The 288,358-nt window shown below is 39.7% G+C and overlaps 5 protein-coding genes across 16 annotated transcripts; all 5 read left to right on the forward strand.

Annotated features, from left to right (window-relative positions):
• The first annotated feature begins 4,907 nt into the window (after positions 1–4,907).
• PIR (pirin) lies at positions 4,908–77,384 on the forward strand. The gene is made up of 10 exons (XM_084869910.1): positions 4,908–5,031; positions 6,315–6,454; positions 11,983–12,075; positions 24,330–24,413; positions 26,491–26,697; positions 51,939–52,023; positions 56,789–56,833; positions 65,956–66,038; positions 73,009–73,075; positions 77,063–77,384. Exons 2-10 carry the CDS (start codon positions 6,359–6,361, stop codon positions 77,173–77,175), a joined length of 873 nt encoding a protein of 290 aa, XP_084726036.1. The 5' UTR covers positions 4,908–5,031; positions 6,315–6,358; the 3' UTR covers positions 77,176–77,384.
• Positions 77,385–77,520: 136 nt separating this feature from the next.
• On the forward strand, positions 77,521–102,307 carry VEGFD (vascular endothelial growth factor D). 2 transcript variants are annotated; one of them, XM_084869894.1, is made up of 7 exons: positions 77,521–78,280; positions 86,339–86,540; positions 89,487–89,677; positions 93,075–93,223; positions 94,427–94,527; positions 100,866–101,038; positions 101,663–102,307. In XM_084869894.1, exons 1-7 carry the CDS (start codon positions 78,191–78,193, stop codon positions 101,666–101,668), a joined length of 912 nt encoding a protein of 303 aa, XP_084726020.1. In that variant the 5' UTR covers positions 77,521–78,190; the 3' UTR covers positions 101,669–102,307. The 2 variants fall into 2 exon arrangements, with proteins under 2 accessions (XP_084726020.1, XP_084726019.1); XM_084869893.1 differs by having other exon boundaries at positions 77,530–78,280; positions 100,866–101,061.
• Positions 102,308–107,064: 4,757 nt separating this feature from the next.
• PIGA (phosphatidylinositol glycan anchor biosynthesis class A) lies at positions 107,065–123,146 on the forward strand. 3 transcript variants are annotated; one of them, XM_084870175.1, is made up of 6 exons: positions 107,065–107,084; positions 109,663–110,437; positions 115,666–115,798; positions 116,722–116,854; positions 117,029–117,235; positions 120,861–123,146. In XM_084870175.1, the coding sequence occupies exons 2-6, from the start codon at positions 109,723–109,725 to the stop codon at positions 121,125–121,127; spliced, it is 1,455 nt and encodes a 484-aa protein (XP_084726301.1). In that variant the 5' UTR covers positions 107,065–107,084; positions 109,663–109,722; the 3' UTR covers positions 121,128–123,146. The 3 variants fall into 3 exon arrangements, with proteins under 3 accessions (XP_084726301.1, XP_084726299.1, XP_084726300.1); XM_084870173.1 differs by lacking the exon at positions 107,065–107,084 and adding an exon at positions 107,104–107,372; XM_084870174.1 differs by lacking the exon at positions 107,065–107,084 and adding an exon at positions 107,496–108,104.
• A 3,089-nt stretch (positions 123,147–126,235) lies between these two features.
• Positions 126,236–153,802, forward strand: ASB11 (ankyrin repeat and SOCS box containing 11). Of its 7 annotated transcripts, XM_084869892.1 has the most exons (9): positions 126,256–126,278; positions 126,416–126,469; positions 137,229–137,308; positions 141,488–141,595; positions 145,018–145,168; positions 147,964–148,050; positions 148,445–148,579; positions 150,102–150,293; positions 153,211–153,802. In XM_084869892.1, exons 4-9 carry the CDS (start codon positions 141,506–141,508, stop codon positions 153,333–153,335), a joined length of 780 nt encoding a protein of 259 aa, XP_084726018.1. In that variant the 5' UTR covers positions 126,256–126,278; positions 126,416–126,469; positions 137,229–137,308; positions 141,488–141,505; the 3' UTR covers positions 153,336–153,802. The 7 variants fall into 7 exon arrangements, with proteins under 7 accessions (XP_084726012.1, XP_084726015.1, XP_084726014.1 ...); XM_084869886.1 differs by having other exon boundaries at positions 126,236–126,469; XM_084869887.1 differs by lacking the exons at positions 126,256–126,278; positions 126,416–126,469 and adding an exon at positions 127,349–127,564.
• Positions 153,803–159,139: 5,337 nt separating this feature from the next.
• Positions 159,140–191,263, forward strand: ASB9 (ankyrin repeat and SOCS box containing 9). 3 transcript variants are annotated; one of them, XM_084869908.1, is made up of 8 exons: positions 159,140–159,213; positions 167,996–168,237; positions 174,890–174,969; positions 177,594–177,701; positions 180,767–180,917; positions 181,822–181,956; positions 183,457–183,648; positions 191,058–191,263. In XM_084869908.1, exons 2-8 carry the CDS (start codon positions 168,141–168,143, stop codon positions 191,180–191,182), a joined length of 888 nt encoding a protein of 295 aa, XP_084726034.1. In that variant the 5' UTR covers positions 159,140–159,213; positions 167,996–168,140; the 3' UTR covers positions 191,183–191,263. The 3 variants fall into 3 exon arrangements, with proteins under 3 accessions (XP_084726034.1, XP_084726035.1, XP_084726033.1); XM_084869909.1 differs by lacking the exon at positions 159,140–159,213 and adding an exon at positions 167,583–167,681; XM_084869907.1 differs by lacking the exon at positions 159,140–159,213 and adding an exon at positions 167,725–167,821.
• Positions 191,264–288,358: the final 97,095 nt, after the last annotated feature.

Genomic DNA, 288,358 nt, shown 5'->3' on the forward strand with positions numbered 1-288,358 from the left:
AATCGGTATTACTACTACTACTATTGTTAATTTTAGTGCAAAGTAAGTTGCTGGCATCAGTATATTTTATCCAAAAACACCACAGTGTACAGAACATTAACTAGGTTATTAATTCAAATTAGCCTTTATTTTAGCTCCAATACTATGATCTTGAAAGCAGTTTTCATTTGGCCAGAAGACACACCCGTATAAATGCTGAAAAGTGAGAAAGGTTATAATGGTCACTGAGATAAGTATCAAGGGAGTCATTCACCTCAATTTCTCTATTTCCCTGGTTCACAGATGAATCGGCCTTTCAGGGCTGAGAGTGTTGTGCTTGTGATGAATTCTAGGAAACTTCTGTTGCCCAGAAGAAAGGCTCCTAAGCCATCCTTTCCTGGCACACTGCCAAAAGCACATGGGAAAGACAGGAATGCAGTTATGAGTTTTGTACATAGATTATTACATGCAGCTTCTGAGCCAGAACCATGGTCGATGGAACAAACCAGGTCTATGCAGATGCCTCTCACAAGAGTAGAAGTGGGAGTCATGTATCCCCATCTTTTTTGGATATATTTGGATGTCCTCAACCACCAACACATTAATGGCCTTCATAAAGTAATGTTTACAAAATATTCAGTCCCAGACTTAGAGCTAATTAATTTCCTGGGTTCAGTGAGTTTGTATCCCTACTATGGAACTGTCCAGAGTTATTTTTCACTTAATGAACAGTGGCTACAGTGTCACCAAAGCCTAATCAATCTGCAAGAAAGTATTTTTTAGTTTACTGCTTGAAGGAGAAGTTGCAAATAATAAAATGTACAAGATGTCCATATGTTTCTATAAAATAGATCTTTAAAAAAATATATTTTATTGATTTTTTACAGAGAGGAAGGGAGAGAGATAGAGAGCTAGGATGAGAGAGAAACATCGACCAGCTGCCTCCTGCACACCCCCTACCGGGGATGTGCCCGCAACCAACGTACATGCCCTTGACTAGAATCGAACCTGGGACCTTTCAGTCTGCAGACTGATGCTCTACCACTGTGCCAAACCGGCTTCGGCTCTATAAAATAGATCTTTGAGAAGAAAGTTAATAAGTCATATAGAAGAGAAAAACATTTTTTGAGTAAGGAGAAAAAAAGGTCAAATAAAATCTGTTGATTATCTAGGTATCTTTAAAGATTATAATGCTGCTATTTGGAATTATTTAGGGAAAGCTATCTTCATTGTCATATCAGCATGTAGTTTTCTTTGTTTTCCAGGGTTCCCAAGACCATCGATGGTCTATTTACCCACTCATATATCCAGCTTCCTGCTTCACATCTCTGCCTGGGTAGCAAATGACAGTGAGAAAAGTGCTTAAAGCTCTATGTCACATTTCTCAGCTCAAAAGTGAGCCCTGCTATAGTGAAATGTGACATGCCCCATATTCTATTTATAAACATTTGTCCCCTTCTAACTTTGTTTTCCTCACTTTAAGTCTTTTAACTTTTCAGGCCTGACAATGAATCCCTTTGACTTGGCTTCTACCTGTCACTGGATTCTCAAAGAGAAGAAAGAGAAGCTCTTACTCCTGTTATAGTTTCGGCGGTGGAGGGGATTCTGAGGCTCAGAGGCAGCTTTAAAAGGTGATAAACTGAAAACCTCCCAAAGAGTATCACACATCCAGCATTGAAATGGGCAAAATGTACAGTGAAGTCATTCTTTGCTGTTTTCTTTTATTATGAAGTTGTCCCTGGGAATGCTTCTTGTAACAGAGGAGCCTTTCAAGACACATGCACTTCCAAGGCTAATGTTATGGCCTGTAAGATTCAACATTTAATCTCTCAAGTCTAGTATAATAATTTTTGATCTTGCCCAGCCGATGTTGCTCAGTGGTTGATCATCAATCTATGAACCAGGAGGTCATGCTTTGATTCCCAGTCAGGGCACATGTCTGGGTTGTGGGCTCCATTCCTAGTAAGGGGGGGTAGGCGTGCAAGAGGCAGCTGATCAATGATTCTCTCTTATCATTGATGTTTCTATCTCTCTTTCCCTCTCTCTTCCTTTCTGAAATCAATAAAAATATATTTAAAAAATAATTGTTGATCTTGCTGGATTGCTAGTTGCCTTGGTAATAACATTTAATTAGACATCTCTACTTTCTAATAGGGTAAATATTTATCAGTGTTTTACTTCAGCCCAGAGAGCTTTGAAAGTCCACTTCATCTCTCCTGTCACATAAAAGCATATTTTCCAATTATCATGAAACAAATGACTTGGGTGGCTTAAAATAACCATTTTTATTTGCTCACAATTCTGTGGGTCTGGAAATGGAGAAGGAACAGTTGGGTATTCCTGTTTCATCAGCTGGGTCAGCTAGGGCAAGTGGACCCACTTCCAAGTGGGTTTCTTTGTCTATATATCTGGGCGTTCATGTCCTTGGCCTCTCGCTTTCTTCACATGGCACTTCTTCCTCCAGGACTCTCCTTCATGCATCACGGGCTCCTCTGAGAATGGTAGTCTCAGAGCCATTGCTCTTCTTACCTGGTAGCTGGTTTCCAAGAGGCAGGAAGCAGAAGCTGCCAGGCCATTTCAGAACCACACCCAAAATTGGCACAGTGTCACTTCCACCATATTCCATTGGTAATACAGCTACAAGCCCTGTCTAGACTCAAGAGGAAGAGAGGTAAGCTCTACCCGTAATGGGGAGACTGTCAAGGTCTCATTGCAGAAAGTCAGGTCTGAAGGGAAATACTTGGAGCCATCTGAAGAAAATAGAACTTTCCAAAGGATGATAAACAGTGACTCTGGTTAACAATTGGTAAGTGTGATGATTACTGTGTCAAACATCTCACCCGGATTTGAAGGGACAGAAAGGGAAGTTTTCCCACAGGGAGTGATATCCCAACTGAGAGCTGAAGGATGAATGGGGATAAGCTAGATCAGTAGAGAGAAAGTTCCAGACAGAGTTACAGCAAGCCAATAAGAGAGGGAATGCACATTCCAAACCTAAAAGAAGTTCAGTATGGTGGAAAGAGGGGTCTCTCTCTCTCTCTCTCTCTCTCTCTCTCTCTCTCTCTCTCTCTCTCTCTCTGTGTGTGTGTGTGTGTGTCAGTCCTTGAACAAGTGTGGAAGGTGAGGCCAGGTTAATGACATCCTAGGGTTTTCTCTTGAGGACAATGAAGGTTTTTGGCAGTTATTCCATTTCCCTTCGACTTGGAGAATGGATTGGCCAGTGGTAGGCCTGAAGGCAGGAAGACTGTGGTGGCTAATAGAGAAGATGGATGGTGGCAGTCAAACTGTGAAGGACTGTATGCATTTAAGAGATTGAGAGCAGAATTTGTAGGATTTCAAGATGAACAAAATGAGAACACTTGTGTTTCAGGCTCAGGCAACTGGCTAAATGCTGAACTCTTTTTGTAAGGAAGGCAGAGCATTTACTAAAGATTGCAGAATGCCAGACAGAGAACCCATGCTTCTATATTATTTGGAGACAGTTTCAGAAGTAAGGAAATTATTATATAAGGCATAATATTTCATTTCATGGCATTTTGAATGCTGATGTGCATTATTTCATTTAGCTTGAATCATCTAAGTAAGGTGGGGAGGGGTTTTGAACCCCACTAAGGTAAGAAGTTCAGGAGATGGTCCTTGTTCCACTACTAACCTTTATTAGAGCAAGGATCTACAAACCAGGTCTTGCAGCCCCATCTGGCCCACTGTCTAATTTTCACTTAGCCTGTTAGCTAAGAATGGTCTCTACATTTTTAAAATTGTGGAAATAAAAAAATAAACAAAAGAGGAATAATATTTCGTGACAAGTGAAAATAATATGAAATTCAAATTTCAGTATCCATAATTAAGGTTTTATTGAAACCGCCACTCGTTTCTGGTATTGGAAGACAGAAACATACCTGGTACCCCTGGTTAAGAATCTTAGCAATGTGATCTCACTTATAAATATAATTTAATGAACAAAATAAATTGATGAACAAAATAGAAACAGAGTCATGAATACATAAAACAGACTGGCAGATGTCAGAGGGGTGGGGGGTGGGGGGGACTGGATGAAAGAAGATGAAGGGATTAGGCAAAGAGCATATTTGTATAGCTAAGAGACACAGACAACAGTGTGGTTGTCTGTGTCTCTGGCTAGAGGGAAAGGGGGTTCAGGGCTGGGTGGAGGCGGGCAAAGGTGGGGGTTTGGGCACATCTGTAATAGTGTCAATAATAAAATAAAGGGGGAAAAAGAATCCTAGCAATGGATTAAAAAAAAAATCCTAGCAATTAACTAGATCCCTTCCCTGGCTTCTGAAACTCCACCTTCCCCTGGGAAAACTCTCCAATGCCCGCCTACCTCTATTCTAAATGGCAAACAGCAGGCAACTTACTTATGTAAGGAACGATTGTGTAGTGCTAGGGGCCTGCCAAGCTCATTTTATTTTCATCACAACTGTGCGAGGTTCTACTGTATGATCACTACCATCCCCATTTTACAATGAAAGACACAGAGTCTGAGCCACCCGCAAAAGGTCACAAGGCTAACAAGTGGTGGAGCATGCTTCAAACCTGGAGAGCCAAGCTCTGTGGGTTGTGTGGCAAGCAGACTCCAGGTAAAGACAGGTTTCCTATTGAGTCCAGCTGGGACCTTCACCATCATCAGGGCACTTGTCTGTCCAACATTTTCCTCCGAAGGTCCAGTGCTCTCCCTGAGGCCTCCCCTCTCCCCCCCCCCCCCCCCCGCCCCCCCATTCCTGGCTCAGGGGAGCAGCTCTCCCAGGCGGGAGGGGCACAGAGGCCAAAGGGAAGCAGAGCTGGCAGGGGGGAGGGAAGGGCGGAGCAAGAGCGCCCCCCCCCCCCAAAACCACTTTTCAATGACGAGTATCGCCCAGGCCCTGTGAGACCCTTGAACTCCCGCTTCCCTCCTCCCGCCTCCTCCCAACAGCAGCTGGCAAAGTGCTGAGTCACGGTGAGATGCCCGGTTCCCCAGCGCCCAGCACGCCTCCTCCCTGCGCTCCAGTCCGCTGCCAGCGCCCACATAGCTGCACAGACTCTAGACATCGCCACGTGAGTACCTGGGCGCTCACTGGGTGGGTGGGGGGACGCGTGGGGGATGCAGGGCAACAGGGATCAGCACCCAGCCTTCCCCACTTCCCCATCCCGCTTCTGACGCCTAGGGAAGTCTCAGAGGGAGGTGACTAGAGAAGCTTTATAGTCCTTTGCAATCTGGTGAAAATGGTCGCCTGCTTTTCTTTCTGAATTGCAGGAGCCTGGAAGAACCCAGAAATAGTCCAGATGGGGTCAAAATACTTTCGAATGGCTTGTAGGTGATGACTGTTCTTTCTGTGCAGCTTTGAAGCTTGGAAACTTATTTCCGTGTCTGACAGTCCAGCACCCAATAAATATTGATTGATTACCTGCTCCTCTTGACCGACAGGGGAGGGCATTGCCAGGTAGAGTGCTTAGAGCACTGACTGCACTCCTTTGAGGTAGGCAGCCTTATCACTCCTGTTTTACAGATGGAAAAACGGTGGAAGGAGAGACTTAGGAGTTGGCCTCAGGCCACACAGATGGTACATGGGGAAGCTGGGATGCAAACCCAGACTGACTGGCTCTAGGGTTTATGCTCCTAAAGCATCAGTTGGTTTGCGTGGGAATCTTTGAAGGGATGGATTGTATTTCTCTTGAAGAAGAGCTTTAGGGATTGAGGTCACTATCTGCATTTGAAGAGGAAAGGGGATTTGTTGTGTGCTCTGTCCTGAAATCCTGGATGCACTGTGAAGGGTAGCTCCTCCAGGAATTTCCTGTGCTCTGGGAGACTTCTTGAGAAAGTCCAAAGATTCTTTACCAGAAATGTTGGTCCCGGACTTCAGGGATAGATGGGTCTTTGAATTTGATGATGATTCTCAAAGATTCCTTTCAATGCCACGATCTTCAGCATCTGGAGAGAGTCATAGACCTCTTGGTTTTTTTTCTGTGTTCCTGAGTCACCTTGCAAAGCTCTCTCAGCCTGTGGGGTGGGGGGAGGAGAAAAGGGGAGAGCAGTCTGAGAAATTTCAGTGAGGTAAAGCAGATAAAGTGCCCACATTGGTAAACCTTGTAGAAGATGGCTACATGAGATAACAGTAGTAAGTAATTAGTAGCTGGGAACCAAGTAACTATTCAAACACATTTGTTCACCATCATGACAGCTGTTTAAATCACCTAACCCACATGTCGTACATAGGAAGCAACCAATAAGTTAGTATTTTGGCACAATTGATTTTAATATCCTTTCTTTTGTAGTCCTTAGCTATGACTTACGACTTAGTGACTACTCTGTTTTGTTCCCCCCACCTTTTGCCCTTCAGCCTCTATAGTTCAGCATCAGAACAGATCCTTTTTGGCCTTCGACATGGTGTCCTCCAAGAAAGTCACCCTCTCAGTGCTCAGCCAGGAGCAGTCAGAAGGGGTTGGAGCAAGGGTCCGCAGAAGCATCGGCAGACCCGAGGTATGTTGGTTTGGTGGCTGTTCTGTGCTTTTTTGAGGAAGGGACTGGTAGGACACTGAGGGCAAACTTGGGAATAGCAGGCCCAAAACCAACATGAGCTGTGGGGCCATAGGAGCCAAGTCTAAATTTGGCATTTGTGGTCCCCCACGGACTAACTCCAACCAAAAGGGGATATATGTATTGTGGATATACCTAGTAGAGGTCCTGAGCAGAAGGTGCAGCTGAGCTTCATGAAATGTCTCTGCCTGTCTCTGCACACCCACATCCTGTCAGCCTCAGCATGCATATCAACAGACATGCACGTTGTATGCCCTCAACTTTACATGCCTACAAGTAAAGGTACAAAGGAGTAACTGAGTCTCAATTCAAATTCCTAATAGAGAACCTGATTGGGTTGGCTTGGGTCAGGCCTATATCCTTGGTCAGTCAGCCATTGCCAGGGATTTGGGTTCCTAGGGAGACCCCTGGGACCCAAAACTGTGGTCCTTTTGTGGTGGTGGAGGTAAGTAGGGGCTATCAGAGAAGGTAACTATAGGTTATGTAGATGTTTTTCAACATTAGAGAGCTCTTTCGTTTGAAAATTATGGGAGACGTGACTTGTGGGAAAGAAAGTCTTATATGCCCATTAAAGATGGTTATAACCCAGGGAGTACTGTGCCCAGCACCTCACTAGATTAAAAAAAAACACACACACACAAAAAGTTTTTGAGGTATTAGTTTCAGGTGCAACATAATGATACAATATTTGCATGTATAGTGAATTGATTACCACAATAATCAATTTTATTTTATTTTATTTAGATATCATCTGTCACCATTCATAGTTACAATTTTTTTCTTGTGATGGGGACTTTTAAGATATCTTTTAGCAAATTTTAAATATGCTACACAATATATTAACTATGGTCATCATACTGTATATTACATCCCATTTAGGGCAATGGATTAATTTTGAAATGTTTGTCCCTTTTAAAATCTGCTCTAATATTCTCATACTCTTTCTATCATTAGCTTTCTCCTTAACTGTGAATATCTTTTGAGGTCCATCTACATTGTTTTTCGAAAGATAGATGCAAACAGGATTATCCTAAGGGATTATTAAATGCACAGTGGATGTTGGGAGATGAAGGTGAATGTGGTGTCATATTCTACTAGGCCACTTTACCAATAGGAAAGTTGTAAAGAATTTGGACACCCATCAGTAGACCCATTATTATTTGTTGAGGGTAATTAATACTTTAATTACTCCATCTGTCAGGAACACATCTGCTGAGGGTTTCTACATTGATTTTGACTTGTGAACCCCTTTTGGTGGTTTGGTGAAACCTATCTATTCCTTCTCAGAATATTGTTTTTAAATGCATAAAATACATAGGATTACAAAGGAAAACTTTGTGGTTAGCAAAATATTATAAAAACAAATTTGTAATCTAATAGTTTTACATTAAGCAGGAAGACTTGGTGGCAGTTATAACTACCTAAGATCAAAGTTGTGAAGAGCATGAAAAATAGTTCAGTGTACCTGCAACAACTATAATATGCTATGAAGATAGCTTTGACTTGTATTGGTGACAAAGTCACAGGTACTAATATTTTACTGTGATTCTTTTACTACATTCATAATTGAAGGAAGTGTCAAATTTCAGTCTGGAGATGGATGCTGCTGACTGTTGCACACCAATGGCACTGTTTTTAATGCCACTGAACTAACACCTAAAAATGGTCAAAATGGTAAAATTTATGTTATGTATATTTTACTACAAAAAAAGAAAAAATTTTTGTTACAGGTTAGTGAAATTAAGGATGTGCTTTTTTTCCTCAGCCAAGTTCACAGCCACCCTGAATTCTATCCCAGTTAAGAGTCCCTGGCTCACAACCTTTGCTTTAAAGATCCCAACATTTTACATATAATCATATATCTTACATCATGGTGGTTATGTAGACTATACATTTTTATGTCAATAAAATAAAACAAAAAAAACCTTTCAGTAGATTGTAGTATTTGTGTGCACACGTACAATATATGTTACACATGTGGTATGCACCCATAGATAGTAAAAAGAAGAGTCAAAACTAGAGACAGAGTCAAAGAATGCATTTGATACTTTCATGTCTAATAATATGACAGAGTAGATAACTTAAAATAAACAAATAAATAAAATTAATTAGGTAGCGAAATAAACCAGACAAGGACTAATACCATACAATTTCACTTATATGTGGAATCTAAAGAGCAATATAAATGAACAAACAAAATAGAAACAGACTCATGGTTGCCAGCGGGAAGAGGGTTGGGGGGCTGGGTTAAAAAGGTGAAGGGATTGATAAGTACAGATTGGTAGTTACAGAATAGTCTTGGGGATGTAAAGTACATCATAGGGAATATACTACAAATATGTACAGACCCAGGAGGGTGCTAGAAATACCAGGAAGAGCACTTTGTTTTAAAAAAAGATATCTTTTATTTTTTTCAGAGAAGAAGGGAGATGGATAGAGAGTTAGAAACATCAATGGGAGAGAAACATCGATCAGCTGCCTCAAGCACACTCCCCTCTGGGGATGTGCCCGAAACCAATGGACTTGACTGGAATCGAACCTGGGATGCCTCACTCTACAGGCCAATGCTCCATCCACTGAGTCAAATGGGTTAGGGCCCAGGAAGAGCACTTTTTAACATATATAATTGTCTAACTGCCATGCTGTACTCCTGAAACTAATATAAAATAATGTTGAATGCAAATCATAATTGAAAATAAAGTTAAAAAAATAATTAACTGAACTGATAGGAAGTTAGAGAAATTCATAGTGTACAAAATCAATGAGAAAGAAAGGAGAAATTAAAAATATAAACAGTTTCATAGCCATTAGGATAATTGAAGCAGTATTTTTTTTTAAAGATTAAGACAAAGACAACAGGTTCAGATGAGTTTATAGACAAATTTTACCCAATATTTAAGGTACAGGTAATTCCGATGATGCACAAATTCTTCAGGAGATGAAGCTCCAAGGAATCCTCAAATCACTTTATGAAGTTACCTTGATATTAAGACCAAACAAGGACAGCATGTGAACGGATAATTACATCACATTTATAAATATTTTACAAGAATCATAAAGTATTAATCAACCCAATATAGCAATGTATAATAAACATAATATATCATCACCAAGTTTGGATTATAAGAAGAAAGCAAATGTAGTGTAATGTTAGAAAATCTCTGTAATTTACCAACATTAACAGATTAAAGTTGGAAAAAAACATTTCAATCAGTGCACTAAAAATATTCAATAAAATTCAATATCTATTTATGCTAAAAAAAATTAGTAAACAAGGAATAGAAGGAAAATTCCTCAAACTTACAAAGAGATCTACAGAAAACCTGCATCGAACCACCTGGTTACTGTGAAACTTTAGAAAACTATCTGTAACTATCAGGGACAAGATAAGGATGTCTATTACCATCATTTCTACTCAGTTTTATTGTAGAGATACCAGCTTGCAAAAAGAAGAAAAAGGAATAGAAAGTATAAAGATTTAAAAATGAGGGGGGGGGGGAGTTATTTGCTGATGGGTATTAATTGGAATAATTCCTCCCTCCTTATAATGCAGCAATTTTCAACCCTTTTCATCTCATGGCACACATAATCATTAAACTTCTGTAGCACATTTTAAAAATATTTTTTTGCTGACCTGACAAAATATATATTTTGCTGATCTGACAAAAAATAGGCGTAATTGTGATTCATTCACACCTGATAGCTATTGTAGTGTTGGAGGTTGTCATTTTTAAATTTGACAATCTGAGTAGTCAGGCATTGCATGTTTTAAATCTTTCCCCACACTGTTGAAAATCACTGCTGTAATGGATTATGTCCTCCCACCACTTCTAGCTTCATTAGCCCCGAGTCCCATATGGAGAGTTTAAGTTCTCCCCTCCCTGACTTTGGCCTTGGCCATGTCATATGCTTTGACTAATAGGATGTGTTAATGTGATTGTGCACCATTGGCTTGGCTCATTTTTGCTCTTGACCTTGGCTATCAGAAAAGCATCTTCTAGATAGTGACCACTGTTAATGCTTGGGACCCAGAATGAGGAGATATGTAGAGGCCAGCTAAGCTTAGCAACCTGGTACCGCTTTAATGTAAGTAAAAATTTTGTTTGTAAGCTTCTGGGCAAAAGCTTATTGATTAATACACTGACTCTGTGAATGTTTGCAAAGAAAACCCAAAGAAACTACAGATGAATTGTTAAAATTAACAAGAGCATAGAAATGTTCAAAATTGCCTTTCTATCCACATTTCTAATCCCCAGAAGCAAAGTGTTCAAAAATACAATTTAAAAAGACAATAATACCTTTAAAAATGATGTTATCTAGAAAAAATTTATGCAAAATCTTTGTGGAGAAAATAACAAATCCTATTAAAAGATATTTTCAAAGACCTAAATAACTGGAGATAATGCAATATGCAAAATGTAAATGTGCATTTTCCCAAATTGGTTCTTAGATGCAGAGCAATTCCAATCTGTTTTTATCTCTCACTTGAGCTTGATATTTATCTTCAGTTGCCCTCTAGCTTTTGCACAATATATTGGACATTAAATATTTAAAGTTCCATTTATTTGCAGATATCACAAATTCAATGTGAATTAAAATGAAGTCAGCATCACTGCTTTTACTATATTCCTTGTGCTTCTGGATGGCCCTGCCATCCTCCTAGGCACCATAGCTAGAAGTTTGGGAATTGTCTCATGCTCTTTCTTGTTCCCATTCTCCATCACCACGGCATTGTCTTAGGCCTGACATTTGTCCTTGCCTGGAGTGACTTTCTAAATACTCTTGGTGGTTCACTTCCTTTTCTAAACCACCTTCCATATGTGTGCTAGAGTGATTTTTCTAAATCTGATCATCTCAACCTCTGATTATAATCCATTCTCTTAAAGATAAAACCCAAACTTCTTTAAGGTTTGACCTCTCTCCTCAGCCGATCTCTCATCATAATTCTATGCCCATCTTTTGCCCCAATAGAGTCATTTCCTTGTAGTTCTCCAAGCCTTGTCTGCTCTTTTTGTTGGAATAGTCTTCCTTTTCCCCCTTTTACTGAACTGCTACATTTACTTCAAGACTCAGTTTAAGTGACATCTCCCCCGATCATTCTCCACTCTCATGTGTAATAAAGTGTCTTCCTCCAGAACATCTATCAACACAGTGCAATCAATGACTTTCTAGTCTGTCCCCCAATGAGATTATGAATCTGTTTAGGATACAGGCTGTATCAGTTTCTGCTTGACTATTTAGATCTTAGATGATTATGAAATGTTTGTCCACTCTTCACACTTCTCATAGAATGTCAAGTCTAACTTAATCAGTGTGTGTGTGTGTGTGTAAGGATTTCTTTTCATTTCAGTAAGTTGCTCACTGGCTGTGTGGTTTTCAATGTGTTCTTGCTAGATCGGTTCATGAATGTAGTCCCTAGTAGTATGGCTTAAAAGGCATGCCTAATCTGCTGAACTTTATTTTTATTTCAGTTAAAAAATCTGGATCCATTTTTACTGTTTGATGAATTTAAAGGTGGTAGACCAGGTGGATTTCCTGATCACCCACATCGAGGTTTTGAAACAGTAAGTAAAACAATTTAACTGCAAAAGTGTTTATTTTAAAACTTACCTCTGATTTTAAATTTACTAATAATTTTTAATGATAAATTAAACTTTCAAAGCAATGAGTATTGGCAAAAATTAATTTATGAGTTCCTGGCTATTGACTGGCTATTAGAGAATTGTAATATCTATTTTACATGAAGTATACTCAAATGGGTAAATTTACTGGTTTGTTTTTTTAATATTCTTAGCACTTGTGCCACTGGAGACATTCCTATTCAAGCAGTTAATAAAGAGCAAGAATTGACTTCTTTTTTTTTCTTTTTTAAAAAAATATATTTTATTGATTTTTTACAGAGAGGAAGAGAGAGGGACAGAGAGTCAGAAACATCGATGAGAGAGAATCATTGATCAGCTGCCTCTTGCACAGCCCCTACTGGGGATGTGCCCGCAACCAAGGTACATACCCTTGATCGGAATCGAACCCGGGACCATTCAGTCTGCAGGCCAACGCTCAATCCACTGAGCCAAACCAGTTCGGCAAGAATTGACTTCTTAAAATATTTATACAATTAAAATTTATTGGAGGTAAAAGAAAAACGTTAAGATATGATTAAAATAATTTTATATTTAAAACTTGTTTCTCTTCAAGGCTATTCAGAAATAACCTCATGTAATATAATATTTTAAACCCAAAAGACAGTCTAGGATCACTATGAGTATTTAATCTCAGTTCTAAGGAATTTTATATAATTAGGGTGGTTAAAATAGAACATAACCTAAAAATTAGAATTTTAAGGACATACATATACATTTACAAAGTTAACTGTAAAATTTATAGAGATTCTGCTGCAAATTTGTTTTGAGTTTTAGATATAGATATAGAAATGTGTAATATAATACTGTGCACTTTCAAAGGTTTCTGTTCCCCACATATACATATTCTAGAGGCCCATTGCATGACATTCGTATAAGAATAGGCCCCTGGCTTCCCTCCCAGCTGCCTGGGAGCCAGCAAGTCCCCGCTCCCTGGCCGCCTGGGAGCTGGCATGTCCTGGGTTCTGTCCTGTAGCACCACTCCAGTAGCTCCCTCCACCTCTTCCCTCCCCCTCATAGCAGGCTTCACAACGCTCAGGGCCTGTGTATGCAAATTAACCCACATCTTTTTTTTGTTAATTTGCATACTCACTCTGATTGGCTGTGGGCATAGCAGAGTGATGGTTAATTTGCATGTTTCTCTTTTATTAGGTAAGAATTCTGGAAAAATACCAGGATAGTTACAAACTTTAGCCATCTGATCCTTAAGAAAAAAAACAGTAATTCTGGGAACACACCGGGGCTTGTTAAAGATTTAGTGTGTTTGTCAAGCAAATTATTAAATGAGTAAATATTCATTGAAAGCTGGTGACAAGCAGGCATTGGTATTGAATGATCTTTTGCATGCTAGTGTGTGTGTTTGTATGTTGGAAGTGTGGGGAGAACACAGAGAAAGGGAGGCTAGCAAAGAATGAGGCCTGACCATCGATTGCCTCCAGTATGCAGTCTAGTTAAAGAGGCAAAAGATGGATAGGTAAGCAGTTCACCATTACAGGGATGAACCAAGAAGCTTCTGGAAATAGTATGAATGATGAAAGTAGTCAGTTCTCCTTTTGTCATTTAGCCATTTTCTTTCCAATTTCTTTCTCATTCCTTTCATCTAACCTATCCTGCTGAATTCTGATCCAGTTCCAAATCAGATGGTATGGAAACATTCTCACCACTCCATCCTATTGCTCCAGTTACCATTTTGCTAATCGTTCATGGTCTTTTAAAATATTATTTTCTCCGTCAGGTTTCCAGATAATCTCAAGTAGATGCACTTGCTCCTTCAATTGGTCCCGTTTAGCATTATATTTTTACCGGGCTCATGCACATTAGAATATTAGGTCTCTATGGTGACCCCAATCATATCCTGTCTATCTTGAATTGGAGGTGGCAATTGAAGAATTTCCTTAATTGCCACCTCTCTTGGCCATGCCAAGATGACTGTAAATTGCTTCAGCTGAGATAATTGTGCACTGGGCCGCTAGAGAATATATAAAAGGACAAAATATATTGCTTTCCTCTCCGCTATAAAAAGGGGGACCGCTATTAATTGTAAGGTGCTCAACCTTAAACTACCCAAGTTCAGCTGTAGGCTATTGGTATTTGACTCTCTTCTTTTGAGTAACCTTAAAAATATATTCATAATTGTAGTCAATCCTCATTATTTTGTGGATTCTGTATTCCTGAATCATCTACTTGCTAAATTTATTTGTAACCCCAAAATCAGTACTTTTGATTCATGGATGTGCACAGACAGGCCCAAGGTGCATGTTCCCAGCTGAGGATGAACAAGGTGATGCTCTGCTTCCTGTTTCAGCCCTCACACTGTAAAAGGGTGTCCTTGAGGCCTATTTAATGTTACATCTTTTACATGTTAGTGCTTTTTCTGATGGCGAATTCACTGCTTAAAATGGCTTCCAACCGAAGTACTATCTGGTGTTCCTAAGTGCAAAAGGCTGTGAGGTGCCTTATAGAGAAAATACGTGTGTTACATAACCTTTCAGGCATGAGTTATAGTGCTATTGGCTGTGAGTTCAATATTAACCAATCAACAACATATGTTAAATAAAATGTCTTGAAATGGAAACAAATATAAAACAAGGTTCTGTGTTGGTCAGTTCATGAAAATGTGGCCAGAAGCTTGCAGGATCACATTCCTGTGTTTCCCTAGAAGCAGTGGCTCAGTGTTCATGGCTAATTCAGTGATCATGGCGCCTTTAATAGAATATTGCTACTAAGAGTAACTAGAATCAACTATATCAGTTTCCTCCGGGAGTGTAGATAAGCCAAGGAGTCATCTTTGTCTTATATAAACTTTTAAAGTATGCAATTTAAAACCAGTTCCACTTGTAGGCTGGTATTACCTCCTTTGTCTTCAGCAAGGGAGCATCCTCAAAAGGAGTTGCACATGTTTTGTCTTTCCACAATGCCAGGTTTATTAGAGAAGACACACCAATAAGCCAATAGAGTCATATGCAGGTTACTCACGGAGAGGGGGAGCTTATGCGATAGAAGCGAGCAGAGCAAATGTCCAGAGCAAAGTCCCAATCATTGGCAGCATTTGCAGGTGGAAAGGAGGGCGTCATTCCCAAGCCAGGTGGCTGCAGTGACAGCACCCTTCCCATGGCGAGCAGGGCTCTGACCATGACCTTTGGTATGGCCAAGCTCAACCATTGGGTGGTGGGAGCTTGGAGTTCTTAGAGCCCACAAAGGGTAGAGGGCCCATTCATATTGGTGTCCTCATGGAGTCCTTATCCAAGTGTCCAAACTTGTGGTTTTGGGTGTTCCTGGACCTCCCTACGGGCATTCCCATTACACCCTATTACCTGTCTTTTTTGTTCTTGTTTGTTAATCCTCACCTGAGGATATTTTTCCATTGATTTTTGTAGAGAAGGAGAGGGAAAGACAGAGAGATACTTTGATGTGAGAGAGACACATCTATTGGTTGCCTCCTGCATGCACCCTGAACAGGGCCGGGGAACCTGCAATCAAGGTACACGTCCTTGACAAGAATTGAAGCTGGGACCCTTCAGTCCACAGGCTGATGCTCTATCCACTGAGCCAAACCAGCTAGGGCTCATTACCTCAGTCTTGACACAGCACTTTTCATAACTGTGTCTTTATCATGGCTCACTGACTACATATTGGATTGTCAGAGAGATCCAGCAAGTATGCTCTGCTCTTGCTCTATACATCCCTGGAGCATTTTTTACAAGCTTGATATAAATTTTGATAATACTAGTTAGTACAAAGAACAAAGTTAGAAGTACTTCTTAAGTTATCTTACCATCCAGAATTAGGTATTGTTATTGTTTTGATGTATTTTCTTCTAGTACTTTTTTCTGTATATGTTTTGTGTCTTTTTAAAACTTAACATTATAATCTTAGCATTTTCCCAATATTCTTAAAAAAGCTAACCTTTACTAACTTTATTAAACATCTGCTGTGAAGGTTGTATCAGTTGACATTACTGCAATGATGTATGAGCGTACCTTTTCCCCCTCCGTATCACGAATACAATAGATTCACCCACCTTCTCTTTATCTTTGCTATTTTGACAAGTGAAAAATAATGCCTCATGATAGTTTTAATTTGTATTTCTTTTATCTGAGTGATTAACTTTTCATTTTTAAGCATCTGTTCACCGTACATAATTATATCCTTGCCCTAGTTTTTCTGTTGGGTTGCTGGTATTATTATATTATAGAAGCTCTTTTTATATCAAGGAAATCAGGCCCTTTTCAATGACAGGAGTTTCAATAGTGTTAGGAGGGATTAGGCTTGTTTTGCATATCCCTAAAGGTAAACCTTTGGATACATAGCATAGAATCAAACCAAAAGAAGGATGAACTTTGTAACAATTCGTTATGCAGAGGTAGAAAAGCCTCCCTGAGTTGAAGGGATTTTCTGATTTCTGGGAAATACAAACATGCACTGGATGTTAACATAATGGGTGTATTACCAGGTTCAATGTTCCTTAAAATGGCTGTGTACTACATGAGTCAGTGCTGTGCTGGAATAAAAAAATATTAGAGCTGAGAAGAATTTTAAAAATAAAAATGAAATTATGCTGTACTAACACATGAATGTAAAATCTGAACACATACATATATGCTCATTTTTAAAAAAATTAACAGTGAGACACAAAGAAATGTGGAGGATATTTTTCTACAAAATTCTTATTACCTCAATAGGATGGGTATACCTGGTCTCACCTGGAACCTCAGGCTCCTCCTGAGATTTATGGAATCAAAACCTGCATTTTAACAACATTGTCAAGTGATTGATGTGCACATTAACATTTGAGAAGTGCTCCTCTAGATGACTTTGCAAATTAGACATATTGTAATTCTATGAGATAAGAGTGAGAACCTGATTTTACTGAGTTAATGCCAAATTTTTTTAAAAAAAATTTAGCTCTTTGGTTTGGCTAGCTGTATATTTTCTGTTAAAGAGTTTTCTGAAAATTGAGGAGGGAGGAATGCCCTAGAGGAGGCACAGCTGGTGGTCACAAGACAAAGGGGAAACTTTGTTCAGTGTTTCCTGCCAGGAGCTTAGATTCTGGGGAGCATTGTTTTCCAAAGGCCTGAGTGGTAAAGGGTGGAATAATTTTGCAGTGACCTATTTCTGGTCAGGCCTGATATCTCTCCCCAACCCCTGGATTTGTTTGGGACAACTGAAAATGATCAGAAACAAAGAAAGATCTGTAAATTTGGCAGCATTCTTCTCTTTTTAATCCATGTCCTAATAAAGTTTAGTTTAGCTTGAAAAACCAGTAACGTGCACACTCTGTTGATGAACCATTCACCTACTCTGAGGAGAAATGCATTTTATGCCTTTTGACATCTTCCTTCAAATTATAGCCTCATGACTTTACAGATTTAACACTGAACATCCCGTGTCCCTTGGATCCCCTCAGTCCTGGGGAAACCAAGATGGTTGGTCACTCCTGCCTAGTTAAATTTAAGAACTGTCAGGACTAAACTGTCATGCCTGCTTCTCAGGGACATTTTAGGATGTTTTTTGTCCATTATGCTCTTAGTTGTGCTTAGACATGTTTTAAAAGTTCTTCACTACAAGCCTTAGCAGGTTTGTTGATCAGGAGAACAAACCTTCCTTGTTTCCAAGGGCGTGCCCAGTAGAATGGCCACCCTAGCATTCACTGGTTGGCAGCCAGCAGTTTGCAGGCAATGCCTGAACAATATCCTGGAGAGGAAGGAAGGGTCATAGTGATTCACACGAAAGCTCACACTGGATTCAGATCTCCTGTCTGCCATACAGCCTGCTTTTTCTAGTTTGCTGTTCACTTTCAAAACTTATCATACTATTATTGAATCAAGGTTGGGGGGAGGAAGCTTTACTTAATTAAAATCCATTTTGGGGGTAGGGGAGGGAAATACTCTAGGACAGTGGTCGGCAAACTCATTAGTCAACAGAGCCAAATACCAACAGTATGATGATTGAAATTTCTTTGGAGAGCCACATTTTTTTAAACTTAAACTATATAGGGAGGTACATTGTTATTAACTTCATTAGGGTCCTCCTAAGCTGGCCTTTGCTAAAAACTCAAGGGGCCAAAGAGCCGCATGTGGCTCTCGAGCCGCAGTTTGCTGACCACTACTCTAGAAAACTAGGAAAGAAGGATACTTTCCTCAAATTATAAAGACCATTGTTCAATGAACATTCTATGTCATATCTAACACTGAGATATTAGATATAATCCTGTTAATTTGAGAGAAAAATACAAAAATATTGACCAGCACTATTACGATTTAATATGGTTCTGAGAGCTTTGAAGCTTTTAAGAGTTATAGCTATTGGAAAGGAAGAGGGAGATATTTATTTGTAGGTAATATGCTAAAAAAAAAAACACAAAAAACAAACACCCACAGTGGTTGCCTCCACTGTAGGGTGGTGATATGCCTGGAGGAGAACGAAGTGCACAGGACTTGTCCTGAAGTTATAGTTACAATACCAGCACGTGGATTTTTGCTTATATGTTTATTTGGCATGATTGAGAGGTGACGCCAACAGATTAAGGAAAGAAGCTAAAGCCACCCTCAACTAGATAAGCTCATACTGTATGGCATTGCATAATGGGGAGAATGACCTAGGGGCAGCTTCCTCTAAGAAATATTTGTGGACTATGAGAGGTCCCCATGAAACTTCATGAGTGCTCAGTTTATAATCACAACTTTCTCCTCTTCCACCTGTAGCCTGGCTGAACAGAAATTAAAATTGTGTGTGTATACATGCACACACGTGTGCTTACATGCATGTGTGAGTTAGTCCTGGGGGTAGAGGACTTCTACTTTGTAAGGAAGTTAAAAGAAGATTAAGAAGGAATAAGAGATATCCAATTGAAGAAGTTTCATGTTCTAAACTTCTTTCCCTTTAGAATCTAAAGGGAAAGCTGGCGCCAAAACCGGTTTGGCTCAGTGGATAGAGAGTTGGCCTGTGGACTGAAAGGTCCCAGGTTCGATTCCGGTCAAGGGCATGTACCTTGGTTGCGGGCACATCCCCAGTGGAAGGTGTGCAGGAGGCAGCTGATGGATGTTTCTCTCTCATCGATGTTTCTAGCTCTCTATACCTTTCCCTCCCTCTCTATAAAAAAATCAATAAAATTTATTTAAAAAAAATAAAGGGGAAGCTGGCACTTCTAACAGAAAGGCCGGGGAGGGATTCAGGAAAATGTTAGCCATTTAGTAAAATCTTAAGAAATAAGCTAGGTATGATTCTCTGGATAGTGGGGGTAAAGATGGAGGGCATAGTATGAGGATAGACTAAATGGTGAGTAGTTTATTTGGACTTAGAAAGTGGATGTGTGTGTGGTGGGTGGGACCTAACTATATTGGTTGAACCATTACCAGGGACAGCCTTGAAAGCACAACTCATTCTTTATTTATAAATGGATGGCCAAAATTGTATATGCTGAAACTCCCAAATTAATCCAATCATGTTAAATTAGAACTATCTTTAGCTTTCAGACTGTCTTATGTCAGTGGTTCTCAACTAAAAGTGATTTTGCTGGTAAGTGGTCATTTCTGGAGACGGTTCTGATCATACTAACTGGAGGATGCTGCTGCCATCTAGTGAGGAGAGGCAGGAATGCTGCTGAACACCTACAGTGAGCAGACAGTCCCCGCAGCAAAGAATTAAGCCCTGGTCTGTCAATGAGCATAGGTTACATGAGGAAATACCAGTTTCACTGAAATATTCTTTGAAAGTAGTTCAAATAAATTCTTAAGAAAGTTCTCAATTTCCCCCACCTGATTAATGATTATAAACAGAAACCTTTTATGTCTGAGAAACTGCATTCTTAGAGCTAAGTAGACAAATTGGAGGCAATGTAATAAAGACTATCAACCAGTTATTAAATATTCTTTGATGTCACCACATTTAAAATAATGTTTTTAAGTGCTGCTAAAAATAAGTCCACAATAAAGTAACATAGATCATTACACGATAAAAAGCTTCTTGCAGATATTCAACACTTTTAGCAAAACTGCTTTGGAGTTATCCATCAATGGATTTAGAATGAAATGCCTGACCTTACAGGATTAAACCTGAATGCCATTTGCCATGCAATAACATTAGCTCCCAGTTTCATGAGTACATGCTTTCAGTACATTACCTCTGCTTCACCAACAACCCTGAAAAGTAGGAATTGCTAGTCCCCTATTTTACAGATGAAGAAACAGAGGCTCAGAGAAGTGCTGACTTGTCAAGCTCACACAGCTCCTACAGGGCGGGCTTGGGCTGGCCCATCTGATCCCAGGCCCTTGCCTCACCACTCTCCCATGCTCCTGCTCCTTCTCGAACAATGCTGGTTTCTATACATCTGGTATTGTCTCAATACATCGACACATTAGTATTACAAATTAGATTCTACAGGTTATACAGATCTCCAACTAAACGCCTCATACTCTTTATATATATTATTGATTTTTACAGAGAGGAAGGGAGAGGGATAGAGAGTTAGAAACACCAATGAGAGAGAATCATTGATCAGCTGCCTCTTGTACACTCCCTATTGGGAATGTGCCTGCAAACTAAGATACATGCCCTTGACCGGAATCAAACCTGGGACCTTTCAGTCCGCAGGCTGACGCTCCATCCACTGAGCCAAACCGGTTAGAGCAACACCTAATACTCTTGCCATTACTCACTCACTATGGGACTCAATGCTTTCACAGTTCATGGTTGAGGGCTCCAAATTGTCCTGCCTGTCAGTGCAAAATAATGCTCTCACTTCTCCTCTGAACTCCCAGTATAATGAGGACATGGATATGGTTGGTTAGCTTCCTGGATATTTAAGGACAATCATTTAACTTCTTGTAGCCACTGCAGACAAAATTGTTAGCGGTAACAACATAATAAATAAAATTGTGCTTTCATCGCTTATGCCTTTTTATTACAACCTGAAAACTCTTTTCCTCCTTCTATTTACCCTTTTGCCCTACCCATTCCAGCTTTCCCCCAATATCCTAATCTTTTAAGGACCAGGTGGGGTCTTGCCTCTTCCATGAATTAATCCCCCATTCCTCCAGATTTTTATTCATCAAAATTAATCTTTGTTCTGGGTTTCCATTGGGAATAATGTACTCTTCTTTAGTATTCATGTCTTTTATCTGCACATTTTCTTAGTGTTTCCTAGGTGGGCAAGTGTTGATCATTTTGTTCATTTTTCTAATTTTCCACTTATGACGTTTTTATTGATTTCAGAGAGAAAGGGAGAGGGGGAGAGAGAGAGAGAAACATCAATGAAGAGAGAGAATCATTAATTGACTACCTCTGCACACCCCACACTGAGGATTGAGCCTGCAACCCAGGCATGGGCACTGACCAGGAATCGAACCGTGACCTCCTGGTTTATAGGTTGACACTTAACCACTGAGCAACACTGGCAGGGCTCAAACCCCCTTATTATAAAATGTTTTGTTGCTTCTTGAAGTCCAAATTTCTGAGAACTGTGGCCCAATAATACCAAGTACAATGAGCACATTGACTAAAAGTCTGAGAAATTAAATCCTTATAATTAATCAAATCAGAGAATAATAATGCACCAATCAAAAGATATCATCTACTTAATTAAATATTATTATAATGGAATTTTAACAAACTATTACAACAAAAAGGGACTTGACATAGTTCCCTAAAACCTCTCTCTCTTTGTAAGAACTCTGTGTGCCCCAAACCTGCCTGGGACCATGTGTGTAAGGGAGTGTATTCAGGCACTTCATTCTGGTGTCTGTTTTAACTAAAGACTGCTGAGCAGAAATACCTCCCTCTACACCACCACGTGGCTCACCGTTTGATGTCTAAATGGCAACCTGCCACAGAGACACATGATCTGATTGCAGAAAAATATTGCGCACACATTTAGGATCAGCAGGGGGCACCCTTAAACAAAAGTACTTTTAACCACCACTTTCCCCCTGGGTGCACACACAACTCTTTGTATGTGAGAAATTTGGCTAATCATAGAGGTTGGTAAACCATTTTCTTGAGATTCCTTCAATATAACCATGAAAATAAAACAATGAATGTGAACACCTTGACTTTGGATTTAGAAGTTATATATATATCAGTTAAGAAGCTGGCCTGATGATTACATAAGGAGCCACGGGGAGTTTGTCTGAGGAGATTCCCTGAGAGACTGAATCCTGAGTGGGGTTTGAAAAGGAAGGGCATTCCTGGCTCTGGGGTTTTAGAAGCAGCTGGAAGGTTCTCAGGGAGTCTGCAATGCAGCTCACCTACATAGTTAGATTCAGGAATATGATAATCAGAACCTCATATTTGGGCCTTTCTCATCAGCCATGAACTCAACTTGTGTTTCTCCCTCCCCCCCACCTCCTTTTCCTACTTAGCTACCAAGAGAACAACCACCATGTGAGGACAAATAGAAATTAAAAGAAAACATACTAGTTTTATCTACCACATAGACTTTTTGCTATAAGTATAAACCTTGCATCTATAATATCAAATCAGGTCATCACACTCTTCCTTCTGAATACCAGTCAGAAAGAAACAACAAAATATATGATATCTTGTTCCATAATTCTGCTGAATCTATAGCAGAATGCCTTTGAGGTATACCTTTCCTAAATTTCACTTCGCAAGGGACACTTTTCTCTCCTTATTGTTGTGGGGTTTATGTCCTTCTCCAAATGCAATCACACAAAATACAAGAAGAAATAAGAACAGACAAAGAAGCAAAAGTATTTAGTAGAGACCCATGAGAAGTTTAGGACTAGAAGGAGGAAAGGATGAGCAGGACGAGGAAGCATGACAAGTTCTTTAAGAAAACACCTGTTTCTGATTACACATTTCTTACTTAATTAGACACTTTGAGTTTAAACATAACACTCCCAAGTCCATCAACCACCCATGGCAATTCTCCAGGTGTTTGCAATTACGTACTGTCCTAAAAAATCATCTGGATTGTGTCAACTCAAAAAGTATTGCTTGAGATTTTAAAAAAAATATTTGCAGGCATTAATTTAGACTTACGGCATCAGTATAGCATTTATAGCACTTAGCAAAAATAAATAAATTGAAAGATAGATAATCAAAGAGTCAGTCATTTCTTTGGTTTCGGATTTCCCCCCAAAGGTTAAAAGTATGGTTTTTGCTCTAAGTAGTCAAAGGTAGGCATTGCAGACTCAGCAAATTTTCATAGACCAGACTTCTCTAATCCAGATTCATAGTATTTAGGATGGGAGAAGTGAGGTTTACTTTTGTATTACCAGAGAGAAGTAGAAATCCCCACCTCAAAACTAGAGGAAAAGAGGAATAATTGGCTTCTCAATCGTTTAGAAACAATGTTGGGATTGCTTTCTAAAATAAAGTTTGCAAAACCAAAACCAAAATACCAACAACACACACACACACACACACACACACACACACACACACACACACACATCTCTTGGTGTCCACGTACATTTCCATCTTTAAATGAAATAATTTCATAATTTACTTTATAAAGTTGCCTGACATATTTTGAGATGATTAACAACTTGAAAGCCCCTCAACTTGGATAATTGAAAACTCTTTCGGGATGGAACAAATATGATTTGAAAGAGACTCCTTTGAGAACCAAAAGGAGAGTTTCAGTCAAAACAATGAAAATTGCCCTTTTTTAATGAAGTTATTTTAATTAAAAATACATGCATAACAGGAAAAGAAAAGCAATTCAAGACAATGCTCCTGGTAGTTGGGCTGCTTCTTTGAAATTTGGAATTTATTGTGTACTTAGTGAGTTTATGTGCCTGGTTTCAGAAATACATTTCCTTTAGTGTTCTCAAGTTAGCTTTTAGGTCTGTCACCCTGCATACCTTGGTGGATGTGGCATTGGTCACTGGGCCCCTGTTGTTTCAACAGGAGCTGCTTCTCTTACACCCTGAGCTCCAGGATCCACCATGGCAGGGAGATGGCCTACGGGACTAAGGGGTTAAGTGGGGCTTCTCTCATTGGGCTGTGAGCTTTGACATGCCAGGTCTGTCTCTGCTAGAGGGAAGTGGTTCCTATATGAAATTATCTCAAAGACGTTGTGTGGGCTAGCACGGCCCTCAGCTGGCCCTCCTTAATTACTCCTGAAACTCTCTTCAACCTATTTTCTGTGGTAAAATTAGACAACTCTTCACAGCTATCCAACACCTACTTTTTCTTCTGCTTGTTTTTCAAAGGTATCGTACCTCCTAGAAGGGGGCAGCATGGCCCATGAAGACTTCTGTGGACACGTTGGTCAGTTGAACCCAGGAGACCTGCAGGTGTGGCTAAGGACAAGGAATTGCTGATAGTTTACTAGTCATTGGGTATGCATGCTTGATCTGCCAACTGCCCGTACATTCACACCTGGAAATTTGCACAGGTCTCTTGGATACCTCTTTCATACTTTTCTTGATTCCCTCAATCACTTTTTAATTCCCACCTAGTCTTTCTCTTGCTTACATTCCTCAAAAGCCTAATAAACAGTGTCTGTCTCAACTTCCCTTATCTTCCATTTCATTCTTCACTCACTGAAATCAGCATCGACCTCTCAGCAATCCCCACACATTTTGGGAAGCTGTTCAGGTTATGGTCACTCATAATGTCCCAATTGCCAAATTCGGCATTCAGTTTCAGTCCTCATCTTCATAGACCTTTCTGCTGTATTTGAAACAGTTTACTACTTTATCTCTAGCTCATTTGAAGGGGTAGGTGTTGTCACTTAAGACAATGACCCAAACCCTGACACCATTCTAGTCTTGTCTGAGATGTATTAGAATTTAAAATCTCTAGGAAATGCTTGGGCAATCTTTGCAGGTTTCGTAAGTCTGAACTCTGTATCGGCTACTTTCTGGGATCATTTACATTTTTGGCAGATTAATAACTGCAAATATTTGACTCATGGTGTTTTAATGAACATGGAATTTGAAGGGGGAAAAAAGCAAAAGGATAGAGTTGTGGCCAAAAGTTAACAGTAACCTTTCACTGGTGCAGAATATAAAGTGGACATGGCCTTGAAAAGGCTGTATGATGACTGCTTGTGCCCTGACCAGGAAAGTGATGATTCTTCTGCCCTCAGTTACAAAGAATGTCTGTGTGGGTCCTAGTGAGCTTAAGCTCCAGGTACCCACAGATGTAACCTGCTCTTTAACTCCCCCTTTTGGCTTTCTCCCTTGCCTAGCTCGCTCTTTCCTGCTTGTGCTTCCTGCATCACTTTCCAAATAAACTACCAGCACTGAAGTCTTTGTCTTAGGGTCTTCTGTGGGAGAACCCAAGCTAAGACAGGCAGGAAATCTATCATGTTCTATTCTTCTTCCCCAATATGCTCTTAATAAAGAAACAAATGAATATTTGAAGAATCTGCATAACAGTGGAGACAATGACTGTTTTCTCCAAGTAGTGAGGGCTCCATTATTGGAACTGAGCAAACAGACTCAAGTCACCCATCCATGGTATAATGTAGTGTTCGGCAAACTGTGGCTCATGAGCCAAATACGACTCTTTGGCCCCTTGAGTGTGGCTCTTCCAAAAAATACCACATGCGGGCGCACACTTACAGTGTGATTGAAACTTCGTGGCCCATGTGCAGAAGTCGGTTTTCGGCTCTCAAAAGAAATTTCAATTGTTGTACTGTTGATATTTGGCTCTGCTGACTAATGAGTTTGCCAACCATTGGTATAGTGGATACTGTGGGGCCTGCACATGTATCTTGAGGCCCTTGCACTTATCCATTCTCCAGCTACTGTGAATATTGGCTGCTGATGGCTCGCAACTGCATCCCACCCTGGGTACTGCCCTCTGCAGCAGGAACTGCATCTTCCAAGGTCGTGCTCCCTACTGGGGGGTTGGCACACAATCCCTGGTTTGCTGACATGGGGATAAAATAACCTGGATACCTCATCTTTATTTGGGACAATTCTGAAGGTTTATTCAACTTAAACCTCCTTGTTACATTGGCTAAGGCCTTTGTTGTAACTATATTACTGGTTGGCTTCTCCCCTACCCCAGTTATACTTTTTTTTTTCTTAAGGTGCTCCCAAGAGCACTTCCCAATATACTGTCTGCCTGCATCTCCCCATCTCCGTGCTAGGCTGAAGGCTCAGGATACTAAAGAGAGGCTCCTCCTATTTGTATGAATTTCAGATCTGATGCTTTGATTTCAAATAGGAAGCACTGATACATTGGGAAAACTAGAAAAGATGCCAGCAGTTGTCATTGTTTTCTTATTCCTCACAAGGCCCAGGACTGTGAAAGAAGCACTTGTATGGTACCTCACTTAGTTACTGTGTCATAATGGTCCAACCTGCAGACTTATTGGAGTCTGAGTGACATTTCCTTCTTGTTGGTTGGTATTTGCAGTGGATGACTGCAGGCCGAGGCATTCTTCACGCCGAGATGCCATGCTCAGAGGAGCCAGCCCATGGCCTACAACTATGGGTTAATTTGAGGAGCTCAGAGAAGATGGTAGAGCCTCAGTACCAGGAACTGAAAAGTAAAGAAATTCCTAAACCCAGTAAGGATGGTGTGACAGTTGCTGTCATCTCTGGAGAAGCCCTGGGAGTAAAGGTAAGACAGGCTGCTGCTGTGTTTGGGAAAACTGAGTTGCTCAGTGACACATCCGGATTGTCAGTTCTCATTGTGTTTATCGCAGTTCATGTGCCACAGTTCATGGGATGGACTTGCTTCAGAGGTGTCAGAAGAAGTGGAACCTAAGGGGACCCAGAATTTTTTGCCACATGAAAACCCAGAGAGTTAGAAAAAATTATAAGAAAATAAGTTCATATTAAAAATGTGGTCAAAAAGTAATTTTAAAGGTATATCTTAATATATGTGCAGATTTAATATCTTTCCTTTAGTTTATTGTGCAATTTATAGCCCCTGGGAACTACAAGATCACCAATAATAAGAAACAAACCAAAACCAAAACCAGATCCACTCCCTGAAGGTTTTTTAAAAAATTAATTTGAACTTTTATTTATCTCATACCTGTACATTCTCCTCAACCAAGACTATAATATTTCAGCTTAGGTTCCCATCATTTTCATCACGTAAGATCAATGGAGGCTAAAGATTATGGACAGATTTGTGGTAGGAAAAGGATATGCTAGGTACTATGTCAATTGCACATGAGCACTGCTGCTGTGGAGGCCAAGTTCGAAGTAGCAGCCAGCTGGGGAGTTAGCCGCATAGAGTGGTCTCTTAGGTAGGGTTTCCCAGAAGCAAACCCAAGATGAGAATTCATGTGTAACTGATTTTAAAGGAAGTTCCCTTCGGGGACAGTAAAAGGAACCAGGAACGGAAGGGCATGAGCCAAGCAAGGATATCATCTTAAGTAAAGTCCCAAAGAGGGTGGGAACTCAAGGATCAATCCACCTCTAAGTTGTCCTGATCCACTCCAGTGCTAGGCAGCTGGGCTCTCATGCTGTCTTACCCCAAGTCATTACTCATGGCCATTGAGTTTGGGGTGGGGGTACAGAAATGGGACCCTAGGGGACCTGGTAGGGGCCCTGACACCCAGTTTCACACATGCCAACAGGAGTTGAGAGCATCAAGAAATTAGGGCCGAAACCGGTTTGGCTCAGTGGATAGAGCATCAGCCTGCGGACTGAAAGGTCCCAGGTTCGATTCCAGTCAGGGGCATGTACCTTGGTTGCGGGCACATCCCCAGTGAGGGGTGTGCAGGAGGCAGCTGATAGATGTTTCTCTCTAATTGATGTTTCTAACTCTCTATCCCTCTCTCTTCCTCTCTGTAAAGAATCAATAACATAAAAAAGAAATTAGGGACCACTTTGCCATTCTCCCTGTGGGCAGCCAGGACTTTAAACTGCACACTAATTTATATAAACTTAAATTTTGTTTAGATACACTCACAGGGACATTGGCTTGGCACTGGCTTCTAGCCAACCACTCAGTGGGGTGCATTTCATGGGCAAGAGGATGTTCGTGATTTTTGGTTGGGACTTCCAGATTTTGTATTTCCTACACTATAGTCACAGTTCTCTACCTGTACCAGGCCTGGGCATGTGCATTATTTTGCTTTGTGTTTCCAGTGCAAACAGAAGTAACTGAAGGAAAAGAATCAAACTGTGTCCCCTGTTAAGCAAATATATCTGCCTACTCTGTACATGTACTTTGCAGTTGGGAAAATGACCCTTCATTGTGTTTCTGTGGCTCATTTCTGTTTCATCAAGCACTGAGCAGTGCCCTTTCCAGCGGTATGGCGAGAGTTTCCTTCCCTTCAGTGCCACAGAGGACAATTCAGATACTGTGGGGTCTTTCTGGTATATGGCAAAGGGCGTAGCTGTGTGTGGAGTCAGTCAGGGAGGCCTCAGGAGAGCTGAATTCATGCACATGAAAAGCTACATCCTCTGTTACCTACGGGGCTTCTCACTCCGTGTTTCCAGGACTCTAATGCTCTAGGGACATGTCGGGAAATACCTCCGTCTCCACTTCAACCAGAGCACAAGGCTTTGTGGAATTGTCCTTTACATTTCCTTGACAAACAATGTTGAACTATTTGCAGCTAAAAAGAGAAACGAGACCACTGATTGAATAGGCAAGCAAAGCCAGCAATATCACAAATCCTCCGAGTTCACAACTGCTTTTCATTTATAGGGAACACAATGCCATTTTAATGTCAGAGCTGATTCCAGTTACAGGCACAAGGACGTTTCAAGCACTTGCAAGCAGCAGACTGCATAGTCTTGCAGTCACAACCAAGAATTAGAGATGAACAGTGATGTTTTAACTTTGTAAAAGAATGTCTTAATAGCTGCTGGCCTCTAAGTTTTTTTTTTATTTTTGTTGAGTAAAATCGTTGAAGTGAATTACATTTTCCTAAGTCAATGATGGTTTTTATTACAAGAGCATTTTAATAAGGAACTCTTCCAACCCTGTTTAGTATGAATTTGAATTTTGGGTAACAATGTGTTGTTGTGGGTACTAGCATGGGTCCTGGAACAGATGGCCTGGATTAGAATTCCCACCGTGAAGCAGCTATGTGGCTTTGAACAAGCCACTTAACCTCTCTGTTTTGGTATTCTCGTCCATCAAATAGGGTTGCTTGAGAGGATTAAGTGAGGTTTTTTTTTTATACATTAATAACCATTATTGCTTGTCTCATTTTCGGTTCTTATATATTTCTTGTATCACATGACCTCACTCATCTAGGGGAAATAATGAACAACATAAACTAATGAACAAAAACAGACCCTGAGGCAGGAAAGCATCGATCAGACTCTCAAACCTCAGAGGGAAGAGAGGGGAGGGTGGGGGTAAGGGGAAGAGATCAACCAAAGGATTTGTATGCATGCATATGAGCCTAACCAGTGGTCACGGACAACAGGGGTCATACGTGGGGAGGGGTTTGGGATGGGAATGGGGGGATGAGGACAAATATGTGATACCTTAATCAATAAAGAAATTTTTAAAAAGCTTCTAAAACAGCATCAGGCACATTGTCAGCACCACATAAGTAGTAGCTGTTACTATTATTATTTTGATTACTTCATGTTACCTTGGGTAGGAGCTGGGCTGAGATTTAAGCATGTTCATTAAGCTAAAGGGACTTGCTGGGATTTGGCAAAGGTAATTAACTTGCTTTGAATAAAAAGACACCAGCATGAGTTAGTGTAAAGATAGGGGACTTTGGCCATTTCTTTCTGGGTCTCATGAAAACACAGTTTTCTGCATCTGAAACATTAACTTATGCTCACCAAGGACTGACTGGATCTTAAAAAAGTCTAGATGTACCATAAGGCAAAGTGAAGATAATATTAGGCTAAATTACCAGGTGGGGCTGAGAATATACCTTTTCAAGAGATTGGTGTGCTTCTAATGAATATAGTCAACAGTAACTCCCACCCCCACAAGTAAAATTCTAGAAAATGTAATTAGTGACCATTTCAGCACTTCCCTAACTTCAAAATTCACCTGGTGCCTTCGTTAAAATGAAAATTTTGATTCAGCAGGTCAGGGTGGGGCCTGAGTGTCTGCATTTCTAAGCACTCCCAGGGGACCACTACTGTAATGTGTGCAAGGACCATGACATCCAAGACAGGGGGCTCACTCAGCACTAGGACCAGTTTGATTGTGGGCCTATAGAAGATTTTAGGGTTCAGCTCTGTGGTTTTTGGCAAATTTTATTGAACCTTTCTGGACTTCAGACCCTACACCCACAAAAAAAAGGCTAGGGAGTTTTGTGCAAGATACAATTTAGCTTTTGCAAACAGCTCAGCTGTTCTTTTGCTGGTCCCCAAACAGATGTGTCCCTGCTTCTCAGTTTGTATGTGTCTCAGCCCTTGGGACATCCACAGCCAATTTTGAGCAAGATTCTGCCAGGAGAGCAGTCTAAAGGGAAGGCTGAAATGGGGGGGGGGGAGATAAAGATGGGATGCTTAGAATAGTTTCTGTCACTTCTGGAAGGTCAAAATCACATGTTTATTTCATGAGAGAATGAAATCCTCCAAACGCCATTCCACCCTTATCAGGCAGCCAATCAGCAATATTTGCTGCCAGTTTTCTCTGGAACACGATTCTGTTTCCAGCAAACGCCTCTACTTGCCTCCTGCTGTTTTAAATTCCATTATGTCAGAAGAAAACCTTAAGGAGGCCTCAGCCCCAGTGGGGTCAGAAAAAAGCAAGCCAGAGCCAGACTGCCTGGGCCAAGGCCAACACCACCACTGACTAACGTTAAAGAAGTCACTCACGCCTGCTGGGCTTGGGGTACTCATCTGAAAATGGAGGTGCTTACACTGAGCCAGAGGATCATTGGGAGGGTGAAATTGGTTAATATGTGTACAAATCATAGAACAATACTTCTTTGCAAAAACTGTATGGTGTTCGTGTGTCTTACAGATGTAACAAAAGAATCTTCCTTCTGAAGGACAGACTGTACATGCGTGTATTGGATGATAACCAAACGTTTAAACATTCATTTTCCAAAACAGCCTCATGTAATTCACTCAGATCTTGTTACCATGGTGTCTCCAGGGCCTGAATCAATGCCTGACATATACCAGACAATCAAGAAATATTTTTCGGGTCCATAAGTGAAATCATTAACATGTAAATGAATGCTAGAATGAGAGGAATGCGGGCAAAGTAGTAAGAAGAGAAGACAATATAGGGACTAAGGATTACTGTACTAAGCTTAATATGAGCTAAGAGTTGAGAGAACAAGAAAATAAGCTAAACTATATTTTAAAATAAAATAAACTATTTAAGGGATTAGGAAGTAGGGACATAAAACCCAGATTGATTTTTTTTTCTTAAAAAGTGAATACTAGGCTGTTTTTCAAAACCCAAACTGTTTCCTGTAGGTTTCATAAATTGAAACAGTGGCAACAATGAGGAGCAGAGATTTGGGGCTCGTGGTTCTCTTTGGGCGGGAGGGGGGGCGGTACACAGGAAGGCGTCTTGCCTGCTCTAGCATCTTTTTTTTTTTTAAAGTTAATTTCTTTATTGATTAAGGTATCACATATTTGTCCTCAACCCCCCATTCTAATCCCCCACCCCCCACCCATGCCCCACCCCCCTATTGTCCTTGACCACTGGTTAGTCTCATATGTATGCACACAAGTCCTTTGGTTGATCTCTCCCTTTTATCCCCACCCTCCCTTTGAGGTCCAACAGTCTGACCCATGGCTCCTTATCTCTGGGTCTGTTCTTGTTCATCAGTCTATGTTGTTCACCATTTCCCCTAGATGAGTGAGATCATGTCCTACCGGAAATATAAGAATAAAAAATGAGACAAGCAATAATCGTTATGCTGAAAGGCATATGAATCAGTCTGTAGTGAACTTCTTTCTGGGCCACCAGTTCTTTAGAGACCCAGTTTCAATGTCAAACAGTTCCTTATGTGTACATGTCAGCAATGATATTTCAGTTCTGGATGGGGGGCTAGCATCTTTACTGTGGGCTTTCAGGGCATGCTAGATCTCAAGTAGGAGAACACATACCAGCTTTCAGTGCATCCCTGCTGGATATATCTGTTCCTTACCCAGCAGGCATTGGAAGACCCTGTGTCCCTTGTGCAATTCTCTCCCAGCCTGTGTTGGTTGTGGGTTGGTATGAAATGTATAACCAAGTCTGTGATTGTCACCTCTGATTCAGATAGCTGATAGAGTCTTCAGGCTGTGGCAGGCCATTGGCGTCCACACATGCAGAAACACACACACACACACACACACACACAGACACACACACACACACTGTCCTAGACCGGAACTGGAAACACCTGAGAAAGTGGAGAGAAACTAGACAGCTGAGAAACCAGAGAGAAAACCACATTTTCCAGCTTTTGCTTTCATTTGAAACATCTTATTACCAATATACAATTTGTCAGTTATTCCTTCTACCTTACTTGGATTTAAAAGTTACAGTTTATGTAGCTTTCAGAGAAATATTTCATAGCATGCCCAACCAGCAGTGGGGTTTTGACAATCATAATACTAGAGAGTAAGCGTAGAACATGTTTGCATTGTACCTATTTCTCTATTTCAGGGAAATTTGGATTCTTGGAATGCAAGCTGCACATTTTAAATAGTGTTTGCTAACTTTGCAGTTGACCCCAAATTCTCAGCTCTTCCCGTCACCTGCCTTTCCTTTCCGAGTTGGCTTTTGTTCACTTTGTGGTATGGGGAGAGCTTGAAAGAATAACTCTCAAAATTAGCATTTTAAAAACTTTTAAATCAGGAAAACAGGTAGCACAGGCACACTTTGTTTTTGTTCTCTCTCTCTCTCTCTCTCTCTCTCTCTCTCTCTCTCTCTCTCTCTCTCTCTCTCTCTCTCTCTCTCTCCCTTTTTGCCTTTAAAGTACTCCAGCAAGTTCATAGATCTAGTTTAAAAAAAAAAAAAAAAAAGGACAGATATTCTCCTAATGGCAGAGATTGCTTGGAGGCAGTGGGTTTGTGACAGGGAGCTTGTGAAAACAGGATCCAGCTGTCCCCCAGAGCTTGCAGAGGGAAAACAACCCTTGTCAGAAAGGAGTTCTCTCTTCCAAAGGCCTCTCTGTTAATTTATTTTATTTATAAATCAGAGTGCTCTGTGATAGACTTAAAAACTGGAGATTCTAAAAACATTCCCTTTGGGCTGAGGGGTTGGGTAATGATGGACCTGAGACTTCTCTCAGCACGTCTTTTCTTTTTAATTGGAAAAATGTAAGCACATATTTGAAACATCAAGTTAAATCAGAACAGAAAAAATTGAAATGAAAAACAAGTGGAAACAAATGAAGAACCTAACATTTGTGTAAAGATATCAACAACATTACCACACAGAGAAAATATTTATTTTAAGGGCTTTTCAACATAGTTCTCTGTCCATTTTTAGTGGGAAGTATACTGAAGACAAAAAGAACAGCACAAACTTTTGAACTTCACAGTTTTTTAAAAATGGAATTTATTGGGGTGACATTGGTTAATAAAATGATATAGGTTTCAGGGGTAGAGTTCTATAATACATCATCTGTACGTTGTATTGTGTGTTCACCACCCCAAGTCAAGTCTTCTTCTATCACCATTTATTCCCCTTTACCCTCTTCTACCTCCCCACCCACTTTGCCTCTGGTCATCACCATGCTGTTGTCTGTGTCTATGAGGTATTGTTGTTGTTTTTCTTAATCCTTTCACCTTTTTCACACAACCCCACAACGCACCTCCCCTCTGACAGCTGTTTGTTAGTTTATTGTTATTGTTCATATTGGCATTACAATTTTATTTATTTATTTTGTTTCTTGATCCTCATTTGAGTGTGTGTGTGTGTGTGTGTGTGTGTGTGTGTGTGTGTGTAGCGTAATGTGCTAATTAGACAGGACATCTTTCCAGATGACCTTCTGGACAAAGGCAGGGTTGTGAGGGAAGCCCAGGTCCCGGGTGCCAGAGGGAAGCTGTTGACTGTAGCTGGGGGAAGGAATCCCTACTCTTGCACAAATTTCATGCATCAGACCTCTAAGTGTGTGTGTGTGTGTGTGTGTGTGTGTGTGTGTGTGTGTGTTTATAGAGGCCCAGCACACTAAATTCATGCACAGTATGGTCCCTAGGCCTGACCTGCGATCAGGGACATTTTCCCCACCTGCCACAGCTGGCCCTACCCCCTGCCACCACCCACCCCTGTATCCCCCATTTGCCATTGGGTGATCGGTGCCTGACAGCTGGGGGTAGGGACTGAGAGGTCGGCTGTTCCCACCCACTCACTGGCCCTGCCCTTGCCATGGGTGGCCATCAGACGATCAGAGCCTGCTGGCTGGGGAAAGGGACCAAGAGGTGGTCAGTACATCTCATAATGACTGGTCCAGTGGTCATTCTGGTCGTTCTGCATATTACCCTTTTATTATATAGGATATATATTCCTCACCTGAGGATATTTTTTCACTGATTTTTAGTGAAAAAGAGAGGGAAAGACAGAGTGAAACATTGATTTGTGAGAAACTCATTGATTGGTTGCCTCCTGCACGAACCCTGACCAGGGCCCAGGCCAGAGAGGAACCTGCAACATGTACCTGCCCTTGACTGGAATCAAATCCAGGACACTGAGCCAAACCAGGATAGGGCCACTTGAGGATATTTTTCCATGGATTTTTTTAGAGAGAGTGGAAAGGAGAGAGAGAGAGAGAGAGAGGAGAGAGAGAGAGAGAGAGACGTTGATGTAGCCTCCCACACTGGCCCCAACCAGGGGCAACCCAGGTACGTGTCCTTGACTGGGAATCAAACCTGAGACCCTTCAGTGTGAGGGCCAATGCTCTAACCACTCAACAAAACCAACCAGGGCAACATTACAATTTTAAAACAGTTTTAAAATAAAACAAATGAGTAAATTTGTTATATTTTTAGGAATCAAAATTTTCAGTGTAAGAAAAATAAGTACAAATATAAAAGAAAAGAGCTAAGAAAAATACTGTTACATTAAACATTGAATGGATGTTTTAAAAAAAATGGATGTCCATTATCTCTATAAGGTAGTTTCTAGAGAACTAGTATGTTTGATCATTTTAGGAATCCAAGATTTTTAACAATGCAATTTTGTGTTTCTAATAACAATTTTATTTTCTTCTGGTTTTTATTTACATTGGTTTTTCTTTTTTGGTCCATGTTTAATTATATGCTATGAGGAATTCTAAAAAAAAAAAAAAAAGTCCCACCTAAGAGAGTCAAAATCACCCAGTGAATTCTGGCTGAAATTCCTTTTTGAGACATTAAATAAATGTATTTTAATGGGCGAATGTAGGGAGAGAATTCCAGCATAAAGCAGAGAGCCTTTTGGGCTCCCTTTGACATAGAGCAAAGGGGAAGCAGAGTATTTGAGGGGAAGGGATATTACCAAGTGCAAAGTAGAAATGTGAAGTTGATTTTACCACCTCCTTCTCCTTGCCACTATTCACCAAAGTCCAACTACGTCCCCTCTTTTCAGTGAAGCCTTCTTAGCTGCTCTAGCTCCACACAGCCATCTGCCAACCACACATAGGTTTTTGGAGTGGCAGTTATTTAATTCATTTCTCTATGAGCTCTGTTCATTCAGTCATTAGGCACCTGCTGTGTGCACATCATGCAGTGCCCTAGAGATATATGAATGAGATACAACCATTGTCATCAAATAAGGTCACGGTGTAGCAGGGGAGAGAAACTGGTAAATATCAGCAGTATAATGTGATACAAGAAATGCTAAAATAGCAGTATGTAAAACTCACATGGTAATTTGAAGGAGGGAGAATTGATTTTGCTTGTGTGGATGGAGGGAGAGAAAGAAAGAGAAGAGGGGGCAGAGGTCATGTCTTACAATCCTATATAATAATCCTATATAATAAAAGGGTAATATGCAAATTGACCAAATGGTAGAACAACCAGTTGCTATGACGTGCACTGACCACCAGGGGAGCAGATGCTCAATATGCTCCCACAGGGGGAGTGCCATTCAGCCAGAAGCTGGGATGATGGCTGGTGAGCACAGAGGCAGTGGCAGGAGCCTCTCAGTCAGATATCCCCCAAAGGCTCCTGGGCTGCAAAAGGGCACAGGCCGGGCTAAGGGATCCCCCACTCTCCTCCCCCGAGTGGCTTGGATAGTAGGAGCGTAATAAGTGTGTGGGGATTGTGATGGGTCGGGGTGCTGCATAGGCAACCAGACTTGGTGGGGTTGTGACAAGGAAAATGGAAATGATGCAAAATATTGGGCTGGAGGGAAATCCAAGACCAAGTTTGTCTATTCCTGGATTTTGCCTAAGGCTGACGTTGGTTGCATGTATAATCCTGCATCTCTCTCTCCCAGGGTTTTCCATAGCACGGTTTGTGGTTAGGATAGGGAGGGGTGCTGTGTGCAGTCCTGTCTCATCTTGAATTTTACAAAACAATTCATTGTATAGGACCTGCCCAACACAGACCAAGTAGCCCAAGCAGATGATCGGTATCATTCCACAGACAAGTGCAAAACTTGGTTCTGATTCAGTGTTGAGAATAGGCACAATTAGGCCTGTTAGTCTTGCTGTACATCAGAGGACAACAAAGAAATGCACCCAGCACTTCAAAGGCTTGTCCTGTGGTAGGCAGCCATAGTTGGCACTTCATTTGCGGTTAGGAATGCTAAAATAAACAGTGGTCAGCATCTGATCAGATCAGCTGTACAAAATCTTGCTCTTGCCCAGGGCAGCCCATTCATCCCAGAAATACCATTGCTGGTGTGTACAAAGGGTGCCAGATGTTCTTATTCCTTCAAGATGTCCCTGCTGACCTAGTCACCTAGGAAGTACATTTCGATGGTGTTGACAAGCCCTACTTTGCCAGTAAATGAAGGGATAGGTGCACTTGTAAACCAGGAGTTACATCTGTGCCATTCGCACATCATTGGCTCTAGTAATTGGGGTTGAAAATTAGCAAGGAAATTTTGACTAAGAGGAGAATGAAAGCTATAAAAAAAAAACCAACAAGGTGTCACCTTCAATAAAGAGGAGTGACCACTTTGCATATCAGTGCAATCATTTCTTTGGCTGTCAAGTCTTTTTGGATATAATTCTTTCCCCAGGAACACATTACATATATGTTCTCTAGCCACAGTGAAATACACAGGACAGCTTCAGGGAGCTTCAGAGGCTCTTGCATGTTGCATTAAAAGCTGAGCCCTTGTGGATACACATGAGATAGATGTCAGTATTTTAAAGAACGGTATTGGCATATATACTGTATAAAGCTTATGCTGTTGGAAGCTGTAAACCCTACCTTATTTTGACTGCAGCACAAGTTCTTGGGATCTCGTAGTTTTTAAACAATTGGGTAAAACTCACACTAAAATATAGTGAGAAAATTTGGTGTCAGATAATTCTGATTACTTGAAGCTTAATTAAGAATTTGCTCCTCTGGACAGGTAAAGGAAGCCCTAACACAAGCTGAAAAATCTATTACATTATCAAAACTGTACCATCAGAGAGTCAATCCTTTGACAGTATGATAGATTGAATCTATCATACACAAGTACTGTGGAGTCTAGTAGACCAGACCTGGGTCCAAATTTTAGCTCTGTTGTTTAATACCTCTGAGACCTCAGGAAAATAATTTTTGAGCCTTTATCTGTTCAATAGGGATAATAACGAATAGTATTTGAATTATTTGTATGATGTGCCTATGGACATATAGGGTACTTAACAAATATTTCCTTTTTCCTATTTGTCTCCCTTTCTGTTCTCACATTCCCTTTTATTATTAGTCTTTATTGATAGCAAATCTCTAGAACTTCTTGGGAAGGGAAATGAAAATGGCTAATATCTCTTATGGGCTCCCAGGTTACTAAGTTCTAAGCCCAGAGCTGTCCAATGAAAATATCATGGGACCAATATGTACTTTAAAATTTTCAGTCGACACATTAAAAAAGTAAAAATAAATTAATCCTAATAATATTCTTTAACCCAACTATTCAAAATACCATTTCAGCATATATCAGCATACAAACATGAGACACTTTGTATTTTTGTACCAAAGTTTTAAAATCCAGTGTGCAGTTTACACTTAAAATACATCTCAGTTCACACTGGCCACTTTTCATGTGCTCAGTAGTCTCATATGGCTAGTGACAACTATATGGAGCAGTGATGTCCTGAGTGCTTGACTTGTGTTCATTCTTTTACTCCTTGTTTAATATGGGTTCTCTGAAAAACAGTCTTATGTCCAATCCCAGGGCAGTGAGAGTAAGGGAGGAGGGAAGTGAGGCAGATACTTGCTTTGCTGGTGCAGAACACCTGTTCAGAAAACTGGCCCCAAAGACTTCTTAATGGAGAAAGAGGAAGAATTTTTCTGTCGTCCCACATCTTCCATTCCTTTTTGGGCAAAGTGTGCCTCCTGGGAGCTAACTTTGTGCCCTTCTGAGCTGTGATACCTAGCCCCTTGTGAGGCAGCCTCTGAGGAGGCCACATCCCACATCCTGTGGCTTGGATCTTCATTCCAGTCTGGGTGTGGATCCAGAGCTTCAGTAGGTCTATCAGGTCAAGCCCAAGAACTCTGGAGCTGTTGTATGTCCCACCACAGTGGGCAATCAATGCCATTCCGAATTTGGCAGTCAGGAAGAGCCAAGGCTGCTAGGGATGACAACAGTGGTGGCACCCAGGGGTCTCCATGAGTGGCCAATAACTCAGGAGCTAGTGGAGCTGAGAGACTCTGAGGAAGCACATAAAATGGGTCCAATCGATTTCTCAACCTAATGTTGGAGGGAACTGAGACATTCTAATGAGATGGCTGCTGCCTAGTTTGTGTTCTTAAACACAATCTCATATAGGTCATTACCAGCTTGGCACAACTCAATATAAATCAGATTTCCTGCTAAGAGCAGGTTTTTATCCACATAAACCTAAAAGACAGAGAGGGCCTGAGAAGAGAGATAGATATTGAGGGGTTCAGAGGACATTCTTGACCCACCTGTAATGTTGCTCAGGAGCTGACCACTTCTGGCTTGCCCCGGAATTCCCAAACCATTCTCTGTCCCAGCTAGGAGGCTGGTACTGACCCTTCTATAGGTCTCCAGCCTGTCAGCAGATTTAGCTGGACAGAAACATTCCATTCATTTACCATATTTTCCGGCATATAAGACGACTTTTGAAACGAAAAAAAGCCTGCTCAGATTGGCCAGAGTCAGAGAGGCGGTCTATTAAAAAAAGAACTGGTGTTGCCTCGGAAGTGGGGGGTAGTCTTATACAGCAAATATAGGCCTAAACCTATGTTTTAACTGTAAAAATTAGGGGGTTGTCTTATATGCCGGAAAATACGGTACTTATTCCCCCCCCAATGTTTTAATTAAGGTATTATATGTGCACATATCTTACCATTGCCCCCCGACACACACACACCATTCCCATACATGCCCTCACCCCCCAATGTTTTGTGTCCAGTAGTTATGCTTATATGCATGCATATAAGTCCTTTGGTTGATCTATTTACTTCTCCCATTGCTGTAATGGGCAGGGTATTAATATCTGAACGAAGTCCTTAGAGCAGCATGAGTCTAGAATTGGTAGTATGAGATGCTGTTCAGAGCTGAACAAGAACTGCTCTTCCTTTTTCTTCTGGAACTTCTATTGGAATCAGACTGCCTGGTAGCAATAGACATGAGCGGTCAGCTCTCCAATTCCAACACTTTGCAGACGAGGACGCTGCAACCCAACTAAGCAACAAAGTCTTCCCCAAGGTCAGACAGCTCATTGTGGAAGGAACCTAGACACACACTTAGGTTTTTAAAAATTTCCCATTTTATTTGCACAGTATCTTGCCTTATCACACCATTTAGTTTGGGAATACCATAGTTCATTTTCATGGAAGGAAGTTTCCGAATGAACCTCTCTCTACATCAAAAGGGTACCTTCATGTCTGTACAAGCACACACCTCTGACCATGTCACAATGTCACGCAAATGATCACATAGGAGAAGCCCTACGCCATAACAAATTCCCCCTTGCCCTGACTGGTATAGCTCAATGGATGGAGCATCGGTCTGCAGGCTGAAGGGTCCCGGTTTCGATTCTGGTCAAGAGCATGTACCTTGGTTGTGGGCACATCCCCAGTGGGGGGTATGCAGGAGGCAGCTGATCAATGATTCTCTCTCATTGATGTTTCTAAGCTCTCTATCCTTCTCCCTTCCTCTCTGCAAAAAAAAAAAAAAAAAAAAAATCAATAAAAAACATATATATAAATAAATAAATTCCCCCTTAATCATATCTACATAAAGTTATCAGTCCCCAGAGCTCTATCAAATCTTAACTTTGCCAAATAATTTCTCATCTTGATGCACTTTCTTGGAAGAACTCGTAAAAATATTTTAGTAAATACCAAATGTAACTAATAGAAATTAAAAATGTTTTAGAGCCTGGTAAGTATTCTAGCATTGGTTAATAGATTTGCTGACTCACCTTGGAATACCTTACCCATGCTTGGGTGATAAGGGATAGGAAAGCTCCCTGTTGTCATATTCGGGGATCATTTGTGGTTTCATTGTACTGTAGCCTTTGTAGGATGATAGATGGATTGGCCATATAAGAGATGAGCATATGCTCTCTGTTTTCAATTTTCAGAAAATTTGAACATTTGTAAGCCAATTTTGTTCAAGAATGCTGACTCAAAGGGTGAAGAAATCAAAGTCCAGTTTCACAATTTACATGACTGTGGTTAAATTTCAGGACTGTGAAATCCTCTTCCCCTTGAGCTTTCCTACCCTCACTACTGCTCCCCTAAAAAACAAAAGGCGAGAGGAGAGGGATGAGAGTATTACTGTCGACTAAAGTGCTGCTTGAAAAGGATGCTGTAGAGAATAGACTGCAGGATACTTTGGCTATGTCCAAAATTCTTGTTTAGCTGCACAGTTTGATGCTCAAGATTTTTCACAATCATTATTGTTCACAAAAGTTAAAAATGTTTGGCCCTCTCTAACTCTCACCCTATACAGAGCCATTGGCATTTTGCCTAAGAGTTTCTTGTTTTCTCTTTATGTAGCACTTCATGTATATGTCAAAATATGATTACAGGGTTTTAATCCTTCCCACGATACCTTTGGCACTAGGGACGGAAACTAATCTCTCCCACTCCTTATCGGAATTCTTTAAAATAACCAAGAATTCAGAAATCAGAGTGCTTTGGATGGAGGACAGAAGACATCATTTTGTTGAAGACCATCAGCCTATTCTAAATAATGAGAGTTGCAAATTTGATTTGAATAATGTGGTAAATCAACTTTTCACTTCCTCAAAGTCTTAAGATCTCCAGGAAAAAGAGGAAGGTATGGCTCTTCACACAAGGGCCAAAGAGGTGTGGTAGTGAGTTTCCTGAGTGTGTAAAGGTATAAGTGGTAGAGAAAATGTTCTGTGTTTGTTTTTTCCCTAGTGCAAAGCCCAGCAGACTAAAAGTGGGAAAGTGATGGAAGAAGACAAGGAGATTGGGAAGCCCTGTGGGAGAAGTACTAGATCAGTGCCCAGCAAAGCACAACTTGTGAGCCACATGCGGCTCTTTGGCCCCTTGAGTGTGGCTCTTCCACAAAATACCACGTATGGGTGCACACTTACAGTGCGATTGGAACTTCGTGGCCCATGCACAGAAGTCGGTTTTTGGCCTGGGCGAGTCTAATTTGAAGAAGTGGCATTAGAACACTCACGGGGCTAAAGAGTCGCATGTGGCTCTTAAGCCGCAGTTTGCCGACCACTTGACTAGATGATGACAAGAATTCCTTATGGCATACATCTTCCTCTTTAGGGACTTTTCTCCATTGAGGCTTTTCCTTGTAGTTGACAGAAACAGAATTTACCTGAAATAGACCCAAATAAATATGCAAACTTAATAATGATAAAGAATATTATTATCAGTTAACTGGGACAACTGGTTAACCATTAACTGGGACAACTGGGACAACCAGTTAACCATTTATAAAAAGAAACCAGTTTAGCTCATGCTCTCACACCTAATGGTAATATAGATATGGCATAGATCAAATATTAAACTGCTTAAAATGTTGAACTAGAAAAATATAGGCAAATATTTAATTTCATCTTTGGATGGAGAAAGACTTTCTAAGTTTAAAAGCATTGGAAAGAAAAGATAGATCTGTCCCATGTTAGAACTGCCATCAATGCGGTTAAAGGCCAAAAGCAAACTGGAAGATTTTTATAACATATTATTAAAAACGAATAACCTTACTTTATTTAAAAAAAAAAAAAACACCACACATGTCATATCAATTGATAAGAGAAGCTCCCAACCTGTTGACCCCACAGCCCCCAGATTCTCTGCTCCCTCTCAGAGTCATGCTTCACAGATGATTTGTCTGCACACATTATCTCCGCTTCCCTCCTTCCCCAATGCTCTCAACCTGATCTCCTCCCTCATCAGTGCACTGAGTTACTACTGACTTCCATGTGGCCAAGCCCAGAGGTCTTTTTACCCCCCCTAAAGTTAAATCTTCCTTTCCATGAGTTGAATGCTTCCTCTTCCTCACTTTGGCCACTGAGATAATGCATTCTTGTGACTCTGGATCTCCTTACTCCTCAGTTTCTTTTCTCAGGTAGGTACCTTTCCCTCTACCAGACCCCCCTGTAATGCTCAAGTTCCCTGGATCTCAGTCCTGAGTCCACTTCTCTGTCATTGAACATCATCTCCCCACAGCTTTGTAATCCATTCATCTGCTGATGGGCACTTAGGCTGATTCCAAATCTTAGCTATTGTAAATTGTGCTGATGTGAACATAGGGGTGCATATATTCTTTCTGAGTGGTGTTTCAGGTTTCTTAGGCTATATTCCTAGAAGGGGGATCACTGGGTCAAATGGCAGCTCCATTATTTTTTTGAGGAAACTCTACTATTTTCCATAGTGGCTGCACCAGCAGTGTCATTTCATGAATTTATATGCCAGTTATAGTCTTATAACTCACACATTTATATTCATAGCACAAGAGTAACCTCTGTGTACTCTCTCTACTTGACATCTCCATTCGCATGGTCCCCAGGCATGTCAAATTTTATTTTATTTTATTTTATTTATTTTTTTTAAATATATTTTATTGATTTTACACAGAGAGGAATTGAGAGGGACAGAGAGTTAGAAACGTCGATGAGAGAGAAACATCGACCAGCTGCCTCTTGCACACCCCCCACTGGGGATGTGCCTGCAACCAAGGTACATGCCCTTGACTGGAATCGAACCTGGGACCTTTCAGTCCGCAGGCCGACGCTCTATCCACTGAGCCAAACCGGTCCCGGCAAGGCATGTCAAATTTTAAATAGCAAAAGTGGAAGTCTTATTTTTCCCTACCCCCACCTGTCTTGACAAACAAACAAATGAAAACTTGTTTTCTTTTTGGTGTTCTCCATTTTAATGAATGAATGGCACCATCACTTGCTGCTCAAATTTAAAACCTATTCTTACTACCTTCCAGTTCTCCACATAGTAGCTCAAGACATCTCTTTAAGATAAATTTGGGTCAAATGTTGTCATTGAACTTTAAAGAAATCCTAAATACCTTACTCTGATTTACACCTGAGTGAGTTTTCTCTAATTCTTTGAACTCATGCAACTTCTTTGTTTCTACATCTCCAGCAACTTCTTTGTTTCTACATCTTGTTCTCCACTCAGTTCCTGATTCCTCCAAGCAATTTATTGCCTCCAGGCCTTTGTACCTGCTGTGCTCCTTTCTCTGCCCAGAAACCTCTTACCCCACCTCTTATCCAGTGAGGCTTTCTATTCCCCATTTTATTTTCTCTCTCTGTACTCTATTTCTTTTACAGTCTGTATAATTTTGTATTTATTTTGTTAATTGTCTACCTCACTAGAAAGTAAATGCCACAAAGCCTGACCAGATCTTTTATTCACCAATATACATATTCAATGAGTAGCAAGCTCTCTATCAGTATTTCTCAAATGAGGGAGCTATTTAATAATTAATAAAAACTTAAGTAGGTTAATGAGAAGATAGTTTATAAAAAGGGAAACACAAGTAGCCTAATTAATATACATGTAGCACCTAGAACTGTACCTGTTAGGTACTAAGCCATACACACACACACACACACACACACACACACACACATATTTAGATATTGTTTTATATTAATAATGTTTAATAGTATTTGGTAAGTTAAAATTAGTATTGTCACCTAAACTGATAGTCAAATTAAAAGAGTAAGAAGATATCTACTTCTGCTTCTTAAATTAGGTAAAATTAAAAATATTAGATGGTCAACATTTTGATGAGATAGGTACTATTTACAGATAGTTCCCAAGTGATTTGATAAAAAACAATTTGGATGAAAGCAAGTCAGTTAGTATAACAATTTACTAAAATGAATTTTTGTTCAAAAAAAACACTGCTAGGCAATGGCTGTTCAAACATTGCTATTTGTACTATGGAGTTGGTGCCTTTAAACATTTTCAGGTTAAGCTTTTTCCTTATTTTTTTGTTTTTGTCCATTTTTTTTCCAGATTCTCCAATATTTTTTTTTCTTTTTCTTTACCTTCCCCCCCCCCAGCAATTAAGATGCTAAAATGTTTGTGGCAAACATATATTGGGAAAAATCTAAATGGGCAACAACAGGGGAATTGTTGGAATGAGTTAACTTGCTAGCAATAGGGAGTTATAAGAGAGAAAGTTTGTAGAGCACATACTAAGTTGAAAACTGCCTGAGGTGAGCAAAATTAACAAGTCTAGAAAAACCAATGACTACTAGTAGACATGTTGAGCAAAATTGCTGTTTATGTACATGATCATGTTGAACAGTTTGCTTTTGGCCACATTACATGTAGTCAGAAACCTACAGATATATCAAGAGCCCTTAAAATGTCTACAGTTTTAGGCCCAAAATTTCACTGTGAAGAAAAAAAAGAAATATGGTCAAAGATTTATCTGTAAAGATATTCATCAAAAGTTAGCAACCAGCTGAAACCAGTTTAGCTCAGTGGATAAAGCCTTGGCCTGCGGACTGAAGTGTCCCTGGTTCGATTTCGGTCAAGGGTATGTAGCTTGGTTGCAGGTACATCCCTCATAGGGTGTGTGCAGGAGGCGGCTGATTGATCTTTCTCTCTCATTGATGTTTCTAACTCTCTATTCCTCTTCCTTCTTTGCTGTAAAAAAAAAAATCAATAAAATATATATTTTTAAAAGTTAGCAACCATATAAAAGGAAAAAAAAAACACCTTAAAACAACATCCAACATTAAGGGCATGAGTCAACATGAGGGTGAGCAGCCAGGAACAGGTAGAAACACTATTCCTTTTTCTTACTGGATATTGAAAATTCACACTTGTTAGTATAGTTACTTAGAATAATTTGCTTAAGTTACATAGTATAGTAAGATTGAGAACATGAGTGCATTTTCTGACAAATCATTATATCATAAAGGGTCTTTGAAATTGTTCCCAAAAGGAAATGAAAAGCATTTATTACAGCTCTGATATGTAACAAATGGCTGCCACTTGCTTTTAGGGAAGGAAGACCAGCATGGTGGCAAAATTAGCAGCATTCAGGGATAAATGGGTGGCAGTTAATTGTGAAAGTAGCTGTGGCAATATGAAAGACATTTCCTTTGCCACTCTCACCAACTGTAGCATGCTCTGGGAAGATGTTTGCAAGCCAGATGCCTTCCATGTGGAAGGCATTTAATCTCCTAAATAAGATCACATTTACAGATAAAAACAGGAAGAAAGCCAGCTTGACAGGGGTATCATACCAAAAGCCAGGGTAAGCAGGAAGCCTTTGAAGGATAGAAGATGAAGGTAGTTGGGGTTCGGAAGGAAGTGGTTTTGTAGACCCTGTTTGGTCTTGGTTGTTTTTGGTCATTATTGGAGTGGTGTTTTTGGCTCATTAAAGGTTTCATTCTGACATATTTATAGAGAACAAGGGACAAGATTTGTATTGGTTTTGTAGCACTCCTGTTGTTGGTTAGCCAAAATTCACCCCTAACCTTTTATGAAGAGTTATTTACCTTCTAGAAACGTTGCCTACTTGATATTTGAACTTTAAGATTTTAATCCAATAGGCCTTTCACATACAGACTAACTCATTTAAAGATAACTTTTCTAAATACTTCTAACAAAGAATTATGAACTGAGAAGAAAGACAAAGGAGGAATAGCTTTAGATTTTAGTACCTGTGCCAGTACTATTAATCAGGATCAAAATAGAGAAAAGGAAGAGAAAATTTCAGTGATTGAAAGGTGTTAGTTTTGTTCACGCTGAAACATCCTTAGAGGAATGTTTTACTTTAGGTTAGACTGGACCAATTTATTTTAATCCTATGGAAATAGATACGGAGCTAAGTTTTTACCAAAAAAATGATTTATTTCATTAAATTCTCATTGTATTATGAAGGTTTATTAATAGTTTAATACTAAACATAAAAATAAACAAAACAGATCACAGAAAAGAATGTGCCTATTGGTGATAATTTCTTCATTTTTGCCAATCAGCAGTGTGTAATAGAAAAATCAAATCCAGGCTTGCTTAAACTGAATTTGAAGCTGATGTTATGTTGAGTTAAACAAATATAATTTATATTTGCTATTTCAACAGAGTACCATGGAAGATAAAAACTAAAAAAAACAACAACCAAAAACCCAAATCTACCTGCTTTTCAAAAACTATGTGTGTTTGAGAATTTTATCACATTATTGATTAATTGAAATACAATAATGTATTTTTAGGTTTGGGGTAGTTGATTATTCAAGATGTGTGTTATATTGAAATCTTCAATAACCTGATTTTCAATAAAAAAAGGGTATTAGTATCAGAATTCTATTTAGGTTAATAAGGTGATGAAAAATTCCTTCAAAATAAATGAAAAGTTTCCCTTTAGTCCTTTTCATGCTGAAAGACAATAGAGTATATTTGTGGCTTTATAATATTGTAATGTCTCTAATTGGTTTCTGTTTAAAATTTATGAATGAGTAAATAAGTACAGAATTCTGTGTGTTTTGCGCGCATACATGTGTATCTAAGTAGTTGCAATCTTAAAGAGATAAAGTACTATTTTTTGACAACACAAATAAGGTTGAGAAATTAGAGGCAGGAAAAAAAAGTAAAAGCAAGCCCAGACAGCAAGATTGATGACTGAGTCCTAACCTGTTTGGCTCAGTGGACAGAGCATCGGCCTGCAGACTGAGAGGTCCCAGGTTCAATTCCGATCAAGGGCATGTACCTTGGTTGCGGGCACATCCTCAGTGGGAGATATGCAGGAGGCAGCTGATTGATGACTCTCTCTCATAGATGTTTCTCTCTATCCCTCTCTCTTCCTATCTGTAAAAAACCAATAAAAATATATTTAAAAATAAGATTGATGACTGAGTTTGAGGGCAAGAATAGACCTGGTTGCCCTCCTCACCCCAGCCACATCTCGCTTTTCTATAGCTCTAGTCTGAGAAGTCAGAAGGAAATTTTAAAAATGAAAATGTGGAGGAAAACATTAATTTTCTTATTCAGAATTTTAGAATCAGAGATAGACTTTAACATCAGTGAGTCTCAAGACGAGATTTTCAGATGAGTGAACTAAGCCCAGAAGAAGAAAAGTTTTTCGCTAATCAGCAAGAAAGGCAATCCTAGCATCAAAGACTTGGTTTCCAGATCAAGATTATTTTTATGACTAAATTCTGGGAGAATATTAGTAAAAATTAAACTAAGAACCTCTTTGTGATTAATCTCTGTTGTAGGCAGGGCTGCTGCATCTGCCACTGAGGGAGAGGTTAGGAAAACCATTTATAAATGTGTTTTCTTAATTTTTAAAACTAACCCTGACCCATTTTGAATATTACAGATGTCACTCTTTTTCCCTCATTGACACTCCTCTTCCCCAGTCCTGACCCCTCACCAGGCCTTCATCCCACTATTGTCTATGTCCATGGGTTATGCATGTATGAATTTAAGTTCTTTGGTTGATCTCTTTCCTCCCTCACCTTCCCTCTGAGAATCCTGACTGTTGGATGCTTCCATTGGATCTATTTTGTCAATTTATTTTGTTCATTTGGTTCCACATGTAAGTAATATCATGTGATACTTGCCTTGGCTTATTTCACTTAGCACAATACTTTCTAAGTCCCTCCATGTCGTCTCAAAGGGTAAGAGAGCCTTCTTTTTTATAGTTTGCATAGTATTCCATTGTGTAAATGTACCACAGCTTTTTTGTCCACTCATCTACTGATGGGCTGTTTTCAGATCTTATCTATTGTAAATTGAGCTGCTATGAACATAGGGGTGTATATATTCTTTCTGATTGGTGTTTCTGGCTTCTTAGGATATATTCCCACAAGTGGGAATCACTGAGGCAAATGGCAGTCCTATTTTTAATTTTTTAAGGAAACTCCACTCTGTTTTCCATAGTGGCTGTGCCAAGCTGCATTCCCACCTGCAATGTGCTAGGGTTCCTTCTTGATTTACTGATGGTAGCCATTTTGACAGGTGTGAGGTAGTATATCATTGTTGTTTTAATTTGCACCCCTCTGATGATTAGTGACATTGAGCATTTTTTCATATTTGTCTTGGACATTTGTATGTCCTCTTTGGAGAAGTGTCTATTCAGGTCCTCTGCCCACTTTTGATTGGATTGTTTGTCTTCCTTTTGTTGAGTTGTATGAGTACTTTATATATTTTGGAAATTAACTCCTTACCAGCTATATTATTAGCAGATATGTTCTCCCATACATTGGGCTCCCTTTTCATTTTGATCCTGGTATCTTTTGCTGTGCAGAAGCTTTTTAGTTTAATGTAGTCCCATTCGTTTATTTTTTCATTTGTTTCTCCTGCCCTAGGCATTGTATCAGTGAAAATTTTGCTATGTGAGATGACCTTTAAACCAAACAGGGGTTCTTTTTCTGGAAGAGAACAAAATATTGCTCATATAGAGGAGTCATCTGATATTATGTGACACTTACCCTTTATCTTCTTAAAGGTAATTTGAGAAGGCTTCATTAGGCAAAACCAGATTCTTTCCATATGGTGCCTCACACACCTAATGATTCTAGGGAATCAGCTCCTACATCTTGCTGGTGCTGCCCTTGTGTTATATATGTTTCAAGCTCCTCAGATTAATTGTGAATCTTTGGCCTCAGGCTGCACTTGATGTCACAGATCTTTCTGGTTTCATTTATGTATGCACAAGGGAATTTGCTTTTCTGTTTTTGAAGCTGTATTGATGCATCTTGACCTTCTAAGCCATATAAAACCACCTACCAGACCATTTAAAGCCCAAAACTTCAGTACACTAAACAATCATAAGAAAGGGAATAATTTTCTGATAGCATTATTTATAATTCTCTATTATACAATTTAATAGGCATACAAATGTACACTTTAATCATACCAAATCACCCTTCCTGAAAAAGGCATTTCAGAGATCATAATAATCTGGCCACTTGGGTATAACAAATACACAAACAAATGTACAAATCAAGTGTACAGCTCAGAGCATTTTCATCAAGTGAACACAGTCATGAAATCAGAAACCAGGTCAAGAAATAGAACATAATTATTGAGTAAATTAACAAGACCAAAAATTACATGTATATGATTCCATTTATATAAAATTTAATAAAGTGCAGGCAATGGTTGCTGGGGGATAAGGAGTATGAGATGGAGGGATTACAAAGAGGCCTGAGAAAACTTCTAAGAGTGATGGGATATGTTTACTATCTTAATTGATGTTTTCAGAGGTTTATATATATCAAAATGTATCAAATACTGTGAAATAGCCCATTTATTGTCTATCAATCATATTTTTCAAAAGTTGGATTTTTTTAATTTGCAAATTAATTTTGGGGGTAATGACTCAGAAGGGGCACGAGGAAGCCTTCTGGTGTGATAGTCTTCTTTGGCCTGATATAGGTATACTAGAGGCCGGTTACATGATATTCATACAAGAATAGGCCTTTCTTCCCTTGGCTTCACACCCAGCTGCCCAGGAGCTGGCAAGTCCCCAATCCCTGGCCACCAGGGAGCCAGCATGTCCCACTTCCAGCCCGCCGGGGAGCCAGCAAGTCCTTGCTTCTGTCCTGAGCATGGCTCCCATAGTTCCCTCCGCTGTTCCCCTTCCTCTCATAGCAGGCTTCATGCCCCTCCTGGCAGCTCCAAGCCCACATATGCAAATTAACTCCTACCTTTGTTGGGTTAATTTGCATACTCACTCTGATTGGCTGTGGGCGTAGCAGAGTGATAGTTAATTTTCATGTTTCTCTTTTATTAGGTAAGATAGGCAAAAAAAATGTAGCAAAGAAAAATCTGTATACTATATTTCAGGTTTGTGCATTTCACTGTATTTAAGTTGCAACTTCTTAAAAATAAATCTTACAAAAATAATAACAAATAAAAATAAAAGAAACAACATTATTAGGCCCCAGAAGCTCCCTTTTAAACTGATCCAGTTACCAAACTTCCCAAGGTAACCACTTTTCTGGCTTTTAACAACATAGACTAATTTTGCTTTTTAAAAAAATCCTCACCTGAGGATAGTTTACTGATTTTTTTTAAAGAGAGGGAGGTAGAGACAGGGAGAGAGAGATGGAGAGAGATAGGGAGAGGGAGAGGAGAGAAGGAGAGAGAGAGAGAGAGAGAGAGAGAGACATCGATCAGCTGTCTCCAATAAGCACCCTGACAAGGGATCAAACCCACAACCTAGGTTAGGGGTGTCGAACTCAGTCAGAGAAGGGGCCAAAATCTAAAATCCAGCCTAAATCGCGGGCCGAATGGTTTACTGAACAGTCATAAACTGACAATGTCATAAACTGATAGCGGAGTGCAGTGATGACAGTGCGGTGCGGGCCACATTGCAAGGCCTGGTGGGCTGGATTTGGCCCGCGGGCCTTGTGTTTGACACATGTGACCTAGGTGTGTGCCCTGACGGAAATCGAACCCACACCTTTTGGTGCATGGGACGACACTCCAACCAACTGAGCCTCACTGGTCAGGGCTAGCTTTGATTTGTTTGAACTTTATGGAAATGGAATAATATGGTATATTATCTTGTGTGTTTTCCTTCATGTGCTTAGCATTATGCTTGTGAGATTTATCTGACTTGTTTTATACCAAGTTACAGTCCCACCAGTAGTGTATGAAAGTTAATTACTTTATATCCTTGCCAAATATAGCTTTATGTGCTTTTTCATTTTTTGTTTGTATTTTAAGTTTAAGAAAAACTAGTACTTGGGCTTTATGATAGACAATGAGGCATCATCAAGTTTATAGCAACAGTGATCATCCCTTGGGTTTTGATCTATGCCAGTGATTCAGAACGATATCATATTGAATTACAAACTCTGTTGAACTGTTGCCAGAATCAAAGCCACTGTGTACAATGGAAAATCCTGTAAAAGTTTGCGTTTCTTACATTTGAAGTCATGGCTTTTTCAAGCCAGCAATAGTAGACCACCTTTCCCCCCCCCCCCCCCCGAGGTCCAAATTAGAACAAATAAAAAATGCTTACTGGTCCCTTTTTATTTCAAAATACACATAGCTTTATTGAGACCTAGGCAAGAAATATGCAATTGGATGAGAGATATCAAGTGGAAATTTGGAGCAACTACTGGCCAGTAAATGATTAACATCTGACCATATTTGAGAAACGGCTGTTGGAGATAGCTGCCATCCTGAAATAGCTTGTCACCGCATTGAAAAGCCAGGAAGGCTAACTTTTAGACCAAGACTCTTAAGAGGGAGCTGTAATGGCAAACCATCCAGCCCCTACCCGCTACCCAACTTTAACTGCACCTTCCAAAGGAGGAATTGTACATAATGGATTCATACCCCAGGCCTTCTAGAAGGGCCCAGTTGAAGTAAAGAAGAACCCTATTCTTGGAAAGATGCTGACGGTTTCCCCTTTCTTTTCAGTCCAAGATTTACACTCGCACACCAACCTTATATTTGGACTTCAAATTGGACCAAGGAGCAAAGCATTCCCAGCCTGTTCCTAAAGGTATGATGGGTTCTGGGGTTTAGTGATCATTGCAGGAATGAAAGGAGGGATGGTACTTTCTCTGGAATGTTCTTGATTCTGAACCTCAGCACAAAGGTCTATGAATTCAGTTTATGTTAAATTATGTATCAACTAGCCAATATTGGTGGGTCCTTTCAAGTTATGAAAATCATAGAATGTTAGGGCAGGAACCTCTGGGACACTTCCCTCATTTTACAGGTATGAACACCAAGACCTAACAATTAGCCAATATCAAGGCCACATAAAGGCTTTCTGGACAAGGCAGTGTTTTTATGCACATCTCCTGACTTCCTGGCTACTATTGACTTCAGTGTTCCTGGAGGCAAAATCTGACCTTCTTACTTATGTGCAAGCACATCTCTAATTGAGATACACACATCTTTGATTGTGGTACACACAACTTTGATTGAGATATACACAATTCTTTTAAAAAATATATTTTTATTGATTTCAGAGAGGAAGGGAAAGGGAGAGAGATATAGAAACATCAATGATGAGAGAGACTCATTGATTGATTGCCTCCTGCACCCCCCCACCACTGGGGATCGAGCCTACAACCTGGGCATGTGCCCTTGATCGGAATCAAACCCGGGACCCTTCAGATCCCAGGCCAACACTCTATCCACTGAGTCAAACTGGCTAGGGCCATGGTTGCCAAACTGCAGCTCACGAACCACATGGGGCTCTTTGGCCCCTTGAGTGTGGCTCTTCCACAAAACACCACGGCCTGGGCGAGTCTATTTTGAAGTGGCATTAGAAGAAATTTAAGTTTAAAAAATTTGGCTCTCAAAAGAAATTTCAATCATTGTACTGTTGATATTTGACTCAGTTGACTAATGAGTTTGCCAATCACTGGGCTAGGGCAATATACACAATTCTTGATAAAAGTATTGCTATGGAATACTTACTTACCTTTACACTGACATTTAAATACAGAGAATAATATAAAACTCCCAGGAACTTAAGACCAATTTTATAAAAAATAAAAAATAAAAAAATAGAACCAGAGGCCTGGAAACATGGAATAGATTACAGGGTCTCAGAAGGAAGAGGGGAGGAGGAGGGAGTGGGTGGGAAGAGATTAACCAAAGGATTTATACACATATATGCAGTGCCCTTGAACACAGACAATAGGGTATTGAAAGCCTGAGATTGGAAGGGAAATGGGTAGAAAGGGCAAGGGGGGGAAAGGGAGGACATCTATAATACTTTCAACAATAAAGATTAAAAAAAAGAACACTTTGAAAAAATGGTTACACCTGAGGTCATTAGTCATCAACCTCAAACCCATTATTTTCTTTTTTTTTCATTCTGCTTATTTTTAAGTATAACCCCCCCACACACACACAAATTAAGTCATTCATTTAAACATATGCCTACCCTTATACATAATTTTTATGACAAAAAGCGTGGTAGCGTACATTAACTTTTTCCCTTTTTTAAATTTTCATCCCCATCCCCACATTCCCTTTTCCTCCCTTCTCAGCCCATAGTGGTACCTTCTCTATATATACCACATTTAGGGGAAATCACAGATGTATCTACTCTTACTTTTGTACACTGACATATATATGTATGTAAATATACACATTTTGGGGTTATTTTGTTATTATTTTACTAAAACACATATGTATAAGGAGTAGTTGTAAAATTCAATGAACTAATGAACTCTAAGACTGAGAGGCAGAAGGAAAATGAGCTGGATTAAGCCAAGGAATGTAGGTCAAGTAAAGCTCTCACCAGGGACCTTTGCAAGAATTGGGAACCTCCATGGAAATGAGAGCAAATGCCACAGAAAATGATTTACATATTTAAAAGCAAAGTTTTACATTTTTTATGTTTGACTAAGAGAGTTCTAACTTAAATGTGTTACTGATTAAACTGTCCTACAGGGCCAGAGGTAAAATGTAACCTCCATCCCAGCTCATTTTCTTTCTTATTGCCTGAGGAAAGGGAAGAGTTTCCCAGCTGCAAAGAGCCAGTAGCTTGGGGAGGACATTTGTAGAAGACAGGAAACTGTAGGGCCAGTGACCTCTGACAGCAGAATAAAAATGTGAGGATCTTATCATTCCTAGTGCAGGACAGAAAAGTGGGAGGAGAGGTGGGGGAAGAAAGTGAAGAAGGATTTGAAAAATCTCACAAGATAACTCTTTGCTGATACAAGGCAGAGAAGGAATTCTAATAAAATGTGGTGGTTCTTAAACAATTTGGCTCATGCTTTGCTGTAGCTTTAAGAAACAATGCTTGATGAAATTAATCTAAGTTTAACAGAAGCAAGAGCAGATGGACCACATTTTAAAAAGAAGTGGGGGGCTGAGGGAAGAGGAAATAGCCCTTGTTCCTATACCATTCCCTCTAACCCCGTGTTCTTCCAACTAGTAACATGAATTATGTCATTACTAATGAAGTTGGCTTCTATATTCTAATAGAAGATTTTTTCACAGGGCAAAATAGGTGAATGTACTTGCTAGATTGACTTGGCCATTCCTTTGTACAAATGTTTGGTCCTTTTGGATCATGTAAGAAATAAACAGGGAAAGCAAGCAGACCCAGGCGATTAGGTGTAGACTAGTTTTCTGCTTGGAGGGTGAGTAGGAATGAAGCAAAGGGGGTAGAGGAGACATGATATTAGATCAAATAATCCAAATAATCCCAAATAAAAACCTAGTTGAGCAGGTGAAAACTTTGAGGTTCTGTCAAATTCAGAAACCATTATTTTTAATACCTTAAATTATGATGTGTCCTTACAATGGACTGCTTTTCAGTCCTTCCCAAGGATGAGCTATTTATCTAAATTTTTACATGAAAAGGCATCCAACCAGGTCATTGAGTTAATTCTCATTTTTAAGCAAACAATATGTAGTGCAAAAAATATAAAAGAAACTTAAAGTACAAATACAGAATTACTAACAATATTCATGTCAGAGTAAGTATGAAGATTGCAGAAAGATGCTTTTTGTTTAGATAACATCACATAGTACTTTCACGGTATTAAAATACAGGCATTGGTAAAAGAGAGTTTACAGTTGTTCATACAGAAGAATACATACAGATTATTATGATATCTTTATTAACTCAAAAGAATTTCATTCACAATTATAAGCCTACTTTTGTCCACACCTGTATTGTCAAGTTACGTGTATTACTTTTTATGATGGAAAAATCAATAAAGATATTTATACTTTGAATAATTTAAACAACTTTTAATGGTGAAAATTTAAAAAAGCAGCTAAGGAAGGGAAGGAATGGGCTTTGTTGCAGAGTTTTAGTATAAATGAGGCTAACTAGCATCAGTACAAAGCAGAGAGAGAACTCCTCTAGTAGAGCCAGCCCATCCAGATAAGGCACATGCAATTGGGGCTGTAAATTGTTAGCATGTATTTTTACATCTACCATGAACCTCCCTGAATTATATGACTTGAAAATTTAGCTGTGCCTTATTCATTTTCCTATCTCTACCCACAGTGAGTGGTAAATGTTCACTAAATGATAGTAGACTGAACTTAGAAGACTGAGAGAGTGGGTCAATAAGGGAGAAAAAGTGTGAATGAGATATGAGCAAATAGTGTTACTTCCAAAGACCTTAAAACTTATTCTAATAAAATCTCAGAGAGGAAAAACTGTGTCCTCTACTAGACTAGAGGACTCAGTTAGAGCCTTGCTCTTCCACCTTGAAGGCTGCCCTGCATTCACTTCCTAAGTCTTTTCCTCCCCTTCCCTCCCCTTCCCTCCCCTCCCCTCCTTTCTCCTCCCCTCCCCTTCTTTCCCCTTCCTTCCCTTTCTTTCCCCCCTCCCCTTTTTTATTATTGACAGTATTACAGATATGTCTCCCATTTTGTCTCTTTTTGACCCCCTCCCGAATCTTTTCCTTTTCCACTGAAGGCATGGAGTGACATCATAATTCCATTTTGAGCTTGCCATTTATAGATTCATGTCTCTCAGTGGCACCACATCATCTCTTCTGGACCATGAGTACAATACATAAATGTCCATGAAAATCCAGTGCTGGTACTCAAAGATCCAAAGGCAGGTGGTTCATGGTTTGAGCTCTTGGCTCCATGGGTCACAGTAGGAATCTGATGAGTGCTGTGTGCCCTCTTCACAGAAAAGTTTCCACACTAGAAAAATTGCGCGGACAGTTCCAGGGAGTGCACAGGCTGTTCAAAACCCATATATGACCCCATGGATTATGCATCCATGGATCTCATATTTTATTTTAGGATCGATAAGAAGAAATGAGTTCACTGAAAACTAACGTGCAACTAAGTAAAGGAAAGCATATTTCTAGCATTTTGTTCCTGGAGAGAAAGAAGCATAATGAACTATAGATGAGCCAGACTGGAGTGTTGCAGCTATTAGCATGATATTAGAACTGGAAGGGACAGCTTATTAAAATAGCAGTTGGCATATAGATCTATATAGATATATAGCCCAGCAAATTGTACACTGTCTATTTGGGTGGCTGTACAACAGTTGGGGCCAAATCATTTAGGTTTAGGAGTGTGTGTGTGTCCATGTGTGAGTGTATGTGTTTTAAACAGCTCACTGAACTTAAATTTTTAAGTCAATATCTAAAAGGAAATAAAGTATTTAATCTCCAAATTTATCTTTTATATCTGTTATATAAATTTATAAATTTATATATTTATATTTCTTATAGACATATATTGTTAAATATTATTATATCTTTGTTCCTTTTGGTATTCTAGACACTAACTTTTTAATTTTGCTGGTCCTTTTTCAGGGTGGACAAGCTTCATTTATACCATTTCTGGAAATACATATATTGGTAAGTGATGTGTATGCTGTTTTGGGTTCCATTGCGATATAATTTAAATTACTGAAGGGGAGGAAAGATGAACCTTTTTATGTAATTGAATACTACACTTCCTTCTGTCCAGCATCAGCTCTCTTTACATCCTAGTACATCCCAGTACACCCAGGATGGGTCACCACTCAGCTTCCAGCATGTTCAGAGAGGGAGGAGAAGACAAACACCAGTCATGACATCAGCCATTTTTTTACTGTGGCCTGTGTGCAGATATGAGATCCAGGCACGATTATGTGGGTTGACACTTGGCTAAGATCTTAACAACCTCCAGACTGATAAAGGGATGGAGTTCTAGCAGGCTTCAAGGGGAGAAGAAATCTATTTCCCATGAGGTGAAAGGTGGTTTTCTCTTATTCTAAGGGTTGTATATACTAGTATGTCACTTGTTGAGTCTAGTCTAGAAAGGATGTTCAAGACTCAAGCAACTCTCATTTTATAGATGAAGAAAGTGAAGTTTAAAGCATGTAATTTAACTTGCCAGGGTTAGTTCCAGGACCAGAACCAAGAGTTCCTCAAACTCACTCCCTACACTCTACCCCATATTCTTTGTACAATGACAGTGCAGTGACCATACCATCTAGCTTGTCATCCTAGCTCCTCAGGGCCACTGACTAACTTCCAGCTGCCAGTAATGTCTATGTCCCTTGGCTTGAGGCTTCCTATGAAACCTGGGAAGGCTGTTCTAACCCCAGTCAGTGCTGGAGAATTAACATTCCTGGGAGCTACCTCACTCATCAGTTGGGATGACTCTGAGCCTGTGAGCAGTCCACTGTGGGTGTGTGTTTGATAACACACCCTTCATTGTCTGCCTTTTCTTTCCTAACTTTCTTGGACTGGTGTTGCCTAGGACTGCCTCCCAAATAAACTCCTTGTACTCAAATATGCATGAAAGGATTTGCTTCTGGGAAAACCTAAAGTAAAAGAACCAGCCTTCCCCCTCCCCTTTCCTACGCCATATGGACAGTGATGGGTGGTGGGGATGGGGGGTGGGGAACAGCACCTGACTGCTCCAAGGTGCAGGCCAAGAATCCTATTTCTGAGACCCTCTTGAAGTTGGGTACTTTCCACCCCCACTTTGGTAGGCTAGCCTCTTCAACATTGAACTTCCTGGGGCCCTAACTTAGCCACCTCCTTGGGCAATATACTGTTAGCCCCAGACAGATGGCTTACTGATAATATATGAAGGCCACACCCAGAGCCATTTAAACCATTCTTTATCTTCTCCAAAAGTCTTCAACTGCCTGAAATAATTTTTTTTTCCTGAAAAATAGTAACACCCATGTATTTTGATTTTATACAGCAGAAATGGGCTTAATCTCTGTTTTACTGAGTAGCATTTGAATTATGGGTCAGAAGCAAAATTCATTTATTTTAGCATTTGAGAAAATGTGAAAAAATTATGGTCATATCATAGGACCATGTGCACACAAACCATTTTTTGGAGGTAGCATCCCAGACTTATAATTTCAGGAGAAACAAAATAATCTTGCACAAATGAAAAGTGATCAAGAAAGCATATGATTCCTAAGGTGGTAAGGATATCAGAAATGAGTGGGCAGAATGAGTAAAATCAGGGGCAGCAAACTTTTTGTAAAGGGTTAGATAGGAAATGTTTTCATCATTGTGTTGCCTATGGATTCTTCTAAGACTTTTATGTTTTCACATCTTATGTTTAAGTCTTTATCCATTTTGAGTTTATTTCTGTGTATGGTGTAAGTTGGTGGTCTAGTTTCAAATTTTTTGCATCTATCTGTCCAATTTTCCCAACACTGTTTATTGAAGAGACTGTCTTGGCTTCATTGTATATTCTTGCCTCCTTTGTCAAATATTAATTGAACATAAAGGCTTGGGTCAATTTCTGGGTTCTCTGTTCTATTCCATTGGTTTATATGTCCTTGTGCCAATACCAGACAGTTTTGAGAACTGTGGCTTTGTAATATAGCTTGATATCTGGTATTGTGATCCCTCCAACTTTGTTCTTTTTTTCAAGATTGCTGTGGCTATTCGGTTTTTTTTTTGTTTGTTTGTTTTTTATTATTATTCCATATGAAATTTTGGAGAGTTTGTTCTAGGTCTTTGCAATATACCATTGGTATTTTAATGGGGATTGCATTGAATCTATAGATTGCTTTAGGTAGTATGGACATTTTAATGATGTTGATTCGACCAATCCACGAACACGGTATGTTCTTCCATTTGTTCATGTCTTCCTCTATCTCTTTTTTCAGGATCCTGTCATTTTCTGAGTACAGGTCCTTTACCTCATTAGCTAAGTTTATTCCTAGCTATCTTAATTTTTACATTCCTGTCTTTGTAGTATAAAAGCAGCCATAAGTAATATGGAAATAATTGTGGTGGCTGTTCCAATAAAAACCGTTTTTATGGCCACTGAAATGTGAATTTCATGTATTTTTTATTTGTTGTTATTACTGAACTAAAGGGGTTTGTTTGCCTGCATACATCAAAGCCCAATAGGAGTTTATAGCAAATAAAGGTTTATTTAAGGAAATGGCGCTAATTTTGGAGGCACAGGTGAGCCAGGGTGCTAACATCTGGCTCCCCATGTCTCCTAGTGGAGGGTTATATAGGGGGAAAACATTAATCATGGTGATAAGGGAGTTGTGGTCTGGGTCTTTATTGATTGGTCAGTGCTGGGATAGGAGGTAGCTGATCATTGTAGCTGGTCCTGATGTCAGCCATTGCATTGCTCTTTCTGGTTTCCTAAGGATGTGGTCAGTGGGGTCATTCTGCTTTTCTATGTCTGGAGTGAAACACAACTGAGGCCTAGATATTACCTCTAGTTTGACTAAAATTCTGTTTCTGAGATATACCAACCTGAGGCTTGGTTCCTAAGATTATTTGATGCTGACCAGAACTGTATTGTCCTGAAGGCTCAGGGATTAAGGGAGTGGGTGTGAAAGGGGGAAGGAGGCAGGTGAGTCAGGTGTTGGATGATGCCTGCTTGAATCAAAAGGAAAGAGAGGAGAAAAGGTCATATTGAAGAAATTAAATTACATCATGAAATGCTACTCTCGATATTTTTCAACCATTTAAAATGTAAAAACTTTTAGTGGGCACTACAAAAGTAACATTTGATTCTGGTTAAAATGTTGAAAGGAGAAAGGGGAGAAAATGAACAAATAATTCAAAACCCATTTTAATCAGTAGTCATAGCCTTGTTTTCTGACCTTTAATCTAAGAATTTATATGTAAAAAGCTCAATAGTTCAAGGGGGAAGAATGAATTACACAATGACTTGTTTTTCTGTAGGTGAGGCATATTTTCCCGAGTTCTCTCTACTCACTGGCTTGGTCCACCTCGTGAACATGAGCCACAAATGTAACACATCTGGCAGGAAATGGGGTCACAGTCTATAGCATGGGAGTGAACTTGCATCTGTCCAGAGTAAACTGGACCTTGGAGAGAATCCAGTTCATAAAATGGGCCTCTTGGGCCTCTGCTTTAGCCAATGAGTGACTGGCCAGATTACCTCATTTGAATATTATCTCCTTCCTTTCCTTCTGTGGACCTCCTAACAGAGATGTTAATGAGAAAAACAAAAGGGCAAATACAAAATCACTAGAGAAAAAGAAATGACAAGGTAGAAAGAGCTATTGAATTTATACTGATTTATAACATCTAGAGAGAGAATTCAGAAAATGCACTCTGACTTTGCCTCAATTTTATCTTCCTTATAAAACCAGAAGGGCACCTGCCAGCCACAGGTGGTAGGAGCTGATAATCAAGTGATTCTTCTTGTCAAAATGTCAAGCACCTCTTTTCTGTTTAAATAGTTATCATTTATGCACACTTTGTGCATTGGGCTGCATTAAATAGACAACACTTCTGCTTGTCCGTGATCTTAATTTTTGATACATTTTCTTTTCAAGCCTTCTAAGCTGGCAATTAAACAGTAGCTTTAAGAATGTATAGGAGAGAGATATCTTTGACACAAGACAGCAAGTCCTGTGATCAACCCTCAGCTAAAAGCTTTGCAGTATACAATTTTTAAAAAATCTGAAAACAATTTAAAAACTACATGGTCAGAAAACTAGTAGATCCCACAGCTACTAGCATTGAACCCCTCCTTGTAACTGTAGTGAAAATGCTATTACACATTAACACGGAGATCAAAAGGATAGAAAAGTTTAGATCCTGTATCCCTGAAGCTTGGGACAGTGTATCAGCCTGGATTCCAGTCCCCTAAAGGACCATTATCAAGCATACTAGTACTGTTGGGGCTTAGAAAATATATTTAGGAATAAAAAATATTTGTGATTATTGAATTGACAGCTAACTGACTTATGGGTAGTAAAATGTTTCAAACTTATTTAAATAAGTAATTAGGTATTCATGCTTAGTTTGTGCTCAATTCTTTGCTTCTGGTTCTGGGTAGTAGTAAGAAGTTTGACACGACTTCTGGATATCAAGAAAGGTGAGGAAACACACTAGAAGCCTTCCGAATTGACCTCCACTTACCCAAAACGAACTGGTCTAACTACTGTGCTTCATTCCATGGTGATTACCTTGAGTGAGGTCCCTGAGTACCATGATGATCAGCTCCCCCTAGCTACCTGCCCATGGCCACTCCATCCAGCCAAATCCAAGTGAACTCGGCAGTTGCTATGAGTACTCAAAATCTGTTTATGCCAGTTGCACCAATAATTGCAATCATGCAGTTTAATTAAACAAGATGTAAATTAATGAAAGAATGTGAAAAGTTAGTTTTTCTAGAACAACGAAGTCAAATGCTTTGCAAACATGGATTAAAGAAAAGTTTTGAATTAGTATGAGAGAGGTGACAGTAAAAAATTGGGGGAAACTAATAATCTAGAAGGATCTCAGTGGCTCATTATGTACCTGCTTTATAAGGAAAGATAGTGCTTCAATCCAATCAGCAGACTTGCCTTGGCTTTCTTTCTAAAAAATTGCCAAATGAAGGCATCATTTTAAACTTTAATTTAAAATAAAATGTTTAATACAGTTTGTCTTTTTTCAGTTAAAGAGCTTGATTAGATTAGATAAGAAGGCTACAACTGTATGTATAAAATTGATGATGTCAAAATCTATGATGGAAGCTCCATAACATGTGGAATAGAGTAACTGGGGTAGCAGTTCTTACAAAGAGAAGTAAGAAAAAAAGGAAAGCCAGCATGTGGAGGAAAGCTACACAGCAATTAATCACATACTCTAGATGTAGCACTAACTTTAAAATATGTTTTAAAATATTTTGCCCATTTATAACTGTTTAGGCAAACAATTTATAATTCAATTGTTTTCAGTTAAATGTTCCTTAACTGCACTGTTAGGTTTAACATTCTTGGCAAAGCTTCTCAATGGAAACTATTTATTATCTGATTTGGCTCCATTTATAATTCAAAATAGTCAGAAACAATAAAATACATTTTCATGGAAACTTATTTCATTCTCAGGAGATAACCAGATGGGTTAAATAGCATAGAAATGACCTGATGATAGACTCAGTCTTTGCTTTCCTTGATCCTGTTTTAAATATTTCACAAGAGAATACAGCAGGTGAGGTACACTTAGAATGATTAACCTGGAAACCTGACTCCAGTATCTGTAAGAAAGGTCTCCCTTCCAGGGGAGCATTTCAAAGGGGCTCTTCTGGATCAACATTGTGCTTCCTCTCCGGGATCAGCAAGACAGTAAGCAGAAATGGCATTTCTTATAAAGCTAGAATAAGCCCTAACTGGCGTGGCTCAGTGGATAGAGCGTCGGCCTGCGGACTGAAGGGTCCCAGGTTCGATTCTGGTCAAGGGCATGTACCTTGGTTGCGGGCACATCCCCAATAGGGGGTGTGCAAGAGGCAGCTGATAGATGTTTCTCTCTCATCGATGTTTCTAACTCTCTATCCCTAACCCTTCCCCTCTGTAAAAAATCAATAAAAAAATATATTTTAAAAAAATCTAGAGTAAGAACTCATAGGAAAACATGAGTTCTTTGTTTCTAAATAAAGATTTTCTCACAGACCAATGAAGACCATAGTCAAGCAAGCCCCTAATAGGAGGTGCAGAGAAATCCCAATCCAGCATTCTTTTTGAGTGCTGTCTCTTGCCAGCTTACTCCATTAAAATATAGTCACGGGGCTGTAAAATTGTTTGAGTCTATGTATCAGGAACCATCCTGCATGATAAATTAGGGGCCAGGAGTAGACCACGTGAGTAATGGATTTTATGTATGAATCAATTGAAGGTAAAGACATGATTCATTGCTCCCAGAAAATCTCAGTAAAGCACACTTAATAAAATGCTGCTCCATGTCACAGTTAAAAATATTACCTGATTTTAAATGAGATTATTCTTAGATTCCCAGTACTCTCATTTATTGTCAAATCCTTGCATGAGTGTAAAATCAACAGGGTTCTATCATTCACTTCCATGGCATTTGTTGGCGTAAATCTTGGATGGAGAAGAAACCTTTAGTGGTATGCTGGGGTTGGCTCCTGCCAGCTTGCAGGAGCTGGTTTGCACCTCTTCCCTGACCTCACATTGGTAGCTTGAAATTGACCACAGTGGGAGCATTTACACCATTGGCACACACTGCAAATCAGATTGGTTCTTCCCCGTCTTCAAAAACTAGTTTTATTTTTTTAATTTAAATTCTGTATTGTTTAAAATATTACATGTCTCCTTCCCCCCCCTCTCATTGATCTCTCCCCAGCTGCTTCCACCCCCCAGCACATACCCTCACTGTCCTACTGTCTGTGTCCATTGGTTATGCTTATATGCATGTGTACAAGTCCTTTGGTTGGTCTCTTACTTCCCTCCCCCCAAACCTTAGAGGCAAAAACTAATTTTAAACATTGACTAGCACACCCCTACCTCTGGGGCAGAAGTTCTTGAACTTTTTTTTGTGCCATGGACCCTTTTGACATTTGTCAAGGCCCCACCTCTGAACGATGTATTTTTTAACTCATTAAAGTCATTAAAATGTTAAAAGAACAAGTTTGTGATGTAGTTATATGTGTGCTTCTCTAATGGCATTTGAAATAACATGACACAGCAGTTGGTCTACTCTGAATTCTAATTAGTGATTAGCATCAACTGTATTTTGAGACAGCTGTAGCATTGTAATGTGATACGAAAACATCTGTGGTTTCTACTGGAGACAGAGTCATTGGTCCAGTTAATACTACTGTGCTTTGTTGGCTATATTCATAACTGAAAGAAAGGTCACATTTTAGTTAGGTGTTAGTGAAAATAAAGATGTAATTTATCTCCCATCCTAGTTAGTGACTGCTCTGAATTCTATCCACAGATCCCTTGGGAACCTTGGGAGCACATTGACTCTGGGTTGAGAACTCTTTCCCTATTATAGAATCCTATTTCATGTTCGCATGCATCAGAATGAACCCTGTTGCTTCATATAGATTATCAGCAAAGTGGAGGATTTCTCTAGAAAATATAGCTATATTTGGACTCCAAGCAATATTCACAAAATTCAAAAATTGTTTCTGTTTATATAATAACTCATTCAGCTATTATTTTTACTTCAATAAGCACTTCCTTATTGATTATTATTGTCCTGTAGGAGTATCTGCCTAGACATTTTTCTGAGCTTCTTACTCAACTTAGAACTTTCTGTTGCCCATTCCCATGGTTGTTCTATTTTGCCTTAGCATCTTCATTCTCTAGCTTGCTCTTGACAAACCACTGTTGTAATCTTCAGGTCACTATATTATTCTACTCCTAGTGAGAATCATATTAGATTCTTCTCTCTCCCACTGTTGCCAAATCCTTTAGATGCTTTTGCAACTCTAGCTCTCAAATCCACCCCTATTTTTGTGTGTCCACTCTCTCAGTTCAGGCTATAAATCATTTCCACTTAGATTGTTACAATAAACTCCCAATAGGTTAGCCTAAGTTCAATCTTACCCCCGCAACTTAGTCTATGCTCTGCTCCAAGAGTTATTTCTCCAAGATACATCTCTCTCTCTCTCTCTCTCTCTCTCTCTCTCTCTCTCTCTCTCTCTCTCTCTCACACACACACACACACACACACACACACACACACACACACACTTTCATCAAAGGCCCTCCATTCTCTATGGATGAGCATGGCCCTCAGGTCTCACTTTGATCTATTTTTCATCTACTTTTTTTCATCTACTTTTTTCTTCTTTTTCATCATATTTCCTGGAAGAATGTTCCAGCAATGGTAGAAGATTTGCTGTTCTCCCAGAGATGCCCTACACACTCCCAGTGCCTTACCTTTGCACAGTCTGTCCTCTTATCTAGAATGCCCTCCATCCTAACTTTGCCTTCTGTGTGGTTCATCTAGCATTGTACAGCTCTGTTCAAGTCATAACTCCTCCTCAGCAAATTCCTAAGGTCCCTAGACCTGAATTAACCCCTGCATTCTTTGTTCTCTCATTGAACTTTGCTTATCACTTTATTGTTACCTTTCAGACACAATTTCATTTGTATTATTTCATCTGTGTGTCTTAGTACCGAAGAGATAGAAATGTATCCATCTTGAAGATCCCCCCTTCCCCCCACAGCATTTAGCACTGGGCCTTTTTCATAGTTCACTAGCTATCTAACTTATATTTCAATTGAATTATTTATTATTTTGGGAATCTTATTTTGTTTCTGCCAATAACATTTTGAATTATTTGTATACAAGGAATTTGCTTTGCATTTATTTGTATTTTCTCAGTACTAGAAATTGTAGGTGCTCAATAAATACTTGATGATAGCATTTACTCATTTCCCTAAATATGATTAATTCTTATGAGGCTTATAAGTTACTCAAGGAAAAACTTTTCTTAGTATGTGATGTCAAGGACTTTGCTTATTAAATGATTATATAAAAAGGTATAAATGGAAGAAGCATAATGCAATATTCACCTCCCTGTTCTTTTCTGCAATGGAAACCAGCCAGTATCAGACTTTAATAATGTACATTTAATCAACCAAGAGATTTAAGAAAAATCCTAAGTCTGTTATTTCTGAAGTGAAATGAATTTTATGGTACTAGGTAGTTAACCAGATTTGTATCCATATGACAAATGCACTATGATGAGTGTTGTATTTAGTGGGTCACCTTTTTTATAGGGCCTGATGATGCACAACAAAAAATAGAACCTCATCACACAGCAGTGCTGGGGGAAGGTGACACTGTCCAGGTGGAGAACAAGGTAAATATTAAAAAATCTTTAATTGCCCAGTGAATAGAGCATCAGCCTATGGACTGAAGGGTCAAAGGTTCGATTCTGGTAAATATTAAAAAATCTTTAATTGCCCAGTGAATAGAGTTTCAGCCTAGGGACTGAAGGGTCAAAGGTTCGATTCCGGTCAAGGATATGTGCCTGCAGTTGCAGGCTCCTCCCAGGCAAGGGCTCTGGTCAGGGCTCTTACGGGAGTCAACAAATACATGTTTCTCTCACATCAATGTTTCTCTCTGTTTTTCTTTCTCTCTTTCACTCTCTGAAAATCAATGGAAAAATATCCTTAGGTGAGTATTTAAATCTTTAATTTTTCTTAACTTGTACTTTCTACTACTTTGCAGGAAGATGCCTGAATCTCCAGTGTTTATCAACCCTTTCATTAACTTCTGTTATTTCTATTGGTTTATTTTAAGGTTTTATCAATACTGATTTTTCATCTCCAAAAATCATCTATGTCTCTATTGGTTACCCCTAGAAATTTGAATCTGGAGACAGCACATCTTCCTTGTCTCTTTCTTTATAAAATTGATTTGTTTTTAGTGTAAGGGAAAATAAGATCAGCCCTATGTGCACATACTCACAGAGAACCCCCCCTTTTTTTTAGAAGTCACCCCCATTTTGAACTGAGAGAAACATATGCATTTTATAGTCCTTTTGTGTCAAAGCCCTTCTTTTTAAGTAAAATTTCTGATATTTTAGGAGTCTTAGGAGCTCCCCTCCCCAGGTTACCAAGTTTCTTTCCTATGTTTATTCATTCCCTTGGGTGATTCACTCCCCACTACCTTGTGTGATGATGAAGCCAATCTGACTGCTTTGCATCATTCTAATAAAGAAGATTGAAGAGACAATTTTGCAAAAGATCCTGAAAAGATGAATTTTGAAAAGTAGGGATAACAACTGTTTCACTATGCAAGCGACTGGTGGAGAGGCAATCTGACTCTGGCCCTGTGACCCTGGCATTGTAGAATGCAAAGGATTTGAGGAAATATTCTATACTAGAGGCCTGGTGCATGGAATTTGTGTTCTTGGGTGGGTGGGTGGGGAGTCCCTCAGTCATGCCTGTGCCCTCTCACAGTCCAGGAGTACTTGGGGGATGTTGGACATCCTTAGTGAGCTAGACAGCCATCAGCCTGGCTTCTGGCTGAGTGGGGTCCCTCCTGTGGGAGCATCTGCCCTCTGGTGGTCAGTGCGCATCATAGCAACCGGTCATTCTGCCATTCGGTTGATATGCATATTAGCCTTTTATTATATAGGATTAGCCCATTTTCCTGGCAGCCCGTCTACTGCTGCATTAATCATCTGTAACCATGAACTGTGAAGTAAATAGAAGGAAAACTCATGAGCACCAGGTGAAATTCATATCTCAGTGTCTACGCTCTCTGTTATTAGGTTGGCCTTTGTGAAACTGCCACTTTTGACATACAAAAATGGCAATTTTATTTCTTTCAATCCCATGCAGGAAAGAGGCAAGGAAGCTACACATAGACCAGAACCTACTGATAGCATATTAGTTTGTAGCACTCTCCTCTTTAACTTGATAACCTCAGTTCTTTGTATAATATAGCAGAGGGCACATTGTTGAAATGGAACAGCAGAAAGAAATGCTGAGGGGAGCCAGAAAGACGGGAGGCAGCCAGGATAGAAAATAATTGAAACCATCGGTGTATTGATAAGCAGTGCTCCTAGCCGAGGGGCATCATTCTTTTATGTGCACTTCTGTAATTATTGCTGTGTATACACATGTCTGAGCCGTAAAGACATTAGAAAGATTTCTATGAAAATTTTTATTTTAAAAATTAACATTTAAATCTGCGTATGTTGGTCATATTCATGAAGAGTAGAAAGTACCCTTTAAATTACAACAAAGAAGAGACTGTGAAGGTGTGAATTTTGGCTTTACCGCTTGTTAGCTGTGTGACCTTGGACATGTTTTTTAACCTCTCTGAGCTTCAGTTTCTTTGTCTGCAATGAAATAATGATGCCAACTGCATGGAGCGGGGATGAGGTTAGGAAGAATATATGTGATTACATATGTCAAGAGTTGACTCTGTATCTGGCATATGGGTCAGTAAATTATGTCCAATAAGCCAAATTCAAACCATTTTGTAAATTAAGTTTTATTTGACTAAAGCCACACCCATTCATGACTGTTTGTCTATGGATGCTTTCACACCACAATGGTAGAGTTGAGTGGTTGCAATAGAGACTGGATACCACAAAGCCTAAAATATTTACTCTCTGGCTCTTTATGAGGAAAAGATTGCTAATCCCTGGTCTAGTACATAGTGGATTCCCAAAAATGCTAGCTGGAAAATTCACTGATCTAACGAAAACTTGTGCTAGATACATGTTACCTAATGAGGATTCATACCTTAGGCCATAAGGTTTAGGGCACAGAACAGTTTTTATAGCAAGCAAAAAGCACTAAAGGACCTTGATTCCCTCGAGCTCCAGCCCAAGGTTATCTTCACCTGGAACTAGATTAGCCTGAGCATTCGTTAAAGAAGGAAAATGTGACTTCCCAGTGCTTCCCCCAATCCCATTTGTACTGATTTATGGTTAAGAATGAGAAGTTGATGCACTCCCTGGCTTCCGGCTAGCACTCAGAGAGTAGATTGTCTTTTGTTACCATTACTCTGAAGTCTTCCATGGCAGGCAGCAACTACAGGAGGCTTGGTTTATGCTAGATGTGAGTCTTTCAGCCAGACCCTTTGACTTATTAGAGGAAGTCCTAACTTCAACATTGGCTTCAACGTGGCCTTAACTTTTTCAGAGTACCAATGGGCCAAAGCAGCACAGGGAGCCTTATCTCTTTTCTTTTCTTTTTTTTTTTTAAATTAATTTCTTTATTGATTAAAGTATCACATATTTGTCCTCAACCCCCCATTTCAATCCCCCCCCCACTCATGCTCCCACTCCCCTATTGTCCTCGACAACTGGTTAGGCTCATATGTGTGCACATAAGTCCTTTAGCTGATCTCTCCCTTTTATCCCCACCCTCCCTTTGAGGTCCAACAACTCATCTAGGGGAAATGGTGAACAACATAGACTAATGAACAAGAACAGACCCAGAGATAAGGAGTCATGGGTCAGACTGTTGGAAGCCTTATCTCTTAAAACAGAGGCTAGGCTGTGCTTGTCACCCTGGAACAGTCTCTGTTTCAAGAGATAAGGCTCCTTCTGCTGCTTTGGTCCACCGTCAGTGGGTGCTCTGATTGCCAGGATGGCTCCATAATCAGGGGCACATGTTTTTTTTTGGAAAGTTTTGATCTCACCTGCATCCCCATGTTTATAATACTATCATATTGAGAAGGCCGTAAGCTTCAAGGATTAGCAAATTTACTTGTTATTAGTCAAGGTAGGCAATCCATTCCTCACGGGATGTCATCAAAGCCATACTTGAGAGTAATGGCACTCTTTAACTGGCACCATTCATGGGGAATTCATTAAATTAATACAGAGTAACATTTGATTAAAATAAAGATGGGAAGACAAAAATAAAACAAAATGTCCTATTAAAGTTAGAGGTAACTTTTTTGCTTATTTATGTGTAAAAATTCATACCAAGCTATTAATTTTTATTTTTTTAAAAACTATTTTATTTTTCCATCACCATTTATCCACTCTATGTTCTCTTTCACCTCCACCCATGCCCTTCATTCTTACCACTGTCACCACATTGTCCATGTCCATGTCCATGTCTTCTCTCTCTTTTTTGCTTTTTGCTCAATCCCTTCACCCCTCAACACCCCCTACACCGGAGCTTTCTATATGCTCTGTATCTATGATTCTTTCTCTATTTTGACAAGCCATTAATTTTTTAAAACTGTTAATAGTTCATTGTTTTGTCTTTTAATTGGCCTACGCAGTTTAAACAATGAACTCTAGTAAGAACAATTGTGTGCAATTAAGTCATGCTACAACTCAGTTTCTTTCTGGTAAATTTTCAGGTAATATATCAAATGTTGTTGAAGCAAAAGCATGCCCTTAGATTCATTCCCAGAGTCTAATCAATCAAACAAACCATGACTACATACTCGTAGTGTAGAAGTTATCACCACTTTAAATGAATCATAGAGCCTTCATCTGGGCTTTACTAATTTATTGTTGGCATCAGTGGAGCCCAAGACATATCTTGGCAATAAGATTTATGGCCTAACAAGAGCAATTTGTAAAAATAAATTATTAAGTAAACACAGAAGGGCCTAACTCTGAACCAGGAACTCTGAGAATGTGCACTGAAGTAAAATCAAATAAAAAAGAAAACATGTAAAGAAAAAGACATGGTCTGGGCCCCAAAAGATCATGAATGTTAGTTGGGGTAATTATACATGAAGCAATAAGTGGGCCTCTGTTACCGTTGTATGGGGTCTTTCATCAAACCCCAAAAAGGCATTGACTTAGATTGACAAGGGACTCATGTGTTAAATAGGACTTTCATTCTTTGCTTTTGCATGATTTCCATCATTGGACATGCTACTCATGCTCACTCAACATAAACAGGACTTTTCAAGATAACAGCAATTGGAACTTTTAACTATATCAGCACTCAACTGAATATCCAGAAAGATGATTAGCTTTCACTAGTTAAGGAAAGAGAAAAGAAACATAAAAAAAAGACACAAAACATCTGGTTTAGGTTAGAGCAGAAGGGGCCGCTCAGAGGTTAATTTCGTGGAAAAGTCATTAGAAGAAGATTGGACCGTCCTTCAGATTTCTGAAATGAAAACCAAACCCCTGAACGCCTCAATACCCAGCAGTTTAATAATTTTTCATTTCAGACCAAATGCAAGTGTCCATTTATCTTATTGTCCGAATTATAAATTGAAAGTCATCATTTGATTTGAGTAATATGTAAAGGAGCAAAACTTTATTATTTTTTAATTTCTTTCTTTATGGTATCACATATGTGTCCTTATCCCCCCATTACCTCCCCATCTCCCCACTCAAGCTTTAATTTTTAAAACATTATTATTCTAAAATGTATAAACTGTAGATACATCTTCTCAATTAAAAAACTTACAGTTTTAAAAGTCAGCACATCCGTGACACAGACAACCGGCTTCAAAGTCTTTAGAGAATAAACCTTTTTTGATAACTGTGCTTTTATTGGTTGAATTTTTAGTCTCTTAAACGTGGCATTAAAAAAAAAGAAATAATTTCAGATAGAAACTTGCTCCTTTCCTGTGGGCTTAGATTCTATTATGCACAATTTCACTTATTCATAACCTTGGGACATCAACATATCAGTGAGCTATAAAGTATGATGTAAGTGGACCTAGACTAATTTTCAAGTTTCTGTGCCTGTTTTATATAGGTTTATTTTATTTCCATAACTGATGTTAAACTATTTTATTGTATTGGTATTCAGAAGTACTTTTCTGTCTTCTAGCTTTGAATCTCTTATAGATAATTATAATCACAAAGCCTGATTGTTAGCATTGTGTATAAAGCAAGAAAAAGTAGGAATTGAACTAAAGCACTGATCTTTAGTGTATGTGGTTTATGACATCTATTTTTAAATTTTGAATTAATAGAAGCCTTTTTAGGCTTATTCTTTGATTTTCAAGTCAGTTCAAATCAGCAAATTTTGGCAGAAAATTGTTTTATGGTTAGGTAAGGTGAAAATGTATAAATATATTCAGGCTAGGAATACTTAAACATATTTTAAACATGAAGATATGATTAAATCATCAACTAGGTGGATGAAGTAAATGACACCAGCCCTGGGATTGTAGGGAGTACATTAAAACTTTTTCAGAAAGCATCTATCCTATATTCACTTTTAATTTTTTAAAGTTTGAGGCAGAAGGAAAAATAAATTTTAGTCCCATAAAATATAACTCTTTAACCATATGGAAAATTAAAGAATTAATTATTCATTTTTATTGACCTCAGTGATAACTACTCTGGTACCAGTAACATTATAATGATTTCTAATTAAAGAGCTTTATATTAGTAAAAACAGAAATAAAATACAATATATAACATATTATTTTATCACATATTTAGAATTATGCTATGTTATTAGAATATTGGTGAAGCTTTAAAAATTTTAAAGGCTTTTTAAAAAGTATCTAATAATTATGGCTATACTTATTGTTTTATTCTAAATCAGATAAACCTAAGAGACATCTCAAAAGAAATATATAATGTTCAGTTATTTGTTACTGAGTAGCAAACTACCATATTTTTCCATGTATAAAACACTATTATTTTTCTAAAATCCTTAGACTGAAAATCAAGGGGCGTCTTAGAAACAGAAATCAACCCAGGAGGAAGGACTTCAGTAGTTACCAGGAAGTACTACTTTAAAATGGGATTTTAGATGAACACTTAGTACCTAAATCTGAGGTCTGCCAGGTCTTCCTCTGTATAGATCTGGCTTAAAGTAGAGAGGCATGTTATGTTGAACAAAATTATATTGTTAGTGCGAAATTACAAATCTATAATCACAGAGTCAATTCATAGCCAGGTCAGTCACACAGTTTCTTAAAGATGTTCCTAGTTAAGGAAAATCTTAATTTAAATTCTTCCTTATCTGAGAAGGTTAATTTTTTCATAGTCTAGATTTATGTTCTAAATGCCACCAAAAATCTTAAGGAATAAGCCTTTCCATATTGAGTGCTGGACAGATAATATATCTTGAGTTTATATTCAGAATTAGAAACTTTGTCCATTTTTCTAGCATGTTAGTTTCAAATTATTCCTAATTTAAAATCCTATATAATAAAAGGCTAACATGCAAATTGTCCCCTCTACTGGGAGTTTGACCAGAGGGCAGGGTTGGCCAGCCAACCTCCTGTGTCCCCTCCCCCCAGCTGGCCTATCAGCCTGGATTGGGGCAGGCTGAACCCCACCCACGCATGAATTCGTGGACTGGGCCTCTAGTTAAAAAATAAGCATGTTTATTGACTGATGCTTTCCACCTTGACTTTAGGATCCTGAGAGAAGCCACTTCGTTCTAATTGCTGGGGAGCCATTAGGAGAACCAGTTGTCCAACATGGTAAGCCCAAAAGATATGTTCCTTGAAATCTCAGTTAATGAAAAGCATTTTGTTTGCTTTTTAAAAAAAAAAAAAAAACTTTTAAAAAATTCAGGCATTTAAGTTATTTTAGTACTTATTTGTGTTTAATGATAGCCACAACCATCTATCCACTACTTGGGAATGAATTAGCTAAGGCCTTTGTTTCTTTTATCATGGAATGTCCTTAATTATGAGTCTAAAAATTAAGTGCAGGGTGTCATAAATTGTTGGAATAGGGAATGTCTGTAGTGTTGATGTAGTCATGGCCCTTTTATGAATGAGGAAAATGAAATCTCAATATTTTACTTATTTACATAGCAATTCCTTGGGTAGCATCTACTATTTACTAGGATTGGTTGAAATGCTTTTAAATATAAATACATTTAATCTTCAGAACAAATTTATGAGGTAGGTTCTATCATCCCCATTTTACAGATGAGGAAACAGAGATGCAAAGCTTCATTGGCTTGCCTGAGGCCACATAGTTGGATTCACACTCAGGCTCTCTGGTTTCCAACCATCCCCTCTACTTTGCACAATGCCAGTTGCCCCTCACTCTGCTCTGTGACTTCTTTAATGGGATATGATTGTTAACAGTGAAGCTGAGATTTGAACACTAACTCCTGATGCCATGTTTTGTGCTCTCTCCACTATACCGAGAGTCTATGTCATGAGAGATTAAATGCACACCATTTTTATTACAAGGAAGTTCAAAGGTTCAATTATAGAAGAGATAAAAACTGTAGTTTGAAAGAGGATTTATGGCATTATTGTCAACTAGCAAACATTTTTCTTATTTATAACCCTTATGGCTGATCAATGAAAAAAATGTTTTCTGGAGAACGTAATCTATAGCTTGGCAATGATAGTTAATATTACTATATCGCACATTTGAAAGTTGCTGAGAGAGTAAATCTTAAAATTTCTCATCACAAGAAAAAGGCTGTAGCTGTGTAATGCATGTTAAGTAGACTTATTGTGGTGCTCATTTTACATATATCGAATCATTATGTTGGATACCTGAAACTAATATTATGCTTATTATACCTCGATTTAAAAAATAAATACATTTGGTAATGCAATAGAAAGAAAAGAAGAACATGAGAAAAAGGAAAAAGAAACACAAAACTTGCTTTCTGGATTCAGTTTTCTTTTTCTGCTTGAGGATTTGAGGAGATGAGCTTCCTCAATCTGACTTTGGAGGGCTCCGAGCTTCCAGTAATACTTTCCTTCATTCTCAAAGTGTGGTCTGTGGACTAGCAGCATCAGCATCACTTGAGAGATAGTTAGAAGTGCAGTGTTTCAGACCCTACTCCAGACCTCCTGAATCAAAATATAAAATTTTATGATTCCAGATGATTCATGTGTACACTATAAACTGAGAGTCTCGCCAACATACCCCCAGAAAAGTGTCAAAATGGAAGCCCAGAAGTGCACTGATTTAACAGGAAAATAATTAAGGGATGAGAGAATTGTTCCACAAGTCTAAACTATAGCAAAATTGTAATATGCAGGAAATCAGTCCTGCTCTCATTTTCCAAGTTCCAATACTTTCCTCCATGTGTGTTTTAAAAACATGGCTTCTCCAGGGTGCGCTTTTGGACTTAATTATTTCACTCATGATGGTTCTCTCATTTGTCCTACCTGAAAGCATCCAAATCTCCATCTCCAGACTCCAGATGAAATTTCTCTCATGAACCCCAGATCTATATTTCCGACAATGTACTAACCACCTCTGTCAGGAAGCCATTTTATTGTCTCTAGCACCTTCATGTCAAAATAGCCAGAACTGAAATCCTTGCTCTCCCCACAGCCTCCTATGGCCTGTATCTCAATTATCCTTAACAGTCCTACCATCAGCCAGTCTCCCAGACTAGACATATTCCCTATCTGGATTCCATGCTTTTCTTCAATAACTGCAAATCAGATCATGTTATTCTCTACTTAACTCGGTGATTCCTGGTCACCTACAGAATTATGTCCAAACATCTTTCAGTATATGGAATTCAAAGTGTCGAGGTGTCTGGCCTCTTCCTATATATCGTATCCCCCGATTCTTTCCTCCCTCTTATCCTTCCTTCAAACACTGTGCCTCCATTCTCAATTTTTTATAATATGCTAATCCTGAAATGCCATTCCTTCACATATCCTGTTTGAATATCACCTCCTTTGTGAACCCTTTACTGGACCTTTCTTTCCCTTTCTGTACTGATTCCATACATTTTACATACTTTTGTCACTTCATGTATCACAGTACTTGTAATAATTTGTTTTCATATCTGTCTGTGTGATAGATTTGAAGTCCTTGGAGGAAGAGAGTCTGTCATTAATCATTAGCTCCTAGCACAATGTTTGTCCTTTAATAGCCACTCAATAAATACTCAATAGGTAGGTAATTGAATTAATGAATGAATTAAGAGGCTTTCTGCCTGTTTCTTCTCCTTGAATGATAATCCTATTCCTTGCAACATCTCCAAAGGCCTCAACATCATCAAGGCATATTATAGTGAGAGTCAAAGCCCTGATATGCTAACAGTGGTGAATAAATTCTAAGTAATAGAGTTCTATTTTAACTAGGGTCTCGCTGAGAAGGCCCCTTAGATGAGGAACTTTTATAAAAGGAATGTCAGGACCCTCTGCAGACTGGTAGAAGAAATATACTGAATGGACAAATCTGTCAACTGCTTCCAAGACATGTAAATGCCACCAATGAGCTGGTCTTGTTTATCCCGGAGATCTTGGCAGTGCACAGTCAAGGAAAATGTCCCTTTGTCGCTAAAATGTGTTTAAAAAAGGGAAGAGACAGACATTACATACTTCTGCACTTTTAGAAAAACCTGAATTTAAACCTAGGAATTAGGCAAAGGGACCAGCAAACCACTGCATATCTTTGTAAAGAAAGTTTTATTGGAACACAGCTATGCCTGTTCATTTTCATATTGACTGTGGCTCCTTTTGTGCTTCAATGAAAGAGCTGAGTAGTTGAAATGGACTAATCACAAAATCTAAAATATATACTATTTGTCCCTTTACAAAAAAAGTTTGCCAGCTTTAGAAAATCCAAAATATCATGTTTTCTTCATTTGAAATTTTTATAATTTCCTGTTTATTGTCAACAAACTGTTACTAGTCTTCAAAAATTACATGCCCAGCCAATGTGGCTCAGTGCTTGAGCATCAACCCATGAACCAGGTTCCTGTTCTATTTCTGGCCAAGGCACATGCCCAGGTTGTAGGCTCCATCCCCAGTAAGGGGCAGGCAGGAGGCAGCCGAGCGATGATTCTCACCATTGATGTTTCTATCTATCCCTTCCTCTCTGAAATCAATAAAACATATTTTTCAAAATGACTTATACCTGCCATGTAAGTACATAGTCTCATATACTGTGCAGACACCAAATTAGGATGAGATTTGCCAATTCTTTGTACCAGTTTGGCTCAATTACTGACATTAGCTAGTGCTATAAAGCTAGCACTACAGTAAATCCCATCACAAGAAAAAAAGGGTATTAACTAGATTTATTGTGGTGATCGTTATACAATATATACTAACATAAAATCATTATATTTACACCCAAAACTAATATAATGTTGCTTGTCAATTTTACCTCCAAAAATAAGGAAGAAAAAAAAAAGCCTAACAACTACAAAATGATTGTTATAGAACCAAACCTAAGAATGTTTTGAATAAAGAAACTGCAATTATTGATGACAACTTTGCAATGGATGAATGCGATGTAATTGCCTTTGTTTATCTCAAGTTCGGTCTTTATAATCAAACACAGCCCTAGTTAAGAAACATGTGCTACCATCCTCGGAGATTGGATGCTGTGAAAATAACCTTTCACTGTTCGGATGTGCCTGGACTTGTTTCAAGTTAAGAACGACAGGCGCATATACCATTTCTAGTGGTAAAAGCACATGTAGTCGTCACCCAGAACTCTCTGAATGTCTCTTTCTGCCGTAGGTCCATTCGTGATGAACACCAATGAAGAGATTTCTCAGGCCATTCTTGATTTCAGAAATGCAAAAAATGGATTTGAGAGAGCCAAAACCTGGAAGTCAAAGATTGGAAACTAGTGAAGAGCAAGCACAAGAGCAGGTCTCAGTGCTCTCTGAAATGGTGCCATTTGTGGCACCCATTCAGTCAATGCCTTCAATCTCCAAAGCTGACTTCACCAGTGCTTCTGAAGAATTCCACACACACGTGACAGCATGGTTTTTATAGCAATGTACATGAGATATTTCCTGGTACATACAAATAAACCTAATGGTTGCTTCTTTAAAAATCAGTACCCTTCATTTTATGTATGTTTGCTTTTCATGTGTGTATGGACATTTTGTTATTTTTGTGAATGTCTGAGATTTTAAAGCATATTTGACTGCTTCTGTGTGTCACTGGCAGTTGATATGTCATGAGCATCTGAGGTCCCTTACTGAGCACTGCAATTTCAATACAGAGTCATGCCTATGTGCAGAGGTTTCACATTACAGGTTATCTGCGTTAGGATAACAGCAGTCCTACACATTGGAGTCAGTTTTTAAAACATCCTCGCTATTGGTAGGGATGTGACAGGATAACAGCCAAGACTTCTCAGCACATTCTGCCAAAATCTGTGTCAGATTTAAGACACATGCTCCCGCAAGCTTCCATGAGAGTTGTGAAAAGAGTTGGAATTGAGAATTGGGTTCCAGCTTTTCTGTAGCTGCGGACCTTGGTGGCCACACCACCTCTTTACAAAGCAGCTAGAACCTGGGGCATAGGGTAGAGAGATTTTTGTTTTAATTTGCTGGGCATGGAATGGATTTAAAGTGCTTTCTCGTTGCAAGGGAAAACATGTCCACCTCCTGATTATTCCTGGAGCATGAGAACATTTAAATTGTTTTCATCTCTCTGTCTGCCTAAGATTGTGCAAAAACGTACCTTGACTAATTGAAATCATTTCATTGGATTTTTATCACAACTGATTGTTTATTTTTCCATGTGAAATCTTGGGGTTTCAGGCTTTCCTTCTGGAGAATGCCTTTTGAAACAGTTTTCTCTAGCTATCTATTGTCAACTACTTGGTAATCAGTGGGTATTCAAGTGTTCAAAATGTACAGACAGTGGGCAGTGGTGAATGTTTTCATGATGTTTTCTCTGCAATTGGTGCAAGACTCCAGCGATGAACAGGGATCAACGAAGGTAGGTGAGCTCAGTTTTTAATATGTTGTAGACTTTTTATTGGCTTACATGGAAGACTTTTCTTTTTTGCAGCCTCCGTTTGTTAATGAGTGTTCTGTTTCTTAGGCATCCTATGATGCTTTCTGTGAGTATTTGAAAATGCTGAGGGGTGTTTTGGGATGTAAAAGAATAGGAACGAATATTCTGGAATCTTTTCAAATGGGCAAATTTCCCCTCAATTTTATATGTGGATGGCATAGTGATTCGATTTTCTAATGAAGCACTGACTTATTTTTGTGACACACAACTTTGTGACCATTTATTTTCAGGTCGTTTGTGAGCAGCAAATAGTAGTTAATTTAGTTAGTTCATTACTTCTGTCCATGGAAACCTATGTGTTTGCCACAGAAATTTTCTGTCTGGTTTTCCAAATTACTCATCGCTACCATCTAGAAAAATATTTTCTTGGAAGTTAATTTAGTTTTTTGCTCTTTGAAACTTGTAAAATTCAATAGTCATTGAATCGGTGATTCTATGAGCAAACATTAGATAGAGCCCAATAAAACTGAGAGTAATGCAAAAAATAAACTGGAATGTTACTGACTGAGCAGTATGTTTTATGTATTTCATAGAATATTTTTTTTGCTTTTTATTTTAAAAATGATTCTGATATAATTGTTTTAACTGAAGCAGTGCTAAATCATTATTGATTTAGGAATTTCTGGCTGAGAGCAATCAATCAAATGTGGCCTTGAGTTTTTGTAGCTGTTGTTAAGACGTGCATTTTCACCAGGGGTGACTGTGCCCCCAACAGGGGAAATGGGTCCTCAGGGCTGGAAAGTCTTATTCTTGTAATGTCTAAAGCACAGATAAACACGCAGTACATAAACAGATATGCAGTATATCTTTAAAGGGTGAACTCTGTGCTAGGGCTAGTGAGAGCGAGACACCTTGTCCAGTAGTTTACACTTTTCTAACTCTCCAGATTCCAAACACACACGGGAGAGGTCACCATTATTCAGCGCCCCCTCATTGCCACCGGCCTCCATGTTGGATTTCAATGCCAGGTGGAAAGGAATCCAATTTTGAGCCTATTTCACAGGAGAGAGAGAAATCTGACTTGTTTGAAGCAAGTAAGACTCACCCCAGGGTGATTATATTTTCCTGTGGGGATTAGAGAATATTTGGGTGGAGGTATCAAAAAAGCCTTCAGTGTCCTTCCAGCTGCAAGCTATTCTATAAGGTGTTCACTTCTAGGAGCCAGTTATAGAAGGAAGTCACCTTGGCCAATCATTCCAGCTTGGTGGTCACAGAATGAGAGATGGGCAAAGCAGAATCTAGTCACACAACAGATCTAATTAAAGCTTGAACAACTTAATGATCTCCCTCATCTTTGAGATCCTTGAGAAGTGTTGTCTATGTTTTCATTTTACACCAACTGGGTTTGTGAAGATGTGGTAAATTATGGCAAAGTACTCTCGTCAGAAATGTTATCAGTCAGGCTAGACCAGAACATGCTGAAATAACAACCCCAAATCTTTAGGGTTCACAAACAACAGAGACTTATTTATTGCTCATAACACATGACCATCCTGGTTCCTCCAGGGTCAACTCTACATCAGGATGATACTGGCTAGCATCCATTCTTGAATGTCATTAATTACCATAATGGAGGAAAGGACAGCCCTGGAGCGTCTTGCCCTGACAGTTAAATGCTCTGGCCTGGAGTGACAGACATCACTATTGTTCACAAGCCCTTGACTCACCACCTCATCAACCACAAGGGGCCCAGAAGTGCAATCCTTTCATGTGCTCATATTGTAGAAAGCTGTAAATATTTGGTGAATAGTATTAATGACGAACACACAAATTGAGTTGCTTCTAAATGTTTCTCAATGTGCCTTTGAGATGGGAAACAGCCAGGGTTGGACACTGGGATAGACTCACTGAAGTAAGACACTTAGAAGTATTTCTGCTGCTCAGGGGGCTCCTTCTCCCTGAAAAAAGAAAGCTCTACATTCAGTTCAGTAAACATTTGTGGAATGTCTTCCATGTGTCAGGCTTATGAGTGAAAGTGATGTTTTTAATAAACTAAAGAGATCTTAGTTATGTGCGTCTTACCAACAGCCAAAAAATTCAATTTGATCTGTGGAAAGGCTCATTTTAATACGAAATATTTTAAGGAACTCTTTATAATGAGTCTCATTTTGTTATTCATTGTAACCTAAATAACTATAACACTCACATGGAGAAAAATACTATTTTCCTGAAATCTATGTTTGGCTAAAACAGTTCCTGGAGAGAGAAAAATGATATGTATTGAATATTGCTATGGCAAATATTTTGTTGTTACCTACTGTTTTATTTTGGAGAGAGTTAGGAAGAGTGTAATTTTGGTTGAATGAATACCCCAAGTTCTTCCTAAATAAGAGACTCCCCAAAAGGAACAGAGTGGGATGATAAAGTAAAAGCAGCTTTTGTAATAGTGTGCTTGGTTTATAACTACACTGTCACAGCAAGACTCGGGATTATTGAGAATCTTAGAGAATGCAGAGGATATTGGTGAGGAGGAGGAGAGCAGTGGGTGTTTCACCTGGAGCCACTGCATCTTTAGAAAGAAAGATGAAAGGGGGCATACTGGGCTTCCAGCAGCTCAGCAAAGCTGCCTTGTAGAAAGGATGATGAAGTTCTGCATACAAATTCTCTGCCCACCAATGGATTATGTTAGAAGTTACTTTGAAATAGGACTGTAGCAGTTAATTATGGCCACAATAATGCTGTGTGACAAAGCAGTCCAAATTTCAGTGGCTTCAAACATCAAAAATCTATTCTCACTTATATTTCTGTGGGTTGGCTGGGAGTCAATACTCAAGCCATGGGTCTGCCCCACATGTCTTTCCTCCTCCTCGGATCAGTGGGCTAGAAGGAAAAGGTGCTTGTGGTAATGGTGGAAATCTAGGAGAACTGTGCAATCATAAGTACATTTGAGTCCTTTGCTTGTGTCAAGTATCCTATTGGTCAAAGCAGGTCACATGTCCCAACGTCATTGGGCTGAGAAATAGACTCCTTTCTTGGTGGGAGGAACAGGGGAGGCAGTGAAATTGTTTGTAACAACCTAGTTACTATAAAAGCAGCTCTGGGTTGTTTCCTTAGACATTGGGCCCTTGATCTTTGAGATCAATGATAAAGAGACTCTAATTCATGAATATATATATATATATATATATATATATATATATATATATATATATGTGTGTGTGTGTGTGTGTGTGTGTGTGTGATATATATGTGATATATATGTGATATATATATATATATGTATATACACACACACACACACACACACACACACACACACACACACACTCATGGGGTTATTCGGAGCATCATTTTAGAGTTTTGCCACTCAAACCCATCTCACACTCATGTGCCCCCACATTTCCTAAGCACAGATGCATCAAATGGGAGCAGAGACATTTTAGTAGAGCCCAGATTTAAAATGTATAGGGGGGCATAGACATCGCCCCAGATGCTAAACAATGTGACTGGGAGAAAACTATCAATAATAGTCATCAAATTGGAGGCTTTGAAAGTCCCAGACATCTTAAACCGTTAGAATCCCTTTAAAATACCCAGACAGCTAAGCAGACACTTTCACAGAGGTGTATGCATGCATGTGTATATATGAATGTGAGCATATGCACACACACTTTCCCTGCATATGTAGTTCCTTTCTTTGTCTAAGTTTAATTAAACAACCTGGATTTCTCATATATATGCATTTAAATATAGAACTGAATAATTAAAAGAGCTGCTGGTAGCATGAGCCTCCCAACTCCCCATTCCCCTCAAAATGGCCAGGTTTCTGGATTTCATAGAGGAAGGACCAGGCCTTCTGCTGGTTCTAGCTGAGCATCCAAAACAGGTGTAGCCAGAGCAGTGATTGTTAGAAAGTACCCACAGTTGTATGCCCCCTACTGTTTTGTACTATCTATTGTGGGTAAGGCCAGACCCTAATAAAATACAAAGGTTTAAGAAGTGGGTCATTTTTTTTTTATCCATCTATAAAGATATATGTAAAACCTGAGCAGATATTTTAAAATTGGCTTTTAATCTGAAAACTAGAGGCCTGGTGCACAAAATTTGTGCACGGGTAGGGTGCCTAGGCTGATTGGGGCCTTCTGGCTACTGGCCAGGGCCTCCCTTCCCTGGCTGCCAGCTGCTGGCCAGGGCCTTCTTTTGTTCTGTGCCACCCCCTGGTGGTCATACATGTCATAGCGAGGGATAGAACTCCCAGTCTCCTGGTCTAACTCCCGTGGGGACACTTTGCATTATATATATATATATATATATATATATATATATATATATATATATATATATATATATATATATATATATATATATATATATATCTCCAACCCCATGAATTTTTTTTTTTTAAGGAAAAGTGTGCCCTTGATTTACCCTGGAAAAATTTTCCTTTTTTTAATTTTTATTTACTCTAATTGGAGTTGCCCCATCTTGCTCTTTTCAAACCCACCTCTCTGGTTACTAAGGGAAATCAAGGGCCATCAAACAGACCCATAAACACCAGCAAAGGATCATATACCCTGCTCCTGAGTAAGGAAATGAACTTCATTGAGTGCCTACTCTATACCTGATCATTCTCACATATGACCTAGTATGATCTCCACATCAGTTCTATGAAGCATTGTTAACATTACTATCTCTAAATGGGGAAACCAAGGGTTAAGTGAGTTTAAAAATTGACCCTCAGTCAAACAGCTAAAAAGGAGTAGTGCCTGAATTCAAAGCCAGCTTAGTTTATTTTTTTAAATGACTGTATAGTAAAATCAACATTGTTGCATTTTGATGAGCAGTTTTATGAAATTTAACACATGTATAGATTTGTGTTCTCACCACAACAATCAAGATACAGGAAAAATTTTATTTATGCTACCCTTTTGTATTCACACCCTCCCCCAACCTCTGGCAACCTCTGATCTTTTCTTCATCATGATCATTTTGGTGTTTTTTTTTGTTTGTTTGTTTTTGTTTTGAGATTGTCATAAATGGAATCGTACAGTATGTAACCTTTTGAGATCGGCTTCTTTCACTCCCAATGCCTTTGAGAGCCATCCAAGCTACTATGTGTACCACAGTCCATGTTTTTTTTATTGCTGAGGGGTATTATGTGGGATGGATGTAGCACAGTTTGCTTAAACATTCACCCACTAAATGACATATGGGTTGTTTCCAGTTTTATTTTGGTTATTGCGAAGAAAGCCAAACTATAAACATTCATATAGAGGTTTTGCTATGAACATAAACCCTCATTTATCAAGGGTAAATTCCTAGGAGTGGGACTTATGGTTTATATGGTGAGTGTATGTTGAACTTTACAAGAAACTGCCAACACATTTTCCAGAGCGCTGTAACATTCAAAGCCAGTTTTGAACACTTTGGATCCATGTTCTCACCTCTTCAATCAACAGAGGGCTTTATTGTATCGGGGAAAACTTCTTTTTGGGAGATGTTATTTCCACTTGGGACTTGAAGGAGTTAAATTCACAAAACTTCAACGTGGACTCACAAGTTTAACATGGCCTGGACAGATTTTTTGACAGGTAGAAGAGTGAGGAATGGGAACAGAGGGGCAGTGGCGGGGATATCTCTGGAGAACAGTTGGGAACCTGGTGGTGCAACTTGGACCCCAAACCAGGGGACATTTTGCAGTTTTGGCTAAGCCTTAAACACCAAGTTAAAGGTGTAACGCAAAATGCTCTTCCAGTGAAACTGAACTTGCTAAGAATTGGGGGAACAGGAACTATTTGTACTGCAACCTGATCTGCCTCCCTAACCCATTACTGTGGCCCCAGGCCACACTTGTAAATCCCTAAGCAAATCTAGGGAAAGTTGTGTGAAATGTGTTCCCTCCATTGCTCACAAGGGTTTTCCAAACATACAAATTCTATTCACCTCACCCACTTATGAGCAAACTTCCTGAAAAAATATTGCCAACACAAACAAAATCACATCAACAGTTTGTAAAGGCTTAAGAGCATATACTTCTCAGAGTCATACTTCTCAAGAGGTCCAGTGGGGAACTTTGCTTAGCTGGCCACCTTTTTTTCAGTCTAGAATATGAGGTTTCTTCATATGTGAAATAAAAATATAAAACAATTTTTATACATCATCATATCTAAAAAGTATATACTCCCAAAACACTGTTGAATGCAGATTCATTCTTCCCAATATACACCTATATCACTGGTTTTGATGCTCACATAGTATTTCATTGTACACGTGTATATTTATTTATATAACCATGCCCCTAATTTAGAACAAATAGGCTGCATACTGAAAATATTTTGTTGGCCAAGTTTTTTTTTTTTTAATTTAAAAAATATTTTATTGATTTTAGAGAAAGGAAGGGAGAGTGATAGAAACATAGAAACATCAATGAAAGAGAACATCATTGATCAGCTGCCTCCTGCATGGCCCCTACTGAGGATCAAGCCCACAACCTAGGCATGTGCCCTGACCCGGAATTGAATTGTGACCTCCTGGTTCATGGGACAACGCTCAAGCACTGAGTCACACTTGCCAGGCTGGCCAAATAATTTTTGCTTACAAATCCGGGCATCATATCAGTCAATACAGTTCGTGCAACTATGTGGAAAGGCTATTTTCAGCATAAATCGAATAAGTGTATTTTATGAGAAAAAAACACACCCATGTCTTTGAAATAACAAATAGATTTAGAAAGATAAAATTCTCAGAGGAATAGAAGTCAGAAATTTCAGGTTATTAAAATCAACAATGTTTTTTCTTTGTGTGACTTTAGGCAGGTTCCTCATGACTTTATGGGTCAGTTTTTCAAACAAATAATAGAATGAAAACAATTGTCATTGGCTCCTGTTACAAAAATAGTGCAATTTAAAAATATATATTAACTAGAGGCCTGGTGCATGAAAATTCACGCACTGGAGAGGGTGTCCCTCAGCCTGGCCTGCCCCCTCTCACAGTCCAGGAGCCCTCAGGGGTGGGAGGCGACCTGGTGATCAGGGGAAGACGATGCCCCCATCACACATCTGCTGCTGCCACTGCCGGCAGTGCAAGCCTGGGCCAGCCCTGGTTACCTGAGCTTCAGGTGGCCCTGGGAGGCTGGGCAGTTGCAATCTGAGGCTTGCCTGAGCCTTGGGCCAGCTCTGGTCATCTTGGGGGCTGAGGGCACCTGCCACAACCCTCTTCCCCTCCACCCCCACAGGGCTGAAAGGACTGGGTCACTCCAGCGGGGCTAAGGGGACTGGGCGCTGCCATCTTGTGGCTATGGGCACAACCATCTTTGTGACAGTGTAACAATCAATTTGCATATTCCCTCTTTATTAGATAGGATTACCTGTGGCTCCTGTACCAAATGACCACAAACTTGGTGGTTTAAAACAACAGAAATGTATTCTCTCTCAGTTCTGGAATTCAGAATTCTGAAACCAAGGTGTAGGCAGGAGCTCTGCTCCCTCTAAAGGCTCTTAGAATCTTTCTTTGCCTCTTCCAGCTACTGCTGGCTATAGGCCAACCCTAGCTTGTGGCTGCATTATTTTAATATTTACCTCTGTCTCCAAAAGTCTTCTCCTTTGTGTTTATAGCTTCCCCTCTTCTGTTTCTTATTAGCATACTTGTCTTTGCATTTAGGGTTCATGTGGATAACCCAGGAGGATCTCATCTCAAGATCTTTAACTTCATGACATCTGCAAAATTCCTTTTCCCAAATAAAATCACATTTACAGGTTCTGGGGGTTAAGATGTAAACATTTTTTGAAGCCCACCATTGTCTTTAAATGTTCTGAGTACCCAGGGGGAAATAAGTAATCCCTTTGATTCAATCTTAAGTGAGCAGAATGTGAATTAAAAAATACTAGTTTGTTTTCCCTAGGTACTGTTGTACATTTGGATCATCTCTCTAATTTCTCTTCAGCTCTATTTACATTTTTAAGTGTTAGCATTGAAGGCTATCAGACAAATTAAAGCTTTAGTAACTTGGTTTCATACCACTATTTTGTTTGTTTTTCCAAGCGTTCAATGTTAGAACAATCTGAACAGCAGATTAGGGCAGCTTCTGGCTTGGAGGAACTGCTGCAAGTCACACACTTTGAGGACTGGAAGCTGTGGAGATGCCGACTGAAGCTGAAAAGTTTTGCCACCCTGGACTCCCGCTCAGCATCCCATAGGTCCACCAGGTTTGCGGCAACTTACTATGACATTGAAACATTAAAAGGTAGGTGTGTGTGTGTGTGTGTGTGTGTGTGTGTACATCAATTCTTGCTCTTTCTCAGATACACCTCTGCCAAATGCACCAACCTCTGCCGAAAGTTTGAGCAGGGCAGCATGTGTTAGGGAGAGGAACAGGGGTCTGATTTCATACCTTTGATGTTAATGGAGAATCCTACTTTCCTATATCTACTCTTGTTTTCCTATATTGACTCTGCAGAGAAATAAGTCAGTATGATTTTGAGGTTAAAAAAATCAACACAAAAGAACACTTCAAAATGCAGGAGTATATTTATCTCAAAGATGAGAGGGCAAAACACCCCAGAAGGATGGTTTTTAATTTTTTAAAAATCATTATGTTTACTTAAAAAAATTAAACAATATTGGCATTCATTAATAAAAAAACCATTCTACTGCTATACATATATGGATAAAAGCTATTAAGTTTAGATATAGCTTTTTTATTTGCTATTCTATGATTTTTTAAAGTAAAAACACGAAAAGTAAAATTTGGAAGCTAAGTTGTAATAATGTATGCTGGTATTACTGGCAGAATAATTGATTCTCTCTAGATGAAATAATCTAAACTCCAGAAGATAAAATAACATAATTGGAAATAAAGGGAATGATTGTTTCATAGTAAGAATGGTGGTCCTTTATAAGAAAACCATTGTCTATATGTACTGTGTCATAATGAATAAAATGCATGCCAAATAAAATTGTGTGGCTTCCAATGAGGCATTTAACTTTTTTTTTATGACATGTCAACATAATGTAAGAAGCCACTGTGGCAGTGTTGACCTAGCGTTTATTTTATTTATTTTTATTTTTATCTTTACTGTTGATAATATTACGGATTTTTATCTCTTTTCCAACCATTATCCACCTCTACTTGGTTCCTGCCCCACCCCAGGATCTAGCATTTTAAAATTGATTAAAATATGATTGCCTGCTAATGGATTATATTTATCAAATAATTCAATTTGATGACTAAGCCAAAATCATTCTTTTCTTTCTTTCTATAGTTATCTTTACTTTTCCCCACTTGTAAAAAGATGATGAGGTTGTACAGGCCATTGTTGTTGGCTGTGGGGAGGCTTTGTGTAGGCAGGGATACATCCCTGGGCTGCGTAGTGGGCCTGTGTGAGAAGAGGATTCCTTGTGTTTTTGTATGACTGTGTGTCTAAATGAGTTGAGATCATTGGAACCATGGCCTATAACCCACTTTGGCCAGAGGTTTGAAGCTATAGTCACTTCTTAGTGGTAAATTAGCCTGGACTTCATGAAATCAAAGAGGTCAGACCTCACCTGAGATCCAAGGCCTTACCCAGATTACCTGTGTAAAAACCTGAGCGGGGCTGGAGATACTCTGTGGAGACAGAGTTAGCCAAGCATTACCATAAAACCAAAATTGGTTGATTTTAAAAGTCAGTGACATTGACATTTCCTAAGGAGGAAACCATAAAAAGTATAAAAATATTTTAAAAAGCTATAAAATATCTCATTATGTAGGGGATCATCTGAAACTTTGACTAGGTTAGAAGCAGTAAATAATCAAATGGGAATAGTACATCACTTATAATTTGTTATCAACTCTCCCTCATGGATTTCAGGGTAATTTTGGAGACAGAACAGATATGCTGGCGATTAGAAGACTAGTAGAGTTATGCAGGCTTTACCCGGTGACATTGGTCATAGTTCCACACAATTTTGATTAAAATCGTACTGCTCCAACTCTCAAAAGTTAGTTTTATAAAAAAGCAAATGGAAAACAATATTTAAGTAGAATTTTAAACAGCAATATCTTCATAATTTAATCACTTGGTTTTTTTTTCTAGGATTCATGATTAATGGTAGTGAGATATCTATGTTAACAACTAATTGCATAATTTATCTCTCATATTTATAGACTTTAGGCTCTTTATATAAATATTCAAAATCAGAAATTTAAAAAGGTTTCTTAGGATAAAAGATTTTATTATTAAAAAGAGTTTAGGCAAATTGTCTAGTGTATGTAATGTTTCTCAGCAGGCCAAACATCTTATATTTTGTGACTTTCAGTGATTGAAGAAGCAACATATGAGCAACATTGACATTAAGAGGGGAAAAATATGGAAACATGTTTTAAGGGAATAATTTATAGGCTATAGTCAGATCTCCAACAATATTATGTTTGTGTTCTTTAAGCAGATGTTCCTCTGTCTCTTCTAGTGGAAACATGCTCACATATATGGGAATTTAGAATATTCTGGGGAGAGACCAATACAAATTTTTGAAGATGGGGTAAAAGTGGAGAATTTATCTATTGATGCATAACACTTAACCTAAAACTTAGTTGCTTAAAACAACATTTTTTTAGCCTCACAGTTTACGTGAGTCATAAATACCGACACGGCCTAGATGCGTGTCCCTCCTGGGCCTGTCCAAAGGATGCAGTCAAGGTGTCAGCGTGGGCCACAGGTAGCATCTCAAGTTCAACTGGGGCAGGATGTGTTTTCAAGTTCACTTAGTGGTTGTCGGCAGGACTTAGCTAGGCAACCAACAACAACAAAAATGTATGTCTTAATGGTGCTAAAACTTGTGCACTCTTGGCTTTAGTAGAAGAAATGCTATTCAGCTGCATCATATAAATCGCTTAATAAACAATGTTAATTCTTTATACTCTTCCATTTACTTCTTTATTGACCAGCTTCTCCAGATGTACCAATGTGGTTATATACAGGATATGGTGTTCTTCACCAAAGAAAAATAAAATTGTGTTCTAGAAAGGTATTGTATATGTGTGAAGGAACAGATTTTGCCTCTAATTTTTCTGTAAACAATCTTTGGTTAAAGGGCCGACAAAAAATAACTAGTAAAATAAGCGCTACGGCTGTGTTCAGCATAAACCTGGCTCACATGGGCATGTCAGGACTGTTTCTTCCACTGGCACCAATGAGCTTCCTCTCTGCAGTTATAGATGAGGAATGGCAGAGAACACAGTGCAGCCCCAGAGAGACGTGTGTGGAGGTCGCCAGTGAGCTGGGGAGGAGCACCAACAGGTTCTTCAAACCTCCCTGTGTGAACGTTTTCCGGTGTGGCGGCTGCTGCAATGAAGAGAGCGGCATCTGCATGAATACCAGCACCTCGTATGTTTCCAAACAGGTATGAGGACACCGGTTAGCATGCCCTCTGCCAAGTCCCAATGACGACAGTGTTGACAGCTGCGACTAAGCTTTTTGCCAAACACTGTGCTACATGCTGTGTGTGTGTTGTCTCATTTAATCCGTGAGACAAGCTAAAAGGGTATCTTTTTATCCTCCTTTATAGATGAGAAAACTTAGGCTCAGAGAAGTTAATTTATGGCAGAGCTGGACTTCAAATCTAGGTCTGTGAGCAGAGCCTGAATTTTTATCAGTCATTGCCTCTCGGATGCTATAATCATGTGGAAGTTACTAGAATAGACATTAAAAGGAATGAAGGCAGTGCACTGCCTTGTTGATTAGTTAGTTTCTATGTTGTTCAAATGGAGTGACTGAGAAGAGTTTAATGGAATAGAGCAGTGGTCGGCAAACTCATTAGTCAACAGAGCCAAATATCCACAGTACAACGATTGAAATTTCTTTGGAGAGCCAACTTTTTTTTTTTAAACTTAAACTTCTTCTAAAGCCACTTCTTCAAAATAGACTCGCCCAGGCCGTGGTATTTTGTGGAAGAGCCACACTCAGGGGGCCAAAGAGCCGCATGTGGCTTGTGAGCCACAGTTTGCTGACCACTGGGATAGGGGAAAAGAGGAAGGGCTGGTGCAGTACCCAGAGCTAGCAAAAGGGGGACCTGCTCCCACCCATGGACTGAAGAGTAATTAATGGGACCCAGAGAGAAAGTGAGGAAGAGTGCTGCAGGACTGGCTGGAGGAATGGCAGCCATGGTCAACCCTTACCCTGGCCAAGAGTAGGGGATAGGGATATGGGAGGCAAGAAGACCTATGGATGTCATTCATAGATGTCAGCCCTGGGACACCGAGCCCAGTGGGGAAGGAAAGAGAGAGGATGCCATCTCTGGAGAGGCAAATGGAAAATATCCAGCACAACAGACATTTGAAAACAATTCTGCAGTCTCCAGGAAAGAAATAATCCTTCCCTTTCTATCTCATAAAATCCTTTTTGCTCAGTAGATAAGTTTTTCTTTTTATTGCTACCATATTGTTGCAAACTATAATTGTTGCATAGGAGAGAAGTAATAACAAACTTAGGAAAACATATTAAAAAGCGGTAAGTCAAACTACATTCCTTTTGGCACTATTTTGCAAATTCCTTGTGCATGTTCATATATTCATTTATCACATTTGCCTATGGTCTTTATTCTGTATGTGTATTTACTACATGTGTGTATATACATATATACACACATATATACATACATATACTTATATATAAATACATATACATATATATACATACACACACATATATATAGTAGTACAATAAATTTAAATATGCACCAAATATATCCATGTTAGGTGATGATCTTAATTAGATATAAAAAAACGGATTGCTGATTTGTTTGGCAATAGGTTCTTATCCCTTAATTTTGTTCCTCCTACTCCCTAAAATGCCCCTTAAACTGTAGAGTTTCATTTTCGAAATCCTTTTAGAGAATCTCGCAACTTGTAAATTCCGACCTCTACTATTTGACAGGTCAAAAAATAACAACCATAGCTAAGCACCAACTGTCAGAAAAGAAAAAAAAAAAAAAAAGCTTGCATTAACGCAAAAGGCTTTAGCTCATGACCACGTTATTCCCTAGATTCCTAGAACATAGCTGAAAAATTTCGCAAGAAGATGAAGTTTACGCAAAGTAAACACTCTAAAAACACTCTGTTACTTAGACTCATGGAATTCCATTACATATTGAAAGGTCAGAATAAACAACGTTAATGGATTGTTCTCACTTAATAGATAGTTGAGTGCTTTATTTTGACTGCTGTACTCAACAAATGATTAGTTTTACATAATGTACTTAACTGTAAGTGTATAGCAGTTTTTATTTCCAAATATGCATATTTGAACATTTTGTGTTTTTTTAACTACCTCTAATCCCAAAGTTATGAACTATTTCATGAAATACCTCTTAGAAACAAAGTGAATAAATGAATTCTCTATGTAGCAAAGACTACATCAAATGATGATTGAATGGACAGAGCATTAAAGTCAAGTTCAAATCAATCCTTGTATCATAGAACCACTCTAGAAACAAAGTAATTGACATTTTTCTAAATTCTACTTCCCAAGATCCCACCTTGGTCCTTCTGGTCACAGCAATTTCATTCAAAAAAGTAATAAAGTATATTTTTTAACAGTATCAACTCTGCCTCTAGAATAGACTGTTTGGGTTCAAATGTCCACTCTTATAATCAATAGTTATGTGGCCTTAGGCAAGTTGTATAACTTCTCTATCCATTTTTTTATTCACATGTAGAGGTTGGGGAAGGTAATAAAAATCCACCCTATATCATTGTAATAAGGAATAAATGAATTAATATATAACTGCTTACAATAAGGCTGACATATAGAAACATAGAACGAATGACATTCATGTTACATATAATTCAGTGGTTGGGCATGATGATTGTGTATCAGTCCGTTATTATTGTGTGATGCTGCATAATAAACATCCTAAAACTCAGGGGCTTAAACAACAGACTTTTTCTCACTCATGTATCTGAGATCTAGTTAGTTTAGAGTAGGCCCATAGGGCTTAACTCCAAGCTACAGGTTGAGTTCAGGTCTGTTCCCTGTGTCTTTCATCTCTTGGACCAGCAAGCCTGTCAGATCATGCTCTTCTCATAGCTACAAGCCCTACAAAGTATGCACAGTTAAAGTTTGTAGTTGTGTCATATCTGCTACCATCCTGTTGACTAAAACAAGTCACATGGCCAAGTCCAAAGTCAAAGAACAGGAAACTATATTCCTTCAATGGAGACAGTTTGAGAAGTGATAAGTAAATTGTTTTTGAACAATAGTCTCTTCACCATGGTCTCAAAGAAATTTCATAGGAAAAGAAAAGAAAAGAAAAAAAAATTTATAGGTATAATTTCATTTATTCTTTACTATTTGCACTCAAATTTAAAGCAGGAGCATGGAGTAACAATACCATTTTATAAGGGCACCAATGGCACAGAAAAATAAGGAGATTTAATTAAGCTTAAATACATGGTAAAATTGGGTTAGTCCCCAGTCAGCTGATGCCCAGCCCAGCCCAGGAGTCTTTCCATGTTAGTCTTTTTCCTTACTACCGTGTTTCCCCAAAAATAAGACATCCTCTGAAAATAAAGACCTGGCACATGGAAAGATAAGACATCCCCCGAAAATAAGACCTAGCGCAACTTTGGGAGAAAAAATTAATATAAGACACTGTCTTATTTTCGAGGAAACAGGGTAGTTCTGTCCTTGATGAAAAAACTTTGCTAAAGTCACTACAATAACAGACAAAAGCAAAAATGCAAACTGTAGAAATTATTCTTTTAAATATATGAGTATTATGGTTATTTTCTCTACTCTAGCTCTTTGAAATATCAGTGCCTTTGACATCAGTACCCGAATTAGTGCCTGTTAAAGTTGCCAACCACACAGGTTGTAAGTGCTTGTCAACAGCTCCCAGCCATCCATACCCCATTATCAGAAGATCTGTTGAGGTCACAGAAGAAGATGGGTAAGCATTTCTTGTATTTGATTAGTACTTGTTTGTGCCTTTGCCTAAGCTGTGTGTGTAGAATACTTCATTAATTATAGAGTCATCACTTTCTCTTCAAGTTCTTCATTTTTCAGCCTCTAACTCAGATCTACTGTTAATAACTCTGGAAAATACGTTTGTGTGTGTTTTTAAATCAGGTATTAGATGTATATTGCAGTCGGACCAAACAACTCAGTGCTTGTGATCTTAGCATGCTTGCGTATGGACACCTTTGTTCTTAATATGCATAGCCTAATGCGTTGTGAACTTTCTTCCAGTCTCAGCTTGGGCACATGTTCCCTCATTCCAAAACAAGCATTAAATAAAACTCATTCTAGGTTGTTTATACATCTCAGCCCCAAAATTGGGGGTGGGAAAGAGGTTCCTGAAGTCATCGGAGAGTGCCAAAATTATTTGCATCTGAGTTTGAAGATTTTCTAACCCTTCCTCTTGAGATTACCAAATGAAAAATTCTTATTTTAAATGAAAATTACTTAAAATTCAATCGACTTTGAAATTTTTCTAAGGGTATTTTGTGATTCTTTATGACACAAATTATAACACCCTGAACAGTTCTGTAATCAAAGAGAAGAATCATTGATTTGGGAAAAAATTGAGAAACAAATGAAGGTTAAATTACAAACACTGAATTAAAATATAAACTACATTGAATACTTAGATCTTGCAAAGGTAAATCAAAAAACACATGTGTGAGTGGCAAGTGAAGGAGTGAACTGGTAGCTATATGTTACTTAACAGTGATCTAAGAAGACATCGCCACCTCCCTTAAGCAGAAAAGAAAGCTCATCTATAAGGCACATTTATCCTCAAGATGTTCCTGCTGTTCTAACCAATGTTCTTTATTTTAAAGAAGATAGTGCTATGTTAGAACAATATTTACTTTTGGTAAATAGGCTCTGTTGACAGCTAATTTGCATCATTTTAACACCAATCTTCTTAAAGATCATAACTTCCCAAAATTACAGTTTCGTTTCCAAAGGTTTCTAAGTAGACTATTTGTAATTACAGAATTACTAATAACATGAAGTTCATACATATGAATTAAGCTGTTTGAAATCTTAACTATTCTCACTCAGAAATGTATGCAATGTTTTTTAAAAATGTCTCAAAGGTATGATTGCCCTTGAAAGCTTTTAAATCTGGTTTATTTCTTTTTCCTAGTTGTTCCCATTCTGAGAAACTCTGTCCTGTTGACATGCTATGGGATAGCAGCAAATGTGAATGTGTTTTACAAGAGGAGAGTCCACTTGCTGCAATGGAAGGTAATGAGAGCAGCATGAAATAATAATAGTAATAATAAAAATAACAACAATAGCAACTAACATTTATTGAGTGCTTAATATGACCCGGCAATGTTATAAGCCTTTTATATGTATTAACTCATTATATCCTCACAGTAACCCTATAATGTACTATTATTATCCTCTTTTTTATAATTACAAAGTGTACATACTATGATGTCTAGTGATTTTCTCAAGGTCATACAGCTAAAAGTGATAGAAGCAGTCAGATTCCACAGCCCTCTGTGCTTTAATTATATAGCAAACCCACTAATGCATTATCTGCTTTAAATTATTAAAGAAAAGTCCAAAATAATTAGAGCATCTTAAAATATTTAATTTGAAAGGGGATGGTAACCTTTAATGAAAGCCAATTCAGAACTAAACAGTTAACCACATTTTACTAATTTATTTATATAAAAGTCTCACCAGAACATAAAGTAATTTTGGATTTCTTGGTTTCTTTTAATTGTGTCATGTGAAAACATAATAGTAATTTGAAAAAAAAGGGGGGGATAAGAGGAAACTTTTTCTGAAACTAAATCAAATTAAAAGCAAAACACAGCTATTAGACTAAGGGGAATTGAGAACCAAATGTGATAGGCAAACATCACTGCTCATAATTCATAATGCTATGATTTATGGTGGTGAGCATTTGGCTAAAAATTAATGCATTTTTGTTTATTTACCAGAGAACTTGATATGATTCCACTGGAAAAAAATTGTGCAATTTTGAACTTTGCTTCTTTTAAACTATGATTTGCAAGCAAGATCAGTAAGGATTCAACCCTAACGAATCGGCCCTTAGAAACCATAAGTAATACTTCCTATATTTCTGTCTGTCAGCATGAAAGTTTAACCCAGATTTTGAGGGAAACTTAACGTTCATGTAGTTTAAATGCCCATGAAGATCTTGAATGTTATCTGTGTCTTCCCACCAAAATCCATCCATCCCCTGCTGGATAAACATCAGTCATGGAGAAACTCACCATCTACCAAGGCGGCATAGTTACTCTGACCATACCCTTAACACTAGTAAACTATATTGAACCCAAATCTCTCTACTCTCAATGGAATTACAGTGAGAGTCACATATATAAATTGCATTTTATAGTACTCACATTAAAAGGTCAAAAGAAACAGGTGAAATGATTTTTCATATATTTTATTTAATCCACATATCAAAAATTGTGTCATTTTATCATGCAACCAATATAAAATTTATTAATGATTTGTCCTCATTTTTTGTGCTATGTCTTTGAAATCCACTGTGAATTTTATACATACAGCACATCTGTATTTGGAGTTGCCATTTTATGCTCAACATGGTCTGTAGCTACCATGTTGGTATACCAGCTCTAGAGTGTCAACTCGTTATTTCAGAGTCATGTAAACAAGTATAATTCTTCCTCCATGTGACTCGTTTATAACGGTGTTAGTGCGTTGTTGTGAGAGGCAATATACATAGAACTTACAGGCTACTAGTATTCTAGTCAAAGTTTTCCTGGTCCACAGCTTCTGAGAGAGATTTGTACTCAGTAGATTTGCATGCAAGTACCATGCATTAGAGTGTGAGAGGGAATCAGGACTGGGCAGAGGGAGAAGATGAACTGTGTTGTAGTAGCTAAGAGGTGTCAGCCAACCCTATGGGGAGCTGAAGCTGGGATGGTCCTTGGGCGGATGCCCCCCAAATTCCATCAGTTTATTGGTAAAAATGATAAATGGAACAAGGCTGGGCCCTATGAACTTGTCATTCATTGTATGTGGGCTACCTCGGGGAGGGGATGTAACCTTAGGTAACATGGCCTCTTTCTGGTAATTCCTGGGGAGGGACACAGCTGGTGCACATGGGTGCTGAGGGTTAGGCAGAGTAGTGGGAAAAAAGAGAAGGGTTCTGAGCAGGGGGGGAAATGAGTGCTCAGGACTGGAGGTGAGAGAGCATATCATGTTGGAGTGCTGGAATAAGTTGCATGGTGGTGATATAATGGAAGAAGAGGGGTAGAAGTGAGAGAGAAAGCTGGAGAGATTCAGAGGATACCCTATGAACATTGTCCCAGAGCTTAGATGTGATGCTAGGGGCAAAGAGAAATCACTCAACTGGTTCAAGCAGGAGACTGGCAGTAACAATTAGCATTTTAGCAAACTCAATCCAGTGACAGAGTAGAAGAGTATGAGTTGTCCTAGGATTGGAAAAGAGGCAGGGTACCTTCTGAGAAGTTGTAGCATTGATGGAAGTGAGAGGCATGGGGTAACCTGGATCACAATCACTTCTAATTTTCATGTCCCATAATTCAATTAATGTGGGACATGTTCCTGGTCACATCTCCAATGGTCTTATCCAAATGGATGACATATACTGAGCTTATTATTCACTAAACTCCTTTTGCACACTTGTGGCAGCCTTTTGTATAATAACCTCGTCCCTGAATGAGTACATTTGAATTAGTGAATTTAAGTCCAATTGAATTTTATCCAGTTAGATTCAGGTCATTGCTCTAAACTATTTTTTAAAAAATACCAAAAAAAAGGAAAGAAAAATTGAGTAGTCCTGATTTTGTATTTTATATTCCTCAAGATAGCCTCAACTTCAAGAATTTACTTGGAAAATATCCATCTGTTTATTGATAAAAATGATAAATGAAACAAGGTTGGGAACAGAATACATTCACATCACATCATCAACCTCCCTAGGATTTAAATCAATATATAATACTGCAAAGCCATTGTAATCAAAACAACCTGGTACTAGCACAAAAACAGGCATATATATCAGTGGAATGGAACAGAGACTCCAGAAATCAACCCACACCTTCACGGTCAATTAATATTTGACTAAGGAGGCAAGAGCATACAATGGAGTAAAAACAGTCCCTTTAATAAATGGTGTTGGGAAAAATTGGATAGATACATCCAAAAACTGAAACTAGATCACCAACTTACACCATATATAAGAATAAACTAAAAATGTATAGAACACTTAAATGTAAGTGGTGAAGCCATAAAAATCCTAGAAAAGAAACAGGCAGTAAAATCACAGACATTTCTCATAGCAATATTTTTGCCAAAATATCTCCTAGGGCAGAAGAAGCAAAGGAAAAAATAAATGAGACTACATTAAATTAAAAGTTTCTGTATAGCAAAAGATGGTTCTGATGTCAAACCATCAACAAAATGTAAAGGAAGCCCACTATGTGGGAGGACATATTTGCCAGTGAAAAGGGGTTAATTTCCAACATATATAAAGAACTTATACAACTCAACACCAGGAAGACAAACAATCCAATTAAAAATGGGCAAAGGACCTGAACAGACACATCCAAAGAGGACATACAGATGGCCAGTAGATACATTAAAAAAACACTCAAAGTCACTAATCATCAGAGAGATTCAAATTAAAATGACAATGAGATACCACCTCACATCTGTCAGAATGTCTGCTATCAATAAATCAACAAACAAAAATTGCTGGTGAGGATACAAAGAAAAAGGAAGCCTCGTGCACTGCTGGTGGGAATGCAGACTGGTGAAGCCATTGTGGAAAACAGTGTGGAGTTTCCTAAAAACACACACACACACACACACAAAAAAAAAACAACTAAAAGTAGAACTACCATTTGACCCAGTGATCTTACTTCTGACAATATATCCTAAGAATATTGAAACACCCATCAGAAAGAATATATGTACCCTATGTTCCTAGCAACGTTATTTACAATAGCCAAGATCTGGAAATAGTCCAAGTACCCATCAGTAGATGAGTGGATTAAAAAACATGGTACATCTACACAATGGAATACTACACTGCTGTAATAAGAATGGAACTCTTACCCTTTGAGATAGCATGGGTGGACCTGGGTATTATTATGCTAAGTGAAATAAGCCAGTCAGAGAAAGACAAATACCATATTTATTCATGAATGACTTCAGCTGTTTCATTCAGTTCTCCTACATCCATCCAGTCTCTGTTACTTTTAACTTGTCTAGAGAGACTGAGGCCTGCCTCTGCCAACTATCTTGCTGAAGTTCAGTGAACACCTAAGTGGGCTGTGTTTCCCTAAACCCGTGGTCAACAAACTGCAACTTGCAAGCCACATGCGGCTCTTTGGCCCCCTGAGTGTGGCTCTTCCACAAAATACCACAGCCTGGGCTAGTCTATTTTGAAGAAGTGGCATTAGAAGACGTGTAAGTTTAAAAAATGTGGCTCTCAAAAGAAATTTCAATCATTGTACTGTTGATATTTGGCTCTGTTGACTAATGAGTTTGCGGACCACTGCCTAAACCACGGGTCTAAGAATTGAGTTAGTCTTGCCAGAAGTTTTCTAAATGAGTCTCTACTGCCACCTTGTGATCCATGCAAATCTGTAAGCGCTTCTTAACTCTCCTTTAATAACAAGCTATTCTCATCTTGCCCAAAGTGACATTTGTTTCTCTGGCATATAGCTTACAAAGCTCATCTTTTTCCCCTCTTTGAAGATCATTAATTACTGAGCAGTTAAAACTATGAGATTGGATGACACAAGGTTTCCATTATTACTGGTCAGATAGTGGCAAGAACATATGGTGTAACCCAATGTTTTGGAATGTTGGATGAGATTGTTCAGTCTCCATACATCAGCTGGATTCAGGATCCTCTTATTATACCAAATAAACTCAACAAATACTTATCAAGTGACTATTTTATGCCAGAACAATGAGACTTGGTTCCTGTAACATTTAGGATTTTAAAAAAATGTATTTTATTGATTTTAGAGAGAAAGGGAGAGGGGGAGGGAAATAGAAACATTAGTAATGAGAGAGAATCATTGCTTGGCTGCCTCCTGCACGCCCCCTACTGGGGATCTAGCCCGCAACCCAGGCATGTGCCCCGGGCCAGAATCAAACCTGGGACCCTTTAGTCTGCAGGCTGACACTCCATCCACTGAGCCAAACCAGCTAAGGCATATTTTTTTTTAATTAATGGAGGAAACAGAGACATAAACAGACAAATATAAAAAGTCTAAAAAAAAGGACAGGATGGAAATATACACATAGCAAGGGCACTTGGCTAAACTTGCAGAATTTGATAAAAATATTGGGGGAAAGAATTGCTAGCAGAGGGAAGTATGAGCCCAAAGGCATGAGTGTAGAAAAAAAATACTATAACTTATAATTAGTATGGGTGGAAGAGAGAGAGAGAGAGAGGATGAGTATGGTTCATGTTTGTTCATGGAGTGTCTTGTATGTCCTGGTAGGAAAATTGACTTTTATTTTGAAAGAGAGGGTAACCTTTTAAGGTACTTAAATCACTAGTGACTAGATTTGCATTTGATAACCTTATGGAGAATGAATTGAAAGGGTAAAACTGTATTGGCAGCCATCTACACAAAAAATACAAGGTACTGGCTGAATTGAGGCAGTGGTAGTCGTAATGAAAAAGAATGAACAAATTTAGGGAGGCAGAAATCAGAAAGAATGAACAATTTCAGGGAGGCTAAACTCAGAAGTGGATGGACATGGTGATTAGGTTTAATATAGCAGACAAGTCAAGAGTAATGACACCATAACTTAAATCAGGCAAACTGGAGAGAAGCAGATTTGGGTAAGAAAGTAAACATATTCTTGCTCTGAAACCTTCAATAATGCTAAGGAGATATAGTCAAGTTCTTCCAAAATTTCTCTTTTGTTTTTTGCAATGAATTTCAACTCGATGATTAGACTTGGACAAGGAGCAATTGTACACTTTCTAGAAGTATCTGTCAGCTAAGTGTACAATATATAAAACTTCTCAGGCCCTCCTCTCTCAGCTGAATGTGTCTCCCAGAAGGTATCTGTGGAATCCAAGTTCATTATCCCTATTTAATTTTTATATTAGTGTTGTGATCTGTGGTGAGGAAATAAATCACTGTTTCTATCCACAATCTGAAAAGGCTGAAGTGTATTTCTACAGTGCCAATACTTCTGATCCTCTCTCCTAATTTTCACCTAAAAACTGGGGATGACTAGACTCATAATCCGTACACATCCTATATTTTATTATTCACACTTGATTGTAAAAGTTTGCCTTTTTAACAAGTCACCAACCTAAAAATCTCTAAAAACTATTACCAAGAATATTCAGTTTATAATATTTTTATCACAAGCTGACGAGAACAAACGGATTCTGTATTTTTATTATGAAATTAGAGGTGAATCTACTTCATTGTGGAAAGATTAGGGGGAAATCTACAGGAAAGGAGATTTCGTGAATTCAAGTGATTTGAGAATGATGTAAAGAATACACTTTGGGAATGATGTTATCCATGCTACAGCTATTCCACCAACACCTCTCTCTTTCTGTGTAGACCCCTCTCCCCTCCAGGAGCTGACTCTCTGTGGGCCACACATGAAGTTTGATGAAGATAGTTGCGAGTGCGTGTGTAAAACCACCTGTCCCGCAGATCTCATCCAGCACCCAGAAAACTGCAGTTGCATTGAGTGCAGAGAGAGTCTGGAGAGCTGCTGCCGGAAGCACAAGGTATTTCACCCAGATACCTGCAGGTGAATGGCTTTTTCACTTTCGCCTTACCTTGACTCATCAACATTTAATGTAAATGCCATTTTGATTCAGTGGGATTCCTTATTAAGCCATTTTTTTTCACTGCCCAAGCCCCTTTTTGATAATAAAGTAGAGGTTTGGCAACTAAGAGTAAGCAAGAGATTACAGAGTGATGTTTAATTGAGAAATCAAGAAAATCCTGCTTGCTATGATTGGCTCATGGATCTTAAGCAAAAACTGGGATGATGAAACGTAAACAATTATTTGTGGGAGGTAGTGGGGGGTTTCAGATCAGTAGACTCTTGGGTTCAGTAGCTCTCAATATATGAACATATATGTATATTTGGTTTGGTTTTTTTTTTCTTTGAGAAAGAGGATATCACTGGATTTATGTAGCAAGAAAATTACTGATGACTAGAACAGTGCACTTCAATAGATTTGGATTCCATGTGGGATAACTATTTAAAATTTTATATTGACACTTTAAATACATATCTGGAAAATCTACTTTAAAAACTTAAATCAGAACAGAGCTATTTCTTTGAATTATAGTCGTGGATTCTGAATTCTCACGTTAATTTAATTATTATTTTTTTACAACAGCTGTGAGGATGGGTGCCCCTTTCACACCAGAATGTGTACAAACGCTAGATCAGCCTGTGCAAGGCACTGCCGCTTTCCAAAGGAGAAACGGCCTACCCAGGAGCTCCACAGTCAAGAAAACCCTTGATTCAGCTTCATTCCCAAGTTCCTCCTCCCACATTTTAAACAGCATGCCACTTTGCCAAGTTGCTGTCACTATTTTTCCTTTTTTCCCAGGTGTTGGAAAAAATTCGTTTCACATAGCACTAGGTGAATCCAACCAATCTTCCATTAAACAGCAGCTGAGGATTCTCTGGTTGCTTGATAGATAGCTTCTCTGCACACCAGGGAGTGGAGAAGAGGGAGCCTGTGGAAACCTTTCTGTTCTTTGGTGAATGAAAAAGGTTTGAGCATCATGGCCTGCTAAGTGCTATGTGACAGATTACTCCCAGCAGATGAGGCAACTTGAATAGTCTCTGAGTCCTTTGCTAATTGCAACTCTCGTGAATTATTCTGATTCTTCCTTATGCAGATTCCATTCATATGATCAGCACTGATTTTCTGATTGCTGTCCAGCTTGTAGTTTTGAATTTACCAAACTCCTGTCTGTTGTTTCATATTTAAGTGTATTTAAAGAAAATAAACACCATTATTCAAGCCATTGAATTTTGTGTGCTATTTAATATGGTTCCACTCTAAATGTTATGCTAAAGAAAACAATGTTGTGAAGAGAGAAAAGAATTTAGAAGTGGGGCTTGTGGGAGAGACGTAAGCACAGCAAAACTTGACACCAGTTTTGGAAAAAGTAAGGAGTAGCTATCATAAGGTTTAAGATGCTAAACCATGTTAAATAAATATGACCCCCAAATCAGTTAGAAACCAATCTTTTCTTTGAGATTCAATTTAACTTGACTTGAACCTCATCCCAGGGCAAAGGGGAGCCCATGGACTCCCTAGACATCTTTGGATCTGCCCCCAAACCTGCTCAAACCATGTTTTGGTTAGTGGCTCTATCTTCCTAATTGCCATTTAGGTGGAGCTATTATCAGAAATTCTGGTCTAGGACAAAACTATTTGCAATTTGGCTTTGCACTAAAACCCCTCCCTGTTGCCTCCTCAACCCCCAATAAACACCAAGAGATTTGTACTTGGATTCTGAGGCTGGATCTGATCTTGGGTGGGACTGGTCCTCAGGGTGGAGGTGGGGTAACTGGCCTATTGCCTTATTAGAATTCACTGGTCATTGTACAGAAATACTTACATACTAATTGTTTTGGTATGTGGGCTGATAAATATCAATTACCAAGAGCTTAAAGCAAATACAATAAATGCCAGTGATGTATGATATCCCTAATTATTTAAGCTACAATGCCAGAGAGTTAGTAATATGACAGCTCCGATGATACATCTGTGACTAAGGCAGTGTGGTGGGTGGTTGTTTAGAGATGGAAACAGATTGGAGAGCATAATGATCAAGTTGGATGATATTAAAATGCTGTCTGAGATACTTGAGAAAGGAGATGATACAAATAATCCATTTTAAGGCTTTTAAGGGAAGCAGTAGATTGGTGAAAATTGTAAGCTTAATGAATTTGGTCAGTAAGAGCCAGACTTTGTCTAATTTACTCAAAATCCTCAGTGTGAGAACAATGTAGTGCATATAGTAGATGCCTAATAAATAATTATTTAATAAATAATGAAGTGTTGCATTGATTTTGTGATCAGGGAATGGCAACTCATCTGCCACTGGAATGCCCAAGGTGAACTCTCACTCTCCAAGGCCTCTCTACATTTGGCTTTCCATCATTCAGTGTCTTGCGAGAGCTTTTTCACAGCATGGCCATTGGCTTGCAGTTGGAAAGTTTCCAATAGGACATGCCCCAGTAGATAAGCACTTGGAAAGTTTCTGCTGTGTTTCATTTACAGATAACCCATTGGCTAAGCAAGTTGAATGGCCAAGCCCAGAGTCAGGGTGGGAGGGGCTTAGACAAGAGTGCGGATATTGGAAAGTGGTTCATTGACAGCCACCAACGTAAATCTCCCACAAAGGCCACACGTGGAACTCTGTTGGCCTATTATTCTACAAGAGCTGAACCTTGGTCCATGGGTTCTTGCTTTCATATAGAGTCCAGGACCTACATGGCTTTCGTCTGATTACCATTTTGCATTTTGGTTCTGTTTCTCATACATGGACGTATTTATGTTCTTTGAAAAATAACCGCTGTAAACATTTTAATATTCTCACTTATATCTCTTATTTTTCCATTTAAAGCAGAACGATGAGTGAGGAATCTCAAAATATTAATTGAAAACGTCGTCTTGGCCAGAAGACTGGCTCAACATCAAGTCCATTTTCCTTACTAAGATCCTCTATCAGTTTGTTCCAATCTTTACTGGAAATGCCACACTTTTCCTGTCTGAACCCTTCCCTCACCTGTCCCCTATATAATTACACAGCACTAGCCATTGAACAATCAGCACCTGTCTCTGGACCTTGATCATGTTGTTCTTGGAATGGTCTTGCTCCCAAAAGATGCATAAGCACCTTTACTTCTACTAGCTAAATGCTGGTAGCTAGAAATACTCTTTCTCTCTGAACACCCAGTGATTTTTTTTGTGTTTCTCCACTGGCATGTATCACTTTCATCATACATACATATGCCTTAACTTTGTCTTGGTTCCTTGGTGGTAAAGATCATGCCAGGTTTTTCTTGCCTTGTGACTTCACTGCAATTGTGTCACTTTCCCATTTCAACATATCCAATGAAACTAATTTACATACGTATTTATAAAGAGCTGAATTTCAGGGGAAGGTGATCTCCATATTTATTTTACACTTTCTCCATTTATAGGTCATTTTATATTATAACTGCTACTGATTACCTTTATATTTTATGAAGTATAATCAGAATACACGGCATGTAAGTATTTTAGTCTACTTTTAGTGGTTTCTAAGAAAATTCTCTAAAGTCATCTTTAGAGAATTTTCTCTTGATACCATACATTCAGGAGAACACTATACTGTAATTAGAATTATCCCCAGATTTATAACTTAATTTTGCTGCTACAACTGTCTTTTCACTTTAGAAAACAGAGACCTTTGCTTAAGGTATAACTGATTATAAATGGAGTCTTGTACCCATGTGAGATTGTGAACCATGTGCAGAATCATGATTTATTTGCCTTTTAATGCTCAGCATCTAGGTTAGAGATTGAAGCATGATGAATGTTCAATGTTTTCAGACTTTGTTGAAATCTATAGTCTTTGTTGGAACAACCTGAAGTTTTCTCAACCCCCTCCCCACAGAGACTCAGCAAGTGTATCTTTATGAATATCTATTTATAAAGGTCAGCTTATTCTACTATATTTAAACACAAAGAACCTTTCAAGAAAAATGAATTTCTTTATACTCCTGGTAAAAGTTATATAGAAAGATAAAAACGTTTTAAAACATACAGACTATGTTTAATAATCCTTGTATTCCCCACAAAATCTTTTACAGAATAAGCACTCAGTAAATGTTTGATGATAAAGATAAATATTTGTTCTGATTTGAAAAAATATCACAACTCTTTTGAAGAAGTATTGGCATTAAGATCTTAGTAGATTCATGGCACAATGTCTAAACTGTATTGTGATCAGAATTATGGCCGTAGCAAACCAGGGACTCAATAAATGAGGCTTAACCCTCGTGTATACTTTTCAGCATGTCTGTCCACACCCTTTATCTTCACCTATTGCAAAAAATGAAAAGGAGCTGGGACCGGTGTGGCTCAGAGCGTCGGCCTGCGGACAGAAAGGTCCTGGGTTCGATTCCGGTCAAGGGCATGTACCTTGGTTGAGGGCATATCCCCAGTAGGAGGTGTGCAAGAGGCAGCTGATAGATGATTCTCTCTCATGGATGTTTCTAACTCTCTATCCCTCTCTCTTCCTCTTTGTAAAAAATCAATAAAATCTATTTTAAAAAAAATGAAAAGGAGACCAAAGCAATGTTGTATACCATCTGGTAGTATTAGTGTTATCTGTGAAGCGAACTTCAAGTTATTAAGCTCGAATAATAAATATCCTTGAGTCTTCATCATCTTTATGCTCTGATGCTTCAATAACACGGAGTTGAGAATCCACTCCTACCTGTGCCTTACTCATTAAGTTTAACTTATTAATACACTTCAAACCCTACAGCTAAAATGCTCTTTGAATTATATCACTGCACTGTCATTTTTATACATTTTATTGGATATATAATATGTCAGGGACTGTGCTGGCATTGGATAAAGAAATTCACTAATACAACTAAAACTTAGTCCCTGTCTATTACCAGGAACGACCCTGCCTCAGCTTACTATCTGGCTGGGAAGGCAGACAGTTAACAAGCAAATACAAATCGTCAGTTTTTGGAAAGTCCATGTGAGTTTCCAAGAAGACACACGTTTCCAAGAATCAGGTTTAGAAGGAAGAGGGACTTCAGCCAGACAAACAATTTGAATATCACCTGATAAATGCTGTATCAGCAAGTGGCCAAAGTACATCAAAATACACAAGAGGGAGGACTTATTTCTCTCTGAAGGTTTGGGGAGAGCATCAGAAAGGATCTGACATTTTCAGGGATGAATAGGTTTTGTACTGGCTTAGAAGAGGTGTTAGTGATTGTCTCCAGGGAGGCATTCATTCTCAAAAGTATGTAGGGCGGGGCTGGGGAATTCAAGTATGGACAGGGACAGTGAAAGGTGGATCAGACCACGCCCACTGATTCATTAGCTTCTTGGCCAGCCACCACTATAGCCAGTTGAACCAGTTTGATTGGGAGTTGATATTTCAGCTCAGATTTTCTCTCTCTCTAGAGTATACAGTTGCAACATAAAACACAAAACGCCCAGTTAAATTTGAATTTCAGATAAACGACGTATCATTTTTTTAAATAAAGTCCCCAATAGCTGGGACATACTATACAAAAACATTTATCTGAAATTCGAATTTTTAAAAAATCTGATTTGACTTATTTGTATATTTTCATTTGCTACATCAGGAAACCCTACCAGAGTGGTAAGACCCAGAATGGTTCTGCTGTGGCAGAAAAGTCAGAAACAGAATGACACCATGACCCCGCCTTTCTCTAGCCTCCCCACCGGTATCTTTCCAATCCAAAGCCAGAGAGAACAGGCTTCCAGAAAAGAAACGCTGTAGCTAGGCAACCAAGGTTCGAACCCACCCAACCATTCCACCTTGGGCCAGATCCAGCTTTAGAATGGCGGTGCATTCTGGGAGTTAGTTTTCCAAGTTCGGGCTTGCCTTCAGAGGCCACCAGACTACAACTCCCAGCAGCGCTCAGGGGTCGCTGCGGGGCACGCTGGGACTTCTGGCTCCGTACCACGCGGAGGGGCCCCGGAGGACTGCTTGTGTAACAAGACGCCGTGGCCGGTTTTTATAGACTCGCGACACTAGGTATTCATAGGAGAGGTTAAACCCCCGCTTACTGCTTTCCCTATGGAGACGACGATTCTTCCGTAACTTTGTGGAGACATGCGCATGCGCGCTCAAGTTGCAGCCGGAGCGGAGGAGCGGGGTGTGAGCGCCGGTCCCGCACGTGATCCCGGCGCCACTTCGCCATTGGCTGCTTCGGGGGCGCGGTGCTCGCGCGCGGACGCCGGCGATTGGTGTTTGGGAGCGGAGGGGTGGGACTCCGGCGGCTGCCGCGGGAGGTCTGGACACTGGCGGCCATAGGACTCGCCGGTAAGTGCGCGTCCAGCGTCTCCCCGCCGGCGCTCTCCGCCGCTTCCGGTTGGGACGGGGCTGCCCCGCGGGCGCCAGGCTGGTTTTGGGGGGCGGGGCTCGGAGTCCGGGCGGAGGGTCCCGGTGTCCCGATGGGCAGACTTAGTGGAGCCGGGTCTTCCCTGCCCGGACATCGGCGCTCCCCGGTGTTCGCTCCAGGGATGGAGCCGGGCAGTCCCCGGGGTGGGCGGCAGCCCCGCCCTCTGGACCCCAAGCCCCCCTTTGGGTCCCCGAGGCTCCTGGGGCACCCCCGCTGCTAGGACTGGCCCCAGACTCCTCCGCCGGGGTAGAGATTGGATGGCTCTCTCTCTTCCACTGAAGCGGCTACAAGGGGACCCTGGACGGATCGCTAAACTTCTCTGGCTTTCCATTGAGAGGGGTCCGCCAGCTCTCCCAGCCTCTCCTTCGCTGTAAAAGCTAAGATTTCGTGAACGTGCCTGTCATTGAGCTTTTACACATAAAGCTGTTAGGTGGGACCGGATGGAAGTGGGCAGACTCCCCAGGGCACATCGGAGGTTGATGAAGAACTGCTCTCTTTTGGTTCGTTCCTCGCTGTGTTCGTGATCATCCTTTTGAATGGACTGGAGCTTGAAATCCATATGTAGGCGACAAACCACAGCCAAAATGTTGGTGGAGCCACTTAAAGTACAAACTTGGAGACTCTCAGTAGTTGATCATATGGAATCATAATTAGTAAAGCCCATCCACAAACACAGAGTATTTCTGAGACGATACAAAGTGTTCCAAAAATGTATTCATACTTTAAGAGCTGATAGCTCAGTTTTGAAAACGAAATGCATTTTAATAGCGCCTTTATAAGGATTCAAAGTGTGCGTATACGTTTCTGGGACACCTTATGTTTAAAATAGAGATTCATTTGTTGGCGAGAATAGGTAAGACTTGACACCTGCAGTTAATGTGCATTTTATGAGCGTTCAGGTGAAATTGGAAAGTTAGATGGGTAGGATGGCTTCCCGTTGTAAAGTTGAGTTTCTGGGGGCATGGAAATCTCATTTGTGAAGCTGAGGGAGAGTTTCAGTAGGTTTCCGATACTCTGGCTTTAAACGTCTAAAAATCTGTAATAGTACTGAGTATGTGAGTGGGTATTTTACACTGATAGGAATCTAGGATTCCCCTGAGAGAAACATTTCCTACTTTAGATGTAGAAAATGGTCCCAGATTCAGCCAATCTCTAGTCCTTTTTAAAATATATTTTTATCGATTTCAGAGAGGAGGGCGAGCAAGCGAGGGAGAGAGAGAGAAACATCTATGATGAGAATCATTAATTGGCTGCCTCTTGCATATCCTACACTGGGGATCAAGCCTGCAACCTGGACATGCCCTGACCTCCTGGTTCATAGGTTGTTGCTCAACCCCTGAGCCACACTGGTCGGATTCTAGTTCAGTCTTTATCTTCAGAGTCCAAACTGGAGGGAGGGACACTCATGGCAGAAAGGCCATGTAACTGAAAGAAAGTTTAATATGAAGGGAGTAGTTTGATCATCACCATCCCTGAGTACAGAAGGAAAATGGCTGTCTGAAGCATGTCCTACTCGTGGCACTTGAAAAAACCGCTCTCAAAATGACAGCTCCAGCTCCAGGTATATTGTAGTGCGCACCACACAGAGGTCAAACTAGCGCAACTTTGTGAGACTCATTGAGTCAGTGGCCAAGTTCTGTAAAGGGCCCTAATCTATAATTATTGGAATGAACTGGTTTGTTAGCATGGCAAACTATATAGGATGGTGTAAGAAACGATTTTTTTTTTTGAAATTATGGGTAGCAGTCTTTTTAAAGCAAACTTAAGATAGAAAGACATTGCAGGATGTAGTCTAGTTGGATGGCACACAGCAAATGCCAAGCTGGTCAGTCCCAAATGAGTAAATTCATGACATGCTTTGTTTTCTTTCTAGGGGGAAAGCTAGCAAATTTACAGGAATATTAAAGCCATATTTTTGCCGAAACTGGCTTGGCTCAGTGGATAGAGTGTCGGCCTGCGGACTGAAGGGTCCCAGGTTCGATTCAGGTCAAGGGCATGTACGTTGGTTGCGGGCACATCCCCAGTAGGGAGGTGCAAGAGGCAACTGATGGATGTTTCTCATGCATGTTTCTAACTCTCTATCCCTCTCTCTTCCTCTCTGTAAAAAAATCAATAAAATAGTTTTTTTTTAAAAAAAGGCCTATTTATATCTGGCTTTTGGAGTAGAATGTGGTTCTCTGAGCTGAGACCCCATTTTCCTCTCTTTTTCAGGTACCAATTCCATACCTTCACTGGGTTGCTGCAGAGGACTGATGCCTAAACTGTCTCAGCATGGCCTACCGAGGCGGAGGTGGACACGGCCATGGCCCCTCAGCTGCGCTCTACCCCGTCACCCCCGGAAGTTTTTGCCCATGTAGGACTCCTACCCACAACATATGCATGGTGTCGGACTTTTTCTACCCGAACATGGGAGGCGTGGAGAGCCACATCTACCAGCTCTCTCAGTGCCTGATTGAAAGAGGACACAAGGTCATCATTGTCACGCACGCTTACGGCAACCGGAAGGGCATCCGTTACCTCACCAAAGGCCTCAAAGTCTATTACTTGCCTCTGAAAGTCATGTACAACCAGTCCACAGCCACCACCCTCTTTCACAGTCTGCCTCTGCTCAGGTACATATTCGTGCGAGAGAGAGTCACCATAATCCACTCACACAGTTCCTTCTCCGCCATGGCCCATGACGCCCTCTTCCACGCCAAGACCATGGGTCTCCGCACAGTCTTCACGGACCATTCCCTTTTTGGATTTGCTGATGTCAGCTCGGTGCTCACAAACAAGCTGCTAACTGTATCTCTCTGTGACACGAACCACATAATCTGTGTGTCTTACACTAGTAAAGAAAACACTGTGCTCAGAGCAGCACTGAATCCTGAAATAGTGTCCGTCATTCCTAATGCGGTAGATCCTACTGACTTCACTCCAGACCCGTTTAGGAGGCATGATACCATAACTATTGTTATTGTCAGCAGACTTGTTTACAGAAAAGGTAATGAAATGGAACAATAGCTGCAGTCCCACTGCACAGACTTTTTCTTATAGAAAGCTGTTGAATACTTGTGGATGATTGTTTGGCTTTTTCGTGACTACTGCATTCAATATAGCAAAGAAAGGCTGAATATTGTTTTCCATATTCAAAAAGAAAATTTGGAAACAGTGGTGAATGCTGCCTTCCCTCGCCCCCCTCCACCTTTGGTATTTTATTTATTTATTTAAAATATATTTTATTGATTTTTTTACAGAGAGGAAGAGAGAGGGATAGACAGAAACATCAATGAGAGAGAATCATCTATCAAGCTGCCTCTTGCACACCCCCCACTGGGGATGTGCCTGAAACCAAGGTACATGCCCTTGACCGGAATCGAACCAGAGACCTTTCAGTCCACAGGCTGATGCTTTATCCACTGAGTCAAACTGGTTTCAGCTCCACCTTTGGTATTTTAATAGTTGCTTAAAAATAAAACCAACCTGATGCTCTTTAACAGATCAGGATCAGGTCTTTATTTTTTAAAAATATGTTTTTATTGATTTCAGCGAGAGGAAGGGAGAGGGATAGATAGGTGGAAACATCAATGATGAGGGAGAATCATTGAACAGCTGCCTCCTGCACGCACCCTACTAGGGATTGAATCCGCAGCTCCAACATGTGCCCTGACCAGGAATTGAGCCATGACTTCTTGGTTCATAGGTTGATGCTCAACCACTGAGCCACACTGGCTGTACCCAGATCAGGTTTTTTTAAAAAAGTTAAAACAGCCCTGGGCATGCAGTAAGAAATACAGGGCCGGGACCACCTCCAATTTCTAATTGCAAAAGTAATGTCTTTTCTTCGCAGATATTTTGAAAACTAAGAAAAGCACAAAATTGAAAACTAAAACCAACCGTTCGTGTACTATTCAGGAATGACTAGTGAATATTTTAATTTATGGCTTTCCTGTCTTTATTATGCATATATTCAAAATCTTTGAACTTGTTCTGCCATTACTGTTTTGTATTTAATTTAATCATGGATATGACATTAGTGACATATTGTCAGGTAAGTGATGAAGGAAAGGACTAGTGCTGTCCTACTGTGTGATTGAGGACTAGCTACAAAACATCTCTGACTCTCAGTGTTTTCATTTGTGTGATGTGGGTAACGGTGGGAATCGTGAGAATTCATCGATGGTTCCTATGAAGCACTTAGCGCAGTTTGTACTTGATGTGTGTTCGCTGTTATCAAGAAGGACTCTTAGTGCCTCTGCAGCACTTCATGTCCCTGCAATAGAATTTGTAGAGCCTCATTTACTGTCTGAAACAGTCTGGTTAATCCAAACATACGTGGTTTTCTGGATGCTCTTTGAAAACCTAACTAGTAATCAGAATTAAAGTAGGGATCATTAAAAAGCTAATATATAACTTCCTCTTAAATATTTGAGTTCAACTCCAAATATGATTAATGTGCCCTGAAATACTAATAGTTTGATGTAGGCCTTCAGGCTTAAGAGGACAGGCCCACTGATTTTAGCTGCATCATTTTTCCTGCACAGTTATGTTCAAAAAGCATCATTTACAATGGCCAGTTTGGTTTCTTTTAAATGGGGTGAGAACCTAAAGCCATATGAAGCAACGTGCTTCCAGATGTTCATTTGTTTTTGACTTTATATAGTGGTTTAGGATACCCCCTAATACCATGGTCGGCAAACTGCAGCTCGCGAGCCACATGCAGCTCTTTGGCCCCTTAAGTGTGGCTCTTCCACAAAATACCACTGCCTAGGCGAGTCTGTGTTGAAAAAGTGGCGTTAGAAGAAGTTTAAGTTTGAAAAATTGGGCTCTCAAAAGAAATTTCAATCGTCGTGCTGTTGATATTTGGCTCTGTGGAGTAATGAGTTTGCCGACCACTGCCCTAATATGACAAGAGCTTTTTCCCGAGACTTTATTCTTCAAACTGTTGAGCTTAGTTTCATAGAAACTCATTTTGTCAGTTTCAGTGTTTTTATTTAAATCACCAAACATAGTAACGTGCTACTGGCATCAAACCGATCTGGGGACAACACCGCTGATTCTTGGTAAGTGTTAAGGTTAGTGATGGCATCAGAAGTGTACAGATGTGCTAGGGCCGTTGTCATAGAGAACCCTGATCATAGAGGCTCTTAAGCAGAGGTTGGTGAGAAAACTTACTGCGTTTTCTAGGTTAAAAGCAGTGAGATGCTGTCATCCTCTAACCAAGAAGTTGTAGTGGACCAGCATTCTGGATTCTGATATTGCCGATGTTTGTTGTAACTTAGAAAATGTGTTTACAATGTTTCCTAATCAAATAGTATATCTTTGTGGGGTAGCTAGCTAAGGAAGTATGATGCATGCATGGTTGAGGATCAGAGCAAAATTAACTATACAATGATTAAACTTGTTGCATGGATTCACTAGTTATGGTATTTTAACCAGCTGAAATAACTACCAACAGGGTGAGGTTATAGCCTTTCCTGTTCTCAGTTCAATAACTTAACACTTACCGAACCCTTTCCATATTCTAGACAGAAGTGAGCAGTTCTATTAATGGCCCATTAATGATTAACAAATTAGTTTCCTTACATGTTCATTTGGACCAGATATGAAAGGTCCACTGGAAGGTACTGAGTAAGGAACAGGAGAAATCAAAGTTCTTATCACCCAGGTTTCCTGACTGGCCTCTACCCTCTTTTTGCACAGTGAGGGTTCACAGTGCTGCTGTGCATGTGCAGGCCCAGCCCACTTCCGCTGACAGCGGTAATGACAGCTTATGTGTATGGTCTGCAGTTGATAGAGCCTGTGCGTGGTACACTGCTTCACTTGGCCCTCCCAGCAGCTGTAGGGTATCTGTTATGTGTATGTAGCAGATAGTGTCAGAGAGGGTAAGTAATTCACATAGGTCACACAGTAAGCAGCAGATGACAAACATGAGTTCAGCTCTTCCTGGGTGAAGGTCCCTCTTCCACCCTGGCCCAGCCACCATTATCTGAAGTATAGGTCCAGAAGATTCTTTAAAATATTGTTAGATTGACCTTTAGGACAGTTTGAATCAGGAATTTTCCTTGTCCATTTTGGATAACTGAAGATTGAAAGTCCTTTTGTATGTTTCACTGTTAAACTCTTCTTAAAGGCACCAGGACATTTTTATTGAGGGGGAAAACCTTTTCTTCTTAGAATAATATTATAGATAATTGACAGTATTAATCAGTTCTGTTTCTTATAAGGCAGTTGTCAGGAATAAATGACAGAGGATATTTAAAGTATATTGCCTGACATAGCACTCAGTAAATGTTAGCTATTATCAGTAATTATGATTATTACTCTATATATGTTTGTTTTTCCTTAAAGAATGGGTTTTTAACATTTGTATTAGAAGGGAGAGTGGAGAAAGAAATAATATGAAAGAATTACAGGAGGCTACGTGTTAAAAGTCATTAAGCCACTTTCTTTTCATCTAGAAATCCAATTGTTAGATTTGGTAATAGACTTGAAACAAAGATAGCTTAGATTTTAATGAGCAGCCTTCATAATTCAGAAAAACCACATGTGAATTTATGTTTGCTAGTGCAATCATTTTGAAAGTACTAGTAGAGTGTACTTAAGTCCTATTTTGAATTACTTCATAAAAATGACCTATTTATAGGGTGTCTCAAAAAGTATACACAGACTTTGGATAATTATAAGGGCAGTGTTTATTAAAATACATTTCATTTTCAAAATTGAGCAATGTATCATCTGTTAAATTGTGTATATATTTTTTGGGGGGGAGGGGGGAAAATACCCTGTATATCTGTCACCATCTTTTTTTATAATTGATCTGCTTATATTTGGGGAGATTGATAGTGCAATTCTTGTGTGTATGTGTGTGTATGTATGCATTTCTTTAATAAGCTACCTGGGTTGTTTTGCATTTTTACTTTGTGTACAATTCGTAATTGTTAATGAGTTAACTTCTCAAATAGTGTCAACATTGCTATCACTTTGGATAGCCACTTTCAGACTAGTAGGGCATGATTTATTTTATTGCTTCACATACCTGAGGTTGTATTTACATTAAGGCATAATTTATTTTTATTGCTTCACATACCTGAGGCTGTATTTACATTAGGGCATGATTTATCTTATTGCTTCACATACCTGAGACTGTATAAGGAAAACTAGAAGCCCGATGCACGAAGATTTATGCAAGAATGGGCTTTCCTTCCCCTGGCTGCCATCACCACCTTTGCTCCAGCCTGGAGCTGCCTTTCTGCCTTTGCTCGGGCCCCAAGCTGCCTTTCTGCCTTCCCATGCTGCCCAGAGGCCTGAGCAGCTAGGGCGGTGTGGGAAGCCTGTGTATGCAAATTAACCCGCCATCTTTGTTGGGTTAATTTGCATACCCGCTCCTGATTGGCTGGTGGGTATCATGAAGATATGGTCAATTTGCATATTTCTCTTTTATTAGTGTAGGTGTTTCACTAGGAAAAAAAAGAACAAAGATGCACACTTCTGTTCTCTGGAATGTAATGGCCTGGCTGATGGGTCCTGCCACCTTCACACACCCTCCTTTGGGGAAGTGGGCTATAGTGTGCTGGGATGGACTATTCTTTTAAATTTTGCTAATACCATAGTATTCACTGCAGAATCCTCTGTATAAATTGCGTTCTGCACAAAGTGAAGACAGCAGTTATACTTTGTTGCTTATCACTTTCCTGTGTCAGGAAGTGGAATCATAGGCAGTAGAACTTCATAGAGGACAGAGACCTTGGACTTGACGTACACAGGCCTCTTAATATTCTGTATCAGGAGACTTTCCCATCATTAAAGACCTTGCTTGTTAAAAGGTTGGCACAAGGTCTAGATCTCCAGTCAGCTGTCCTGCTCTGCTGGACTTAACTTGAACTCAGGCATTAGCTACCTCAAATACCTTTTCTATGAATGAGCAATGCATAAACATAAGTGAAGATGATATTGAAATGAAAACAGAATAGTACACGTATTGATGTATGGAAGGTAACAATGGATACCAGTGTGTGTATCTTTAAGAATTGCAACTCTTGGGGGAACTTCTGGCAGTTTGTGAATGATTCTGCCCTCCCAGGAAAGGTTTAAGAGATTCATTTCTCTACACAAGGAGGGTATAGCTAATACTTTTCAGAGTGGGTGGATTCACAGTAGTTCTGATGATTTTTTTAAAAAAAAGTTTAAATATTATTATCTCTAACATTTAACTTTATTTTTTATTTCCAGGCACCGATTTGCTTAGTGGTATAATTCCTGAACTCTGTCAGAAATACCAAGACTTAAATTTCATCATTGGAGGAGAGGGACCAAAGAGAATAATTTTGGAAGAAGTACGGGAAAGATACCAGCTACATGACAGGTATTGATGGCTTCCATATTGTCTGGGGTGTGAAAATATCAGTGACCTACATTGGGTTTTGGCTACATGTCTGCCTTAAGGGGGCTGCTTTTCCTCCATGTATTTGATGTAAAATGTAGTACAAGGCCTATTTAAAAAAAAATACGTATATAAAATGGGAAACCCTAATTAAAGAATTCACATTTTATTGTTGTTGTTAGCGCAGTATTACTTGATTGGAAGCATTCTGGAAGGCACAAAGAGATGTTCAAGCCACATTTAAGAGATAAATATTTAAAAAAATAAATACATAGCATGGCCCCAATCATGTCAGTTCCTCTGTACACACAGATGTGAACATTTCTCTTCCTCAGTAACTTGGATACCAGCGAGGGGTGTGCCTGAGAAACATCAGTTTAAAGGAGATTCTCCTTTATGATACAGAATATTAAGAGGCCTGTGTACGTCAAGTCCAAGGTCTCTTTCCTCTATGAAGTTCTACTGCCTATGATTCCACTTCCTGACACAGGAAAGTGATAAGCAACAAAGTATAATAAATGTTAGTGTCATTTCTGAATAGAGAAACATTTATTTATTTATTTATTTATTATTTATTAACATTTATTAGTGTCATTTCTCTATTTAGAAATGACACATTTACTCATTAAAGTGTATTAATATTTCCATTAAATGCACACTCACTTTGAAAACGATGACATTCGATGTGTGATGAAAGTGAGCTGTTTGTGTTTTAACCAACCTACTTCATAAGACCGCTTCTTTTAGATCAGAGTCTGGCAATATTAATTTTTTGTGGTGGGAAGTATTAGGACCAGTAAAAGTCTGAGTATAATATGAATAGCACTCTTGGCTTATAAATTACATTCCTTTCGTCCATAGCATGATTTTCACTGTCCTCTTTCTTCTCTCATTTCAAAAATCAGAGTGCGTCTCTTGGGAGCCTTAGAACACAAGGATGTTAGAAATGTCTTAGTTCAAGGACATATTTTTCTTAACACTTCCCTTACTGAAGCGTTCTGCATGGCCATTGTGGAAGCAGCCAGTTGTGGTTTACAGGTAAAAAGCTCTGAGGGCTTACATTATTGGGATTTCTGTGCATGTATGTTGAAAACTAATCCGACACATTTTGTAGTAATTTTGTAAGTTGGTTTTGCTTATCATCCTGAGATATGAATTGTGCTGGACAATGTTTTTTTTTTTTTCTTTCTCTTTTCTCTTTTTCTCTTTAAGGTTGTAAGTACCAGGGTTGGTGGAATTCCCGAAGTACTTCCAGAAAATCTTATTATTTTATGCGAGCCTTCTGTAAAATCCCTGTGTGAGGGATTGGAAAAAGCTATTTCCCAACTGAAGTCCGGAGTACTGCCAGATCCAGAAAAAATCCATAACATAGTCAAGACTTTCTACACCTGGAGGAATGTCGCGGAGAGAACGGAAAAAGTATGTCACTCGCCCAGAAAAGGGTATTGGATGATTGTGTCTGAATTCCTGAGGTTTCATGTACACCATGGCTTTTTCTTGTACAGGTTTACCATTTTTGTTCTCTTCCTTACGTTCATGAAGTCTCTCCCTAATGAAAAGAAGTGAACTGTGTACTTTTGGTATATTTACGTTTCTCGTCAAATCATTGCATTTGGCATCTGAAAGTAGTAGTAATGCCATCTACACCTAATTTTCTGGAAGTCACAGAAGTAATAGAGGCAGAAGTAATATTAAAATCTACAAGATGTTTTCTTGAGGCTGTTTAGAATACTCAAGTATTCTAAGTATATGGTTTTACTTAGTCTGGTTGCATCAACTCTGTAACTTGCAAATATTGAATTCAGGCTATTTCCTAAAACACTTGTGTTGCTTTTACTAACTACTGTGATTTTCTACAGGCAAAGGGTTTTTTTCAGCTTTGGGCTAATTGAGAACATAATAAGTTAGAATTCAAAATGCACATGACAAATGTCAGGGATATGATCACACAGAAAAATCAGTAATAGAGGATTTCCAGAAGGATAGGTACACGACATAGGTTAATACCCTCAGGTGGGAGAGTGTGATTGTGGGAAATGCTTCCTGGTTTCCAGTTAGGGACTTCACTTATTCCACTTGGTTTTGTCCTTTGTTTACTCTCATTTCTGTCTGCTTCATGCCTCTTACTACCACGTCACACACTAAAGGAAACACTCTGCTTCTTAGTATATAGAAATTGTGAACCAGAAGCTCGGTCAGTTAGGAGCATGGAGGAGATAGTAGTTTAGACGGGTGCTTTATGCTCTCACTGTACTCAGTGGAGCAGCTAGTTTCTAATCAGAACAGTGAGCAAGATGGAGCAGCCGAGTGGGCAGAATAACTCTTTACTGTAAGCCTCTCTTATCTGGTTTGATTGATAAATCCCGGTACATAAGATGAACTCATATCCTATATAATAAAAGGCTAATATGCAAATCGACTGAACCTTAGAATGACTGGTCACTATAATGGGCACTGACTACCAGGGGGCAGACGCTCAACACAGGAGCTGCCTCCTGGTGGTCAGTACGCCAGAAGCTGGGCTCATGGTTGGCGAGAGCAGTGGCGGTGAGGGGAGCCTCTCCAACCTTCATGGTAGCACTAAGGATGCCCATGGGGAGCAGGCCTAAGCCATCAGTTGGACATCCCCCAAGGGCTCCTAGACTGGGAAAGGGTGCACACAGGCTGGGTTGAGGGACCACCTCCACCAAGTGCACAAATTTTGTGCACCGGGCCTCTAGTTTGAGTATAAGTGCAGGAAAACACTTTTATCTCTAAAAATTGTCATATACATTTTCCATTGAAATGTGAGATATTTGAGTTAACAGTTTATAAAAAACACATATTGATTTTGGAGAGGAGAGGGAGATAGAAACATCAACGATGAGAGAGAATCATCAATCGGCTGCCTCCTGCACACCCTCTACAGGGGATCGAGCTGGAAACCTGGGCATGTGCCCCAACCTGGAATCAAATCTTGACCTCATGGGTCAACACTCACCCACTGAGCCACGCCAGCTGAACTGAGTTAATAGTTTTGACTGAAATATCTTGGAGACACTCTCACCTTTTAGAAGCTTTGCAATATCTCTATCCATCTGAAATAACGGCCTTTTCCTTTGGAGGTCGGAGTGTAGCACTGATTACTTGCGGGGAATATATGTCAGGGTCAGCTAGGAGGCCTTTTCAGGAGCTGTTCACTCCAGCCTTCTGACACCTCCCTCCACCCCTGCCACTCCCTTGATGCTAAGATGACCCTTTAGGAGCAGAGGTGGAATTTGGGGATGGTTGGCAGGGATATTTGGTTAGATAGTTTTTTGTGTTTTTTTCAATGAGACTCTACTTTGCTTGGTAACCATGGCTCTGTAAGTTCTGACTTCCACTTTCTTGATCACATCATGTAGACCTCGGAAGTCTGAGCTACTGGAGATATTAAGTTTGGGGCAAAGATCTCTGGTGACAATATGTCAGCATATATTAAAGGAGCTAATTAGTGTTATTTTTTAACCACATATTTTTTTTTTTTTTTTTTTTTTAGTTTTGCTAAAAGTAATAGTGAAACATCTGTATTTTCTCTGTTTTATACTCTAGGATGATTTATCATGTACATTCAGAAAACAAAAGTTAGTCCTTTTCTGGAATGCATTAACCTATTATTCTCTTCATAGTAGTAAATTACTTTGTAGCTTAAGATCATAAATTAATTGACCTGGAAATAAAGGTGAACACAGGTCAGTTTTGAGTTGCTCTTTTAATTCTACCTGTCCCACACAGGACATTTTGACCCCTTTCAACCTCCTCCTTCTTAGTTTAACAGCTTTTTAGAAAATTGAACAATTGTGATTCACCATTCTCAGTATAATTCCCAACATAATTCTGATTCAAAAGTATTCTAAATATCCTTGGGGTAGAAGAGCTAGCTGAAACATCCCGTATCTTTCAAAGGCCATTGGCCTACGGAACTTGTACTGCACCTCGTAATTTTCTTGAGTTCAAAAGGAGATTCTTTACAGATCTCATTGATTCATGAGAAGGAGCACAACTAATGCTCAAATATGATTAAAATTAATGCTGCCCCATTTTCTGTGTTCACATAAGTATCTTTAAAGATCTTTGTGTATTTTTTTAAAAAATATTTCCAAGTTTAGCACTTAATGATTTAAAAAGCAAGCCACCTATGATCAGTTCTCAGCAATAAACTTTGTTTTCTTTGCCGGTGTTTGACTTATATCAAGGGGATGGGGTGGAAATCTGGCCCATGGGCCGTATAAAGCCTGATAAATCATTTGGTTTGGCTCTGCCAAGGCAACTGGAGGTGGGACTCAAAACTCAGCAAATCTAGGAGCTTTTTTCATAGCAGTGTAAATTTATATTCCGTGAGTTATTGAGTTATATTAAGCGAACGATGTTATAAATATCCAAATGGCTCTTGACAGAAAAAACAGTTCCCACCCCTGACCTATACCATCTGCTAAGCTTTCCCCCCATCTCTTTTCCCTTCTTTTATTTGGAGTCCATGAAACGTTTCTGTATATCCTCACCATCTGTGCTCAGCAGCAGGCCTCACGTAGCTGCTGAAAGAAGAGGCGCTCTGTACCCAGAAAGAAGCACACACACTAGATTGTCACTCTCTGGTTGTGGCTGGTGCCTACCAGAGAGGGGAGAGAGCTTCTCAGCCAAGCCAAGGATTAGAAGGCCAGCCCTCTGCAGGGAGTCACTGCTGAATTAAATATGGCCTCCACGGAGGGGACCCGAAGGCAGGTCCCACCTTTCGGGACTTCAGAATTCTCATAGTTGGGTTAACATGGACGGTGATCCCCGGGAGACAGGAGCTGTGGCATGTCTGTCTGTATCACACGGCATCTAGCCTGGGTTTTGTCCGGAATAAGCACTCCCTGAGTGCCGATTCAAAGGCAATCCCTTACTGTCATGAATATCATGAACCACATCATTTCCATGACAACAGCAGCGCAATGTAAGCGACTTCTGTTTCTTTCTATGACAACATTGCTGGTCACTGTTTATGTCAGATCGCAGTGCTCATTCTCGGCCTCTCTCCCACCAGGTGTACAATCGCGTGGCAGGAGAAACGGTGCTACCCATGGACAAGCGACTGGACAGACTCATGTCTCGCTGCGGCCCAGTAACGGGCTGCATTTTTGCCTTGTTGGCCGTATTCAACTTCCTCTTCCTCGCTTTCTTGAGATGGATGACTCCAGATTCTCTCATTGATGTGGCCATCGATGCCACGGGGCCAAAGGGTGCCTGGACTAAACAATATCCTTACAGCAGGAAACGGGGCAGGAATAATGAAATGTCCAAAACCAGGTAGAAGAGAGCCTGGGTTGGAAGGTTTTAAATATGTGTAACCGTGCTATTAAGCCTATTGAAGATAACCTTGCTTTTTCCCTTTTTGTAAAGTTAATTTAGTAAGTTGTGCTACCTCTATATCATCCGATGTTTTACTTTGAGGAGAGATAACTTATGCAATCCCTGAGTGTAGAAACTCCTTGCACTTATTTAAAATTCCAGAGAGACCTTATTTAAGTCACTCAGGTATGATATTTTTCAGATTTCTGAAATCCTTCTAGCAGAAATGTTTTCACCTATTTGGGGAGCTTTGGGTGCTGAAGGGCCAAATGCTTTCTGGGCATTTTTTTTTTCTTTTGGCCAATTTAAATGTCCTGCCATTAATTAGATATTCACCTGATGTTTACACGTTTCCTTTAGGGATGTTCAACAACACTAGGAACTATTTTAAATCGTGTCCATGCAACTTTATTAGATACATAAGTCATGTTCTTAACCTTTTATTGGGAACACTCAGTAAGTGTTACATGTTATCAGCAGATCTCGAATAAGAAGGTCTGTCAGCTACTAGCCTGCTGGAAGCGCCTACTGTGTCTAGAACATTGAACTGGACACTTTTTGCCCTGAACGACCAGGGTGCTGTCACTGTTTACCACTCACATGGCTCACTTCATTGTAGTCGCTTGACATGAAATGGTAAACCATCCAACATGCCAAAAACGCTCATTGTGCTTCTAACGCCACGAAACAGTTGCAGATAACGGTCTGAGTACTTTGGTCCTGCTGTGTGCATTCCTTTCCGGTTGCGTTTATGAAAATGCTGTTTTGCTTTGTAATCACTAGGGACCGATACCACTGTTGAGAGTGCAGAGACAAACCCTCCCCATCGTTCAGTGCATAATTGAGTTCTCTGTAAAATGCCTTCACGTTTTCCGAGCAGAATGTATGAGATGTGCCACCTCACACTCAGCTGCTACCCTGTACCTTTGGGAGAAGTCACTTCCCTTCACGTGTGGCCTAGCTGATACCTGATAAGTATTGTCAATGTGCAAACAAGTCTTTACCCCAGAATGTGTTTTTCCTGGTGCATTGAGTCTGAAAATGTAAGAGATACAAGTCTCTTTGGGGATGGATGCGTTGTTAACTGTAATTGTTGCCCACAGCCATGGGTTTTAAAACCCCAAATTATCCACATGGTGTGTCTTACTGAACCCCTTCGAATATGTTTTTGTGATAAAGGACTGAAATGGAAAGAAAGGCCCATGTGGGTACACTACATAGATTCTGGCAGTATTGTGATTGTGTACAGGATTTTTTTAAATGACAATATTTATACTTTTAAAAAGTATCTTACCATGCCTGTGAACTAGTTGCCACTGATATAAAGAAGCGTATTCATGTTTCATACTAAAACACAAATGCAAGAGTGTAATTTTTAAATCCAGAAGTTAGGAGTTCTTTAATTAAAGAAAAATGGACTGACCCAAACCATTAATTCTTATTGGGATTTTTATGCATAGAAACTGACATATAAATATGGAATAAACAGTGCCAATCTTCACCATAAAGTGAGAAACTATAGCAAATTATAACTATAATTGTAATTTGATTTTATTCAGCAATTTTCAAAGGCATAATTTTTTTCTTTTTGTTTCATATTGTTTTCAAAGTCATTTATTTCATATGGACATAGGCATTAAAGTTCTTGAATGTAAAATATATAATTTGCAAATTAAAATTATTTTTCTTTTTTTAACAGATGGAAGTAAATTTGATTATTCTATTAAATCATTTTCAGGCTTCCCAGATACTTTCATTGAAGCTGTCAGTGTTGCACTGGTCAATATGTGGAAACATATTGTTCTGTCCTCTACTTACATTTATTTGAAAGCGAATTTTCAGTAATGAGGATTTTATGAAAAAAATGTATTTCTTATGATGTTACAAAAAGTAGCACATGTAAAACTGATTTATGAAAACAGGCTACATGTCCTAGAAAAATAAAGACCAAAATAACATTTTCACAATTTTCTGAGTTTGTCTTTTTTATGACCAGAATTTTATTTAGTAGTTTATCAGCGTTCCCCTCCCCCTTCCCTTCTATGCTTTCTGTTAAGAAAATGCTCTTTTGAACGTATTGGTGTCACATTGGTTAAGAAAATCATATAGGCTTTAGGTGTACAATTCTATAATATGTCATCTTTTCAGTGCAATTTGATGTGTTGCTGTGTCTTAGTAAAAAAGGAAATATCCTTTCGATGACGAATTACACTGTCATCTCTTTTTCCTAGAATACATTCTCTCTTCTACTCATGGGTTAGCAAGCTCAATTGTGCCTTTGTTTCCTGGTTCAAACAAATCCTTGTTTTGCACTGTGCTAGTTACCACATGAGACAAATGAATGCATCTGTTAACTGTTGTGTATGTGAACTACGTAATTATACTTTGCCTTGTATGCTCTTTTAAGAGAAATTTGAATTGTGATTTTATTTACAGAAATGTAGCTTCTCCAACCCCTTTTGTTGGAGGCAGTGGAAAGCAGTCACCTACATTGGTACATTCTGATTTATCGTATTTCGAAACTTATTTTTGGCTAAATCAGGAGAGAGAGAGAGGGGGTGGGGGCGAATGATAAGAGAGAATCATTGATCAGCTGCCTCTCGAACACCCCACACTGGGGATTGAGCTCGCAAACCGGGCATGTGCCCTGACTAGGAATCTAACCATGACCTCCTGGTTCATAGGTTGATGCTCAGCCACTGAGCCATACTAGCCGAGCTGGTGAAATATTTTTAAAGCCCTCTTTATCCTATGCATTCCCAAAAGAATTGGCTAGATGTGGTTATATCATCCTTTGGCTGGATTTTTAAGATAGGATATTCTGAAAATTAAACTTCAATGCAGAATTTGATTTGTAGTCATCAGTACTTTAGGGTGTTCAGTTTTTTTGTTCATTTATGTTTGACTATGGCTCAGTGATTGACTGTGGCTCTTTGCAGCTGAAAAGGAGTGGTGATTTTGTCCCTCTGGGACATCCAGCAGTGAGTGTCTGGACACATTTCTGGTTGATACCACTGGATGGGGGTGGGGCACTGACAGCGAGTGTGGAGAGGTCAGGGATGCTGCTAGATACCTCCAATGCTTTTAGATGGCCCCCAACAACAAATGGTCTGGCCCAAAATGTCAACAGTGCTGAGGCTGAGACACTCTGCTGCTGTAACTGGTTTCATCTCCTGTAAAAGATACTGTGAATTGACTCCTTACCTCAGTAATCTTTTACACCCATCTCAAATGTAAAAAATGGTCTCTCAGAAATAGTATCGATATCATTTGAAGCTTTAAAAAGTTGAGCTGCTCATGACCAACTTTTCTGGTATGTAAAACAAACGACAGCCATGTTGTAAATGAAAATCAAGGCCAAAACAAGATTGAATGATGTTATAGAATACAGTATACATCACTGGACTGACAAGAGTAAATACTCACCTTCCATAGAGGATAGTTGAAGAAAGAGACATGAAAAGAGCTAAAATACTTGTGTTCATCCATGTATTTTTGTACCCTGTCACTCCGCCAGGTAGTTAATGTAAGCTTGATAAAGTCAACCCTATATGTTAATATCTGTTCTTGAGAATAGAAACAATGCAAGGTCTTTATGTATTTTTTAAAATCTTTATTGTTGAAAGTTATACAGATGTCCTCCTTTTTCCCCCATTGATTCTGTCTAGCCTCCCCCCCACCATTGCCCCAAGCCTTCACCATCCTATTGTCTGTGTCCATGGGTTATGCGTAGATGCATATAAGTTCTTCCGTTGATCTCTTCCTTACCCACCTACCCCCACCTTCCCTCTGAGATTCGACAGTCTGTTCCATGGTTATTGTTCTTTGTCTGGATCTATTTTGTTCTTTAGATTCCACATATGAGTTAGGTCACATGATACTTGTTTTGACTGGTTTCTTTTGCTTAGCATAATACTCTTCAGGTCCCTCCATGCTGAACCAGAGGGTACGAGATCCTTATTTTGACAATGAAGTGATGTAGTCTGTATTTTAACTCAAGACCGTATTCTCATGCACCAGCCTTTTAACAAAGTATAGGGGAAAAGTTCTTATATAGGTATCCATTCTAATTTGACCGAGTGCTAGGAGAAGCTTCCATATTTTTGCATAAAGCATTCCATGAGATTTATGTCATCTGCTCTTATAATTTTATTTTGGCTTATCTTTTCTAATTGGTTGCAGAAATCGAGAAAACCTAATACAGCCAAGAATGAAAAAAGAGACCTAGATTCTCCTCACCTAACTTTCCTAGGAGGGGAAAAATAAAAATAAATCAAGCTGATGCCTGTTGAACAATTAGGCTTACAACAGACCAACTAGGGAAGATTCATAGAATCTTTGGGTACTTTATCCAGAACCTAGGGATCTTCATTATCCATTTCATCATAATCCAACCATGATCAAGGATAGCTCGCATTTTCCAGAGAGAGGTACGACCTTTATGAACACTTGAAATGGGGAATTATCTTACTGGGGTTCCTTGTCATGGGTGAAATGATTACAGGAAGTGGTCTAATGCTTCCAGTATGACACTTCCAGTTGGAGAGCCATCCGAGGTGGGCCCGTTATAGATACTGCCTTAGAGTGAATGATCTTTTGTAAGTGGTCACACTTTAGAATTGGGCTTTATCTCCCATGAACCCCAGAATGAAGAAAAATGAAGTGTTCCAGGCTAGTACTTCCCACCAAGAGCATAGGGTATATTTGTGCTTCTTTGTATGAACTTAAAAAACTTGCCTTGCTCCCCATGGGATCTGGGAAGTTTGTTTTCTTTCCAATTCTGCTTCCCAACATAATATAGAAAAAATTGGGATTTAGGAATAAAAATGGTTTGGGTGTGAATCCTATTTGTTCAATAGCACTGAGGAACGCACGTCTAGAATTAAAAGCTGTTTCTGGTTGGAAGGAAGTGTTTTTTGTTTGTTTGTTTGTTTTTTAATTTAACCTTGATGTGAATGTCAGAACATGAAGTCACCAAATCACCGTTAGCGTAGAACCTACAAACAGAGTTCTCTGTGACAGGACACTGAGGGCCAGGAGGTTTAAAATAGCTGTCATATGATACCAATTACAACGCAGTGAAATTTCGCAGTCCTGAGAACCTGTGCAGAGTGTAAGCCAAAATGGAAGATGGTTCTCCTTTCTATGGCTTTAAAAACATTTTTGTTACCATGTTTGCTACTTTTCTTTTCTTCAAGCTCTTAATTAAAGTTTTTTTGGCTCTCCTAACCCATTTCTATGTCGTCAAAGGAAATAGAAAAGAAGCAGCTAGGATAGCTGAAGAGATCTATGGTGGAATATCAGGTAAAAAGACAGCGTTTGTTAAAAAGCTGATGCATGAGAATAGAGTCTTGAGTCGCAGTACACATTGTTTAAAAACCTCCCAGATAACTTCTATATATAATATTTCTAGAAGGCAGACTTAATTTATACTTTGGCTTTGAGTGGGTAATTTAAAAAATATAGATATATTAGTATATATTATTTAAAGTTGCAAATGGTGTTGACTACACCAGTGGTGAAGGATTTTCAGCTATAGTTTCTGCATGGTAGTTCTTCAATTAAGAGTTACTACTTAAGAAGTAATTAAAGTAGTGGCTTTCTAAAAGTATTTTGAGAAACCTTATTTCTACTAACCTAAAAAGTTACTCATCTAGGATTATTGTGTTTAGTATTTTTAATCAAATGTGAACAATGCCTTAGGACAAACCTGAGTTTTCTCAGGAAATAGAATGACCAAGAAGTTTGGTTTAAAGCAGCAAAGGTGGCAAGTTGTGTTTATTTTGGTGCTGCCATTGCAATCCGAATTGATTAGCCACTTGTCACTATAAGGAAAAAGATTTTACTAAACCCATTTTACTCAGTACCATGCAAAGCACCGCAAACAAAGGTTATTATACGAAATGCCAACATTCAGGTAAAACATTTTGAAATCTCCTGCTTTGTAGAACTTAGTGTCCTACAAAGAAATGATGCAACTTAATTGTAGTAAGATGCTACAAAAGTAAATGAGTCAGATATCCTCGCCACTGCCAGGATCCTCTCTCAATAGAGGAGCATTTATTCATAAACAGTTTGGGATTTCCCTATGTGTTTTTGGTGTTCCTAGGGTTCCAGGATTACATCAGTCTTTATCTGGTATCCATTTCTATTTGCATCTAGGGTTCTCTTTCAAAATAGACCAATGCTTTGTGGTTAGAATACACTAGAGGACATGGAAGACATTAGATAACAGCAGTCTTATTCCAAGGAAATAAGACCTCCAGAGACGAAGCATCAGAATGCTTCAATTATCTGGGGAAAGTGAGAAGAATGTGGAAGTTTCAGGAAGTGCCAGAAGGTCCGGAGTGTGGAAAGAGATTTCTTTTGGGGATTACATTTGCCACACATTTCAGGGAGGTATGTTGCTCAAACTCCCTTTAGCTTCAAGCTTAGTATGACCTGAAAAAGCTATTTTCTAGTTTAATATGTAAATTTGGGCAGGGCCTGTTTAAACGTTTCAGTAACACAGTTTTGATGTTCTCATAGATACATGGTTCTCATGGTGTAAATTAGTTCAAGTCCAACAAAGTCATTGTTGGCAAGAGCCTTAAAATGTTTTCTGTTGCTCGTGTGCATTATTTTTGTCTTTGTGACCCTTGATCAAGTACACTCTTGGAAGGGTTTTCTAACAGAATCTATGGAAGCATGGTTTAAGTTTGGGGCCACAATGTGAACCTCTTTAATTGAGCTCATTTATTTTTTAGCTGAAATGTATTTGTTCAAGGTCCTAGGATTGTATTCATTTAATTTGCAAGTAGCATAGTGTTTAAAGCTATATTTTTCAGTTATCATGAACCAGAGGCAACAGAGGAGAGTGCATGTTTATTTCTCAGTTTAATTTTCTTCCTGTGTGTGTGTGTGTGTGTGTGTGTGTGCGCGCACACGCGCGCGCGTGGGTGTGCACACACACTTATGCCCATAGTAGAGAGTACACCCAGATTTGGTAAAAGAAGGCTTTCTATAATAAGACAGGTAGTAACATGCTAGAAACAGTGGTTTTTGCAATGTTCTAACACTGTTTTCTGTTGACATTGTTAGCAGTCAGATGCTTGACATTTGAAAATGAAGAACAAAATTTTGTGCAAGGATTCAACTCGAACCTGAAATTGCCTTTGCTGTTCATTGGTCTAATGTTTGTTGGGAAAATATATAACATTGAATTAGTACGTTAGCTAATTAAATTAGCAAAGTCTGAGGAAGGTTACTTTTTAAAAATTCCAATAGCATATTATGTTCCTGTACATTATCATCATTGCTATCTAAAACAAGTGGAGGGCAGGAAAATGCTTAGCCAGGGCACAGTTGAACCTGTCGTAGGTGCTGGCATTTTTTTGGAAACAGCATCTGGCGTCATCTCTCTTATTAAATATCTTCTTTTCCTTTGTAAAATCTTTTGGGGAAATTTTTTTTTTAATTTCTCATTCTGGAATACATCATTCAATATGTCTTATATGGTTTAAGCTATTACATTTGTAGATAACTTGTCAGGATTGAGTTAAGCTATGGTTGCTTATTTTATTTTGCTTTTTTTCAGGCTGCTTTGTGTAGTTTGTCAAATTTATATTTTGAAACATTGTCATTGGCCCTTGACATTATATTTAGAGCACCAGACAGGTCACTGGATCCCACCTTCATCCCGTAGATTTTCCTCAGGTGTTGTCTTTCTCCAGAGAGATGTGGCGTATGATTTTTCAACTTTTGCTAATATGGCCAGAACTAAAGCCGTATTTATGTCCAGCAACTTGGTCATCAAAGTTAATAAAAATAAAGTATAGATACAGGTTGATAATGTGTTTTCATAACCCTTGGACCAGATAGGATTCAGGAGTTTCGGGGGATACTAGAACAATTACATAGGGTATATAGTGTATATTGCATAGCATTCCCAGCTGGGCCTAGAGCTGCCTCCCATAGTCAAACATTTTGATATTTCCATAGTGAACATATAAATACACATACCAAGTGAAAATACAAAATTAAAAATAAGTTGCTTAACTTTAGTGTTGGCCACGTTTTGCTGCCAAAGGAGTTTGAGTCAACCTTGGTGAAACATGGTTTTTAGAATTTGGGGGATTTTATAATGGTAGATAAGATATTATACAATTATTGCATTTTTAAAAGGGCTGTTTTCAGCTAAAAGATTGATTCTATTCTAAGTGTTAATCTTAAAACTAGTTGCCCTTGTTCTAAATTAAAAGGACTGACCCTGATTTGATGGCCACGCCTCAGCCAGACTCATCAATCTGACTCGTTTTTCTCATTTTTCCCATTTGCACAGGATTTTCCTGCGTTTGGTACATTCGTACCTTATCTTCTGTCTAGTTTTCTATTCTTGTTTCTTCTGCCTTGGCTCAACCATCATCTGAGTGATTACACATCACAGGTGCTTGCTGGCTTTTGCAATTTGGGACAACCAGTTCTCAGTAGGGACTCTACCTCCCCACCTGTTACCTAACCCAGCTCACCTTTTCCTAATAGGTTTAAAGGAAACACTGCAAAAAGGTGTCCATTGACTGTGGTTCACCTCCTGGCCAGAGCTGAGTATTCTAAACAGAGTGCATTTTAACTCAATTATATTATAACTAGTAGCCCTGCGCATGAATTCGTGCACCAGTAGCTCGCTGCTGCCCTCCAGAAGCTCTCCACCTGTTGCCCTGCCCTTCTATAGCTCCCCTACCCTCCTTACTTCCACCCCTCCCTCATAGCTTGCTGCCCTGCCCCCTCCTGTAACTCTCTGCTACCCGCTTGTAGCTCACTGCCCCACCCTCCTGCTGATTCGTGAAAAGGTCATTACACAGTCAGTCATTATACTTCACAGTGTGACGACCATTTGCATATTACATCTTTATTATATAGGATATCTTAGGTATCTCAGGAAATTTATTGTATGTTTTTTTTTATAATTACCTTTGTGTTGCTTAAAATATCATTAATTCCACTAGGCAAGTGGTCAGCAAACTGCGGCTTGCAGGCCACATGAGTCTCGAGAGCCGTGGTTTGCCACTCTGTTGACTAATGAGTTTGCCAACCACTGGTTAGGGGCTTAGTCACAAGAACAACAACAGCCTGTAATTATTGGAATCGAGAGTCTAAGTCAGTGGTCAGCAAACTGCACTAGTCCCTTGCCTATATTTTGGTTCAAAATTGAAATCCCTTTAGGATTTTGTTTTCTTTGATAAATGATACAGGAGAATATATTACTTCATATGATTTGGGGACTTGACTAATGGGAAGTGATTGTTTCATGTGAACTATTGATAGATATTATAATCAGATGGCTATATGTTTTAAAAAATAACAAGCCAGCTGAAACTGGTTTGGCTCAGTGAAGAGAGTGCCTGCCTGCAGACTGAAAGGTTCCCAGGTTCGATTCCGGTCAAGGACATGTACATTGGTTGCGGGCACATCCCCCGCAGGGGGTGTGCAGGAGGCAGCTGGTCGATGTTTCTCTCTCATCAATGTTTCTAGCTCTCTATCCCTCTCCCTTCCTCTCTGCAAAAAATCAATAAAATATATTTTAAAAAAATAACAAGCCAGCCCTAGCTGGTTTGCCTCAGTGGATAGAGCAGCCTGCAGACTGAAGGGTCCCAGGTTTGGTTGCAGGCTCTATCCTAGGCTCTATTCGGGGCACATGCAGGAAGAAACCAATCGAAGTGTCTCTCTCATATCAATGTTTGTCTATCTCTCCCTCTCCTTTCTACTCTCTAGAAACCAATGAAAAGATATCCTTGAGTGAGGATTAACCTAACACACACACACACACACACACACACACACACACAACTAACCAGTAATCTCAGGTACTTGTTGGAATTTTTGCAAAAACTTTCAAAAATAATAATTGATTTTTATCTTGAACACTTGAAATGCAGGCAACTGTTTTCCATCTGAACCAATTTTGTTATTGAAATCTACTGTTTTGAAAGTTGTCATGAAATTGTTATTCAGAGTCTTGTAAGTAGAGATATAAATCATATTCTGAGAAAAAGTCAAAGTGGGGGGGAGTGAAAAAGTACTTGAACATTTTCCATACGCCTCATCAGGAACAAGTAAACATATCTGTAGAGTAAACTATCCTCATAACATGCTTGCAGCCCTGTGATGCGGGCATTCCGCCAAATAAGTAAAAATAGACTATCTCAGAAGAGAGTGACTGATTCCTACTTAAGCATTCATTTATTTGGAGAGCTTGGTTGCATATTTCCTGCAAGGAATGGAAAAACTCCCTAGCTGCCAAATAACTTTTATCCTTAATTTCTCACCATTAGCTCCAATTTGCAAAACAGGAATGATAAGAGTGATAGACTGAGTGTTGGGAATAAGAGTAGAAAAGCAAGAGAGCCCACCTTGGCAGAATTTTCTGGAAAAGGGTTTTGTGAGAAAACTCTTCAAGATCTGAGCAAGTGCTAGAGAACAATGTGATTAGGAAGGTGACTTGGTTTTGTTTCTAATTTGGAAACAAAAATTATTTCTACACATAAGGTGATGTGATTGGCTTCATTCACATTATCTATAGAGAGAAGGTGGGTGTTAGCAAAGCACTCCAGACAAGTCCATCTCTCATGAGGACAGGCAGAATTTAAAAACCAGTGGTTCTGAAAACCAGAATAGGGTATGTTCTGAAATCTCAAACTGGATGTTAGTCCTATTTCTCCCACTGACTAGAAGTGAAATCTCTTCATGGGGGGCAAGGGAGTTATGCATTTGGGGGCGTTTCAGTTCATGACACAGGCTCTCCCCCCTCTATTGAAAGCCAAGGGATATGAGCTCCAGGAGGGAGCCTGGTGTTTTGTTTTGTTTTATTTTATTTATCTTATTTATTTTTTATTTTTTTATAATTCATTTCTTTATTGATTAAGGTATCACATATTTGTCCTCAACCCCTCATTCCAATCCCCCCCACTCATGCCCCCACCACCCTATAGTCCACTGGTTAGGCTCATATGTGTGCACACAAGTCCTTTAGTTGATCTCTCCTTTTTATCCCCACCCTCCCTTTGAAGTCCAACAGTCTGACCCATGGCTTCTTATCTCTGGGTCTGTTCTTGTTCATCAGTCTATGTTGTTCACCATTTTCCCTAGATGAGTGAGATCATTCTTATAAGTGTATTTCCAGTAGGAACCTGGTGTTTTACTCTCAAATTAGAAGTGTGCTTAGATAACTCACTGAACTACCCCCTGTCCTCTCCAAATAGGGGAATAGATTCGGAAAGCATTGGTGGGTGAGAGAGAAACCCAAGACAACCTGCTATTCTTTCTTTCTTGGTGGCATGGGTGATGGCCCCACGGGCTTGCCACAACCTCAGAAGCACGGGTGGGAGTAAGAGGCATCAGAGGACGCTGCATGGACGGTGGACTCTAGAAGAGGTGGTCAAATGCCAGTACACAGCAAAGGAGCCTGGGATTGTTGAGGCCCACTGAGTAGGGCCGATCTGTTCTTTGTTAGTTGGGAAGACATCTTCTCTGTCTCCCAGTTCCCCCTACTCCTAAGACACCAGATGAACTGGCACCTAGAAGAACCAAGAGCGGACCTACTTGAGAACATGTTGATTTTCTCCCTCCAGCTGCTGGGGCTGCAGAGAGGGCCGTACCCTGCCTGGGAGCTGGCAGAGGAGCAGAGCGCAGCTGGTCATTTAAAACGGGTCATTTTTAAATCTCTGCATTGAAGTCTGATGTAAATACAGACAAGCGCACACATCCTAAGCGAACAGTTGGACACTTTTCGCAAAGCAGACACAATCAGCTATACCACCTTCTGAGAGCAAGAGCTTGCATATTATCAGCATGGTCCGCACCAGGTCCTCCCCCAGTCAGCCCCTGCCCCCCTCAGGCACTTTGCAATCCTGACACCCAAGGTGAGTTTGGCCCTGTTATATACTTTATAGAAAGGAATCGCATTGCACACGCTCTTTTGTGCCTGGCTTCCTTCACTCACTGTTATTTTTTTGTGAGAACTCTCTGGCTTGTGCAGAGTGGGTCTTATGGGACTAATGAATAACAGAATCACTAGAAATAAGATGCAGATGTGGCCATGGTTCCTGCTTCCCGGGGAACGGGGACGGCACCACAGCCCGTGTGGAGGCAAGTTTTACCAATAATGAAGCCATTTCATGTTGACATCCTAAGTTAATAATGGTGCGTTACCACTGAAATCTTATTTTTATTTTTGAATCAGATACTTGGAGTACCTTTAGGTGACTTTGATTGACTGGCTATTGTTAGAACAAAGGAATAACAGAAGGCTGTGGGTTTGCTTCTTTCATTGGTCAGGGTGCTGTGTCACCTTCCAGGGGTGAAGAATGTTCTCGAAACCCCGGTGTCCAAGAGCAGTTAGGCTAGAGGGCGACATGTAACATATATGATATATGCTTCATATGGATGATATGGAGATGTATTACAAGAAACCCAAGACTGACCAAGTGAGGATGCATACATTATCTGATTCTCAGTTTATGCAAATTATAAGTAAATGTCCAAGAGATTTAAAAATACTCCACTCACTAACTTTTTTATGTTGTTGTTAATCCTCACCTGATTTTTCCCCATTAATTTTTAGAGATAGTGGAAGGGAAGAAGGGAGGGGGCGAGTGAAGAAGAGAGAGAAACATCAATGTGAGAGAGACACATCAATTGGTTGACTCCCTCATGTACCCCGACGAGGGTGGGGATCGAACCAACCCAGGTAGTTCCCTTGACCAAGAATCAAATCCTAGACCCTTCAGTTCAGGCTGATGCTCTAACCGCTGAGTACACAAGCAAGGGCCGCTCATTAACTTTTAATTCACTCAGGAACAAGTGGAGATGAAACAATTATATCTGGTTTTCTTCAAAGTAGATTTGAAATATGATTTTTTATTGATTGTTAGAGAGAGAGGGAGAAAAGAAGGGAGAGAGAGAGAAAAAAAAAAAAAACATTGACCAGCTGCCTCCTGCATACCCCCTACTGGGATCAAGCCCGCAAGTTGGGCATGTGCCCTGACCAGGAATCGAACCCTGATCTCCCGGGTCGATGCTCAACCACTGAGCCATACCTACTGGGCTATTTTTTGTTTTTGTTTTTTATAAAAGCATTACATATATCTGGAGTATGGAAACACTAGTGATTTTATTTATATATAACATTATATATATATACACACACACTCTTTTTTGTTTTTAAACTAATTTTAAAATGACAGAAAAGTTATGAGTGGTACAAAGAATTCCCACTTCACCCAGAGACCCCACTGATGTTTTCCCAACTGTCCTAACGTCCCTGGTAACAAAAAACTCTAATCCAGGTACACATGTTGCCTTTTGATGTTGCGTCTCATTAGCTTCCTTCAGTTTGGAACAGTCTGTCAGTCCCTCTTTGGACTGGTTACAGGCCAGTTATTTTGTAGACTGTCCTTCAGTTTGAGTTGGTTAACGGTGTTCCTATTAGATTTGGGTTATGCGTTTTGAGCAGGAGTATCACAGAGCTGTGCTGTGTTCTTTACATTGCATGCCTGCCATGGTACATGATGCTGCTCATTGTGTTCCATCAGATGGCACATGGCCAACTTGTGTCCATCATTTCTGATGTGAACTTCAATCCCCTAGGTCAGTGGTGGGCAAACTCATTAGTCAACAGAGCCAAATATCAACAGCACGACGATTGAAATTTCTTTGGAGAGCCACATTTTTAAAAAATATATATTTTATTGATTTTGTACAGAGAGGAAGGGAGAGAGATAGAGAGTTAGAAACATCGATGAGAGAGAGTCATCGATCAGCTGCTTCTTGCACACCCCCTACTGGGGATGTGCCCACAACCAAGGTACTTGCCCTTGACCGGAATTGAACCCGGGACCTTTCAGTCCCCAAGCCGACGCTCTATCCATTGAGCCAAACCGGTTTCAGCTGGAGAGCCACATTTTTTAAACTTAAACTTCTTCTAATGCCACTTCTTCAACATAGACTCGCCCAGGCCGTGGTATTCTGTGGAAGAGCCACACTCAAGGGGCCAAAGAGCCGCATGTAGCTCTCGAGTTGCAGTTTGCCGACCACTGCCTTAGGTAAAGTGCTTTCCACAATTTTGTTTGACTGTAAAATTACCTCTGTTGCTTTTATAACTGGTAATTATTTTATGGGGAGATAATTTGGGGCAGATTCTATTATTCTACATTTCTGATTTAGAATTTTACTCTAAGAAAGAACTTTCTTGCAATTTATATAATATATTCATATAATAAATTATATAATAATTGGTATAATAAATTAATAATGAGGACTTATAGATTCCTATTTTATTAATAGGAATTAAATTATTATTTAATCTCTTAGTATCACTAAGTATCATTTAGTATCACTGTTTATTTTGATGCTTATATTGTTCCATATTTGGCTAGTGGAAGCCCCTTCAAGCCAGCTTCTGTGTCTTTTTGAATTATCCCATTATTAAGCACTTCCATACTTTCTGGGAAGGTATTTGAGGTCCATCTTACATTTTTCCTGGACCAGCCCTGGAATCAGCCATTTCTCCAAGGAGCCCTATAACATACATCTATAAACACATACATAACACACACACACACACACACACACACACACACACACACGGTCACATTTTCATACCAATTACTACAATTTCAATCCAACCCTATAGAGTTCATTCAAGCTTTCCCCCTATTTATACCCTAAAGGGTTAAAGAAGATAAAACCTGAGTTTCAAGCTACGAAGAGAGCTTACTGAACTGTGTATAGCCCCGATTCTCATCAATTGAAAAAATTTACTTTGTCTCTGAGGCCTCAAATTCACATTCATTCCATCTTTAGTGGGATTGTTTCTGTCAAGGTAGCAGGTATGGAGAAACCAGAATTCTTTTTTTATTATTCTTTTTTTCTTTATTGATTAAGGTATTACATATGTGTTCTTATCTGCTCATTCCTCCCCCCCTCCCCACACACCCCATCAGGATCACCTAGGAAGGTTGATAAGATGGACCCTTTTTGTTAAATCCAAATCTTTATCATCTGCTATTCAGTGTTTGAAGAGCACAATTATAATTTGATGAATGCCCAAATTTTGCAAACCAGAGTAGGTTTCCTTCTGAAACAGATGATCGATTGCCCTTTGGCATGTTTAACAGAGGGTTACATCTTAAATGCCCATGTAAGCTGGTTAGTCTTGTTTGCTGACTAGCAATAACAAGAGAACTATGTTTCTAAGGAAGTTCTGAAGCTGTTCCCTAGAGCACTGTCTTACCATATGTACTTATTAGCAAATTGTTTTGAACACCTACCATTATGAGTATATATTATTGGCCTACTGAGAGACCAGAGCACTCACTAAATACTAGACTACTATACCCTCATTTTATAGACCAGGAAATGGAGGCTCAAATAATTTTAGTAACTTGCCTATTTTGGCGGAGAAAGTGGTCAAGGAAGAGCTTTAACCCAGGCAGTGGGATCCACTGGCCTCATGCTTAGCCATTACCGTCAAACCCCACCCCCCAACAACGCTGTTTAGGGAAAAACTTATGTCCTCTGAAAAAGGACTTTCTGCATTATGATGATACATATGCTTCATTACCAAAATGAAACAGGGACAATTCCCTAAGGAATTTAGACCAAGACCATTTCCGCTGACCCACTAGAATCTCCTTCACGGTACATGACAAGCTGTTGAATCTAGAGTAGAGGTAAGGGTGAGAGGCAGGGGAAAGATGAAACTGGGGAAGCTCTTTGTCCAGCTTGGCCCTTCAATTCACTTTATTTAAAACTACTGATTCAAGCACTAGACTACATCTATTGCTTGTTTAAACTGGCCCCCAACCACAAAAGCCAGAGAGTTTGTGCTCTCCCTCTGCACCCACCGACAAACTAATGGACTATACACGCAGTGGCTTGTCAGCCTGAAAGTGACTGACAAGAGAGCCTGCTGCTTGGTGCAAGCTGTCCTCTTCTTCCTCCTAACTTCCTTTCACAGTGGGTGGGCAGCATGGATGAGCTGCAGGAAGACTCCAGACCTTGACACTGAGTTTGCTTTGTGTTTCAGACTGCTGGGCTGATCGATCCCCACTTCATGAAGCTGCAGCCCAGGGGCGCTTACTGGCCCTTAAAACCTTAATTGCACAGGTAAGTAAACTGTAGACTGGATCCTTTGTGCTTCTGCTAGAAGCAAGCATCCTTCTTTATCAGCTTTGCCTGGATACCAGCATAGCCATGTCAGGGGTATGTATCCTCTTCCAGCTCACCATTTGTTCCTCCTGCCTCTCTATTCTTGGAAAACTGGCTCACTTTCTGCCCAGTTCCATCCTTCCCCTTCTGGGCCTCCTTCTTATCTCATAGGAAGTTTCCCTGCGAAGCTGATGGGAGATGTCCTCCAATTTATGTGGCACTAACTCATCTTAAATTCTCCCATGTCCTTCGTGGCAGCAGCCCTGAAGTGGCATTAGTCAGCTACTGCTGTGTAACAAATCACCTCAAAACGTAGGAGCTGGAAACAACAGACACCTAGAGTCTCACAGTTTCTGTTGGCCAAAGAGCAGCAGTTATCTCAGAGCTCAACCAAGGAAGGATCTGTTTCCAAACTCACTCACCTCACGTGGCTGCTTCAGTTCCTTGCCACGTGGGCCTCTCCATGGGATGCCTGCATGATGAGGTGGCAGCCGGCATCCCTCGAAGAGAGCACAAGAGTGTCTAAGGAGGAGGTCCAATGGGAAGTCTCATTACTTCTTCCATAGTCTCTTCATTGGATGTGAGTCAGTAAATCAAGCCCACACTCAGGGGATAATACGAGTGAGCCAGTGCTAGAATCAGGGCTCACTGGGAGCCATCTTAGAGACTGCCCACCCCAGCAATACACCGCTATTTCAAGAGCAAACATTAAAATAGATTAACAATCGTGTACATCTTCTCCTTTGGGAAGAATGATTAAAGTCTTAGTTCTTAAGGCTACTTTATTGATAACTGTATCCCTTGAACAATGAGCAGTGGCCTTGTAAATATTTGCGAAACGAGTGAAAGTGTGTGCGCTCCATTTGCTTTGTTAGTTTTAGCATCTGTGTGTGTACAGAGGAGGCCAGTCATGTAATCTTTCTTCCACATTCTAGCTAACGCCAAATCTGGCTTCCTTACCATTGTGAATTTAAACAGCTGAGCACCCTGCTCTGTGTGTGTGTGTGTGTGTGTGTGTGTACTCGCATTTGCCTTTTTTCCCTTTCCTTTATGAGTTTTCTCCATTTTTAAGAAAATAGAGGCAAAAAGCAAACTGCCAGTAATGATCAAATAGGCTTTATACTTTATTATATCCCTTGCTTGTTTATTTTTAAGCACTTTACATTTTATTTGATTATTTTTAACATGTAACATAGTACAAAAATTAAAATGATATAAGAAAGGTCTACAATAAAAAAAAGTTTTACATCTACCTTCTCTCAGACTCCCACTTTAATACTTTAATTAGTATTGTTAATAAATGTATTTTTGGATTTATTTATTTATTTATTTACTTTTGCTAATCCTCACCCGAGGATATTTTTTCCATTGATTTTTTTTTTTTTTTTTTTTTTTAGATTGAAAGAGAGAATGGAAGGGAGGGGTAGAAACACACAGAGAGAAACACTGATGTGAGAGAGGCACATCAATTGATCGTCTCCCACACATGCCCTGACTGGGGCAGGGAATCAAGCCTGCAACCAAGGTGTGTGCTCTTGACTGGAATCAAACCCAAGACCCTTCAATCCAAGGGCCCACACTCTAACTGCTGAGCCAAACAGGCTAGCGCTGGAATAATGTTTATGAAACATTGCAAAGATAGTGCAGCGAGTTCCCAAATACCCTTCCCTCAACTTTCCCTAGTGCTGACATCTTACATAGCCGTGATACTTTAGTAAAAAACAAACAAACAAACAAAAAAAAAAAGAAATCAACACCGATCCAATGCCATCAGCTAAACCACAGACTATTTGGGTTAATACCAGTTTTTTCCAGGATCCCATGTTGCATTGAGCATGTCTTTATTTTTAACTAGACTTCATAAGCATGTTGGTTTCTACAGTGTGCTTAAACATGTTAGGGAGCATTCTTCATAGAGCAGTTCAATTTTTCCTCAATACCCCTCACTTCCTTGCTTTTATTCACTAGCCAAAATGAATTACTCCATTTTATGTTACATTAAGATAGTGTGGTGTGCTGTAAAACACTCAACCAAGAATCAGGAGCTCCTCATAGTCACGCCACTGTCACTGCCAGCTGGGGAGCCTCAAGTCTCGCTAATAATGTCAACTTTCTGCTTCTCCGATTTCTCATGCACAGTGAAGGTGATGCACTCTCAATATTCTTTCAGGCTTGCTCAGCATTACATGTCTACGATTTCAGGGATTTTGAGTTTGCACTGATCAGTTTGTTAATTTTTTTCTGGCACATAGCTGCCACCTTGTGGACTAGCCTGTTTTTTCTTTTCTTGAAAACATATAATATGGGGAAAGGTAAAAGGACTTTTAAAATTGTATTCGATACTCAACTTGAAATCTATAGCACAGCTGTGGAGTAATGTCATATTCAGGACATGAAAATGGGCGGGACTAAGGAGGCATAGAAAACCCCTAAGGTGAAGGGATAGGCAATATTGGAAAGGGAGAGGCAGCATTATGGAGGTCTGTCAAGAGGTGGTGAGTAGCTGAAAACGGTTTGGCTCAGTGGATAGAGCGTCAGCCTGTGGACTGAAAGGTTCCAGGTTCGATTCTGGTCAAGGGCATGGTCCTTGGTTACGGGCACATCCCCAGTAGGGGGTGTGCAAGAGGCAGCTGATCGATGATTCTCTCTCACTGATGTTTCTAACTCTCTATCCATTTCTGTAAAAAATCAATAAAATATATATTTTTTAAAAAGAGGTGGTGAGTACTTCACTTGGGGTTTTGGGTTCAGGGTCATGCACCAGGGTTGGGTAGCTTTCAGCAGGTCAGTTACAAGGCAGAGTATCAAAAACAACTCAGCCAGGGACCTAATTCTTTTCACATATAGAAAGTGGTAATCCTGGGGGGAGATGGTAAGGGCCAAGTTACAATCAGGGCATGCAGTCAGAGTTGGGCAGCGGCTGGCTGATCCTGCCCTCTGTCACCTGGACTCCAAGACAAGGAAGGTGAGCATGGCAGTATGGAAGGGTTTGTGTGCTAGGGCTGGGCAGATTGCTGGGAGCTAGGTGAGGAGATGGGATAGGACAAACCCTTGGCCTCTAACCCTGGTACTACAGACTTTCCGACTCAGTGGAGTTGTGGCATGTGAGCCCTGGAAGCACCATCAACTTTACTTTCTAATCTTAAGCAGGGGGTCATCTTTCTGTTTCCAGTCCGATTACAGTACTGTAAGTGTGTTTTCTCTTCCTTATCATTTCCGTAATAACATTTTCTTTTCTCCAGCTTACTTTATCGTAAGAATACAGGATACAATAGATATAACACACAAAGTATGTGTTAATCAGCTATGTTATCAGTTAGGCTTCTGGCCCACAACAGGCTATTAGTAGTTAAATTTTGGGGAGTCAAGTTATAGACATATTTTTGACTGCATGGGGGTTAGGGTCCTTACTTGCTGCATTGTTTAAGGGTCAACATCTCTCTCTCTCTCTCTCTCTGTCTCTCTCTCTCTCTCTCTCTATCCCCCTCTCTCTCTTCTTCTCCCCCTCTCTTTTTGCCTCCCTAGCTTGACATTTTTTATGCTTCAAGTCTTAGTTAAATACTACCACATATGTGAAGGTTTCTTTTACTCTCCAAGCCAGATTCAAGGATATGCCCTGAGCTCCCAATTGAAATATGAACATGCATCCTGTACAGCAATATTTTGCTGCCCCCACCCCCATTTCTGTTTCCCCACTAGGCTCTTGGGGGAGAGAGATCTGTGTCTAAATACAATGCTGAATTAGCATTAGGTGAATTAATGAATTCAAGGCCCCCACTGCCATATTTAGATTCCTTGGTCATGGCCCTTTCTCCTTTCTATATGATCCCCATAGGCCTGTAGTCGGCAAACTGCAGCTCGCGAGCCACATGCGGCTCTTTGGCCCCTTGAGTGTGGCTCTTCCACAAAATACCACGGCCTGGGCGAGTCTATTTTGAAGAAGTGGTGTTAGAAGAAGTTTGAGTTTAAAAAATGTGGCTCTCCAAAGAAATTTCAATCATTGTACTGTTGATATTTGGTTCTATTGACTAAGGAATTTGCTGACCACTGCCATAGGCCAATAAAAACATGTCCAACAACACTGCCTTCATTGCTATTGCTCATGCAACCTTTAACCCACTTCTCTCCACATTTTAGGGTGTCAATGTGAACCTCATGACAATTAACCGGGTTTCTTCCCTCCACGAGGCATGCCTTGGAGGGCACGTTGCCTGTGCCAAAGCCTTATTGGAAAACGGTGCAAAGGTGCGTAACGTCCCCACCTCGCAGGTCTGTCTACACAGGTGCAGGCACTGCTGTCTGAGACATGACTTACCGTGCTGTGGGTGTGCGGGTCTGGCCCCATCTTTATCTGTATTTCTGCATGGTCATGAAGACACTGCTGCTTGATGCTCTCTCTCTCTTCAGCCTCTATGTCCATGTGTGAACATTCAGATGAGGTAATTCACAGGAATCTTGAAATTGTTATGTTGCCTTTTAAAAAATAAACTTCAACTAAAGTCATTTGAAAACTGATCTTGGAAATTTTATTGTAAAACACTAGAAAGAACATATTTTTAAAGGACAACAAAGAAACCCACCTTTAATTCAAAGCTCTAAACCAACAACTACTTTTTGAGCAAAATTATTCAACTGAATGAGCTTTTACTAAATAGTACAATGAAAAAAAAACCTACAAAATTAACATTATCTTATTTTTAATTATATAGTTAAACAATATTTTCCTAGTATAGTAGACATTTAATATTATTTTATATTAGTTTTGGGTGTATGCATAGTGGTTAGACATGTATATAATTTATGAAGTGACCCCTCCTTGTTATGCTCAGTGCTAAGGTCTCACAATACCTCATTGTATTGTTCTTGGATTCCCAGAGAAATACGCCAGAGGACTGGCTGTAAAAGTCATGGGTTTATTAGAACTTACTGGTTGAACCAATAAATTCCATCCGGCCTGCGGATGGGCTGCACAGAAGCAGGGGGTGGGGGAGGGAGTTGGGGGCAAAGGAGCTATTGTCTCATCACCACCCAGTACAGAAACCAGAGAAAAATAGGGCATTCAGGGGGAGGGGGATGTTTTTACACACAAGCTGTGTGAGATAAAAACTGCTAGTTGTTTTCTTGACTGAGGAGCTGGCTGGGTGCCCAAGGTCTCACAGTCTACTTACTGATGGCCTTCACTTTGTTTCCCACGGGATGGGAGGGGGAGTTGGAGCATGAGAAGGGGCCCATGTTCCCACTTACCATACACCCCTGACTTTATCTTATTTTTAAATTTTCTCTCTTTTTTTTTCAAGGAGTGACTCGGGTGCTGAATGTAATTAGATACCAGAGTGGAATTATAAAAGAAAACCTTTTGAAAATCTCAATGACATTTAGTTGCCATATACTGTTTTCCTAATCATTTTATTTTTAAATTAAGTCCTTGCATTCTTTGTTTTTGAATGAGCTGGAATGTGTTAAGCGCTTAACGAAGGTTTTCTTTAGATTTTATATGGAGGTTGGGTTTCTACACGTAGAACTGAATAGCAGAGTTTTCTGTGGGCAAAGTGATTTTCCCGATTCCATAGTGGTTGTGTATTTCCATTAGGTAGTGTTTCCTCAAGGTAGTCTTAGTCAACTCACGTGTAATGGCCAAGGCAAGGTTGGGGGCAGGCCATTTCCTTTAAGTTGAATGATTGGAGTCACAGACAGATTGTGGGTGGGAAATATCAGACAACATCGGGCCATAGAGAAGCATTTGCTGGTACAATTCCGGGAGGTTCTGTGAGGGGCAAAGAAAAGAGTAGGACATGGTCCCTTGCCTTTGGCAATATTATGAGGAAACAGCCAATAAATATTATTTAACATTTAAATCAGAATGACAGATGGGATAAGAGAAAGTTGGTCAATCAGTAAAAAATTCCTCAAAATTATGAGTCCCAAGGGTACCTCAAATTCAGTTCATCTGCAATTGTGCTTATCATATTCTTCCTTTTGGGACTGGATCCTCCTCTTGGATTCTCAGCCTCAGAGACCAGATGAAACATATTCCTTATTTCCCAAGCCCCAAACCGGGAATCATCCTATTTATTCTATCTCCTCGTTAATTATTCTAATTAATCACAACATCCTGCTAGTTTTACTTCCTAAATATTTCCCAAGTCTATGCTTTCCTTTGTCCTGTTCCTATAGTGGTCTAAAGCATCTATGTTGTATCAAAATGATCACTTTTTGTGTTTGTCTTCTCTTGTAGAATTCAACCTATTCAACAAGAAGCAATTTTCTTATCTTTGTTTCTAAAAACATTGGCACCTAATAGATGCTCAATAAGTATTTGCTGACCTGAACTGAAAGAGAAACTTATAGGAAATCTAGTTAGAAAACTTCCTGGATTCAGGAAGAGGATAATACTTAGTAAAAACAAATCAAACCAGTTCTATAAAATATTTTTAGGAAAAATGTAAATAGGTTAGAAATCCCTAGAATGTATAAATTAACACCCATGTCTTCCTGTCCTTGCCTGTCTCTGCCATCTTAGCATCTCATCTTTAACTTTCTAATTTAATGGGGTTATCCTGGCTCCTGTGGAAAAATACTTTTTGTTTCTGAAACAAGGAAATTTAGGATCCTGATTATCACAAGTATATATGCTTAGTTGTTGAGGCGATATGATTTGACATCAAGCCCTTATTGTCCTGTATTTCAATCCTATCAGAGCCTCCCCACCAGAGTGCCTCGTTCCCTTGATATTATTTCCAATCTATTTCTAATACTCAAAGATGGCTCCCAGCCATGCTCATCCCCAACTGCCTCCCACATCCCTAGTAGGCACTGGAGATGGTTGTAAACACTATGTTAATGGATATTTTCTTTGTGCCATTGGCTTGGTCATGATCTCTTTAGGAGTCACTGCTGGCATATGTAAATTTGTATGGATTATGGTAGTCCAGGAAGGTAATTTGTGGCAAGAAAGAAAGATGTGAGGAGTTGTTGAGGAAATATATATTTTTTTGCAAGCACAGATTTTGAGACCTTAAACTAGTTGATTTCTCTAGTACTTTTGGTTTCAGCCACATTTGTTCATGATTGAGAGGGAAGTCAGCTACATATTAATGAAAAGTGGATATAATTATTGTTTATTAAATGTTTACTGGGCACCAGGCAATGTTCCAAGTGTTTAACATAGAGTAGTTCAATCTGCCCAATAACCTCAAAAGATACATTCTTTTATGATCCCCATTTCATATGTAAGGAAACTTAGGCACAGAAAGTTAGTATCCCAACCAAGATCTCTTACCAAATGAGAAAGAGAGAGAGAGAGAGAGAGAGAGAGAGAGAGAGAGAGAGAGAGAGAGAGAACAGTGATTTGAACCAAGCTAATGGTTCCATGGGCCATATAGGACCGCTCCTCAATGATTAGGAGACTCCTAAGAATCTCTGGAATACCCACAAATGCATTTTAAAAGCTTTGTCCATTTCCCCCCATTTGGGATATTATTTATAGAGGTGAGAGTTGATAGGCTAATAGTACCTAAATAACATAATACTGTAATGATGTAGAGTTCCCTCACTCATTCACTAGCATGGGCAGTTTCTCCAGGTAGATATAGATATATAGGAACGCAACTTGGAGATGGTGATAGAGAAATAGCAAATCCTCTGGGTCTCTCTTTGCCCATCATTAGGTCAATGCAGTGACGGTTCATGGAGCCACACCCCTTTTCAGTGCTTGCTGTAGTGGCAGTGCTGCATGCGTCAACCTGCTGCTGGAGTTCGGAGCCAAGGCCCAGCTAGAAGTGCACCTGGCTTCCCCCATCCATGAGGCAGTAAAGAGAGGTAAATGAGACATCACATTACACACAGAACATGGGTGGACTCATTCCAGTCTGCATGAATCTGTGGTAAGGATCACCTAGATCTTTACAGTATACTATGTGTAGCTTAGAAATCCTGCAGCAGTAATTCCAATTGGCCTAAAACTTCATGAAATACCACCGGGCATGAAGCAGCTCTTCTTATAACCTGGGAATGGCTTTATGTCTCATGTCCCATTTACTGAGCACAGTCTCTTGACAAATCTTTCTTAAGGCTCTTTGCTGGTGTTTGGTGCAACTGGTACAGTCAAGACTGCAGAGGTGACTTCCATGAGTCAGACTGTGGTTATGTCTCTGTCCTTACTAGAAAAGAATAGCTCATCCCCCAAGCCCATAAAATATCAACCACTAACATAAAATAAATTATAAAAGTGTCTGAAATCCAAGGCTGATAGTCTCTCTAATGGAAGATTAAATGCAATTATCCACAAAAGGCAATACACTCTAGATGAGCTAATGACTTTCCTTAATTACTGGGGGAAAAAAGTTGCAACATTAAAAAGCATGACTTTGGAATCCTCAAAGTTGACTCTAGAATTCAGTTTCCTCATTACTTTTGAAATGAGGAGAAAGAATAAAATTAAGGAATTTAAAAGTTTTATGCATAAATTAAACATGAACAAGAAGATGCCATTGAAAGGCCAAGGTCATTTGTCAAAGGTCATACTTAAAGAGCAACATTTCCATTACCCAGTGGTTGAATTATTCTCTTATATTGAGATCAGAAATAAAATGGATACATAGAAGCACACAACAAATTGAGGAATCTTAGAGGGAAGGTGGGGGAGGAAAGAGATTAACCAAAGACTCTATATGCACAGCCTATGAACACAGACAATAATGCCTTAAAGACACGTGGAGTGGGTGGGAGGGGGGAGGAGGGGTCAATGGGGGGAGGAAAGGGGAGCATCTGTAATACTTTTAATAATAAAGATACATTTTTAAAATAAAAAGATATTATTATAAAATGAAAAAAAATACAATGGAGAAATTAGAACACTGTAGAATAGTGACCTTTGCTGGTATAATTTGGGGTGAAAGTCTTTCTTTCAAAAGGCAATAGTGAAATATTTGCCCCAATTAATTAAACATGTCACTTGGTAATTCTTTTGGAGTGGATTACTTTAAATGATACAAAAGACCCAATGTCCATTGCAGGGCTATTTATAATAGCCAAGATTTTGAAGTCTCCAAGTGTCCACCAGTAGATGAGTGGATTAAAAAACATCAATATATTTACACAATGGAGTACTATTGTGCTATAGAAAAGAAGGAAATATTACCCTTTGAGATAGCATGGATGGACATGGAGATCATTATGCTAAGTGGAATAGTCAGAGAAAGACAAGTACCATATGATTTCACTCTATGAAATTTAATGTACAAACTGAAGTACCAAGCAAAATGGATACAGGCTCATAGATAGAGAGAAGGCTGACAGCTGGGTTGGGGAGGTAGAGGGATTGAGTAAAAAAAAAAAAAAGGAGAAAAATCTCATAGACATGGACAACAATGTGGTGATTGCTGAGGGCAGAGGGATAGAGGGCGGTTGAGGAGGATATAAGGGGAGTAAATGGTGATGGACAGAGACTTGACTTGTTGCGGTTAGCACACAATACAGTGTACAGATGATGTGGACCTGAAACCTGTATAATTTTGTTAACCAGTGTCACCCCAATAAATGCAATAAAAGACCCAAATCTCAGTGTATCTATGATTTTGATGTCCTATATATATTTAATAAACAGTTATTTATTAATAACTGATGATGGCTTTTCACAAACTTTAAATAAGCTCTTTAAGTTGTAGGGAAATATTCTATTTTGGAAATGATATAAAAATCTTTAAAACTTTAAAAAATTGATTTGAAGTAAAAATTAATCTATTATTTGCATTTCATCTAAACATTTAAAAATAGATTACTATTGGGAATGATTTGAATTACTTAAATAATTCTGCAGTGCTTAAATGGTTACATATGTTGTGTTTGGTATCTATGTCTCTACATATTTTTTCCTGTATCATAAAAGCATGTTAGAGACCTTCACAGAATGGAAGGATGAATAAAAAGTCCACTATTTTAGAAATTATTACAGTAGTGCTAATCATTTTACTTTTATGTACTTTATTCATTTTTAAAAACTTCCTGAGAATACTTAAATTTAACTTGAACTAGGATCAGTTTCTCCTGCAAAAAAGGGATAGAATTATTCAACAATATTTATTAGATATCCTGTATTTACCAGCCAGGTTTAGGTACCGATTAGATATTATTTATAGATTCTTAACAGCTTTAAACCTCTATGAACAAGCTTGGTCAGTCTGGGACAATACTTTGACATATTGATGTTATCATCCAGGCATAATATTTACTTATATGAAAAAAATAGTTTGAAGCCACAGAATCCTTATCTGTACGCTTTTAATGCATATTTATACATAACTCAGAATTTGTGATAAATCAAGCAGGTTTGAGGTGAAACTAATTTTTATGTTATCTGTAAAGAAAAGCTTGGTTCAGTTAATCAGCAATGATAAAAAAAAATTTTAAAGGAAATGTTTAAATCTTCACAGAGAAAAACACATTTGCTCCTGAAAAAAAAAAAAAAAGTTTATCAGCTCATTGGGCAAACTCTCTTATATGCTACAAATTAACCATGTTTATCAGCTCATTGGGCAAACTCTCTTAGGAGAGTACTTGTACAAAGTTCTTGCTAGTCATTGAATTTGGAAGTACATTTAAATTAATTCTCACAGGTATCTTCCAGGTTAACCAAAAGAAGGAGCTTTTACTACATGGCGCAATCATACCCAACCTTGCATGCATGGGCGAAGAAGTGAGAGGTTTGTAATGGAGAGGGATCAGGGCTTGGTCTTGGATTGGAGCCCTGGCTTTTCAGGGTAATAATAGGATGAGTCATTTACCCCTCTGGGTCTTGTAGCCTCTATTTGTAAACTGCTGGCTTCACTCCAGAGGATTTCAGCTCTGCTCCTTGGTTGGACCTACCTCAAAGGCTGCAAAGAGGAACTGAATGGGGGAAACAGAGTCATGCTTCCCTTTCTAATAGTTTAGTTTTGGAGGTTTCTAAGATCTTCAAAATTCTTTCTGCTTAAAGAAATCTGTTATTTCTAAAGCCCATTCCAGATAAAGAATCCTTTAATTCTGTGGATAGTCAATATATGTATATATATATATATTTTTTTTTTCTTGAGTTAGGTTTATCTTCTATTCCACCAGGTCATAGAGAGTGCATGGAGATTCTGCTGGCGAATAACGTGAATATTGATCAGGAAGTGCCTCAACTTGGAACTCCCCTGTATGTGGCCTGCACCCACCAAAGGGTAGATTGTGTGAAGAAACTTCTAGAATTAGGTAACTTCCAGAAATCTTGTCATGAAAAGAACCTGTTAACTTGCTGGTTTCCCATGGACTTCCAAGACAAAGTTCTTGTCAGACTGGACAAAATCTGGCAGCATTTCATGTTTGTATGCTGAAAACAACTTCTCCAGAGAATGAGTATCTGTGTTCTTTAGTTCTGCTTCCTCTGATATTTGTTTAATTGGTATGGGTCTCCTTGATGGTCTCAAGAGAGTACAAGAGTCTTTTCCCCATTAAAGTCCCAGGGGGAAAAGCAATTGTATTTCATTGGCTCTTTATGAGTCACATACTCTTGTCTGAACCAATCATGACAACATTTATTGGCTTAGCCCTAGATTTCAGTCTACACTGCCATTGCTTGGCTTCATTTGTAACACATGAACTAGGAATCACGAGGATAGTTCCTCAGGGGAAATCTGAGTGTGGTTACCATGAAGATTCTGGATAGTAAAAACAACAGACATATGCCACAGACTACGTCTGATCACTCCTGCTTATTTAGCGATTTGTAAAAAATATATTTATTGATTTTTTTTTAGAGAGAGAAGAAGGGGGAGAAGGGAAGAGGGAAGGAGCAGGGGAGAGGGAGGGAGGGAGGGAGGGAGGGAGAGAGAGAGAGAGAGAGAGAGAGAGATATTGATAGATCAGTTGCCTTCCCTTTTCGCCCTGACTGGTGATCTATCAGTTGCCTTTCCTTTTCACCAACTGAGCCACCTGACTGAGGCAGTAATATTTTTAAATCTAAAAGGCATGTGCAGAAACTGAGAGTCTAGGGAAAAGTAAAATGTCTTGAAACTATTATTTGTTTAAAGATTCCCAAACATAGCCAATGACACAAAGGTGGAACTTGTAGTAAAAGGCTTTAAATAAGAATTTTTCTCCCCAATATTTTTCATGTTTTCTTTTTATCTGCTATCATATACTACTCCCTATGGTAGTTCAGAAATATTATTTGTGAATTCTGAATAATATAATTACTAGATAAACTTAGCTTTGTTCTCTGCCAAAAAGAAAAGAATCACATGTAAACGGAGCTTCAAATATTTAATTTTGTATGCCACAAAGTTCATATGGGAGAGCAAGTAAAGTATTTTAAGTGACTAAAATGTTTTATTCACTTTTATCATCAGAATATTTTAAAATACATTTTATTGATTTCAGAGAGGAAGAGAGAGATAGAAACATCAATGATGAGATAGAATCATTGATCAGCTGCCTCCTACACACCCCCTACTGGGAATCAAGCCACAACCTGGGCACTGGGAATTTAACCATGACCTCCTACTTCATAGGTTGACATTCAACCATTGAGCAACACTGGCTGGGCTCTTCAAAATATTCTGTAAGAGTCTTAATAGGCATTGCTGAGGTTCTAGGCTTATGTCACATTTTCAAATATTTGTGAAACAGTCATGGCATTTAAAATGGCTTTATCTATACAGCTACTATATTTTAGGCTCATTGTGTTTCTACATTTGACATTTATTGTTGAATCATGGCCATCTTCTTTGTTAAGGAGCCAATGTTGACCATGGCCAATGGCTGGACACCCCTCTGCATGCCGCAGCGAAGCAGTCCAGTGTGGAGGTCATCCGCCTGCTGATAGACTATGGGGCTAACCTGAAATGCAGAAATGCTCAGGGGAAAAGTGCACTTGATCTGGCGGCCCCGAAAAGCAGAGTGGAGCAGGTGCTCCTGCTCTGGGAAGGTAAGGAATGGCTGGGTGTCCATTTCTCTTCCTTAAGTGCATCTCTCTCTCTCCTTTCTATCTCGTCTCTAGGCTTTCTTACCTTTTTCCTCTTCTCTTTTTAATTGGATGTGACATGTAGGTACAAAGTCCTAGCATCATTGAGGTGGGATTTTATATGCTGTATGAATTCACTTATAACCAAAGGGATTTACATACAACTGATATATTGTTTTGTATTTTCCATAGCAAGAAACTGCTTATCTATCTATCTATCTATCTATCTATCTATCTATCTATCTATCTATCATCTATCTATCTATATTTATAGAGAGAGAGAGAGGAGAGAGAGAAACATTGATCTGTTGCCTTCCATGTATATGTGCCCTGACTGGGAATCAAGGCAGCTACCTTTAAGTGCTCCAGAGGATGCTCCAACCAACTGAGCCACTCTGGCCAGACTAAAGACATCTTTATTGATAGAGTCAGGTTACAAAGTACTGGGACGTTACAAACGCCCCTGTATTTAATAACTAGTATTCCAGTACAAAGCTCATTCATCATACTCAACCATATTTTGGACTCTCATTAGTTTAATTGCCCTTAGAACTCAGCTGCTTAATGTCATAGGCATGATGACTCCATGAGACAAAGGTTCAGGTTATAATGGGGTCTTAATGAGTTGGGTCCTTTCTCCTGATCTTCTATTGAGCTGGGATCCTTGTGAAAATGGGGGGCCCTCCAAGTGTGAATCAGGACACATGCAACACCACCTTCTGGGAAGCTAGAGCCAGACAATACAGGAGGACCCTTAGTTCAGGCCCCCCTGATACTGCATCTGTGACCATATAGGCTGGGCTTCCTGCTGACATCCTCTTGGCTGTTTTCCCTTGCTCTGCAGTTCTGTCTCAGGATCTTGCATGCCTAGTGCTTCTATTTGCATTTTCTCTTCAGCTCATATCCATTAGCACATGTGGTACATGAATATAGCAAATTCCCTTTAGACCATATGCCTCATTTCTAACTTGCCTCTGGTTAGCCTAATTTTTTATTATTATTGTTCGAAGTATTAAGTATGTCTCCTTTTTCCCTATCCACCCCTTCCTGGCCACTCCCACCCCCAGGACAAGCCCCCACTGGCCCAGTGTCCCTGTCCATTGGTTATGCTAATTATACATGCATACAAGTCCTTTGGTTGATCTCTTACCCCCTTTCCCCTGCCTTCCTCTGAGGTTGAGATGGTTTGTTCACTGATTCTTTGTCTCTGGATCTATTTTTGTTCATCAGTTTATGCTGATCACTCTGCTGGCTTATTTCGCTTAGCATAATGCTCTCCAGGTCCATCCATGCTGTTGAAAATGGTAAAAGTTCCTTCTTTTTTATAGCAGCATAGTATTCCATTGTGTAGATGTACCACAGTTTTTTTTTAATCCACTCATCTGCTTATGGGCACTTAGGCTGTTTCCAAATCTTAGCTATTGTAAATTGTGCTGCTATGAATATAGGAGTGCATATATCCTTTCTGACGGATGTTTCTGATTTCTTGGGATATATTCCTAGAAATAGAATTACTGGGTCAAATGGAAGTTCCACTTTTAACTTTTTGAGTAAAGTCCATACTGTTTTCCACAGTGGCTGTACCGGTCTGCATTCCCACCAGCAGTGCACAAGGGTTCCTTTTTCTACACCAGCACTTGTTGATTTTTTGCTGATAGCCATTCTGATAGGTATGAGGTAATACCTCATTGTTGTTTTAATTTGCATCTCTCTGATGATTAGTGACTTTGAGCATTTTTTTTCATATGTCTCTTGGCCATCTCTATGTCCTCTTTAGAAAAATTTCTATATATGTCTTTTGCCCATTTTTTTTTATTGGATTGTTAATCTTCCTTTTGTTAAGTTGTATGAGCTCCCTGTAGATTTTGGAGATTAAACCCTTATTGGAGATAACATTGGCAAATATGTTTTCCCATCCAGTGGGCTCTCTTGTTATTTTGTTGATGGTCTCTTTTGCTGTGCAGGGATCTTTTTTTATTCCAGATAAATTTTTGGAGAGTTTGTTCTAGGTCTTTAAAATATGCCATTGGTGTTTTAGTGGGGATTTCATTGAATCTATAGATTGCTTTGGGTAGTATGAACATTTTAATTATGTTGATTCTACTAATCCATGAACATGATATATTCTTTCATTTGTTTATGTCTTCCTCTAGCTCTTTTTTTCAGTGTCTGTAGTTTTCTGAGTACAAGTCTTTTACCTCCTTAGTTAAGTTTATTCATAGGTATCTTAATTTTTTTGTTGCAATGGTAAAGGGATTTTTTTTTTAGTTTCTCTTTCTGTGAGTTCATTATTGGTGTAGAAAAAAAAGGTGTAGGTTTCTGGGTGTTAAATTTGTACATTGCCAAATTCATCTATTAAGTCTAGTAGTTTTTTGACAGAGTCTTTAGGGTTTTTTATGTACAATATCATATCATCTGTGAATAAGGACAGTTTTACTTCTTCTTTTCCAATTTGGATGCCTTTCATTTCTTCTTCTTGTCTGATTGCTATGGCTAGCACTTCCAAGTACTATGTCCAATAGGAATGGTGAAAGTGGGCATCCCTGTCTTGATCCTGTTCTTAGAGGAAATGGTTTTAGTTTTTGCCCATTGAGTATGATGTTGGCTGTTGGTTTGTCATATTAGTTAGCCTCATTCTTAAATATCAGTAATATAATTATCATAGGAGGTTCAACTTAAAGAAACATGACCCTGTCTAAGGGGGGAAAAACGGAATCCTGGGTGTATTGAGTGTTTGCACATCACTTTCTAATTCCTATGCAGATACAGCTTCTCTTAATCTTTTTAGAAAGTTTCAGCCTCTTCTAGTCTTCTGGTCTCCCCTACACTCAACCCTGGCCATACTAGCACAAAGTTCAAACCATTTTAATTTCTTCTCTAGGCCCACCTGCTCTTTCCCAGCTCTGTCGCCTGTGTGTCCGAAAGTGCTTGGGTCGAGCGTGTCATCAAAGCATCCACAAGCTACATCTACCAGAGCCACTGCAAAGATTCCTCCTCTACCAGTAGTCCCAACTCTCCATGGAAGGTCTTGGAAATTATCAGGTAGTTGCCTGCTGTATGCAGGATACTTAGTGTAGATGCCCAACAGCTAACCTCTCAGTGTCTTCAAATGAGTTAGGCCAGTTAGAGTAAGTCCCTGATGAATCAGAAACACGTAGGGAGTGGAAACTCATGGTTAGTTTAATGTTCTCATTAATCAAGGGGCAATCAGAAACCTTTCATTTTTACCACTTGTTGTAGACACTTTTAAAAAAAACCCTATAAAGTAGAATAAAATAGTAAGCTAATTTTGAAGTCTCATGATCTACATTTATCTAAGGGTCAACATTCTGAGTATCATGTAGATACATGTAAATCAGGTTGAATAAGATTGTGATGAATGTGAATATTATAAAATGTGTTTCTCTTGATTTAGTCCCTCCCTCTTTCCCCCTTTCTTTCCTTGTATGAATAAATCTCTGCTATAATTTTGATTTTCTTGCCTCTTTAAATTTATTGGGGTGACATTGGTTAATAAAATTATATAGTTTTCAAGTGTATAATTCTAGGATACATTATCTGTGTATGCATTGTGTCCCCACCACTCAAAAATCAAATTTTCTTCCATCACCATATATTTGACCCCCTTAACCCTTTATGACCACTTGCCCTCTTCCCTCTGGTAATCACCATACTGTTATCTGTGACTATGAGTTTTTGTGTAGTGGTTAGCATAGCTGCCTTCCTTGCCTTTTTTTTTTTTTTTTTAAAAAACAAATAAAAAAGAGGAATACTTTAAAAACACAGAAGTTATCAAGGCTCCCAGTTTTGGAGCTCCTGGTTGGTAAGAGAGTTGTTGGAAGATATTAGCTCACCTGGAGGTTGGGGGTCTGTTTCCCATAACTTTTGATTCTGTTATGTGAGGTAGACAGTTCTAGGATCCAGCAACACCAAGTGTTCCCACTACCTGAACCCACAGGCACGAGTTGATGCATGTTTCAACCTAAGCTTCCATCAGCATATTTTCAAGACCAAGAGTACCAGGGTTTTTGAAATAATTACAGGTTGATGCCAGTCACCAAGATTTGTGGGTCAATATTATTTCTATAAGTAGTGGCCTAAAATAAACAAAAATACTCAGAAACAGCTTTCCTCTTCCCTTTTTTCTTCTTCTCCATCTCCTTTTTCTTCTTCCCAACCTCTTCCCCTCACCCCTTTTGTGAATTTAAAACATGAAAATTGGATAGACTAATTATTGTAAGTACTCCTATTATGGTTCAGTGACTATAGTAATATTAGCTTCTAAATAGAAAAAAATTCTCTTTGATGATCCTAAGATTTTTCCCAAACATGTCTTTTCCCCCAGTTTTTCTAGACCACTGATTCTCAACTGGGGACAATTTGCCCTACTTTTACCCAGTCTCAGGGACATTTGGCAAAGTCTGGGGACATTTTTGGTTGTAACATCTGGGGGAGGGATGCGACTGACATCTAGTGGATAGAGGTTGGAGATGCAGCTGATCATCCTACAAGGCACAGGACAGATCTCCACAGCAGAGAATTAATCAGGCCCAAAAAGTCAGCAGTGCTGAGGTTGAGAAGCACTGCTCTACACACATGCTACTCACTACAGAAACCATTAGCTACATGTGCCTACTAAGCAGTTGGAATGTAGCTAGGCTGAAGTGAGAAGTGCTGCGAGTGTAAAATACATACCATGTTTTGAAGATTCAGTAGAAATAAAAAGAATGAAATATTTTATTAAAGATTTTGATCTGATTACACATTGAAATGATATTTTGAATATATTAGCTTAAATAAAATTCATCGTTAAAATTATTTCCACTTATTTTTTCTTTTTAAATGTGACTACAATAAAAATTTAACTTAACATGTCATTAGTATTTCTGTTAGTACTGTTCTGGACCATTTTCCTCATTTTGATGACTTTGGAATATGAAGTAAGTTAATCTTGATTAATTAATTATTTGGGGAAATATTAAATTCTTACTTTACATCATATTTCAAAAACAAATCTCATTTTTTTAATGTTAAAAAATTAAAAATGATGCTATGAAATACTAGAATAAGATGTTCATGAATATGCATGAAAAGGATGGTCTTTTCTAAGCATAATATCAGACAGAGAAACTTTAAAGGAAAATACTGATAAATTAAAATACATATCAGCCCCAGTCACTGAGTTACCAGTCAAAGGCTCAGCACCTTGAGCCCCCTCGCTTTCTGATGCTCTGTCCCAGACACCTGCCTTCTCCCTCAGCAGCCTTCCAAAAGTGAAGGTCAGCAACTTCCACAAAGGAAAAGGAATCCTATTTTAGGATTTTATTATATTGCATTTTATTTATTTATTTATTTTCTGTTCTCAGTTTATTACATGAAGGAATTACGCTAGTCCCAGTTACAATAAAAGCAGAATCCAAATGCTTATACTTTACAAGCTGAGGTCTTAAACTTGTGACAATGGACAGAAAGGAAATTCTCCTCATTGCAAGGAAATCCTCACTTTGGCTTCAGTGAGCCAAAAGCACTTAAAACCCATGAACCTTCAGCTGGTTATCCTTAATTTTTTAATATAGGATAAGAATTCACTATCCACAACCTCCACTCTTTTACCCCTTTTCTGATGCAAGTAAGGGTAATTATCTGCTTCCTGCTGGAACTGAGGATCGATTATATCCATACTAGAGGCCCTGTGCATGGAATTTATGCACAGGTAGGGTCCCTAGGCCTGGCTGGCGATCGGGACCAATTTGTGGGGTGACTGGTGGGGTGATTAGGGGTCCCCCGCTGGCACTCACTTTGGCCAGCCTGGCACTACCTGCTTACTGACCCCACAACCTCTGCCAGTCACCTTCCTCTGCAGGAGGTGACTGGCAGGGCAATTGCTACCCAGCCCTGCCCTCCAGTCACTCTGCTGCTGCGATTGGGGAAGGCCTCCTGCTGGCACCTGCCTTGGCTGGCCTGGGGCCTGGGGGCTGGGGGCAGCTCCTGCTTTGAGCGTCTGCCCCCTGGTGGTCAGTGCACATCATACTGACTGGTCATTCTTCTGTTCAGATTTCCATATTAGGCTTTTATTATATAGGATAAGAATTCAACAGAGGAGCAGCAGGGAGACCCTTACTACTGCCCAAGGGATTTCTGCGGCTGATGATGATAAAAAGAATCTAGTGAAGGCTTTTAAGAAGAAATTTGCCTGCAATGGTGTATTTGAACATCCAGAATATATGGAGAAATAATTTAGTACAGGGTAACCACCACAAGAACAAATTCTGTTCCTCAAAGAGACTGGACTGGCTAAGGATAACCAGCTGAAGGTTCATGGGTTTTAAGAGCTTTTGGCTCACTGAAGCCAAAGTGAGGATTTCCTTGCAATGAGGAGAATTTCCTTTCTGTCCATTGTCACAAGTTTAAGACATTTGGATTCTGCTTTTAACTTGGACTAGCGTAATTCCTTCATGTAATAAACTGAGAACAGAAAATAAATAAATAAATAAATAAATAAATAAATAAATAAATAAATAATAAAATACATATCATAGAACATTCAGCAGTTAGAGGCTTTGTACCTTCAAAGTGTTATCCCGAGGGCATTTTTTTTTTTTTTTTTTTTTTTTTTAGTCAACCTGTTTGTGTTAAGTCCTAAGGTGTCGTAGGATATTCAGTCTATCTGTGACCCCAAGGAACTACAGAATTCTTCTGTTCCATCCACTTCCTGAATCTGCAGACCACGGATCTCACAAATCATGTGTATGGACCTCCCACCTCTGGTAGGTGTGTGTGTCTGTCTGTGTGTCTGTGTGTGTGGAGTGGGACACTCCAATCCTGAACTGGGTCTCAAGAGACCACTTACCAGAACTGATTCTCTGGTTCCAGAAATATGTGGAAGCAGAACAGGTCCCAGTGCCTATTTCTCATGTGCTGCAGTCAGTGTTTTGTGATTTATGAATTTAGAGATTGGTCTAAAGGCAGCCTTTATTTCACTTTAAAACCTACATCCATCAAGCTAGAATTAGAGCATCAGAGAAATCATCTGGTTTATGTGAGGTTATATGGCTTTCTTTGGGGGGATTCTAACACAATAGAGATTATTTCATTTTTCACGGGATGTGGAATGTTTTATTCCACAAATGGTGCACTTTTTTAAAAATTACAATTTCTATCATATTTGAAGTGCTATAGGCTAACTTCTTGAGTCATCCAACACGTTTTTACTCAGCATCTATTATATGCCAGACACTCTTTGAGGCTATGAAAAGGATAGCTTATGTGTTAGTAGAGGCAACAGGAAATAAGCAACATGTACCTAAATATCATTTCAGAACTGATAAGAAAAATAAAGCATATTGAGGTCAAGAGTAATAGGGAGAACTACTATTTTTATATATGGTAATTAGGCAAAAACGCTGGTGAGGTAACTTCATTTAAAAAGAACTATTCACATATATATCTAATATTAATTAATTTTTACTATTAAATTTTAGTGACTTTTTCCAGTACATCATGGTATTGTTTTATTTTTTGTTTCTTTGCCTGATTTAATATAGCAGTCCTATTATGAAAGTATTTTTTTATTTCTGCTTTTCCAACAAACCATATTGCAATGATTTTCTAAGTTTCAAATCCTTTGAACTATCCTTTTAAATGGTTGTATCGTTATTTATTTTTTTTTTTAGCTATTTCCATATTGCTGGATACTTACATTATTTTTAATTTCTTGCTATTATAAATGACAGTAGCACGAACTTTGTACTTTTTAAAGAAACATTTTTAAATGTTTTAAGTATTGTAACTGAAAATGTGAGTTCGGCTGGCCACAATGAGAGCCAACCTCATAAGACAGGTGCTGGTACACAAAATGGTGGACTCCCGTCTCAAAGGCCATTTCCCCTTCCTGCTCAAGGCTGCTACAGGGATAGGGAGGGGAGAGGTTTATTTTTCCTATCCAATCATCTTTCTAGCTTTTGGTGGGCTGCAGCCCTGTCCATTCATCTTTCTAGCTTTTGATTTGCTGAGTGTAAGAACCCGCCCCCTGCACCATCTTGCCCAGTTGAGGAGGCTTCCGAGGATCTCTGCGGGTCTACAGCAGCTTAGGGGGCCTTGTCCAATCATCTTTCTGGTTTTTGATTTGCTGAGTGTAAGAACCCGCCCCCTGCACCATCTTGCCCAGTTGAGGAGGCTTCCGAGGACCTCTGTGGGTCTACACCTCAAAGGGGGGCTGCTAGGGCCCTGTCCAATCACCCTTCTAGCTTTTGATGCGCTGGGCAGAAGAACTGCCCCTGTGCCATCTTGGTCAGTTGAGGAGACTCCCAAGGCTCCCTACCAGTCTACAGCAGGGGGTGGGAGCGGTGTGCGTGTGGGAGGGCAGAATGGGGGAGGGGGGCTTCTGGGTCCTGTCCAGTCACCTTTCTAGCTTTTGGCGGGATGAGTCTCTGTCCAATCAGTTTTGCGGGGGCGTGCTGGATGTAAGAACCACCCCCAGCCATCTTGGTCAGTTGAGGAGACTCCCAGAGGCTCCTTGCGGGTCCAGGGTGGGTCCTGTCCAATCATCTTTCTAGCTCTTGGCGGTCCAGGGTCCTGTCCAATCATCTTTCTAGCTCTTGGCGGTCCAGGGTCCTGTCCAATCATCTTTCTAGCTCTTGGAGGTCCAGCGCCCTGTCCAATCATCTTCTAACTTTTGGTGTACTGGGTGTAAGGACCACCCCCTGCCCCATAGGGGAGTCTCCCTATTGTTCTGGAGCGGCGGAGTGGGAGGCTGCAGGAGCCCCGCCAGGGAGCCTGAAGTTGCTGATTATCTCGGCCCATCTCCCAGCGCTGGACACGGTGCCCACAGGACGCCTCTGGAGCAGAGTCCTTTGCACAGCCCACACGCGGACGAAGCGGCCAGGTAGGTCTGCGCCCTGACGGCTGCCCAAGGCAATACTATTTCTTAGAAAGTATTTAAAGTGGTATTTACTGATTAAGAAGATTATTTTTTTTAAAAAAAAGCGTTTAAAAAGCATTTTATATATACACAAAATGAGTCATTTTAAGGGAAAATGTGTGTTTTTTTTTTCCTGTTTCCTTTCCCTTTATTAATTAATTTTTAAATTTCTTTATTACGGTGTTACATATGTATCCTTATTTCCCCATTACCCCCCTTATCCCCACCCCCACTCATACACTCACCCCCTGTTGTCTGTGTCCGTTGGTTAGGCTTATATGCATGCATGCAAGTCCTTTGGTTGATCTCTCCCCCATCCCCCTCCTCCCCTGCTTTCCCTCTGAGGTTTGACAGTCTGATCCATGTTTCTCTGTCTCTGGATCTGTTTTTGTTCATTTGGGGGGCGTGCTGGATGTAAGAACCGACCCCAGCGCCATCTTGGTCAGTTGAGGAGACTCCCCGATGCTCCTTGCCGGTCTAGGGTGGGTCCTGTCCAATTACCTTTCTAGCTCTTGGCGGTCCAGGGCCCTGTCCAGTCATCTTTTAACTTTTGGAGCACTGGGTGTAAAAACCACCCCCTGCGACATCTTAGGGGAGTCTCTCTATTGTTCTAGAGCTGCAGAGTGGGAGGCTGCAGGACCCCCGCCAGGGAGCCTGAAGTTGCTGCTGTCCTCGGCCCATCATGAGATCATGTGATATTTCTCTTTCTCTGACTGGCTTACTTCACTTAGCATAATGCTCTCTAGTTCCATCCATGCTGTTGCAAATGGTAAGGATTCCTTCTTTTTTACAGCAGCGTAGTATTCCATTGTGTAGATGTACCATAGTTTTCTAATCCACCCATCTGTTGATGGGCACTTAGGCTGTTTCCAAATCTTAGCTATGGTGAATGGTGCTGCTATGAAGAAAGGGTTTATATATCCTTTCTGATTGGTGTTTCTAGTTTCTTTGGATATATTCCTAGAAGTAGGATTATGGGGTCAAATGGGAGTTCCATTTTCAGTTTTTTGAGGAAACTCCATACTGTTCTCCACAGTGGCTGCTCCAGTCTGCATTCCCACCAGCAGTGCACGAGGGTTTCTTTTTCTCCGCATCCTAGCCTGCACTTGTTGTTTGTTGATGATAGCCATTCTAACGGGTGTGAGATGGTACCTCATTGTTATTTTGATTTGCATCTCTCAGATTATTAGTGATTTTGAACATGTTTTCATATGTTTCTTTGCCTCTGTCTTCTTTTGAAAAGTACCTATGTAGGTCGGTTGCCATTTTTATTATTGGATTGTTTATCTTCCTTTTATTGAGTTGTATGAGTTCCCTTTAAATGTTCAAGATTAAACATTCATCAGTGATAACATTTGCAAATATGTTCTCCCATACAGTGGGCTTTCTTGTTGTTTTGTTTATGGTTTCTTTTGCTGTGCAAAAGCTTTTTATGTTGATGTAGTCCCATTTTTAAATTTTCTCTTTAGTTTCCATTGCCCTAGGAGCAGTATCAGTGAAGAAATTGCTTCAGCATATGTCTGATGTCGCTGCCTGTGGATTCCTCTAGTATTTTTATGGTTTCGTCTTATGTTCAAGTCCTTTATCTATTTTGAGTTTATTTTTGTGTATGGTGTAAGTTGGTGGTCTAGTTTCATTTTTTTTCATGTATCTGTCCAATTTTACCAATACCATTTATTGAACAGACTGTCTTGACTCTGTTGTATGTTCATGCCTCCTTTGTCAAATATTAATTGGCCATAGTGGTTTGGGTCGATTTCTGGGTTCTCTATACTATACCATTGATCAATATGTCTGTTCTTGTGCCAGTACCAGGCTGTTTTGAGAACAGTGGCTTTGTAATACAGCTTGAAATCTGGTATTGAGATCCCACCTACTTGGTTCTTTCTCAGGATTGCTGTGGCTATTCGGGGTATTTTTTAATTACAGATAAATTTTTGGAAAATTCTTTCTAGGTCTGTGAAATACCGTTGGTATTTCAATGGGGAGTGCATTGAATCTATAGATTGCTTTGGGTAGTATGGACAGTTTAATGATGTTGATTCTACCAATCCATGAACACAGTGTGTTCTTCCATCTGTTTATGTCTTTCTCAATCTCTTTTTTCAGTGTCTTGTAGTTTTCTGTGTATAGGTCTTTTACCTCCTTAGTTAAGTTTATTCCTAGGTATCTTAATTATTTTGGTGTGATGGTAAATTGTATTGCTTTTTTAGTCTCTCTTTCTGTAAGTTCATTATTGGTATATAGAAATGCCATGGATTTCTTGGCATTAATTTTGTATCCTGTCACATTGCCAAACTCATTTTTTTGTTTTGTTTTGTTTTGCTTTCTGTGAGTTAATTATCGGTATATAAAAAAATGCCATGGATTTCTGGGTGTTAATTTTGTATCTTGCTACATTGTCAAATTTATTAAGTCTAATAATTTTTTGATGGAATCTTTAGGGTTTTCTGCATACACTATGTCATCTGTGAATAAGGACAGTTTTACTCTTTTCCAATTTGGATGCCTTTTATTTCTTCTTCTGGTTTGATCACAATGGCTAGTACTTCCAGTACTATGTTGAACAATTAATTATTTTAATCTTTATTGTTGAAAATATTACATAGGTCCTCCCCCCCCATTATCTCTTCCAGCTCACTCCCATTTCCCCTCCCCCAGGACTTCACTACCCCATTGTCTGTGTCTATGGGTTATGCATACATTGTATGCATACAAGTTCATTGGTTGATCTCTTTCCACCTCCCCTCCCCTGCCTTCTAAGTGAAATAAGCCAGTCAGAGAAAGGCAACTATTATATGATCTCACTCATATGTGGAATCTAATGCAGTGTTTTTCAACCTTTTTTGGGCAAAGGCACACTTGTTTCATGAAAAAAATCACGAGGCACACCACTATTAGAAAATGTTAAAAAATTTAACTCTGTGCCTACATTGACTATATATAAAGTAATTCTCTTGAATAGGAATCAAATAAACACAAAGAAAGTATTTTATAATTACTTTATTATGAAATATTAAGTAAACAAAATAGTGAAAAATTATAAAATTCTTGTCTTGTCTGCACCTACGGCACACCAGGCAACATCTTGCGGCACACTAGTGTGCCGCGGAACAGCGGTTGAAAAACGCTGATCTAATGAACCAAATAAACTGATGAAAAAAATAGACTTCAGAGACATAGAAGCATGAACAGACTGTTGAACCTCAGAGGGAAGGGAAAATGTTTTAATTATCAAATACCCAATATTACCTATTCATATACCATGTATCTCTGTAGCATCTAACCATTCATTATTTATTTGACTATATCCATCAACTTCTGTGACCCATTATTTAAAATAATATGTTTGCCTATGTCACTTGAAGATTTAAGCTTCAATTCTTTTAAAATCCTTTAAGTTACTTATAAGGTCAGGCATGTCATTCAACATCTATATGTTTTGTTGTTGTTCATTTTATTAAGGAACTGTTTTTCCCAAAGTGATTCTTCTTCATGATATTTCTAATATTGCCACGTCAAATCAACCTGAGGTTTACAGATGATTCATTTTTCAGTAACAGTACTCATTGCAAGAAGATTTTATGCACTTAACACAAAGAGAACAGCTGATGTTTCAGAGACATTGCCTGAAGCTGTCATGGTGAGGGATGAAACTTGTCTAGTCACAGCTTGTCAGGGGAGGGTGTTCTCTGCACTGGAGTACCTTATGCTTTCTCCCATCACAAATCATTGCCAGGGGCTGCTCCTGCGGGGTCATTTGCATACAGAATATATCATCTCCTGCGGGGTCATTTGCATACAGAATATATCATCTCCTAATATTTAGCAGAATATTAGGATGAATACATGGCCACACTCAGAATAGCAACTTTGCATAGGGGTGCATATTTCTCCATTTGTGTCATGCTCCCACATGGCTCCACACTAAACACTTTAATGTGCATCTCCCAAGACCACAAAGACTCTTCTACATAACTTGGTGCAGTGACCACATGCAGGAAATTTGACATTGATGTACTATGATTATCTGTTTACGTCCATTTTAAGTTTCCATGATTCTGGCACTGATGTCTTTTATACCTTGTCCCCTATTCCCCCAAATCAGGATCCAGTAAAAGCTTATGCATTACATTTAGTTATTAAGTTTCTTTATTCTCATTTCATATAGAAAGCCTCCCCGCTTTGGTCCTTCACATCATTGACATTTTTGAAGAGTCCAGCTCCATTGTTATGTAGACTCTCTCTCAATTTTTATTTGCCTGTTTCCTCAAAAACACTTCATCATGACAGATTTTTAAAAACACATTCTTGTTCGAGTCTTATTGTACAACTATTCAATACATGAGCTTCTATTGTAATGGTTTTCTAATTTCCAACTAAAAGAACTGTTGTTAAATGGTTAAAAAAAATTAGTTCCAATCCTCCAATATTCACAAGTGTTGATCAATATTATAAATATAACTAGAGGCCCAGTGTATGAAATTCGTGCACTCCAGAAGGGGGCTCCCTCAGGTCGGCCTGTGCTGTCTCACAGTCCGGGAGCTCAAGGGGGATGTCTGACTGCTAAGAGCGGGCCTAAGCTGGCAGTCGGACATCCTTAGTGCTGCTGAAGAGGTGAGAGAGGCTCCCACCACTGCTGCTGCACTCACCAGCCATGAGCCCAGCTTCTGGCTGAGCAGCGCTTCCCCTATGGGAGTGCACTGACCACAGGGGGCATTTCCTGTATTGAATGTCTGCTCTCTGGTGGTCAGTGTGCATCATAGCAACTGGTCATTCCACCATTGGGCTGAAACTGGCTCTCGGACATCCCCCAAGGGGTCCCAGATTGTGAGAGGGTGCAGGCCAGGCCAAAGGACCCCACCAGTACATGATCAGGGACAGGGAGGGATACAGGAGGTTGCCCAGCCAGGGAGAAACCATGGGAGGGACCCAGGGCATGTCCAGCCTGTCTAGCTCAGTCCTGATCGGCCGGACCCCAGCAGCAAGCTAACCTACTGGTCAGAGCGTCCACCCCCTTGTGGTCAGTGCATGTCATAGTGATCGGTTGAGAGGCTTTAGCATATCATTAGCATATTATTCTTTGATTGGTTAAATGGCCAACTGGACAACCAGACACTTCGCATATTAGGCTTTTATTATATAGGACTAGAGGCCCAGTGCACAAAATTTGTGCATGGCATGTGTGTGTGTGTGCGCGCGCGTGTGTGTGTGTGTGTGTGTGTCCCTTAGCCCAGCCTGCACCCTCTCCAATCTGGGACCCCTTGAGGAATGTCTGACTACCTAAACGGGCAGTTGGACATCCCCCTCACAATCCAGGACTGCTCGCCTGCCTGCTTGCCTGTCTGATTGCCCCTAACTGCTTCTGCCTGCCAGCCTGATCACCCCCTAACCACTCCCCTGCTAGCCTGATCGACACCTAACTGCTCCCCTGCCAGTCCGATTGTTCCTAACCACCCTCCTCTGCCAGCCTGGTCACCCCTAACTGTCCTCCCCTCCTGGCATGGTAACCTCTAACTGCCCTACCTTGCCAGGCTGGTTGCCCCTAACTGCCCTCTCTTGCTGGCCTGGCCCTCCACAAATGCCCTCCCCTGCTGGCCTGATAGCCCACAACTGCCCTCCCCTGCTGGCCATCTTGTGGCAGACATCTTGTGTCCACATGGGGGCAGCCATCTTTGACCACATGGGGGCGGCCATGTTGTGTGTTGGCATGACAGTCCAATTTGCATATTACTCTTTTATTAAATAGGATAAGATTAAAAGGCGATTAATGCCCACGCAGATACTAAGGCAACCCCTGGAAATCTTTTTTTGTCATTTTGGACAATAAACTTAAATTTGAGTATGGAATAACCTTATCTTCTTGGAATTTAATTAAATAAAGAAACTGTATTATGAAGGGTTTACTCAGAAAGAAGGGTGTTGGCATCCAGCTTCTCCATTATGCCCCTTTGTCATCCAGTCTAGTTGGGAGTAAATTTCTCCTTCTTTGCCAAATGCGTTTTATTGTTCTTCAAATCTTTCCTGTTGGAGTAGTGAACCACGTATATGCTAATGGCCTTCTCAGTTAATTGTGCAAATAGAGCTGAAGGGAAATTTGGCAGTGCTGATCTCAATTTTAAGTGGACACCTTTCTTTCAAATTGAAAATTTTACTGAGATCATTGTAAATTCACATGAAGTTGTAATAAATAATATGACGAGATCTCCTGTGGCTTTGCCCAGTTTTACTTTTGCAAAACTGCAGTATAATATTGAAACTGGACACAATAGGTCTGAGGTCACCTGCTACCTACTTGAGCCAAATTAAGCAGAGACAAGGTTGAATCATATATGAGTGTTTATTCCAATAATGCAGGCTGTATGGGAGAGCAGTTGGTCACCCTGGAAATTCTGCTCTGACCCCTCTTGCTGGTTGGTTGATTATGTACACACGAGGGAGAAGATAGCTACGTGGAGCTGTGAGCTGCAAGTGTCACGTGGAAAGGGGAGGGGAGGGTCTGCTGTCCGGCCTGCAGGAGCTCAAAGTCCGATAACAAGATGGCTAATCTTGTGTGAAGTTACAAACAGTTCAGCTATTTCCTGGGACCAGAGAATGGTCAGCCTTCCTGAGAAAACTCCCAGAGGGGGTCAGGGTCCGGGCACAGCAACCAATCAGAGCTGTCCTGACCTTGGTCTGTTCTCAAAATGTATTTCTTTTCTGAATCATGGACCCATCGAGGCATCTTATCTTTTTACAGCCTTGTTTTATCCTCTGGCTTCCTAGGGCCTGTAAGAAAACTTCTCATCTATAGCTACCCTGTTTCCCTGAAAATAAGACAGTGTCTTATATTAATTTTTTTTCTCCCAAAGTTGCGCTAGGTCTTATTTTCAGGGGATGTCTTATCTTTCCATGCGCTAGGTCTTATTTTCGGGGAAACACGGTAGTAAGGTGAATGATTATTAGCCATCTGTGGCTCTATTCTTGCCCTTCCCCACTATCAATATCACAACCAGGAAATGATCATGAACACAATCAACTAATCTCATTCAGAATTCTTCATTTTGATTTGTACTCTTGTGTGTGTCTTTAGTTCTAGAGAAATTATCATGTGTATGAACACACCTTTGACTCAGTATTTCCACTCTTAGGAATCTCTCCTCCAGAAATATTTGCATGTGTGCACAAAGCTGTATGTAAGGAAACAGGGACTCAGGATTTTTTTAAAATCAAAAATGAAATGGTAACATTCTGCCTCCATCTTAGGGAAATGATAAAATATTTTGGAACAATATGGGATACTTCCCATGATGACTGAAAACAGGGACACAGTTCTATATGATGAAATGTAAAGAGCTCCAAGACAAAGTGTAAAAAAATAGAACTATATGATAATATAATTACAATTATGTGAAAATAGTAAGGGGATAAATATGTATGTGTACAAGGAAATGTATTATGAAATATGAATGACTCTCCTCAAACTGCTAACAATGGCCACCGTGTTTTTCAACTGAGGATCCATAAGTCTGAAACAGTGATGCTACTTTGCAACCATTTCACAGCCAGACTCTGCTTGAGACTCACTCAGTCTTCCCTGATGGGGAAGCAAAACTCCCTCCTGGGCTCCAACCAGTTTGGCTCAGTGGATAGAGCGTTGGCCTGCGAACTGAAAGGTCCCAGGTTCGATTCCGGTCAGGGGCATGTACCTTGGTTGCGGGCACATCCCCAGTAGGCGGTGTGCAAGAGGCAGCTGATCGATGTTTCTCTCTCATCGATGTTTCTAACTATCCCTCTCCCATCCTCTCTGTAAAAAATCAATAAAATATATATTTTTAAAAACTCCCTCCTGGTAGAGGAGTAGCTGGAGTCTAGGGATGCCCATCAGCTGGAACCAGCACCCAGAGGTGCGGGGAAGCAGGACATATCTGCAAAGACACATGTGCAAAAAGCAAGTATTTTGTAAAGGCAACACACAAACTAAAACTGTATAATTAACAGTAAAATAGCAGGCTTCTTTCATGCCCCCGTGCTGGCCAGCAATCTATTTTCCAATAGTAACCATTAATTATTTACTGAGAAGTTAATGTATAATGCGTGGAGGAAGGGTCATACATGGCTTTTCATGAAATCCTTGCAGTTGGAAGGAAGAAAATAAAAGTTGTTTCTAAGCTTGCATGTTTGTAACATATAGACACATTTTCCCATACGAAACTCCCAGAAAAATTGAAACCACATGTGCAGATGGCCAGGCCGTCCTGGGCATGCTGCTGTGCAAGCAGCTCAGCAGGGATGCAGCAACACCAGCTCTGTCTGCTCCTGGGTTCTGGGACTTGTCTCAACAGGAAGCCCCCAAATAACGAACTGATCCCAGCAGGGGAATGAGGCTGCAGCCAGGAACAAGGCTTCCTTCACCCCCACCCTGTTCCTTCGCTCTCCAAAAGTTACAAAGTGTGAGTTTCCTTCCTGATAACCCCAAGCCTTCCTCACTGATTGGTCTCGGTTTTAGAAAGGACGTGACATCAGCGGCTTTATAGACTTGGGGCTAGGGGGCTGTGTCGTGGATTTTAGCCAGCCTCCAGCCAGCTAGGTGGTGCGTGTATCTGAGTGTGTGTGTGTGTGTGTGTGTGTGTGTGTGTGTGTGTGTGTGTGTGTGTGAGAGAGAGAGAGAGAGAGAGAGAGAGAGAGAGAGAGAGAGAGAGAGAGAGAGAGAGAACCACCACAGGTAGCACTCAGATTACTGTGCCTGTTCTCTTCTCTGTTGCAGACGGCTGTTCTACTGTCTGACCAGGACGGTGCAGTGTAGCCACACACAGCGCTGGAATTTCCCAGGAGCGGGGACAGCCTGGAGTTTGGACTTTTCCTGACCAACTGAAGAGGGACAGGGAGCTTGACTGACCCACGAGAGCACCATGGATCGCGAACCACCAAGCAGAACTGGCAGCAAGCCCTCGGGTGTAGGAGTCTTTCCTGCCACCACCAGGTTTCTCTCAAATCCACTGATGGGAGGTGAGTTTAGGGGTTGTGGGATCAGCGTGCTGGGGAGGTTGGTTAGTGGAGAGGGAGAGAAGAGGACTGGGCAATTTTAGTGGCTCATTGGGAGATATGTCCCTGGGGCAGTTTGCCAGGCAGATGCACACAGCTTGCTGGTATATATTCTTTACATGGTTATTCCAAAATGTGTCCACCACTGTCTGCAGAGTCCTGTAGACCATAGAGAGCTGTCAGTGTTTATTTTCTGATAAAAACTTTAACTCCGAAGGTCAAATATATCACATTACACTGGAGGTTTAAAAGTTACTTATAAATAGAAACATTTTTTTTTTTACTGCCAAAACATTTATTAAGATATTTTTGGTATTTGGAATTGAGGTGGGGCTGGGTTAATAAAGGATGTTCAAACATTGAGCACTGAAGTGATTGATTCGCTTTAAAAGGAACCTTGCCCAGATGGTGTGGCTCAGTGGTTGAGTGTCGACTGATGAGCCAGGAGGTCATGGTTCAATTCTGGTCAGGGCACATTCCCAGGTTGTGGGTTCAATCCCCAGTGGGGGGTGTGCAGGAGGCAGCCGATCAATAATTCTCTCTCATCATTGATGTTTCTATCTCTCCCTCTCCCTTCCTGGCTGAAATTAATAAAAATATATATTAAAAATAAGAGGAACCTTATTTTTTAAAACGTTGGAGACAAATCTTACAGGAATGATTATCACCTGTTAGGTGATACCTTGCTAAAGTACAGAGTCTACACGTCCAGGAAAGAGTCATTTCCTGGGAGAATTCAGCTGGTTCCTGCTAACTGATAGTATTCTGAAAAAACGGTGTAGGGATTTGAGAAAAGATGATTATATCCAGCATCCTGATAGACTGCGCATAACACTTGCGATCAATAAGCAGGGACCTGCGGTCAAGTAAGACTTATTAATTTCCTACTATATAAGTGCTGAAAGGGGGGAAAACCGGAGGAATAAGACCCAAAATGCTTTTCCTCTGAATTAATTGAACAGATAAGACTACTCCTTCATTCATTCATTTATCCCATTTTGCTTGTCAAATGAGCAGAACACTGAACAGTGAGTGGGATTTGGGTCTGCAGAGGCAGAGCTGGATTAATCAGATGGGCTGAGCGTAAACTTGGAGCAGTAGAAAGCAGAGTGGTACTGAAAATCACTTTTTAAAATGAAGTTGATAAATATATTTGTGAAATAGTAAACCAATCAATATGGGAGAGAACCAGTTATTTAGTGGTTGACTTCCACAGGATTATTTTACAGCTAAGTATTATGTTTATTTTCATATGAGAGAGGTGCCAACCACTTTTCCCTCTTGAGGGTTTCTAAAGATCTCAGTCCAAACCCTGGTTGGGGCCGGATGAGTGGGTTGGGGTGGACAGGTGTAAATATACTCCAAAATATAGTACTTAAAAAGTGAGCACAGCCCTAACCGGTTTGGCTCAGTGGATAGAGCATCAGCCCGTGAACTTAAGGGTCCCAGGTTCAGTTCTGGCAAGGGCATGTACCTTGGTTGTGGGCTCCATCCCCAGTAGAGGGCGTATAGGAGGCAGCAGATAGATGATTCTCCCTCATCATTAATGTATCTCTCTTTCTCTCTGTAAAAAGCAATAAAAATATTGAAAGTGAACACACTGTCACAACCAGAATGCAGAGTTTCTTAGAAAGTCTAGTGAGAACAAGTTTGGAGAGATGAAGCCTGACAATGAAACTTCAAAAGGTAGATGACAGAGTTAGCTTATGAGGCAGAGAATTGGGAGCCATAGGTGATTCTGGAGCAGGGATCCAGCAATAATGAAGACTGGACTAAATGAAACTTGGTCGTCACAATCAGGATGGATTGTGGTGGGATCACAGGAAATTCCTGCGCTAACCCACAGGTTCTCAAACTCTCCTGTGCACCAGCACCCCCTGGAGGGCGTGATAAGATGCAGAGGCTGAGCCCTATCCCAGGGCATCTTAGCAGTGGTAGGTCTGGGCTAAGACTGCGAATCTGCATTTATAAAAGGTGATGCTGATCGTGCTATTTGGGGACTACGCCTTGAGAACCATTGCACTTATCCAGGCATGAACCTCACATTTGATCAAACTTAGAAATGACAGAGAAAGGGAAAATGGGAGTGATCATTTGAAAAGAAACATAAATCAGACTCTTAGGGCCAAGGGAGAGAAAGCAGCCCAGATTGTAATGTTTTCAAGCCTAGTTTAATGTCAGATAAGAGGGCTAGACAAAAGAGAAGTTGGGAGGGGGAGCTGCTTGGTAGCAGAGTGAGGAAGGGAGATTAAGGAGTTCTATTTTGAACATAAAAATTCCGTTGGCCAATGCACAGCCTGATGGTGTGGGACTGAGGCTGGGGAATGACTGCAAGGCAGGCTCTGCATCAGATAGGGTAGGAATGACCCTACCCAATTCCGTTCCAAAGACTGAAGGCAAATGCTCCACTCTTTCGGAGTATCTCTTTGTGTCCTCTTGACCTTGCAAAACATTTCTTAGGATAGATACATTTATGCTTCTGTTGGCGTTCACTGGGGTCTCAGAGCTTCGTTAAAAACTCTTTCTAGAATGTACCAATTAGTGCCTTTTAAATCTCTTTTGAAATAACGGAAATTTAAGAAATAATTACAGAGATTACAATAAAAATGAAGTGGCAGCCTTTCTAATGTGCTGCAGGGTTTGATGGAGACTCAATTGAAAAGAAAGGTAAGTTTAATGGCACTAATTGGAGGACTTACGGAGTTTTTTTGTTAGGGCAGCTTCCTGCCCCATTTTGGATCTATGGTATTGCCATCGACCTCATTTAAAATCTATATTTTGGCGGTAAAACCAATAGACCCTGGCTGAACAAACACTGGGGAAGAATCTTTAACATATTTGTACATCAAGGGCTTGGATAATGTGTTCTACACTGATAATGGCTCTTGAGTTTCAAAGAGTTTGGGGTCAGGGGAAAGGGGATTGAGACCTTGAATCTCTATTTCTTCCATAGTCTCCTGTGAGCATTGCCCGTGCTCTGGTAGGAAAATGTCCCCTTTCCCATTGATTTTGCTTTTTCTAGTTATCAGCAGGAAGGCAGGCAAGGAAGCTTCTGGGTTTAATTTACGAGTTGCCTGCTTGGGTGTGGGCTCTAGAAAACCCTGGAGAAAAATCTCTCAGATATCTCTTCAGTGGTTTTCAAGAACTAAAGTGTGTGTGGACTAACCCGTGTTGCAAATTATACCATTTGCTAAACTGTATACATATACTTGTACTGGTACATGTGTATATATACATAAAAATGTACATATATAAATATAAACACACACATTATGTATGTATTATATAATGTGTATGTATTATATAATACATACATAATGCATGCTCTCAATGCTAGAAAAAATACCAACCTTTCATTGTCACAATTTTTAATTTTTATGTAATCATTCAGTTGTTCAGAGACCGATAAAGCTAAAGTCCTTGTATAAATTTGAGATGAATTTTGGCTTTACAAGGACCCACGTTTTTCTTTAGGCAGGAGTATAGCACACTGTGATAGCCTTACTAACCTCTAGGTGGAAATGACTAATTTAGAAAGAGAAGTCTCATACAGTGCTGATAGAATATAATGTGGTACAGCTGCAGTTCCATCAAGGGCTCAACATTGTATTACTATATTATACAGGCAGTTCTACTCCTAGGTGTATGTATACCCAAGAGAACTGAAAGCACATCCACTCAAACATTTGTAAATGAATGTTCATAGCAGAATTATTCATAATAGCTCAGAAGTGGAAGTAACATAAATATCCACCAACTAATAAATTAATAAACAAAATGTGGTTTATCTAGATAATGGATATTACTTGGCCATAAAAAGAGATGAAGTACTGATACATACTACAATGTGGATGAACCTTGAAACATTATGCTCAGTGAAGAAGCCAGTTACATAAGGCCACATATTATCTATACTAATAAAAGGGTAATATGCTAATTAGACTAGACATCTTCCAGATGTCCTTCCGGACAAAGACACAGTGGTGGGTCCAAGGCAGAGGTAGTTAGGGGTGATCAGGCCAGCAGGGGAGAGCAGTTAGGGATCAATAAGGCCAGCAGGCAGAGGTGGTTAGGGGGGATCAAGCAGGCAGGCAGGTGAGCGGTTAGCAGCCAGCAGTACCAAATTGCGAGAGGGATGTCTGACTCCTGGTTTAAACCAAAACCAGCAGTCAAACATTCCCTGAGGGGTCCTGGATTGGAGAAGGTGCAGGCCGGACTAAGGGAACCCCCCCTGTCCCTGATGTGTGAACTTCATGCACCAGGCCTCTAGTATGATTATGTTTATATGAAATGCCTAGAATTGGCAAATCCATAGAGACAGTAAAGAGACCAATGTTTTCCAGGGGTTGGTGAATTAGAAATGGGGAGTGACTGCTAATGGGCAAGGGGTTTCTTTTGGGGAAGATAAAATGGTCCTGAAGTTGACTGTGGAGATGGTTGCACTACTCTGAATGCACGAGAAACCATTGAATTATAGATTTAAATGAGTGAATTGTATAGTGTGTGAATTAGAAGTCAATAAAACTGTTAGAGAGATATTGTCAACCTCTACCACATGTATCAGGACAATACCCGGTGCCTCTCAAAGACACATATGTCCATGCTCTGTTAATGCTACATTCTAAAGTGGGGGTACAAGACCTAAGGTAGCTTTTTCTTTTCCTCTTCAAGAAGTACATAATTCTTAATTTACACTAAATATAAGGAGTAATGGTTCCATGATGAATGAATAGAAAGTAAAGCCCATTTTTGTCTACACTTGATAATGTAATTGCATCATTTTAATGAAATTAAACAGATTTACCATGTAGGACCCAAATTACCTGTCTGGACTGTTTAGTCTGTCACCTCTAATTATCTGAGGTTGCCTTAAGAAAGGTTGAGAAGTGTGGCAGCTAAGCACCGTGAAGGAAAAACAGATTACTCATCACACACGGTGATCTATTAGGGTCCATTTGCAAATCTGTTTACAACTGATTTTCCAAACCTTTTGAAATGTTTGGCTCTTCTCACATGATTTGCTGTGAATGGTATTTTGCATTAGCACCAACAGGGCAGAATTAGTTATCCTTTAATTCTAATTGAGAGAAATGTTTCTGTTTCTACAGTGTAGATTGTAGGCTCTCAGTGCTAGAGGCAGCAATATTTTTTTTTCTGAGAGAAGTAGGAACCTCAGAGAAGGCTTTGAGGATCCCGGGTTTCTACTGAGCCTAAGGTTTTTGAGGTAGGAAAAGCCACTTCTCTTAAGGTGCCTCCTGCACATCCGAGAGCTCAGAGGAAAGCATTGGATGGGCAGTGTGTAGGTTGACTCATTCAGCTTTCCCTCGCCTATTACATGCTTCATGAGTCCATCTGGGAAGATGGTAATTTATTCACTGGGACAGATTTTCCGGGACATTGCTAGCTCCATGGAGCAGGCAGACCTCAGCCAATACATGTCAAGTACAAAGCATTCTTCCCTCCTCCTTTATGGCCTTTCAACTTGCAAGGCATCAGTAACTACCCTGGTTCTCCAGGTCTTCTCAGCTTTTAGGAAACAGCAGTCCCTCTACTATATGTGACTGGCCTTGTCTGCGTGCAGTAGTGGGCAGAGCTGGAACTGAAGTGGGCAGGGCCGGAGCTAAAGCAAGCTCAGAAGAGCTTTTTCAACCTTCTGACTTCCTGCATTTGTTCTGGAAACCAGTCGCAGTTTAAGACAAGAAAAATTCAGGTCTATGCCTCATTCAGATTACATCCACACTCAGTCAGAAAGAGGAAAGCATTTAGTGTGTGGGGATAGGGTTTACAGGCTTCCTTCCTAAGAATGTGGGTTCCTTCCAAATGGTTGTGGAACAGATGTGCTATTTTAAATAGCAGTGGCTGTGGGTGTAACCAAGACTCTGTTTAGTGTGAGGGCATGATAGTAATTGTATCTAATAGGTACTGAGCCATGGCTAAGTGTATTGCTGTTCACACTTTACAGAGAAGGAAACTGAAGCTTAGAGCCTGTTCAGGGACCCACAACTCAGAAGAAACCAAGTGGGTCTTGATTCAGAGCTTTCTCTTAACCACATTAGCACACTGCCTGTGGGAGTAAATAACATCCCTGTTACAAGTCAGACTGAGCTCTGATTTGCACTTGATACTGGGACAGGAGGTATAGATTTAGATTTAGATTTGATTCCATACCTAATGGTGTATGTAATTACCTGATTAATACTATTAGTATATGGCACTGTTTGCTGAGATGCCAAAGTTTGTATTTCACGTAGGAAACTAGTCTGACAACTGCAGCTGAACACATTAATGCTGGTGATTAGTGAAGCTCTAACTTAACTAAATGGACCATTTGAAATCAGTGTGTAAATGGAAGTACAGTAATCCATCTGCCATCCCAGTCTACCTCTCTTGTCCTTAGTCTGGACACCGGATGTAGTTCTTTAGCCACATAGATATTTCTAATAAACTGTGTACAAAAACCATCAATAAAGGGGAGAAATGCTGAAGTCCTGATAGGGCTTTTGGTTGAATGACTCCAACCAATAATGCCCATTAGGCTCTTATTTGATGGACAAGGATGAGCGTCTGGTCTAAAGTACATAAGCTGGATGTAACCTGTTCCTCCCTTTCCATACAGGGGCTGAGTCTGATTGGTCTCCAGTGCATGAAGCTGCAGTCAATGGGCGTCTGCTCACTTTGAGGAATCTCATTGGCCAGGTAGGTAGCGTTTTGAGAAAAAAAAAAAAAAGATAAACATTAAGCACATCCTATTGCTCACCACACTGAGAAAAAAAAATCGTAGTCTGATATCCTATCTAATGAAGAGGGAATATGCTGATTGACACTCACACCTTTGCAAAGATGGTGGCACCCGCAGCCAATAAGGAGGGAATATGCTAATTGACTGCCCTGCCCTCAAAGATGGCAGTGCCCACAACCAATAGGAGGGAATATGCCAATTGACTGCCACTCCCTCAAAGATGCCAGCACCCATAGCCACAAGATAGCAGTGCCCAGTCTCCTCAGCCCTGTCAGGGCCACAGGCACCTGGCAAGGCTGGGCCCACCCCTGCCACGATTCTGTCTCCGAAGTCCCCCAGTTCTCTAAGACCCCCAGCCACCAAGGGCCAGCCTGAGGCACAGGCAAGCCTGGGTTCGTGGCTTCCCAAGGTAACCAGGGCTGGCTGAGGCTTGTGTTTCTGGCAGTGGCAGGAGCAGAGGTGTGATGGGGCATCGCCTTCCCTTGATCACTGGGTCACCTCCTGCCCCTGAGGGCTCCCAGACTGTGAGAGGGGGCAGGCCTGGCTGAGGGAAACCCTCCAGTGCATGAATTGTCATGCACTGGGCCTCTAGTTAAGATATAAATTCCTCTTCAGCATAGTAAGGCAAATCTCATACTATCCAACCATTTTTAAAATTTGGAGGCTGGGATAATCCTAGAATTTGGTACAATTCTATATACATAGTAGATACTGTAATAAGTATCTATTAAATGAATAAAGGGAAAATTAGTGTATTTAAGTTGTCTTTATTTTATTCATTAGACTATGTTCTTTAAAATTATCATGTAATTTTGGTTCTTAACTGGTGTGATTTTGCCCCATAAGGGACATTTGACAATGTCTGGAGATGTTTTTGGTGCTCACTACTGGAAATGGGTATGGTAGGGTGATACTGGCATCTATTATAGCAGATAGAGACCAGAGATGTCACCTAACATCCTACATTGCACAGAGCAGTTCTGCACATCAAAAAATTATCTACCCTACAATGTTAGTAGTTCTATTGAATCTCCAGTTGATAGTAGCTCTGCTCAGTTTGATACTGTCACCATTCAAAATTCTAAAGTTTTTGTTCAGTATGTTCTGTTCTCTGAAAAGATGATATATCTTTTAAATTAGGAGCTCTTGACCTTTCCTGACCATAATCCCCTTTGAAAAGTTTGGCAAAGTCTATAGTCCTCTTCTCAGATTAATGTTTTAAATACATAAGACACAATATAGAGAAAAGCTATCAAGATATTACATGACAGGTGTGTGACATAGTGATATATTCACTTCTTCATTAATGCACCAAAGAAGATTTAGTGGTGATTCTAATGACTACCATAATTTCTAAGTAGGATGAACAAATATTTTGGCTGTTTTAAGTATTTGTAAGAATTGATATGTAATAAAAATATCTGTGATTCCTCTCCATGATAGTCCTATAAACTGTTATTACTACTGTGGTTTAATGTCTACATCAATAATTGAATAAATAATCGAAGGACATGATACATATCAGGTAGTGGTTAGTGAAAATAAAAGTGCTTTCAAAACAAATTCCAATTTCATGGATTTTTCTAGAATAAACAACTCTCCTATCAGAAAGCAATTTCTTAAAAAATTTTTTAGACTACCCTAAGTCCCTATCTTAAGCTGTTTTTGATAGCAACAGCTTATTATAAGTAGAAATATAGATACTAACTCTAGCTAAAAGAAGTTGAGCTTCTCAGATTAAATGTAACATTTACCTTATTTTAATAGGATGAAAAATGATCATTGCAGCTTTTACATGTCACTTATTAAATTGGACTCATACTCATTTATATTCAGTATTTATGCGTTTACCAAACATCAGCCAGAACTATGCTTTTATCTAAGCTCTATCTCATTATCTGGGCACGTTATCTTTGTGGAAACTCAATTTCTATCTTTATAAAATGAGCATTCCAGTACCTATCTGCCTTAGTCAGATCTTCCTGTGTAACAAACCGCCTCAAACTCAGTGGCATATGCAATAAACATTTCTTGCTAACAAGTCTTTACATCAGCTGATCTAGGCTGGGTTTGGTGTCAAGCTGTCGGTTGGGTACATCTCTGCTTCACTTAACTCCCATCCTTCTTTGACCACTGGCTACACGAGAAACTTTCTTCTCATGGCAAAAGACTGGAACATAGCAGGGCCAGCCCAACAATGCAAGAGTCCATGCAGGAATAATTCCTTGCCATGGAGCCAACAACTGAGAGGACGAGAGAGAGAGAACAAAATGAAAGTCAGTCTTGAGTGTATGTACCTCAGAGTCAAATTGTTGGATCATAAGTATATATATCATCAACTCTAATAGATACCGTCAAGCTTTTCCTGAGTGATTGTGTCATATTACATTCCCATCAGCAGTATGAAAGATTCTCTTTTGTTCTTGTTTTTTTCTGCATCCTCATATACTGTCAGATTTTGAGCTAGGTGAGCTTTTAAAAGAATTGTCATAGTACTGGATTCCTGGCTGACAATTGATGCTTTGCATATGCAAATGAACATGAAAAAATCCCCTTATTCTGCCCACTTTCCTTCCTCCAGGGGTGGGGTGTGAACATCACCACAGCAGATTGTGTGTCCCCACTCCATGAAGCCTGTCTTGGAGGTCATGCCTCTTGTGTATCCATTTTATTAAAGCACGGAGCTCAGGTAAGTGCTGCTCAAATAACATCTTAGAAGCCATGAAGGAAAAATTACTATTTCTATCCCTTCAGAATAATCCCCGGCCTTTTTTATTAGCCTGATTTGAAATGTGAAGAGGGATGTTTTTCAAAAGTATTATGTCCATCAAGCTTGTCTGCTTTAGCAATTAGATGAAGTACTGAATTTTCAGCTAGAAATGGTTCCTGTCTATCTCATTCTCTTTGATACTCAGTACTATTAAATAGCTGTTAGATTTCTGTCTTCATTCTAATGGCTTGAAGGTAGTGAAATATTTGTAGAAATCACACAACATTTGGCTTCTGATCTGAGTAGTGGTGCTAGGCCATCTTTACCATTTCCTAACATTGAAAACTTGAACAAGTTGCTTATTGTTTGAGCTTTGGAGACTACATCTGAAAAATGTAAGAAATAACAGAGTTGTGTAACTTACTGTGCTATTTCAGAGATTGAAATATATATAGTATATGATTATTATTTGGAGAATGAGAATCAGGATAGCATAATCCTAGAGGAAGAAGGAGGAGGCAAAGCCATTTAATTTGATAGTAAGTCTTCCATTAACTAAGTCTTCTCATGCTCAAAAGTGATAGGAAAATCTGACCTGAAAATTGTATATGACTTTCTCACTTTCTCTCAACAAGCATTTATTATATTTATTCAGCATGTATTGAGCATTTATTATATACCTACTGTGGATAAGAGTTTTAGGAATTCTTAAACTAAATGAGGAGACAGCCCAATAAACAGGTGTTTTAAAAATGGCTGTAACACTAGCTGCTTCAATAGATGAATGTTTATATCTCGGTAGCCTAACAAATGAAAGTTTGTTTTTTGCTCAACTGAAATTCCAGTGTGGGTGTTGCCAGTTGGGTGGCTCTTTCTCAAGGGTTATTCAGGAATACAGGGTTATTCTTCCATCCTGCTCCACTGTTTTCAACAAGTGGCTTGCATGTGTGCTCTTGAGGTAATCTCCATTCCAGGTGGTTGAAAAGACATGGAGATTTGTTCATAGAAACTTTTAAAACAAGTCTAGAGTGTAACACAGATCACTTTTGCCCACATCCATTGGCCAGAACTCAGGCCACATGTAACTGCCAGGGAGGCAGGGAAACATAGTATGGTTGCATGCTCAAGAGAAGAAATAGCATCTCAGCCAGAGAAAGCATTTACAATACACTATTGTTATCCATTAGTATTTGCTATGTAGCAAATCACCCCAACCTAATGGCTTAAGACAGCAGCCATTGTTACCTCACAATTCCTTGTGTTGGCTGGACAGCCCTTTTGGTCTGGGCTGGTTCAGCTGACCTCAGCTGGGCTTACTTATGCATTTGAGATTAGCTGATAGATTAGCTGGAGCAGGCTAGTTCATGATGACCTTGACTGGGTTAGAGGAGATGTCTGGTGAACCAGAAACATCTCTATGTGGTCTCTCATCCTTTAACAGGCTGCCTGGGCTTGTTTACATGGTAGCAGGGATTCCAAGGGAAGCAAAAGAGGGCGAGGTCTCTGCTAGTAACACATTTGTTACTGTCCCATCAGCCAAAGCAAGTCACATGGGCAAGCCCAGATTCAAGGACTGAAAAAAAATAGTCTCCATCTTATGAAGACTTGCAAAGCCACACTGCATAACATGGAGAGAATCTGTGGCCATTTTTGCAAACTACAATGTACTAAGTGTTCATTGTAAGGGGGTTGTTGGGAGCACATAGACCCGCTCCCAATCCATTATTTCGGATGGGGAGAGATTCAAAACAGGCTTCCTGTAAGAAATGATGTCTAAGCTGAAATCTCAAGGACCTATTGGAGGTACTCAGCTAAATGGTTGGGGAAAATGGTGCTTCCTTTCCACAGGCCTCTATGCAGGTTTATATTTTGGTTCAGAAAGAGTACCCCAAACTTATAAACAGAGCCAAGACTAAGGACAGGCAAGAGAGGTGCCTACAGAGCAAACTTGAAAGAGCTGCTCACTTTTAGAGGCATACAGCTCTTTTGTGACCCTGAGAGTGGGTGTCTCCTTGAATTTTGTACCCCTGGGTGTCTTTTGTGCCTCCCTGGTGCTGGCCTTGTCTCACAATATTATTGTTTAACAGTTCACCAAAGAATTTCTTAACGGTATAGAAAAATGCATCTGCATTTGGCTTTGCTCTTTCCTATTCAATTATAGCCCAAACCCTTGTGAAGAGAGGTGCTAACTTGTAGGTTTCTGCTTCATTTCCAACATTAGAAAAATATCCCTAAAGGTTATACTTTTATGCCCCAATAGGGCATTAATTAGTTTTGTGTCCAGCAAATTTATTTCGGCATTCCCTTGACTGACTTACATAAATTCTTCTTTCAGCATGCCTTGCCATTTTACTGGTTCCCTCATTAATGAATGAATTGGAAAAAAAAATATTTGGCCTGTGCTCACTCTATTTATATGAAAGTCATGTTTTAAAAATTTTAAACATGCCGAAACCAGTTTGGCTCAGTGGATAGAGCATCGGCCTGCGGACTGAAGGGTGCCAGGTTCTATTCCCGTCAAGGGCATGTACCTTGGTTGTGGGCTCATCCTCGGGGCGGGGGGGGGGGGGGGTTGCAGGAGGCAGTTGATAGATGTTTCTAACTCTCTATTTCTCTCCCTTCCACTCTGTAAAAAATCAATAAAATATATTTTAAAAAAATAAATACATTTAAACAATTTTGGAAAGTTACTCTGGCTGCTGTGAAGACACTGGATTGATGTGGCATGGGTCTAGGATGGAATGTTTAAAATAAAGAGGTTTCTTTGTAAGGTATTGAAATTATCCTAACTGGTTTCAATATTGTGTTCCTGGGGAGGGCATGAGGGAGATAGAGCACTCAGTAACATTCTTGGTGCCTTATATCCCATGCCTTATTCAATTTTTCACAATAACCTCATGGAATTTCATATTTTTGCCTCCATTTTGTGGCTGTGAAATTTAAGGCTCAGAGAAGTTAAAATACCAGCTTGGAAGTGGTGGAGTATAGATTTGAATGAAGGTCATCCCATTGCCTTGTCTGCATTGTGGAGCTTTTAATTCCAGGTGGATGGCGTCACCACAGACTGGCACACTCCCTTGTTTAATGCTTGTGTCAGTGGCAGCCAGGACTGTGTGAAATTGCTTCTGGAGTATGGAGCCAGCCCCCATCCTGCGTGTGACCTAGCATCTCCCATCCATGAAGCTGCCAAAAGAGGTAAAGTTGTTGAGAATTTGTTTTCCCACCAACCCTTCAAGGAACCTCACTGTTGAAAGAAAAAAGAGAGAGGAAGTCAGTTTTAGAGCAGTAGTTCTCAAGGTGGGGTCCAGGGCCAGAAGCATCAGTGTGACTTAGCATACAAATGCAGATTCTTGGCCTCACTCCGGACCCATTGAACCAGTGACTCTGGTTCAGCCATCTTTGTTTTATTTCAAAAGCCCTCTCAGGTGATTCTGATGAACAGGAAACTTGAAAACTACCTTTTCAGAGCATTCCAAATGTTGGTCCCAGGGCCTGTCTTTGGTGAGGTTGTATGTGGGATTTCTTGTCCCATGGCTCACGCTGTGCACTCTCTTCTTCAAGTCCATATGCAGTCTCTGTTCCTCCATACCTCTGCCCAACTCTAACTTCCATTTCTGTACTTGGACTGATTGCAAAGCTCAAAACATTTGAAAAGGGTGGATGGTTGCTAGTTGCTTAACATATGGCTAGTAAACTCAAGTGCAGTTTCACCCAGAGTCGATGTTACATCTATGGTCAACCCATGAACTGATGGCAGTATTTGAAATCATTACCTATTCTAAACAAAGGAAATACTTTAGGTCCCCTGGATAAGTTGCTTTCAGATTTAAAAATATGCTTAGTAGAGGTAAGGGGTGGTAGTAAAGGAGGCCAAATATATGGTGACAGAAGGACACTAGATTTTGGGTGGTGGGTACACAATGCAATATAAAGATGATATATTATAGAAATGTATACTTGAAACCTATATAATCTTTCTAACCAGTGTCACCCCAATAAATTTAATTAAAATATTTTTAAAAACCATGAAAAATGGAGAACGTGTTTGCCTAGCTAAGAGATTCATTGTGTAACTGTTTTCTCCTATTTTGGGCTGCAGGTCATGTGGAGTGCATCGAGTCCATTGTAGCTCATGGGGGTGACATTGACTATCATATCAGCCGCCTGGGCACTCCACTCTATTTGGCTTGTCAAAACATGCAGATCGCCTGTGTCAGGAAGCTTCTGCAATCAGGTAAAACAAAAACGAAATGAGGAAAGCTGATGAAAAGTAAATTAAATGCATTGTAAAGTTCTCTCTGTTGTAGCAGAGGAAAGAGTGTGGGCAGTGGAGTTAGACAAAGTTGGGATTAATATTGACTGGGTTCCCATAGGAATCGTTTAAACTTGTTAGAACTTTAGCTCTTTCTTGTGATAATGATGATGGTGGTGGTGGTGGATTCCCAAGGTGGTCCTCGATGATAAATACTTCTCCTCTTTCTTCTACCTTCCTCCTCTGGCCAATCATATTATTAGGCCCTGCACAACTCCCAAAGCTGCTAGACTAGGGCTGAGTCTTCTTATTTGGGACATTCTTCACTACTTCTCTTCAATTTGGAAATTTAACTTTCTCTATTTTTAGTCCACTATAAATATCGTATTATCTTTGAAAAGGCCTATGTAGTATTCTTTTTCACCTCCCTGCTATTGTCCAGTCTGTTCTTCAACACTTCGAACACCATTCTCCCCCTCTTTAATTATTTGAGTCCTTTAAAAACCCCAGTAATTTTTCCTCCCCTGAAAGTTTTTATAGTTCTTATTGCCCTCTGCTCATCTGATAGTCATTTCCATGGATTCGGAGAGTCATGTTTATTCATTCATATTTACTCTCTCTCAGTCTCTCCCTCCATCCTGCTCTTATCATTATTTCCTCCCCCTCTTCCTCTCCTCTTTCTTTCTCCTTTTGCCCTTGGTAGATTTTAAGCTCCTGATAAGGACAAGGTCAAGTTTGGCATCCCCCACAAAACTGAGCACAACACAGTTAACATTTGTTGAGTGGACATAGATTCCCATTTTACTAGAGGGACTGCAGCTTAAGCAAAGGCACATGTCCCCACGTTTCACAGTGTGATCCAGCATCCAACATGGGGTAGGGATTTATTGAGAGTGTAGGGATATAATTAGGTGGGATGATCCTAGAAACCCACCCAAATCCTAGAATCCTGAAGAGGAAGACTGCCACCTTCCCTGTGATCTTAGAATTGGCCACCCTGATCTAAGAGATACCTCAAAAGTTGGATGCTCTTCACAGACCCAAGCACAGAATTCCAAATCCCAGTTTTTAGACCCCCATGGCAGTTGCTCAGCACGTGAATATGGCTGCTTGATATAGATGGGATTTTGCCATGTAGCCTCACTTCTGGTCTGTACCGGTTAACATTAGGGCTGCATTAATAATGTGCAGCTTAGGCCACCAGGATTTTTCTTGTATATATCCACACCTATGGAAAGTGCTCACAGGTGATATTTTAAACACTATATACTACAAAGCTCATGTTGTACAGTCAGCGACGTGGTCAAATGGCATGTTCCCCATGTTATTAAATGGAATCAGGTCATCTTCCATTTTCTCAGGAGAATTGCCATGCCCAATATGGATGCCCTTTGGTGAGGGAATTTGGAGGCATAGTCCTCTGAGTAGGGGGATGCTTGAACTCTCCTCCTTGGCTGACACTCTCTTATTGTGACTTTTTAGGAGCAAATGTGAACCGAGGCCGAGACCTGGAGGCCCCTCTTCATGCAGTGGCTAGGGCGAGCAGTGGGGAGCTGGCCAACCTCCTCATGGACTTCGGAGCAGACATCCAGGCCAAGAATGCTGAAGGCAAACGTCCCTTGGATTTATTGTCTCCAGATGACCCTCTGTTTCATCTCTTCTTACAGAGAAAAGGTGCTTATCCTTTGCCTGAATCTAAGCACTAATCCATAGAGTCTTATGTGCAGGAGGCAGGTACTGACTGAGTTCTGACTTATGACTCTCCAAAAGGGTAATACCTAGCCATTACCAAATGTGAGAACTGAGGTAATTTAGTATTCCACAAGGTACACACAGCACTAGTGATGTAGTAAATAGCCATCTGTTGTTTGGCATGTGGAAGACAGGCTTGTTTGGATGATCTAATATTCATTTGTGTAATAGGCCAGTTTCCAAAGAATGAAGATAATGTTTTACAATTTTTAATTTTTATTCCTTTATTGATGAGAGAGAAACATCTATTTGTTGTTCCACTTATTTATGCATTCATTGGTTGACTCTTGTATGTGCCCTGACCAAGGATTAAGCCCACAACCTTGGCATATTGGGGATGATGCTCTTAACCAACTGAACTACCCTGCCAGGACTCAAATTTTAAAATATTAACTTTATCCAAAACATGCTTTAGAATGAGCAGAAGCCTCTTTGGTATTTTACAGCGCCCCAGGATGTCTTACTGCACTAAAGATAACAAACTACTGGTCATTTGGTTTTTGGGGGGTAAGAATGCAATTACTTGAGCATTGTAAGGTATTACTTTAATGGCTCATAGCAATCTGGAAGCATTTATTAGTATAACTTAACACCAAGTCCACAGTCCTCCATAAATAAGAACTGACACACCCGATCCTAACAACTAAACCTGTAGTTGAGCAGTATGCAAGGGGGTAAGGACAATACCCTGGGCTGCAAGTCATGGGTGGGGAGCAATGACCCCTCTGATTTCATTCATTTTTGAAATACATTTTTATTGATTTAAGGGTGAGGGATAGAGAGATAGAAATGTCCATGAGAGAGAAACATCATCAATTGGCTGCCTCCTGCACGTCCCCTACTGGGGATCAAGCCCACAACCCAGGCACATGCCCTGGCTGGGAATCAAACCAGTGATCTTTCGGTTCATAGGTCAATGCTCAACCACTGAGTGACACCAGTCAGGCCCAGTTTTATTCTTAACTAGAGTACCAGTGCATGAATTCGTGCATGGGTGGGGTCCTTCTGGGTGGCCTGCAGGGATCAGGCCGAAACCTGCAGCCCAATGCCGCCTGCAGCTCCTTCCTGCCACTCCTGCTCAGCCTGGCCCCACTGTGCCTGCCGTGGACTTGCGCCCAATTGGTCCCTATTGGGCGAGGCTCGTGCTGCCACAGCAGCGCTCACCAGCCATGAGCTCTGCGTCTGGCACCCTCCCAAGGGGAGTGGCCTGTGAGATTGGGCTGAAACCGGCTCTCCGACATCCCTTGAGTGGTCCCGGATTGCAAGAGGGCACAGGCCAGGCTGAGGTACCTCACTGGTGCACAGTCAGGCTGGGGAGGGATCAAGGGAGGACTCCATGGCATGTCCAGCCCATCTCACTCAGTCCCAATTGGCTGAACCCCAGCAGCAAGCTAACCTACCGGTCAGAGCATCTGCCCCCTGGTGGTCAGTGCACGTCATAGCGAGCAGTTGAGCAGCCTTAGCATATCGTTAGCATATTATGCTTTGATTGGTTGTTCTGCTGTTCAGTCTATTTGCATATTACCCTTTTATTATATAGGACTAGAGGCCCGGTGCATGAAATTCATGCACAGAAGGGGGGTCCCTCAGCCCTGCCTGCACCCTCTGCAATTCAGGACCCTACACCTTTTTCTTATCCAACTAAATTCTTCACATTTAAAAAAAATTAACTGAAATATCACCTACTCTAGGAAATCCTCTTTGAACAAATGTCTTTACAATCTTTATTATTTTCATAGTATATCATTCTTTTTCTTTAACAGCTACTTAGAGTGGATGCAATATGGTTTTCATTCTTGTATCTGATTTTTTCTTCTTCTTCTTATAATGGCAAAGCTTATCCAATTTACATTTGCCCTTCAAGGGCTTATATTTGGTTCAATTTTTAGTTGGCTCCCTGCTTTTTTTTAAGCAATAAATTTGGGTTGTGATAGTCAGCCTCACTTGTAATCAAGCCTGTAGGTCTCCTTATCTGAATATTTCTATAATAGCTATCCACTTTAGTATACCAGAGATTGTGTTCATTTACAGAAAATAACAAATATCACCTGATCATTTGATCTTCTAGTAATATTTTATAGCAAGATGTATTCTAGTAATTTAACTATCAAAAAACCAAGGCATACAGAAATAAATCACATTGAATAATAAAGAATGACTCAAATATCAAAGCATAGTACACTTAGGGCCTCCCTTGTCCTGTGCCTCAGATATCATAGCGTAGTACACAGTTCACATGGAACTCAGCTTCCTTTAAAATAGGAAGGGATGCCATACTCTTGAAGCAGCTACTTCCACACCTATTTTTTATTTAATTCATAGCACATACTCTGTACTAATTATTGGAAAATCATCCTAGCAATTGCCTCTGTTCCTCTCTGTATTGTTGCCTTACATTTTGATGTGATCACTGCACTTTTATCATCCACTTGCTCTAATAAGATTGTGAATGTTTTAAGGGCAGAGATCATGACTTGAGCTTGTATTTCTCTGTCATGGTGCCTAGATAAATATTCAAATGCCATCCAGTCCAAATGACAGTGATGAGAGAGGCCCACCATTGCTGGAGACCTCTGATTTTTATTTAAGGGCCTCACTTGTTCTGCACCTTTACAGTAGGGTGAGTAGGGGCTGAGAGAATTTGAGGAAACCCAGACAGAATTCTCCTCCTAAAAGATTTTGCTATGCTGGCACCCTCAGATGCCAGACAATTGTCCAATTAAAATCTGTACACACAGCAATAACAAAAGCACTGGTCTCTTACTGCTAATGCATGAAGATCAAACCCCAACCTGCAGGAACTCACCCCCGCAGTCAGGATTAGGTTGCTGGGTAGACCTGGGCTGGTGTTCCTAACTCTGGGGAGAAGGAGACTTTCTGTGGCTTCAGGCTAGAGGCCCCGGACTCCATGCCACGCCCCAGAATATGTCCCTAGTGCAGGTTGATCAGCTGAGCAGATTCTTTGCCTGAGGTTGTGGGGCAGCTTGGCCAGGCTTGGCCTGGCCTGTTCGTCCTGTGATCGTGGGATGGCTAGGCCTGGCCGCCCCAGGATCACAGGGAGGCTCGGTCTGGGCTCTTTGCCTTGGGATCTCAGAGAAGCTCTGCCTGGTCTGTTAACCCCGTGATTGTGGGGCTGCTTGGCCTGGGCTCTTCATACTGTGTTCATGGGGTGGCTTGGTCTGGCCTGTTTTCCCCGTGATCGCAGGGTGACTTGGCCTGGGCTCATTGCTTCCCACCAGCTGCAGCTTACCAGTCTCCTATGGGCTGGAGGGAGCTGGCCAGTTAAGCCCACAGCATGTGGCAGTGGCTGTACAGGTCACTACAGCAACCCAACACTGACTTCCGGTTGGTCAGCCTTTGGTCTTGATTGGTCCTTACAAGTTACAACCCTGGGCTTTTATTATTAGGACTATAGGCCCATTGCATGATATTGGCTTTGCTCCTGGCCACCAGGAGCCTACAAGTCCTCCCTCCTGGCCAAAGCAGTGCTCTTGTAGCTCCCTCCACCACCCTGCCTCCCCATCATAGCAGACATCCCGCCCCTTACAGCTGCTCTACGCCTGCATATGCAAATTAACCTGCCATCTTTGTTGGGTTAATTTGCATACTCACTCCAGATTGGCTGTGGGTGTGGCAGAGGTATGGTAAATTTACATGTTTGTCTATTATTAGGTAAGATTGTCCCTAAGGGAGGAGAGCAGCTAGCTTAGGACCTATTTTATTTTACCAGAGTGTGGACATTAAATTTTAGGGGTTGTGGGACTTTCCCTTCCACTTTATTTCCCAAAGCCATTCCTAGACACCTATGTTGCCTTTAATTTTGTTAGTTCACATTTTGGTGAGAGTGTGAGGCTAATGATCCCAGTGGTTCATACAATGTTAGTTACCATTAGAGAGAATCACCCTTTTTTTGCTTCCATGATCTTTCTACCTCTCAGCAGCAGGCTGGAAGTCCATGAGAAATAGGGACAGGCAAATACAGAAAGCCAGACTTGTGAATTTTTTTTTAATCCTCACCTGAGGATATTTTTTTTCTATTGAATTTTCTTTATAGAGAATGGAAGGGAGGGAGGAGGGAGAGAGAGAGGGGAACATCGATGTGTGAGAGAGAAACATCTATACGAGAAAGAGACATAAGAAAAACTGGTCAGGGCCAGACCTGGGAATTTAACACGGCAGTTTCTATCTCTGGGTGGTGCCAGAAAGGAGTTGAAGAATATTACCATCCCACCCAACTGTAAAAGTATTTAAAGCAGTGTTTACTCACGGCAAACAATGAAAATTAAAAACACTCTCTCTCAGCCCAGCCTGACAGGAGCCCTTTGGAATTTGCTTTGGCCTTAAAGCACCATGAGGGTTGCTGGAGAAGAAAAAGAAACTGAGACCCAGAGAAATATTCCAATTCATCAATATAGAATGAAATGATCTTATTATTGAGTATGGCAAATGGCTGCAGAACAGAATGAAGGCTACAGCTGCTGTAGATCATCCAACTTGTGGGAAACAACAGATACCCTGTTTGCATCAGTAGTTATGCTGACCTTGCTTGGTCATCCTGCTTTTCCTAAGTCTCCGTCAGGCTTGCTTTCCATAATTCTTTATCAGTACCTCCTACACTTGTCCCTAACAGTGTATCTAGCACAGATGATTAGTCACGTCCCTCAATGTTCTTTAGTAAGGTAAGTTCTTTCCCCATGATACAGTGTACTAATATGCCTTGAGTACACTGAACATAATCTGGAAGGTACCCTAAATTTCAACAGGGGCTTCTGAATGTTCTGTGGGGGCTTGATTGAAAAGATTGCACTTATTTTTAAATTGTATATGTGTCCTTTCCACCTCTCTTTGTTCTTCATCACCTGAGAAATATGCAGCTCACTTTATCCTGCAGCTTGTGGTAACCAGAAGCCACTGTAGTTTTTGGTTCTATTCTCAACATTGACAGCACAATCAAATGACCTGGGGCCCCTGCCTTTAATAAGTTCAGATGCATGCATGATCCCCACCCAACAGTCATTGAAGCAACATCTTTGGGATGGGGCCAAACATGTAATTGAAAGCCGTTCTCCCCCAATAGGTGATTCTCAAGTGCAGTCTGGATTGGGGTTCTTGAAGGTACATAGCTTTGCTTTATAAAAATGTTTTTTAATGACCAAAAGAGAATCCCCATTACAATTTAGTGCAGGGGGTAGGGTGGGAAGTAATTTCCCACCTTTTTAACCTATAACACTTCCCACCCCCACCTTCTGTTGACTAATGAGTTTGCCAACCACTGACCTAACAACCCCTTGTTGAGTACCGCTATCATAAAATGTCAACTCTTGGCTGGTTCCCTATGCAAAGTTTGTGCTAGTTCACTTTTCACCTATGAATTCAAGCACTAGGCTGGCTCTGAATGCAGAATATACAAACAAGTATGACTTAAGAGAACATACACTTATGATTTATTCATTATGTTAGAATATCTTAAAATTGCTCAAATTACAAACATTTTTGCATCTAGAAATATTACCTTATTTTTAAAGGTTAAAGATAAGAAAGCCATTAACACAAATTTTATTCTCATTACTGGGAATTCTTTGTAGCTTTATAATTCCAAAATTAGCTTCTTTAAGCCAACATTAGTGAGACTAAGCTTTGAATTGTTTTAAGACAGTATTAAATTAAAACCTAACTAATTTCAATTATATCAGAAAAGGGAGAACATGGCCTAAAATGCCTCTTATAAGAAACAGAAAATGGTCTTAAACAGTACCATATTATTTCTTTATAAAAATGTTGTACAGGGTGGGGCAAAAGTAGGTTAACAGTTGTTAATATGGAAAATAATAAAACAATCTTATATAATAAAATATGCAAATTCACCCTCACACCATCACAAAATGGCTGTGCCCACAATAGAGACAGGGTTCCTGTAACACACATGTGTCAAACACAAGGCCCACGGGCCAAATCCAGCCCGCCAGGCCTTGCAATGTGGCCCGCACTGCGCTGTCATCACTGCACTCCGCTGTCAGTTTATGGCATTGTCAGTTTATGACTGTTCAGTAAACCATTCGGCCCGCAATTTAGGCTGGATTTTAGATTTTGGCCCCTTCTCTGATTGAGTTCGATACCCCTACTGTAACACAAGATGGCTGCGCCCACAGCAGAGGCAAGGTTCCCATAACGATTGATCAGCAGGGACCTGAGGCTGCACCCCCCCAACTGGTGGGACTTGACAGGGGACCTCAAGGCGTGCCCTCTGCCCCAGTGCCAGGCCAGGGAACCTCAAGCCACACTCTGCACCCCAGTCTGGGGGACCTCAGGCCGTGCCTGGCGCTGGGCCAGGGGACCTGAAGCTATGACACCTGCCTGGCATGCACCAGGGGACCTGAGCCTGAACCCTCCTCCTGGTGGGGCTTGACAGGGGTGCTAAGGCTGTTACCCCTACTTGGTGGAGCTTGACAGGGGATCTGAGGCTGTGCCCCGCCTGGTGCCAGGTCAGGGGACCTGAGGCTGCACACCCTGCCTGATAGGGGTTGACGGGGGTGGGCTGGCCAGGTCTGGATCTAGTCCAATTGGGGTGGGGTTGGCTGGGTCTAGGACTTACGCGATTTCGAAGCGTGAGTGGGTGAGCAGGGACTTAACTCTGGGTCATGTGGCATACTCAAGAATCTGACAGGAGAAAGATTTTCATATACTGTATTTTCCGGCGTATAAGACGACCCCCTAATTTTACAGTTAAAACATAGGTTTAGGCCTATATTCGCTGTATAAGACTACCCCCCACTTCCGAGGCAACACCAGTTCTTTTTTTAATAGACCGCCTCTCTGACTCAGCCAATCCAAGCAGGCTTTTTATGCATACGAATTATACATGTTCTGTACCCAAAGCTACACTGTGTTCTAGTAAAAAGCCTGCTCAGATTGGCCAGAGTCAGAGAGGTGGTCTATTAAAAAAAGAACTGGTGTTGCCTCGGAAGTGGGGGGTAGTCTTATACGGCGAATATAGGCCTAAACCTTCGCTTTAACTGTAAAATTAGGGGTCGTCTTATACACCGGAAAACAAGGTACATTTTACTAATTTTCTTTCATATTTGACACTTCTATTGTAAAGGGAAAATAGCAATATTAAATATTTTCTCTCATTCCCTTTTAATGTGCATGAATTTCGTGCGCCAGGCCAGTGGTAAATAAATAATAATACAAGGATGAACTGTTTTGCATACTCTCAATTGTAAATCTAACTTTTGCTCCACCCTGTGTTTTGTATGCTTTAAAAGAACGAAGGGAAAAGTCATCTTGGGTCACTGAAACCAATGCTGGCTTGTCTTATGATCTCTCTACAGAGCCCCCTTCTTTGATGCAGTTATGCCGCCTCCGAGTCCGGAAGTGTTTTGGGATCCAGCAGCATCATAAGATCAATGGACTCCTCCTTCCAGATGAACTGAAAAACTTTCTCCTGCACCTTTAAGTGTGTCAAGGCAAGCGTGATCCCTGTGCTGCAGCCACAGGAATTCCTAAATAAAGTTGGCTCCTTTGTTTTCAATGGAAACACACTGGGTACTTTTGTATTATTGGTTCCAAGACATGAGACTTTTTTCCCTCCTACCTGGAAGAGGGTGGCTAAAAGAACAACTATTTTTTTAAAAAATATCTGCTACGTGCCAAACAGTGAGCCAGGAACACATGATACATTGTATAATTTAGCCTTAGTGGCAACCCTATTAGGTGGGTTCTAGCCTTGCTTCTCCAGGTGATACACAGATCTGCAAGGTCAGTGTGTCCAGTTACCCATAGCAGGGACAGGAGAGCCAGGTTTGAGCACAGTTTTGCTGATGCTAACCTGGACTTTGGAGCGAGGCAGAATTTTCCAGTGTTACTATTCTGGATCCATCTCTGTTATATGGGAAGGCAGATAAAGAAGAAAGAACATTTCTTTGATACATCTCATTTTTTTTAACCTTCCCTGTTCTTATGACAAAATCACAATTGTCATAGTATAGTATAGGGACCATTTTGTTTTTCTCAACCCAAATAGTATATACATATGAGGCATATTCTACACTGTACTGTCCAATACAGTAGTTACTAGTCAGTGGTTCTCAACTGGGATGACTTTGCCCCCTCTGGGACACTTGACAATGTCTGGAGGCTTTTTGGTTGTCAAAACCGGGGGAGAATGGAAGGTATGTGCTATTGGTTGGCATCTAGTGGATAGAGGCCATGGATACTGCTAAACAGCCCACAGTACACAGGACAAAAGCCACAGCAAAGGTTGAGAAACCCTCCAGTAGCTATATGTGACTATTTTTAAAACTGTAGCCTGGCTGGTGTGGCTCAGGGGTTGATGGTCAACCTATGAAACAAGAAGTCACTGTCACAGGCCCAGGTTGTGTGCTCTATCCTCAGTAGGGGGCATGCAGGAGGCAGCCAATTGATGATTCTCATTTATGTTTCTACTAGAGGCCCAGTGCATGAAATTCATGCACTGGAGGGGGTTGTCCCTCAGCCCAGCCTTCCACCTCTCACAGTCCAGGAGCCTTCAGGGGAGGGAGGAGATCCTGTGGTCAGGGGAAGGCAACACCCACATCACACCTCTGCTCCTGCCACTGCCTGCACTGCAAGTCTTGTGTGGCCCTAGTTACCTGAGCCTCAGGTGGCCCTGGGTGGCTGGGAATCCAACATCGAAGGCTTGCCTGCACCTTGGGACAGCCCTGGGCAGCTGGGGTGCTGAGGGGACTGGAAGACCCCAGAGGCAGGCACGTGGCACAGCCAGACCCACCTGGGGGTGGGTGGGCCTGGCCGTGCTGCGACTGCTGCATTGGGGGAGGTGAGAGGACTGTGTCTTGTGTCTGTGGGTGCCACCATCTTTGAGGGCATAGCAGTCAATTAGCATATTCACTTCTTATTGGCTGTGGGTGCCACCATCTTTGTGAAGGCATGATGGTCAATTAGCCTATTCCCTATTTATTAGATAGGATCTCGCTTTCTCTCTCTAAAATCAATAAAAATGTTTTTAAAGTGTAAATTAAGATTAGATAAAATTAAAGTTCATTTCCTCAGTGTCATTAGCCATATTTCATATGTGTAATAACTATACATGTCTAGTGGCTATTATATTAGACAGCACTGATATATGTCATTGTAGAAACTTCTTTCGCTCCATTGTTGCAGAAGTTTTTTTTGAGAAATTTCTTTTGGACACTGCTCTTCAGATGCTCAAAAAACTTAGCTGCCTTTAAGTTTCTAATTTACATGAGACTTGTGATATAATTTAGTAATGAATGGCTGTAGTTTCAGACTTCTCTCTGAGAGATGGATTTGGAATTCCATTTCATCACTATGAATAAAGAAAATATCGTACCTACTTAAGGACAATATTTACCTGGAAGATTACATATGGCCTAGATGACCTCTAAAGATATTTTCGATATAATTTTCTGTAATTCTAAATTCAATTTGCTACAGGAAAAAAAAAAAAACCTTCAAAAGTTGTTTTACAATGTCCAACTAGTAATCCAACAGATGGCGCTGTTGCCACATAGACACAAGCAAAAGGCTTGCTCCTCATAAATAACCCATTGTGAGATGGTTTACAACATAGGCTCTGGAAATTTCCATCTGGGAATGAAAACTTTGTAATAATAAATGCCATTGATACTGGGTTTCCTTCTTTTCCAATGTACCCCAAAATTTAAATGTGGCCTTATAGAACCTCACCTACCTGCTGCTGCTTTTTTTTTCTTCTTGATCTGATCATGTTTTAATTTATAACTGCTCAGAATTTAGACAGCATCCTGCCATTTGCTAATTAATTTCATTTCATTAATCCATTTACTCCAGAAATATTGAGTGAGTGCCTGTGTCTGTGATAAACATTATTCTAGACACCAGGGTGTACATAGTGAACAACACAGGCAAAGATACTGACTTTTTGGATCTTATACTCTGGTCAGGGGAGTCATTTGCTAAGGAAAAGGGGGCCGTAAACATTTTGCTATAGTATTATTTTCTAAAACACGATTTTTAAAAATAGCCTATTTTCCTATCTAAAATGTATTTTACAGACTCTTGCTTATGTTAATCTTCCCTTGGCTAAATCCTCTGAGTTTAACCCAGGACTGCACAGAATTATAACAGCATTTTTCTTCTTAAATCTTCCAATTAATCAATTTGCAAATCCATATAATAGATGGTCATATCTGCAAATGGGGAAAGTATAACCAGCACTTCCCTTCTTAGAATTTAGGAAAATTTCAAATTACCTCACTTAGCAATGCTCAGAAAGAAGGTTCTATTAACATAGAAGGCCTGCGTTTAGGAGTCTAGCTGTAGTTATATTTGTAAATGGAATATACCTTTGAATGTGTTAGCACAGTCTGGCACAACTTCATAAATTCTATCATTGAAGCTGGTTCAGTGACTTTAATAGATCCTCGCCACCTTAATGAATGAGGAATGTAAATATTTAGCCATGTGAAACCGTCTTTTAAAAATAACTACTTTGTTTTTAGAGAAAAAACAACCCATATTTATTGTAGCTCAGTCAGTTTACTATTATTTCCTTGGCTTTATCCAGTAGAAGGGCTAAGCTTTGGGTACACGCTGATAGCACAATTTATTTTATAATGAAGGGAAAAAGCAAGAAGAGGCCAGGGAAGGACAATTGACTTATTATGGGTTTATATTGGGGCTGACTGACATGGTCTGATACTCCATATACTAGGCTGGAGTGGTTAGTCATTAGGCAGACACTCCAGGCTCAGAAACAAGGGACCAAAATATTCTCAGCTGTCTATTCTGGGGCATGGAGTTGGGCAATTATTATATGATGAAAGCCCAGCATTTGGGAATTGAGTATAAGACCCAGTCAGCATCAAAAGCAACTAAACAGCTCCCATTTTATTTTATTTTTTAAAATATATTTTATTGAGTTTTTACAGAGAGGAAGAGAGAGGGATAGAAAGCTAGAAACATCGATCAACTGCCTCTTGCACACCCCCTACTGGGGATGTGCCCACAACCAAGGTACATGTCCTTGACCGGAATCGAACCTGGGATCTTTTAGTCCGCAGGCCGGCACTCTATCCCCTGAGCCAAACCGGTTTCGGCCAGCTCCCATTTTAGAAGGCTTGTTAACAGAAAGCCCCATGTATCAGTGATTTACAAGCCTCACCTGAAACCTTCACAACACCGTCATCCCCATTTTACAGATGGAGATGAAGAAGGGCTAAGGAATTTGCAAAAGTCACACAGTAGGTGGTGGAAGCCAGAGTTTAATGCAGGAGCAGGAGCTCTTACTCATCACCTGCTCTGCCTTTCATTTTATTCAGTAAACCTCAGAGCTCTGGTCCCTGGGTCCTAAAACCCCCTGCCTAATTTTCCCAGAAGGTCTTGGAGGTGGAGGTGGAGCCGAGTCTGTAGGTCATATATCTCGGCATGATGTGAGAAGGCTGTGCCAGCTTCAGGATGGACACTACCTAGCCCTTGCTCTAACGATATGAACCAGCCTGGGAGGCCCCAAACTTGCTGCCTCTTGGACAGGTAGGTCAGCTTTGCCCTTTTCCAGTGAAGATGGTGAGTACAGAACACCTTCCCAGGGGGACTAGCCCAGTGTGGCAAATAAGATTTTTTTTTTTCTGTTGAGTATTTTGTAATAACATCATCAGTGACAAAATCTTTATTTATAATGTGGCAGGATGGAGGGGAAGCTGCCTGGGCTTTGAACAAAACCATCTGACTGAGGATTTGATAGCTGAGTACATTGTTGTTGTTTTCTTTTCTTTCTTGCTATATTAGTTTTCTACTGCTACACAACAGACTATCACAAGTTTAGTGGTGTAAAGCAACACAAAGTTATCTCATAGTTCCTGTAGGTCAGAAGTCCAGGCACAGTGTTCTCTGCTCACGGCTGAAATTAAGGTGTTGGCTAAGGCTACAGTCCTCATCTGTGGTATAGGGGTCTTCCTTTAAGATAACTGGTTGTTGGCAGAATTCAGTTGCTTGCTGTTGCAGGACTCTGGTCCTGTGTGCCTGCTAGCTGCCAGCTGAGGACTGCCCTCAACATCCAGAGACCACCCACATGTTCCTTGCCACGTGGCTCCCTCCATAGGATGTTCACAGCATGGCTTTCTTCCAGGCCAGGCAGATTGCATCTCTCTGAGTGCCTATGCTGAGGCCAGCTGGAGGAAACTGATAGGTCAGACCTACCTGGATAATCCCCTGATTTGAGACCTTAATTACATCTGTTAAAGCTCTTCAAGGGAACACCTACTAGTAGATTAGTGTTTAATTAAATAACTGGCAGGAGGAGTGTGCATAGAGAGGACCCAGAATCTTGAGGACACTCTTAGAGTTCTGCCTACCATATCTGCTAATGGCTAACAACCATCAGTTTTGTGTTGGTTTTAGTTACTCTTACCGCCACGGGAGGTCTGTCTTGTCAGATGGCCTAGCAGCCCCCGAATGCCAGAGGCACCCACCATCACAGGCAGGATAAGGGAGCTTTCTGTTAGATGTAACCTGGAGGCTTGTTCTATTGAGTCAAGAACAGGCACTTCTAGGATAAGGTGACCAGACATCCTGTCCTGCCAAAAGCAGGACGTCTGGTCACCTTATCCTAGGACTTCCTGTGTCTTGCTCCAGTCTGAACCTCCCCCCCCCCATTTCAGGGTGTTGGGGCTGCGACTGAGGCAGCCGCACTCAGGTTTGGCCTCCACTTTAGGCTCATTTTGATGAGGAATATGACAAAAAGCCTTAGCACAATCCCCTTAGCACAAAGAAGAGTTCAGCCTTCATGCTGTGTCCTCCATGATGTGATGTAGGAGAACATCCTACTGCCTAACACACCCTCCAAGACCTTTAGATTCCTTCAAGTGTATCAATTCTCACTGATTTGACAAGATTGATTTTCTACCGTTTACTCTGTAAAATCCATTGTAAGGCCAAGGCAAGTGAAATGGATTTCTGCTCACTTTCTTCCCCACTCAGGGCCTCTTTGCTCACTCCTGGTGATGGATTTCTCAACTTTCTCAGCCTTTTTGAAAAGCTTGGCTTTTTTGGAGTACACTGAAATCAGGAGGTTCCACAAGTCTGCGTGGAAATTTTAATGTGATGTTTTAGATGTTTAAGCTCCATTGGCTTAGAAGATACTCTGTGGAAACCTAAATATTTATATCCTAAGTGTTGGGCCATGACCATGAAACCTGGGGATGGTATCACCTGCTTTTTGTCCAATTCACATCCAATACATTTTACTTAAATATTTAAGAATGCACGTTAGAAAGCCACCAGTGAAAATTGTACAATATTAAATGTAACGGGTATGCGCTTTACTCTTCAACATAGAACATAAGGAATGTTCTGTTTATTTTAATTCTCTAAACTGAAATTAAGTGGTCCCAAATCACCATCAGCCTGGCTATAAATTCAATCTTTGTCACAACACAGACCTATTTGAAGGGTTAAAGAGAGAATTCAAGGGTCTTATATTGCCTGGACCACGCAGGGAGGGCCTGCATGTCTTATGTCTAGGTAGGCACTGATGATGTTTGTTTCTCAGGTCCATGTGGTCCCTTGGAGACAGGAGGCAATGAGCCAACCACATAACTTAATGCTCAGGGTGGGACTGGGAACCCTAGTGCCTGAGACCCGGCCTCCCTAGAGAGACCTTGTAGCCATTGTCTCTTATTGATGTACCACTTCCCCAAGCTGTTGTATGGGGAAAGAACACGAGCTTGTGGCATCCACCCAAAACCACAGTCCCCTTACAGTCTTGGGGAATTTATCCCTCCTCATGTTATCAAATTCTACTCTACATCTCCAAGTTTTCTTTCCCTTTCAGAACTGTGGGAAAACTTAGCATGATCCCCTTAGTGAGTTTCAGAAACACAAATGAAGAAAAGGGGCACTTCACAGAGGAAGAGTGTACTTTCAGGAAACGCCAGCTTTCAACCTTGTATCAATGTTTGTGAGCTCAGGGAAGCACAGGCTTGGGTATATTCTATTTTCCCAAAGAAACAAAGAATGAGTAGGAGGATGTCACCTTGGAGGTGAGAGGATAGAAAAGATGTAAAATGGTTGTCTCTGAGAGCAGACAAATTAACTCTATTAGAGAATCATGGTAGGATTATTAGGTATGCGGAATACCCATTTGAGAGCCATGGTCATGACTATACTTTTCTTCCAGTCATTCTCAGCGCTCAGGTGCAGCTGTGCCATGGATGCAGAACTGGGAGAGAATGACAAAGGAGTTAAGGGGAGTACACAACTGTATGATTTCTGTGTAAACAGAGCAATGAGCTATAGGAAGATATGGGAGGGCAGGCACAGTGAAAAAGTGGTAGGGCCAGTGGATTGGAAGTCCTCGTTACCTCAATGAATCAAAGAGCTGTTGGGATCTAGAATAAGTGGATTAGAGCAAGAGGGATTGATTGTTAGTGAGAGGCTTGAAATCAAGATATTGGAGGTAGGTTGGTTATTGGACTAGTAGAACATGGGAAGATTAAAGAAAAGATCATTGGAAGTGAAGGCTGCATGGCACAGAGAAGAGAGGACATAAGGTTGATTGTCTTCTCTAAGAGCACAATAGTTGCCAATAATAATGGCAAACAAAAGATTAAGAAGAAGACAGGTAGCCAGGTCTATTTGTTGATGACCATAATAAGCAGGGGTGGTGGGTTGTTTTTTCTGATAGTGTACATTTAAAGGGAGATAAGGGTCCTAACCTCTTTTGCACAGTGGTTAGAGTAGGGGTGTCGAACTCAATCAGAGAAGGGGCCGAAATCTAAAATCCAGCCTAAATCGCGGGCCGAATGGTTTACTGAACAGTCATAAACTGACAATGTCATAAACTGACAGCGGAGTGCAGTGATGACAGCGCGGTGCGGGCCACATTGCAAGGCCTGGCGGGCTGGATTTGGCCCGCGGGCCTTGTGTTTGACACATGTGGGTTAGAGCATCAGTCCACAGACTGAAGGGTCTTAGGTTTGATTCTTATCAAGGGTATATACTGATACCTGGCTTGCAGGCTCAATCCCCATTGCCAGTTGGGGCGCGTCCAGGAGGCAATCAATTGATGTGTCTCTCTCACATCAATGTTTCTCTCTGTCTCTTCCCCTGGCTTCCACTCTGTCTAAAAATCAATGGGAAAAATATCCTTGAGTGAGGATTGACTAAGTAACTACCTAACTAACTAACTAACTAACTAAATAAATAAATAAATAAATAAATCGAGATTTGAAGGAGGAGGAAGAGAAATGAGCTGGAACAGAGTTTGGAAAAAATGATTAGCAGACATAATCCATCTTTCCTCATGCTTTTGTAAATAAAGTTTTATTGGAACACAGCTATACTCATTCATTTACATATCTATACCTGCTTTGACACTACATCAGAGTTGAGTAGTTGTGACAGAAACAATAAGCCTGTAAATCCTAAATTATTTATTATCTGGTCAGTTACAGGAAAAGGTTTGCTGACTCTTGATCTAAATTACCAATGAAGAACATTAACCGCCCAGTTAGAAATAAGTACGATTAAGTTCACAATAACTTATCTTGCCACACCAATGTGAAATCCTTCTGTTTCTTTCAGTCTGGGTCTGATCTAGGCCACCACATCAACCACTTTGACTCAATTGATTTTTTTCTCATAGTTAATCAACCCATTGGGTGACTGAAATGTCAGAATGGCTGGCTGCTTTAGTATTGTGCATGGATATATTTTCCCATGTAAGCCAGAACCAGTATCCATGATTTGTAATGTACAAAATTTATAGAGGTGAATTTTGTCATATGCAAATCCAGATTACCATTTATTCCAGAACAAACTGTAGACTATGGCACTACTTTATGGCTTGTTAGGGTGAGTAAAGAGCTAATGGATTCATCTTCCAAAACCAATTTTCTATTCTAGCTTACCTTGTCCCTTGCTATTAGTCTTAAGTTTGGGAAACTCCTGCATAGCTTTTCCCAGTATAATGAGACAGCCATGGACAGCATTCCCAGAGTAATCAATCTGAGGCTTGCCAGTGGTCACTCATATTCCATTTCTGGAAAATTTGAATCAAGCAGTAAAAAGACTCAGAGAATAGTCTACAGTCAACAAAATGGTGGGATACCAGAATAAGTATTCATGTATGCTTATAGTTACACTTATTGAAATGATTTTTTTTTCATTCCTGAAGCCTGGACTCTATATAAATTCCTATTCCATTAGATCTTTATCATTTTACTTGAACTAGCTTGAGTAGATCCTATTCCTTAGAACTGTTGTTGGCAAACTGCGGCTCGAGAGCCACATGTGGCTCTTTGGCATCTTGAGTGTGGCTCTTCCACAAAATACCACGGCCTGGGTGAGTCTATTTTGAAGAAGTGGCATTAGAAGAAGTTTAAGCTCTCAAAAGAAATTTCAATCGTTGTTGATATTTGGCTCTGTTGACTAATGAGTTTACCGACCACTGCCTTAGAACAAAATGATCACTAAAATGGTCTGAGTGCCAGGTTCTTGGTCATAGTGGGTTTATTGTCTTGTCTCTTCTAGGATTTCAAGTAAGGTGTGTTCCCTAGGCAAATAGTCTATACTACCCTTTGTCATAAAGAGAAAAGAATATGGAGGGAGTAGCACAAATGCAAATCAAACTTTACTCTTGGGAAGGCCACTGACAGCGCACACCCAACTGAAGCAGTCAGTAGGCCAACATTCTGAACAGATACACTTTTCTCATCTTAATGGAGGATTGACACTCGAACAGCAAGAGCCACAGGGAGTACTTGCCAAACAAAGATAGCCTAAGGATTCTCTCAGACAAAGCTAAGCGTGAGCATTTGAGGTGAAAATGGTTGCTTTGGGAGATTTTTATTAACTAGAGCATTTAGTTGGCTGTTTTCCTCCATGCATTTTTCAGAACTGACATTCACTGTGGTGTTTGGAGAAATGTATTTAAAATGTGGTTGTATCATTCATGCCCTGGACCTGTCACACTGCAGTAATGGGGAATAAAAACTTAAAAAAATATTCCTGCACAGCCCCTAGCTACCAACAGCTACTGATGGAAATAGACCCTGATGTGCCTTTTGGCTCATTAATAAGTTCTTCTGACCCAGTCATTTCCTATGTTAGCTGGATTTAGTGAAAATGCACTTTGATTTTTTGGAATTTAGCAGCCAAGGTTCTACAGGAAAAACCAAACACGTGTACTAGAACCAGCTACAGCAAAAACACTACACCAGAGATTTTGAAGGATTTTGACCAGTGAGAATCCTGATGTCTCAGGTTCCATTGATCTAAGTGCACTGTCTTTCCCATGTGAAGTTAATGATGACTCCTTTCCCTCTGATTAATGAATAAGCCGTTGTCTGTCTTTAGTTCAATAAACTGGATTGAAAGCAGCTGTTCTGCTGTGGATCCCCACCAGTGGTGGGGATGCCAAATTGGTTGTTAAATGAGGCTGGCAGATAGTTTTCCTTGGGCTGTGAATTTTTATTTGTGTCTGGTGATTTCCACTCTAGGTCAGGACTGGAGATAGCTACTTGAGGAGGGAGAAAAACTTCAGTCTGACGTGAGACTTCCAATAGTCTGTGCCATAAGTAGTCATGAAAACAGATGTCTTATTCAGTGAACCTTCATCTTGTCATAAGGGGCAAAGGTCCCTCTTTATGTGAAGAGTCATGGGCCGATTAGCTTCTCTGAATGAGTTTGTTAGTCATGAAAAGAATGACTCAGAAATGAGTGAGAAGGCTTGTTTTCCCCTCCCCACATGTGGAATAACAGGAGAATGTTTTAATATTTGACTATTCTCAATGTAGATGACCCACTTCATCAATTTACCTGGTCAGTGGAGGCAACATAATGACATTTTAGTTTAGTCTGCCTTGGCATGGACAATAGCTTTTGAGTAGGGGTATGCTGCTTAATGTTTAATGTCCAGGTCTCTGAAAAAGTATAAACATCTGATTAATCGTGTGTACTAACTTCTGTGGTGTAAGTACACGCCCTGTGGCCAATTTTAGGCCACCAAGGTGATACTATTGAATGCAGAGTAGAAAACAAATGTGCACAATTAGCTTTTAGGAGCCAATACCAACTGCCTTCTGGGAATGCTTACAGGGGTCTTCAAACTACGGCCCGCGGGCCACATGCGGCCCGCAGAGGAGTCTGATCTGGCCCGCCAGGTTTTTTGGGCAGTGAGCGCAGCCGAGGTGTTACAGTAGGAATTAGTAGTTCATATAGTCCGGCCCTCCAGCTCTCTGAGGGACCGTGATCTGGCCCCCACTTTAAAAAGTTTGAGGACCCCTGGCTTAGACCATATAAAACAAGGTTGGCTTCTGTCAACTGCTTCAGAAGAATATCCACTGGAGAGGAAAGTAAAAGAATACATTTTGATAATATCACCTTTACCTGTGCCTCACCTTCATTATTTAAACACAAGCTGAGGAGAAGCTAATTTTTTAAAAAAAACTATGTGTATCTTGATTTTTAGAGAGAAAGGGGAAAGGAAGACAGATAGAAACATCAATGATGAGAGTCATTGATTGGCTGCCTCCTGCACGCACTCTACTGGGGATCAAGCCTGCAACTCAGACATGTGCTCTGACAGGGAATTGAACTGCGACCTCCTGGTTCATGGGTCGATGTTCCACCACTCAGCCACACAGGCCTGGCAGAAGCTGTCTAATTTGATGGGATTTATTTGGCCGCTCCAGATAATTTGTATGTGACCTCTGACTACTGCAGGGTTTTTTTTAGTGTGGCAGGACTGAATTGTGGAAAGAACATAGTTTTGGAGTGTGGGTGGAGCCCATTGGGGAATGAAAGACAGAAACAAGATGTCAGCACACTCACCAAGCCTGGAGCAAACTGCACAGTCTGCTCTGAAAGGATTACATCACTTTAACACTTAAAAATGTAATGTACAGCATGGTGTCGGTAGTTAACAATGCTATGCTATACGGGGTGGGCGAAATTGGGTTTATAGTTGTGACTACGTGAAACAATGTATTCTTGTATTATTTATTTATTAGTTTATTATTTATTATTACTAACTTACTTTTGCCCACTCCTGTATATTTGAAAGTTGCTAAGAGAGGAGATTTTAAAAGTTATCATAACAAGAAAAAATGATCACTCTGTGAGGTGATGTATATGTGGTGATAATTTTGCAATATACACATATATCAAGTCATTATGTTATACACCTGAAACCAATGCAATGTTATATGCCAATTATATCTCAATGCATCGAGGAAAAACAAGTTACTTCAGAGAAAAATGAACATGATAAAAGAAGTGATTTCTCTTATAATCAAAAAGAAATGAATATAATTTGCTCATTAAAACTACTAATCTCTTTTGAATTCGCTGACTCTTTATAATGCAATTTAAAAAAGATATTTATTTCCCAACTGTAAAATCACACACAGAAGTTCTGAAAATACTGATTTTCCAGATTCAACCTCAGACCTGATGATTTAGAATCCTGATTGAGATGGAAGTGGAGAGGAAGGACAGACCCTGTATTTTACAAAATTCCTCTGATGATTCGGATGCAGGTGACGATTCATAAATCACTGCTCCAGACCAAAAGGGACTTTGCTATTACTCAGCTAAGCAGTGCTCAATATTAGCCTGTGTTTTCTAGATTACCAGTCCATTTGGGAGTCCAGAGAGACTGAGGCATTTACAGATTAATGTTGCCAGTCATAAGCCAAACCTCTGTGTCAGTGGACCATAGTCAATTGCTTTAGAAGAATATTCACTGGAGAGGAGAGTCAAAGAATATGTTTTGATGATGTTAATTGCCAAAATTTTAGATCCCTGAACTTCACTGCTAATATCCCTGTCTGACAAGCCCCAGGGTATTTGCCAGCCACCGGCCATTTTGTTCTCCCATCCCTTGGACAAAGTCTCCGAAACACAAGCACATCGGAAGGTATTAAGAAAACTGAAAGATGCCCATCTGGGTGATTCTGGTTGCCTCCAGAGGCTCGAATATCTGTCACAAAGAGAAGCTCTTAGCCCCTTGCTGCCCTTCATGGGCATTAGTTTTTGTTTTCGAGTCGATGTAGATTAGGTGCATCAATTCCTATTGCAGCCAACTGTCAGTTGATATCTCTGTCCCATATAATAACTGACTTGAGTATAATCAGCAGGTGAACATACTCTTTATCATTGTCTATCTTTCGAAGGTGCTGTGTATTGATTTTTGACCTCAGAACTGTGGCAAAACAGCCTTGAACTCTAAGTGATTTTTCTACTCTGCCTCTTTCTTCAATTAATTCATTTATTCATCAAGTAATAAATACAGAATGTCTGCTATGGTCCAAAGATACTGCAGGGGAAATAAAGACCAGAAACCCTACCCTCCTGGACTCCCCACTTTGGGAGGATGATAAAAATTAATAAACAAGGTAATAAATATGTTAATGTGCGCAACAAAATAAATAATGTACATAGTTTGTCAGATGGTGCTAAGTGCCATAGAGACAAAAGGGGAGGGAGAATTGGGGTAGTGATTGTGCACTAATAGTGGCACTTAAGTGGGGTTTGATTACTAAAGAAAACTTATAGGACTATAAATGATAGTGCTTACACATCTGAAGGTTAATACAGGAAAAGGATATCATAAAGAAAGAACATTGAAATGAGGATATGCATCATAGACAAAGCTGTCTCATAGCAAGAGATCTAGAGAGGTTGGGATGTGGTTCTACTGGTTGTGTCAGTAATGACTATGCGAGAATGCACTCTTGCTTTCTGATCTAGAGCCAGATATGTATACATAGTACCCTGGGAAACAGGGAACTCAAAATGGGAGTCTTGGCTGGAGTTTATAATATTTTGCTGATATGTACGCATATCCCTGCAAGGTAATCAGCCTTAATACCAGAGACCTCTGAGAGTCTCTTCCTGACCAAGTCCAGATCATCTGTGGGATCCCTTAACATGACCCGTGTTACGCCCAGACTTCGTGATCCCCAAGGACCACCAGGGAGCCGAGTCCGATGCAATAAACAAAAGAGCTTTCACCATGCTAGCATGGCCCCCCCAACTCATGCTGGCAGCATGGTGGAAGAGAGCGAATTTCTCCCAGTCCAGGGGTTTTGAGGGCTAGGGATAACTCCGCCCTGCGGGGCGGAGTTGGGAGCTCATCCTTGCCCCGCCCTGCCCTCTCATTCCCCCCTTGTCTAATGTGCCTAGTCAAATCATTGACTCAGCCTACTTCCTTTCAGCATAAACAACAAATACAGTTATCAAGACCCTTAGTACCACAGTTCCCATCAGTATTGTCCTCACTGAAGTCCAGTTCCCCTCCTGCAGGCACCAGTTCTCCTCCTGGCCTGTAGTTGCCAGGATCCAGGCCATGCAGGAGCTGGGAGTCATGTAGTCAGGTCTGGGTGCCATCTACTTCAACAGCAGTGGGCGTGCTCAGGATAACAGTGCAGCATCCCTTTGAGTCCTTGGGCAGTGAATTTCTTTACCCACATTGAGTTCCGGGGCTACAGGGTCTGCGGTGGGCACTGGCAGTGCATCTGGAACAAGCAAACTGCAGAGCCTGTAAGGACTTGAGCAAGAAAATGGTTACCATACATGATCCCCTCCCAAAAAGGGGAAACTTGTCCCAGTAAGGGGTACACCTGGCCCTCAAGAGGGCAAAGGACAGGGGGTTGGTCCAATTTTCACCAATTCTAAGACACATTTAGTTAAACCCCCTTCCTCTCAAGTCGCACCTACCTGTCCTAAGGCTAGAGCCATACTCTGAGATACCTTAGCTACCAAGGTGGGGCTGTTATCTGACAGTGGTGTATACCTCAACCTAATCTGAAGTGTCTATAAAAACTAGACCTTAATGCTGGTGGTTTAATCTCTGAAATCCACCTACCAATGCTCTCCTGGGGAGGTTCCCTGGGACCTGAATTCCCAGGGGGGATCCCCTTACCTTGCTTAGCATTTACCTGTGCACAGACAGTACTTTTAGCAACTCTGCCTCACAGAAGTTCAGAAGTTGGTGACACTTAACCTGGTGTCACCGGGCAACTCTGACCTAGAGCCTCTGGGACCAACAGTCTTGTCATCTGGAGGGTCCATCAACCATCTGGTCCTTCAGTGGCTTGCTTCTGTTCAGCCAATTCCTTCTGGCTGCAGTTGGTAACCCTCTTTCCTCTGTGGATGGCACAGTGTCTCCATCAAAGGGCCTGGATTAAGGCCAAAAGTTCTGGAACTGTGCCCAAATGGTGTGGTCCAAGGTGACTACCACTGCCCCTGCATATCAGGTCCCATCCTGAACGTAACTGCTCCCATCCGTGAACAGTACCTTGTCGTCTGTTACCTCTGTGCAGTCATGAATGGGTTCCCCCATCATCATCTGGAAGCAGGCTGACAGGGTTGATGGTCAGAGTCTTATGAATCCAGACACAGGACTGGTCCAGGAGAAAAGCCTGACCCATCCAGGTTAGCTCCTGGTCCAGAGTCCGCTTATCTGCCTCCTTCCTTCACCAGCAATGCTGTGGTGGCCACTGCCTGGGAGCACGCTGGCCACCCTGCTGCCACAGGGTCCAATCTCTTAGACAGATAGGCAACAGGTCTCTTCCAGGGACCTAGAGTCTGAATGAGAACCCCTTTGGCAATGCCTCTTACCTCACTCACGAAGAGGTGGAAGGGCTCCGCGTCATCCAGCAAGGCTAGGGCAGCTGCTGAGATGAGAGCCTTCTGTAGCTCCTCAAAGACCCGTTGTTCCACTTTGGACCAGTTCAACAGCTGCATTCCCCCAGTACATGTTCCTTCCTAGGACCACAGTCCTTCTTGATGTCCAAGGAAAACAGGCAATTTATCCGGTAGCTTCCTGGGCTGATGTACAGGTCCTATTGGCTCTCTCAAGACTAAATAGGGTGCCCCAATGCCCATCAGGAAACTAACAGGCTTGCCTCGCCTAGCTAACCTGCCAGGACATAATTTTTATAATTTTTATAAAAATCTTATCTTCCGAAAATACATAACCATGCCTCAAATTTTAAAGAATAGGCAAGGGAGGAGGGAGCAGGTCCAGTACCTGTTCCCAGGCCCCCAGCCTCTTGAAACTCAAAATGCCACATTTTTCCTACAGATACAGATCTATCTGCATTTCTAAGCTCCCTCTACTTCCCCCCCCCCCCCCCCCCCCCCCCCGCAGAACATCGGTGAAAATTGTCCAAGCAGTCGCAGGGGGTTAAATCATACAAATAATTGTTTTAACACAATTCTAAATAAATTATAAACCTTTGTGATGAAGTCTACTTAAACCTATAAAGTAGATACACATGACTGAAAGTAAAAATGATTCCCAAAGTTTAAACAAAATACAAGATGCAGGTACAAGCCCAAATTCAACAACAATGGCATATGAGAAAAGCAAAACAAAACAAATCAAATATAAAAGTTTCATGTTACATTAAACATTACTTCAGAAAAACTGACTTAAAATAATTTTTTAAGTGTAAGCATTACATACTTTTTCATCTGACAAATGAGAATAAATCAACCCTTGAGATTTTTGATCATTACTGCTTATTCTTAACACATATAATACAGTTTAGCCTGCCATATTCTAGGCATCTAGTTACTGCAATTAACTTTTCCTAATTTAATTTACACTTTGAGCTTTTAAAGCTGGCAAGTCAAATATATTTGGCAGTTTTTTAGATTAATAACATTACATTTCTAATACATCCTGCTTATTTAGGGTAAAGTTTCAGCAACAGATCTAATCATACAGTTTTTTCAGATCTCAAATTTTTTTTTTTCTGAAGTTCAAACAAAGCACTGAATAATCTCTTTGTAGGAGAGCTAACAGTCTTGCGCTCTCCGGCCTCCCCTAGACCTCTCCACACCAGAGGCAGTTTACTAGGATTTAAGACAATGTCAGAAAATCAAAGGTCAATCACAATTCATACTTAAGTAGCTATATGACTCTGCTTAGTTGATACCAATGACAAGGAAGAGGAACCATTGTGGGCTTCTTCACCACCAATCACCTGCCACTCCCTGCTGCTGGAGCAGCATTCAAATGCAAATGAACACATTCTTTACCTGAAGCCTCTCAGCCATCATCTAGTTTCTGCCTCAAGGCTGGGAATTTCAAAAGCTGCTTACAATGACTTGGGAAACTAGTTTTAATTTATCTCCCGGTTATCTTCACCATTTTTAAAGCTCATTCTGTACACAGAAAAGTTTTAAGCACAGCCCAAAACTATGCGCACTCGTTTTGAACTGGCCTTTTCACTTTACTGAGCACAGAGATTCGCCCTTGAGCTCTTCTCCAGTACCCGATGTCGCCAGGGACCAGATGCCTCCATGCCGGCCCAGGCCACCAGAGCCCAGGCCCCCGGAGCCAGGCTGCTGCCACTGCAGCCCCAGCCACGCTACTCAGGCGGCCCCCAGAGAGAAAGCGCGGGTCGCCCCAGCGGCTTCCCGGCTCCACTTCCCCTTCTCCGGGCAGCCAGCAAATTAACCCAGGTGCCTGCTCCCCGAGCCAGGCCACCACTGCCCAGCCGCGCTCCACCGCGCAGACTGAGCCCCTCGGGAGCACCCCCTCCGACCCAACGCCGCCAGGGGGCCCCGCACCACCCCGCCGGCCACAATCCACCGGCTCCATCCTGGGGCTCCATGTCGCCCACAGATACCAAACTCAGACCTGGGAAAGGCTCACTTTCCGCAGGTGAGGCAACGGCTCACGCCGCTCACCTCGTCCTGGAGAGGATTCATTCCTCTCCCCATGAGGGTCCCTCTAGGGCCCTCCAGGGAGGTCAGAACGTCTTCTGATCCTCCTGCCCGTGGCCTTCATGGTGCGTCCACCAGGCGTTTTCGGGCACCAATTCCATGAGGGGTTTTACGTCCCTCCAGAGCGCTCACACACCTACCGCGGCCAGTCAGACTCTCCGGACCGGGGTTTCCCTAATGGTCCTGGGTGGGGATCCCGGACGAGCCCCCATATGTTACGCCCAGACTTCGTGATCCCCAAGGACCACCAGGGAGCCTAGTCCGATGCAATAAACAAAAGAGCCTTCACCATGCTAGCATGGGCCCCCCAACTCATGCCGGCAGCATGGTGGAAGAGAGCGAATTTCTCCCAGTCCAGGGGTTTTGAGGGCTAGGGATAACTCCGCCCTGCGGGGCGGAGTTGGGAGCTCATCCTTGCCCCGCCCTGCCCTCTCACCCGCGTGGTTCAGGATTCCTCTTCAGGGTCTGGTTTCTGGAGAAGGCTGCACACAAATGAATAGACTGGAAAAGAGTTAATTTAGGAAAATGGGGACCAGGCAGGAGTCCACCTCTAAGGGGAGGACTACACTATGCTCTGGCCTTTTGCCATTCCTTTTATTGAGATGCTAAGACAAAGACTTCCCTTGGGCAGAAAATTCCAACAACAGAAAATCAACAAGAATTTACATATGATTAACAAATTAAAGTTGCCTCAACTACCACTGTCTCAACTAAACAATGAGTTAATAGCTCTGACCATTCAGAGCCATCAAGATTGGCCAGCTCCCTTTACATTTTACTACCAGGGAACAATGTTCGGTTTCCAGCAATCAGCAATGTCACTTTTATCAATAAGCAATGCTGAAAAGCTAGTACAAACCTCCACAAACTCTTCAAACCCCTGGTTACACTGCAGCACTGTTAACTAATAGGTTTCATGACTTGGTCAGGGGTCATTGCCACCAATGTATTTCTTATTTCAACAGTTGAGGCTAATTCTAGGCATGCTGCGATTAGCACAGATTCTAAATATCAAGTCAGAGAGGGCTTACTGAAAAGGTAACATTTAAACCAAAAATCTCAAAACGAAGGTATCCTTTTCCCTCTCTAAGGCAGGGAGATCAGCAAGTGTAAAGGCCCTGAGGCAGGATAATATTTGGGTGAAAGAAAGAGGTCTCTGGGGTCAAGGCTAAATGCATTGTGGGGAAACAGAGTACATGATTTCAAAGAGGTGAGCAGATGCCCAATGGAAATCTGAATCACGTTCTCTTTGCAATGTTCCTGGACTCTGCCTTGCTTTTTCCTTTTGTGTTACAACGGAATATGTCAGGCCATTAGAACAAGGATTATTAACCTGGGAATCAATGGGTAGAATTCAAGAGACCTAGTAAATTTAAGTTTCAAATAAATGTTTCTTTTCAGTAACCTCTATCTGAAATTGAGCATTTCTTTCAATTATGACTGCAGGGAACCAGAGAAGTATTAGCAGTACTCACAATACCACCATCCATAGATCTCACAGATGTTTTTATATCAGATTGTAGTTGCAAACATTCTGAAATATCTTTTAAGCTCATCACTTCTTTGAAACCACTGTAGTTATTAAACTGCTGCTAGATTGCACATGACCATGATCTTCCTGTCTCCAGGTCAAATGATGAAGTTGAATATTTTCACAAACAGATTTGAAACCAGAAAGCTCTAGAAAATTCTGACATCTTCAAGAGAAGATGATCTTTGCCTTGTAAAACAAACTAAGGGATTTCAATTTCATTTGCAATAATGTATGTCTCTTGATTGGCTTTTCAGCATTGGTAACCATTAAAACAAACAAAAAATGATGTTGATTGAATTGTCAACATAATGTGCTTTTAGCCTTTCAAAGACCACGCCAGTTCAATGTTCTTTTTGAAACTAAGCAACAACAGCTTTCAAACAAAATGGCTTTGAAAAAATCCTGTAACTTGCATAGATGTGTTATATTATTTTCTTTGTTATTTGGAATGATTACAAAAAAGCACTTAAATGATTATGCCATTAATTTATTTAATTTACTTTTTAAGAGTCATTGAGGTATACTTTCTGTACAATTCAAAGAACTTTAGCAACTGCAAAGAAATGAGTTCAACAAGAACATTTCCCATCAGCTGTTCCAAACAGATATGCAAGGTCTCTGGAATAACAGCTGGTATCTTGAGAAATTGAATTTTCCAGTGCCAGGTGAGGTTGATGAGGTATTAGCTCCTGAATGGAATATATCATATAAGATTTGACAAGCTTGAATTAATACCTAATGTTCTCGAAAGGGGTGGGAAATGATTGCAGAGCAATCAGGGAGCGCTCCCAAAGAGACCACAGACAACGTGAAAGCAGATAAATATGAAAATGCACCCCATTAGCAGGTCACAAATGGACTGGCATCAGTTTATTGCTGAGGGCGAAATGAAAGCTTAAGGAAATGTGTGAGCACAGCAGGGAACTGGCACCTCTGCTGATTTTTCTCTCAGGTAACTAGAGATTTGTTTATACAGCTTGGCTATTCAGAAATACTTTTGTCTGAAGGCTATATTTAAATAATGAAAAAGTGCTTGCTCAGCCATGCCCTCTAAGCTGAGAAATACGTGCCTCTAGGTTCTTTTTCAGTTATTGATCTGGGCTCCAACCACATCAGACAATCGTCTAAATTCCATGATGACAACCAACATTTAATCCGGCAGCCCTCTCTCCATCCTGCACAATGCAGTAGAGTCTTCAGGGGTCCTCTTGGGCTCACTCATTTCCTGGGCCTGCAGGTATCCACAACTGGGTGATATATAACCCTTCTGCCAGGGCACATCTGGCATCATCTGGAGATATTCTGGGTTAATACAATTGGATGGTACTGGCATCTAGTTGGTAGAGACTACCGATGCTGTTAAGTATCCCACAATGTTCAGGCCAGCCCCCAGGACAAAGAACCCTGATTCAGAATGTGAGTAGTGTCAAAGGTGAAAGACTGGTGTAGGGGATGTCTGTTTTGTCTTTTAGGTGTTTACCTCTGCCGTCATCTTGGTTTCTCTCTAAAATCTTGATAAATCATAATATTGATCTATTACATATCAATCATAATACACTGCGTATGTCATCCTCCTTCCAATTAAGATTATTTTTAGCTCTTATCAAAATAAATAACTTGAATGCAGTCATAAATCAGATGGTAGAGCTACTAGGTAATCAAAGGATTTTCAAACAATATTCTAGTGCTGAGTTAAGTCAGAGTTAGAGGTGCTCTGACTTGCCCCATAGCAAGGAAAGGATATGATGGGACAATGATAATAGATAGGAGAGAAGTGAAAAAGTACATTCTCACAGAGTTTTGAGAGGCAGGAGTAGGACTCAGACCAGCACTATGGCAGATTAAGAAGTAGGGCAAACTTTGAGTGGCTGTTCTTAATTGCCTCTGGTTCCTCTTCCCACCATAGAATCAATGACTCATTTATATAACCATCTTGTGGGCTACTGGCTGCTAAGTATTCCTACTCTGATGTTTGCTATTAAAAACCTAAGATATCTTCAAAAAAAGTATTTTAAGATTATGGAAAACAAAAAAGTCCTCAAAATACAAAAGAATAGCTTCTAGTCATGCTTTTTTTAGGTTGGAAAAACAAATATTGGGGCTAAATGGTAAATTTAGAGACTCCCTTCCTAGGGTGTCTGTTATCTCTGTTCTCTTAAACAGAATGACTTATTCTTGTACACCACATTTCTTATGATCCATAAAGTCTTAGGTGGTCTTATTCAGCTCCATGACTGTAAATACCACCTGTGTACCAACAACTGCCAAACACAAGAACCGAGAAGCTATCATTTGATTTGCCAATAACTAATATAATAGTCAAACTGTAACTCAGCTTTATTGAGTTTGAAATTTGATCATGGTGAGTTGAAAAATGGCAGTCGGCTGAAATCAAATCATAGGTGAGGAAGTGGATTTGGAGATAGCTGCTTTTTCTTCTTCTCCATCCCACTCTCCCCACTCACTCATATATGCCTGGCAGTGACCACATGCTTTTGCTTATATCTTCTCATTACCTGTACTGAGTGACCTTTTGGCTCTGCAGTTTTGGAAATTTAAAGTTTTACTGAGCATATTCACATATGATGCCAAATGTCCTCTGTGGATACCGAGTAGTATCCCAGCCCTTCTGAGCTCTGCCCTGTGCTACAGGGGTTGAAAGACTAAAAACAACTTCCAGAGTCCTTGCCATCAGGGTTACAGTTTCATTCTGTTACTGAGGGCAAAATTTGGAAAACCATTATCTTCCTGGGGCTGCAGCTACGGGATCAAGGTAGCTGGGGAGGAAAGTGATAGAAGTGGTAGATGTACCCTTGGTAATTGGTCACTCTAGCACTGCAGGCATCTGAGGTCGCGGGTTGCAGTTCCTGTGACTTCTGTAATCTGATCAGTTTCCCTGACTTTCATTCCTCAACCCTTCCAGGAATTCTGTAGGCCTCTAATCCCCTATGGCAAATCCCTTCATGTTTTAAATACCTGGAGTGGTTTATGTTTTTGCGGCCAAACCCTGACTGAGACACATACATTATCTAATTATTGAGAGAAAATGTGAAAAAAAAAAGAAAATGTGTAAGAATTTGATTTGCCAACGTTGATGGTTAATGGGTGAGGGGAAGATAACAAGATCCTGCTCAGTTAACAAAGCAAAGGAATTTTGAGAGATGTTAGAACAATAAATCAAGTGCATTACAATTAGAAGTCAAGGTGAAAATAATTTGAATAATATTCAAAATTCTCTTGTCTCCCAAGAGATGCCAGCCTATATAAAACTGATGGATATAAAAGAGTATAGGTCTTAAAGTCGAGAAATTGAAACTCTCTATAAAAGTCTATGCAAGTGAAAGAAGAAGGAAAGATGAGTCAACTGTGGAAACCTCATTAACATGCACACCATGGCCATGTTTTCTGACTTCTCGCGGGTGTTGATGCAGTGATAGTGGGAATTGTGTATACTGTGTGGTGCTGTGAGGTGGAAAGTACAATTTACTACAAAAATTAAATATTCTCGGTGATATTGCAGTTCATAAATCTGTCATCTAAGTCTTCCTTGACAGATCAGGAAAGTGGAATTTAAAAAAATAGTTTTTTGGATTTTAAAATCTTGCTTTAGTTCCTTGGCATGCTGGAGAATAGGATGAAGGTTTCCTTTCCCCGGTCGTTAGAGTAAATAGTGCCCTAGTCATATGGTTCCAAATGCCCAAGTCATATAAAGAATGAACACAAGTTAGTTTCCAAGGTAGCAAATTCACACAATTATAGAAGCTGCCAACAAGCTCGAGACGAGACCCAGAAGAGCTGATAATGGAGTTCCAGTCTGAGTCTGAAAGCTTGCGAAGCAAGAGAACTGATGCTACAGTTCCAGTCCAAAGACTTGTAGGCGTGAGACCCAGAAGGAGCCAATGTTTCAGTTCAAGTCTAAAGGCAAGGAGGAAAAAACTGATGTTCCAGCTCAAAGGTTCCATCTTAGTTGCAAGACAATCAGCATTTTTGTTCTATTCAGATCTTCAACTGATAGGGTGAGGCCCATGTACATTAGGGAAGGCAACCTGCTTTACTCAATCTAGCCTTTCAAATTGTAATCTCATCAGGAAACAGCTTCACAGAAACATCCAAAATAATGTTCGATCAAATGCTTGGACATCCTACCTGAGGATACTTAAGTTGATATGTAAAATTAATCATCACAGAGTTGTGAAAGGGAACACATGATCTCTGGCTAAGAACACCCAGAACATTTATAATAATAAAAGCATAATATGCTAATTAGACTGGACGTCCTTTCTAACGTCCTTCCTGATGACCTTCCAGATGAAGCTGGGGCTGCAGCTACAGAATCAAGGTAGCTGGGGAGGTTGCAAGGGAGGGATTGAAGCAGCCGTCAAAGCTGTGAAGGCCTGCTCTTACATGAGTTTTGTGCATTGGGCCTCTAGTATGTATGTATATCTTCATCTGACAAGCATTTGCAAGGCCAAACTCAGGAAGAATTCCTGTTTCAATTGCTAGAGATACAAAGACAGTAACCCTTTTTGTAAGGCTCCTCTAGTGTAGTAAAAGAAGCAGACAAGTTTAGGAAAACTGCATTGCAATGTGATAGAGATACTAATATGTCTGGATGCAGAGAGAGCTGGATATAGGCTCTTAGAAGAGATGACACATTTAGCTATAAAAATATGATAAACAGTTATATGAAATGATAAGAGGTAAGAAAGAGAACAGCATATTCAGAAAATTCAAGTAGTTGCCATGAGAATCAAATAAAATAATACATCTAAGTACCAATGAAATAATGGCTCTAAGCACCAATATTTGGTAGTTAGTAAATGTTAGCCTTTGTCTGCCTTCCCCCTTTCTATTGTAGTTGCTGTATATTCTTTGGGGAAACTAGGAGGTTTTAAAATGTCAGACACCATTTGGGCAACAGAGAAGTACTGCCATGTAATTCACTACACTTAAAGAAATCACTGCTGTCTTGTAGAAACTGCACCTTAACAGATGTTTCTGAGTGAATTTATTCATCATATCAAGCATAGCTTTGCAATGTGGGATGCTTTTCAAAAGCCCCTTTTGGGTGAACAGATTGTGTTACTGCTGAGGGAGTTCACAGGAATGAGGCAATCACTGTAATTCAAACAATCTCCTCATTTAAGAGCACCAACTGTTTATATTAGCACTGACATGGTGCATTTATGAAGGATCTTAGCACAGTTGTGTGAAATTTTTGGCTGTCAAATGGTCATCAGAACTGAGTAGGCTCTAATTGCAAGCAAGATCCTCCTGATCTCTTTATTAAACCTTTGAACAGCCACCATGTTTGGGTTCAGTTGGCTGGCTTGTGTGTAATACTACAATATGAAGAAAGTATGGCCTAATTTAGTTTTTTATTCATTAATCAGCATAGTAGGAAAATGAGATGGCAGGAAAAAATTAGAGGTGGAGACATTAGATGATGGCATTAATCCCTGAGAAATGATGAGGTGCTAGACTGAGCCTGTAACACTAGGGTGGGAAGGAAGGGATAGATATGAAAAGTGAAATGTTTTTCCCCCAGCTTTATTGAGATACTAGAGGCCCAGTGCACGAATTTGTGCACAGGTGGAGTCCAGCCAGCCCAGCCCCAATCCATCGATTGGGGCTGGGCTTATTGGAAGGAGGAGATGGCAGGAGGTTGGCAGGTGGGCCCGCCCTGATCAGGGCCCAATCAGGGCCAGGATGGCTGGGGAAAAAAGCCACGGGAAATTAGCCAGTGGGCCCAGCCCCTGATTGGGGTGGGGGGGCAATTGGAGGCAGGCTGACCATGAGGAGGGGCTGTGGGTAGTGTGCCAGCTGCCCCTGTCCCTGAATGGAGCCAGGGGAAGGGCCATGGGGGGTTGACCATCCAGTCCCACCCCAGATTGGTGTGTGTGGGCCGATTGGGGATGGAGCTGGCTGGGGGGAGGGGCTGCAGGCTGATTGGGGTGGTGGGGGCTGATTGAGAGTAGAGTCAGCCATGGGGAAGGGCTGTGGGTGGTGGGCCAGCCAGCCCTGCCTCTGAATAGGATAGGGTTCTGATTGGGGGCAAGCAGCCTGAGGGGAGGGGCCATGGGTGGTTGGCTGGCTGCCCTACTCTCGATCAGGGTGGGAGAGGCTGATCAGGGGTGGGGCCAGCTAGGGGGAGGAGCTGTAGGAGGTTGTAATGCCAGCCCCACCCCCAGATCTGGCCAGTTTGTTGGCCACAGTGGGCATCATAGCGATCGGTCATTCCTGTCATTACGATATTCTGATTGCTGGCTTTTTATATCCTATATAATAAAGAGGTGATATGAAAATTGACCCTCGAACAAGATGGCCACCCCCATGTGGTTAAACATGGCTGCCACAAGATGGCCTGCAGGGGAGGGTAGCTGTGTGTGATCAGGCAGCAAGGGACGGCACATGGGAGTGACTGGGCCTTCAGGGGAAGGGAAGGCAGTTAGGAGGGACCAGGCCTGCAGGGGAGGGTAGTTAGGGGCAACCAGGCTGACGGGGGAGGGCAGTTTGACTACCAGGCCAGCAGAGGAAGGCAGTTTGGGGGGACAAGGCCTGCAGGGGAAGGCAGTTCAGGGCAACTAGGCCTGTAGGGGAGGGCAGTTGGGGGGGTACCAAGCCAGCAGGGAGGGCAGTTGGGGGTGATCAGGCTGGTAGGGGAGGGAAGTTGGGACAATAGGGCTGGCAGGGGAGGGCAGTTGGGGGGACCATGCCTGTAGGGGAGAGCAGTTAAGGGTGACCGGGCTGGCAGGGGAGGGCAGTTGGGGGCAATTGGGCCAGCAGGGGAGCAGTTAGGTGTCGATCAGGGTGGTAGACAATGATTAGGTGCTGATGAGGCTGGCAGGCAGGCGAATGGTTGGAAGCCAGCAGTCCTGGATTGTGAGAGGGATGTCTGACTACTGGTTTAGGCCCAATCTTGGCAGTTGGATATCCTCCAAGGGGTCCCAGATTGAAGAGGGTGCAGGCTGGGCTGAGGGACCCCCCCACCCCCACCCAGTGCATGAATTTCGTGCATCAGGCCTCTAGTATATAGATAATTGATATATAATATTGCATAAGTTTAAAGTGTACAATGTGATTATACATACATATTGCAAAAAATAACTACCACAACAGGGTTAATTAAAATCTCCGTCACCTCACATAAGTACCATTTTTATGGATCTAATGAGACCATTTAAAATCCTAGTCTCTTAGCAACTTCAATTATTTAATACAATATTGTTAACTATAGTCACTGTACTGTATGTTAGATCCACACAATTTAATCATCTCACAACTGGAAGGTTGTACCCTTTGACCAACATTTCCCCATGCTCCCCACCTCCAAGCCTCTGGCAACTACCAGCCCAACTCTCTGTTTCTATGAATTTGGTTTATTTGTTTTTAATATATATTTATTGATTTCAGAGAGGATGGGAGATGGAGAGATAAAACCATCAACAATACGAGAATCATCAATTAGCTGCCCCCTACATATCATTTACTGGGCATGTGCCCTAACTGGTAATTTAATCATGATCTCCTGGTTTATAGGTCAACACTCAACCACCAAGTAACATTGGCTGGGCTGAACTTGGCTTCTTTAGATTGCACATATAAGTGAGATCATATGGATTTATCTTTCTCTTTCTGACATTTTTAATTTAGAATTATGTCCTCCAGTTTTATTCAAGCTGTCCCAAATCGCAGTATTTACTTCTTTCTCATGGATGAATAATAGTCCATTATACAATATATACATACTCACACCTTTCTTATTCTTTCATTCATTGCCAGACACTTATGTTGTATCCATATCTTGGTTATTGTGAATAATGCTGCAATGGATATGGACATGCAGATATCTCTTTGAGATCCTGATTTTATTTTCTTTGGATACATACCCCAAAGTGGGAATGCTGGACCACATGGTAGTTCTATTTTTAATATTTTGAGGAATATCCATACTGTTTTACACAGTGGCTGAACCAATGTATATTCCCACCAATAGTGCATGAGAGTTTCCTTCTCTCCACATCTTTGCCAACACTTGTTTGATCATCAACTTTTTGACAATAGCCATTCTAACAGGTGCAAGGTGATATCTCATTGTGGTTTTGATTTGCATTCCCTGATGATTAGTGATGTTGAGCATGTTTGCATGTATCTGTTGACTGGTATATCTTCTTTAGAAAAATACTCATTCAGGTCTTTTGCCCATTTTTTTTTCAATTACAGTTTACATTCAATATTATCTTATATTGGTTTCAGGTGTACAGCATAGTGGTTAGACAATTATATACTTTACAAAGTGTTCCCCCCAATATTTCCAGTACCTGAATAGCACCATACATAGTTATTATAATATATTGACTATATATCCTATGCTGTACTTAACATCCCCATGAGTATATTGTAACTACCAATTGGTTATTTTTTTGTTGTTGTTGTTGTTACTCCTCACCAGATAATATTTTTTTTCCATTGAGTTTTAGAAAGAGTGGAAGGGAGGGGGAGATACCGAGAGAGAGAAACATCGATGTTAGAGAGACATATCTATTGGTTGCCTCCTAGATGCGCCCTGACTGGGGATGAGGATCGAACCTGTACCCAGCTATGTGCCCTTGACCAGAGTCGAACCCAAGACCCTTCAGTCCTCAGGACAATGCTCTAACCACTGAGAAAAACCTGCCAGGGCCAATTTGCACTTCTTAATCCCTTTAACTATTTCATCCAGTCCTCCATAAAATAATCTTTCTTTATAATAGAAATAAGCAGTTCTGAAACATTTTAGTTTTGGGAGACTGTACAGTCTTAAGAATCATTGATGACTCCAAAAGCTGTTTTAATGCAGTTCTTTTAGCATATGGTGCTAGTGACAGAACCAAAGCCAAATGGGCCAGAGCCGAGTTCCCAGGGGCATGGAGTTGTTCATGGGTCTCCAGCCAGGACCACAGTCAGTGAGTCAACCAACCGCCTGGATATGGGTCTGTCCTCTCAATATGATTCTCCTCTTTCTTAGACTTCACTGGGGCCTTACAGTCTCCTATCTGGATCCCATAGCTCCAATGAAGGGAGAGAAACATCGATGTGAGAGAGACACATGAATTGGTTGCCTCCTGCATATGCCCCAACTAGGGTGGGAAATTACCCTGCAACTCAGGTATGTGCCCTTAACTGGCATCAAACCCACACCCTTCAGTGCTCAGACTGATACTCTGACCACTGAGAAACCATGGCCAGGGCCCAAGTATCCCTATTTCTAGAAAGTCCCACCCAGGCTGCTTTATTTGTTATTTCAGGAAATCTACTTCAGGTATAACAAGATTTTTAATTCCCAGCTAATATTAACCAGTTCTAGCAGTTCTTGGAGTAAAAGGCATTGGTTTCCAGAAACGTCTCATATTCCCTAGATTATTTTTAGTGTTATTTCAAAGGAAATAAAATGAAGAGAGTTGACGATTTTTATTCATTTTTGGCACTCTTTAGGTCAGCTATGAGCTAAATCTAACAAATAGTCATTTGTTCAGTCACATTTTCAAGAAATATCAATTAAGTTTCTCCTCTGTGTAAGACACTGTACTGGCTATAAAAAGATCAACAGAACCTAATCCCTGCTTTGGGAAGCTCATATCCTGGTGGGTTTGTTTGGAATTTTGCACAAAGCATGAGTGAACCCTCACAATACTTACAGGCATGTGGATAAGAAAACACAAGTATGTAGGTTTTATTTTAGCTCTCTGCCTATTATCTTTCTAAATAAAAGCAGCTAATGTTTATTGAATGCTTACATATGAAATGCTGTTCTAAGCACTTTACATAAGTTAATTCATTTAATCCAAATCATAACATCAGAGAAGGGTGTTACTAGCCGATATATATATATATATATATATTTTTTTTTCTGATATATATATATATATATATATATTTTCTGATATATATATATATATATATATATATATATATATATATATATGAAAATACAACTGTGATTAAGTAACTTAACCAAGTAAGTAGAAGAAATGAAATAGGAACTCAGAGTGGCTCCAAATCCCAAATATTTAACTGTAATATTACATTACCTATTTTTCTAGGTTTCTATATCTCTGAATCTTCTACCCATTTATCCTATCCATCCATCCACCTACCTACCCAACCACTTAAAAATTCATCTATCAATTCAATCACCCATTATCTTATTCCTAAAGAAGAATTAGATAGAAAGAAATAAGCAGGTAACCATATCATATTAAAAGCTCCATGAGACATCATTAATTTGAATGGTTTGGGAAAGCTTTAATAGAATGTTTAATATAGATATGATTTTGAAAGTTTGGGGTGGAGAATAATAAGGGGCCATTTCCAGCAAAGATTAATAAAGACCAATGTATGTATGAAATGAAAATATTGTCGATTATGGTGATGTTGGTGATGACAAAGATAACATTTTACTTTTCACTTATTTTGGTTTGATTATTATAACCCCCATGTTAAGTGAAAATGCTGTGTAAATGGGAGAGTTCTTTGCAAATGTCAGGTATTATTATAGAGATGATTACAGGTCACCTCCTTTGTCTGCAGCCAAAGACTATTCCATCTTGATCCAAAGGCCGACCAAAAAATTAAGTGGCTGGCAATGCCGATTTATGTGTGTCTGAGTATTTAATTATATTTTGCTGTTTGCATTTCTGGCAAAAGTCTAGCTGTGGAACATGGTTTGTTAATCTTTATACATGCGCAGTGCAGCTGGGTTTAAATAAGGCCCCTTTATTCCCTGTCTGTTTTGCCAAAATGGAGCTGTAGCATCTTTGTGAGTCCAGGGAAAATATAAAGAGATGCATCCCAGAGGACCTGGTTGGTATTGTCATCAAATGACAGTACCTGGTGCCTTTCTCGTTGTTACCAACTGCCCCTCTCACGATTAAGACTCGCCTGGGGCAGGTTCTCTCTTTTTAAAATCAGAGTCCTAAGCTTTCACTTCTCTGCTAATCTTTTCATAGCCACAGAGTAAAGGGGGCTCAGATAATGAATTTTGACTCTTCTGGATTGCTATCTCTATTTATTTTATCACAGCTTCAAGGTTCTGGGCTTTGGGTTTGCTACGGGATTGCTATCAGTATAACACACCTTTGACTGAATACTCTGGTGACCAGGCCTCAGAGGAATGCTCCTGTCTGTCAAGAATATTCTGTCCTAGCCTTAGCCAGTTTTGCTCAGCGGATAGAGTATCAGCCCTAGGACTGAAGGGTCCCGGGTTCAATTCTGGTCAAGGGCACACACCTCAGTTGCAGGCTTGATCCTTGGCCCTGGTTGGGGTGCATTCAGGAGGCAATGTGTTTCACATTTATGTCTCTCTCTTTGCTTCTCTCCTTCCCTTCCACTCTCTCTAAATTATCAATAGGAAAATATCCTCAATATTTTTTGAGGGTTAACAACAACAACAAAAGAATATTCTATCTTAGCTTATGGATTAACTGTCAGATTTGCAGCTGGTAAAATTTTTAAAGCCATTTGGCATGTTCCTGAGATTTCTGGTCCTGAGTTTTACAAAAAGGAAGTAACTTACCTTTAGGGCCCAGCATGATCCCATAAGCCTGCAGGGAGTTGGTGTGGAGAAGGAATGGATGGAGTAGATTGATTCATTTCTCTTCTTTCACAAAGATCATGCTAGCACCAGCAGTTGCAGCCCATTTGAATGAAGTTATCAAGTCTCAAGACTTTGGTAGCTTCTCCCTGTTTGCAGGCTTATGGCTATTATCACCCAGTGTTGAAAAAACATTTTTCTTTGAATGAGCTGTATGAAGTGGAGACCATCAACTTTTCTTTGAAACCCTCTGCTCTTTGCACAAGACTAGACTACTTCTCAGCTTTCCTCGAGGTTAGATGTGAGTATGTGATTGAGTGTGACCAGTGGAATATAGACAGAAGTGTGCCACATTCAGTCTTGACTCACGAAAACCTCCAGTGTGGTCCTTCATATTCCTCTTCTGGCAGGTTTTGAAGGAGGGAACTCATGGAGTATACTTTGGGAGTATATCTTGAAGATAATGCAGCCACAGATGGAAGGGGTTTGGGCTCTCATCACTTGGAGAAATGTTGCATGACTGCTTACACTGCATTGAAATTTTATATGAGTGAGAAGTAAGCCACTACTGTATTAAGCCACAGAATTTTGGAGATATATCTGTTAAAGCAGCTGGTGTTAACTTGTCTCATGTATAAGGGACTGGATGTTGTGTAGATTTCATTGATTCTGAAAGGGAATTCTGCACTGGGAGGAAGATATGCAAAGCAGAAGGGAACTCCAGAACTAAAGAATCCCATCGGAATGCTTTATGCACTTGCTTAGGTGTGGCAATAATACCTAGGCGGCTTCTCACCAACTCAATCCCTGAGCTCCACACATTCAACAGCGCTGGGAAGAGGCCCAAGATATGCATTTTTATCACTCACTTACATAATTTTGGTGCAGGTAGACCAGGGAGGCGATTTTGAGAAATGGGGAGAACACGGTCTCTTGGAGTGCTAAAGACATGTTTGTCAAATGAATAATTAAAGGAACAAGGAGCAGGAGATGAGTGCAAATGAGCTTACAAATGAGGAGATGTAAACAAAGGAGCCAACAGCTGGGGTGATCCCAGCCCTGCGGCACATTAGGGGGTGGGGACATTCTGTCACAGGTGGCTGTGGCTGATGACGGTAGACAAGGCATATGGAGTGTGCTCCCGACCTCGCCAGCCCTAATTTCCCAGGGGAAGCCCTTTGTTTTGAGGAGCCTGCTTTTCATCAGGCCTCCATGTACATCATGCTGTCACTGTCCTCTGACAAGCTGCTCCTCTGCTAGAGGCGTTTCCATGGCTAATGGCACTGCCTATTTTGGAGATCCTGGAGGCAGCGGAAAGCAGGGATCACTGTATCGATAGATGTAAATCAGTTTCCACATGCCAGCATTTGCTCATTTGCAGCACAAATTTAATTTAAGCCGAAGAGATGAGATTTTTCTGGTTCTATAGCCGTATCTTGCTTTCCTGATGCCTAGGTAATAAGGGCCCTCTTTTGCTTTGCTGAAATAAATGCCATGTTGTCATTAAGGAGGCTGAAGAAAAATCTACCCAGGGCCCATATGGTGCTAATGGCCAGCAGAGTCAGGCAGAGAGCAAAGGGATTAACTGACATCAGGAGCTAAGTGGTCAGGATGAATGTGCGTAAAAGGCAATCTGAGGCTGGATGTGAAAGATACAAATGGCACGGTGTGTGACTAGAGAACATGGACAGGGCATACCAGGTGGACTAAGAACTCCAGCAGCCTGCTTAACTACTGCTATGGGCACGCAGGTCTTGCACTATACACACTTTTACAACAATCCTATCTTAAAGGTCTCATGCATCCCCTGCTAGTATCCTAATATGTTTTCTTCAAAATAAATGCATATTCCAAGGTCACCAGTTGGTTATTGATACTATACCTGCGAGAATTTGAAGTATGCTGGTGTGTTGGATCAGTGTTCCTCCAGGAAAATCTATTCGAATTAATCTTCATTTCTCAAAACTTTATGATGGTTATATTACAATATAATATCACATTAATCCACTATAACAAGAACAGTACTTAATGTGTGGCTCATATTGTGCAAAGTACTTACTTCATATGTTGCCTTATTTAATTCTACCAACAGTCTTGTGAGACCAAAACCTTGACTCTATCAGGTTAGAGTCAAGGAAAGTGAGTCTTAGAAAAGTAAGAAACATGTCCAAGACCTCAAACCTAGTAAGCAGTGCAGCCTGCATTTGAACCTAAGCTTGAAGGTAATTGCTTTAGTGTCAATACTTTTTAAAGCACATTATGGTAAGTAAAATTAGCCACAAACAGGAAGAAAAATAGTGCATGATTTCACTATATATGAAACCCAAGAAAAAAAAAAAGCCCAACCCACAGACACAGAGGATAGAATGGTAGTTACCAGGTGTTTGCGGTGGATGGGTGGGGGAATAGGAAGATGTTAGTTGAAGAGTATAAGACTATAAGATGAATAAGTCTGGAGATCTAATGTACAGCGTGGGGACCATAGTTAATAATACTGTATTGTGTATTTGCAAATTGCTAAGAGATTAAAAATTAGGTGTTTCACTACACACACACACACACACACACACACACACATGGACACAGTAGCTATGTGAGGTAATGTCTGTGTTAATTAACCGGATTGTGGTAATCATTTCACAATGTATACATAAGTCAAATCATTACCTTAAATTATATCAGTTTATTAGTTAATTATACCTCAATAAAGCTGAAGACTATAAACTATTTAAAATGTTTTTTAACTTATTGATTTTAGAAAGAAAGAGAGAGAGAAGAGAGAGAGAGAGAGAGAGAGAGAGAGAGAGAGAGAGAGAGAGAGAGAGAGAGAGAGAGAGACTTGTTGTTCCACTTGATTGATTTTTGTATGTGCCCTTGTGCCCTGACCAGGGATCATACCTACAACCTTGGCATCTCAGGACAACATTCTAACCAACCTAGCTACCTGGCCAGGGCCTCTTTAAAAATATTTTGCAGCTTTTATTGTGGGAGACATAATGAACCATTATACACATCACATCCTTTAGTCTTCCCAACAGCCATAAGGAGTAAGCTGTTGTGTTTAAGGAAATAAGGAGTAGAGAGATTAAATGACTTGCCCAAAGTCATACAGATCTTAAATGAGACATAGTTGTATATGTTGCTCCCATGGGTTTCTGGATTGGCTTTTACCAGCTCTTCTGTGCTGTCATGTAAGTCAAGCTGCAGTGTGGTGTTCCCAAAAGCTGATATCCAGTCTCTATTTGCCCAGCCTGTCAGCCTGTTATACGTGCCACTGAGAAAGGGTATCTTTTATTATTTAAAACTTCAGTCTCTGAGTTGTTGACATTGTTGAAGTTATGAGGCTCTGGGGTGCTTGTTTGAGGGGCCTGGGAGATTAATTTTGGTGGAAATGCTGGCAGAAGAAAACATGAAATGGTGGATGCTTCTGAGAGATTTAAAATAAATTGCAGTTTGTGTGTTTTTATTTTTTCTTCTCATAACACTCTTGGGGGCTGAATAAAGAAAAACTATCAGATGCTCCCTCCAGCCCCAGTGCTGTCCCAAGAATGATAAAAACCTTGTCTGAACTGGGGCCAGGTATTTGCCTGAAAAAGGAAGTCAGGCGTACATAGAAATATTCATGCAGCTGGCATCCAATGGGAGAAATGTTTAATCTGTCTCTTTTGAATGGATTAACAGTTGGCTTTAAGAAAGCACTTCTGACTTTGGGCCATGAGAAGACCAGAAGGATAGGCTGTGCTACATAATGAGGATGTGAACTGAGAGGGGATTAGTTGTGTATCTGCAATCAGAAAGAAAAAAAAAATAGCAATAAATTTTTTTCTAGCACGAGCCAAAGTGGAATGAAAAAAAACTCACCCACACAGGATCCTCTCAAAATCAGCAGCGCATAGAGCTTGGCTGCCCAGTATGTGGCTGTAAGGGTAAAAGGCACATCCGATTTCAAAGACTTAGGAAGAAAAAATCCAAACACCTCTTTGATAACTTTTTTCACATTGATTATATGCCAACATGATAGTATTTTGGATATATTGTTCCAAATGAAATGTGTTATTCAAATGAATTTCACCCGTTGAATTTTGCTTTTTAAAATTTTGCTACTAAAAATTTGAAATTACACATAAGCCTGTCATTACATGTCTATTGGAAGTCAGTGATCTAGACTCTTGAGTGTGGGCTTTGATGTCTAACAACATTAAACTAAAAGTATCTCTGCCAACCACTTTTTCTGTAACTCTGGCAAGAGATACCAATCTGAGATTCAGTTTCTACTTGTGTTAAGCAAGTAAACTAACACCTCTACTTTATTATGATGGTAGAAAATGATGGTTATTATGATGGTCAAAATAATGAGCTTGTTGAAAGTGGCTGGCAGAGTAGCCCACACTAGATAAATATTAGTTTTCTTCTTCCCTTCCCTGTTGCCACTATTTTTTTAAAATTGGAAGGAAATGATTTTAAATTTTATATCCTATAACGTGGCAAGCTACCATTCAAATATAAAGAAAAATAAAGATTTTTTTTTGGATATGCAGGGACTCATGAGGCATTTTGAAACGATTACTTAAAGATGGTTACCAATGAAATGTGAGCAAGAGAGAAAAATGTGACATAAGAATAATAGTGGTAAGCAAAATACCAGAAAAAGCTTTCAATAATTGTACATGGTTATAGAAGCAAAAGTAAAATGATACTACTACTACTAATATGATCTAGAATCTAAAATTCTATATGTTAAGAGGGAGATCAAAAGGAGAGAAGGAAGAGAGATTTCTGATTGGCTCAGGAAGAGGATTTAGATACTGTTGACAAAACAACTAAAATTCTATAATTATAAATATACTTTTGTTAAAAATTTAGAGTATCAGGTAGCAAAATAGATAAATGGTGACTACTTCTAGGTTACTATAGAAAATTAAATAGAATGAAAAACATTTAATAGCATAGCAATAGGCAAGGAAGTAAAAAGAAATAAGAAAAAGTCATTATAACAAGAAAAATTGAAATATGATGGCATGAATGAATAAATTCAAGAATATTGATAACTGCATTAAATGTACATAGATTATATACACCTTTTGGAAAAATTTAGATTAGTTTTAAAAAAGCCAGCTCTTTGCTATTTATAAAAAATAACCTTAAAATGAGGTCACTGGTTGGATTTCCCATCAGGACAGATTCCCAGGTTTTGGGCTGGATTCCAAGTAGGGGACGTGCAGGAGGCAGCCAATTGATGAGTCTTTCTCATCATTGATGTTTCTATCTCTCTCTCTGTCTTCCTTCCTCTCTGAAATCAATGTAAACATATTAAAAAAAGAAAAAGAAAAATGAAAGCGTAGAAATATTAACATTGTTAAAAATAAAATTTAAGGTACAAAGTAGTAAAAGAGTTCATATTGACAGACACATTGCTTTAAGAAGACATTATAGCTACGAACAATGGAATTTTGAAATATATAAAGTAAAATTGAATAGAAATACAGGAGAATAAACAAATTCTCAAGTATATTGGTCAAATTTAACCCAACTTCCCAGAAAACAATTATCAAAACCACAAAAGCATTGGTATCTAGAGATTTTTATTGCACATTTATGAAGCTTAACTTTATATTTTTTCATAACCAAGGGACTGAATATAGTATTCTTTCTGAACACGTATGACATAAATTCTCCAAAGAAGAAATCACAGGCCATATCTTCTGATCACAATGTAATAAAATTAGAAGTTAATTACAAAATAAAAGCCAAAATAACCCAGATTATTCTTGCAATGAAGAGGAAAGAAAGAAAATTATAAGGAAAATCAATGTTAATAGAAGCTCTACAAAAAAAACCCCACAAAATATCTGGGGTAGAGCCCAAAAAGTTCTTGAAGAAAAATATAGTTATAAATGCATTTCCTAAAGAAGCAGAGAAAATGAAAGTAGCAGTAAAATCTAAAACCCAGTAAAAGAACAACAGAAAAACTTTAAAAAGTAGAAACAAATATGAAGGTAAAGCAGATGTTAATAGAGTTTTTTAAAAATTGTATCGATCAATAGAATACAAACCTGATTCTTTTACAAAAACAGATCCAGAGACAGAGAAGCACTGATTAGACTGTCAAACCTCAGAGGGAAGGTAGGGGAAGGTGGGGGTAAGGAGGAGAGATCAACCAAAGGACTTGTATGCATGCATATAAACCTAACCAATGGACACAGACAACAGGCAGGTGAGGGCATGAGGGGGGATGGAGAGGGGCAATGGGGCGATAAAGACACATATATAATACCTTAATCAATAAAGAAAAAAAACAATTAGAAAAAGATCTCCCAAAATTGTCTATACTTTGGCAAGTCTAATGTCAAGGAAAATAAATAGATAATCATACACTCAGGTGCCATTTTTGAGTATATATATTTATAGTATAAAACCAAATAAAAAGTACTATAAGATAGAAGAAGAAGGACTGGAGTGACATCTAACAATTTGGAAGGAATGATGGCCTTTGGGGAGGGGGTTGGTGAAGGGCTACGGGCAGTGATTTGGGTACTTTGATGTTTCCCTTCTCAGTGCTGTCTGAAAGGCCTTTGTGTGATGAGGGAAATGGTCTAGATTTGTGCTGTCCCGTTCAGTAGCCACGTGAAATGTAGCTGTCGAGCATTTGAAATGCGGTTAATGTGACTGAGGAAATGAATCTTTAATTTTATTTAATTTTACTAAATAGCTATATATGACGTGGCTGCTTGTTGGACAGTGCAGCTCTACATACATTTGTATTGCTTGTGGGGGGAAAACAGCACAGCCCATAGCATTTTTTTAAACAATAAAATGCCTGCCTCTTTAAGGTTTAGGTTATGGTGTAATGACAAACTGCCCTAAAAACATCTGTGACTGAACACATGCTTAGTTCATATTGTACATGTTCATCATAAGTTGGCTGGTGGGCTCTGCTGCACGTCTTGTCCTAAGGACCCAGGTTGATGAAGCCACACCTGAAGCTTCACTGGTTGTCATGGCAAGAGGACAGATACGATATAGGCTCTTGCAGTGGCAGTGTAAAGTCTCTCTCCTAGAAGGAATGAACACACTTACCTTTTTTAATTTCTTTGGACAAAGTGAGTTTCATGGCCATCCTGAGTCCCTAAGGGTGGGAAAATACAAATAGACCTTGTGTCCAGAGAGAGGAGAAAAGCCCTAATATCTGCCACATTTGCATAGTTTTCTTTTTAATTATGAAAGAAGAAAAAGCTCACTGAGAAAACTGGAGCTCTGACCTCTATATTCATAAAAGTTTAATCAGCATTTGCAAGTTACTTACCTGCATATGTAACACCTTAATCAATAAAGAAATTAAAAAAAGAAAGTTACTTACCTACTCCCTTCCTCATTTGAGTAAAGAACAGTCACCTTTATTTATAGAACCAGAGAATTTAGAATATGTTGAAAAAGTAGGTTGTAGCTTCTATTGATTGAATACCTGGGAAAATGTTTCAATTACAGTTAACATTTCTTATCTGATAATCAGGGTGATACTACATGCATATCTACTTCCCCCACAATACTAATTTATTTCAAGAAAATATACCAGTTGCTGATAATACTACGATTAATGATATTTCTGCAATGGTGTACGCATATCTTTTAGTACCATGGCAGTGTATGATTTTGATGGAATTTAGAAAATGGGTAGAAGAGAGAATTTACTGCTCATCTCTACTCTTCAGTGACTGCAAATGACAGCAGTGTCATATAAGAAAGTATGAAATACTCATTGGAAACTGTGAAGGTAAATGAACCAGGAATTCAGGCCACACAAACTCTAAAGAATGAGTCTCTGGGTCCTCATAGGAACTGATTTTGCTTACTCAGTGAAGGTTTGTACCTGATAAGAAGTTAATGTGGGGGAATGAAAACCATTTTATCGTACGCAACCTTACTTTATCTTGTTGGAGTCTAGTCACTAATGGGAGAATAAATACACTAGCTGATGACATTATTGACTATTCTATTCAGAACTTATAGGAGAGGAACATCTTGCTTTACCAGTGACTGTTTCCTGCATTTATCTAGTACCTAGCGTATTGTCTAGCCTAGGTAAATACTAAATTCACATGGTGACACCATTTAATCCTCCTTCACGCTGTTCATCTGTGCCTGAAATCCAGTGTGTTTCAAACCAGGCCTGAGTGCACATAACCCTTTGTATAGGGATGAGTTACCAGAAAGTGTATCCAAGTCTACTGAACAAACACCCCTAAGAAGGCACCTGTACTAGGAGTTAGGTTTATTGAGCTTGTGGCCATAAGAAATACCATCTTTCAGAAGAATCAGGAGCATCTCAGTAAGAGGTTTTGGGAAAGGCCTACTTAGAGGGTTTTGACTTGTATTAAATCCTCTAGGGAGGATTTAAGGAATCAGGGCCCCTTCTAGCTTGCTTGTTATCAAGGATTGGGACAATTTGATGTTTGGGTATCTCAATAATGTTCACCTAAGACAGTAGTTGGCAAACTCATTAGTCAACAGAGCCAAATATCAATAGTACAACGATTGAAATTGCTTTTGAGAGCCAATTTTTTTAAAACTTAAACTATATAGGTAGGTACATTGTTATTAACTTAATTAGGATACTCCGAAGCTGGCCTTTGCTAAAAACTCAAGGGGCCAAAGAGCCACATGTGGCTCATGAGCCACGGTTTGCTGACCACCGATCTAGGAGGCAGGAGGATTAAAGCAAGGCTGAGTGGTCACTGGTAAAGAAGTAGTAGTCACTATGCAGATCATAAGGGGGGAGGAGTAAGAAAATCATTTTGTGGTTGTGGATTAGCCTTGTTCCAGTCATGGTCACGGGATGGCCTTGTCGGAGTAGAGTTCATTTTTTGTCAACTTTTTTTATAGTCAGCTGAGAATATCAGGGTTGGTTCCAATAGGGCTGTTATCACTTTCTCAGGCACACGCCTGCCTCCTTGTTCAGGACAACTTTAGGACTTGCTCCTAGCCTCTTGTATTTAATTACTCTATTAGATTAAATTTCAGAGGAACTTCAAAGAAAGAATAAGCTGTAACGGTTTTTGGAGGAAAGAGGAACCTTACCAGATCTAGGGTATTGGAGGGAGTGATAGAGCTTCAAGTGGAGGACAAGCCTAGCCAACTTTCAACTCTATAAATGTCCGGATGAGCACTGGCATCTTCCTAATCATCACCTGTTCACACATGGAAAAAGAAATTTAGTGATTGCTTTTTTGGCCCCAATTCCTCCCTCTTCCCTACATCCATACATTTTCCTGGGCATTAACATAGTATAAATCCTTACCTTTTGACATTGGACTTGGCCATATTACTTGCTTTGGCCAATGGAATTTTTATCAGACATAATGCAAGCAGAAAAGACTTCTCTTAGGAAATGAATTAAACCCAAGCTCTGAAAGGTGAGCAGGATTTACCCAGTTAATGGAAGGGGACAGGCTTTTGTAGGATGAGCTTTGCTTGAAGAGGGGAGAATACTAAAGAGATCCAGAAATGGGGAGCATAGAATTCAACGGAGCGGGGATGCATTGAGATTGACGAGAAAGGCAGGAACTACAGAATAGCTTCACAGGCTATAGAGCAGATTTAGGAATTTATCAGAACAGTAATGGAAAGCTATGGAAGAGGTCTAACCCAGGAATGACATGATCTAATTGACTTTTAAAAAAATAGCTTTCGTTGCAGAGTAGTTATAATTAGGGATAGAATTGGGGACAAATGAATCCTAGCATTTCTCCGTTTTGTCAGGGTGCCATGCAATACAAATTGGCTCTCTCCTTTGTTCCATTAAAATCAATGACTTTGTTTAGGCAAAGTGGCTCCTGGACATCATCCCAGAGAGAGGTTAGAAGGGTTCTTCATAAAATTCTAAATTTACTAAATAAAAATTAGAGAGTAGCCGAGAGGATTGATTCTGGGGACAGCCAACATTCCTTGGTGGCACCAGGCCAAGCAGAGAGAGGCCATTAGGCTGGGTGTAGAAGGTTATGCCTGTGAGTAACTGAGGGGATGCCATTTTCTTGCAATGGTGACTCACTGTGGAAATGAGGTTGATAAGAATAAATAGAACTCTTTGTATGAAAACTTAGAAGATAAAACCCTTTCCAGCATAACCTCTCTCTAATTATTCAGATTTAGATCTCATCTGGAGGTGCATTTGAAGCCATGTCATGTGTCATAACATTAGATTCTCTCATTTGGAAGCTCAGGAGGGTTAATATCACATAGTCGTTCATAGGAAAACAAAATGAAGGCAAAAGTGACATCAGATGACAGGCACTAAGTCTTAGAAACTTGAAATTCTGAGAACAAGAAATTAAATTACAGGAAGAAATTGGGCTTGCTTTTAAATGTTGGCTTGTTTTCAAAACTGAAGAATTTTAGAAACATCCAAAAAACTGACTGTAGATTGCTGACTTTTCTGGTTACTTAAGGTTTGTGGCCTGGATTGTCTTTACAATCTGATGCAGCTATGCTTTTATTTCCAGAATGATGGACTTATGAGGGAAACTTTGGTGGCACCAAGTTGTCTGCAGGCTAAAATGTTATGTAATTGTTCAGGAAGTATATTTTTAGGAAGTTGAATTGTGCAAACATAAATTGTGCTAAATGTTGACAAATGCTTTAAGAGTTTCTCAAGTTCACCCCTATTGACATTTTGTGGTAGATAATTCTTCGTTGCAGGGGCTGTTCTGTCTATTGTAGGATGTTTAGCAGCATCTCTGGCCTCTACCCACCAGATGCCAATAGCATCCCTGTTCCTGCCACAGTAGTGACAAATAAAATGTCTCCAGATATTGCAAAAGTTCACTGGGGTGCTAACTCACCCCAGGTTGACAACTACTGGTTAGATACTGTCTAAACACTGTTTATGAAATGACTGTTGGACAGATTTTAGCTATTTCTTACTATTTAAATTATGGTCAATTAGAAGACAGGCCATTTATAAATAGGTACAGTCCTGACATTAGCACAAGAAGCAAACTTCTGGATGCATTATGCTGTAGTTTCCATTCCGGCTTGTAGATGCGACTGAACATTGGGGTGAAATGTCAGAGGTGTTTGTTGAGTTTTATAAAATCTTTCATTGGTCTCTGATATGAGTGGAAGAATTTAAAAGGTGTGTGTGTATGTGTGATGGGTGGAAGAATTTAAAAGGTGTGTGTCTCTGTTTGTGTGTGTGTGGAGAGAGAGAGAGAGAAAGAGAGAGAGAGAGCCTCAAGATACCTTGGAAAGGTCTTAGAATTCAATGTATTTTATGCATGTTGACAGAGCATGAAAAATAAATATTCATTGAATAAATTATTCATTAAAGTCAAGTTTACTTTTTATATTTACCTTTAAGTATTAGAACAGGGATTGAGAAATTCTGTGGATTATCAGGATGAAGAGCTGCTGACTGAGGTCATGTGTGATTGTGTTTAAGAACACGTAGGAAGAACCAAATTAAACTTGTGACCACAAACAAGCAATAAAGGAAATTGAGAGGATGGTTTTAGAAATGACTTTCATTTAAAGAATTATTGGGATATGAAACAAGGAACTAGGCTCCCTAGAGAAATAGCTGAAGTCACCAGGCATCTGAAATAGGGAGGATGACTCATAATACATCTTAAGAGAGTTTGTCTAGCCCTGAAATACTCATGGGAAGATTAGAAGGTTAGTCCAGAGAAATTAATGAGATAAATGTACATGTTGGCAAATTATCAAGGACAGCTAAGGATGAAAATGGAGACTACAAATAGCCATTTAAAAAAAAAAAAGAGTGAAACACCTACATGCAAATAACCCTGCAAGGTGCTAACATAAAATCATACTCTTATAGCTGGAAGGGACCCATAGTGACTGGTTAAGGATGTCAGCTCTTGAACTATCTGGGGTCAAATATTGGCTCGAATACTTATTAAATGTACAGACTTGAGCACAGTACTCCCTTTCTCCGTGCCTCAGTAATCTCATTTATAAAATGAGAAGAATAGCTGAAACTGATTTGGCTCAGTGGCAGAGCATTGGTCTGTGGACTGAAGGGTTCCAGGTTCGATTCCGGTCAGGGGGATGTACATTGGTTGCGGGCACATCCCCGCTGGGGGATGTGCAGGAGGCAGCTGGTCGATGTTTCTCTCTCATCGATGTTTCTAGCTTTCTATCCCTCTCCCTTTCTCTCTGTAAAAAAAATCAATAAAATATATTTAAAAAAATAATAACAAATGTTTTTAAAAATAATAATAATAAAATGGGAAGAATAATAGTACCTACATCATATGTTTATTGTGTGGATTAAATAAGGTAAAACATGCAGAGTAGTTCAAACTGTTTTGTTCTATTTAGAAAATGTTAGTTTTAATTCTATATAGTAAATGTTTGCTATTATTATTAACCAAGTCTCAAGGGGATTATGAATTGCCCATAGTCTGTGTATATTGTATGTGAATTGGGAGTGGTAAGAGATAGACGTGGAAGCAATAATAGCAAAACAAGTGTTTCATATTTTACCTAACCTTTATAACACTATCATATTTGAGTCTTAAGCCAACTCTCTGGTATAAAATTTGTAAATTCACATTTTATAGACATACAGTAGATAAGTTAAGCAATTTGCCTAAAATGTCAGAGTAGCTAAGTAGTATAATTGGAATTCAAAACCAGGGATTCTGACTCCTGTTCTGTGCCTCTCTTTGTGCTGCACTCCCCACTGATGACTAAAGCTGAATGTAGGAGGAATGACAGTGGAAACATGAGTGGGGTTCTAGAAAGCAAATGGAAGGAGGCAAGGGCCATCAGGAAGGGCTTATTGGAAGAAAGGACATCAATCTAAGTCCTTTCTATTCTTCTTCCAAAGAGATTTGAAATCTATTCATTTAGTCCCACCACCACCTCCCAACTTTCCACATATTCTATTATCTCTTCCTTGGACTTTGTCTGTTAAATTAAGTCATACATTCTGGGACTATTTCAGTTTTTCAGAGATGGCTTCCTTGATGGCCTAAGGTTTACTACTGAACTAAAAGATTATGGCATGGTAGATATTGTGGTTAATTTTCCAAAACCCATTCTACCCCAGCCAATTAGTCTCTAAGCCAATTATGGATTTTTTTATACCTCTTGCCAGTGATTAGTTCAGGGCTGGGCAACCAGTTTGGACAAAAAGATGCTAGGAGAGACTTTCTGAGGGTATATGGGAAAGAAACGTTCTCAATCTTAGATCTAAGAAAGAAGCCTCCCCGCACTTGATAGATATGAGACAGGGTGGATAGGGTGTAGATTACTACCTGAAAACCATCCTGCAACTACAAAGGAAGCTTAATTTAGGATGAAACCAACCTACAGGATTGAGAAGAAATTGTTTCTTATTTTTTTTTGCCAATTTCAAATCCTCAGAGGGGAGAAACAGAAAGAACTCAAGTCCTCAATGGCTCAATTGAATTACACCCTACTTCTGGACTTCTTGTTGCATGTCTTATTATATTACTTCCCTGCCTAATTCAGTTTGATATGAAGTTCATTGCTGCCCACAACAATAAACATCCCTACTCATACAGATCATTGGTAAGAATCCTCTTTATGGCAAGCATGACACAAAGGTATAATTAGCTTGGATTTGCAATAGTCATTTCCAAAACGATGCTATTTAAAATCACAGGCACTTACCTCAGGTGAAAGAATACAATTGTTACCAACTATAATGAGATTCAACAATTACAGCAGATTAATTTTGAAAGCAGATTTCATGTTACTCCCATCTTGGGCAAAAGTTATTTTAATATTTTTATTGGCAATACTTCACAAAGTGCTCAGGGCTGCTGTAATTGTAATGAATAAGACTGATTGAATCATGAAGGACAACAACATGCTAATTGTATTTCAACTTTTAGACTGTATTTATTGAGTTGATTGTGTGTGAAAACTCCCATTGTTCTCAGTTGAAAAGTTTAAAACATGACTCAGTTTTACATTTAACCTGTATCATGTCTGGAATTTGCATCTCAGGGAAGAAAGTGAATTTAGAGGCTTCTTGGCAATTTGGGTAACTGATTAGACTAGTTAGGAATGGAAATGCAAGTCTGGGACTATTATTCCTAAAAAAAAAAAAAAAAAAAAAAAAAAAAAAAAAAAAAAAAGCGCCAGAGAATCACATTTTTAAAGTTAATACATTAAGTCATTTGTCAAATATTATTGCTCAAAATTCCCCATATGTTAAGTTCTATTCTCTGGGATGGACCTTATTTTCTCTGCTATTTTGAATCCCTGATTTTTAAGACTTAGTACCAGTCCAATTCCTTCTTTAACCCTTCTTTAACTGAGTCATGCCATGCCATAGATTTGAGGATAAATGGTGCCATAATGACAAAGCTGGGTCCTTAAGTTTTAGCAGATCATTTCAGCACTCAGCAAATTAGATAGATTGCACAGAAATCTTATAAAATCCTAATCTGAGTTCTAGATACTCCCTGACTTCTTAGCCATAATATTTTCATCTATAAAATAGAAAAATTAAAAGCATATAATGCAAAAGTTTTTTGTAAAGATGAAATGAGATCATCCAAATAAGGCCTTAATCCACATCCTAGCACATGAAAAATATTCAATAAAAGTTGTTATAGTCTACACATAAGATTTCAGTGGGATGATATATCCTATCTAATAAAAGAGTAATATGCAAATTGACCATACCTCCACTACACCCACAAGTCATGCCCAGCAACCAATCAGGAGCAAATAGGCAAATTAACCCAACAAAGATGTCTGTGTATACAGAGCGAGCAGGAGGCTTGGGTTTTCCTGGCGATGGAGGAATCCAAACTTTCCTACTGCACTGGCCTGCTCTGACCTCTGCTCAAGGCTACAAAGTTTCAATTATAGAAGATAAATAAATCCCAGATACCAGGGCCTCCACTTGGGTCACTGGGGTGTGTGACCAGCCTGCAAACCATCACATGCCCCTGGCCCGGGCCATCTCATGCCCCAAGGGAATCCCCAACCTGATTGGGGACACCCTTCAGGGCAAACCAGCTGGCCCCCACCCATGCATCAGGCCTCTATCCTATTTAATAAAGGAATAATATGCAAATTGACCATCACTCCAACACAAGATGGCTGCCCCCATGTGGACACAAGATGGCCACCACAAGATGGCCAGCCAGGGAGGGCAGTTGGGAGGAGCCAGGCCTGCAAGGGAGGGCAGTTAGGGGGGGGGCAGGCCTGTAGAGGAGAGCAGTTGGGGGGGGGGAACCAACTGCAGGGGAGGGCAGTTAGGAGCAATCAGGCTGGCAGGGAGCAGTTAGTCATCAATCAGGGTTGCGGGGGAGTGGTTAGGGGATGATCAGGCTGGTAGGCAGAAGTGGTTAGGGACAATCAGGAAGGCAGGCAGGTGAGCAGTTGGGAACCAGAAGTCCTGGATTGTGAGAGGGATGTCTGACTGCCCATTTAGGCCCAATCCTATTGGAGAGGGTGCAGGCTGGGCTGAGGAACACACACCCTCATACCAAATTTTGTGTACTGGGCCTCTAGTGTGTGTGTGTGTGTGTGTAATTATAAAATTTTTTAAATTTATAATAATTCTGTGCTAATTTTGCTTATTAAAAAGAAAGTCTGGGTTTTATTTCCTTGGCACAGCTCAAGCTTTGGGTTTTGTATTTAATGATGAAAACTTCTCCTTAATCAAATGATTTGATATGTTTACAGCAAAAAAGAGGCTACTTTACTTATGTGGGCATCTTATATATGAGTACATGTACATAAAAAAAAATCAAGATTCATAAGGGACAGCCAACTATTAAATTTCCTTTGAGATTCTGAGTAACAGTAACAGTCTATTCAACAAATACCAAGTCTTTGTTGCTTAAAAGGTATGGTGTGATTCCTCAACAACTATGGGAAGAAAAAATAATATATGCAAAAGAGGAGAGGGTTGCATGGAGTGGGGGGTAAGAGATCAACAGAAGGACTTGTATGCATGCATATAAGCTTAACCAATGGACACAGACATTGGGGAGGGGTGAGAGCATGTGCCAGGGGATAGGGGAGGTCAATGGGGGGAAAGGGAGACATATGTACTACTAGTTGTAATACTTTAAACAATTAAATAATAATAATAATAATAATAATAATAATAATAATAGCAAGTTTTTATAAATAAATGCTTCATGGGTTGTATAAACAAATTAATTTAATTAGAGGTTGTTTTTCAAGATAAATGAAGACCTGTGACATCCAAAATTTACTTTCAATCGATAGTGGCTGCATCTAAACTGTGAAATTTGGATATGAATACTGGCTTCACCACTTACTCTCTGGGTGACCTTGGACAGCTCACTTAATGTCTAGCTTCTCATTTTTTTCCCCTCAGCAACATAGAATTTTAGCAAAAGGGACTACGTTATCCTCTATTATCCAATATTGTATACTAAGGGGCTAACCAAACCTGAATTTAGCTTCTCCCATTAAAAATTAACTTTGATTTTGTTTCAATGTTTGTTTGTTTTTGGTAACCAATTACATTGAATGCCTAACTCCATTAACCAATATTGGAAATTCTACTGATACTCAGGAAAATTACCACTACTCACCATTTTTTTTCAATTACTCTCAGTTAAATTACAAAATATAATAAGTAGTTATCCAGTCTTTCTAAAAATTATTTGACTAATGTGTTCATTTCTTGTGGAACACATCTGGGATGAATTTAAGAAGAAACACATGCTTTCATATTTATGAATGTTTACCAGGCAAGTGCTCACAATGAAGATGAAAGATGTGAGTGGAGTGGCTTAGCCAACTCTTGTCACACTTTATTTGTTACAAATGAGAAAACATATTCAGGAGACTTTGGAAATTCTAATGTCCTATGTATAGAGAAAGCAAAGGAGAAATTTTGTTAGCATGGATTGGATAAAATAGAGCATGAGGAAATTTGGGGGAAGATGCTATGCTCCGAATACAGCACAAATAAATTAAAAGGAACACAATAAAACAAGAAAAAATATTTGCAACACACATCAGAAAGAACTATAATAATTTCCCTACTATATAAACTGCTCATGCAATTCAATAAGACCCACGATCCAATAGAACAAGAGATAGTTCATAGGAAAATACAAAACAAATGTCTTATAAACATACAAAAGAATAATAATTTTTGCTCCTAGTTAAGAAAATGAGAATAAATAATAGTTACCATTTTTCACCTATTGTATTGGCACCCAATGTATAGTACCCAGTGTCAATGTGGGTATGAGAAATTAGACATACCCTTGAGGTGACCTCTTTGGAAAATAATTTGTTAGTTTCTGTCAAAATTGCAGTCCCATGTCATTTATCTTAACAATCCCTTGCATAGTAATTTGTCTTACATACACACTAGCATATATGTACAAAACCATATATTTGAGACTATTTATTGCATCATGGTTGATAACAGTAATAGACTGAAGAAAGCTTCACTATCACTGGGGACTGATAAAATACATTATGGAACACCTGTACAATGGTGAAAATGCAGGAAAGTAAAAAATGGGTCTTTGGAATGAGGCATTCTTCATTAAAATAGCATATAGATTAGATAGGACTAAGTCATTTTAACCAAGCACAATGTGTGAATTGAATCCTTATAACAAATCAACTTTAAAAGTGCATTTATGAGCCATTTAAGAAAGTTTGAACACTGACTGGATATTTTGGTGAGTCTAAGTGATAATTGTTATTTTATTAGGTTTGATAATGATGTTGAAGTTATATCTAAAGAAGAGCCCTTATACTTTAAAAAGCATGATAAAACATTCTGGGTAAAATGATACAGTGTTTGTGATTTGCTCATAATAACCTATGGATTATAAAGATTAATAATCTATTAATATGTGGGAAGGAAGGACAGTGTAGATGAGACATGGCTGGCCCTGAGCTGAAGATTACTCTGGCTGGATGATGAAATAAAACATGGGGTTTTATTACACTGCTATTTCTTCAGTGTGTGAAACTTTTCCTAATAAAATGTCAAAACTAACAGTTAAAAACGAAAGCTAAAAACATTAAAATAAACCAAAAAAATAAAAATAAACAAGCAAAAATGGATGATAAGTGTAATAATCTAATAATGAATCTGCATAAAAATTCTGGGAAAATATGTTTTCCTTCTTTGAAGAGGTTATGGGAGCCTAAGATATAAGGAATACTTGCTTTTCAATATTTGGATAATGTTTTAAAACAAAGCTATAAAAATGAAGTACTGTACAAATATTAAATTTTCTATAAGAAAAAATGTATGCCACAGTTAAATCCAAAATGAGTTAAGGGTCTCAGTAGGGCTATCCAATGAGCACATTTATTAATTCAGATTTTGCTTCGACTTCTACTGACATGTTAATTATTTTAATTAAAGTCTTCAGCTTGCTTGCGATCATTTAGTACTTGATATAAATGATAATATAATAAAAACTCTATTATTTTATTTACATATAATTTATTTATGTATAATTAAATATACATATAATTAACTGTTTTATTATATTGGATATGTGTATATGCTTAATTAAACATATCATTAAATCTGCAGGCTTGGTTTCATTCATTAGACATTTATTGGAATATATCCATTTATCAAATAAACATAAAAGAGAAATATAACCGACATCTGTCATCTAGATTTCCCCCCATATTTGCTTCATCGATTTTATCTGAAGTGTTTAAAAGTAACTCACAGACCTTGTGACAACTCCTAAATCCCTCAGTATGCTTCTCTCTGCTGTGCCCACTCTATTTTTAAAAAATATATTTTATTAATTTTTTACAGAGAGGAAGGGAGAGAGATAGAGAGCTAGAAACGTCGAAGAGAGAGAAACATCGACCAGATGCCTCTTGCACACCCCCTGCAGGGGATGTGCCCGCAACCAAGGTACATGCCCTTGACCAGAATCGAACCCGGGACTTTTCAGTCCGCAGACCGAGGCTCTACCACTGAGCCAAACCGGTTTTGGCTGCTGTGCCCACTCTACTAATAAGCCCATCGTTATTTCTGTGTGGTGCTTTTGATCTCTAGCATTCTTTTTGGTTCTTCCTTAGGATTGCCACCTCTGCTTGCATTGCCCACCTGTTCTTGCATGTTGTCTACTATATCCATTAGATCCCTTAGCGTAACAATCATCATTGTTTTAAATTCCAGCTTCGATCATTTCAGCATCCCTGGCATGTCTGGTTTTGATGGTTGCTCTGTTTCTTCAAATTGAATTTTGCCTCTTGGCAGGCCTTGTACATTTCCTTGAGAAGCAGGTAAAGGAACTGCTGTAAATAGGCCTTCCGTGATGTGGTGGGGAGGTGTGGGGAGGGCAAGAGTTGACCTTCACAAGTGCTTCTCGGTTTCCCCTTCCTACCTCTTAGATGGAACAGGATGGCTGGAGCGGGCTGGAATTGGGTGTTTCCCTTTCCTCAAGTCAGTTAGGCTCTGGTTAATTAATTTCTCCTGAGGGTAGACCTAGTTAAGGACAGAGTGCTCTGGCATATTTCAAAGTGGTTCACTTTCTCCTCCCCTTGTCAGAAGCACCAGGGGATTCCTCTCCCCTCTCCCCCATATTTACTGAGAGTCAGGTTGAGCTCCTGAAGTTAAAATTGACAAAAGTGTGGGGGCCCCCGGGTCCCCTGGAGTTTTTAGCTCTCAGAGTTGTCCACTCTGAGCCTCCAGCAATTCATCAATTACACTTCAGGTTTTCCTGCCTCATCACTGGTTCTCACAGAGTTGCAACCTCCTAAGTTTCTGTTCTGGTAAGTTGTGATTTCCTGTGTTTGCCTCTCTCTCCAATTTTGGGGGCAGTAGTTTCCCCGGTGACCTTACTTCTCTTATGCATCTAAGAAGAGTCATTAATTTTTCAGTTTGTTTTTTACTTGTTGTTAGGATTGAGTGATGGTAACTTCCAAGCTTATACACAGACACAGGAATTCAAGTTCCGTCTTTCTCTCTCTCCCCTCCCTGCATTGACCTGTTGAAGAGACCAGGCCAGAAGTCCCCATAGGGCAGTGGTCAGCAAACCGTGGATCTTTGGCCCCTTGAGTGTGGTTCTTCCACAAAATACCACGGCCTGGGCGAGTCTATTTTGAAGAAGTGGCATTAGAAGAAGTTGAAGTTTAAAAAATTTGGCTCTCCAAAGAAATTTCAATCATTGTACTGTTGATATTTGGCTCTGGTGACTAATGAGTTTGCCGACCACTGCCATTAGGAGATTATTCCTCTAAGGAGACAAGTAGGTTTTGTCTACTGAATAGCACTCTCCAGGTGCTCTGCTATCTGGAATCGGTAGCCCAGCAAATGGTGCTGACATGGCCTCAACTTCCCACAAGACTGCTGGATGCTATGGGCAGAGGCATCTACTACACAATACTTTACTGCTTTCTGAGTTCAGGATTCCCAGACTCCCTCAGCTTTCAAGGCCGCTCGTGAAAGGGAGTCAGTCCCTCTTTTGTAGCATCACTCATGGTGCTTTCTGCTGAGCACACATCCTACTGTAGAACCCTCTGCCTGTGAGTTCCAGCATACACTGAGCCAAGATGGTTGGTGTTTGTCCAAAGCTTTTGATAATCAATGGGACCCTCTGCTTTAAACAACAGCTCCATACTACTTTCACTTCCTGGACTTGTTCAAGTTTTACCTTGTAGAGTCATTTATGCCCTGCTCTGCCCTGTTCTTTCCTGTAAAGTGGAAGTCAGCTCATCAGGCTTGATTGAACTCACATTAAACATTTATTGGAAGGAATACTTCATAAGTGATGTTGGATATTTCCTGCTTCAACACCTCAGGGAGTTCCTAAGGTCTAATTGTCCCATTATTATTGGAAAATGCTGATGGATCACTGGGTGAAAGTGGTGACAGCCTAATCCCTCCCATGTAAAGTTACATTTCCCCCCTGGCAAGCAGTTTGTAATCTCTGGCATAACTCTGATACCATGTGATTATCCAATTCTTCATCAACAATCCACCTAATGGTTTCAACATCTGTGGATAATCCTTGCCCTAATGAAAGCCTACATAAGAGGCTACGGATTGGTGGTTTTCTAATTCTATCATTTGTGCTACAATTTATCAGCTGCCATTCTACTTTGAGAAAGAGCTTTCTCATCAGCTGTGTCAATTTGGTTACTCTGAAGTATAATTCCTATTGCAAACCGGGATAAATTCCAAGGTAGAGTAGGTGTTCTAATCTCCTCCAGTGGTGGCAAATGAGTGTTTTGCTGTTGTTTTCTTCTTACTGACTTACGGGTTTTAATATAGTTAATGCCTTTCAATCAGTGAGAGTCATTATATTTTTGGAAGGCATGCGGTTTTCATTTATTGCTATAGAGGTTTATAAACGTGCCAACTAATTTCAATTAGAATATTATGAAAATTAGTTTTTATTTTTTAAATAGACATCCTTAATATATGGTTTGATTCTTAATAAGCTCAAATGTTGTCGGTGGAAACTCAATCCTATTAGTCTTTGAGTGCTTCCTTACTTTCTGGCTCACCAGTCCATCCCATGTTTACTACATCCCATACCTAGAAACAGCTGTTACTCTCAAGAACCCTGCCACTATTTAGCTGTTAGTGGCATTTAGGATTGTAGTTTAGAACATGTCATTGTTTCCAGGCAGTATCAGCAGACAGCCTTAGAATACACACACACACACACACACACACACACTGAGTCTAATTGATATTTTTAGCATTCTTATTTGTTTTGATATGTATGGCTCCTTTCTCTTACACTGAAAACTCTTGTATTCTACTATTTACTTTTCTTGAATATAAGTGGAAGGGTTTGAGAAGGGTAGGTATCAAATCTTCTTTAAATGTTTGGTAGAATTCACTAATGAAGCCATCTGGTCCTGCACTTTTATTTTTGGGGAGGTTTTTGATGGTTCTTTCAATTTCCTCACTGTTGATTTTTTTTTTTTTTAGAGAGATAGAGGAAAGGAGAGGAATAATCAGATAGAAACATTGATGAGAGAGAAACATCATCAATTGGATGCTTTCTGCAAGCCCCCTACTAGGGATCGAGCCCACAACCTGGCATGTGCTCGAGGGGAATCAAACCGGCAACCTTTCAGCGCACAGGATGCTGCCCAACCAACTGACCCACACAGGCCAGGGTAGAAATCTAGACTATTTAGATTGTCCAATTCTTCATAATTCAGTCTAGGAAGTTTATATATTTCTAGGAACTTGTCCATTTCTTCTATGTTATTGAATTTGGTGGCATATAGTTTTTCATAATATTTTAGTATGATCTTTTGCATTTCTGTGATGTCTGTGGTAACTTCTCCTCTCTCATTTATGATTTTGTTTATATGGGTCTTCCCTTTTTCCTTAGTGAGTCCAACCAGAGGATTTGTCAATTTTTTATTAATCTTTTTAAAGAACCAGCTCTTTGTTTTATTAATTTTTTTATATAGTAATTTTGTTCCTTATTTCATCCAATTCTGCTCTAATTTTTATTTCCTTCTGCTGACTTTGGGCTGCTTTTGTTCTTTTTCTAGTTTTTAAGATGCAATGTTAGGTTGTTCACTTGAGATTTTTCTTGTTTCTTGAGATGGGCCTATAATGACATAAACTTCCTTTTACTATTGCTTTCACTGTATCCAAGAAGTTTTGATATGTTGTATTGTCATTCTCATTTGCCTTTATATATCTTTTGATCTCACCTTTTATTTCTTCTTTGATCCAGTCACTTTTTAGTAGTATGTTGTTTAATCTCTACATAGTTGTGTGTTTTTTACTTCCTTTTTGAAGTTGATTTCTATTTTAAGGTGCTGCAATCAGAGGATGTGCTTGGTATGATTTCAGTGTTCTTAGATTTGTTGGGACTAGTTTTGTAACCCAACATATGGGCCATTGCAGTATTATTCATGGTGGCCAAGACATGGAAGCAAACAGACTGTTCCTCCATAGATAATTAGATAAAGAAGATGTGGTACAATACACAATGGAATACTACTCAGCCATAAGACGAGCTGAAATTACTGCCATTTACAACAACATGGGTGGACCTTGAGAATATTATCCTAAGTGAGATAAGTCAGTCAGAAAAAGCTAAGAACCATATGATTTCACTCACATGTGGGATATAAAACTGAAACTCAGAGACAACAGTATGGTGGTTACCAAAGGGAAGGAGCTGGTGGATAGTGAAGTGTAAAAGGGCCCAAATATATGGTGATAGAAGATGATTTTACTTTGGGTGGTGGACACACAGTGCAATATATAGATTATGAATCAAACAAATGTACACTTAAACCCATATAATCTTATTAACCATGTCACCCCAATAAATTTAATTAAAATACAATATATAATATAGTATTACTACTAACCAAAAAACTACTGAATGAAATTTAAGATTCTTTTTGCATTTCTTATTTTCCTTGTAATATATATCCTAAGTATGCAAAATCAAAATGTGTTTTAGAGACACTTAAAATAATTATTTTCTCTGGTTATATTGCCAAATTGATATCCAATTAGTTACTTTTGTTTCAGTTGTTTTCCAATTTTAGGATATTTTTCTTTTTTATCTGACTTTGTGATTTTTTTTTAATTACAATTTTATAAAACACCATTATGTTTAATGGACAAGAGTTCTTAGCCTTCTATTAAATATTTAACCTTTCCAATGGAACTATACACAGAACTTCTAATCCTTGAATTTTCAATTGGTTCACCAGTCTCTGGCCTCTGTGTAAATTTGTGGAGTAATTATGCACTTATATGTATTCAATTATAGACACTTATTGAATTTGAATACTCGCCTAAAATTATTTCCTCTATTTGCACCTCTTTTAATTTCTTCCCCACAATTTCCAGTTATTTTTTCAAATATGCTTAGGGAGGTTTAAATTGATGGTAGAATACCAACTACAAGAAGAATCACAGGATTTAAAGAAAGAAAAAGGAGCTAAAGGCCCCTAGATATGTTTTCTTTTATAAGGGAGGTTTCCTCATTGGCATGATATTTTTTTTTCAGCTACTGAAAACCCACTGTGGATGGAAACATTGTTTATAGCCAATGTCTATCTTAATTGGTCTGTTTCCATGCCTAACGTCGTCATGAAATATTTTTAATATCATTTCTGTTTGGAGGCGTGGGATTTCATTTCCCAAATTAGGTCCTGTCCACATTGGGATCCCTTCCAAATACAGATATGCAAGAACAAACTCATGTGATTAAAAACTTCACAAGGAGTCTGCTGAGCAAATCTGAACCGATTTGAGTTTAGTTCATATAATTTTATCCAAGAAGATTAAATATAGTTATTTTCTAGTGCAAGCTAATTACCTTCTCCCTTGTGTGCATTAATGGAACACACATTTTGCTTTCATAAAGACAACACAGTGTTCATGGTAATGTGCCTCTGGCTCTGAAAGAAAATGAGAAAATTTGCTGTTGAAAAATTGATTGCCTTCTTTCCTATCTTAAGATGATAGAATAAAACACTGAAGGTTTTCTTTCAACATGCAATTTGGATGTACTTCACCTTTGAAGAGTGAAGGTGGAAAAGACCAAAGAAAGAAATCAACAAAACATTAAAATTCCTCTAGAAAAATAATAGGCACTAGAAATCAAAATCAGAAAATAAGAAACATAAATGGCAACATGTACATCATTGGTGGTCAAGCACTATAAATGCAATTTATGCTTAATAGGGAATCCTTTTGCCTGTGATTTTTAAAAGAACATATAATACTTGGTAGTGGTAAGGGTGTGGTTAAATAGTCATTTACAAAACAAATGTTGTGAATCCAAGTTTGTCAACCTTTCTGGAGGGCAGATTTAAAATGTGCATCTATAAGTTAGATATTCATTTTTCAGGGATATATCCTGAGGACATAATTGGCATGTGAGCCAGGTATATGGAAAATAATATTCATTGTAGCACTATTTAATATGGCATAGAATTAGAAATAACAGAGATCTTTAAAGAGAGAAAATGATTATATAAATTATGGTACATCTATATAATAAATCCTATGTAGCTTTTAAATATTTATAAAGACTATATGATGACATAGGAAATGTTAACATTGAATTAAGTGAAAAAGGAAGATATAAATTATGATCACAATTTTTGTAAAAAAACAACAACAAAACCCCAAAAGCAAAAAGTACTTTACTTCTTCATTCACACTTGCATACACCTATGAAATACTGGAAAGAAATATGCTAACATGTACAAATAATTTTATTTTCTTCATTATGACTTTAATATTTTCCAAATTTTAACAATAAAGGTATACTACTTTGTAAAACTGAATATGATTTCTACCTACCAAAAGGCACACAAAGAACAAAATTTTAATTCAAAACCTTGCATGTATATAAGGAGAGACACTAATACTTTACAAAATCTCTGGAGCCAGACACAATAAAATTAGTCTGTTGCATGCTTCCATGTTTCTGGACTTATTTTGTTCATTAGAGTCCACATATGAGTGAAATCATGTGATACTTGTCTTCCTCTGAATGGCTTATTATGCTTATCATAATAATCTATAGGTCCTTCCATGTTGTCTCAAAGGGTAATAGATCCTTCTTTTTTTAAAGCTGCATAGTATTCCATTGTGTAAATGTAACAGAGACATGGAAACATGCAACAGACCGAGGAATCTCAGAGGAAAGGAGGAGGTGGAAAGAGATTAACCAAGGATTTACATGCATATATGCATAACCCATGGACACACACAGTAATGCGGTGAAGGCCTAGGGAAGGCATGATAGTAAGGAGGAGGGGCTCATACAGGGGAATAAAAAGGGAGCATCTGTAATACTTTAAAAAATAAAAATAAATTTAAAAAATAGTCAAAGTTGAGTGATGACTTTGGAGCTAAGAACGATTTTTCTGCATGTGAGGCAGGCCCAATATTACTGGAGTTGAGAGAAAAAGTTTCTGAGGACTAGGGAAGGGCTGAGCTGTGAATTGGCTTTAGCAAGAATGACTGATGAGCATTATTTGTTCAAGCCATTATTTAATCATTGATGCTTCTCTGTCTCTGTATCTATTTTTGTTCATCAGTTTATGTTGTTCATTATGTTCCACAAATGAGTGAGATCATGTGATATTTATCTTTCCCTGACTGGCTTATTTCACTTAGCATAATGCTCTCCAGGTCCACTTGTGCTGCTGCAAATGGTAAGAATTCCTTCTTTTTTACTGCAGCATAGTATTCCATTGCATAGATATACCACAGTAGAAATTTCTAATTGCAGCTAAATCTTAATTGATATCATGATATAAACAAATAATATAAGTATTTGGGTGAAATAGTAAAGAACCAGTCACAAAACTAGGAGGTGAGAGGAGTCAGAATTTTCTCTCAGTTCTCATAAAATTATTAGAAGACATTATTCCATTTCCACTTAGAATTTTAAAACTTAATATATTTTATATAAGTGATATGTGTGTATGTTAATAAAATATTTTAAAATAAGATGCATGACTATAAATTTACTAGAGAGGAGCTAAGAGATGATAAAGAGTTATGTAAAAAAGAAAGCAAAACAAAACAAGGAAATGTCAAAAAGGCATTAGCCCTGGCCGGTGTGGCTCAGTTGGTGGAGTGTTGTCCCATGTACTAAGGGGTCACTAGTTCAATTCCTGGTCAGGACACTTGCCCAGGTTGCTGGCTTGATCCCAGGTAGGAGTGCATGTGGGAGGTTGATATCTCTCTCTCTCTCTCTCTCTCTCTCTCTCTCTCTCTCTCTCTCTCTCTCTCTCCTCCCTCTCCATTTCTCTTTCTCTAAAAATTAATAAAAATAGTTTTTAAAAGATTATTTAAAATATAACATTTTTTATTATTAAATGGAAGAGGATACAATATTTATCTTTTAATTTGCATATTAAAAGATAAAAATCTAAGATGGATATTTTAAAAAACAAAAATGCATGCTCTGTACAAGGAAAAAATCTATAATACAAATATATCCTGAATATAAGAGAACTTATACAAAAGAATCAAATGATTAAAAATAAAAGTATATGGGAAATATATTAGGCTATTACAAAGCAACAAAGATTTAATTAGATATTAAAAAGCATTAAGTAGGCTTTAACTGGTTTGGCTCAGTGGATAAAGCGTCGGCTTTTGGACTCAAGGGTCCCAGATTTGGTTGCGGTCAAGGGCATGTACCTTGGTTGTGGGCACATCCCCAGTAGGGGGTGTGCAGGAGGCAGTTGATCAATGTTTCTCTCTCATCGATGTTTCTAACTCTCTCTCCCTCTCCCTTCCTCTCTGTAAAAAAAAATCAATAAGATATATGTTTAAAAAAGCATTAAGTAGGACAAAAAAGGTCACTTTAAAACCATGAAGGGTAAAATCTACAACAAAGATGTAACTGTCAGAAGGCATTGTATCCCAATTCATGAAGAAAAATGCTTTGCAAAACGTGGAATAATAGTGAAAGAGTCTAAGATATATTCCTCTGTCTCTGACAGAAAAAGAGCATAAAACAAAATAAAGGGTTACCTTCTCTTGTTGCCTGTTCTTCCTGTTACCCTTAGCAAGCTAGAAATGGGCTGTGGAGTTCTTTGTTCTTCCATGTAATTTTATTTAAGCCTGAATAATGGGAACTTTGGGAATCGAACTTACGTGGTAAATGGAAAAAAGAATGAAGTAGTTCTGTAACTGAATTTGTGGTTTGCCTATACAAGGGAGTTATGTGACTCAGGTGTGAGTTCAGCATATCTCTCGAAACAGAAATGAAAAGGATGAAAAGGGTGAGAAAGACATAAGAGAAAAAGAAAGTATACCAAATAAGGCAAGTCATGAGTACAAGTCATGATAAATTACCTTTAAGTTTTGTATCACGGATGCCAGGAAGCTGGTTTCAAACAAGTTTGGGAGGGATGGGTTGCTTAAAATTCTAGTGGGTCCAAGGTCAATTAGCCCATTGCCTAATAAACTTTTCCTTTAATAGGTGTCCCCTTACCACTCTTGAGGATGTAAAATTGGATCGCATCTTCATAGTTTGTACCTAGATAGCATGTTATTCTCCATCTTAATCATCCTACAAAGAAGTTAATTTGTTAGTTGAAATGAGAACTGGTCAGGTGGCTACTCTAGTGGAGTGAGGGATTTTTCTTTCTGGAACTTAGGGTCAGGATGATAGTGAAGTCCCATAATTCCTAGGGGTAATCTGCCATGTGGTGTCTGAGAGCAACTCCCCTCCTGAGGGACCCTAAAGATAGATCTTCCTTTGGTTGCTGCTGTCTAACTATCCTGTTTTTTACTTTCTTTTGATTGTCACCAGGAATGTCTTGTGAAAAGGCAGAGCCTGGTTTATGATATGCTGATGATAGATATGGAAGAGGTTATATCCCTCGCCTGTGATGAAGAGGGTGATGAGAGAATAGTGTTCTCTTGTGAACAGTTAAAGTAAAGAATCAGCAGCAGTCACTTGACAAAGACAGCAATACCCTGCAGAGCTGGGATCCAGCTCACAATAGATAAGCTGTACCAGGGGAGCCAGCAGTTTGGCCACGTAACAGGGATGCTGGAGTAGAATGTACTTCCTAGTGTGTGTGAGGTGCTCTCTGGAATCTCTGCTAAAACTGGTGGAGGCCCTTGGCAATAAATATATACAAGTGCATGATCCCAATAATTCCATACAAGGGTATGTGTGCACACATAAATCTGTGTGTGCATATATATGTGTGCATGTGCATATCTGTGTGTGTAGACCATGAAAGACAAAATGGAGGGGAATTGAGAGCAAGCAGTTTGGAAGGATGTTTAAATGTTTCAAATTAACTGTGGCATGACTTTGACTGATTTTTAATTTCTTCTTTGTATGTTTCTGCTTTTTTATTTTACTTTTTAAATATGAGAGTATGTCATTAAAATATTTGTACATGGGCTAAGAAAGGAAGCAAATTCCCAGGCTACTGATTTATAACAACACTTAGCAGGAATTACATTTGCAATTTCATGCTTAATTTTGGAATACTTTGCCTTCGGGAAGAAATCCTCACAATGTAGAAAGACCAGTGAGCTCTTTTATGAGACAAGGGATCAGATTTTTCTCCTTACTAGTCACTAGCCACATGGCTAAGACTAGTTTCTTTATTTCTTGAAACTACTTCCTTAAGGGTGAAACAAGAAGGTATTTTTTACCCAATGGAGGAGTATAGTATGGTATAATTGAATTATATGCACATGCTATGAATTATTATAAAAAAATTAAGGTTTTTATTAGTGTTATTATTGTTGTTGTTGTTACTTGTACTGGAATTATGATGATGTCAAGTTTCAGAGAAACAATTTGCTTTCCAAATTAGATATTTGGATGCTAAAAATGATGAAAAGGCTTACTACTGGCTGTCAAGGAAAGCAAATGAAACTAGGTCAAAAAAGAGGAATTGGGTTTGTGAACTGGAATTTAATATGTATGCATGAAATGCCTTACAGAGATGACTTAGAGCACTCAATAAAGACCTGTTGGTTGGTTGATTTGATTTAGTGCAGCAAAATCCACGAAAATAAACACTGACCCATCTACCCAGGAAGCGCTTTGCAAATCAAATAGCTTTTGGTCAACAGGCCTGATGACAATATGAGAAATTCAATTTACTCCACATCTATTCTTATATATTGGATTGGAAGCCTGTGGCTTTTTGTGGGAATCTGTGGCAGAAATTGAGTGTTTAAGCTGCAAGTTGAGAGTACGAGTCAGTCTAGTGAACAAAGAAATATAGGTTGTATCACTGTTTAGGAATATGATGTGGGATACTATATATATATATATATATATATATATATATATATATATATATGGTTGAGGCATTAATGAAATACTATAAGACAAAATACATTTGGTCAAAGGTTCTAAAAGCTATTTGAAAATCTCTTTTTAACATTTATCTTCCTTTTGTTAAAATATAGCATACTCTAGGACTCCTGAATCCCAGTAGAAAGACACAGTGATCCATTAAAAGAGGGCAAAAAACTTGAACTTCACTAAGGAAGATATATGACTGGTGAATAAGCACATGAAAAAGTTTTCAACATTATTAGTTAACAGGAAAATACAAAGTAAGCATGTGTGAGGTGTTCCCTGGAACCATATCAGAGGTACTACTACCCACTAGAATGGCTAAAATGGAAAACACTGACCATACCGAATGCTGGCGAGGAAGAGGAGGAACTGAATTCTCTCATATGTTATTGGTGGAAATTTGAAATGGTGCAAACACTTGGGCAAAGAGCTTAGTGATCTTATACAGTTAAACACACACCTACTTTTGTCCTAGCAATTCTACTTCTAGGTATGTGCCCATAAGGAATGAAAATGTACATTCAACAAAGTAGAGTTGAACAATCTCTGACTCAGAGCTATGTTCCAGCATTGACTCTGTGGGTTTCAATGGATCCTGTCATCTTCTGAGCTCTACCTTCTTATTTTACAAGAATTTGTGGGATTGGGTGATTTTTAAGGTTCCTTAAAGTTCTATGTGCTAAGATTCTATGGAATATGACTCCCTGGTGTGACTCATGTCAGACCCATGAAAGTTGTGCCAACCTGCTGCCAGCAGGAGTAAGGGCTCAGATTGCAAGTAGTCCAAAATGTCTGATAGCTCTTCAGGAATTGTCCCCTATTGAGAGGAAAACTCTTCCCCATTCTCTCCCAATCAGGGTTCAAAGGGACCTTGCTCTGATCATGTGACTGGATATATTAATAAATCTATTCATCAACAAGTATTTACTGAACACCTGTTACATACAAGGCATTATGTTAAGAATTGGCTTTGACGATCCTGAGAAAGAAGAACAAAGTAGGTGGGATCTTAATACCAGATATCAAGCTGTATTACAAAGCCACTGTTCTCAAAACAGCCTGGTACTGGCACAAGAACAGACATATAGATCAATGGCATAGAATAGAGAACCCAGAAATTGACCCAAATCATTATGCTCAATTAATATTTGACAAAGGAGACAAGAGCATACAATGAAGTCAAGACAATCTCTTTAATACATGGTGTTGGGAAAATTGGATAGATATATGCAAAAATGACACTAGACCACCAAATTATACCATACACAAAAATAAACTCAAAATGGATAAAGAACTTAAACATAAGATGGGAAACCATAAAAAAAATACTAGAGGAAACTACAGGCAGCAAAATCTCAGACATAAATGCTGGAGCAATTTCTTCACCGATGCCATTCCTATGGCAATGGAAACTAAAGAGAAAATAAACAAATGGGACTACATCAAAATAAAAAGTTTCTGCACAGCAAAAGAAACCATCAACAAAACAATAAGAAAGCCCATTGCATGGGAGAACATATTTGACTATATTATCACTGATCAGGGTTTAATCTCTAACATTTACAGGGAACTCATACAATTTAACAAAAGGAAGATAAACAACCCAATCAAAAAGTGGGCAACAGACATAAATAGATACTTTTTGAAAGAAGACATATGGAAGGCCAAGAGACATATGAAAATATGCTCAAAGTCACTAATTATCCAAGAGATGAAAATCAAAATGACAATGTGGTACCATCTCACACCTGTCAGAATGGCTATCATCAACAAATCAACAAATAAGTGCTGGCGAGGATGCGGAGAAAAAGGAACCCTCATGCACTACTGGTATGAATGCAGACCGGTGCAGCCACTGTGGAGAACAGTATGGAGTTTCCTCAAAAAACTGAAAATGGAACTCCTATATGACCCAGTGATCCCACTTCTAGGAATATATCACAAGAAACTAGAAACACCAATCAGAAAGGATATATGCATCCCTATGTTAATAGCTGCACAATTCACCATAGCTTAGATTTGGAAACAGCCTAAGTGCCCATCAGCAGATGACTGGATTAGAAAACTATGGTGCATCTACACAATCGAATACTATGCTGCAGTAAAAAAGAAGGAATTCTTACCATTTGTAGCAGCATGGATGGAACTGGAGAACATTATGCCAAGCAAAATAAGCCAGTCAGAGAAAGATAAATATCACATGATCTCACTCCTATGTTCATTATTTAAAATAGCCAAGATTTGGAAGCAGCATAAGTGCCCATCAGTAGATGAATGAATAAAAAAGCTGTGGCACATTTACATAATGAAATATTACTTGGCCATAAAAAAGAAAATCTTATATTTTGTGACAGCATGGATGGAGAGTATTATGCTAAGTGAAATAGGCCAGTCAGAGTATGATATGATTTCACTCATATGTGTAATTTAATAAACAAAACTAAAGAACAAAATAAAAACAGCCTCATGGATACAGAGAACAAATTCACAGCTATTAGAGGGGATGGAGGTTGGGGGCTAGATGCAAAAGGTAAAGGGATTAAGCAAAAAAAGTCACCCTGCAGACTGAAGGGTCCTGGGTTCAATTCTAGTCAAGGGTACATGCCAAGGTAGTGGGCTCAATCCCCAGTGGGGAGTGTAAAGAAGGCAGCTGAAAGAGTACAGGCCAGGCTGAGGGATTACCCCCAAGTGCATGAATTTCATGCACTGGGCCTCTAGTATGCATATAAATTCTTTGGTTAATCTCATCCCACCATCCCTCCCCTTCCTTCTGACTGTTCCCTATTTCCATGCATCAGACTGTTCCATATTTCCATGCCTCTGGTTCTATTTTATTCATCAGTTTATTCACTAGTGGTCCAGTGCATGAAATTTGTGCATGGGGTGGGGGGGGGTGTCCCTAATCCCAACCTGCACCCTCTCCAATCTGGGACTCCTCAGGGGATGTATGATTGCCAGTTTAGGCCCGATCCCTCTCACAATCCAGGACTGCTGGCTTCTAACTGCTCACCTGCCTGCCTGCCTGATTGCCCCAGACTGCCCCCCAGCTAGCCTGCTCACCCCAACTGCCCCCCCTGCTGGCCTGATCACCCCCAACTGCCCCCTGCCAGTCTGCTTGTCCCCAACTCCACCCCACCCCCCACCAGCCTGCTCACTCCCAACTGCCCCCCTACTGGCCTTATCATCCCTAACTGCCCTTCCTTCCTGGCCTGATCACCGCTAACCGCCTCTGCCTCAGCCCCACCACATGGCTTTGTTTGGGGGGGGTCTCCCAGTCTAATTAGTATATTACCCTTTCATTAGTATAGATTAGATTCCTAGTTCATTTATTTTGATTTTTAGATTCGATTGTTGATAGATATCTATTTATTGCCATTTTATTACTATTTTTTAATTTTTTTCCTTATTATTCTTAAAGACCCTTCGATATTTCATGTAATACTGGTTTTCTGGTGATGGACTCCTTTAGCTTTCGCATATATTTAGAAACTAAATGAAACAAATAAGCTTATAAGTTACCTAGGCTCTTCAAAAACTCTTTAGGGCTCCAATTCAGGAACAGAGAAAAATAATATAGAACTAAAAATAAATCTCTAAGTATGAATCAAATCCATAATAAATGTCTAATATTAGTTGTCTCCAATCTCTGTAGAGTTTTTTCAGAAGAGAGAAACTTTGGCTAAATATTAAATCATTCACCAATTACATTAAATCAGTGAAATTTGAAATTGAGACTGTTATGCATTTAAATATCCTCTAAATAAAATTCAAGCAGTTTTGTCTAAAACTGATCATTGGCCTATCATGGTGTGGCCATTTTCTCCCACAGGCTGAATTATGTTAACAGGAATCATCTTTTTTATGTCTAAATCGATATTTTTCATTCATTTTTAAGTAACCATTCTTTAAGCTGATCTTGTCGACACGGTCGATGAATCTCTGGCATTATTTAGATTTGTGGGCCGTTAAGGGCCCTCCAACAAATAATGTCAGCTGTTCCATCTTCCACTGACATTGCGGTTGTCCCTCATTACTCACTGTATTTTAATAGCTATCTGTACTCTTTAGGTATGTAAGTAGCTAGCTATTTTTTCTATGTAAGTGAGGGTTGAAAATCTTCTCAGTGGCTGGTAGGGAATAGAGAGGGACAGAGTATTTGGAATAATGTGGCTTTTTGTTTGACTGAGTAACTTTGCATGGGTTGAAATGAACAGTGATACTGGAATTTAGCCTGGAAGTTACAGAATCTATACTAATAAAAGGGTAATATGCTAATTAGACTGGGAGACCTTCCAGGAAACCTGGACATTCTTCTGGACAAAGCCATGGTGGCGGGGCCAAAATAGAGGAGGTTAGAGGCCAAGAGAGGAGGGCTGTTGTGGGTGATCATGCCAGTAGGAGGAGGCAGTTGAGGGTGAGCAGGCCATCAGTGGGGGTCAGTTGGGGGAGATCAGGCTGGTGGGTAGGGCATGAGGGGGCGAGCAGGCCAGCAGGGAAGGCAATTGGGGTGAGCAGGCCAGCATAGGGGGGGAGACATTGGGGGCGAGCAGGCTGGCAGGGGTGGCAATTGGAAGTAAGCAGGCTGGCATACAGAGTGGTTAGGGGCAATCAGGCAGGCAGGCAGGTGAGTGGTTCGGAGTCAGCAGTCCCGGACTGCGAGAGGGATGTCCGACTGCCGGTTTAGGCCTTATCCCTGTGGGACATCTCCCGAGGGATCCCAGATTAGAGAGGGTGCAGGCCGGGCTGAGGGACACCTTCCCTCCCATGCATGAATTTCATGCACCGGGCCACTAGTCTTAAATAATTGAGAAAGAACAGGCTATCCTGCAAAAACCATCTGGGTTCATATAACCCCAGACACAGGATTAGGAGTTCAGAAGTTGAAGAGTTATACTCTCTACCCTTACAGAAAATCACTTGGAATGTTACTGTCCAACTTTCTGAGTATATGAAAAGATTCAAAGCTATAGCTGTGGTCTTGCAGGAAAAGTTTAAGGCACAAAGTCAACGTAGACTGTGGAATTTGTACCCCATGACGGAGCATCACCAGACTAAGAATGGCTCTTTCCCTAATTGTCTGGATTACACTGAACAGCTCCATTCTCTGAATCTCCTTACTTATCTGGAAAAGGAGGATGAACTTGGAATTTAGAATCCTGCTTCTCAAACTGTATGGGTGAAGGATTGTGTGTTTTATTTCCAATTCATCATTGACTGATACTTTTGTTAAATACAATAAAAATCATTATTAAACAAATCATGTGCTCGGGTGACACCAATGTGTTAGCAAAATGCAAGTTTCTAAGTGCTTACTGTCAATTTCTGTACCTATTCATTGTGGACGCAAACATTTGTTTTAGATGGGTGCTAGTCCATAGACCACATTTTAAGTAGCACTGGTTTAAAGCAGGCATTGGCCAACTGCAGCCTACTGGTAAAATCTAGCCCACCGCCTATTTTGGAAAAATTTTCTTAGCACACAGCCATGCCCCTTCACTTACAAATTGTCTATGGCTGCTTTCAGTGCCACAATGGCAGGTTTGAGTTGTGACAAAGGCCATGTGGCACCCAGAATATTTACTATCTGGCCCTTTATGAAAAAAAATTATCTACCTTGGTTTAGAGGGCACAAAAAAATAAAGGAGCTGCATTAATTTTCTAAGGCCCTTTCAAACACGTAGAGACAATAATTCTAACAAGATGCTTGGCAACAGGGACAATTGGTTGTCTGGCCCTGAAAAAGAAATAGCCAGAAAACACTGTTCCTTCTGGTAAACTAGATCAGTATGTTCTATGAAGACATTCTATTCCAAAAGAAAATATCTCATTTTTTCTATCTATTTGTATGTCCAATATTCCAGTGTATGCCACCTATGCACTCTAATTACATACATAATTGTATGTCTGGTCAGCTGGAGTCATTCAAGGTCAAAGCTCTGGCCCTGCTGGAGAAGCTCAGTGATTAAGAGTCAACCTATGAACTAGGAAGTCATGATTCAATTCCTGTTCAGAGCACATGCCTGGGTTATGGGCTCGATCCCCAGTGTGGGGCGTGCAGGAGGTAGCCAATCAATGTTTCTCTCTCATCATTGATGTTTCTCTCTCTCTCTTCCTCTCTCATCCTTTCTGAAATCAATATATATATATATATATATATATATATATATATATATATATATATATATATATATATATATATAAATATATATTTTATTGATTTTTTTACAGAGAAGAAGGGAGAGAAACAGAGAGCTAGAAACATTGATGAGAGAGAAATATCGACCAGCTGCCTCCTACACACTCCCCACAGGGGATGCGCCTGCAACCAATGCACATGCCCTTGACCGGAATCAAACCTGGGACCCTTCAGTCCGCAGACTGACGATCTACCACTGAGCCAAATCGGCTTCAGCTATAAAAATATATATTTAAATGGTCAAAGCTCTGTTTAGATTTCTGGCTTATTCCTTTCTTAAATTTCTAGAAATGTGTGCTTTCTTATTTCATTTTCAAAACTAGCAGATTCCTAAGTAATCACTAAGTTTCTCTGTTTACCACAAAGGTCTTTTTGGAATGAGCTGGAATTTGTGAGCTTTGATGGTTCTATCTAGTTAAATGGCTTTCATTTGTGGGAGTTCACAAACCCCAATAGCAAACCTCTACTATCTACTTTGGTGCAAAAAAGAAAGCTCCACTAATTTCCTACTTATTAGCTTGGGTGGAAAAGGCTGTTACTATAAAAAACAAACAAACAAAAAAAAACAACGCAGAATTCTGTAATGACATCATGATGCTAAGAGACCTTTCTGAACAATGTGAAAACCAGAAAATGAACAGATTTCTTATTCTCAACCAACTATCACCTATTACCGATTTCTTATTTTCCGTCAAGAAAATTGTTCTGGCACCAAATTTACTACCTCAGTGATCAACACAATTATTTGTCCAGCCTTCCATGCTCGAAGTATCAAGTTCATTGGATTTTTTTATTTAGTTAGTCAGGAGCCTTGTCTTTTCTACTTCGGTTGTCTCTTGAAACTTTATTCCCTCCCTACCCCACCACAACCACCTTAATACAAGCCATAAATGAAAAGCATTTATAACATACTGTCTCTAACAAATACCTTTTGTCCCATGTTATGGCCTTCTGATTTCAGTACCTCTGAGGTGGGCAGTTCCATTTAACCTAAAGTTATCCAACCTCAAGAACCTAGAGCATTGCTTTTCTTTTCTGCCCTAGGGTGTCACAGGCCCTCTTAAATTCTGGACAGTAACAGCTGGAGGTGCTAGGAAGTTAATATCTGGTGGCAAGTTTCAACAAGTGGAAAGTCTCTATATGAATGCTTTAGCCAATGCCTTCCTTCACTTCCTTCACAGAAGCAATTCTAAGAATCATCCTATACATATATGCTCAGAGACTCTGGTGGGTTTGAGTTCAAGTTATTCATTGTGGTAACAAGCTCATTTATGAAGATTTTAATTGTATTTCTCTCTTTTCTTATCTCATTGATCTTGCTTCCTCACTCCTGCTTTTTGGGACTACCTCCCAAGAAAACCACATGCTCTTTAAGTCCTTGTTGCCGGCCCTGCTTTGGAGGAAACAGAAACGAATATATTAACTCATTATCTATGATGCTAGAAGGTTTTATTATTTTAAAGATGTGAAACCCGAGGCATGGATAGGTGCAGTATCTTGTTCAACGTTTTATTTCTAGGATGTGTGATATCTAGGAATATATTCTGGCCCACTGTTTTTACAACGCCGGGGTCTCCTTTCCAGCTAAGATTCAAAGCACTTTCCATGTAATACCTCGTTTATCTATATAAAAATTCATTACTATAGATAGACATTGGGTATTTCACAAGCCAATTGTTGAAAATGACCCCTCTGCAGTTAGACAAAATAGTAAATACTCATTAGAGGAGAGCTTTATTCAAGTGCTGGGATCCCATTTACAGTGATTCAGAGAATGGAGACTTTATTAGCTTTCTTTGTTTTGCAAGCCATTCATATTACAATGCATTGTTTGTCATGTTGCATTTCTTGAAATACAGCCAAATTAAGTATTTTATAAACAAAATAGGCCACTCAAATGATTTATTATCATCCACAAATAAATGAAAATGCACAATTAAGCTTTCAAATGTAAGTACTCAAGGTTAACTTCCTCATTAAAAAAAATAAAATTACCTTTAAAGTCTTAGCTCTAATTTTGACTAAGCAGAAAAGAAAATCCCTGTCCAATTGTGAACTGTTTTTATTATGTCTTTTAAATTTCAATTTATTTATTTTTAGAGAGGCAGGGAAATGGGGGAAGAGAGAGACAGAGACACCAACTTGTTGTTTCACTTAGTTATGCATTCATTAATTGTAACTTACATGTACCCTGACCAGGGATCACATCTACAACCTTGGTGTATTGGGACAACACTCTAACAAACTGAGCTACCTGTCCAGGGCTCTAAGTCTTTAAAAACATCAGAAGTATGAAGATAGATAAAATACTGGTGGAAGAAATGTTTCTAGCATCCTTGATGGTCATAAATAACAGGCAGGAGCAGAAGATATCTTAGGAGTGCCCTCTCGGGTTCTGTAGTCTTGCAATCACACAAATGAAATAGGAAACTGGGCCAAGGAAAATGAGTATATAGGTTAGAGTCCCAGAAGAAAACAGCACATGCATCTAGGAGGATGGAAGAAATCTTTCTAGTGAAGGAACTATTTAGAAGTATAGAGTGAAGGGAACCATTAAGAGATGTTGGGATGCCAGAGTATAGCAACAACAGAAAGCTGTTAGCATCCTTGGGCCTGAAGAGGCAAAAGAGGAAACAGAGCTACCAGGCACAGTGATAGTTGTAATCATGGAATTGGGTTTCCCATAGGAATTTATCCCACAAAAGAGTAGTATGGAGCTGGGACAGAGCCAGGGGAATAATTGCTTTGATCTTTTTTAAGTCTCCTGTACTCTGTTCACTCTCCAGGTAACTCTTATTAACTAAACCCAACTCTTATTAACTAAACCCAGAGGTACAGAGGTCTGGCTGATATAGTGCATGGAAGTAGGCCTGCTTAGGCACATAGAAGGACAAAGAAAGATGGAGAAGGGATCTAGGAACTGTTGAAGAAGAGGGAGGTCCTCATTTTGCTTACTCATGAATCAAATCTGAAATATACCCAAGGAGATGCAGTTTCAGGAGTGCTTTAGCTCCTCACAGGATAGAACTTAGACTCTGCAATTACAATAACCAATTTAGGAACACTTGAACTAGTCTTTAGCCTAAAATTTAAATTATCCACTAACATTTATGTGAAAGTTTATACACATTTGGCTACATATTTAAGCAAAGAACTGTGGTAATAACTATCATATCAATGGATAGAAGTAAGTGTTCATGAAACAAAATGACTTTCTATCTTTAATATTTAAAACATTGGTGTTACACAAATCTTTTCTCAGTTGATTAAACATTGCATCCATATCTCCAAAATGTATTTAATGGCATTGGACAGAATTTTTTTTTACATATTCTTATTGATAATATGAAATGATCACCAGATGAGCACCTAAGGAATGTTTTTGCCTTACTAGTCTTTGGCTTTTATTTGAGTGTGATACCATGCTTGCAGGTTTGCTACAGTTCATTCATTCATTCATTTAATGAACACTTGTTGAGCATCAAGAAGTGTGCTTAGCATGAGTTAGATTATAAAATGTTCCTTGCCTTATTCAATAGTACATGCTAGTTTAGGTGGTTGATAAGAAACAAGGAAATTCTTTAATAAAATATGTTCAGATTATGATCAGCACTGCACAGGAAACGAAAACTGTGAGGAGGCTGAAATATAACTAGGAAGAAAAAATCACAGTATCACTGTAGATATGGTGGTCATGGAAGAGCCTTTTGAGAAGAGAATGTAAAAACTAAGGTCTGAAGGATGGGGAGGAGCTGGACCTGCAAAGAGCAAGGGGAGGTATAACACAGGCAGAGGGAACAGGAAATATAAAGGCCTAGTGGCAGGAAGGGCCTGAATCTTGTGACAGTGTAGCTTCATCTTCCTTTAAGATAAGGTGAGCTTGGGGAGGGGTACTTCATAAAGTAAATTTCTGGTCCCCATCCAAGATTCACTGAATCAGGATCTATGGAGGAGAGTGTTCAGAAACAGATGAATGCTATTATTAGGAATACTTCGGAAACCATAGCCATAGGAAATATCAGTGATTTTTGGACCATAGATTTGTCAAGGAGATGGGTGTTAAGTGTAAAGAATAATGTGCAATTTTTTTGGTCCTTCATAGTGCCTCTCATTAGACTCAGCAATTACAATAGCACTGATAACATTAGCAAGTTAAAATGTATCAGACACAGCCCACTTTCTCGGTCCTGAAGCTGCCAACTGCTTTAGATAAATAAATCATGAAATGTGGTAAGCAGAATTGCAAAGATGTCTCCCCAAGATTCCCATCCCCTAGTTAATCATTGAAACATTATTCTAGTATGTAAAGGAATTTTGCCAATGTAATTCTGGTTACCGGACCTTGAAATCAAGAGATTAACCAGATTACTTTAGATGGGTCCAATCACAAGTAGAAAAAAAAGTGTGGCCAGAATGAGAAGAGAGAGGTGTTCAGAGAGATGCAGCAAAAACAAACTTGTAGAGATTTGAGCATGGGAAGACTTGAGCATGGGATGCTGCTGGAAGGGCCGGTGGGGAGGTGCTGGGGCAAGGAGGGCAGATGGAAAGCATAAGAAAGAATGTGGGAAATTGACCCAAGCTATTATGCTCAATTAAATTAGACAAAGGGGGCAAGAACATACAATGGAGTCAAGACAGTCTCTTCAATAAATGGTGCTGAGAAATTTGGTCAGATACATGCAAAAAAAATTGAAACTATATCATCAACTTACACCATACACAAAAAAAGCCTCAAAATGGCTAAAGGATTTAAATGTAAGCAAGGAAACCATAAAAATTTTGGAAGACTTCACAGGCAGCAAAATATCAGACATATGTTGTAGCAATATCTTTACTGATACAGCTCCTAGGGCAATGGAGACTCAGGAGAAAATAAACAAATGGAACTACATCAAAATAAAAAACTTCTGCACAACAAAAGAAACCATCAACACAACAACTAGAAAGCCCACTGCATGGGAGAACATATTTGCCAATGTTATCACCAATAAGGGTTTAATATCCAATATTTATAGGAACTCATACAACTTAACAAAAGGAAGATAAACAACCCAATCAAAAAATGGGCAATGGACCTAAATAGATACTTTTTGAAAGAGGACATTCAGAAAGCCCAGAGACATATGAAAATATGTTCTAAGTAATCATCTGAGAGATGCAAATCAAAACAATAATGAGATACCCTTTCACACCTGTCAGAATGGCTATTATCAACAAATCAGCAAATGACAAGTGCTGGCAAGGATTTGGAGAAAAGGAACTCTTATGCACTGCTGGTGGGAATGCAGACTGGTGCAGCCACTGTGGAGAACAATATAGAGTTTCCTCAAAAACTACAAATGGAACTTCCATTTGACCTAGTAATCCCACTTCGAGGACTATATCCCAAGAAACTAAAAACACCAATCAGAAAGGATATATGCACCCCTATGTTCATAGCTGCACAATTTACAATATTTGAAAAAAGTCTAAGTGCCCATCAGCAGGTGAGTGGGTTAAAAAACTGCTACATCTACACAATGGAATACTACACTGCTGTAAAAAAAGAAGGAACTTTTACCATTTGCAACAGCATGGATGGAACTGGAGAGCATTATGATAAGCGAAATAAGCCCATTGGAGAAAGATAAATATCACATGGTCTCACTAATGTGAGATATAATGATCAACATAAACTGATGAACAAAAATAGATCCAGAGCCAAATGGCAGGGGGGAAATGTTAGAGATCAACCAAAGGACTTGTATCCATGCATATTAGCATAACCAATGGACACAGACACGGGAATGGTGGGGGGTTGCCCTCTGAGGTGGGAGTGGCCAGGGGAGGGTTAATGGGGAGGGAGAAAGGAGACATATGTAAAACTTTAAACCAGAAGAAGAAGAAGAAGAAGAAGAAGAAGAAGAAGAAGAAGAAGAAGAAGAAGAAGAAGAAGAACAACAACAACAACAACAACAACAACAACAACAACAACGTGGGTAGCCCCTAGGAGCAAAGACCAGCCCTTGGTTGTTAGTCAATAAGGAAATTAGGTCCTCAGTCCTACAACCACAAGGAAGTAAATTTGGTTAATATTTTGAAAGCTTGGAAACTGAGTTTTTTCAGTCTACCAGTAAGAAGTCCATTATAGTGTTCATCACAATATTTCTTATCTTTGTGGACCTCCAATAAGAGATTTTTCCATCACAAAAAGGAAATAATAGCTTTTCTAGTTACCCATTTGACTTCTTTCTTGTATGTCAGAATTTCACTCACATGCAAGATAGAATTCTGCTATCAATATTCTACTTCTAACTCTCAACGGTCTGTTGAATCAACCCATTCTGTAGGTCCCCCTAATAAATACAGATTCCTTGGCCAGATTGGAGCCTACTTAAATACTCTAGCACCATAGTTCGCAAACTGCAGCTCACGAGCCACATGCAGCTCTTTGGCCCCTTGAGTGTGGCTCTTCCACAAAATACCATGGCCTGGGCAAGTCTATTTTGAAGAAGTGGCGTTAGAAGTTTAAGTTTAAAAAAAATTTGGCTCTCAAAAGAAATTTAAATCATTGTACTGTTGATATTTGGCTCTGTTGACTACTGAGTTTGCCGACCACTGCTCTAGCAATATATGTCTGCCAACACCGTGTCAAGGAAATAACAGTGGGAAAGAACTAAGGAGGAGAATCCCTTAGGAACCATCATAAAATGCCTGTGGGCTAAACGTTTAAATGAACTAACAACCACTGGGGTCCCCAAGGCACCAATTTCCTGTACTAAAAGGAAACATTTTGTGCAGTGGCACCCACAGGATTTCAGGAGAGTTTTAGGAGAGACATTTTAATATTTCATCTTCTCAAGCCTCTTCTCTCTTTCAAGTGGAATAATCAACTGAAAATGTCTTATGACCTTGAAGTATTTTTATACCATACTCCAAGCCTTGCAAGTTACCCTGGAATGTGGAGCTGAAATGTTTTAGTAATGTGTGATTAAGAAGGGAGAAATTAGAGAAGGAAAAGAAAATGATAGGAGAGACATATGTTTTAGACATCTTGTTGGATTCTATTCCCCTGGCTGCCATTTTTTGTGCCTTTGGAATTAGCATTAATTTTCCCCTGCCTATCATGAATGTTATTGTTTGGTTATTACAGGGAGTGGAAAATATTAACCTGCACTAAGACCTTTGGTATAATTGAAAAAACATATTTTGACTCTTGGGATTTTTGGTAAATATACTTCCCCCAAATATTTTCCCAAGTGAATGTTTTTCCCCATCAACACTACAAATGAGACATACTCCTAAATCTTAGAGAATTATAGATAAAGGGAGAGGAAAATTTTCTGAGTACAGAAAATGTTATTTTGATCTCTACCTAGACAGACAAAGCATTTGTCCAAAACTGATTTCCTCACTACATCTGCCCCTTCTTCTGTATTCCATGTTTTGATAAGTAGACCAAATATCCTCTCAGTCACCTAAATCAGATACTTAGAAATTAAACAAAGTGAAGATAGAGAAAATGGAGAGAGAAAAGGTCTCAAAGAAATTAGGAAAGATAATTTTCTATAGCTGAATAAGAAAATGCATTCAAATTGAAAGGGATAACCAACTGGTTGTCACAATAAAGTTAAAAAAAACCACCTATGCAACCTATGACATTTTTTTTTTTTTTTTTTTTTTTAGAAAACTGAGGCTAAAGAGAAAAGTCTTAACATTTTCAAGAAGAATATTTTTGTTCCATTTCTAGGATGGAACGAGAATTAAACCACAATCTTCCTTTCCATCAGCAACACCAGGTGCTACATACTACTGGTATCATGTAATATATTATCCAATCCAGGAAGTCTCACCTGGAACATACAGATCAGTTTTGGGGATAAAAGGTACAAGCCATGATTATCCTAGGCACACTGGGGCAAATGGTCCTTTTACCAAAAACTGTTAAAGCAAGGATTTCAAAATTCAGAGGGAAAATTATTTTAACCTAAAATTCTATAGAGAAAATATTGAACCAGTAGGAGGGCAGAATAAAGACTTTCAGACATGCAAGAAAGTGTGGCACCTCTGCATCTTTTTCTTGGTAAGATACTTGAGGATATATTTTTATTTTAAAAAAATGGTGAAATAGAACCAATAATATAAATTAAAAAAAGAAACAAAACAAATTACTCTTAGAACCAGAAACATTATTTATTAGTCAACCAGTTAATAAATAAAGTCATTGCTTATGACTGTTAGTCAAAATTATTTGTATATATGACATGCCAGATTGGGTGGGGGTGGAGAGTGTGTATGAGATGAAAAAGTGATAAAATAAACCAAGAGGTAAAAAAAGAAGGGACAGAGAAAATAAGGAACTAAAAAGGAAGATATGGAAAAAGGAATTCTGTGGTGATGGAGCAGGGAAATCTGAGCTCACAAAGCTGTGAGCCTAAGAGAACATTCAGCTCAATCGTAGGAGGAAGGACACAAGAGGATGGAAGAATCTAAGAGTGAAGTGTCCAGATATAAAGGGAATCAGCAGAAGAGACAACATTAACAATTTGGAGGTGATATAGAATGAGGCAAAGGTCATTTAGTCAAATATATAAAAGAATATAATCAATTTGAACCTGACACTAGGGTCATTCTCCTCTGAAAGCCATGGGAAGGAACTACAAAAGGAAAAAATCCTACCTAATAATCCTACCTAATAATAAAATAATATGCAAATTAACCATTACTCCACCACACCCACCAGCCACACCCACCAACCACACCCACCAACCAATCAGATTGAATATGCAAATTAACCCAACATACGTGGGTTAATTTGCATACATGGAGGGAGGAGTGAAGACTGAAGACAGCATAGAAGGAAGAGGGAGGGAAAGTGGAAAGCAAGGCAGCTGTGGCTGCTAGAGGGAAAGCATAGGCTGCGTGTGCAGGGTGGGGCGGGGCGAGGTGGGCTTGGCCTAGAAGACAGTGGCAGCATTGGCTGAGGGCCCCACCTGTCCTGCCCGCCCCACCCGCAGCAGCGGGAGAGGGGGGGGGGGCAGGAGAGGTGGCTGGCAGTGGTGGGAGGGAAGCCTGCCAGAAGTCTTGCAGGAATATTCCTGCAACAGGTTACTAGTTTAAAAATAATTAGAAGTAAATTTTAAAAATATAATAATGATAAAAAAAAAATGAAAAAAAACCAAGAGCCTAAGTTTGATAATTCCAGACATGGAGATTTAAAATGCAATTTAATGTTGTAGAGGTAACCATTCTTTTTATTCTCTTGGGTGGAATGTAGAGGGAAAGGGAGGAGTAGATAAGTGGGTGAAGTCTACATCTAAAAATCAGGAAATTGATGTAAAATGCTTAAGATTGATACATAAATTAAAAAATATCAGTATATGCAAATTATTGAAAAATAAAGTGGTACCCATCAGAGAAACAAAATTAAATATCGTGGTTTCTTCCAAGGTAGGCAACTGAAGTTTTTTCATCTTATGCTCATTTGTACTATTTCATTTTTAGGTATATTACTTTGCACATATTAGTATGATAAGCCAGAGAAACAGAAGATGCAACATCAGCAACATTAGCAATTTGGTTTCAGGAGAACAACTTCATCCATTACACTAAATGAAATGTGGCTAATTTGAAATCCATTGGTATTGTAACTTTGATCATATTTATTTTGTAAATTTGTTTTGACTTCATAATGGAATGAAGGCATATAGATTTTATACCTAGTGTTGTGTATCTACATTAAAAATTTCATTAGAATAAAAAATACTGTAGGACAAACAATCCAATTAAAAAATGGGCAAAGGACCTAAATAGACACTTCTCCAAAGTGGATATACAGATGGCCAAGAGACATATGAAAAAAATGTTCAAAATCACTAATCTTCAGAGAGATGCAAATTAAAATAACAATGAGGTATCACCTCATACCTGTCAGAATGGCTATTATCAATAAATCAACAAATGACAAGTGCTGGTGAGGGATAAAAGGGAGCCCTAGTACACTGCTGGTGGGAATGCAGGCTGTTATAGCTTTTAGGGAAACAGTATGGAGTTTCCTCAAAAAATTAAATATGGAACTGCCATCTGACCCAGTGATCCCACTTCTGGAAATCCTACATAATAAAGAGCTAATATGCAAATGGTCATCTTGTCATTATGCCATCACACCGTGATACACTCATGCCATTATAATCCATCACCAGGGGGCTGCATGCACAGTGGGCACGCGTGGGTGGCCAGGGACTTGATGCTGTATGCATGCATGGAGGCAGGTCCCAACAGCTCCATGCAGCGATGTCAGGGGTCCCCGTGACTCCCCTGACTCCGGCCTGCCTCTTTGGAACAATCCATCGAGGAGCCCTGGATCGGTTGGCAGGGCCTACCTTTTCGGGTCAATCAATCATAGGGCTCCCACACTGAGAGAGGGCACAGGCCAGGCTGGGGGACCCCCTCCCACAAGTGCACAAATTTCATGCACCGGGCCTCTAGTGTATAATAAGAAACTCAAAACAGCAATCAGAAAGAATATATGAACCCCTATGTTCACAGAAGCACAATTTACAATAGTTAAAATCTGGAAGCAGCCCAAGTGCCCATCAGTAGATGAGTGGATAAAAAAGATATGACACATTTATACCATGGAATACTATGCAGCAGAAAAAAAGAAGGGTATCTTACCCTTTGAGACAGCATGAGGGACCTGGAGAGTATTATGCTAAGTGAAGTAAGCCAGTCAGAGAAAGACAAATATCACATGATCTCACTCATACATGGAATCTAATGAACAAAATAGATGCAGAGACATAGAAACATGGGACAGACAGTCAAATCTCAGAGGAAAGGCAGGAGTGAATGGTTGGGTAGGAAGAGATCAACCAAAGAACTTTTATGCATCTATGCATAACCCATGGACATAAACAGTAGGGTGGTGGAGGCCTGGGGAGGGGGTGGCAGCATGCTATAAGGAATCAATGAGAGAAAAAAGAGGACATATGTAATATTTTCAACAATAAATATTTTTTAAAAATACTGTAGGCCAACTCTGAGAGGCCAAACCATTTTTTCCCTATTATTTTATCACTTAAGTTTGACAAATACCACTTCATTGTAAGGGGTCAAGTTACCTTGGTACCAAGTCATTACTCAGGGCCTAGTTCAATTTTTTCTCTTCTTAAATATATTTTTATTGATTTCATAGAGGAAAGGAAAAGGAGAGATAGAAACATCAATGATGAGAGAGAATCATTGATTGGCTGCCTCCTATACATCCCCTTCTGGGGATTGAGTTTGAAACCTAGGCATGTGCCCTAACCAGGAATCAAACTGGTGACCTTCTGGTTTATATGTCGATGCTCAACCACTGAGCAACAACAGCCAGGCCAATTTCTTCTTATGTGTAAAGCATTTCTATAATCTTTTAGGCAAAAATGATGATGGTCTCCTTTGGGTCTCACTGTGTACTATACAGCTTGTGTCTCTCTTTATAGAGTTACTAGAGGCCTAGTGCACAACATTCGTGCACTGGAGGGGTGGTCCCTCTGCCTTGCCTGCACCGTCTCACAGTCCAGGACCTCTCCATGACCTCACAGGGAGCGGGCCTAAACCAAGGGATGTCTGAGGGGTCCTTTGTGCTGCTGCAGAGGCAGGAGAGTCTTCTGCCACCGCCTCTGAGCTTGCCAGCTGTGAGCCTGGCTTCTGGCTGAGCGGTGCTCCCTCTGTTGGAGCACACTGACCACCAGAGGGCAGCTCCTATGTTGAGCATCTTCCCATTGGTAGTCAGTGTGCATCATAGCGACCAGTTGTTCCATCGTTCGGTCAATTCGCATATTATCCTTTCATTATTTACGTAGGATTTGTTTACAGAGATGTCTGTTTATGATTCCTAGACTAAAAGTGCTTATTAGTGAAGCCTATAGCTTATTCATTTGTATCCTTAGCAACCAGCTCACAACCAATCACATACAAAGAGCCCAGCAAATGTTTGCTGAAACAATGGGTGGTAGTAGCAATGATATTCTCTTGGCTTTAGAATCTCTTTCAAGGGTTGATCATGAAATTGAAAAAGCACTTTAGCCTAAATTTTTTTTAGAAATAGGAAAACATCAAGATGAAATTTAAGTCTTATAGTTAGATTTATGAAACATTAAAGGCATCATAAAAGGAGTTGTGCTAAACTCCTCTCCTGAGTATCTGTACTCCTGTGGAGATAAGGTAATGGAGTAATTATATTCATGTATAGCAAATATTAGCACAATGGTAGACTAATATCTTAGCATATAATGACATACCATAGTTACCTACACATGAGCAGCTTTGTTAAGATAACTTAGCAACACAGATTCTCACTGCTACTACATGTAGGGAGTTTAACACATTTCCCAGCCCCATTCTTACATCCTGTACAGTTTTTCTTTAACCCAGATAAAATTAATTTGGCTTATTAGTATATCTGCTTAAGAGAGGGGAGAATAAAACTTCCATGCAAAAAAGTTAGCAGGTGAAATTGTGGGATTTTCTGAAAAGGTCAGATTCAAAGGAGGAAGTCGAACTTTATTGAGTGGCATGTTACTATGGATTATCATTAGTGATATTTTCATTCATTTCCTCCTCTGCTCCCCCACTCCAACTCCCCATATAATCAACCATCTGTGAGTTCATTTTGTAAGAATTATCAAACACCAGTTAGGAGCAAGAAGTTGCTTTAGGCACCATGGTTTATTCAGAAGACATGGTTCTAATAAGCCTGAGTTAGACTCATGCAATTTGTCTCCTGACCAACCTAGTTTTACAACCTGGTTTTGACAAAGGAGACCATGTCTCTGTCTATTGATTACAACTTTTTAAATGTCTCACAGGCAGGTATTTAAACAAAGACATGAAGGCTCCTTGGGAACTATTAAAGCTGGCTGACTTGTTTTATTCTTTTTAAAAATATTGTTTTATTGTGCTTTCTCAAAGAATGGCACCTAAGAGGGACTACTCTGTATTATGGCAAAACCATTATGTAATACTTAACCCCTATACACTTTTTAAATATCTCATTTCATCCCCAATCATGAAGAAAATTGATTTTTTTGTAAAATGAAATAAGACCTCTTTTCTTGAATCTTCTGCTTCTTTGATCTGGGAATTTCTAGATGGTGATCTAGTTAAAAACATCAACATTTGGAAAAATAAGATTTATTCAGTTCCTTCTGAGTGTTTTTTTTATTATATTTTTTCACTGAAGTTGCTTCAAACATTCTTAAAGATCTATATTAGGTATTTATGGAAACTTCTTATTCTTTAACTTATAGTGTTTATAATTTAAAAGTATCACTTATTCTCAGCTAGGAGTCAAACAAGAATATCTGAAGAATATTAAGAATTCTTTTGAATTAATTTCCTTTTATCTGTCATCTCCAGTAGCCCCAGTTTTCTTTAAACTACCAATAATTTTTGTATTAAAGCATATTTGGTGTACAATATTATATTAGTTTAAGGTGTACAATATAATGAGGCTATATTTATATACCTTAAAATGTGATCAACACAATAAGTCTGCTAACCATCTGTCACCATACAGTTATAATATTATTTACTATAGTCCCATGGAATATTATTCAACAATAAAAAGGAATGAAATCTTGCCATTTGTAACGTGGGTGGACCCTTGAGGGTATTACACTAAGTGAAGTAAGTCAGAGAAATACAAATACCATATGATTTCACTTATACCTGGAATCTAATAAAGACAAATCAAGTAAATAAACTACTAATGATTTTTATAGTTATAAGAAGTCTCATTTGAAATGTAGGCATCAAATATGAGCTGATAATAAATATCTCCCATTCCCCTAGAATAAGGCCAGAATTCCAATCTTAAGATATCCCCACCTAGTGCCCGTGGGAATATGTCACGCATACATAGAACTCTGCGCTGATGTACACAGCGACAGCTCTTTGCAGATGGGAGAAAAGAAATGGTGATATATTTAGACTTGGTCTAACAGAATACATTTCTGTGAACCCTGGGCAGCACATTATTGATCCAACACACACTTTCCAAGTTTCACCAGACCTGGTCATAGAAATAGGGCCTCAATAATAATTGTAAAGCAGTATTTCTTAATCCCACATCCAGAACTGACAAAACCAATTCCTCTTGCTACTCCAAGAGAAACTCAGAATTCCTAAAGTTTCCCTTATGTGCTAGCGAACATAGCCCTTTTAGGAATCTTCTCTTGGGCCATTTTAACTAAAGTCTGCTTGGGCTCTAGGTTGCTGTCCAGAAGTTCCCTGTTTTCCTGACATGGAGGGTCCAGTCTCAGGGGGCCAGGGACACTGGTGGTCACCTCAGTGAGAGAAGAGTGGAGAGAGGGAGCAAGGACAATGGCTCTCCTTCAGGTTGGAGCATAGGAACTAACATTTGGAAATAGCCAAAGTTATGCAACTCTTAGGGACTTTACATGCTTGAGAATGAGTGTAGTGGGAGGAGAGAGGATGGGAAGGTTGTAGAAGATAGACAATCAAGGGATTGACCTTCAGAGCAGGAGAGAGTATGACTCCACATATAAATAAGGTAAAGTGTTGTTGTGCCACTGATCCAATGGGCCAGAAAACTTGGAAGACTTTGAAAATACTCCCTGGGATATCTTAAACCCCCAGTGGACATTTTCAAAAACTCAGACTAGGTAAATATAGCATTTTTAGGCTGAGAACTGACCTCTCTGTATAAGTTAAAGGAAGCATTAAGTTGGAGAATGTTGCTCACCTTTCTGACAGCTGATCTTTCTGATAACAGGTAAATTTTCAGAGTCACCATATTGGGTAACTTGGAGTTTTGGCTAAGGATAAATAATTTTTACGCCCACATTTATAGTTTTTTTAAAATTTCTTTATTGATTAAGTTATTACATATGTGTCCTTATTCCCCCATTACCCCCCTCCATTACTCCCCACTCATGCCCTCACCTCCTGGTGTCTGTGTCCATTGGTTAGGCTTATATGCATGCATACAAGTCCTTTGGTTGATTTCTCCCCCTTACCCCCCCTCCCCTACCTTCCATCTGAGGTTTGACGTGCTGATTGATATTTCTATGTCTCTGGATCTGTTTGTGGTGTTTTTATTTTATTTTATTTATTTATTTTTTTTACAGTTTTTGTAAAGTGCCATAGTTCTTATCTGGTTGGGCCTCAACTTTCCCGTGCAGGCATTGTTTAACTGCTGTTCCAAAAGGAAGTGCCCACCTAGCAGCTTCTTTTGATAGAGAAGAACATGTAGAGGTGGCAACTGAGGGTTTATTTGATTGCATTACTGAAAAAGAGGTCTTAATAGGAGCCAATGGGCAGTTTCTGAATGTGTCTTGACTTCTAGGTCCACTGATCTTTTCTAATGTCTGAATGCTGCTGTTAGGTGACCTTCAGTGGACATCAAGTCCCAGCATTTTGCAATGGAGACACAAGAATTGTTAACCAACAGATCAAGCACTTATTAGTTTTGTAACCATAAACAAGTTATTTAAACTTCCTTAACAAACTCTTTTTATTTCAAGTAGACTTGATCATGCCTACTTTGCCAGGACATTGTAAGGTTTAAACAGGGCAGTTGATCCTCATTATTCATGACTAGAGGCCAGTTGCACAAAGAGAGTCTCTGCAATAAGCCTTCCTTCCCCTGGCTGCAGGCCCTGGTTTTCCTCCGACACCTGGAACCCAGGCTGCCTCCTGTACCTCTCCTGATGGAGCACTGCTCCTGTAGCTCCCTCTGCCCCAGCTCTTTCCCTAATAGCAGGTGTCCCGCCCCACCCAGCCACTCAGCTCCTGCATGCTAGTTGTCCAAAGGCCAGGAGTGGCTGGGGGGTGGGTTCATCACCATCTTTGTTGGGTTAATTTGCATACTCACTCCTGATAGGCTGGTGGGTGTAGCAAAGGTATGGTCAATTTGCATGTTTCTCTTTTATTAGTGTAGATTTTGTATTTTTGAATTTGCTAAAACTTATTTGTAGCCCCAAATCAATACTTACATCTCTTTTCACCTAAAGCACACATTCCTAGCTGAGGTAAGAAAAGATGCTCTGTTTTCTTATTCCATCTCTCATACTGTAAACAAGTGTCCTTTTTTTGGATCTACTTAGTGCCATATTGTTTGCATTTTTGTACTTTCTGTTGGTGATTTCACTATTAAAAATGGCCCCAAAACATAGTGCTAACATGCTGTATACTGTTTCTAAGTGCAAGAAAGGTGTGATATGCCCTGTGGAGAAAATACATGTGTTAGAGAAGCTTTGTTTAAACATGTGTCATAGGGCTGTTGAATGTGAGTTCAATGTTAATAAATCAGCAATATGTACTTTAAGAGTGTCTTTAAACAAAAACATACAAAACAAGGCTCTGTATTGATTAGTTGACAAAAACATTATGACCAGATGATCACAGGAACCTAACCCTGTATTTCTCCTATGAGCAATGGTTCAGTGTTTGCTAATTCAATGTTTGTGTTGACTTGATAGACTGAAACTACCATGAATAATGAGTATTGACTGTACTCTAAATTCCTGGTATTTTGTTGGAGCTAAACAAATACTTATTCTTTGTCTCCTCTCTATATACATAAGGGTAAAATTATGAATTTTCTTTCATGGGGGATGGGTGACTGCTTCCCTCACCCTCTTATCCTAGAGTGTTTCCTTGAAAACAAAATAGGGTCAATAAGAGGCCTAACCTTTGTACTTTACAATGCAAGGTCAGGAGCCTTCTGATCCTTGGCATTGTATATACATACCTCCAAAATTAACTTTCTCATGTGGTATACAGGAGACTACACAGGTAAATTTATTTATTTCTCAAGGAGATTGAAATATTCATCCTGCTACTTCACTTGGAAACTTGTATAAAATTCTGTCTGGACTTTGTAGATACTTTTGAGCTTGCTTACATGCATGTAAATCTGGTTGTGCTTATTCTTTAACAAATTGTGTTCCCTCTCTCAATATAATTGATACAGAGGGGTTTTTGTTGGTAGAATTATTTTATTTCTCCAACATGAGTTTGGGTTTTATTCTGGGAAACCTGTTATTTTTAAATTTCCTGGGCTTGTTTGTATCTGTCAATGACTGAATGGCTTTTTGGCTTTGCCTTTATGCAATTCAAATTATACTAATGTATCTGTTAACTTAAAGCGGTTATGCTTGTGGGCTCTTACTGAATTAATTTTCCTGCTGAATACTGAAAGAACTTAGGTTTTCCATATTTTTGTATGTACTTAGAAACCAGAAATTGGCTGTCCAGGCATTTTGCAAGGTACCTGATGATCCTAATTGTTGACTGAGGATGCTGCAGGCATGGGAAAAAGGTTGCTTAGATTAAATTTCATGGCATGATTCTCAGTTATTGGCTCCAGTAGATGTCTGATTTTTTCCAGGAGATGTGTAAAACCAATAATTTAATATAGAAACAAATTTAGAGCTCCATTGATCCATCTTGTTGGCTGTTTTGAGGAACTCATTCACCAAAGGACAATGCAGTGGTGTTTGCTTTTATGCTCATCAATCTGTTCCCTCTCTTCTTTTCCTGCTGATGTTCAGGTGGTACCTGAGTCATGACTCAGCACACAACTCCCTTTAAGACAGGATTTGCCAACTCTAAGTTGTTGTGGGGACAATCCTGTGCATGGTAGGAGACATAATAACATCCCTGGCTTCTACCTGATAGATGCCAATAGCTCACTACTTGCTCCAATTGTGACAACATAAATCCCCAGACATTGTCAAATGTCCCCTATGGTGAGACTTGGGGAGATTACCCCAACAAGAAGCACTGCTTTAGAGAGAGAAGGTGTACTAATACTCTGTGCCAAGTGGGGGTTTCCAGTGTTTCCTGTCTCTGAGCCTCCAGGCAAACAACAGAAGCTCATCAGTACCTGCCACTGAGGATGTCCTAAGAGAAAATGTGGCTACCACATGACCAGGTTCTTCTCAGTAGTATGTTGAACTATTCTGAAGTTGCTGGCATCTCAGGCACAGCACCTATTTGTGTTTTTGTTGTGTGTATAACGAAGAAAACACTACCCTTTACAGAACCTTCATTTTTAAAATGTTATTGATTATGGTATCACATAATTGTCTTCATCCCCCCATTCCCATCCCAAACCCCTCCCCACATATGCCCCCACCCCCCTGTTGTCCATGGCCACTGGCTAGGTCCATATGCATGCACACAAGTCCTTTGGTTGATCTCTGCCCCTTACCCCCACCCTCCCCTACTTTCCCTCTGAGGTTTGAGAGTCTGATCGCTGCTTCTCTTTCTCTGGGTCTGTTTTTGTTCATCAGTTTATGTTGTTCATTATTTCCTCTAGATGTGTGAGATCATGTGATCCAAGAAATACCCTTGTAAGAACTGAAACTGAGACAAGCCATAATGGTTATGCTGAGAGGCAAATGAGTTAGTCTGTAGTGAATTCCTTTCTGGGCCAACAGTTTTTTTGAGTCCCAATTTCAATGTCAAACTGTTCCTTATGTGTACATGTCAGTCATGATTTTGCTTTTAGTTTTCTGTCACCTTCATAGAAGACAACAAGCATAGCAGCTTCTGGAATGTAAAGAACTATCTATCATCTGAATTCCATTCTTTCTTGGTTCTCTGGAGCTCCTGGCCATAAAAATCAGGAGCTTCTCTTTATCCATAGTTTCATCTTCAGGACTTTTGTCCAACCAAACTAACTGGCTCACTGCAGAGAGGCAGGAGGGCAGAGTGGCTAAAATCATAGGCCCAGTTTAAAGCCTGGCCATGCCATTTATTTTATGTGACTTTGTAGAACTCAGTTTAACATCTGAGTGTTTTAAATTTCCTCTTTGCAGAGTGCTGATAATAATACTGCTGCTCTTAAGATTATTGTGAATCTTAAATGAGTTAATACCTTTGTAGCGCTTGGAATGATGATATAAGGAAAAATTTGTGTTTCAGTGTAAACCTGTATACTTTTCCTCTCTATTAGCTTCTTCTTCTAAGGGAGCTATTTTACAGCTCTAACTTGTGCATAATTGATAGCAATGCAAAATAATTCTTGTTTACAGACATGAACATATGCAATAATTGATGTTGCAGTCACCTAGCCCCTTTTAGTTCACCATTTCCCTGTGTCAGGGCCATGGGTAGCCGACATCTTTGGCTATTCTTCCTTTCAGTGTTTATGTAATAAATTGTCTGAATCTTAAAAAGGTTCATGTTTCTTTACTGGCCGAATCTGTCAGGCCTTGGCCTTGCCTTATACTTGACAATCAGAATTTGAAATGAGATTTACTTGACTTTCCAAAAGTCTATCTATTTGTCACTGTATCTCTTTTTTAATAGCCTGCCATCTTGTAGCTATCTTTTAAAAGTTCTTTTTGTAGTAGAATTTATGATTGACTGTTAGCACCAACCTGAAATAAAAAACACAAATGTCTGTTGTCTCCCAGCCTACATTAGTTACCTATTGCTGTGTAACACTTTACCTCAAAAAGTTAGCAGCTTACAAAAACACATATTTATTATCTCAAAGTTTATGTGGGTCATGAATTCAGGCATAACTTAGATATATGGGTCCTCTGGCTCTGAGACCCTTACAATACTGTGGTTAAAGTGTTGACTAAGGCTATAGTCTCATCCGATGCTCAACTGGGGAAGTATCTACTTCCAAGTTCACTCAAATGATTGTTGTCAGGATTAATTTCCTCAAGCACTGTTGAACTGATGGGTCAATTTCCTGCAGGCTCGCTGAAACCGGTTTGGCTCAGTGGTAGAGCGTCGGTCTGCGGACTGAAAGGTCCCAGGTTCGATTCCGATCAAGAGCATGTACATTGGTTGTGGGCACATCCCAGTAGGGGGTGTGCAAGAGGCAGCTGGTCGATGTTTCTCTCTCATCGACGTTTCTAGCTCTCTAGCTCTCTCCCTTCCTCCTCTCTGTAAAATATCAATAAAATATATTTTTAAAAAAATTCCTGCAGACTGAGGCTTCCCTCATTTCCTTGTAATATGGGTCTCTCCAACATGGCAGCTTGTTTTATCAGAGTGTTCAAGCTAAGAAGACAATAGTCTATTAACAAGATGGAGTCACAACCAGAATTGCCTTTGCTAGATGATTATATAAAGAAGATATAGTACATATATACCATGGAATACTACTCAACTATAAGAAAAGATTAAATACTGCCATTTGTAACAACATGGATGGACCTTGAGATTATGCTAAGCAAAATAAGTCAGTCAGGAAGGGCTAAGAACCATATGATGTTCCTTATATGTGTGATATAAAACTGATACTCAAGACACAGACCACAGTATGGTGGTTACCAGAGGGAGTGGGTTGGGGGCAGTAAAGGATAAAGGGGTTCAATTATATGGTGACAGAAGATTTGACTCTGGGTGGTGGGCACACAGTGAAATATACAGATCATGTATCATAGAATTTTAAATTTGAAACCTATGTTATTTTATTAACGAATGTCACCCAATAAATTTAATAAGTATAAAAAATAAAATATAAAAGTATAACCTGCTTGTCTTAAGAATAGAAAAATACCCAGATATGTATTTTATAAATATAATTGTCCACTTTATCTCTCTATTCTTATTCTTTTGTTGAAAGCAATGTGTTTATCATTTCATAAATTTTATATGCTTATACAAACATAAGTACACATATAGAGCTTTCTTTGATACATGCTCATTTTTATAAAATGGGTTCATAAGATATGCATTACTTTATAACTTGCTTTTCTCATTTAGTAATTCATCATGTGGGCATTATTTCCTTTTTTTGTCAGCTCTCAATAAAAAGTTACTTAAATATTTGTGAAATAAGACTATAAAATTCCTTTGTTGTAACAACTTTATTGAAATATAGTTCATTTACACACAATTCACTCATTTAACCTATAGAGAATTCAATCGTTTTTAGTACATTCACAGAGTTGTACAACCACCCCACAATCAATTTGAGATTTGATTTTACATCTCATCACTCCCCAAAAAAATCCTACACCTTGTAGCAACTGCCCTTCATTTCTCCCCATCCCCCGCCCACCCTAGGCAACCTCTAATCTACTTACTGTCTCTCTAGGTTTGCCTCTTCTTTACATTTCCTATAAATGGAATTATAAAATATGTGGTCTTTTATCACTGGCTTCCTTCACTTAGCATCTTTTCAAGATACATTCATGTTATACAACGTATCAGGACTTTATTCCCTTTTATCGTTGAACTAGAGGCCCAGTGTGTGGAATTTGTGCACTGGGGGAAGGAGTCCCTCATCCCAGCCTGTGCCCTCTTGCAGTCCAGGACCCCTTACTCCTTACTGCCCACCTGCTTGCTGCTCCTTAGTGCTATCGAGGAAGTGGGAGAGACTCCCGCCACTGCCGCTATGCTTGCCAGCCATGAGCCCAGCTTCTGGCTGAGAGGTACTCCCCCTGTGGGAGTGCCCTGACCACCAGGGGGCAGCTCCTGCATTGAGCATCTGCCTCCTGGTGGGCAGTGTGCATCATAGTGACCAGTCGTTCTCATCATTCCACCGTAACAGCTGCTTAGGCTTTTATTATATAGATAATATTGTGTTGTATGGATGACCTTGCTCTCTTTATCCATTCCTCAGTTGATGGATAGTTGGACTATTTCCACTTCTTGGCCATTATGAATAATGCTGGTCTGACCATGCATGTATGCCATCTACTTTTCAAGGTCACTGGTTGACCTCTTTCTCAGGTGACCAATCTTCAGTTACATACTGTGTCTGCATGTTTTATGGCAGATGATGATACCAGACATTAATTTTTAAATGAGCAAATTTTTTTACAACAAAAATTAATTCGTACCTTTCCTGACAACTTGGTTCCATGATATAGTCAGAAGATAGCCTGAAGTAAAATGATAATCTCAACTCTGTTATCTTCAGTACAGATTGCTTTCCAGAGTACAAAATATCTAGCTGCCTGGGACATCTGGATTTCCTATAGACTTACCTAAAAATCCTGTCTAAGATGCTGGTCATCATAGTCCCTGATGTCCTAGCCCCCATAACCCCATTCTTACTCCTGTATTCCCTAAATGTGTGGAAGGCACTATCATATAGTGTCACCCAAGTCAGAAATATTGTAAATGCCCTAGACCTCTCCGTCTAACCATTCTGCAGATGATCAGTTACTCAGGCAAGTCAAGCTCTCTGAAATAGTTTTATTCATCCTTCTCTTTATCCCTACTGCCATTTCTTTTTTTTTTTTTCAAGTTATCACAAGACTCCCCTTGTGCACCATGACCTCCTGAAACACAGTGTTCCATGTTTGAGTATTTTCTTTGCCTATTATAATATATCCTTTCCCCCTCCCATTCCTGGTTGGTGTTGTCAACTTTTTTTTTTAATCCTCACCCGAGGATATGTTTCTTTGATTTGAGAGACAGAGAAAGGGAGGGAGGGAAGGAAGGAGGGAGGGAGAGAGAGAGAGAGAGAGAGAGAGAGAGAGAGAGAGAGAGAGAGAACATCAATTGATTGCTGCCCATACTAAGGATTGAACCCACAACCTAGGTGTGTGCCCCAGCTGAGAATTAGACCCACAAACCTTTGGTGCACAGGACTACTCTCCAAGCTACTGAGCCACCCAGTCTCAGCTCAAATGTTACCTTCTCTCTAATGCCTTTTCATTCATGTCAGGTGAGTTTCCCTTCTTTTCTCTGTGGCACACTGTCCTTATCTTTATTTTAGCCCACACAACATTTTAATGTGGTTACTGGTTCAATTGCATATTTCTACTTTCATTTATTTCTGAAATTCTTCCATTTTATCACTGTAGCTCACACATTATTAGTGCTAAACAAGTGTTTGTTTAATAAATGAATGAATAACCAACCTCTTATATATAAAAAAATTTGAGATGATCACTTTTTCAAATATATTTGAGAAACTCCCCTCCTTATTAGATTTCAGCCGTTCATTTGCAACATTTGAGTGTGCTTCGCTAAATATGTAATTGTTTCCATTTTTGTATTCTTTATCTGGTTTGATAAATTTTCATGATTACATTCTGAATAATTGGAGAGACTCCTCCAAATGTGTGTAATAGGCCCATTAATAATAGTATCTAATTAAGGAATGTTTTAAATTAGCAAAGTAATAGAATAAATTCATTAAGTTCCCATTAAATCCCTCCACGAAAGTGAACACTTTGCATTTGTTAAGGGTTTCTTAATGGAATATCATTAACCCAAGTACTTCAGAAATTAATATGAAACCCTTGGCACAGAATAATGTCGTACAGAGGCATATGGCATGTTACATTGGCCCTATGGTCAGGGCTCATCAATCCCATAAGTTTATCACACTGGGGAGATTAAATGTCATGCTTTACTAAAGATTAATAGAAAATATCATGGGAGTTGTGCCTATTATTTATTAATCTAAAGAAATGGCTGTCTCTTCATAGCAAAAAGAAATTCAAAATTAATGTATTAGAGTGGATTTCAAAATTTTTATACAGGAGAAAACGAAAAGGGTAAGAAATAAATGGGTAAGAAGGAGATACTAGCCGGGACTGGTTTGGCTCAGTGGATAGAGCGTCGGCCTGTGGACTGAAAGGTCCTGGGTTCGATTCCGGTTGAGGGCATGCACCTTGGTTGTGGGCACATCCCCAGTAGGGGGTGTGCAAGAGGCAGCTGATCTCTCTCATCGATGTTTCTAACTCTATCCCTCTCTCTTCCTCTCTGTGAAAAATCAATAAAAATATATTTTAAAAAAGGAGATACTAAATATTTCAATGTATATGAGACATACCTACCACAGTTGTGTAGGTTTATGGGGAGTAGGAAAGAACAATGACTTTATCTAGTTTGTGAAAGCACTAAGCAAAATACTAATTTGTTACTTCTGTGTCAGGATGGCAGACTTCACCTTCTGCACTTGACAATGTCAATGACGTGTCTCAAGAACTTGAATAATTATGATATATTCATAGCAGTTCTGGAAAGAGACTTAGGTGCCACCATCAGGTTATACATGTTGAAGACTACCTGGAAGTTTAAAAAATAAAGTTAGGTTGATGGAAAAACCCATTCCTGCAGATGAGGAGACTGCAGGAAAGTGAGCAGACAGGATTTCACAGGGAAGTCCAGTGCTGCAGAGGGTCTAGGGAGTGGGAGATGAACAGGTGGCTGGTGGAGTGATTAGGATAGAGGTAAATATTTATAATCTATCAGTTTATAGGTGACCTTTTAGCCATTGTGCCAGATGAAACCCTGTAGTGCTGGGTATTTTTCAAAATAGCTACTCTTAGTAAAAATGAACTATGAGCTGGTTATTTTGTAATTCACTGCTTAATGATTCAGAGTTGCTTCTCATATGAAATGATAAAACTCACTGAAGGAAGGCAGTCTAGAATTAATTCCCAATTTCTTATACAAAGAGCATATACTCCAGCAAATGTAATATAGCTCTCCAGTCTGAACACAATTGGAGTTTTTATTTAATCTCCTTCCATTCAATAACCTAATATTTCATCATTCCCAGAAATGCCTCTTCTACATTCAATATTTCTATCAATGTGTGATGTCTCCAAAAATATGTCTCGAAAAATAATGCAATCCTATTATCTATTTTGTGTTAAAATCCCAAGTCCAATTCACTCCTTACCTGCAAGAGGAAGATTTTTCTCTCCTCACTGACACTTGCCATCACTGCATTAAGAAAAGAATGAAATCTGTTTGATTTCAGAGATGAGCTGTTTTGTGAATAATGAAAACAAATTAAGTACAAGAGTTTATTTTGTTCATTCTAACACAGGTGGGGTCTCCTGTTAAAAAAATCTTGCAATCAAATAAATGATTTCACTTGACACTGAAGACCCAGAGATTTCACTAATAGGCCATTCTCTCTATTTAGAGATAGATCAGCAGGTATGACTCATATTTGCTGTCCAACTTCCATCGTTCTCTGAGCTTTAGACATTTTAAATTCTAAGACCTCTGATCATTATTGCCTATTTTTAAACAACAAAAAGCTGGAAAATTATTTTTCTTTATAGTCCATTATATATATATATATATATATATATATATATATATATATATATATATATATATCAGTGCAGGACAAAAAATTACTAGAAACCTTCATGTTCTAAATGGCTTGTCTCTTCAAAGTTTCAAGGTCACAATTGTTTTGGGGTTTTTTAAAGGTCAGTGAAAAAATAAATGAATTGCAACAAAGAGAAATACCAACTAAATAAATATAGCAGCAGGGAAGCCCTGGGGATTAGGGGAAAAGACAGGGATGAGGAGTGAACTGAATATTGGTGGATGAGTTCTGAAATAGGTATTTCGCACTCACAAAAATTCTCCTAGAAATCATTGTACATCTATTTTGCAAAAGCTTAAAAACAGGGGTCTCAAAGCAAAAGTTAGTATCCCTAACAGAATATTTTCACAAAATGATTCTCTCTTATTTTTGTATGTCTTCCTCGGGAATCCTTTATCATTAAAAAATATTTTTATTGATTTCAGAGAAGAAGGAAGAGGGAGAGATAGAAACATCAATGATTAGAGAGCATCATTGGTTGGCTGTCTCCTGTGCACCCCTACTGGGAATCGAGTCCTTCAGTTCGAAGTTTCATGCTCTATCCACTGAGCCAAACCAGTTAGAGCAATCCAATCCTTTATCATTTGAATGACATTGAGAGAGCCTGAGAACCAGAGAGGTCATGTGACTTATTTATATTAAACACAGACATTCTTCCATGTCTAGAATTAGCAATTCAGGATAGTCATTGTTGATCAACTATTTACCAGGATTCTCCCTGATTTTTCATAGGGACATTTAGCATTATGTACAGATAATTATTCAAGATTCTTTTTATTTATTCAAATCAGATTATATAGTACATAATATTAGCCATCGCTTATCTAATTTAATAATATACCATGCTTGTCTTTCCATGTTAATATGTGTGGCTCTGATACACTTTTTTTAAAGATCACATTTTATTTACTTAAATGAGTGGTTCCTAAGGTGGTGAAGGGGACATTTTGCTCCCACGGTGACAGCTGACAATGTCTGGAGTCATTTTTATTTGTCACAATTAGAAGGTGCTATTGGTATCCATGGGTGAAGGCCAAGGATGCTGCTCAGTATTCTACAATGCACAGGACAAGACTGATCCAGCCCAAATATCAATAGTACCAAGGTTGAAAAACCCTGAAAATAGATGTACCACAATTTAATTAATGAATTCCCTAATTGTGGACATTTTTAGTATTCCAAATTTTATCCATTATAGTAGCCCTTAATATCCAAGAAACTCTGTTTTGCACCAGTTCAAATATTACTTTAGGATAAATGCCAGAAGGTTAATTCCTTGGTCAAAGATTATGTACCAAGGGGTTATATATGTTGCCAACTTGAACTATTAAAGACTATATGAGTTTACATTTCTTCCAAGGACATGTGAAGTCATGTGGTTCCCAAAACACTCTTCAACCTCCAGTGGGTATTATCCACTTTTTAATATATGGCTTTCTACTACTTTGTTATTTCAAATGATTTAGTTGTTGGTGAGCTTAACTATCTTTTCACATGTCACTGTCTCTAGGGTTTTTGTTTTCTTTTGCGAATTGTGTTTTCACGTCCTTAGTGATTTTTCGCTTGAGTTGACTATCTTTCTCTTCTTTATTTGAAATAAGTTTGTCTCTTATATGTGCTGAAGAGACTTTTTCCTGGCTTGTCACTTGTCTTTTAACAACATTTTTCGGCTATGTGGAAGTGTTACATTTTATAAGGGCAAATTTATCCTTTTTCAAATATTTCCTCCTGGAGTTTATGTCATGAGTAAGAATGCTTTCCCTACCTGAAGAATATAAAAATATACACCCAAGTTTTCTTCAAATCTTTTCCTAGTTCCTTTGGGGTCTGTTTGTCAGTTTGTTTTACATTTAATCCTTTATCTCTTGCTGGAACTTACTTCAGTGTAATGTTAACCCACTGACTTCTCCTAACAATCATCACAGCTTCACAGGAAACAAGCCAAGTGCAGATTACCCTTGCAGAAAATAAATTCATAACCTAGCCATGTGTAATCCATTCTGTAATACCAGTCAAGGTTCTTCATCATATCACCCACATGCAAGAATGATACTCAACACTGTTAAGTGTTAAGCTTGGTAAACTAAAGAAATTTACAAGATGTCATGTTAGTATTTTTTCACATTATTTTATTTATCCATACTCTTTCATTTCAGTTACATACTGTTTCATTTTATCTTCATATCACACCTAAAAGCAGGATGTATTATTCCTACTCTACAGTTGAGGCACAGTTAACACTGTCCGCTTGGCTGTACATTTCTTGAGAATACAACTGTGGGTTTATTTTTTATTCTCCAGTGCCTGAAACATATGTATTGAATAAATTCATGGTTGGCCCAAGGGCACATTTTACTAGGTGAAGGAAATGAGCACATTGATGGGATAGTCGACACTTCTCATCTCTACTTGATTTAACTATAACTTAGCCCAATATCATCCTCAAGAGAAATTGCTTGCAAAATACTAGGTGATTTTGTTCTTTCAGTTGATCACTGTGCAACCTACCCTTTTTGTGCTTCTCTCTATATAAGTTGAAGATAGATAATTTGAAATCACCCAAAATTACAGTTAACATTAGATGTGGATGTTTAAAGGTCCCTAAATTAATACTTTTGAGATGCTTAGAGTCCTTTAGCTCAGATTTAGAGGGAAAGCTAAAATACTACAATTACTGCCAGAATTCTAAAGAAATATCTTGGTTAGAGAGAAGGAAAATAGGATTTTTTAAAATCAAAATAAACCACAATAGTATTTTTTACCTGAAAACATTTCTACTCCTCTTCAAGAAAGCTAGACTATTCAATTCCCTTACAAATGACTTGTTACAATCACCTGATAAAAAGGTCTTCACTATCATATTTCCATACTATAAATCAGAAACCAAATTATTTATTGGTTGCCAGCCCACCTATAGGGAAGTTCCTTGTTGATTCAAAAGCACTTACAACTAACTGTACTCCCATGGAAGACCCAAAACAAGGGCCATGTTACACATGGTTATGGAAACAGACAGTGGTGTTGGTGTCCTTAAAAACAATTCTATCCACTTGGTCAATGATCATGTGTCAAACCAGTAAGCATGATTGTACACGTGTATGGAGAGATCTTCAGAATCAACCCCCTTTGACCTGAGGTTGAATGGCTAGGGCCATGACTGGATACATTCTAACTTTGTGAGTGGTCAGTGCTACTGCCTTAAAAAAACTGTTCTATGAGAAAATACCAGAAGCACCTCCAAACAGAAGCCGTTTTTGTATTCATGGCTAGCTGCATGCATAACCACCAGACGAGAGATAAAAATTGATAAAACTACAGCCTTGGGGATATAACTTTATCCCTGAGGTCTCCTCAGGGCCTCAGCTTTATATAAATTTTCCATCACACTCTCAGCCAGCTGTTCAAAGTACAAGAATCTATTTCCCTGATGGGTAAGGCATCTCAGGGTAGAAAACATACTCATAACAAAGTTACAAAATTGTACTTCTCAATAAAAACTCATTTCTTTTCTTAGTTTTAAAGAATATCCACAGTACAGTCTAAGTAAGTTTCAAGTCTTATGTTCTTAAGAAATCAAGGTCCTTGGGGTTGAGCCTAGACACACTGCAAGGCTCTGTTTGAACTATATTTCCTGTTCCTGTTATTTCAGTTGGTTGCTTTGTCTTCTGGATCCTCGAATCTCTAATTCTTTAAATTTACATTGTTTTTGGATTTGCTGCTAAATTCAGGGTCACCTGGTGGTTCTTCCCATTTTCTAATGTTACTCAGTTTGCTGGTTTGTTTTTGTCACTTAAGAACTTTGGTCTGTTCTAGAATCTTGATCTGAGGTAAGCCATGGATGGCAGCAGATGGAAAGGGCGGGTGGGAGTGGTGGAAGATTAGAAGGAGAATGAATTGGAAACTGTGTTTGAGGTACTTACATTTTCAAGGAAGAGAAAATCCCCAACTAAATTGCAATAAAAAGGGATCTACTAATTATAATAACTAGAAATTAGTAGTCAACAATTTACAAAACAATTTCACATGTATTATTTCACTTTATCCTCAAAAAACCCTCTTAGGCAAAATTAGTGATTCTGATATTTCAACTGAAAAAGCGCAATTCCGAAGGTGAATTGCCTAGGACGGCAAGGCCACTGGGTGGCGCAGTGAGATTCCCATACCACCTTACCTCTCTCAGGGTGGTTTTAAGTGAGGGTTGGGAGTGGGGGAAGATTAGGCAGAAAATGCAGAATAGGAAGGTAATGAGGGAGGAGACCCTGGAGCATTTCACTTAAGGAAACACTTTACAGAACTGTGTAAAAAAGAAAAAAATGGAGAGAAATCTCTGAGGGAAGAAAGGGGGAGGAGCTGCAATGATCTGGCTCTCTAGATAGGGCAGGCATTTGGAGGGATGGGGGATGGTGCTGAGAAGAGAGCGGACAGATGTTATTAGAGAGTGAATCCACCTCCTCATGGTTGAATGTCAGACTAACCCTACAATGACACAAGATTCTACCCCCACAAATGTGTTTCCTACAAACTGGGTTCTGTTTGCTTATATTGAAACTAGTCTCTGGTGACTCTGATGCAAAACTATGGTATAATATTTGCAAAGACAATTGCCTAAAACTACACAGATCATTTTCAGAGCCCAAGGGCTTAGGCCTCACCTCTCATGATAGAGGCACTTTTATTCAGAAGTTAAGAACGGGAGTGAGAAAGGGCAGAAAAGAGTCACCCTTCATACTAAATCAGATAAAATGAGTTTGGCTAGTCTCTTGAACTTTCCCAGAGCCCCCTTCACATCCCAGAACTTTTTTATTTCCAAGTTTTATTTTTCTTCTAGGTCACAAAAACAAAACAAAAATAACCTTTCCTCCCAGAGTTTTAGTCAATTCAGGTCAATTATGCTGCTTATATTTTTCTGCCTGTTGATATGGTCTGTGGTCAGCTGCTAGATTAAATAGGGAAGGTTCATCTTGACGATATCAATCGGAGCAACAAAGAGGTTATCCAAAGAAGGAGGAAAGAACAGAAGAAGGGAAGGGGTTGTGTAATCCACCCTTATGAGACAACTCAATACTAGATGAAGGATATGGCATATTTGATTATAACCTTTTCCACAATGACCTTTTCTCCACACACCTGGATTATTCATCTTTCAGAGCCTGAGCTTGAAGGCTTGATAAGAAAGAACAAGCCTTGACACGTTTTATGAAATATGATTAACTTGATAAACCTGCAGACCCCTGGTACAAAGCTCAGGAGAGAGGACACAGCAACAACAGAAACAACAACAAAAAGAGCTGACTGGACTGAGCTTTTCCAGTAATTTCTTTTTCACTTCTTTTTAGCCAGCTTGTGTCTGTGTGTGTGTGTGTGGGGGGGGGGGCATGGGGCGCAGGCAGCGTAGAAGAGACTTTCTTAATCTTTACCTTGCTCTCAAGTGATAAAATCTAGTAGTCCAGAGGTGTCTAACACACACAGAAACTATAATTTGAGCTTCAAAGGGTTCAATTCTTAGGACAGACTTATTTCAGGGATCCTAGCACATAGATTGACTTTAATATGCATGTACTCTCTAATCTTCATATGTGCACATAGACATCTTTACTTCTTTTTTTAAATACTAGTAGCCCTGTGCACAAATCTGTGTATCAGTAGCTCCCCAATAGCTCGCTGCTGCACTCCTGTAGCTCTCCGCCTTCTGTCCTGCCCTCCTGTAGCTCCTCCCGCTCCCTTCCTCCTACTCCCCTCATAG

Source organism: Pipistrellus hanaki, assembly GCF_964339955.1.
Source record: "Pipistrellus hanaki genome assembly, chromosome: X".
Lineage (NCBI taxonomy): Eukaryota > Metazoa > Chordata > Mammalia > Chiroptera > Vespertilionidae > Pipistrellus > Pipistrellus hanaki.

What these genes read in the sequence shown, in the direction of transcription:
- PIR (XM_084869910.1), top strand. Translation starts at nt 6,359, where the DNA reads ATGGTGTCCTCCAAGAAAGTCACCCTCTCAGTGCTCAGCCAGGAGCAG. An exon ending in GAAGCATCGGCAGACCCGAG is followed by an intron (nt 6,455 to 11,982) that starts GTATGTTGGTTT and finishes TTTTTATTTCAG; the next exon opens with TTAAAAAATCTGGATCCATT. An exon ending in TGAACCCAGGAGACCTGCAG is followed by an intron (nt 24,414 to 26,490) that starts GTGTGGCTAAGG and finishes TGGTATTTGCAG; the next exon opens with TGGATGACTGCAGGCCGAGG.
- VEGFD (XM_084869893.1), top strand. Translation starts at nt 78,191, where the DNA reads ATGTACAGACAGTGGGCAGTGGTGAATGTTTTCATGATGTTTTCTCTG. An exon ending in ATGAACAGGGATCAACGAAG is followed by an intron (nt 78,281 to 86,338) that starts GTAGGTGAGCTC and finishes TGTTTTTCCAAG; the next exon opens with CGTTCAATGTTAGAACAATC. An exon ending in TGACATTGAAACATTAAAAG is followed by an intron (nt 86,541 to 89,486) that starts GTAGGTGTGTGT and finishes TCCTCTCTGCAG; the next exon opens with TTATAGATGAGGAATGGCAG.
- PIGA (XM_084870175.1), top strand. Translation starts at nt 109,723, where the DNA reads ATGGCCTACCGAGGCGGAGGTGGACACGGCCATGGCCCCTCAGCTGCG. An exon ending in CAGACTTGTTTACAGAAAAG is followed by an intron (nt 110,438 to 115,665) that starts GTAATGAAATGG and finishes TTTTATTTCCAG; the next exon opens with GCACCGATTTGCTTAGTGGT. An exon ending in TCGCGGAGAGAACGGAAAAA is followed by an intron (nt 117,236 to 120,860) that starts GTATGTCACTCG and finishes CTCTCCCACCAG; the next exon opens with GTGTACAATCGCGTGGCAGG.
- ASB11 (XM_084869886.1), top strand. Translation starts at nt 126,289, where the DNA reads ATGGAAGATGGTTCTCCTTTCTATGGCTTTAAAAACATTTTTGTTACC. An exon ending in CATGGGCGAAGAAGTGAGAG is followed by an intron (nt 148,051 to 148,444) that starts GTTTGTAATGGA and finishes CTATTCCACCAG; the next exon opens with GTCATAGAGAGTGCATGGAG. An exon ending in GAAGAAACTTCTAGAATTAG is followed by an intron (nt 148,580 to 150,101) that starts GTAACTTCCAGA and finishes TTCTTTGTTAAG; the next exon opens with GAGCCAATGTTGACCATGGC.
- ASB9 (XM_084869908.1), top strand. Translation starts at nt 168,141, where the DNA reads ATGGATCGCGAACCACCAAGCAGAACTGGCAGCAAGCCCTCGGGTGTA. An exon ending in CTCAAATCCACTGATGGGAG is followed by an intron (nt 168,238 to 174,889) that starts GTGAGTTTAGGG and finishes CTTTCCATACAG; the next exon opens with GGGCTGAGTCTGATTGGTCT. An exon ending in TATTAAAGCACGGAGCTCAG is followed by an intron (nt 177,702 to 180,766) that starts GTAAGTGCTGCT and finishes TTTTAATTCCAG; the next exon opens with GTGGATGGCGTCACCACAGA.